At 43.8% G+C, this 285,810-nt stretch overlaps 7 protein-coding genes across 21 annotated transcripts; 5 read left to right on the top strand and 2 right to left on the bottom strand.

Moving 5' to 3' along the window:
- Positions 1-89,384: 89,384 nt before the first annotated feature.
- URB2 (URB2 ribosome biogenesis homolog) lies at positions 89,385-108,711 on the bottom strand. Of its 3 annotated transcripts, XM_075707433.1 has the most exons (10): positions 108,677-108,711; positions 108,299-108,463; positions 106,910-107,086; positions 101,801-105,179; positions 99,622-99,782; positions 98,264-98,374; positions 97,101-97,343; positions 95,958-96,048; positions 94,165-94,304; positions 89,385-90,124 (listed from the first exon to the last, which is right to left on the bottom strand). In XM_075707433.1, exons 2-10 carry the CDS (start codon positions 108,422-108,424, stop codon positions 89,927-89,929), a joined length of 4,626 nt encoding a protein of 1,541 aa, XP_075563548.1. In that variant the 5' UTR covers positions 108,425-108,463; positions 108,677-108,711; the 3' UTR covers positions 89,385-89,926. The 3 variants fall into 3 exon arrangements, with proteins under 3 accessions (XP_075563548.1, XP_075563549.1, XP_075563550.1); XM_075707434.1 differs by lacking the exons at positions 94,165-94,304; positions 108,677-108,711 and having other exon boundaries at positions 90,024-90,124; positions 108,299-108,497; XM_075707435.1 differs by lacking the exons at positions 89,385-90,124; positions 94,165-94,304; positions 95,958-96,048; positions 97,101-97,343; positions 108,677-108,711 and having other exon boundaries at positions 98,317-98,370; positions 108,299-108,497.
- A 359-nt stretch (positions 108,712-109,070) lies between these two features.
- On the top strand, positions 109,071-130,725 carry TAF5L (TATA-box binding protein associated factor 5 like). 5 transcript variants are annotated; one of them, XM_075707382.1, is made up of 5 exons: positions 109,071-109,097; positions 114,066-114,210; positions 119,117-119,221; positions 121,988-122,757; positions 128,765-130,725. In XM_075707382.1, the coding sequence occupies exons 2-5, from the start codon at positions 114,069-114,071 to the stop codon at positions 129,560-129,562; spliced, it is 1,815 nt and encodes a 604-aa protein (XP_075563497.1). In that variant the 5' UTR covers positions 109,071-109,097; positions 114,066-114,068; the 3' UTR covers positions 129,563-130,725. The 5 variants fall into 5 exon arrangements, with proteins under 5 accessions (XP_075563497.1, XP_075563498.1, XP_075563499.1 ...); XM_075707383.1 differs by lacking the exon at positions 109,071-109,097 and adding an exon at positions 109,795-111,503 and having other exon boundaries at positions 121,988-122,712; XM_075707384.1 differs by lacking the exon at positions 109,071-109,097 and adding an exon at positions 109,795-111,503 and having other exon boundaries at positions 121,988-122,712; positions 128,768-130,725.
- An 8,374-nt stretch (positions 130,726-139,099) lies between these two features.
- On the top strand, positions 139,100-165,579 carry ABCB10 (ATP binding cassette subfamily B member 10). Of its 2 annotated transcripts, none has more exons than XM_075708393.1 (13): positions 139,100-139,448; positions 149,312-149,512; positions 149,855-150,057; positions 151,731-151,865; positions 153,510-153,656; positions 154,480-154,615; positions 157,058-157,153; positions 160,423-160,632; positions 160,926-161,005; positions 162,340-162,520; positions 162,770-162,813; positions 164,297-164,331; positions 164,952-165,579. In XM_075708393.1, exons 1-13 carry the CDS (start codon positions 139,100-139,102, stop codon positions 165,241-165,243), a joined length of 2,109 nt encoding a protein of 702 aa, XP_075564508.1. In that variant the 3' UTR covers positions 165,244-165,579. The 2 variants fall into 2 exon arrangements, with proteins under 2 accessions (XP_075564508.1, XP_075564509.1); XM_075708394.1 differs by lacking the exon at positions 139,100-139,448 and adding an exon at positions 139,703-139,942.
- Positions 165,580-172,809: 7,230 nt separating this feature from the next.
- On the top strand, positions 172,810-210,309 carry NUP133 (nucleoporin 133). Of its 2 annotated transcripts, XM_075707923.1 has the most exons (26): positions 172,810-172,979; positions 174,216-174,334; positions 175,173-175,276; positions 176,346-176,453; positions 178,192-178,323; positions 180,893-181,063; positions 181,703-181,858; positions 181,951-182,021; positions 182,601-182,748; positions 183,616-183,763; positions 184,485-184,642; positions 185,545-185,636; positions 188,655-188,818; positions 190,453-190,547; positions 190,663-190,887; positions 191,829-191,951; positions 192,407-192,506; positions 193,506-193,748; positions 194,997-195,130; positions 196,764-196,922; positions 198,355-198,490; positions 201,969-202,087; positions 203,571-203,651; positions 205,667-205,731; positions 208,902-208,990; positions 210,104-210,309. In XM_075707923.1, the coding sequence occupies exons 1-26, from the start codon at positions 172,810-172,812 to the stop codon at positions 210,238-210,240; spliced, it is 3,447 nt and encodes a 1,148-aa protein (XP_075564038.1). In that variant the 3' UTR covers positions 210,241-210,309. The 2 variants fall into 2 exon arrangements, with proteins under 2 accessions (XP_075564038.1, XP_075564039.1); XM_075707924.1 differs by lacking the exons at positions 172,810-172,979; positions 205,667-205,731; positions 210,104-210,309 and having other exon boundaries at positions 174,280-174,334; positions 208,902-208,961.
- A 4,502-nt stretch (positions 210,310-214,811) lies between these two features.
- ACTA1 (actin alpha 1, skeletal muscle) lies at positions 214,812-217,016 on the top strand. Of its 5 annotated transcripts, XM_075708327.1 has the most exons (7): positions 214,812-214,940; positions 215,106-215,232; positions 215,344-215,430; positions 215,574-215,735; positions 215,957-216,148; positions 216,271-216,452; positions 216,599-217,016. In XM_075708327.1, the coding sequence occupies exons 1-7, from the start codon at positions 214,812-214,814 to the stop codon at positions 216,740-216,742; spliced, it is 1,023 nt and encodes a 340-aa protein (XP_075564442.1). In that variant the 3' UTR covers positions 216,743-217,016. The 5 variants fall into 5 exon arrangements, with proteins under 5 accessions (XP_075564442.1, XP_075564440.1, XP_075564441.1 ...); XM_075708325.1 differs by having other exon boundaries at positions 215,106-215,430; XM_075708326.1 differs by lacking the exon at positions 215,106-215,232 and having other exon boundaries at positions 215,235-215,430.
- A 24,128-nt stretch (positions 217,017-241,144) lies between these two features.
- Positions 241,145-252,958, top strand: CCSAP (centriole, cilia and spindle associated protein). Its single transcript, XM_075707362.1, has 3 exons — positions 241,145-241,436; positions 250,315-250,598; positions 252,622-252,958. Exons 1-3 carry the CDS (start codon positions 241,145-241,147, stop codon positions 252,793-252,795), a joined length of 750 nt encoding a protein of 249 aa, XP_075563477.1. The 3' UTR covers positions 252,796-252,958.
- A 4,908-nt stretch (positions 252,959-257,866) lies between these two features.
- On the bottom strand, positions 257,867-278,509 carry RAB4A (RAB4A, member RAS oncogene family). Of its 3 annotated transcripts, XM_075707363.1 has the most exons (8): positions 278,414-278,509; positions 270,070-270,150; positions 268,738-268,852; positions 267,131-267,193; positions 265,763-265,917; positions 264,777-264,872; positions 262,632-262,792; positions 257,867-261,300 (listed from the first exon to the last, which is right to left on the bottom strand). In XM_075707363.1, exons 1-7 carry the CDS (start codon positions 278,442-278,444, stop codon positions 262,677-262,679), a joined length of 657 nt encoding a protein of 218 aa, XP_075563478.1. In that variant the 5' UTR covers positions 278,445-278,509; the 3' UTR covers positions 257,867-261,300; positions 262,632-262,676. The 3 variants fall into 3 exon arrangements, with proteins under 3 accessions (XP_075563478.1, XP_075563479.1, XP_075563480.1); XM_075707364.1 differs by lacking the exon at positions 264,777-264,872; XM_075707365.1 differs by lacking the exons at positions 268,738-268,852; positions 278,414-278,509 and having other exon boundaries at positions 270,070-270,104.
- Positions 278,510-285,810: the final 7,301 nt, after the last annotated feature.

Here is a 285,810-nt window from a genome sequence, read left to right on the forward strand (position 1 = left end):
GAAGCAGGGTCCTGGTGGGGACTTGAGGCAGTAGCTGATACATGTCTGAGAGGAGTCAATGTGCTTCTGACATCCCAAGAAATGCAGAACCAAAAGGCTTGCACCCACAAACACAACAGAGGTCTGCATTTGTGATTTACCAGGTGGCATCAAGTAAAGGCAGGATGAATACCTTCTGGAAGCAAAAAGATGTATTTTGTCAATTGATTACACAGATGGGAAAACCATACAAGCAGTGGCAAGGCTGACAGCAATTTGGGAGAACTGGCAACGTCCCAAAGGCTAAGGAAAGTATCCTTTTCGTTCAATGCTTTGTGACATTTCCTCGGAGACCAAGTTCACAAATTGTGCATTTCTGAGTTCAGGCAAAGCCTCCCGGGCGGCTGTACAACTTCTATAGGTGTTGCCATTTCTTTTTCTTTTTTTTTTTTTTTTTTTTTCTGGAGATGACTCTTGTAACATCTTGACTCCTGAGCAAGATGAATTCTGTCACTGCGCCAATTCTTAACACTAGGCAATGGAGGGCAAAGATAAGGCTTCAGATGTGTCCCACTTATATGTCAAAATACTGCAACACTGACAAGTATTTTAGTGCTGTACATTCCCTGAATACTAAACTTCTTTCTGGTATTATCTTGTGCTATGCAATATGGCTCTTTTTATACTTCAGTTTACTGGTGTCCCTTTTCATTTGCAGTTAAGCTGGTAGGGGAAGAAAGCCCCTCACAAAAAATAGGATTGCATTTTTCCAATCTTTACTCAAGTATGTAGCACATGCAAACTATTCACACAAACCAGGATTAGAATTCCTAGAGCTAAGATATATTCACACCTTTTTCATCCTGAAGTGTTCTTTATCAGAACTTAACTCACTATTTATCTTTGCAAGGTTTAAAAAGAATGTTTTATTACCTAGCTCAGTATTTTCTTGCCATCCTCAGAGATGATGGAGTGGAGAGTGCACTTATAAAATTTGTGGATGACACCAAGGTGGGAGTGGATTCAAGCACTTCAGAGGATGGCATCAGAATTCAAAATTATCTCAATATGTTGGAGAAACAGTCTAAAACCAGCAAGACAGAATTTAGTAACAACACACACAAAGCATTACATGAAGAAATGAAAGATCAAATGCAGAAATACAAAATGAGGACTCATAGAAGAGGTGGAGGCACTGGAAAAAAGGATGAGCGCGCTACAGTAGGACTCAAAGCAAATATGAGCAAAGCCAGTAAATCTCCTGAAAGGCAAATCTCGTACTAAGTTGTATTATTGCAGGAGTGTCATATGCAACACAGAATTATTCAGCTCTGCAAGGCACTGGAAAGGACCCAGCTGGAGTATCGGATCTAGTTCTGGGTGGCTTTTAAAAAGAGCAACAAGAATACGAGACATTTAGAGAATGTGGCCTACCAGAAACAGATCAGATAATTAGGTTGGTCACTCTAGAAGCTCCAAAGGGAGATTTTATAATAGTTATCCAGTACATGAAAGACTATCCAAGAAAGGACAATAATCGTTTATTCCCTTTGCCCAGTTTTCAGGAAAGAGTCCACTAGATCCTGCAGAATGGCTGTTAGATATTGGACGAAAATCCAAGGCTGGCTAATAATCCTGAGGGAGACTCGGGACTCTGTGCTAGCGGAGGATTTTAGGAATAGATCTGGCAGTGCTATAGGTATATTTGATCCCACTTGGAGCACAGAAATTATCTCAGTGGTTTCATATAGCTTCTCAATATTCTCAGTCCTATTTTATCAACAGCTCCATCCCATTCCTTTTTGTTTGCAACAGTGTTGAAGCTGAGCTGCAGGTGCTTTTCAGTCGCTTCAACACTCTGGCAGTTACAAATTCAAGATCAGACAGCTTTCCTTTCTCATGCTTTTGTTGGACAAGCAGGGACCATTCTCATCATCTAACTCTGCTCCCTGCTTGCACACGTGGGTTTCCCAGCAGCGAGAGTCCTGAGGGGGTTGCATTGTCCCTTCTCTCCCAAGCACACTGCGTATGTTCCCAGCTACGGGACATGGGTACACTCAGGTGGTCACATAATCTGCCTTTCCAGCCACTCCTAGATCTTGTTCTGATAAGGGACTCTACTCTTAATATTTTCTAGGTCACCCTGAATTTTTGTCTTCACTGTGGTTGAAAGCAGAGAAGGTTTATTCAGGGTTCAGCTGTCCATGAAGACCCCTGGGCTCCAATCCCTACCACAGGATCAAACCCGCTGAAGGCAAAGCCTGAGCTGTGGGATGCTGCAGCCTCCCCAGCCTGACCCGTGGGCTGCTGTGTGAGCCCTGAACTGCTGTGAGTCCTGCATCCCTGCCTGCCAGGGCCCAGAAAATGAGGAATCCACAGCATTGTTCATTTTCCCCCCTGCATGCTGCTTCACAAGGAGTTCTGTAAAACAAAGGTTTCTGCCAGATCCTGAAAGCCCAGCACCCCTGGCAAATCCACCCTCTCTCTGTTGCAGACGTGCAACAAGTTTAGAGTCCAGGGACCTGGAGGAAAGGATCAGACTCTTTCCTCCATGCAGGTTTGTAATAGAGCACAAGGGAATGCCTGTGTGCCAAGAAAATGAAGATACCACCACCACCTCACCTGCTGTCTGTCTTAGTGGTGGGGAGTAGTATGGGCAATGCTTGTCCAGGTCTCTGCTCTGTTGTGTGCTGCAGACTGTGGTGCAGTATCAAAGTGTGTGAGATAACTTCAAATTATGAGAAACGGCTTAGCTGCAGGAGGATGGACCACCATGCAGGCTGATTTGCCCTGCTTCACAGTGGCTCTTATAAATGATTTTGTTCACAGCCTGAACCTCAGGACTGAGACTGGTGGAAGTAAACAGACTGGAGATCTCCCTTGCATCCCCCCACAGTGCTTTCATTATGGTTGGAGAATATCCTCCCCCGTCTCCAACACACAACCAAACCTGTGTGAAGAGGTAGTAAAGCAAAATGTAGAAGCTTTCATGCAAGTAATTCTTTTCTTGGAAAGTATAAAAAAAGTGCAATTGCCTGTGTTTTCAGAAGAATTTTTTTATTCAAAAAAGATTTTGTCAGAATAAAGGAAGGCTCCTGGTGGAACTCTAATTTGCTCATAACAAGCTGTTGTGCTTCTGATACACCAGCATGCACCAAGAAAAGCCACTGTATGGGTGCACTCAGGTGAGTCCTAACCACCACAGAAAATCTCAAGAAAACTTCTGAAGAGGGAGATTCACACCTGCACCCAAAACACAGGGGCTCATGTGCACACCATTCAGCCACCACCGGACCTGACCACTTCTTCTCCCACTTCTCAGCAATCACACATTGCAGAAAGTGAAAAATAAAAATTTGTTTCCACAACATTCTGGCATCAGCCTTTCCACAGTAACATTGATTTTTCTTTTTTTCTCTTGCACTTTCTCAGCTATCCAGTTGTCCATCTACCTCACCCTCCTGCCAGATTCTGATCCCTTCTCTCATGCAGACACACCCTTTGGTCTGCAGAGCATCCCCCTGGGTTCACTAGCTTACCCACACTGAACAGCAAGATGTTGTGTATAAGGACAGTAAAGTCTGGTTCTACTTGCTTTTTACTTCCATTTACAGCCTATGTTTTCCCATCCCATAACTTCAACATGTTATTTTTAATATTTTTTACATCCTTCAGCATCTTCCTTTTTCTCCTTCCTTTCACAGCTCTTAATTTTTGCTTTCTTTCTTCCCATTCCCCAATTCCCTCTCCCAACTCCCCTAAGAAAAATGAGCACCCAGGAAAATTCTCTTCTTTTCCCATCTCTTCTCCTTTCCTTCTCTTCCAGTCCTTTTCTATAATTCTATCCTTTCTTCCACTTACTTTTCTTACTACACCCAGGGATATGTTTCCTCGGCCATTTACTGATTTATTTACTTATATGTTTATTGGTTTTGGCTATTGTCCTCACAGAAGCCCTCCATTTTTCACATTTCCCATCAGCTCTCAGTTTTGTCTCTTGTCTCCTGCAGCTGGGGTAAGTTTCTGTACTCCACCCCTTCAGCTATGGGTACACTACAAGCCAGAGTACCAACTGCAGCTGATAGAACACCTAGTTTTACATTAGCTCAGTATTAAAACCAGCAGGACTATAGCTATGCAGGGTTTATTATGGACTGCAAAGTCTGTCCAGGATCTTAATAAATACATGGGGGCTTAGCTGTGGTTCCATTCTGTGCTGCGACGGCTACACGAGACCCAAGTGAGCTGTAAGCACACTCTTGCACAGTAAAGTAGCTGTTAGCGGCACATCAGGGAGCTCACAACCTCCACGATCAGAGCATGGCAGCCTTTAGCCACCTGTACGTTACCCCATCCCGTGTTGTTCCAGAATGCTCCAAGTAATGCAGAAACTCTGCTGGAGTCCAAAAGGGGATGTTCCCAGGGCTTTCTCAGGAGTAATGGTCCTGTCGAGAAATGGTCCTGTCTAGAAATGGCAGTGGAGAGAGCTGCTCTCCCTTTCCTTATGTACCCCTTCCCCACAACTCATGATACCCTAACACATCTCTGCCCAGAGTTTGCCAAATTCCCAGGAATATAGCCTTGTGGCTGCTCCCTGCAGAGGTCACAAGGAGATAATCTTCCCCAAGATGAGTGGGACCTTTTGTAGCCCCTTGGTGAGCAACATTTAGGCGTCCAAGCAGGGAAGAAGGTAATGCAGGTTAGCTTTTTGCTTGTGCAACACCTCACATCACCAAGTTCCCTGATTGTGTGCTATTCACGTCCAGGACAATTTTGCTTTTTTGTTCAGAGGAATAAGAGAAGTCCTGTGGCATTTGCTTCTGATAAGATACAGCACTTTTTCAACATGCAGGAAGGGGGATAAAAGAAATAAGAGAGAGACAATAAAAGGAAAAGTAGGCTCGTGTGATTTAGGAATGAGGTACTGGAATTCCCACTGCAGCTGATTTAAGTCCCAGTTTCTCAGCAAGGCCAGGTCCCCAGAGGTGTTTGAATGTACAGCTAGCAAACAAAACAAAGAAGAGCCTGGTACCTAATGCACCCGTGTGAAACCCTTTGATGGTAAGCCCTGGAAGATAAGGGAGTGAAAGCCAAACTCACCAGAGCCCAACACGCCAGTTTAACTTGGCTGAGAGTCAGGCTCTGCGAGCTTTTCCTACACAGTGTACAAAACTGAGCTCATTGGCAATGCTCAATAAATAAATAACAATAACAAAATTTGAAGCATAACCAAAAGGATACACAGAAATTACTTGTGTGTGCAATTCCCTTAGATATGGCACGTTGCCTTCAGCACAGGGAAATATGCTTCCATTGGAAGCTTATAGTAAAGTAACTGTTTCACCAGTTTTTTCAGGGTGATAAAAACAATAATCTGAGACTGTAGTAGGTCAAATAGTATATAAATTATCAGGCAGATTATATGGCAGGTCCATAAACCAAAAGGATGGTGTTCTGGGAATAATGACTTCAGCATTAAAGATATCCAAATTCTTCTCTAACGTACGGTCCAACCTTTGCACCTTGATGACCTGCCAGACTTGTCTACGGTGCATCACTTGTTATTTGTGAGAAACAACTAGGGGAAAATAAAAAGGCTGGATGAGTGCAGAAGGCACAAAAGTGTATGTTGATGGATAACATCTATCTCAGAAATTGTCCTTTCTTCTCACGTTGTTCAAAACTGCTGCAGTGAAACAAGGGATTTCCAGTTGCAGGATACTGACATGGTAGATTTTTCTGTGGATCTGTACTGTTCTTTTGAGAATGAATGTAAGGCACAAAAGAGTAAGCTGCAGCAACAAAGTGCTGTGCAATGGGTAATAGATAAATAATTCAGGGCTATGGACAAGCAGATGAACACCAGCTGGTTCAAGCTGGTATCAACTGCATCTCATATTGCAAATCGGTTTCTTGGATTGGAAGCTGTGTGCTGTCAATAGACATCTCAGCTATTCACATTTGGGCAAACATTTAAAAGCCACTGCCTGACCTAATGCAACCAGAAGCATTGCTGCATTGGGGCAAGTAACCGGCCATCCCTCTAGCTCGGTTTCTGGTCTCCAGCTGTGACCGGAGCAGCACAAATCACAAGACATCCCAGCAAATTCATCCAGGCGGCTGAGCTCCGCCCTGAGCTAGCAGGACCTCTAAGCCCCTTGGTGTACACCTTGAAGGGTGATACTGATGACTTGCAGTTGTAATGGACTCAAGCTTGCTCCTGCCATAGATAAGGGTGATTTCCCACAGAATTCAGTTGGGAGCAGGATAAAACCACAGGATCATATCATCCCTGCTGTGGTGATAAGAAAATATTTTGCAATTGTTATTAATACTGTAGCCAGACAAGAATCATGCTGTCATACAAGTACATGAGAAAAAAGTCTCTAAATCAAATAGATTTAAATCAGATTTAAGGCATATCGTTAAGTGCCAGAAGAAAACCCATAAAAGGAAGGAATGGAGAAATGAAGGGAAGGATTGGAAGTGATAAGACACTTGTGTTCTGCGCACAAGTAGCACAGTCTTATTCTTTAGAAGATACAATTAGGAAATACTGAACTATGTTATTAGCGTCTAATAAATATTTGCTTGGAACAGTTGACTCTGCACTTCACAAGTGAAGTGAGATCTGCAGAGGACAAAGTGGTATTTTTATGAATGAGTTAGAGAAGTTTATTCTGTGTATAGCAGAGAGCAAAAAGGAAGTGCAAAAGCCCTCTGCTGAGATGGAAAATCACTTGTTATCTGTTCTTGTCTTCCATCACTATAGAGAAGAGTGTTTACCCTCTACTGCTTACAATGCAGATCTCCTTTAGGTGATTTCTGACCTGTTCACCCTGCTTACATAAAAGCCACTGGCTGCAATATATTGATGGGTGTGGACCGAATGACCTGAATCTTAAAAAGCAAGCTTCCACATCAAGTGACAACAGCCTCTCAGCCAACATCTGGCAGAGGGAGCGAACCTGGGATCTTCTGTACGAAAACCACCAGCTCTTTCCAAAAAACCCAGGCACCAGCAGAGAGGGTGTCTTATAAAACCCAGTCCTCAGGGGTGAGTCCTTCTGCTTGTGGGGTTTTCCATGATAGGAAAGCAGGGCATACCTGACTTGTGTCATGGACACATCCTTCCAGCCCAGGAGGACTGTGTGGCAGAAACACAGAGCTGAAAGAAAGTTGGATCTAGGGCTTGTGATACTTGGAATTTCAGTGTGGTGTGCAATTTGGGATGGGGGAAAATGAAAAACAGCTCCAGGTTCAGGAAAAGTGAACCAGAACAAATTAGGGGTTTTGTGAAACAAATAAGAGCCCACCCAAAATTAATTTTCCTGAAATGTTTTATTTGAAATAAAATAGTTTGTTTCCATCTCAAATGATGTTGCCTAATAATAGTAATAACAATGATAATAATAATTCCCAGGATTTCCCCAAACAAAACATTCAACTTCAAAACCATAAACACAAAGTATTTTAAATTCTTTGATTTGACAAATTTGACTGAAATTCATGAATACGTCTGTTCTTTTCCACAATTTCCATGATTTTCTGAGTGTAAATTTACTGTTTCTCAAAGAACTGCACCTCTTCATACTTGCAACCACTCATAAGATGCCCCATGCGTCACGTAGAGGCTTGCAACACATACTTACCGGGGGCTACAGAGATGGTTGCCAAATGCTTCCCTGTTCTGTCCTGTGGTGAGCAGTTACTGACTTTTTTTTGGGGGGTGGCATTCAAAAAGTGCTCTCAAACAAACATTTAATTTAAAAGTACTTAAAATATGACACAGGTCCCCTGCTGTCATGTTCTAGGTGTACAGTTTCCAACAGCAAAACTGTCTTTTTTTTTTTTTATGACCCTTCTAACACTCTGCAGTGCTTTCTTCTGTCTGAATTGGCTGGGTTTGACCTTTATAAATAGCAGCACGGCAGTAATAAACACTGTATTCTCAGTGTCATTCTATCTCAAAAAAACAAATACAAGATTGTCAGTTTTACATTAGTATCAATATACATCTGTATTTTAGTCAAATCTGCACAGTTCTTCCAGAACTGAATTTGAGGTCTTTTTTATGTTTCCAGGTCACTATGTCTCTGCTGAGATTCACCAAAGTGCTACTTGCTGTGCTGACAGTCTGCCATGTCATAGTTGTAAAATACTCTAATCCAGAGTTTTACGTACTGTTTACAAATTGAAATCTGCAAGAAGAAGCAAAAACTGAAAACTTTCCTTGTTAAACGATATCAGATTTTGCTTAAAATTTACTGCAGCTGGAAACCATGTGGGCAGAATAATGTGGTTTTGTTCATGGTGTTGCCTTCAGCTGGAGGAACGTGCTCCTGGAGTGCGAAGTGATTGAGCTGGGCACAAGCCAGCACCAGCACCCATGGGCTTCTGGCTCTCACTCCCCTGCTGAAGCCACCAAATGCCTCTGCTGACATGGGCACAGGGGCTTTCACAGGGAAGTCTTCATGGGGGTTTCGGGAAGTAGGTTACTGCCATGCCTCATGTCTGCCTCAGGTCATCAGGTGCTCCAAATATCCTTAAACTTGGTATCTCTCCAGCTACCTTAGGCATGGAAGGTAGGTTTCATCTCAGTCACGTTCAGGGCTTGTTGATACGGGGACATTCAGGAGAATTAAATTGATTTATCTCTGGAAGTGGATTAGGTGCTGACACATAATCAGCAGCGGATTAAACACTCTCATTCAGAAATAGAGAGCCCCTAATTCAGTTTAGCTTAATTCACTCTGGAAGTGAGTTAGGGCTGTGACTGAAGTGCGGAGAAGGCAGGCTCGGGTGCAGCAGCCACCGTGCTCCCCAGCTCTCCCCCAGCCCCTTGGCAGGGGCTGCCAGCCCACGCAAAGGGTTGGAGAAGAAGGGGTAGGAGAAAGCAAGCCTCCTCTCCTTCCTCGCTGCCATAGCTCACAGCCCACATCTCAGGGCACTGGGTCCCCAGTAGGGTGGTTTGGGGTCTCAGTGGTCCCCCCACCACTGCATACCGTGCCCTGGCCTGGTTGCTGAGTCACTGAGCTATTTTTGGAAATCCTCCTTTCTCCATCCTCTTTAGATATTTCAAAAACTGAGGTTCTGGCAAGGTCAAAGAAAAGTGCAACTGCCAGATTAATCTGATGCCGAGATTGAAATACAAAGATTTGGCATAAAGGCACCAAGGCTTTTGAAAGTTCGCCAGCAAAAAACTGGTACCAAAATAGGGCAACAAACCCCGCAGCCTGTCTAGGTGCCAGCTAGCACTGCTGCACGACCCACAGTGGACTCCTTCTGCTTGCATTTAACAGTGCCTGTCTCCCAGGAATGATAAGCATTTGTTATTAAAACCCAGGATGACGTGTTTTATTTACTTCATGCTACATACAGGAAAACAAGACAAGCGTGAGGGAGTCAGCCCTCGTTGTCAGGCCCAGCTATAGCACACACATGGCTTTCTCCTGAGTGGAGGCAGCCAGGGACACAGGAGGGGAAGATCTCTCTTGGGACCTACCCTGCCAGCCATAAGAGTGTGCCTTTCAGCCTGAGGCACCTCAGCACCCTTTGCTAAAGCAGTTTCTCTTTTCCATTGGAAATCCCGTGACCTGCCATAAATAACCTCTTTAGCCCAGCCAACGAAGCGTTGTGTGGAAAGCGGCTCGCAGTCTGGCACACGCTCTCTCACAAACAGCCGTTTGCACTCATTTAAGGTCCCTGTTTGGGCCTGCCTTGCCCCAGCCAAAAAGCAGCTGCTCCGCTTTCAGATGCCGGCTCGTGCTCCCAGCACAACAGCAGCTCACCCCCCTGCCTTGCCTTTTCCAGATGCTCGCAGCAGTGCACTATGCCAAATAATAGCAACTTAAACAAAATTTGGAATCTCTTCAGACTTCAATCGACCTTAAACATAGGTTCTGTTTCTAAAATCCCTTCCTCAGCAAAAGTGGATGTCTGGGAGAATGGGTAATGGAATATAGAGGATTTCTGCCTCTTGCCATGCTTGGCAATTACCAAAAATTGTTACTGTTTGACGGCAACTTCTGTGTGATTGTACGCCCGTAGCAGTGACGGTGTTGAGCCTATTCCATGCTTTCTACTAACGTGCCATTAGTTAACTGGTAATGCTCCACACTCCTTAAAGGCAGCTCACCCAAGCAAAACAACAGTTGAGTGCAGATCCAGTTATAAGTATTTTACAGTCTGGGAACTCAGAGTTTATTACTAGGCAAGTTTTTATTTGTACAGATCCCAGCTACAGTCACACATGGAAATATCAGCTGTAACCATTCGCAGATTATTCCTGTGACATGAATGTTCGTGTTTGCCAACAGTAAAATTACTCGCAGAAAGACGGGGAATGAACAGGTGACTTGGGACCATCCGTTAGCATACAGATGCTTGGGTTGTGGCAGTCATGGTGGCAATAGGCGCTTATTTGGGGATGGCCTTACTGCTTTTATATTATGTAGCTGTCTCTCACCTAAATGAGTGCGACCTTTGTATGGTTATACTTCACCTATTATACATACATACTCACATACACTAACATACACCCCCCCCTCCCCCCCTTTTCAGTGGCTGAATTCAGGAGTCCTAATATGCAACCTATTTGTCTGATTTGGTAAATCTGAAAAGAATAAGTATATGTCTGAAGTGCAGTAAGACAAATAATCATATACCAGCCTATTCGACAATGCTATATTCTCTGTCTAAATATATATAGAACGCTTAGACAGAAAAATGTACACATATATATATGCGTAGAGACAGACAGGAAGATGTCATTTATATGTATGTGTATATATGCATATGTACATATATATAGAGAATATTTCAAAACTTAAAAGGAGATTTAGTCACACAGCTTCTTGATGCCGATACTGTATGTCTATCTGCATACACACATGTGCACACACTGCTGGTACTGTAAAAACCATCTGCGCTTGCACTGTATAGCAATTTTAGTTGCATTTCCCATGGAAATAATGATTTATGAAATCATTCTCCTTCTGCCTGCTTGCTCTCCCTGCAATCCCAAACCTTTTTAGCAGCTTCAAGTTTACCTGGAGACAGCTAATTTCTTATCGAATCAATGAAAATATGCATCCAGACAGAGGACAAAGCCTCTATTTGTATCGTGGCTGAGGTAAAGGCTATAATATGAACTTATCCTCACCTTAACCCACCCAATCTGCAAGAGACAGCAAATTTGAAAGTCTAGCAACCCTAGGAAAATTTAAATGGGAACTTTCATTCAACCACCAGACCTGAGTCGATGGGAAGGCTGGCTTCATTAATTCCAGTGCTCATGGCACTACTTTGGTTCTGTTGATCTGAAGGAGGCCTCTGTCCATTTCTAGATTGGACCTTCGGCAAATACACTCATTCTGTACAATTTTGCTTCTACCCAACATTTTCTTGTTTGTTAAGGGGCTGAATGACTCACTTCCAGAGATATGATTTCAGATTTGGGGTGAGTGACATACACTTATGTCAGAAGGAATTAGACCAGGACTTAACTGATGGGGCAAAAAGGGTCCAAGTATAATGATGATTTCTGGGTCTGGCAGCTGGAGAGGAATTAAACATTAAAAGAATTTCCAAGTCTGTTTTTCTCGTTCCAAATCCTGAACCTTATTCCCTTCCCAAAGACATAGGGCAGGGTGAAAATGATGCACACCTTAGCAAAATTTGCCCACCGCAAATGGAAAGAGAGGTTTAGAGCCCACACAAAATAGTGGGAGAGTCTCAGCTGAACTGGAGATTTATGCATCCTGGAGGTTGTTCCAGATGACGATGGGAAGAAGGTGGTTTCATGTTTCCCAGCCCTTCTCAGACTCCTGACCAAAACCCATGCCAAGCTGGGACAGCACAGTATGAATTGGCTCTTGCACAGCAGTTTCCACACCCTGTGCTCCTGGAGACATGGGGCAGGAGCCCAGGGACTCAATACAGCAAGTGGCTCTAATTGTGGACCTCTAAACTTGCTAAGAATTAGACACCTGGACCTCCTAAGACCCCTCCTGGTGAAGGAAATCATGCACTTCCACACTGCATAAACATTCCCATATTGTGGGTTTTGTGTGTGATGGCAAGATAGAGCTCATTGGGATTCAAGTCACCTCATTCCCATTAATCATGTTAATAATTGAAAACATATGTTCAGCCTGAAAGCACAGCAAGAGAGTTAGGCAACCCTACATGGAAGTGTGTTGTTACCCAATTCTAATGATACTTATTAAGGAACCCTTGCCAACCTTGCACAGAAAATCCTCCCACCAAAATCAGGTGCACTATTTGCTGTTAACTTATTCAATTCCAGCCTGACAAAACCCTTCCCCGGCCACTTGTTTCACTTCTGAAACTCCTTTTCAGTTAAGCCTGACCCTTCTCCCGCAGTGTGGACGTGGTGCTAGTGGTGAGCTCTTCTGTACTGGTTTGTAAACTGCTTGCACATAAAGCATTTGGGCAAGGTTACTGACTTTGCAGGGCTTGTTCGGCCACGCTCTGGGCCTCCCTCTCCAGCAGCTGTATCACAGGGACAGGCGCTACCCGCAGCCCTGCCACCACGCTTCAGCCTGAGGCTGGGCTGTGGCCCCCAAGGAAGACTTTCAGATTTCCAATACCAAAGTAGACCAAACAAGCTTAAATAATCACAGGCATTGATATTGCCTTCTCATTGCTCCCACTAAAGTGAAACCAGTGTTTCCATTATAAACTCCGTTTTGCCAGAGCTTGCATGATGTAATCATTAAAATGAATTCCAGGTGAAAGCCTGCAACACAAATTCTTACCGGAGCAGTGAATTTCAGACCAAACCTCACTGCGCACAGGCAGGCAATATTCTTAACTCAGCATCTCAGCCTTTTCCAGCTCCTGAAACAAAAAAGTGGGACCTTTTGCTCTGAACGATGCAAAGCTGGGCTCTTCTTGGGCCTGGACACGCTATCAAGTTACCATGGCAGCTCCAGAAACCACAATAACTCCATCGTGTGTCTGAGCCCTGAGGGAAGGATGGAGAAAAGAGAATAAGTAAGTTTGGATACAGGTGGAAGAAAGGATGGATGGTTTTTCTTTTCAGATATGCTTCTTCCCCCAGTGTGCATATAAATCACTTCTGCTACTATTAGTAACAGGAAAGAAATAAGCCTGTTTGGAAATGAGTTTTGCAAGCCTGTAACAAGAAGACAGGAGGAGGTAAAAAAAGAAAAGAAAAAAGAAAAAATCAAGCCTTTTTTAGGTATTAATAATATGGTTTACACCGACTTCGAAATCCTGACAATCTGGTTTAGATTGTATACTGTGTTCTCATCAGCCCTTCTCTCCTCCTATACCCTTTCTCCATTGATCCATAAACGCAGCAGGAGTAAATTCCTCCTACCTGGATAGCAATCCTCAGTTGCTACCTACATTTGTGCTGGTCTTTACCCCAAAGGAGCACAGCACCCCACAGGGAAGCTCTGGACAAGGAGATGGAGGGTGATGAGGGTCGTATGCATGACATACACCTAAGGCCACTGCTGCAAACAGGAGCCTGGGCTGCGGCTGACTGGTGCTGTTCATATCTAGACATGGGTCTGAGGCTCCTCTCTGGTCATGCCTGCTCTCCCTTTTCCTATCTCCCGCCAAATGGCTCCTGCCGGTAAGCACTGGCAAGGGCAACGCTCTGTTTCTGAGCTGTATAGCAGCAGGAACATGTAGAATAAGTCAAGACCCAATTGTTATTTCATCTCACTTGGGGAATGGGATTTTGCAGGCTCTAATGCACTGTCAGCTCATTTCTGCTGCTCCCAGAGCTGAATTTAGGCAAAGGGAGGAGACTCTCTCTAGGGTACTGTCTGGGGCTGAAGGAGTTAATCAGTGCCGAGACTTTTAAATCTTATGCCGGGCTAGCGGTGCCCCACAGCTGTTGAAAGTGGGAGCTGAATACATTACAGACAGTCTTCCAGAGGGGGTGAGAGCCGGCAGATAAACTCCCAGTGTCCCAATGCCTGCAGACCTCATCCTGCACCCCTCAGCATGCTGGAAGAGATTGCACCAGGGGCTTCCCTGGGGGAGGTTGTGGAGAGGGGCTTCCTGCACTCCCCAACCCACAGACCACAGTAACCTAACCCTCTGCTGATTAGACCACTCTGGTATTTTTCATTAGCAAATTTTGGAAAATCCTTTGGAAAATATAGGCCAAGGCCTTAAGCAGTGTAAAGCAGTGTAACTCCCCTGAAATGTATCACCGGGGATCTATCACATGAAGTGGTTGGGATTACTATTATATAAACAAAGTGTAAAGTCTTGGGCCAGGCCCAAGGAGCTGGAATCCCAGACAACTCCATCATCCTTTCCCCAGCATTCCTGTGTCCCAATGTGCTCAGATATTTCTCTGTGTGGTTTTCTCAAGCTGCTTGTGCTGCTCAGCTCCCACCAAAACTTTAGTGGCGTGCCGCGCACAGAGGCTTCTTTCTGCTTTGAAAGTAGAGCTGAGGTTGTGCATTGACAGTGAGTCAGAAGATATTCCAGCTGTCAAAATGAATTGAGAAACCATACACTGTGTATGTATCCACTTTATCCCCTTACTGGGATAATATTTACTTGCCAACACACCAGCAGCTACTGCTTGCAATGGGTGTCCCTCCCCACGATGCACATGCTAGCTGGATTTTAAAGACATGGGGTGGGAAGGGACCACTGAGCTGAGCCCAGGCCCTGGCATTGCAGGCAATATGGGGCGGGACGCAGGGCAGAAGGATGGTCCACCCCGCCCTACAATACTTCCCAATGTCTCATTATAAGCTCAAGTCTTGTAGTAAAAGACCGAAAGCTATTCCCACTGAAGGCCCCAGGAAGAGGGCTGGCAGACCATCCCAAGTGGTATGGGGGAGCAGACCATGCCTCTCCCTGCAGAGGAGGGTGAAACCAAGCTGGCGCAGCTGACCTGGGAGAGAAAACCCTTTGAGCCCCAAAACTGGCAACAGGTTTATCTGAGCATGTGAGCAAGGCGTACAAGCCAGGCACTTCTGTTATCAGCTTGGAGAAAAGCCACACTAATGATCTCATGCAGGGGGGTGGTATTTTGCCAGAAGAAGCAGAATTAGACCCAAATTGTTGTTTCCTCTCTGCTTTCCGAAACTTCTCTCCCTGATTAAAACCAAACTTTTATAGTATCTTTTTCTTCAAGACTCTAAACTTTTTGGCTACATGTTTTCTTTTCCATGTCTGGCAAAGGCCAGAACTGTAAGTGCCAAAATGTTGAGTGAAAGTTTGCTTTTTTCACAAGAAACTCTCTCACCACTATGGCTTATCCCAAAGCTACAAGCAGTTGAACAGAGTTACAGTTGAGAGAGTTGATGACCAAGCCAGAGACACGGATCTGGGACATTTTTCCCTCTAACCCTGGCCATGCCACAATGCTGTCCACCTCCTGAAGACTCTCCCTCATCCCTGAGCCAGCCAAGCACATGAGTTTTCTCAGGAAAGTCACAGGACTATACACGCCAAAAACAAAGCACATGTGTAATTGTGTTGCCGAGCCAGAGGCCAAAGACCCCTCTTCAGCACAATTCTTAAGTATAAATCAATGGGACCACTCACATACTTAAAATAAGGGCATGTGTTTAAACACCTTGCTGGATCAAGGACTTAACCCTTCTTTCTCTCAGCTGAGCAAGCTTTTAAAAGGCTTTGAATAGGTTTATCTTTTTTTTTTTTTTTCTGGCATTATTTGGAACATCAAGACTAACTTAAACCAGTGTATATAAAGGACAACTCTAATGTGAATGCCACAAGCCTAAGGGGATAAGTGGGATGAATGGATAATAACTGCATTTACTAACCCCATGGCTTTCTCCATTCCATTTCTCTTGTCAGGGGGACCTTAAAATCTTCTCTTTTAATCTGATTTCTCCAACATCCTTGCACAGGCATGTCAGGGAAACAAACAAGATTCAAATCACAGCGCAATCACATGTACAAGCGTTCTGTCCCTGGTTTTGATCTGCTTTTCCCAAAAGTGAGCCTGATCCTGTTTCCCCTGAAGGTCATAGTAAAAGTCCCCACTGACGTCAATGGGAGCAGGAAGACTTGTACATAATAATTCAATTATTCCACCTCTCAGGATCCTTTCTTGCCTGACTGGCTTTCTACCTGTCTCCTCTCACAACCCTGGCCAAACCGTCTGCTCCTAGTGCTGAAGCTGGTGGCACTTCACAGGGTAGGGAGGGGAGCCGATTCCAGGTGACCACTGCCACAGCTTGATGTGCTTAGAGCTGAAGACAGATTACAGGTTGCAAGCCACAAAAGTCTCTCTCTGGATTCCTTCCAATAAAGGCATTTTCAAGAAATCCCATATTAATGTGACATTCAGGTTGGTGTGTGTAGCACTGCGAGACACCCCGTGTGTTGGGGAGGCTTGATGAGTTTTGTTCTGGGTACAGGTCTCAGAGGCCTGAAGATACACCACCACCCCCACTGGATCCTACCCCACTTTGCTGTCCCACTCTCCCTGCACTTCCATGGCTGCTACGATATTTCACGCTACGATACTTCACGGTGATCAGGGCAGAGTCGTTGGGCTCAGTCAGTGCCAGCTCTTGGTGTCAGCTGGAGCAAGTCAGTCGGGTGAGAGTCTGCTATGGGATGGAGAAAGTCTTGACAGAGCCAGGCCTGGCTGCTCACTGCAGCCCAGCTTGTGAAGGTACAGGTGGTAGAGAAAGTTATTTTCTAGTGTTTTTCTCTGTCCTGGCTCCATTTTATTCCACCCAATAAGTTGCTCTACAGCACATCCTGGGACAAGACCAGTCCTGCGTTCCCCTAATACATGGTGACACACATGGCACAAGCCAGGTTTCCTACATGAGAGCTGAGGAGCCTTTTGGATTAAATTATTTCTCTTTGCAGATACCCTTGGGGTTTGCTGCTTTTCCTTTTGTTCCTTTTTCATTTGCTTGATTTCTTTTCTTTATGCTGCATCTGTGACATTTTGTTCAGGGTTGCAGTGAGTGAACAACAATTTAGGATGATGAATTATGGATTAAAAGAAAAGGCTGGGCTATTTTGGAATCACTATTCAGCGCCTTCTGTAGGGACAAAGGAATTCCAGAATGACAGTTTTTCAATTATCTGTGTTGAAGAAGAGGGAGAAAGAAGAGAAGGAAGAGAGAGCACACCAGGGAGGATGGGAAGGCAGAAGGGAAGGAAGGAAATGGAGGAATGAAAGAACAAAAGAAAGACAATTTCTTCTGTTTGGAGCACTGAGAAAGCACTCCACTGTCTGATGAGTTTTCCCTAGCAGACTTTCCAGGGCAAGTTCTGAAACCCACGTGAATTTTTAGTGGTGCTTACAAAAGTAGCCCCTTGAATCGACTGGGAGCTACTCACACGAGCACAAGCCGCCCAGCACTTGCGAGGGTTGCAGAAGGCTGTCCTCCTCTACCATGGCTGAGTTCCCTAAGCACAGGACTGTGAAATGACCCATGGGAGCTCTGCTGGAAATTTGCAGTCCTTTACTTAAAGCCACAAACAAACATTTTCTCCAGTACTCCGAGCAATATCTGCGTAAATAGTCCCTCCCTTGGCTGGAAGATTAGGGGAAAAACAATTGCAATTTTGTTAACTTAACTTCAACATTTGAAAACTATTAATAACAAGGCATGGGGGAGCTTCTGTCGTGGAATAGAAATTGCCATCTAATTCCACTGCAATCTATTGAGCTACAGGCATGTTTGAGGAATGTTGTACAGAAATGCTAACCCTTGTCCAAAATGAAAGGACATCATTGAACAGGGGGTGCTTTAAAGTAGGTGTTTTGTTGCCCTTTTGGCAAGTGAGGCAGCTTGGCCTCTGAGTTACAGCATTGAAATAGCACTCAAAAATCCTGCTGAAGTCCCAGCTTTGCTCGCATGATGTGGACACAGGCAGTGGACAATTGAACCTTGGCATCCTTGAGCTCCTGACTCCCATCTGCAAACTGAGAATGCTCAGACCAGGACATGCTTCAAGATCTTAGAGCAAAAAGCGCTTTATCGGAATATGAAGCTGGCGTTGCAATAGCTGGTTTTTGGAGGGGAATCGTACTCTCTCTGTTAGATGGCTTAATATCAATTTGTTTTTGTTTAATAAATTATCAGCAATGTACTCATTTCATGCTCCACTCCACCTGTTTCTGTGACCCTGGCAATACAAGTGTCAGGAAGACACAGTTGTGACTCTAACCAATTCCCCACTGCCTGCTCCTACAGCCTTCCTCTAATCTCAGCTGAATGGTTTTGTTACATGACATGTTAATGCACCAACAGAGCTGGAAAGGCTAGAGTGCTCCTCTAGGTGTACACAATGTAAAATCATTAGGCTGCTTAAGAAGCTTCCCAAATGCTTTCTGTCAGCAGTTAGATGGCAATTACAAAATTAACTGGAACAGACCACATCTCCCCCTTGCTGACCTGCAGCCTGCCAACGAGGGGATACCATTTCAACGGAAAAAAAGTATCACCTCTCAGAAGAACAATACGAACATGCACAGCATATGGAAGCCATTTACCGGCTACCACAGTATGCACTCACCAAGCACCCTGCAAATTTGAGTACTGCTCGGACCGGGCTGGGGTCAACAAATCTGCTGCTGATACCTGTGTTGCCCTTCGTCTGCAACCCGTGTGGGTGAATGTGAGGGGACCAAGACTCTCAGCCACTTGTGCTGATGAGGCCAGGCCATCAGTGACTGAGGCAGGTGGAGGGGGTAGGGTGGTGTGGGGCACCCTGCCTGCCTCCCCTTCCTGCTGCCTGGGGCTGTGTTTCTGGAGGCAGGAGGCGAGTATCCCTGGCCCTGGCCTGCCCCTGTGGTCCACGCAGAGCAGGGAGGTCCTCCAAAGTGCTGCTTGGCGGTCCTGAGGGAGGACCTCACTTCAGGTTACTCGTTTCAGCCACTATCCCTGCCTCTCCCTTGGTGCCTCGGCCACTGCCAGCCCACTGGCTCACCCACCCTGAAGGGGCAGCTAATGGAGCTGCTCTGGCCACAGATACATGCTAATCCTAGCCAGATGTTTCTCACAGTGATTAAAAGCCAGGGACACAGCTTGCAATTTCATACTGGGCCACACACTTGCTGGGCTATTACTGTCACCTCACCCTCATCCCCACAGAGTAACCATAATCCTTCCCTGAGCCATCACACATATAAGCCAGTATAATGGATAACCTCCTTTCCTGGCTTTTTAACCTTTCTTTGTCCTCTCCAGGCCTGGACCTTATGCACCACCTTTCTTTCTTTCCTGTATCACATCCCAAAGCTCCTTGAGGTTTTCATTGGCTCTGCCTTTCCCTGTACCTCTGCTCCATTCTTCCCCAATGCTTTCCCTTGCTGTTTTTCCAGAAGCACACTGGGATGCTGCTGCCCACTCCACCTTGGTGCCATCTGTCCAGTCTCCTCCTGCCTCTGGAGCAGCTTCCTCACTACCTACAAAAGCAAATTCTTTAGGGTAAGGGCAAGAAAACCTTAACATCCACCAGCAATCTGTCTTCCTCCAAATGTCTCACCATTGTGGGTCTTTTTCACTCCTATTATTCTGCATTGCTTTTACTTGCACTTTAGTGTGTGTCCTGGAGAGGTCCTGAGGCATTTGCATCTGGATTACCAAACTCACAGCTCATATATAGACAAAATACAGGCCACCAGGACTATTTACCTGGTCCACAGCCGGCTCCTGGTGCTTTTTCTCTTGGGAATGACCAAGGAGGAGTTCATAGAATCATAGAATCATAGAATGCTTTGGGTTGGAAGGGACCTTTAGAGGTCACCTAGCTCAACACCCCTGCAGTGAGCAGCTTTAACTAGATCAGGTTGCTCACAGCCCCATCCAACTTGACCTGGAATGTTTCTAGGGAATGGGGCCTCCACTACCTCTCTGGGCAACCTGTTCCAGTGCTTGACCACCCTCACCGTAAAAAAATTTCTTTCTTCAGTCCAGTCTAAATCTATTCTTCTTTAGTTTAAAGCCATTATTCCTTGTCCTGTCACAACAGGCCTTGCTAAAAAGATTGCCCTCATCCTTCCTATAGGCCCCCTTTAAGTACTGAAAGGCCGCAATATGGTCTCCCCACAGCCTTCTCTTCTCCAGGCTGAACAAGCCCAACTCCCTCAGCCTGTCCTTGTAGGAGAGGTGCTCCAGCCCTTGGATCATTTTTGTGGCCCTCTTCTGGACCCGCTCCAACAGGTCCATGTCCCAGCAGCTGTCAGGGCAGCTACAGCAGACAGTGCACTGTTGTCTGCCCTCTCTGAAGGCACTTCTGAGAAAGAAGGTGGTGGGGACCATGCAGCATTAATTCTCCTGGTGATGGCCACCTCCTGGGGGTTCCTCAGGAATGACCAGAAATGGATAGCACGCATGACCATACAATTGAAGGGACCCTGTGAGCCATCAAGCCCATCAAGCCTCATTATATACTAAACCTACAGCCCTCTTGACAGATGTTCACCTAATCTGCTCTTACGGACTGTTGGGGTTGGGGACTGCACACCGTCCCCAGGCAGCACGCACTGCAGATGACCTGTGCTTGTGCAATACATTGGCGAGGGGTTGGGATTTACAGCAACAGACCGTATGGTGCATGGGCAGGAGATCCGGTCAGATAGAAAAGAAATGGTTCTGGCATCCAGCCCACCCTGACACTAGAATAACAGCATGACCCACCCAGCTGGAAAGTTTGGGCTCACTGTGTTATATTTGTCTAGGCAAGAGCCTGTTAAGTGTTTTTACACTCTTTGCTTATTGTAAAGAGCCGTGTGAGTTAGGGGAATAGGTTAAAAATATTCAGCTCTGGTTTGTTCCATGAGGGAAAAATACATAATTTTACATTTTTACATCTTTTCTTTCATGGTTTTTTTTCCGCCAAAGGGGGAAAGAAAAAAAGAAAAGACTACCAGTGGAAGGGCATTCAAATAAAGCAGAATGATTTTTTAAAAATCAAAAACCAAAAATAAAAAAATAAAAAATAAAAAATAAAAAATTAAAAAATTAAAAATAAAAAATAAAAAATAAAAAATAAATCCCCTTTAGGGTTTTGTTTGCCAAAGCACACTTATTTATCTCTGTGTGACATTTGTAACAACTACAGATGCTGCTTCATGGTAGCCACAGACTCATTCATCAGCCAGATCTTCCGGGTACATGCACCAAACCTCACAAGAGGCACCTTTTCACCTGCGTAGAGAAAGGAATGACAGAACAGAGACCATGGGCTGGGGCTGGGAAGAGGGGCGGAAAGTACTCGAGGAAAGCTGTATAAGGTGCATAGCTGCCCATAGTTCTGCATCTGTCTTGTAAATATGAAACTGAATTCTTCAATACTCCAATTTTTATTCTCACATAGGGAAAAAAGTAAAGGAAAACCAATTGCCAATCCATAGAGCTGCTAAAAGGGCAGCTGTGAAGGAGGACAGGGTTTAAACAACTTGGGGCACATAAAATAATGAGCAGCTTAAGAAAATATAACCAGGAAGAACACAGACAAAACAGCTGTCCAGGCTGCAGCTGGGTCCTGTCTGAGGGAAAGCAATGGGTGTCAAGTTCACTTTTCAGCCCTCTCCATCATTGTTCCCTGTGTTAACAAAGCAGCCTAGAAGGGAAAGCAGTGCCAGAGGAAAGCCTGACCCTCTTGGCCAGCTCAGTCCCCCACTGGCTGTCCCAACCATCGCCCAGCCCAGGCACCCCGAGGCCACATGGGCAACTAAAACCTCTGTCCTCACCAGGAGCTCAGTGACACCCAGCGAGACTCTGAAAGCCTCCCGGGGAGAGGGTCCTTTCTGGTCCTGCCTGAGGTGCCCTCCGGTTCCCAAGACACGGGCTAGCTGCGGGCAGGTGGAGCACTGCCTGGGGACCCCAGGCCCCTCCGGGCCACCAGCTGCAGCCCCGGCACATTATCCAAGGACATCTCAATTGGCTCTAAACATCCACATGAGGCTTACTGGATCAAGCCCAGTGGTTTCCCAGTCCCCTTCAGCAGCACAGGCAGGTTAAGCTGAGTGCATATGTAAATTGATGCGGAGCTGGGGCTTGAGATATTTAGCTCCCACTGTGAGCTAAATTTTCTTATTTCATATGTAAAGTGCCCTACACATTTTTGCTGATACACAGACAATCATTTTAAAAGCCAATGAACCTCCTCACCCCACCTCAGGTACCACCTTCTAATCATCACACGAAATTTCATCCTCTGTATATGAAAAATGTGTGGCAACAGACTTGCCTGCCACATGCCTGCAGAGATAATTAAATGTCGATGCCAGAAAATATGAAGCTGGAGGTTGGCAAAATTTCTCTATGCCTTTCATCCCCAGCTTTTGAGTTCATGGAGAAGGAAAATGGGAGTTTGGCAATGACAAGAGATATAAGGGAGTCTGTGAGAACCATTTTTTTCTGTGAGCATAGAGGGAAGATTTCATTAATCTTTTTATCTGTCAAGGTACTGCACTAACTTATGCATGGCCACGAATTTCGCTTGGTGTGTGATATTATACTACACAACTCCCAATGTTTTTTTGTAAAATACATTTTGGCTTATTGAGTAGCTGTACCAAATCATTCACTTCTCCGTTTTCTCCCTCTTTTTTTAATAAACATCGCCTGCCATATATTATGTAAAGTTTCTCCCCATCTCACACATCACAAAGCAGTGGCGCAAATCCAAACATGAAGAAACAGAGAAAAGAAACAAAACTAGATATGAACGCCACCAGGCCTCTGTCACTAGCCATTGGTTGAAAATGTAGGATGAGGTTAAAAAAGCACAATGGCTAGGAAATGGCCTGTTTCAGGTGTGTGCTTTGGGGCAGAGGTGGGTGATTAGCAGAGGGAGATCACAGCAGAACCAAGCTTTTGGCGGGACACCAGCCCCATGGCTTCTGTCCCAAGACAACGTCTTTGCCCAGAGTCTGCTCTGCCCAGCCTCCTTGGAGAAGACAGTGAAACAATATTGTTGGACACAGCACAGGAACCTGGGGCTGCTGTTCACACAAGTGCAGGGATGTGTTGGCATGATCCTGCTCTTTATCTTTTGTTTTGCTCTTTCCTCTCCCTCCTCGTCCTGATGTTCTTGATCTCTTGGTGGATTCCAGCAGCTCCCTTGCCAACAATATTATTGGCATCTCATTTGCTTTCCTCATGTTTCTTCTTCCACGTGCTTTTGGTGACCTCAGCATCATGCCTGGACTCCCACCACTTCCTCTTTCAGTTACTGCTGCTGGTCTTGGCTTCTGGCAGAATTCCCCGTGTCTCCCTCCTTCCTGGGAATAACCTGCTTCTCATTCCTCCTTTTCCTCTTTCCTGCACAGTCACAGCTCTCAGTCAGGGATGCTGCTTTCCCTGCAGATGCCTGCATATTCTACCTGGCTGTGTATAGCCTTTTCTGCTTCACACATGGGAACTGAGGACATGGAAATTACATATTTCTGGTGTTTAGATATCACTAGGGACAGGAGTCAGCAAGGGGTTTACAGGCAAGTCCTTAATGATCTGTTCTAAATCAGACTGAAGGACTCCACCCTCCTTCTCCTCCTTTATCTTGGCCTGTCCATCACTCTCAATGCAGGCAACCCACTCTTTTTGTCTCCCTTGCATGTTTCTTTCCCATGCCTTCAACTGGGAGGTCTTCTGTGTCCTTCCTTCAGCTTTGGGGGCTTCAAGGTTCTGCCCTTGGTTCCACCCACTTTTTTTGCTGCATCATTTATTTTACAGAATATGACACAATCACCCAGCAAGAATCTTACCCTGTTCCTCATCATCTCACATCTCTGTTGGTGCAACATCCATTTCTCTGGCTTTGACTTGTCTAAAGCAATCCTGCCCTCATCCTTTCATAAGGCTACTGCTGCAGAGACCCACATCCTGAGCCCATAACCCTGAAGCTTCACTATTGCTCTGACGACTATTGTTCCTTTTTCTCATTCTGCTCTCTGGATGGCTTTTTATCTTGAAAAAGTAAAGTATTCAGTGCAAGGACTATCTTTTTGTTTTGTCCTTGCACACCACATAGCACAGTGGGGCTCCGGTCCACAGTGAGAATCTCAAAGCACTGATGCTAATCAAAGTGATAAAATGATAAATACACCAAAACCAGCGGTAGGTGTAACTAGCCTGATCTAGTTTGTCTCTCCCTGCTCTCACACAGGTGGTCAAAACTGACTGACAATGCTGTTGCCAGTGAGGAGATTTCAGATTTACAAGCCATAGTAACCAGCAGTGAGGACAGCAAGGTACTGGATACTTGTGTACCCAGCCACCAGGTCTGGTATCTCTACACTTACTTGCATAATAAATTTACACAGATTAAAAAACCCACCAGGTACCTCTCCAATAGTTATATTCAGCAGGCTGCAGGCAGCTGGGTTCATATAATCTCAAATGTCTTCCGAAGGTTGTTGTCAGTGAGAAAGCCTACCGTTACTTTGGCCATAGACTATACTTTTCCATGATAAATCTCTTCTCCCGTCAGCTCTCTTCCTGCATACTTGCTAGAAATTACAGAAAAACAGAGACATTGTTTTACAAAATAGAGCAAAGTCATGTTCATTTGACTGAGTTTGAAATGGACCTCTTCTCCTTTTTCCTCAGGTACTTAATTTCATTTTACTGGACTTTACCACACCCACTTTTCTTAACTAACCCCCTTTTCCCATTAAATTATACATTGGTAAGATTTTCATTGAGATGCCAGATGATGTAGAAATAAAAGCTGTAGCATAAACATCTTCCAGAAGCAGAAAATGTGTTGCTTGCCTTTTGCAAAGCCAAACAGCTCTGTGCCCAGTCCTCTCTCTTTTTCCTCCTGCTGTCCAGTGGCTCAAGGGGAAGGCAGCAGCCCTCCATGCTCATCCAGCCACCTTTGACACGAGTGCTGGAGGTATATTTGGTGTTAGGAGGAAGAGGGTGGCTGGAATCAGAAGTCAGTGACGCTGCCCCGTGACACAGTCCAGGGTGCAGCATGCGGTGATATATGGTAGAAAAAATGTATGGGGAAAAGGAAGGAGAAAGAAGAAAGGTGTCTTTTGATGTCAGTAAATATTTGAAGTAAATATAAGATTAATTTTGCAATCTATCCACATATGAAACTGATGCCGGATGTGGTTTGTTTGCTTTTCATCTGCCAAATCCAACAAATACTGTCAGGGTGGAATTTGGCCATACTTACAGTATTCCAGTAAAGAAACGATGGTCTAACTGCGGGTATGGAAAAAAACCCCAGTACAGCTATCTTAGGAGTTTATGGGAAGAAACATGAGTAACATTAGGACATGAAGAGCAAAAGGGGGAAAAAAGCAACCAAGAAGAAGGTGCATATTTAAAGAAAGGAAATGTCATCAATATAGTGGAGGAATGAAAACTACAGAAAAATAATAGGTCAATAAATAGAGCTCTTGGGGGAACAAGTGACAAAGGAACTAAATGTTTTCCTTGCCTCTGAATTAGTTAAGAAACTATATTAACAATAAACCTGCAGAGGACATGTGTGGGTACTAATGAGTGCAAACCAGAGATTACTAAGAATAATGAAAGAATGCAAAAGACCCTCTCATGTAGGATACAGATAAAAAATTCCAAGCAAGTATGAGTTAATCCACAGTTAATATTGGTGATTAGGGATCAAACAGTTGGACCATAAACTGTACATTCTGAGAGAATTATTTATTAATCATGAGTCAGGAGAGTTTTTTGAAAGGCAAATCATGTCAGACAGATGTGGGTTTTCTCCACAAAATTACTTGCTTTCAGAAAGATGAGGTAAAAATTGAACTGGATTCTCAATAAACTTCAAATCATGTGGATGTGACAGCCAGGGGTGACCTTGAAAAGCCTGTCCTGACAGAGACTTGGCTCTGCGAAGGTCAGAGTTCAATACTATCGGTCCTGATTTTCTCAGTGGTAATACAGAATGAAAGGGGAAGCACCAGAAGTTTATTATGGAAGAATTAAAAAATAAAAGTGTGATAGAGTTTTTGGTGGGCCACAGAATTAAATTGCAGACTAAGTTCCAGATCATTTCTAAGAAACAAAAAAAATTTGTAGGTAAGTGGATGCTGGGGTGAAATTCAATTTTCTGCAAGAATTGGTAAAGCTAAAGTCCTCTCTCTGTCTGTCAGAAAACAACTACTTTTGGAGCCACATTATTACTGATCTTGACATAAGAATAATGTGCAAAATGTATTTGGAAATGATACTAAAGCAGAGTGGTTAAGAGACATGCAATGTTGTACATCTTAATTAGTATAGTAACCTGAGCAACAGTAAAAGGCTCAGGGTTACAAATGAATAGCCATAATACCAATCTTACTTTTGCTGCCATAAATTGGAAATATTTTTAATGAAATTAAAAAAAAAAGTTGATAGAAAACATGCACGTATGTTTATATGGGGCCTGGTTTTGTATGATTATGTAATTAGAGAACATGGTATCCCCCCAAGGATACAAAAAGGAAAACTGTAACCTTAATTATGGTATTTTTTAATTCCTTTTTGCAAACTGAATAATTATCTTCTAGTAAGTTTTCTTTTAAGGGAAGGTAATGACAGGAGCTAATGAGTTGCAGACAAGCAAAAACTTACAAAATGGGGCTTGAAGAAAAGCAAGAAGGGACAAGACAAACTGCAACCCTCTCAGTGGTGTTGTACGTTTAAGCAAGAATTTCTAATTGAGGCCATTTCACTCACCAGAATTAGAACACCAGCCGAGGGGAAGGCAGAATATGTATCTAAATAATTTAAGGTGGATTATTTTACAGAGAGAGCAATCAGGAGGTGACACAGATATTCAGCAGAAATGGAGAGGTCAGACAATGCCAATGTGAGCAAAATTCTGCCATCCACGTGGAGCTTTAACTGATGCACGTTTGAGGTTAGCCAAGAACCCAGAGTACCACGGGGAGCAAAGAATTTGTCAACCATCACATTTTTCTTGCAGGCTGGCTGTGCAGGGACATTCATGTTATATTGATTTCTGGGAGTGTTTTTGCCCTTCTGTGGCACACGTTTTCCACATTTACGGGCCATAAAAACCAGATAGAGTCATAAGCTTTGTAAATGTTATTATATAAATTGTATTATTTATAAAAGAGGAAAAGAGAATTCAAATTCATATTTTTCAACCAGTTTTGTGATAAAGAAATGCCAGATCTGTCATTAAGCAAGAAGAAAACATGGTAGAAACATTTCAAATGGCAGAAAACTGTGTAATTATGGAGACTTCACCTTCCACACCTAGTCCAAGCACTCTGTCCAGAAGGGATGGCGAAGTTGTATTTCTTCTTACCTGTGTGAAGCCCCTGCTGAGCAATTATTGTAGAATCTTGTAGGGCTTAGCTGAAAAAATAAAAATCAAATCAATTTGGATTAAGTCGTCTCATGGTTGGAGAAAGAAGGTCTCGGTTCGTGATTTACAGTTGTGAAGCAATATGAGAAGCCAATATCCGTCAAAATTCAGGAAAAGGATTTATGAAATTTCATAATGAAACTTAGTAGTTGTTTGCTTTTCAGCTTTCATCTGGCGCCCTCCAGCCACCTTCAGCATGTCATATGTTATATAATCCCCATTTCACAGCGCTTAAATTTAGTCAAGGGAAGAGTTTACATGAACTGCCTGCCATCCCAGCAAGAGCTTGAAACCATGGACTAGCGTGGAGTGTCCGTCCCTTGGTTTCCCTGCTGTGGTCTCCAGACAATGCTGCCTCCTGTCAGCTCCGTACGTGCATGCACACAACATGCACAGGTGCAAACACTGAAAAGAAGGGACCCCCTCTCTCAAAGAACGGGCTATTGAGGCTGACTGACTTTGCATTTAGACTTCAGCCTTCTTGGCCTCCACCCAGTGCCTGCTTCCAAAGAGCTGGGAGCCCAAATCAATATTGTCTATAACTTCTCAGCTTGGCAAATACACACACAACAAACAAGCACTTTGTGTGCTTCTGCAGAAAGAAACAATCCTGCACCACTGAAGATCATTTCTTCTGCCTTTCATTCTTTGACTTAATTGAATCCTGGCTTTGTCCCTTATTACTGTTACAGAAATAACTGAGACAGAAGTGTTGTCTAGCAGTCCAAGAAGGAAAAGCAAACTAATTGCAAAATTGTAATCCTAATCCTAACATAACTTGCTTGGTCAAATCTTAGTCCAACCCCTATTGAAGTCAAAGAGTCTTCCTAGGTGGTCAGGAATTAGGCTGGAAAATGAAGATCTCCGCTTACTATCAGTCTGCAAGCTGGCTGCATTTAATACTTTTATCTGAAATAAATTATAAAACTCATCAATGACAACGTTTTTATCTGAGCCTAAAAATAAGGGAGTATGAAGTAGTGATGGAGACAACTCATTTATACATACCAGTCTGGGCCGTTTATAATGTAGGAGCCAGATCATGTCTGTAGGAGCAAAGACCATGGTGACCATTAAAAGCTGGACCGCAGCATGCTGAAAAGGATGGGGGAGTGATCAGCCTGGACACGCAGCTGAGCATGCCATGCAGTAGTACAGTTATGTGGGGGACACAAGGAAATATCAAGGAGGTGGAGGAATCATCTGTATAAAGCCAGTGAAACTGTCACAGTAATACTGCACCCATTTCAGAGACTTACTTGTAAATGTGTTGGTTAGGTATGCAGTAGGGATCAGTGGGCCAGTTTGGTCTCCTGAGGTGTCCATGCGCTACTTCTAGAAGGTCTGTAAAAGAGCACAAAAAGACCGGTAGGCATATGGAAATTTTTAGAACTCCATTTACTGAAAAGGGTGAAAATTGCTGTTCCTGTTTGACCTCCTGTATGAAAGACCTTTATATGGTCTCTCAAACAAAAGATTTACGGTGACAAAGAGTCTGCTAGAAGCCTTGGGAAGCAGTTAGATGGCTAGGAACTCCCAGTGTTAAAGAGTGAATCTTACCTCAAAATGGAGCTTTGTATCTTCAGCTTCAAACTGTTGGATCTTGTTAAGCCCGTAGGATGAGGAGCCCTCTAGGATGAGATTTCTCTTTTTGGTGTAGCTATGTAGGCTTCAGTCAAGTCCTTTCTGGGGTTGCTGATACCCAAGGCAGCACCCCCCTTTCTCTAAGTGCAGCCTACTCATCTTCTCCCTACAAGTATCACTTCACTTTTGGCTGCACTGAAGCACACAGTATTTGCAGGCTCCCATTTTAAGAAGGAATTCAGCTCAGTGGCATGTCTTCTTCATTATCCTCACTCCCCAGCCTTTGGCAATATTTGTAGATTTGCTTTTAGGTCTTTAATAGAACCAAGGGTTAAACAGCACAGGTCAAGAAAGCCAGCAGTTGCCTACTGAAGATGGTCCTATACCAGGTTTTGGGCCCAGTCTGCTAACATGTTTTTAATTCCATTTAATATGACATGCTATTTTGAATAATTCTCAAAAAAAAAAAATTCATTACTGTAACAAATACCTTAGAGAAATATGAATATGTTACTCCCCCCCAACACTTCTGCCACAAAACAAATACATGTGGTACCATGCTGGTATTGAACAATTTGTTTCCCTTAAACTTAAACTGATTACTGTTAAGTATAGTTCTTTTTTTTTTTTTTTTTGCCTTATTGTTAATGAAATTGCATTATTTCACTCAGGCTCACTGTCTATGTCAGGCTGAGATGCCTGTAATTACCAATATCTGTATCTTCTGTTTCTCCAGGCAAGCAAGTCTTTCTAGCGTTCCCATGATTTACCAACTTTAATAGCCCACACATCTCCTCATCCAGCTCTTTAAAGCTCTTGCTGCAGCCAGACCTACTGGTTAAAAACAGCCAGCTTATTAGCTCTTGCTTCACATATTGCCAAGTTACTGTTGGAAGGGAACAGATTTCATCTTCACCCTCAGTGAATTTTTCATGCAGGCTTCTTAAAAAAATGCTTGGAACAACAAGATATATTGAAACTATTTGCCATTTCTACATTAAAAACATGTTTTTACAGACTAGTATCATTGTTAGGATTTTTGTATTGAGAGACATACTAAAAACTTTGCTTTGCTGCCATTCGCTCTCTTGCCTTAGGTTTTCTCCTTGTGTCCTGTCACTTCACTAAGACATTTTCTGGTTTTCCACCCTTCTAATTTATATTCATTGCTATCTCTTTTTCCTCTGTGTGTGTGTGCATTTGTATTCAGCTACATTTGCCTATTTCAAGCCAGCCTGGTTCTTTTTACCAGCGCAACTTTTTTCTCTTGCTTGGGCAGCTGTGTGGCTTTGGGGCATGCAATAAGCAATTGTATAAAATTCCCAATTACACTTCCCATTTTAAAACCATGAGAACAGCTGGACGGGGTGTGATCAAAGGCCCATCCAGTGACCCTCCAGCAGTGGCCAGCTTGCCGGGAGTACAAACAACCAAGCAGCACAAACACAGCCAGCGCCTCCCCGTACCTCCCCTCCATCCCCCCAAAGCCCTTGTGTGTCCCCCAGAGTGGTCTGAGCCGGCAGCAGGGGCCTTTGCATCCCATGGGGCTTGCTGGATCTTTCTTCCCTTCCTTTGCCCGGTTGCTTTTGGAATCCATATGGACTTCTAGTAGCCACACAGCCCTCATGACAAGAAACATCCGAGTTTGATTAGAGGATGGATGAAGAAGCGTCTCTTTTTGTTCACTCTGTCTTTTCATTTGATGCCTCCTCATCATTGCACTAAGGCATTGCCATTCACCTTTTCTGCATCATTTTCAGTTGTATTCTGTTGCCTTCCTTCCTCAATCAACTCCTTTCCAAGCTGACAAAGTCTAGTCTATTTAATCACTCCTTGAATGAAATTATTTTCACCGTATCTGTGATCACTCTTCTTGTCCTGCTCTGAACATTTCTACTTCTTTAACATTTTTGAGATGCAGGGAAACAAAACTGTGCGTACTACTGTGATGTCTTGCATTTTAAATTCTTTCTCCAGGATGATTATGCTTTTAAAGGTTTTTGACTTCATGAAAATGGGTTTTTAAACTACAAAGTTCTTCTATGTTACTGACTTGGACTTCAGCTTCTTTGAATATAACAGAGACACTCCAGCCACCATCACTGCACTCCAGCAAGCAGCAAGTTTCAGCTCTGTGCCCAATGCACCCTTCTTGCTGAGTTAATGCCTAATTTGGAGCTATGCAAAGCTGGATGCAATCCCCAGGCAGGAAATTGCCAGCTATGGGTTTTGGCAATTCTAAGGAAATTTTGTGTCCGCCTCATAAAAGCAAAAACCAGAAAAGGTTCAGACAGAAGCTGCAAGAATAATCCGAGATGGGACAATGTAGCTGTATAGTAAAAGACTAACAAAGCTTAATGTTTCTAGCTTATTCAAGGAGAAGATAAAAGGTGACTTGATCCTGACTTACAAACGCCATTATGAAAGGGATTTCTGATAGCAGATGGATCTGTAATCCGGTGGTGTAAAGGTGTAATAAGATCCCATGGATGAAAGCTGAAGCAGGACAAATTCAGATTAGAAACAAGACAAAAATGTTAGCAACAGGGTAATTATCCAAACGGCTTAAAGCGATGTACTGGATTCTGTAACACATGATGTTTTCAAATCATCATTAGCTGTCTTTTAAAAAGATGTGCTGTTACCCAAGCAGAAATTATGGTTTCCATGCAGAAATAATCAGAAGAGAGTTTTTAGCCTGTATTAAGCTAGAGGTCAACCTAGATGATCTTAATTACCCCCTTGGCCTTAAGATCCATGAATCTAGAAAAGTGGGGATAATGGCACGTATTTAACTATCTTGTGTTTTGAATGAGAAAAATTGGGAGACTTGTTCAGAATGAATAATTGATTTTATACATTTAGTTCAATTTTTTGCTCATAACATATCTGGGAACAGACCACTAACTCCTCAGATCTGATTTTCAAATGTGATGGACAACTATCTTGCCCAATATTTTACTTAGAATTTGTGAGCTGTGCTGCCTAATTGGCTAGCTAATGGGTAATGTGCCAGTTCACCTCTGTGATTGATTAGCATGAAGGCAAAGCAGACAGGCATACTTAAACATTTCAAATTCAGTTTCAGCAAACATGTGTACGAACATGATTTTGAACTCCATGTTCCTTTAATCAAGCTCCACCATGTCATGGCTACCAAGGAGTAAGCAGAAAAACTGTGTAAGCGTTACTAAAGCAGATTCATTTATTTTCAATGCTAATCAAGCTGTAGTCACAACATTATTTTGCTCATCAGTCATCCAGTTCTAGGTCTAAGGATGCATTTGGTTTTGAAAATGAACAAATTCCCTAGCCATTTGCTTATACAGTAGGTAGTACAGTGAGGTCCTTCTAAGGGCTAATGTAATCAAAACAGCAAATACTCAAGATACTGGGTATTAAAAAAAAAGACTGCTTTCACTTAATGGAGGTCAATATCCATGGGAGGAAGTACGGCATACTGGGAGACAAAACAAGAGCAGGGGCAACTCGCTGGGGCTCCAGTTAAATATTACAAAAACAAGACCGGAGTATTAAGATAGAATAAACACAAAGAGGAACATCTGTTTAAAGAAAACAAATCTCTTTCAAAGCAGATCCTCTTTTGCTAATGAAGCCTATTTAAATGATGTTAGGACCATGGAAAGACATCCCTGGTGGTGATGAGACACATCAGAGAGTGATCCACTGTGGAAGGAAGAGGGCTCCTCCAGGACCACAGAGCCAGCAAGTCACACCTGTGACACTGGACCACAAAGGGAAGGCACAGAAAAAGAAAAGAAGAGCCTGTTCTTGATGAACATGTAACACAAAATGCACTTACTGAACAAGGCTTTTACTGCCAAGCTTTGGCAACCTGTGCCTGTTACCCATCTGCCTCCCCATCCAGCACGCGCAGCTGCCCGCACCTCCACCTGCAGGGCTCACCCTGCAGCTGGCACCTGCTGCACCGGCTCCCTCCTGGCCAAACTCCAAGGGCCCTGCTGGCAACCTGGACCATCACCGTGAATCAAAAAGATGGTCCCCCTCCAAGTGCTTGCTGCCTCAGCCACGTCCTTACCCCGCTGCCAGGAGGTGTGACCGTGATGCGCACAGATGCAACTGAGCTGGTCATGGTCAGTTGTGAAAGCGCAGGGAGGTACCCGGATCGCCAGCAAGCTTTGACAGCCCACAGTGGAGCCTGGGCTTCTGCAGCCCACCCTGGATTACAAGCAGTCTGGGTATTGCGACACGTACTTCAATGCTGCATTTGAGCTGCAGCATGGAGATACCCCATGTAGGAGCCGAACGCCTGCAGATGATTACAGAAGCACAACTGAGTGCGATTAACAGCCGTTTGGCCTGCAGTGAGCTTGCAAAATGAGCACGTTTTATATTACACAGAGATGTCAGGGAGCAGTGGGGAAGGCTGTGACAGGCAGAAGGGAGTAGCTGCTTGTGTCAGGGGCCACTTCATTTTTCACCTGTTAGATGGCTTTCCTATTACATATCCAGCCTGGCGTGGAAATTACGCTTGTTCTGTGCCTCCGGTTCAACGCCAAATTGGAGGAAATATATGGCTGCCCTACTTCCATGTGTCTTCTGATGGGAGATGTGAACATCAGTTACAAAACCGCTCGTTACTGCCAGCACCTGGGGGGAGCAGTACCCCCTGATGCTCAGTAAAAATGTGATGCTTTGGACCAGACTAATCTCTGCTCTGTTGGTATCAAGAGCTGTAAGAGCATCTGTGCTCCTGGAGACAGGCTTTGGTATGCAAACAAGAAATAATGCAGTAAGTTCCCTTTTCCCCACCCTTGAAAACAAACTTCTGAGTCATAAGACCTTTGACATAACTGAGAAATACATGTGGAGGGCAGTGCCCAGCTCAGCCAGTCGAGCACACCTCCTGCTGTCCTGCCTCACAGGCAGGCAGGCTGTCTTTGCTCCCCAGGGACGGTGGCACAGAGGCCACACATCTCACCTGCTTTCTGGTGTTCGGGAGGTGCAACATTCAGGTGTCTGACCCACCACTGCAGGAGCCTGTTTCCGCCCTTGCAGAAGGAGGCTGCTTTTACACCTGCAGAAAGCCACTGACACCAGCAAACTCCCTCCTGTAGTCTCCGGTAACAGCATGAGGGCAGACATGGACCCTGACGAATGGTCTGGCCATCAATCCTTCCCCAGCAAGGAGAGTACTTACTAGCACGTGTGCAACTTGTTTACAACCCATGCATGCTTGCAGCGCTGGCTAGTAAATGCCCGTGCTGTCAGGCCATACGTCACTTTATCGTGGTCTGAGCAGCCACGGTCCGTTTCCAGCCAGCAAAGCTGCTCTTCTGTTTCCTTCTGGGTTTGGTGTTTGAATTAAGTGGAAGCTGGGTTAACCTCAGCTCTGGATGCTGAGCCACTAAAAAACTGTTTCATTGCCAAGAATAACGGTCAGGGCGCTTCAAAACCTCCTGTTCTGCCTTCGCCGGTGGTGGAACAGTGCTAGATTTCTCAAAACAGGTTCAGTCCTAGTCATGACTGGGACTAACCTATATAATGAGGCCTCTAGGAGAACAGTCTCACTTTTCCCCAGATGTGAGCTAACCTCATAGAGGGCTGCAGATGTGGGGGGATTTGTGCGATGGGGAGGGAGAACTGGGTGCCTTCCTCCTAAGCACTGGGCAGGGGTGGTTATGGCAGGCAGAAATTCAGATTCATGTCTAGTCTAGGTCCATTACTGCAATTCCTACCTGTTCTCCCTTTGCATTCATGAGGTTAATGAGGGTTGTCCAATAGGCCAGAAATGGGATCCGGAAAAAAGTCGCCTCTCCCTCCCTTCCTCCTTTCCCCTGTGCTGACTCAGACCTTCAAAGCCTGAGCCTTTTCTCTGCCACAAGGCTGGGGAGAGCTGGCAGTTTGAAAACTCGTGGAACTTCATGGCTTTGTTTTAGGGATTTTGAAGGCTTGTTGCACTTCAGTGGGCTGACAGAGGTTCTCAGGTATAGCTTACTTGGGATCTGTTTACCTAAAAAAAAAATCAAGCTATTCCCACCAGCTGCTGTGTGAAGGCTGAGGAGACGGGAGATACGAATGCGAGACCCGTTCTTTGTTTAGTGTGGTTTGTACATCAAGGTTTTATTAGCTTTTACTGCCCTACTGACTGCTGCCTGCAATTGCTTCATGCTAGCCTCTTCTCTAATGGCTCCTCTGCTCTCTCTGTTTTCCTTCCCATTGCGTTTATGTGAACCTCTTTATTGTCAGCTCCAGTGAGATGATCAAACTTGGCATCTGTTGCTGGACATTTCAGGTTTATTAAATCCGTTCAAAAATCTTTAACTCTATAACGTACGCAGGGCTGGGTAATGGCAGGCAAGCAGAAGGGGTGGCCTCGGGGTCTCTGTGCATGCGCAGTTCAGTACTCAGTACTGGGGGGCAATTACCAGGGGGTGAGCAGGAGGAGGAGAAGGGAGGTGATTTACGGGCTGGCTCTACGCACACATGCATCTACCTACCTGCCCGTGTGTACTTGCCATGTCCACAGATACATGTTCCAGATATGCATGCTCACCTCAGAGATTTTCATGTCTTAATGCCCTTGCCTCCTTTTAAGTGTTATTATTCAATGTACTACTCTTATCTTAGTCATTGTCCCAAAGCCTTTGAAAGGCCAAGGTTAAGGCAAGGATTAGGTCATCTCTGTGTTTTTTATTTCTCCCTTTCTTCTAACCACAAGCGGCTCTTAGACTGCTGTTCATGAACTCTGGGGACTCCAGGAGGTTTCTTGCCTTCTCCTCTTAGTCTCACATTGAGCTTTTTTCCTTATCTGCCTCCACTTAGACTTCTGCCTTCTGCTGAGCTGTGGAGAGCTCTCAGCTCTCCTCTGCAGGGCTCTGCCTCGCTTCTCTGGATGTGCAGGACCTCACTGCCAAATTGAGTTAAATGCTTAAATAAATATCTCCAACATCTACCTGTTGCAGCTCTTGGTCCTTTTTTCCCACAGGCCCATTCAAAAAGGTGTGCGTAGAGTGGGTTTCTAATGTGGGAAATAAACTTTTTTTCCTCCTCCTTTCCCCTCCAGCAACTAAAACCTGGAAGAACTGAGACATTTCGCTCCAGCATTCCCAGAAATTCGCTACTGAGCTGAAAAGCTGCATGAAACTTTTCACACCAGGAAAATCATGTGCTCCAAAAAGTCATGAGAATGTGGAAATGAGAGGTAATCACAGAAAGTGCTTTAAATTTCACACAGAGTGGTCACTGTTGGCAATTTGCATAATAACCCTGAGAAATAAGCTATTATGCTTCATGACAGCAGCAATAATTAAATGCCAGAGATGGTCATTACAAGAGTTAACCATTGATTAATTAGTCTGTTTATATTAAAAAACAGGGTTGGCTTCACCAACTAATAAATTGCCTGTGTACAGCTGTTACCAAAAAGTTCACTTGTTAGATAATTACTTAAGTAATTTTTAAATTGTTTTAATTAAGTTTCAGTAATCGGACTTCCCCCAATTTATTTTCCCTTTTTTATGGAATGGGGAAGAAATAAACAGGCACTGTGTATGTGTAGGTGATATGAGGCAACAAAAGTATGATTGGAAATCTATAGGAAAACAAATACCCGTTGTGATCCTCTTGTCCTCCCAAAGGCTTGTAGGAATCGAAAGAAAATTAGATTTTAATTTTATTTCATTTACTTTGCCTCATGGAGACTTGGCTCCTGCCTCACTCCACTTGGTGAATTCATAATAGGGACAGAGATGCTCAAGTCGGTAAATCTTTGTGTGCTCATTCAATTTATTTTGCGTGATATTAGCCAGCCAAGTGATGTTGTGGGGGGCAGCTTAAAGATAAAGTCTCACTTACAGCTTCATAGTGCCAGGTTGTCTCTGGAAACTTGCAGTTTGCCTTTCTCTGCCTGTCCTGCAAGGAGGCCTCACCCCGCACCTGTCCCAAGCCTGGCGGGAGACAAGGACGGGGGGCAGCTGTGCCCGGGGCGAGAGGCCAAAGGGGACCAGCACCGATGGTGACAGCAACAGGGCTGCCTTCCCCAAATCAGCCTCCTGACATTGCCAATTTGTCAGATCAACCAAGCTTTAGCACAAGAGAGAGAGTAAAGTTCTTTCATTCCTGGCAATTCAATTATAGGGGGATTGCCGTAAAGGGCCTCTTTAATATGTTGCCACTCTCCACATTACCAGTCATTGCTGCATAGCCTGCTCTTAAAGAAGACTCTTGGGCATCATCGCACAGGGCCTCTGCATTGTAACCCCTATCCATAAGGTCACTTTGTTAATGACTTCATTGATCCATACCTTTGTGTGGTTCAATATGCTATTTTCTGCCACGCTATTTCAGTGGTGTGGAGCTTAGCTTTGGGACACAGTCATCCAGGCATAACAGTAAGCTTTGCTAAAATACAGTTGTTCGACAGCTTACTGGCTATGGTTCAATCTTTAACGTAGTTGCAGGCTCCAGGTCCAGAATAGCAGTAGAGTAATAAGGCCAGAAAATGAGAAAAGCAGGAATAATCACATCCTGTTATCACTTAGAGTTAACTACCTGCATCACACCTAAAATACAGACATACATATATACCTCCCTTGCCCAGTACACAAACAGAATCACCTAATCCATAAATTCACATCAAAAGTTTCCTCCCATACAGAACATTCAATTATTCAGTTTATATCTGTAATCCACCTGTGTGGCTCTGCTAATATTAGTTCTCAGAGCCATTTTTCTTTCCTCTTAAGAAAATGGGATTGCTTTTTAATTGAGAAACTGTCTCATTGGAGAATGGCAAACCTGGAGTTATATCCCCCGGAGATTTCAAAGCATGCAATACAATCACCAGCGGTGTGAGCAGTGTAAACATTGAGAAACCTCCCTGCTAATCCCTGCTTTTTTGAGCACGCTGGCATACCCACACTCGCACCTCCCAGCTGAAGCACCCTTGAGCAGGACAACTACAAATACATCAGAAAAAACACAATCTGGTTTGGAGGGGGAAAGGATGGACGCTTCAGGAGAAGAGCTGAAGGGGCACCTGTGCGTGGGGCCAGGCGCTTGCTCTCCTGCAAGGGGAAAATCCCCGCTTGCCCTCTTCAGCTGCACGTTGGAAATTACCAGTGAGCGACTCCTGCTCTTTATATTCACCCCACTGATGAGTCCTGGTCAGAAGGCCGTCATTCTGGTGATCCCATGCCTGAGAAGAAGACTTTTTTTTCTGTTGGACTCAGCCTCCTGGCTTGGGCTGCGACTGCCAGCGAGCCGGGGCGTGATTGGCTGGGGGTGAATTTGACGCAAAGTCTCATTAGTAATCTTGCCACAGTTACTTTCACCTCATGTGAGTTGAAACCTCCCTGTTTCAGGACAACCACCCCATCGGATGGCTCCTCGTGTCCAGCGCATCCTGCCCTGGCAGCAGTCTGACCGCCGAGCCGCTGAGAGTCGAAGGAAGAACGCTCACTGCTAACTTTATCCTCCTCATCCCACCAGCGGAAGAGAAAAGGTAGGGAGGGGGAGAGGTAGGCAGCACGGTGCCACTGTGATCCACGACGGGTGCCGCTGCGATCCGTGACTGCATCGATAGATCTGCGGAGGCAGCGCGGGGCCAAGGGTGCAGGCGTGGCCGGGCACTCTCGCTGCCTCGCAGGGTGCTCGGTGCCCCTGTGCAGAAAAGCCGCTGGCACGGCCGGCCAAGCCCCTCGTAGGTCACCCACACCCAGTGCCCCTGCTTACCCACAAACACTTTTGCCCACCCTCAGGCTCTTAGCTGTCCTCCTGCTTACAGGGCTGTGACTAACCTGTGTCTCGTTTCTCCTCCTTTACCGCGCTGCCTTGCAAATGCTTGCTCTTACCATTCCTGTTTCCCAGGTCTTTTTCTGACGCCCCTGCCTCCAGCAGCCCTGTAGACCTCACACAGAAGCTGCCTAGACAAATTCATGAAAACTTGGGAAGCACTTGGATGCTACCACAAGAAGTTAGGCGGAAAGTTAATCAGGAAATTGCCGTCCATTACCTCCACAGCACAGTTTGAATCACGGCTTGTAAATAAGGCATGAGACACACTCTGAATAATGAAATGATGAAAAGTATGAAATAGCTGATCATGAGATCACAATTTATTTTGGACGATGAATGTAGGAGAGGTTCCCAGGGAAAAATTAGTATGCAAGTACGTAGGTTCAAGATGAAAGATGGTATCATAATACACATGGAAATGGGAATCAAATGAATATTGCCCAGACAATCCTAAGTCTAACCACTCTTATATTCCAAGAGCTTGATTTTGCCATTTTAAAATCCTCTTATATGCAGAGGATCAAGGCCTTATTTTGTTAATCGCTTGTATAGAAATACTTCCCATGTGGAAGAGGAATTCAGTGACCAATAAAATAGCATTTCATGTTTTTGTCATTTCATTGAAGTTTGACTTGTCTGTATACTGAAGTGTGGGGTTTCAGCCATTTCTTTACTTAAGAGAAAAAGAGCTTTGCTGAGCAAGAAAGAAAAAAAAATCCCAGAAAAAAAGCTAGTCACATAAAAACTGTTCTTTACTTCTGGTATATTCAGCACTTTTCCTGAGTAAAGTTCACAGAACACTCACATGAATAAAGCATTTTTTTTTGTTTAATTGGATTGAGCCTGGAGAGAGAGGAAACCAAATAAATCTTTAAGTGGGGGCAGGGAGGAATGGGGGAAAATACTTCAAGGTAAAGTGAGAAATAAGTAACGCTCTCACAGAAATTTCCCTAGGCAGAGTATTATTTAATTCTGGGTTATTTCCTTGGACTCACAGATTTAAAGGCAGAAGGTACCTGATCTCATTCATAACACAGGTCATAGGATTTCACCCAGCTGGTCCTGCTTTAGGACCATACCTGAGTGTGGGGAGCTGATCACAGGCAACTTTGCTCCAGCTGTCCAGAGCAGTGGGATGAGGAGGATCCTGGGGCAGGCGGCAGGATTTTTGTGCCATCACACCAGCTTGGATCCATCCTACGTCACCATCAGAGGTTTCTTATTCGATTCGTTCCTCAGCAGTGAATTTAGCACAGCCCGAATCCTTTTTGGGTTTGGAGGCTCTGGGATCTGATGGAAGACTCGGAGTGCCCCATTACCGTGCTGGGAAAGACCTGATGGGTGCTGGGATGCAGCCGGACAGACTGCAATCCCTTGGTGCTTCCTCAGAGCTGGAGGCCCCATCCCAGCCAAACACAGGCTAACTACCAGTGTCTTTACATGCACTCAGGATAGCTTCAACAAAGTTGGTTCAGGTATAGATCGGGATGAAACAGCGGTGGTCCAGGCTGCAGCAAGTACTACAGTTCCAGGCACATTTTTACATGTCATCCTGGGCTCTAAGCTGCCATGACGTTATTGCTAGTGGTGTACAAATCAGGTGCATTAAGACTAGCTCCACTCTACCTGTGATGGCTGCAATCACAGTCCAGTAGCTTGAGTAGCTTTACAATGATCCCTTTTGCTCCTTTAGGTTAGCAATGAGAAGGAATAGCTACCTGCACTGAGTAGCCTTTCTCCATGCTGTCTCACAGCTTGACCTCGTTCAAGTACATTAAGGAGAGCTGGAGAATGGCAGCCCAGTGTGTAGTTTATGGGCTGGATGTTAAGCACCCCCACACTCCCATATTTCTATTTGCCAATTCATTTCAGGGCTATTGACTTCTGCAGGGATTTAACCACAGGGTCAACATAAGAGCTGGTTGAAAGAAACACTCGCATTGGTGTACTCCTTTTTAGGGCTGGGAAAGGAGACAAGACTCTTTAGCGATAGCGAGTATCGTGACAGTGTTGGCAAACCCTGTCAGTCAGCAGGCAGCTTTTGGCCCTGAACGGAGCAGGGGAGTGAGTGTGACAGCAACACTTGCTTGAGTGCTTTGCACCTTTTAGCTACTACCTGAAAACGAGCTGGTAGTTCTTGCAGACTGGTGTCCTCATTACAATGATCAGAAACTGCCAGTGTGCATGTCATGTTGGTAATCCTGGGAGAGAAATCAGAAACTCAGCTGGAATGAAAACTGCTCTCCTCCGCAAGGGTGGATCCTCCAGAGCAGGATGGAAACACACTGACGGCATGCTGTGATTTGACATGGCAAACACAACTACTGCCCAGGCTGGACATGATCTGTGGTTGAAGAGGAAGTCAGGATGTGGACTTGTTAATCCAGCAGGTCTCAAAAGCACTATAAAAATAGACCAGGAGTTAGTTTATTTACAAATGAGATGTTATTTTTAGCATAGGGGAGAAAGGAAGTGCAGAAGCTTGTGACACTGTTCTTCACACTTGTTCATTTACCGAGACTTCCCCCAGAGACACCAGCAGCCAACACGGGCTAGTAGAGAAGGTTTGCAGTAGGAGAGCCAGTTTACACAATTTGCTTACGGAAAGAAGGCCTTTTGTGGCACTCAGTGCAGCACGAAACATGTTGTTCTTCAGTATGGGGCGAGCTATCTAAGGCAAATGCTACCTATTCAACAAGGAGATGAAGAGGACCAGATGGAAAGATGAATTTCCTTTTCTAGGATCCAAGAGAGTGGGCTGATGCTGTTGCAAGTGGAGATGAAGGCTGAGTTGGAGAGTGAGGATCTGGCTGCAGATCTGAAATTTGTTGGGTGGAGGGGGAGAGAAGTGCTGGCCCAAATGTTCACAGAGAAACTGTGGGATGAAGAAAACTAAAGGTACTTTTAGTGTAGCTCTGACCTTCAGCACAGGAGCACCTGCCTTCCACCTGTGTGTTTCTTAAGTCAAGATGCTCATGCCTTAAAAAAACACAGAGGGGAACACCACACCCCACATTATGGTGAGAGGATGGTATTCATTTATTGGCCATGGCAGTCCAGCTGTCAGAACATCTCCCTGCCAGCACTCAGGCCCAGCCTCTCTGACCAGGTCTGTCCCTCAGGCAAGGACAGTCACAGCTTACAGCTACACCAGCCTTTTATTTGCCTGTGATGCCCCGTTCCCCATTGTCCCTGTCTCCTCCCATACAACAGATCTTCCAACCCTGTCTGAAATCCTTGTCCCTCTCCACCACTGACTGCTCCTTGCCTCTACACCCTCCTGACATGAGTCCATCCTCGAAATCTTTCCTCACCAGCTCCTGTGTCCCAGCGTGTCCCCACAGGATCATTCCTGTCACTTCTCTCCGGCTAAGAAGCATTTCACTCCACCCTCCCACCGACGGGTAGTGTGTCCGTGCTGCCCATCGTTCAGCACTGGCACAGGTTGGTCTGGTCCCCCTGCTTCTCCCGAGACAGCCACATTTCAGAGGCAGCTGTATGGCTTTTTATAGATGGGACTTAATGTCACTTGATGGACCACAGCACTATTTTTGTGCCAAGTTAGCACAGGCTTGTTATTCTGCGCATGTGAGTGCTTCACCCAAGACTAGTTGCTGAAATATAAATACCACTCAACCAAAGTTATTTAGAACTTCAGTCGGATCGACCTGATCTGAGCCAATTATTTTCCCTGACAGAATTAATTAGACTGCATATAAAGTGAGTGAGATGTGAAAGACAGGACTGCAGAATTACTTATTCCATTAACAGTTGGTTTGGAAAAAAAAAAATAGAGTTTCTGTCCTTGACTTGGCTTTGCCACGGCCTCGTCAAGAAGAAGGGAATCAGGGTTTTCGCATGGGAAGCTGCTCTGCTGGCAACCACAGTTCACTTGATGTTAGTTTGCATCAACAAGCTCCCTGCTCTCCTATATTCACAATGATAAGGGCTGGCTGTTTAAACGCTGCTGCAGAATCCAGACTCCCTCCCTGCTCAGAACAACTGTTGCTCAGACCTCCTCTGCGGAGCTAATTTATTGCCAAAGAGAGCGAAATGTAAATAGTTTGCAGCAGGTACACGAGCAGGCGTTTCTTCAACGAGTATTACTTGGAGAAGAGCCAGTCAGTGCCTGTACACAGAGCTGGGGAGAGCAGCTTTTCAAGCACGGGAGAAAAGTAGGACTGGCTTCAAAAACAATAATTATTTTATGGGAATAACTCCAGCAAGGTGGGGAGAGGTTGAGAAACTAATTTTTTCAAGCTCAAAACTCATGCTCAAGTTTCCTTGGGACTCCTTTCTCCTCCAGAGCACAAAAAAAAACCCAGCTCTGCAGCTCCAGTCCCATGTGAATACATGATTCTGGGGTGACATACATCCCAGTACCTTAGGACAGACAAAGCCCATTTTTCTTTTAAACACAGACCATGAGAAAAAGGTGCAGCTGAGAAATAGGGCTGGGGCCAGCTTCCCGTTCTCTGCACAGGGAGAGGAGCTCACGCCGTCCCACTGAGCCTCCCTCTGCCCATGCCACAGCTGCTCCAGTGCAGCAGCTTTCACACAAGATCAGAGGTCTGGTTGCACCTGGGTTTGTAGGGACTGGGGAATGGTCCCCAGCCCCAAGAGCTAACAGTTAACATCTCACAGCCAATAATCTCTGGCCCTCTGCATTCACCATCCTCTCTGACAAAATCCACCTGGGCTCTCCCTGCATAAAACACCATCCCTGGTGCTACAGTCGGACAGGGGGATTGTCTCTAGCAGCAGACGAGTCGCTTGTGCCCTCTTCTTTCCCAAGACCAACTTCTTTCTGATCTCAGAGCCTAGGTGTCCAGCCTTGTGGGAAGGGAGGCTGGGAAGCCAGGGAAGTCACCACCTTGTCCCTGCAAACAGCTTCATCTCTGATGCAGTTTCATCCCAGCATGATCCTTCCTCCACCGGCTCTCTGTATGTAACTCCACACGGGCAGGTTAATATGAACAAAGCAGTGACATACAGAGCATCTGATGGTTGTAAAACATATTGCACATAACCTCGCAACATGCACGCCCAGGCTGCAGGGCAGACCACAGCACAGAGCTGCCACTGCCACCTCTGCCAGGGACAGACACAGCTTGGGAGTCTCCTGTGGTGCAGCAGAAATGAAAAGTATTACTTCCAATTTTGTGGGGTTATTTTAAGCACCATCATCTTGTTTCCTGAAACACACTAATGCTTTGTAGTTAACTGTGCTTTGGGGAGGAAGAATGGACTAGACAGTCTCCCAAAATCTCGCCCCAGTCCCATAGCCTGGCTTGAGAAGGAGAACAGAGAGATCTTCTGAGGTGTTTGACTCCATCCCCTACACCCTCTCACCTGCTCTGGAAAGCTTTCAGTGAAGGCGATTCTGCACTATCCTTCCTCCCCCCACACCCAGGGCTTACAGCTGTTCTACAGGTTTTTGTTACACCTAATCTAAGGGTACGTTGCTATATATTAAGCCAGTTATTTCTCATCCTACCTGTAGGAGACGAGGAGGAAAGTAAAAAACAATTCTCTGTGTATTGAAAGGTTTGTGATTACCCTCAGTCATCTGCTTTCTAGACAAAACTAAAGTCCCACTTTTGTTGTGCCTTCTGAAACTTTTCCTTTTTTTGATGCTTTGCCCAGATTGTCTCTGACATGATATCCAAATCTGGACACATTGCACCAGGTGGGATCTCACCAGCGCTGGGTGGAGTGGCATAAGTAGCTCTCATACTGTCTGCCTGCTAACACCTCCTACCCAAAGAGCCACCTTTCTCAAAACACCAACATATTATTGACTTGCTCAGTTTGCAGTATACCAAAACCCCAGCTCCGGTTCTTCAGTACTGCTGTCTCAGCACTTACTGTGCAATCTGTTTTTATGCACTTGATTTCTATGTGTAATACTTCCAACTTGTCTCAAAATAATTCAATCTCACTGGGACCAGATCATTTCTCCAGCTCATTGAGATCACTCTTTTTCTGATTATGTCCTCCAAACTCATTATAGCTCCTTCCTAGCTTGATGTCTGCTGCACATGAAGTCTTTTCCATCATCCACCCTGATAATGAAGATAGTGAACAAAAATAGTCCCAAGGAAAAAATTCCCCTGTAGAATCCAACTGGAAATGCCTTCTCATTTTGACAAGAGACCATTGCAAAACAGTTAGTACATTTTTTCAACCACTTGAATGTGACTTCATGGTGATTTCTTTTCTAGTGAAGATTCACCCCAAAAAACATTGAATACTTCAAACACCTCTTTGTCATGCTTTATTTGTTCTCTGTGTCCATTAAGTAGTTACAACTCCCTTTGCCTTACTCCTGCTCCTCATACATTCAGAAGAACTGTTCATGTTCCCTTGTTTTTACTCTTTGCAAGACTCCTTTTTTTTGGATTTCAAGTAATGAATTACCCCGATGCAGCTATATAGGGTTTACTGTAAACTCTATTGCTTGTCTGCACTGTGACAAGCTGCTGATTTGCTTGTAATATAGCCACCAGCTCTCGGCATTTCTTCACTTAGAATTTCTTCCCAAGAGACTCTGCCTAACTGCTCCCTGAATTTGCTGAAATCTGCTTTTCTTAAAGTCCAGGTTTTCATTCTGGCACCCTTAGACCCTGAAATAGCCAGTGATTTGTTCCCCGTCCCTGGTTTCAGCAGAAGATGAAACAGACACAGGGAATGTCCAGTTCTCATTTCATAAATTGGCCCCCTCCAGGATGGAGATGGATGGGTAGGATAATCTGAAAACTGCTGCTCTCTTTTCTGTGTTTGATCTGTAGGTAAAGGACTTTGACTTTCAGAGCTGTAAATCTAGTGGCCTTTGTGAGCACAACAAAGAAAGGGGGGGAAATCCTATCAATCAAGGAGTGGGGGGAGATGGAAAGACGGAAGGTCTTAATTGACATATGAGAAAGTTATGTTTTAATTTGTTCTTTGAGAGATGGACATGATTGGCAGCAATTTGGGATTACCAGCCATCTTGGGCAGCTGCCAGAATGGACAGAACATAATTTGGTATATCCAAATCAGCTATCAAGGGACAGGAAATTGAAATTAATCTAGTGGGATCAGAAATCATCCAGAGACTTTAACATCAAATGAGAAATATTTATTCTATAACATATCTCTAAAATCAGGAGTGAAAACCCCAAAGCAAACCAGGAAATTCACTGACCAGGTCCCTTCAGCTAACTTTTCATATGAGTGCCCTGAGACAAGGAGGCACATAGCTTTTGGTGCTTGATAACATATCAGAGTCATTGAACAGTGAGAGAGGCTATTTGCTTGGGACTTCAGGGGAACAAGGGGAAAGTTGGTTTTTTCTCTTTCTTCATAAATAAGGGTGAATACTGCAAAAAGAGGTTTAGAAATATTTCAAAAACTAATTATAGCATTTTATCAACTTATAGAGGAAAAATTACTTATGTGACTTTCTCAGGAACACTGGCAATAAGCCACATCACAAAAATACTTCTTTGCACGTACATCAAGAAGAGACCAAGTACGTTTATGATACATATATTAATTCTTCCTAGATACCACAACCACTGCTCAAGTGAGGATCACAAGCCTGACTCTGAAAGCTGTTAAGTACCTACTGATAACTTCCACAAACTTCAGGAAGAAATATAGGTGGTCTCTGACTTAACTATGTCACCTGGGAATTTTGACAACCCCTTTGGCACCTGGATACTTTTATAAGCCTAGACCTCTTTTTCCCTGTCTCCAGGACCAAGCTTTGTTCAGAGGAGCATCTCAAACGTCTGACAGAGAAGGGTCATTCTACTTCAGGGAGGGTTTCAGTAAGTGGAAATGTGGTCTCCTCCAGATTTGGAAATTGCTGCTTCAGTGGTGACAGAGCAGCTTTAGCAAACCTATCAGCTGAGCTACAGAACGATTTGTCAGGGTTTTTTCCAAGCAGCTGTACTAATTTGGAGTAAGGAGTAACCTGGCTTTCTGAAGTAATTGCTTTTCTGTTCTCTCTCCCTATCTCTTTTTCAGAGGCCAGTTTGCAAGCAACTTGGCCTGTTTCTCATTTTCATGCCAAATTGCTTCTTCAGGTCCATCCCCTCCCCCAGGCTGAGAGAGGATGTTGTGGTTTAACCCGACAGGCAGCTAAACACCACACAGCCATTTGCTCACTCTTCCCCTCCTCAGTGGGATGGGGGAGAGAATTGGAAAAAAAAGTAAAGTTCATGGGTTGAGATAAAGACAGTTTAATAAGACAGAAAAGGAAGGCGGGGGGGGGGGGGGGAATATATATACAAAGCAAGTGACGCACAATGCAATTGCTCACCACCCGCTGACCGATGCCCAGACAGTTCCCGAGCAGCGATCGCTGCTCCCCGGCCAACCCCCCCCAGCTTATATACTGAGCATGACGTCATATGGTATGGAATAGCCCTTTGGTCAGTTTGCATCAACTATTCTGGCTGTGCCCCCTCCCAGTTTCTTGTGCACCTGGCAGAGCATGGGAAGCTGGAAAGTCCTTGACTAGTGTAAGCAGTACTTAGCAACAAGTAAAACATCAGTGTGTTATCAGCATTATTCTCATACTAAATCCAAAACACAGCACTATGCCTGCTACTAGGAAGAAAATTAACTCTATCCCAGCTAAAACCAGGACAGAGGAGGAGACCGTCAGGCTGATGTTTTCTGATGGCCCTACATGGTGTAGGGCTAGGCACTTATTGACTGCTTTTGAAGGAAAATAAAGGCCAGCCAGGCTGCCTTTCAACCGAAAGCCCTGCCTCAAGAGGCTGCCTGCCCAAAGAAGGGGGTAGAGCAGGACCACATTCAGCAGCAGCCTGCCGCTTCCCTTAAATCCCATGCACAGGCTTAACCAGAGCAACACCGGAGGTCAGGAGCTGTAAAAGCTCGGGCCAGCCCCAAACCACTTTGTCCGGCTGTGGTCAGGTGGCAGCAAGCTGTTCCTTCAGGCCAGCTGCTCAGGCCTGCCTGGAGACAGACAGCAAGCGGACAGGAGGACGCACTGCTCAGGGCTGGTTTGAGTGTGCCCTTGGCTCTGTTTGCAGCTGGAGCATGTTTGGTCACCAGTCCTGCTAAACGCTCGGCCACCGTTTAATTTGTAATGTAGACAAGGCCACATACACTGCGAATGCAAACCGTGAATTACAGTTTTATACTTAGATGACATTGGCAGTGGGTTAGTCTGATGGCATGGACCCACAGAAAAGATGCCATCCCTTAAGATCAGAAGTGAAGTTACAGTCATGTGTGTGCTTTCAGACTGTGGTGAGTGTGAGGTGTTTACCTCACCTTCCTTTTGCCATAGGGTGAGGGTATGAACGTGGATTATGACCATAAAGTAGCTGACAGACTTTACATTGACTCTCCAGCTTGTTCCTGGTAGGATGCTCATTTGTGCCTATCCTCTGGGTCCTTGGGTTTGGTGCTTGCTCGTCTTGCAGAGTAATTTGCATTTTGGTATGTTTCCAAGAGAGAATAATAGCATTTCACATGTGTAAATGACTACAAAGTGCACCAGGGAAGGGAGAATTAGACCCTTATCTTTTGAAAAAATATCAAAAACCTAGAGGAAACTTTGGACTCGAGCCAAAGGATATTTCCTCATTTTGAATCTAAATTGCTAAGAGAATTGTATTAAAAAACATAATTATGGAAGCAAAAAGCTTTAGCTAAGGTTCTGTTGCTAAATATTCAAAATCACCTTCTACATGAAATCTTACCCCTTCAAAAAAAAATTCTCTGAAATTAAGATAATGTATTCAGTACAGTACTCAAAAGATTTCAATTTCAATTTATTGCCAAGGTTGAGAGGTTCTGAATAGGACTCCTGGGGAAAAGGGCAACTTTACTATTAAAAAGATAGCACTTTACTGCCTGAAAGTGATTTCCAAATACTGGCTAATTCAGACACAGAATAACATAGTTGCACAGGACAGCTGTGATTCCCCATGCAATTCCCATTTCATAGTTGGGAAGCTGAGGCACATGTTGAATATTTTCCTCAGAGTAACAGTCAATGACAAAACAGGACTTGGACAGGACTCCCATATTCCAAGTATGAACATGCTATGAAGACTCCACACAGGTTATCAGAAGCTTTCCTAAATGCCTTCCTGCACAGAAGACTTCAGTAACATAAACAGATCAGCTGCCCTTTCTGTATCCCACCAATCTCCTCCATGTCATCTATTCTCCAGAATATAATGTACAAATCAGAGTTTTCGGAGATGCAGGTAAAACAAAAGCCACTCAGCCAGACCAATTCCTAGCAACATAGCACTTGCTTCTTGTAAAGGGTGGTTCTGGTCAGCATTTAAAGAGAAGCAAATTTTGCCCATCTCAGGGGACAGCAAAATTTCCTAAATCTAAGAGCAATTTCTCACCTTCCACACTCCCGTGCAGTCAGAATAATCCTAATTCTGCCTTCTGGCAGTGAAAGGGTGACTAACCATCTCAGGGGGAGGAAGAACAATTTCTTCATGACTCATATGGACCATTTGGACTCAAGTGGATTTATTTATTTTTTCACATTAAGAAAAAAAATAGTCACCCACACAAAAGCTGTAGATGCCCAAAGAATCCATTCGACTGGCTGCAGTATCCATTGCTACTCCTAGAGTTTAAGGTTGGAAGGGACTCTTCCAGCAGAACCTCCTGCCCATCATGGACTATGGATTCTGCCCAGTTCCCTTCTGCTGAGTCTGACCACATATGTCTGACAGTGTAGGCTGTGCCCATGTAAGGCTTCAGTTGACTTTTGACGTGAATGAACTATCTGGACCACTCAGATAATAGGTGAATTTCTCTCCCATTTTCTGGAGGTAAAAGGTTGGGAGAAACACTCATGGCCCAGATCAGCAGAGACTCACTAGTCTCTGAGATATAAGCCTGCTAAGAAAATTACTATAGACAAACAGGACTGGAACACATTGAATTGTGTGTCCACAGACACCATTGTTTAGTCAGATACAATCTGACTTCATGAATCACCGCCACTTGCCTTGTGCAAACAAATGGCCAAGTAGAGCTCTTGTGGAAGTGGATGCAATTCCAATGGTTTCACAGGTTGAAATCTACTAACCCCAGACTTGGATTTGACTAAGTGTATGGAACGTTGATGAGGGTCCTACAAGGCAAATGCTCAGCAGCATTAAAATGTTCTGTGGGATCTATGATGAGCACTTGATCAAAGTTGTGCATGTTTAAAAAAATCCATTGAAAGAATGTTCCTTAACAGGTAGACAGTGCATTAATGAAAGAAATTATTTTCCTCAAATTATGCCAGAGGAGAAATTAATTACTGGGAAAAATGGGGGAAGAAAAGGATCTCCACCTTCTGCAATCTCAGAGTACTGTGCTATTTTTGCATCTTGAAATCTAATTTCCATAAAACATTTCTGCAGAGTGCATATTTTCTGAACATGAATTCCTTAGCAGCCTTGCTAATATGAATGCCGTAATTCCAGAATAAAGAGACAGTGCCCTGCTCCAAAGGCCTTTGGCTGGGAAAGGCTGTATTTCAAAGGGAACCTACAGCTCATGCCATGGCATTGTAAGTAACCACTGTGCAAGTGCGAGTCAGACTGACAGAGGAAGTCAGACTGACAGAGGAAGTCAGACTGACAGAGGGAGGCCTAAACTCCCCAGAGGTAGGTGGTAGGGAGGCTGTATATTAGCACCAGTGGCATAGGCTTAGTTCATGCCCAGAATATAAATACAACTGCCATTTGATTTTAATGTCCCCAGCCGACTCACATTGATGCCAGATTCTGGTCTAACATTGTGAACAGCATTTGCTTATAGCTAGTTTCAGTCTGTGGAGTTTACAATAATAATGAGGTAACTTGCAGAGTGTTCCTAGAAGTATGTGCATGCTTTGAGCAGTGCTGCTTGAATGCTTCCTGCTTCTTCACTTCAAAATCCTTTTTATCCCATCTGCACCATTTTCCTGACCTCCTGCCACCCAGCAGATATCAGAAAAGCAGCTGCGCTTTCCCAACCAACCTCATCTTCAGAAGCACGAGTGTTTCAGATTGGCACACTGAGACAGGGTCCGCCCCAGTGAAAGGTCTGCCTGAACACACTGTGAACGCTACCCCCAGCAATGGGCTGCAGGTGAAATTCTGCCCCTGGGAAGCAAGACTCAGGCTCAGCGTCTGCTCCTGAGACCTCCACGACAGCGTCACCCGCGGCAGGAGTCCTGTGGCTGCCGCTGAGGGAGATAGCTGCCTCCCACCCCAGGGCATCTGTGGAGTGAGTCAGCTCACAGACACCCTGGCTTCACCCCAGGAGCACTGCTGCTAGATATCTGCAGTGAAGAACAAAACTCCCAGATGTTTTATGATTGCCACCTGAAAATGGAGAGAGATACATGGCAGAACTTCTAGCACTTGCTTGGGGGGGACTTGAACTCATGATCCTGTCCCACACCATCATGTGGTATGTGGTATATGATATAAGCTCGGGAAAACATCTGCTTATCGCCCCGTCATCCCTTACTGTTTAAATGCAGCACTCTTGTACCTACGTGAGGTTTGGGCCTGTCAGCATTAGCCAGTCTTCTGCCCATGGGTGGTAGCCCTTCTCCCGGCATGCACGGCAGAGGTGCCAATTTCCACAGCGGGCACATGAGGCAGCCCTCACTTATGCCCTGACCTTTGAAGAGCCATTGGGCAAAGGAGGGAGGAAGGAAAGCCCTTTCCATTGCTCCTGCAGGAGTGAGAAGAAAACAGAATTTGGTGCTTGTTCTCTGCAGTTGATATTACCCCTGGCATGAGCTCAGGGCCCTGCAGGTTGTTTCCATTCTTAGGGGAAGCTGCGGCAGTCTGCTGTGTCTTTGATGGATTCCTGTTCATTGACTAAGGCCACAGAAATGTCTGGCTTTCCTGGGCACCTTAAGACTCAAACAACAGGAGATTGTCCTCTGCCCATAGCCTTGACTGAGGAAGTCCCCCATCTCTGGCATTTCTTTCAGTGCCAGGCTCCCAGCACCTTTTCAAGCAATGCTGAAGACTTTCTCTGCTGTCTCCGCTCCCAGTTTCCATGGGCTTCCTGCTCTCCTCTCCTAGGCATGCTAACTCCCCTTGCTCATACTGTGCCCTAGGTGCGCCCTCCATTTCAGGCAATGACCACTTATTTCAGCTCCTTGACTGTGAAGAGGCCTTACCCTCTCCATAAAGCTTGTGAAAGAAACATGTTATGCTTGTCATGTCAGAAGAAAATGTAAAAATATTACATATATTGAATTAATGCCTCAGAGGCTCATTTACAGCCCTATTGTAACTGCACAGTGGTAACCTGGATGCACATAGCAGCACAACTGTTACCATGGGCTATCTTGTGCTCGGCTTTGCAAACGCAGCAGTTTGCTTGCTCTCCTTGAAGCATAAACCAACAGCCTCTGCGCGGGACAAACTCGGAGGTAGTGTGCATGGCTGTACCCAGGAGCACTGCCTCTCTTCTCCGTTGGGGCCAGGGGAAGGAAGACATGCCATAAAGGGAATTACCCACCCAGATTCATCTGGCCAGTGCGCCATGTCCTCAGAAGCAGCCTCCCACCAGGCTGTGCCAGCAATGCCCTACCTGGTTCCACATCACTCGCGTCCAGGATGAGTCACTGGGCCCTTTGCAGGCACGTTTCCACCCTGTCAGCCAGCCAGGCTCAGGCTCTCCTTAGCACAGAACATTCCTGGGTTCGTCACAACCCTCGGCATGTGACACCACTTCCTCTCCTTGGGAACAAATAACTCTGTGTGTGGGTTCAAAGTGGGACACTGGAAGGTTCTTCGGTGGCTCCACACACGGCAGGACTGAGCCCCATGGCTCTGACTTGCAAGGAGGTTGGTGCAGTGGGTTTTGCACTCAGGTGGTTGCTTCGCTCCTCTCTGGGAGGCCCCTGTCCCCACACCAGAGATATCTCAGCTGGCCCTCAGGTGGGTCCTAGACCACCACAGTCTGCACAGCAAAGCGCAGAGGAGAAACTAAATGGGTGTCAGAGTGTAAATTGAGTGGGAGCCTCCTTGGAGACGACTGTGGTGGGAGGTGGAAGAGGGAACCAGCTGTCTCGAGGACACTGTCCTCAGAGCAGGGCCAAAGTGATAGCAAGGCCCCTGTGAAACACTCACGACAACATTTCTAAAGTCTTCAAATGTTATGCTTTCACAGTTCATTTTCTTGCAAACAATCCCATTTGGAGGCATGAATTGTAAAGTGCTGGGAGAAGGTTGTTGGAAAATAGAATTTAGAATTTTGAATTTCAGTGGACTTTCAAAGCACACTTACTGTTAAAGCCGAACTCACACCTTTCCTCCACTGAAAGTTGTATTAGAATGAAATCCAGGTTTCAGACAGGCAAGTTGGAGTGAAAAAGCCCTCAAAACAGACACCCAGCCCTCAGCCTTAACACTACCCACAAAAGTACTTTTATTTTTCTTTTTCTTATTGTTTATCTCAGCTATTAACATTCTGCTGGTACCTCCATTAGCATATGAACTGGCCATGTCCCTTCTTTTAAATCTCTCTGCAGAAACAAAAGAAATACTCTTGCTCTTGGTAAATACAGCAGTGCAGGTGCTCCTTGCAGATAAGGTAAAAAACCAAGTTCAAACATTAATAACAACTTATGAAGGCCATGGCTGAATTTTTAGTAGCTGAGTACCAGAAACAAGTCCTGGGCTATGAGTACGTTTCTTATTTGTCTTTATTCGAGCACAAAAATCTGGGTTCAGCAACAGGTTAAATGGAGGGATTTCTCTATTGTAAGAAAAGACGGTACTGAGGTTATGTTTAGGTCTATTGGATGTGAGCATCTGGTTTGTTTTGTGTTACAAGATCAAACAATATCAAAGGAGATGCCCATTTTGGGGCTAGCAGCTGAATTCCAGCAACAGCAAGAGGCCACTAGAGAAACAATCTCATTTCTGAAAAGATATAAAAATGATTGCTCTGAATCGCTCGACACCTCGACCGAAGCAACGAGCTGTGGCAGGGTACAGGCACGCCGCAGCCATCAGCCAAGTCACATGCACGGACGAGTAGCACCGAAAACACCCTGCTCCTCCACTCCACCTCCTCCTACCCAGATAAGACAAACCGCATCGTCCTCAATCTCACCAGCAGCGCTTCGCCACATGCTGTGAGCACTGCTGGGGTTTATTCCCACCCTGACGGTGGGTGCGGCAAGAGGGGAAGCCAGACCCGGGGCCCTTGCAGCTGAGCTCTTCACCGGTGCAGGTCTCCACTTCCCAAATTGTTCAGCACCCAAGCACGGCAGGCCACATGCAGAGCTGGCAGCTCGCACAATCGTTTGCCCCCGGGTTGGGAAAAACTCCCAGGTTTTCAGAAACAAAGCTGTTGCGGAAACCTGGCTCTCAAACCCCACGTCCCTCTTTCCCAGGTCGGGGGGAAGGTGAGGGGCAGAGACGCTCATTGCGTGGTTTGGGTGATACAGAAGTTTTGTGTGAAGACGTCTGCTTCAAAATGTCTACCTCAGGGCAACCAGGAAAGTTGTCGCGTGAACAACTACAGCACTGGTTCCCGATATGGTCTCTAAAGGCATGTGACCGGGAATTTTTAAAACTAATTAGCTACGATTAAGTGTTTTACATTTCTGTCAGCCCTGCACGTTGAATTATAGTTTCCCAGATCTTTTATGTGTTGCAGTTGAATTTCTTTTTCAATATCAAAGACTGCATTCTTTCTCTTTGTAATGTATTTTTAAGAGTGACAAGAGATCGATAAAAACATGTAATTTAGGGATCCATAAAACCCACATGATTTAGCTTCATATACCATGCTTTAATAAAACAAGATATACCAGTCAGTCGGTTTGCACACAGGTATATACATCTATGTCTCTGGTTTAGTTTATGTTAGGCTTTGTGCTTTTAAGCTCTGACAGCTATTTAACACTTTATTAGGAAAAACAAAACATAATTAAAATATTGTAATGTGAGTCTCCTCAGTGTAAATTAAAAATAACGGCCTACCCCCATTTTTCGCATGGGAAAAGAAGAGAAGTAAGCATTAATCATTCCTCATCCCTTGCATTTTTCATGGGCATTTGTTGCAGTTAGACAAATGAGCAGCGTTTTTCTATAGACTTTCCTCTATAGACCCAGATGACTCTGACAGTCAGCAACCAGCCTCAATCATAAATAACTTTTGTTTACTTAACGTCACCCCATCTGGAAAAGGGAAAGCTGTGAAGCAGAGAGCCCCGATGCCCTCCATGGGGATCTCCTTCCCCACATAAAGGACAGAGCCACCAGCTAGACAGAGAGCTCCGAGCTGCCCAGCTGCTCGGCAGTGACTCGGTGTGAAGAATCAACCGGCCGCACGAATACGTCCCTTGATCGCAGCCACGGTCACACCAGGCCAGCAGAAGAAGCCAGGAGAAAACTTTCCTTCTGTAAAAGTGAGTGGCAAGCTGCTGAATCACTCTGGCAGGCAGGAGTCAGCATGTCTAGGAGAAGGGAAAGTCAATGTCTCCTGGAGGGAATATTAATAATAAAAACCAAAGCAAGGACATTCAGGACTCAAACGGATCTTTACATTTAGTAAAAAAAAAACATTCCAGGAGAGGCTCCATGCACAAATTAATATTTCAGGAACCGTAAAACAATATTCATTTTATATTTATGATACAACATTATTCATCCACTAGGGTTTCAAAGTATTTTACAACCATGCACTAAGAAAGCATCTCATTTGCTGTGAAATGCAGCCACCTTGTCACAGGAGCACAGCAGTTGACAGGACTGTCTAGGGCACAAGGGAAAAAATGCTGCCATCAAGGGAATTTGACAGAGCTCAGGACTGCTGCTCCTCTTTTTTAAGTCTAGGATGGGCCTATGTATTTGCAGGAGCTGGGCTTAGGGAGACAAATGGAAAAATTAAGTATAGCAACCACAGTCGAACAGAGAAGTTTTAGACAAGTCCTTGTTGAAATCTGGCTGGTCCAACATAGGTAAATAAAGATGTAATAACTTATGCAAAACAGATTTTATTGTACTTCCTCCCAGTCAGGTCGTAGCAGAAACTAGCAAGGTCTGTCAGGAGCAACTCATGTTTTGTAACCCAGGGGAAATCCACAGGAGCCGCCACCACTGCAGCAAGCGAACCATCGGGGACCCCTCTCCCTGCTGGGGCTCATCCCCTCCTCAAAAATTGGAGGCGGAGCATCCATTTCTTCTTCTCTCCATCCCTGGCAGCCTTCCCCCAGCAGAGGAAAAGGGATGCAAAGTTAACCCTTTGTTTACTGGGGACGTTCGGTATTCACCAGCCTGTATGTATATCCACCCATTCCATAGATTGAATTTATGTGAACAGTCAATTTAATCATTAACAACAAGTAATACCCCTCAGAAGAAAAAGTGCAGAATGCAACACCTCTGCCACCAAACTAAATAATCCTGTACACATAAATATTCTTGAAATATGTAATTTGTATCAGAAGCAACAGAAGCTGTGATATGGGATGTGCTTTGCTATAGTCTCATGCAGATTAAAAGACAAATAATGCACTCTCTGAGACAGACACAGCCCCAAATCCAATTTTCCTCTCAAAATAGAAGTACAATAAATAAAATAGGCAGCCAAGACTGTCTACATAACTCCAAGCAATGCCATGTGTTTTCAGTTTTTATGTGTTTAGGTATATATATGTACATACACATGTACCTACACACAAGGTTAAAAAATTAATTTATATTTACTCAGGGACAGAGTTTGCTTTTGGTCTCTCTATGAAGATTGAGTATTCCTAAAACAACCATTAGAAATCAAGAGAGAAGGGGGGGAAAAAAACCCTTCAATTTTAATTTGAAAAAGCTTCTGCTTATTGATAGGGCTTCTCTTTGCTACAAAATTTGCTAGCAAAAAGTGGAAGGAAAATGTTAGCTGCAGCTTACCTAGTGCAAATGCAAGCATAATTTGATGAAAACATGTATGTTAATGGGCATTGAGGACTGTTGATTCAGATCATGGCAAAGAACACAAAACATCCTATAGCTCTTCGAAAAAACGACAAACAACATGGAGGGTTTTTAACTGAGGTATGCAGTATTTTACACAACTCTTTCTAGCTGCATATGGTATCTCAGACAGCATGTGTAGCTTCTTGAGAAAGACCTCAGAGCCCTCTAGGACAGCAAGTCAGGTGCTAGCTGCTAGCCCATGGCTCTCTGGTCTCTCTGGGGCATGGGTAGGTGATTTATGATGACCTGGACAACAAAGATCCAGGTGAAGTCAAGGGCACGCGACCTATGTGGAAGTTTGTACAGAGTGCACCATCATCATATGCCACCTCGTTGGCAGTAATGACCTGGAAAGACGGAGAGGGACAAGTGATGGATGAACTGGCTGGCCAACTCCAGCAATACAAGGAAAATCTCTCTTCCTCCCTCATCTTGACTGTGGAGAAACTGTCCCAGAAGGTCCAGCAACTCGAAGAGGATGGGTCCTACTCCCCACCTGTACGGACCAGTATCTCAGCCATTAGGATTAAGCATTTCTCTGCTAAAGAGAGAGGATATAGAGGGTACACACCACAGGCCACCCTGTGGTTTTACCTGTGTGACCACAGAGAGGACATGAGGAAGCAGGATGGAAAATCTACCTCGACCCTAAAGGCATGGGTACGTGAGTTGCAAGGAAAAACTATCACACAAGGGGGTTCTTCCAGGAAAATTGCTGCTCCAGTTTCCAGTGGGCAGTTCCCCAGAGTAGAAGGGCTGGTCTTACTCCTGATCTTAATGAAGGCACTTCTGATTTGTATTTACAAGTGAGTAGCAAATACTATGATGAGGGCTAGAGGGTCCCTACCTCCAGCCAGGTGGAGGAAAGGGACAGCCAGGTTTACTGGACTGTGTGGGTTCGATGGCCTGGCACATCAGACCCACAGGAGTATAAGGCTGTAGTGGACACCGGTGCACAGTGTACCCTAATGCCATCAAGCTATAGAGGGGCAGAACCCATTTGTATTTCTGGAGTGACAGGAGGATCCCAACAGCTAACTGTACTGGAAGCTGAAGTGAGCCTAACTGGGAATGAGTGGCAAAAGCACCCCATTGTGACTGGCCCAGAGGCTCTGTGCAATCCTTGGCATAGACTACCTCAGGAGAGGGTATTTCAAGGACCCAAAAGGGTACCGGTGGGCTTTTGGTATAGCTGCCTTGGAGACGGAGGAAAATAAACAGCTGTCTACCTTACCTGGTCTCTCGGAGGACCCTTCTATTGTGGGGTTGCTGAGGATCAAAGAACAACAGGTGCCGATCGCTACCACAACAGTGCACCAGTGGCAATATCGCACCAACCAAGACTCCCTGATTCCCATCTGTAAGCCCATTTGTTGACTGGAGAGCCAAGGAGTGATCAGCAAGACTCGCTCACCCTTTAACAGTCCCATATGGCCAGTGCCAAAGTCTAATGGAGAGTGAAGACTAGCAGCAAACTATTGCAGCCTGAATGAAGTCACACCACCACTGAGTGCTGCCGCGCTGGACATGCTAGAACTTCAATATGAACTGGAGTCAAAGGCAGCCAAGTGGTATGCCACAATTGACATCACTAATGCGTTTTTCTCCATCCCTTTGGGAGCAGAGTGCAGGCCACAGTTTGCTTTCACTTGGAGGGACTGCCCCAGAGGTGGAAACACAGCCCCACCATTTGCCATGGACTGATCCAGACAGCACTGGAACAGGGTGAAGCTCCAGAACACCTGCAATACATTGATGACATCATTGTGTGGGGCCACACAGCAGAAGTTGTTTTTGAAAAAGGGAAGAAAATAGTCCAAATCCTTCTGTAGGCCAGTTTTGCCATAAAACAAAGTAAGGTCAAGGGACCTGCACAGAAGATCCAGTTTTTAGGAATAAAATGGCAAGATGGACATTGTCAGATCCCAATGGATGTGATCAACAAAATAACAGCCATGTCTCCACCAACTAGCAAAAAGGAAACACAAGCTTTCTTAGGTGTTTTGGGTTTCTGGAGTTCCAAACTACAGTCTGATCGTTAGCCATCTCTATTGAGTGGCCCAGAAGAAGAATGATTTCAAATGGGACCTTGAGCAATGACAAGCCTTTGAACAAGTTAAACAGGAGAGAGTTCATGCAGTAGCCCTTGGGCCAGTCCAGGCAGGACACAGTTTAAAAAACGTGCTCTACACCACAGCCATGGAGAATGGCCCTACCTGGAGCCTCTGGCAGAAAGCACCAGGGGAGACTCGAGGTCAGCCCCTAGGGTTTTGGAGTCAGAGATACAGAGGATCTGAGGCCCGCTATACTCCAACTGAGAAAGAGATATTGGCAGCATATGAAGGGATTTGAGCTGCTTTGGAAGTGGTTGGTACTGAAGCACAGCTCCTGCTGGCACCCTGACTGCCAGTGCTGGGCTGGATGTTCAAAGGGAGGGTCCCCTCTACACATGATGCAACTGATGCCACGTGGAGTAAGTGGGTTGCAGTGATCACACAACGGGCTTGAATGGGAAACCCCAGTCACCCAAGAATCTTGGAAGTGATCCTGGACTGGCCAGAAGGCAAAGATTTCAGAATATCACCAGAGGAGGAGGTGACATGCTGAAGAGCCCTGTATAATAAACTGCCAGAAAATGAAAAGCAATATACCCTGTTCACTGATGGGTCCTGTAGTATTGTAGGAAAGCATTGGAGGTGGATGGCTGCTGTATGGAGTCCTATACAAGTCACAGAAAATGCTGAAGGAGAAGGTGAATTAAGTCAGAAGGTGAATCAAGTTTGCAGAGATAAAAGCCATCCAGCTGGCTTTAGATATTGCTGAATGAGAAAAATGGCCAGTACTTTATCTCTATACTGACTCATGGATGATGGCAAATGCCCTGTGGGGATGGTTGCAGCAATGGAAGCAGAGCAACTGGCAGTGCAGAGGCAAACCCATCTGGGCTGCTGCATTGTGGCAACATATGCTGCTTGGGTAGAGAACCTGGTTGTAAAAGTACATCACATAGATGCTCACGTACACAAGAGTCAGGCTACTGAAGAATATCAAACAAACCAGCAGGTGGATCAGGTTGCTAAGATTGAAGTGGCTCAGGTGGATCTGGACTGGCAACATAAGGGTGAATTATTTATAGCTCGGTGGGCCCATGACACCTCAAGCCATCAAGGAAGAGATGCAACATATAGATGGGTTCATGACTGAGGGGTGGACTCAACCATGGACACTGTTGCACAGGATATCCATGAATGTGAAACATGTGCTGCAATCAAGCAAGCCAAGTGGTTCAAGCCTCTGTGGTATGGAGGACGATGGCTAAAATATAAATATAGGAAGGTCTGGCAGATTGATTATATCACACTCCCACAAACCCACCAAGGCAAGCGCTATGTGCTCCCCATAGTGGAAGCAACCATCAGATGGCTGGAAACATATCCTGTGCCCTGTGCCACTGCCTGGAACGCTATCCTGGGCCTTGAAAAACAAGTCCTATGGCAACATGGCACCCTAGAAAGAATCGAGTCAGACAACAGGACTCATTTCCGAAACAACCTCATAGACACCTGGGCCAAAGAGCATGGCATTGAGTGGGTATATCACATCCCCTATCATGCACCAGCCTCCAGGAAAATCAAACGATATGGTGGGCTGTTAAAGACTACATTGAGAGCAATGGGAGGTGGGATGTTCAAACACTGGGATACACATTTAGCAAAGGCCACCTGGTTAGTCAACACTAGGGGATCTGCCAATCAAGCTGGCCCTGCCCAATCAAAACTTTTACGCACTGTAGAAGAGGATAAAGTCGCTGTAGTGCACATAAAAAATATGCTGGGGAACACAGTCTGGGTTACTCCTGTCTTGGGGAAAGGCAAACCCATTTGTGTGATTGCTTTTGCTCAAGGACCTGGGCACACTTGGTGGGTAACGTGGAAGGATGGGCAAGTCCAATGTGTACCTCAACGGGGTTTGATTTTAGATGAGAATAGCCTATGATTTGAACTGTATGATGTTAATTGCTACGTAATACTGTATGTCATCTCTACTATAGTTGCTACATGCCATATCAATGGTATTAGAGTAAGAATCACCCAGATTAATGAAGAATTAACTTTGATGAAACCGAGCAAAGTGCAGTGGTGATGGAACCAGAACCGGCTTCAGCATGCAACAATCCAACACCGCACACCATCTCTCCTGCCCTGAAAGGCTGTTATGACAGATGGAGCCCAAAGTCATGGACTAAATGAACTCAGCAGATATTTTAAAGGGATGACCCATAGACTACAGGAATGATATCTGTGTGTGTATATATATCGAAAGACAGGAAAAGTGGTGGTGATTAATTGGAATGTATTGGAAAGTGTGGGACCTGGGCATGACATAGATGGTATAGAATAAGGGGTGGATACTGTCCTGGTTCTGGCTGGGATAGAGTTAATTTTCTTCCTAGTAACTGGCACAGTGCTGTGCTTTGGATTTAGCATGAGAATAATGTGATAACACACTGATGATGCATAGCCAGAGCAGCTGATCCAAACTGGCCAAAGGGATATTTCATATCATATGACATCACGCTCAGTATATAAACTGGGGGGAGTTGGCTGGGGGGCACTGCTCAGGGACTGACTAGGCAGCAGTTGGTAGGTGGTAAGCAGTTGTGTCAATTGTTTTTTCCTGGGTTTTGTTCCACTCTCTCTTTTTCATTGTTTTCCTTTTCATTACTACTACTACTATTATTATTATTATTATTATTATTATTATTATTATTATTATTATTATATTTCAATTATTAAACTGTTCGTATCTCAACCCACGAGTTTTCTTATTTTTACTCTTCCAATTCTCTACCCCGTCCCACCGGGGGGCAGGGTGAGTGAGCAGCTGTGTGGTGCTTGGTTGCTGGCTGGGGTTAAACGAGGACACACTGGTTTACAAGCCAGGGGAAGGAGGCATGGTGGAAGGACTTGCCTTGACAAAACCTCTCAGCTGGACCCTGCCAGTGCTGGGGTCAGTAACCTGCTCTCCCAAATCCCTCCTGCTCCAGTCTAAGCACTGCCATGGGCTTGCTGCCCGCCTCACGCCTGAAACTGCTTCTAATTTTATGGCACTACTTCTATCTTTAAACATGTACTCAGCACACACTTCCCGAAAATGTGTCCCCCTACACCTCTGTGTACACTGGAGTATCAATCATGCAAGTGCTGTGTAAATGCTTGCAGAGTACAGTGGAGTATTTGGTGTAAAAATATTTAAAAGTCCAAAGGTGAGTTAGAAATATATTAGATGAGCAATCCAGGGGAAGAGGCTAATTCAACAGAGCTTAGCTGGGACTGTGCAAGCAGCAGAGAGGGATTCCAGCTGTATCTGAGCTCCCGGCAAGATTATCTATTTAGTGGTATCATATTGCACTAGCAAATTTCCATTTGCCTCAAAACTTAATAATACTTCCAGCTTTCTGGGAAAATAGTAACTTTGGTGGGTGACAATTAACATGTACAGTAAAACTCGTATAGATGAGAAAAAGGATTGCAAGTGGTCTAGCCCGTATTTTAGTCCCAGTTCCAGAACCTCTGGTAAATAACAGGAACAAGCATTTTCCAGCTCAGTGCTGTGATGCTCTGTTACATGGGTGCTTGTATCTGTCATGACACACACATATCCAGGCACCTTCTGTAATGTGGGTCTTTCAATTCAAACATGAAAATCTTTTAAAAGCAACCCACTGCCACTCTATTATAATGATGTTCTCTGCTAGTGAATCTAAGCCAAGGACTCTGGGGACAATGAACACCTTAATGTTCTTGGAAAGTCATTTAACATCTGTCTCTTTCTATTTAAACCCTGCTGATCACCCCATGGACTTAATCTTCCCAGACATAAAATGAGCCAACAATATCTACTTACCTGGTTTGTGGATAGAGATGTCTGCAGTAAAGGACTTGAAGAGTGAAGTAACTAATGAAGAAGACCTGTCTGCCACAGGGTCACCATCTGTGTGTGAAGTGTGAAGATCAAGTTGAGCAGCTAAGATATCTGGTAGACTGATTTATACAGACAACTAAGTCAAGCACAGGCATAAGGCTGCTGTTGAAAGGCACTGCGGGTCAATGGGACATCCGCTGTGCTCTGTGGGACAAAAGGATGAGGTGGATGGGATGCAGTGGTGGGAACAGCCCATCTCTGTAGCACCAGCTCTCGGGTTTGGGAGAAGGCTCGATGCAGAGCAGGGCATGCAACTGGGAAGCAGACCAGATGTTTGTGTTGAAGGATGAGTCACTCCCCTATCTCAACGCTATTAAAGCTTACACTAACATGAAAAATGTCTCCAACCCAGACTCCCTGGTCAAGTTGCAACACAAGCACCATAATCCAACCACTACCTGCGGCTGCTCTCAGCTGATGCCTCTTGCAGGACAGGGACGTCTCCTGTGTCTCCCAGGGTAAGGGCAGGGAGCAGATCTGTGCTGCTCTCCTGACGATCACAGAGCAATTAAGGACTGCCTTTTAGTGCCACAACTCAGGCAAAAATCAAGAGGCGCACTTCACTCTAAGTATCTAATTGCCTTTTCCTTCCATGGTGCTTAATCATCAGTAAATACAGGAATAAAACATTAGAAAGGACACCTCTGACATATCCAAGTAGCCCCCTGCTCTGGTGTCTGGTCAGTACACCAGTCCCTTTGCCATTCCCTCTCCTTGTTCAAGCTGTCACCCCCTCTTTTAGGGCACAGAACCTTACCACCCTCATCCTCCGCTGCCTAGAGCTGCTCCTGAGCCTGGTCCACACAGCCACCGACACAGGCGACAGCCCTCATCATTGCCGGGTTTACTGAAATCTCCCCCTCAAGCCCAGGATGAGTGCAGCTCAGCTAACTCATGCCCCTGCAGAGGCACCCAGTACCATCCGCTGAGTGTTTATATACTCTTCAGAGGAGGGAGAAGGCTGTGTATGATCAGCTGGGATCACAGGTAGGTTTGGCGTGGGACTGGTCACAGGCAGGGCCAGATGGCGCTGCAGGACTCATCACAAACACAGATCCCCACAGACTTTCTGGTTATCCAACAAATAATTACCATGTCCCTTTAGGACATGTGTACCATGTGGCAGCCCAATTACAACACATGGAGCAGGAGGGGATGGTGCTGTAAAACAGCAGCCAATAATGAAAATTAGCCTGGGAGGAGGCAGGGAGGCAGAGACCTTAACTCTTCCTTTTCTTTTTTCCTCTTCCTATGTTTAGCTCCTTTCACTTTTTCTTCCTCAGCTTCTTCTGTTGTTTTTTCAATCATTGCACATTTTTTTCACAGCCAGTGTGAAACATTTTCAGTGTTTTCGGTTCTTGAGGGGTGCAGGCTTCTTCTTCTGCCAGGCAGGGACAGAAAGGCTCGAGGGCAGAAGTGCTGCCCTTTTCAAGCTGGTCACCCATGAAAACAGCTCCAGATGACCTATAAGCTCTATGAACGCAGCCCCATCTTGGTGCATAACACTCTTGTAAGGCTGCTTATGGTAATAGAAACTCAGCATTCATTATGAATAATCACAGATTTTATTTATAGTGACAAAATGAGAGGGCCTTTTATGCAATATTCACTCAGGCTACCCAGGTCAATAGCAGCCTAGTCATAGTGACTCATACTGTGGAATTAAATATTTTAAACATAGCACAGTTATAGTCTGAGCCTGGCTTGCCTTCAGTAACTACCTTCATCTCATTTTCCTCCTTTCCTCCCCAAAACAGACTAGAGAATTCAAAGTATCCTATGTGATACAGCACCTGGTTCTCCTTATCCTGTGTCAGACATGAGTCAGTGATCAAAGACACAGAAGGGGGTGCTCACACTGTCTTTTGGAAGAGTTTTGCCTAGTGATCAACAGGGGCATGTGTGTAGGATGGGGCACCCAAGAGGCTCCCAGCTCTGGTGCCAGGACACCAGCCTTGCAGGGTCAGATTGTTGCTGCTTTTACAGTAAGGTCCCTTGAGGACCCAGGTAGCTGCGTGACTCATGGAAGGTTGTTGAGAAAACCAAACAGAAGAGCTGGGGATGGAGTTTTAAAGCTCTGAGTGCAAGGCCCCACCACGAAATTGCCTGCAAGTTTCTATGGTTCAGACAACTGAAGGGAGAGTGATCCTTGCTGAAGTCTTTTGCCCTCCCTTGACATGCAATGAAGGACCTGTGCCTTTGGTCCAGGCACAGGTCCTGCTGTCCCAGCGTAGCTTCCAAGGAGATGTGCTAAAGCATCCCCCACTGGAGGTGCAAGTTGGTACAAGGGCTACCCTAAAGCGAAGGCTGGAATTAAAGCATCAGAGAAACAGCACCGGTTGGGCTGGAGGACTTTCCTCACCTGGGACTTGAGAGTTCTGCCATGAAAAGCTCAGGTCAGTCATCGGAGAGGATTTGAGCTCTGTACAGTCAAAACCCCTAAAAGCAACTGCAGTGAAATGCAGTGCACCGGCGTGTCCCCAGTCCTGGGAAGATCCACCCAGCCTTGCCCACTAGGTAGGAACAGAGAATAACCACTGCACAAATCTACCAGAAATGATGGGAAAGAAGGAATGTAATGGGGACACAATTTTTTGTGATTATAAGTTACCTTCTCTATAAGCTTTCATGCAAGGATAAACTCCCTTATTTTTTACCTTATGGGGTTAACTTTGGCTCTCACTGAATACATGGACCCAAACTACAGGCCTGAAACACCTTACAAGTCAGGGAAAATTTGGAATGACCCTGCTGGAGGCCGCAGCGCCACGACTCGCTGGAAGGCAATTCAGACTCTGGTTGCTTCACATGGCGTTGGGGTATTGATTGACCCCTGCGCTGCCAGCACACTGACCACACTCTGGCACAACAGGCACCGGGGCAGAAAGTTCAGTGGCTGCATCAGCCCCAGGAGGCAATGTGTGCTCTGCAACTGGTTTTTAAACATGCCATTCAAAAGGCTTGCTGAGACCACGCAGCATGCAAACTGCGACCATTTTTCACACAAATGTATTTTCAGGGTGTCTTTTACTTTTCCCCCCAGTAAAAATGGCCAGAAGATAAACTACACGGAGACAAGGACTAAACTGCTCTGATTCAAGTCTTTTTGGAAGGGGCATTATTGGAACAATGAATATAATGAAGTGATGCTTGTTTACATGACTTTTCCATTAGCAGAGGAGAATTTGTGGGAGGTATAAACTTTTCCAGACATTCAATTTGAGCTGTTTAATGAAACATTTTAACTAAAGCATCAGGGTATAAAAGGGTGATTTACCACAGCTTATTGCTTAGTTAGAGGAGAACATTTTAAGTAAGTGCGAGTAAGAGATTGAGCCTACAGTCTCTTTCTACACGTCGCAGTACTTAACGGCACATGCGATCTTCTCTGCGTTATTACCTAGTTACAAACCCAGACTACAGTCACTATTTCCAGGAGATCCACAACAGCCCCACTAAGTCTGCTCAGGGAAGGAAAGGCTTCCTTCACTCAGCAGTCTCTAGTTACAGGGCTGGGTCCTTCAAGGGCAGCAGTGTCTGTGTTGGAGAAGGCCTCATTGCTATGTGTCACGTAGCATCTTTGGCCTGAGCAATGGAACGTCTTTTACTAAAAAAACCCAAATGTTCAGCGAAAAACTGAGGTAATCCCTTCCCTCGCCAGCAGAGCCACTTCTCCAGCAGGGAGGTGCAAAAGGACTATCCGTTTACTCTGCAACCAAAACGTTGTTTACCTCTGAAGGACCAACAACTCTCCATGGCTGCCCTAACGTGGCCAAAGTAGTGTGAAAACAAAACTGTGGTATAAGACTTGAATGACAACCTGTCACCCACCATCCAGGGACTCACCAAAGGGATTTATTGTGCTCTCTTCTGTCCAGCCAAACGTGTTTGGCTGCTGAATGAAGACAGCTCTTTGCATTTTTGGGGTCGATGTGACAGCAGAAAACAGCTCTCTCCTACAGTGACAGAGGTCATCTTACCGGGCATGACTGCTGTCATTGTAGGGAAGGATGCATAAAGCAGGAGGAAGTTGTAGTTCACCATATCAATAAACCTGTTGACAAGCCAGCATGCTCTAGAAGAGCCCAGTGGAAATGGAAGTGGAGGTCGGAGTTGGTCAGGATGCTCCCCTAATGGTCTGAGTATCAGAAAGCACTGATACCCACCATGCTGCCATGTGGAAGCATCACTTGCTCTAAGTCAGTTATTGATCCTTCATATAGCTGCTTCTTGTGTAATTAAGTCTCTAGAGAGGATAGGAGAGAAAAATAACTTAGGAAACAAAAAGTATCAATAGCTGCAGCTGAGGTGCTGAAGGGTTTTGTGGATTCAGGATGCTGGAACAAGCACCATGAGCCTCCTTAGTAGAGAAATTAGGTTCTGACACAAAAAAACACCTGGGAGTCAGATTATGGTAACTGCCACTTCAAATGGAGTTATAAAAGGGAGGAATTTGTACCCTGGATTTTAGCCTTCAGACATATCTTTAGAAATAACAAGTTCTGCTGGGGATATACTGCATACAGCAGCCCATGGCTGGCCCTGCTCTATCCAGGAAGGATGAAGGTGCTCTGCTCTAGCACTAATACATGTTTCAGACCCTCCGAGCAAAAGTTCTGGGGTCTTTCTTTTCCCCCCCACTGTAACTCACTTTTAATAATGAACTTGCACTGCATCATTACCAGGCTGAAAAAGTGTGCATTTCTATCCTAAAAACCCCTGCTCTTCCACACCAGTAGGCCAGCAGCCCTAATAGCTGCCATTAGCTAATAGCACTTGGAGCATCTTTATGGGTCAGCTGTGAGTTTCTGTATGACATCCATACAGCACATGAGGAAAGGAGCTCCCTGTACATGAGATTTAAAAAAAAAAAATGTGAAAAAGAAAACAACACTGGAGGGAAGCCAAATATGAGAAATACAAGTGATTAGATGACACCAACATGGCTAATGCAGCTTTCACAATTTTGAAGAACCTGGTGACCCCACAGTTCTTACATTTGGCATTGCAAAACAGAGAAACTCTGCCACAGGAAAAATTCTTAAAGGCAGTAAGATGTCCTTGGAGTAAATGTATGAATAGCTTGACTTGTCCTGATGGATGGATAGGCATTGTCACAGTTCACTTCATCTGACAGGACTGACTCATACATGGTACAAATTGATTCAGGAAAGAGAAGACTGCCACGTGCTATTACTGTTACGTTTGATCGTAATAACTATGTACTATAAACAGATTTTGGTGCATGGCTGCTCCAAGGGAAAAAGTGAAGAGAAGCCCAGCATATCTGTACAAAGCAAGAATCAAAAACTCTCCTGAGCATGCTCCCCTCAATAGAAGACTTTGAAGGGTGGGAAGAATCAAGTTAAATCCTGTCTTGCTTTCCCCTTTTTGTCCTCTCCATCCACCCCCATCATCGCTGCACTTGATGCCCCTAAAGGATTCGCAAAAGGCAAGGGAAGGAAGGAACTGAATCTGTGCTGCATGTGCCTTCCTGATGTTGATCCAAACACTCTTACAGCTGTTAATGCTTCTTCTCCTGCCCTGTTTAGAGGAGAAATTCTGGTTTTGTTTATCCTGCTGTCACACAAGACAAGCAGGACTTTAGGATTCCTATGCACTCCAGCCACTTGCCACAGTTTCACTGCCTGGACATACAGAATGTCTGCATCTCTGAGGAAGGGGAATTTAAATGAGAAGAGGTATCACTGAAGAGTTAATGTAACACAGTTAACCCTTCTCTTGAACACAAAACTTAAAAAAAGAGGAAAATAGACAGTGGTAATACAGAGGCCCAGGTGACATCCTCCGTTCCCTCACCCACCGTGCAATACAACAGAGGCTGGATGAAACATTCCCAAAGTCCCGCAGCCAGCAACGCCAGCTCAGTGTTGGGAGCTTCTCCGGCCAGATCAGGAGAAGAGCCCAGCCTGGCACGCAGAGCCCTGCCCTGTGTCCGAGGAGAGACGAGTCTGACCCCAGCCCTGCCCAGCACTGGCAATGCAAGGTGATCCTGGATGCATCACTGCCCATCCCTTTGCCAGCAGTAGAGCAGCCTCCCATGAGGAATGGGGGGAAAAAAGACGTATTTGTTTACGTGTGATCCGTCACTGAATATATTTGCTTTTTTTTTTTTTTTTTTCATGAATGGCTCTCGTTTCTTCTTGGGCACTTCCTGCCAATGACAGCAGAGCAGAAGGGAAACAAGATATAATCCGGGTGTTAGCAAAAGTCACCCTTTGCAATCAGAAAAGCCCTAAACATCTTCTTTTTACTTTTTCTTCCTTTTCCTTTCTAAAGCAAACAACCAAACGCAATCCACCAGGGAGAATGATTCATCATAAAATCTCTCCATCTAATCAGCATGCCCAAGAAGATTTTTGTCTTCTTATAATTACACAGAGCACAGAAGTTTTAAGCAGCACTCCTTCCCAGCATAAATGAACCAGGCAAGAAATCCCTTGGAGTCCCACAGCCCCTTATCTGATGGGCAGCCTCATTCCCTGGTCACAAAGCAGAAGTTAAAATTGGTTTCATTACTGTCAAGGGCAACCAGTCTGATACCAGATTATCACACTTCTTCCCACCTCCTTCTCCTCTCCTCATCCTGGCACTTGTGGGCATAGGCATGTGTGCGCTCGCACACACTTAGCCCAATTTCCTTATCCATGTGGCACGTCACTGGCACATTTTGACAACTATACAGGTAAGAGGCTGTGAGCTGGGTATCTTTACTGAGAAAAATATTTAGCTGTAGCACAGCAAGCTAGAAGGCGAGGGAATTGGAAGGACATAATGAAGAGAGCGGCAGCAAATGAAAAGATGGAGTGGATAAGTAAAGAAGAGCGAGCCTTTAACAAAAATGCACAACAAATAGAGGAATGCGAAAGATTGTTTCTATGGCAATGTAAGTAAGGCTGCAAAACTGCTGTCTGCAAGCAAATGTATTTAAAATGAAACATGAGGTAACTGAGGTAACAGAGTCTGTATCACTAATGGCAAAGCAATTTAGCACTGTTGAGCCTCCAGCATCCCCCACCCCTTCACCACCAGTTGCAACACGAGAGCACTGCCCCAGATTTGGGTGTAAGGGACTTTCTGCAGGGGGGTGGTGTCCCCCCTCAGCAGCCATAGTTGGGGAGCACTGCTGGGGACGCAGGGCTGTCCCTCCCCGCCAGTGCACAGCCACCCAACACAGGAGGTCCCGGGGAGCAACACAGACAATCCTTGCCGAGAAAAGCCACCCTGCCCTGCTCCTGCTTCCCCCCAGTACCGCCCTGGAGGTCCCCACGGCCCCCAACCACGTGGTAGTACTGGGGGTGTCGACACAGCAGCTTCAGCCAGGTCTACGTCCCCTCCCTCCCCATCAACTCCATCCACCGCATGGGACGGGGCCAGCCTCTGAGCGGGACTTGGGCTCTTCTCAGAACTAACTGGTGGCCTCCAGGTCAATGCCAGGACGGAAAAGGTTTTGGCAGAAAGGTGTGAATCTGGGGTAGGGACCTGGAAAGGGGTCAGCTGGACCAAGAAGAAGGAAAGAGCGGCCGTATCCCCTTTTAGAAGGCTTTTGAAGCATAGACCTTAAGAGGAGGCAGGGGACAGGACGGGGTTTGCCTGCACTGAACAGGGGACGTCATGGGAAGGCAGTGATGCTCGTGGTGGGGTTCCTCAGGCAGACGAGGCACTGAGGCAGCTGTAGGAACAGACAGGAGCAAGGTCTGGGCTCGGCTCACTCAGGATCGCTCCGCAGCGGTCCTGCACCCGTCACGTAACAGCATCTGCTCTGTCGACGCCTTCGCTGCAGCGCTGGTCTGCAGAGGCAGGCAAGGGAAACAAGTCACCTCACACATAAACCAGGCTCACGGCTTGGTTCAGCCACACTGCCTTGAATGTTCCCTTCCTGTACAGTTTGTGGCAATCTTAAAACGTGAGCATTTTAGACACGCTGAGCTGTGTAACGGGGCTTGCTCCTCCATTTCTCCTGCTGCTCCCTGTTTCTGCCAGACTGCTGCCTGCAACCTGGCTCCGGGGCCAAGGAGCCTTTTGGAAAGGGGCGGCATGCCGGGGCAGGCAGGGACAGGCACCTTGGTGGGCACAGGCTGGCAGGCATTCAGCTAGCCCCATTACAGACACAAGCTGCCTCCCCTCTCATGACACCAGTGTTATCAGCTCACCAGCACCCTGCTGAGCCCTCCATTCAGCCTGCCTTAGATGGGTGACAAGAGCATGTTAAGATCTTGAAGCTGTGTGCATGTAATATACCATAAAGCAAAATATGTTACTTTGTATATGGTAAATTAGAATTAATTTTTAGGTCAAATAGACTGAAATAAAAGCTTAAAATAGAGGGGAAATGAACTCAAATACAGCTACCTGGCTGATGAGCCTGTTCCTAATCTGCTGCAAGGAAGGCAAGATTATTAAAAAATAAATCAGCATTTCTTCCACATGACCTTTCTTAGAGACCTTGGCTGCTCTCTCCTGGAGATGTACAAGACCTTCCTTTCCAAACCAGGACTCGAATGAGAAAGTGTCCGGCCACCTACTACCACATGGAGGCAGGTGGGCAGCTGCCAGCAGCCTCAGCTCTCCCAGCCTGGGAGACCAGCCCCTCTCGCTCACCCCCAGCAAGCCGTCTGTGTTATACCAAGGTTAGAAGCAACAGGTCAAAGATGACAGGTACACTTGTCTAAATTAAATGTTGCTGAGTGGTTCCCAAGTAAAGGGCTCACGGCAAAGCACAAGATGTGAATTCAAGTGCAAAGAGATTGCTTCAATATACAGTCTTATCAGTTTTGCTGTTAGATGCCCCTCTTTCAGCTGTGTGGCATTTCAGTTCCCTAAACTCTATTAAGCCCTATTTATTTCCATTTTCTGAACAGTAAAAGCTGTAACCTAGCACCTCAGGCACTGGGCTGAGGCTTTGGAGAGTTGGGTCTGGCTTGTCACTGCACACGCAGCCACAGCAATGCCTTTATTGAAAAACCAGGGATAATATGTCCATGCTGCAACTAAATCCAGGTTATAAGAGCCTCATACGAGGGCCCATTGAGTGCTGAGATCTTATGCTGCTACATGCACTGCCTTTGAATCAAACTCAGCTTTTTTTTTTTTTTCCCAACGTAAACCAGCTTATTTACTCTTAGTGCTCTTATTTGCGCTATGCCACCACCATTTATCAAAACGCAGCTGGTGTCAGCTATATTTCTCTGCTGTCAACTTGAGCAAAACAGCCGTGAATGAGGCCCTTTCCCTTTAATTAGCCACCTTTGTTCCCAAAAAAAGCTGTATCTGGATATGGTTTCCACTATATTAACTAAGTGGTACAGAGCCTTCCCACTGCAGCCCCTCTCTCTAAGATGTTGCATGGACACCACTTAGTTGTTTAATTCTGCTGTCTCCTTTCTGCTAGTTATGGGAGCGTGCCCATGACCAGAAATGAATTACATATGCAAGGAAGGGAAGCCATGCTGGTGCCTGAAACACTCTCAGGTCTTGATAGCTGCTTCTGTTTCTCAGTGATGCAGACTTCCCTTCACCCGTACTCTACCCTCCCACCTTAAAAGGCAAAGTTACCCTCAGCCTGCTGCTAGGATAGGCTGAAAGACACCTTTCCTGTTTACAAAAAACATGCCAAATTCTTTCTTTTCCTCTCCCCTTCAAGTTCAGAGTTCGTTTTGGTGGTTGGGGTTATTTTTTTTTTTGTAAAAATGGTCCTTGTGGAAGCAGCCTGCCTGACAGCCCTGCTGGCTAAAATCTGCTGTTTATCCACAGAGCGGGAACGGCTTGTGCCGACGAAGCTTTCTTATTCTCATCACCTACATGCCGCTAGTCTGCTTTGAAGAAGCACCTCTAGGGGTGAAAGCATACTTCTGTCTCTAAGCTAAATTCAATCCCTGATCTCTTTGCAGAGACTAACAACAAGGGAGACATTTGGCATGATTGATGGGAGCCAAATGAATAATTCATGGCAGATCATTTATTTTGATGAATTTTAGCCTCTTCTTCTGTTTGCAAATTGTCTGCAAGTAGCTTATGAACATCTCAAATGTATATGGGATTTGAAATTAACTGCTGGATACTTTCCGCAAATAACTCCTAGCCTGTAGATTGCTCATGAACCATTCAGCGGAAGCATTTGAAATTTCAAATTCTAGCCACGTCGATTAGCTTTGATTGCTCTCATAAGCCAGGAGCTCATCTACAATGCTGGTGTAAATGCAGAGGAACTCCATGGACTGTGCTGGGGCACGACTCCAGGTTGACTTTGGTGTTACCAGCCTCAGAATCTGTCCAGAAAACATTTCTGTTCTCTAAGCAGGTAGGTAACAGTTTATATCAGGCGTCCTCAGTGACCAGGAGAGAAGAAAGCAAAACAAAATAATTTTATGTTTACATTTATTTGCCATGAATCATAAAGTGTTTTGTTCCAGTAACACTTCTTGCCAGTAAACACCCATATCTTTAACATGCCTGGCTATCAGTCAGAAACCTGTCATTTCTTACCTGATGCACTTCCCATCAGTTACCATGACATTCCTGCTTCTAGAAATCCATTAAATGAGTTTGCTAAAGCAAATGCAGGACCAGACTCACCATCAGGCTGTCTCAGCTCCTCGCCAGCGTTGCTCCACTGAAGTCAATGGAGTAAAACTGGCGGGATACATCAGAGGACTGTAACGGGGAAAGTAACTTTTGTTTTAATATTTTAATGACAGTCTTGTAGTAAAGCAGACCAAGCGAGGACTTCAGTTGATGGGATGCTATTTTTGGGAACCAGAAGAAGCATGTCTCACTGAATTGGGTAAATCTGGATGCATGCCCATTTAGTGAATGCTCAAGTGATATTTGTCTGAGCCTAGTGGTCCTTGTGCTGAATTCCTGCAGGCTTTCTAGGGACCACCACATCTATTTTACACAAGGCCATAAATGGCCAAACAGCTGGTAGAGCCTGTCAGAGCCTGTCATGCTATTCATGTGGAGCACATCCGAACAAATGCCCCAGCAGTGAAAGACCAAGTCACCGGCCCCCAGACCTGCAGTTGTCAGCTAAGTGGGCAGATAAGAGTCTGTCTTAACTTAAAGCTGAAAGTCTGACTGAAAATACTCTCCGATCAGGTTCTCTAGCTTCAGCAAGACCCCAGCTACTCAGAAGTCAAGACACACCATTGCAAACATCAAGCCACAAGCCATCCAAGCTCTGACTGACAGCTGGATATTGGTTTTCTCCAGACTACTCTGGCTGCAAACAACTCGCAGCACAGTGAGAGGAATGGGGGAACTCCTCATCAATGGGAACTAGCAGCTGATGCTGCTCCTTCTTTACCTTTCCACACCTCTGCCCCTGAAACCCCCAATATCAGACCTCTGCTGCCAGCCTCCTTCCGCTTTTTGCATTCACCACGGCCGTGCTTCGCCAAGCCTGCTGCATCATACTTGTTTTCTCATTCCGGTTCTATTGCATCAGAAACCCTGGGATGGAGGAGGAGGCAGGATGACAAACTCGAGCACCCTTCGCTGCAACGCCAACAGAGGCGGAGGAAGGTGCCATGCCAGGGTGGGGGGCGGCATTTCCTTGGGGCAGAGCGTAAATTGTGTGGCAGTCCCAGCCCACCCCACATCTGTGTCAGCCTTTTGCTGAAATACTTGTAAGCCTGTCATTGCTGAAGTCTTTTCGGCAGCTGAGTCTTAAATACAGACTCTAATCACAACTGCACATGTTGTACTATCAGCCTAAAAAATTATTAACTTTATATAAGCTTGTGTTCAAGGGGCAATTCAAGATGCAGGAGCTGGTCCAGCTCAGAGTCTGAGTCTATGTCTCTTTGCCATGCATACCATAAAATCAGTGTATGGCATACTTAAAAGAGAACCAAATTAGATATAATGGGCAATTAAGAGGAAGAACCATGGAACAGCCTTCATAACTTAGGTGGACCATCAGGCTATACTACATATACATATATATATAATCCAATGGAATGAACTGCTGTGGAAATGCTTATTTTACTGAAGAGTGTTCACGTGTTTTATTATTCAGTAGTTTTATCTCATCAACAGGGGTTTTTTCATTTCATTTTGAGAAAAGTGCAGGAGGGAAAAATAAACCACTTCAGCTCATATCGTTTCTGTAGAAGGAAAGGGATGGTGTGGGAGAGGGAGGTATTTGTCATTGTATGTATCCAAATCCATCAGTGAGGTACCCTGTGAGTTCAGTTCAAACGCATTATGGTAGATGTCCGTAACACAGCTGATGTCATTCGGGACAGCAGTTATACCTCAGGACATAAGCTGATCTACAGCAAGGTCTACAGCTGAGGTCCAGCAAAAAAATTCCCCTCTGGAATTGAACTCCAGAGAAGTCTACACCCTTGCTTGAAAGATTCAGCACTCACCATGCTGGAAGGCACAGTTTGACTTGATGGCCCTTTGATCTTTCCTGGTCCTTTAATTTTGCACTGTGAGTTTCTGAGCAACTGGACATTATTTTCCATGCAATACTCCCTACAAAAATAATCCCTTTATTGGTCCGTAGTTCCCACTGGTCATATTTCATATCTCATGTCCCCAGTGTTTCTCACCGACTCCTGGTGCACCGAAAGCGAACTGTAAAGCAGCTAGTGTTTGAACAGCTGCCAGGAAGCGCTCCTACTCGCAGGGCTACTAGCTTGCTTTCCCAGGCAGTGGGTGCTTCATCTTTAAAATCAATCTGATGCATTGGCACAAGCCCAGGGAGTGTTAGTCCATCTGCTGCCTAACTCTCCCAGTTTGTTTGCAGAGGCTTGCCATCAGCTGTTCAAATCCCTCTTTTTTCCCCTCCAAGGAATTTCCGTTCTTTTTTTTTTTTCCACGAGCCTCCACCAGGATCCCAATAATCCCTGCTTTACTTTCTCTCTCTTAATCAGCCTCCAGAAAGCCATGGAAAGAAGCTTAGTAGCACACAGTGCAATTAACACTGCTTCTCATTTAGCTGGCATGACGAGCACTGTACATTGGGGTAGGTGAGGCAGCAGAAGCTCAGGTTTCTGAGACAGCGTTTGGCACGGTCAATCCCTGAGCTGAACACCATTTCTCTGTGGGGCTAGAGAATAGGATCCTACTTCCCACACTTCCCTCTCGCCTGCTGCGGTCAACAGCAGACTGCAAATCACTCCTGGTAGAAGACCCCACCAGTCACCTGCTGCCTGGTGGAGGTCTCAGGCAAACTCCCACTGCTTTGGTACTTGTACCAGAAGTACGACTGCTGCAACGAGCAGGGAGGCTGGGGACTGAGGGGAAGATAACGCTGCTGGTGGCCACAACGTGTTCTGTGGCTGCTAGCTGCCAGTCTGAGGGGACCCTGCTTTCACAGCCCAGTGAGTGCCTGGAGTCCCCTGGGGAGGGACTTTCCGAGCCTTGGCCCTCTGCAAAGGGTGTTAAGCTGAATGAGAGGTTCAGTGCTAAGCTTGCCACAACAAAGTCTGGAGGGGGATCCCAGCCACCACGTAACACCTGGCTGAACTCAGGTGTCTGCTAGAGGAACAGGGCTCTGCACCACGCTTCACACTCCATTTCCATCCCTGCCCTTCTCACCACCTTCTGAAGGCCTCATCCAGGGAGGAGATCCTGTCCCAGCCAGGTAAGACTTAGGGCTGTTCAACACCATGCATGGAGCCCCAGCTAGCTGCAGGAGCAGAATGTACCTTGTGCCTTGCTCCTGCCTGACCCTCCGCAATAGTCCTCTGGGAAGAGCTGCAGCCAGCCCCTCCTCCCCTTCTCAGTGCAGAGCAGAGGTGAACGCCAGCTCAGACAGGGCACTGACCATAATCCCACAGGAGAGCCACTTGAGGATGGCGCTGGTTTCCATTTAGGGCTTCCCAGGGTCACTGAACACCTCCCCTGGGACAGGCGGAGGGATGGGGTAGGCTTTACCAGCATCCAGTTTCTCTCTCTCCCTGCTCTCATGCTTGTGGCCACACTGTACGACACAGCGCTTCGGTCTTGGTTTGCAGTGCTCCTGCTGCTCCAGCCCTGAACAAAGACAGCCATTCAGCCCAGACTGCACAGCGGTTTAATGCTACAGATGAACATCTCCCATTGTTGCCAGCACTGCAGCCCAGAAAAATTAAATGCAAATTGTCTTTGTTCCCGAGCACAGAGCCCCATTTCTTCAGCCCCAGGAGCCTAACAAACACCCTCTGTGCTCCCCATTTGTTCTCTGCGTATCACCTGCTTGTCAGCTAATACCCGGCTAGGCTGCGGGATTTAGCCTTGGGCGCAGCCTGCTCCTGTGCAACAGCATACAGATAATCTTTTAGGGCTGTAGCTATGCATGTATCTTGTACAGTGGGATGTATTGCAAAATAAAAACATCAAAGATCAGTCAGCAGGCAACACAGCTAAAACACAGCAGGTTTGCTGCTCATAAGGGAAAGGCACCACTGCTTCGAAGCCTGGCCATCCACAACTCCTCCACAGCTGGGGCAACAGTGATACCGTGCCTCCAAACCTTGATGCAAGAAATCCTACTTCTCCTGCCATTGTCCCTTGTATCCAGGAATAAGAGGGTAAAACTGAGCCAATGAAACTCAGGCTTGAGATCAAAGAAAAAATTCCATTATGTTAATCTTTAAAGGTAGGAAATAACTTCCCAAGGATACTGAGAAAGCTCCATCGTTTGGAGTGCTTAACCCTATGACAGAAGAAAACAAACAGCATGAAAAAAACTCAACTTTTTAACAGTACAGGTGACACACCATATAATTTAATGTGCTTGGTTTGCCAAGACACTTTTAACGTTCAAGAGGCACCCATCCTGTGAGGCCCCTGAATACACAAATCCCTGGACCCCCCCAGAGCTCCACTATGATCAACTGGATTTCCTGCAAACAGTCTGAACCCCTGCCTACTGCAGCTGTCTCCTTCTTGTGGCTGGATCACAAGTACTACTGAGACAGTTCAGTCTCATGATAACAAAGATGGGCCCCTCAGCTCACCATTCAGGTACTTGATTAGTTGCTACAGCTCAAGAAGACACTGCTTATCTGCTGAGCTGCAGTGGCAGAGTGCATACACACTTAGCCTGTCACAAAAGTGAGATAAAAATGTATTTGCTTAAATCTTTTTCATTGCAGCTTACACAAATACACTTTACCTCATGTTCAGTCACAGTGCACTTGCCTGCCTGAGCCTCCAGCTCATAGCAGGTTGTGCTTTTAGATCCACAAATCTCAGGTTCAAGCCTAGATGATGATGATGCCTAAGGCCATGATGTTATATCAACACAGGACACAAGATCTGCACAGAGCTGACAGCAAGACCAAGGTTTGTATTTTATATCAGGCTTATCACCATGGTATCTGATCAGCTCTATCCACTACCAGCCATCACTTACCTCTGTAAAACAACAGCATTCAGGTCACCAGCATTGCAATTTATGAGCAACAAGGCAGACAAATCTCTGATTTAGAATAGATCAACCTCCAATTGACTGATGCATAAAATGAGAAGCTTTATTTAAAATAGCTAAATATGGGTTTTCCCCCCACATTTAGAAGCCTTCATCATCTGCACATTAGGTCACTGGCTTTCTCAAACACACACAGATATTCGCTCTCCCGACACGCTGAGGGAAAACTCCATTTCCATGAATCAGTTCCTGGTAGAGAGCACAGGGAGCTGGATACTCCTCTGCCAAGAGGAAATGATTAAAGCCACAAATCAGCCAAAACCATATGGCAACAAAATGCTGGGGTTCCCCTCCCTCCCCGTAAGGTTATTGCAAATGTTGAGAATTTTCCTTGGCCCACAAAATGTTAGCCCATTTGATCAATTCTTAGCTGTGGAAATACCCAACCCAAGACAGGAGGAGCAAAAGGATTAACACAGTGGCATGGCTTCATGCAGACGGCGTGTAAAAGAAAAGCAGTCATCAGACTGACAAGTGGAAGGGCTTATGATTTTCATGCTGATGCAGAAGACCCCTGGAAACTGTTTTCAGCAGAATCAGAGAAAGAGAAGGCATTTCAGAAGATGTGCATTGAAAGCGAGAGCTGCAAAAAGTTGAAACATTTAGAGCAGGTGAAGCTGCTAGGTAGTCTGCTATAGAGGCTGGCTTCCCCTAAAGTGATCTTAGACACCACATTCATTTCTCAGACCAGTTTAACATCTCAGAAGCCTGAGAGTTATGGACATAGTTACCACATCTGACCAGGGGAATATTTCACACCCGGTACTGAGCTGCAGCTTTGCTTTTCTTTAACAATCATAATAATAGCCTGCATTTCTGGAACCTAAGGAATGTTGTACAGAAGTCAAAAATTATTTCTGTAATCACTATGCAGAGGAAGTACATAAAGGGGTGAAATACTGCAGATGCTGAGATACAGCACTTACCAAGGAGGATAAGCCTGATAGAGATGACCCTACCCAGCACCGAGGATTAGAACCTGGGCAAGGTGAAGGCCCATGAGCCTAGTATCCACAAAAGCTGAGCACAAAGCCACCTCAACCTTTGATCAGTCAAAGAGCTGTGGAAGACATTACCTTATACAAAGGCTACAACACAAGGAGCCCTCACTTGCCACATCCCAGCTTATGCTGCCATCACTTACAGGCCACAGTTGGGTAGTTAGTGCAAAACACCATGACAGGGAAGAGTAGCACATTCTGTCGCAATCCAAGGCACGGAGAATGGAACCACCCACATGGTAACACATGCCATGCAATCTTCAAGACCTGCTTTTCAAAGCTCTAGAAATCCACCACTCCAGCTAACATCTGTCAGCTGCAAGAAATTAGTCTCATTGTGGTGTTGGTCACCTGCAGTCTTGGGCTCCAAAAGAAAAGTAAGAAGCAGCAGTGTTTTTTTGTCTTAACCTGTTCTGTTCCACACTGCTATTCTCATCCCAGCTGTCTCTTCTAATAAGAAAATAAACACATTCTTGAAGTACTATAAATAGAAACAGCAGTGCAGACCTTACTTTGAACTGAGTTGCGCTGGGGATTTCTACTTTGCTGTCTTCCTGCATGCTTTCCACTTGAACATTTCCTACTAGATTTGAAACAACGCCCTGAAACAGACTTGCATCTGAACCTGTGAATGTTTCTTTTTAAGATTGTCCCGAAAGGATGAACTCCCAACCTGTTTGGTTCCCAAACAACAGGGTGTTATCACTGCACCTTAAAGTAATGAAGCCTTAGTGGCTCATCTCATTCACTGAACCAGGTTGAAAGCTCAGCTCTGGCTACAAAGAGGAAACTGCATCACAAGCCCTGCAACCATAAACTTCATTTTGCTCCAGTGCAGTTTCACTCCCTCCTTTCTCACTCTTACTGAGCAACTCCCACACTGCTCTAAGAAAGAGATTCCATTCTTGTGCTGAAGCCCAAGGCAAGGCTTTAAAGCCAAGGCATGTCTGCTTTGCCATCAGAGGTATGACAGCCGTGCTTCTGGCTGTGCTTTGGCCAGCGTTAATCAAGGTAGTTGTGATGGCAGTACCTGTGGTGCCAGGGTAATAAGGGCTGAAGGGAAGACAGCACCCCCACGCAAGGCAATTAGCAGCCAGGATTGAAGCCTGACTTTGAGCTTTGGGGGAAACCAGCTGAGAGCTAGTCTGCCCGCTGGCGCTGCGAGTGCCTCCGTCGGCAGCACAGCCACACATACCCCTGGGCAGGGCGGGAGGTTCTGGACAGGGCTGAGCTCCAGCCTGAGCGTGCAGGACCAGCACTGCCCTGGGACTTCAGGAGCAACTCTGTCAGACTTAGCTGCATCTCTTTCAGATACTACCCCAAGTTTCACCAGCATTGTCCTGCCTGTGTGCCAAAGACCACTGCCCCACAGCAGGGGCCAGAGAGAGCAGAAGTGTGTTAGCTTCTCTGCAACTTGGCATTTTATTTTAAACCGTCGTCCCCAGTGCTTTGGGGTAATGGGTCAGGCTCGGAGCTGCAGGGTCTGAGGTGAGACCACAGCTCTGCTTCCACTGTGGAGGAAGTAACCTCTGACAGGGTGCAATGAGATCGATAAGGCCCTAACGCTGCTTCAGTGGAACCAGCCACGGCTCCTCCATCCGAGGGCTGTAAGAAGTGACTGCTAGCGGTGGTGGTGGGCACTGCTCCATCGCAGCAAATAAACTCTGGTCGCTTCCCAGTGTGCTTGTGCATCTCCCCCGCTCCCTTTGCGGCCTGCAGGCAGTCCACGGCAAACTCTACAGGGCTAAAGGTGCCAAGGGGAAGAGATGAGCTCCTCCGATGACCAGGCAGGCGGTTAAGAAGGATCCTTCCATTGCTATGACCCCGTCCTGTCACAAACACTTCTAGTTTAAGTCGAGGTTTTCTTCCCTCAAGATTTCAGACTAGGTTAGCTTTTTTTGGTAAAAGAAGATGCTGACAAATATCTTCCTGGTCTGACAGAGTTTGAGTGAAGCTGTGGGAGCATCAAATCCACATTAGCTGAAAGAATTCGTACCAAAAAAAAAAAATATTTGCTCCATTTGGCAAGCCGCTTTCCATCAAAGTGGCACAGGCAGACTGCTTGAACTTTAAATTAGGAATTAAGAGATATAAGAACAGGGCTGATTCTCCATGTTTAATAAAATCTACATTTCAGACTCATAGCATTTATCCTGTATGCCATCAGCTGTAACATTTTACTCCCTTACTGCTGTATGGAGCTCAATAACATAACTATTTGCAGCTTACTTCAAATTTGCGTTTGCTGGAGAACAGCTCCTAGCTATGTTGGGTTTTTTTGTCACAACCTTCTCCACTGCATTAAAGAGCCCTCTAATACCTGGTCTGTCGCCTTGCAGAAGTATTTGCATAATGGATTTGAAAAGCCACCTCTCAATCTCCTTTCTGAAGGCTACAGTTCATATATAGTGGCTGGCTTCAGAGTTTAAAAAAATCTTTGCAAGCTTAACCAATAAAATATTAACATATTTTATTATAATTAAACTTATCAGTATTACCCTTCTTGTTGTTGTTTCGCTTGGCATTGGTGTTGGTTTAATAACACTGCTGAGAAGCTCTACTTAAAGCATGGGTAGAACACAGCTCCTGTGCTGAAGAGCTTAATGTCAAAAATTTGGCTTTGTGGAACATATGTTGCAACTACCCACAGGTTGTTGAGCTCGCTACAGCAGTGACTATGTCAAGCTCAATGGACTGTGATGCGATACGCAAAAGGTCTGGCCAGATCATCTAGTAGTCCCTCCTGGTCTTAAGCTTGTGAATCTAAATAAACAAGACAGGAAGAAGACAGAGGTGAAATCATTTAGCAAGTGGCAGAGCACTATCTAAGATGCAAATCACTAAACTCACAGTGCAGGATCCAAACGAAGTCACCGACTCTCAGAGCTTTTTTGGGGGCATGTCCTTATTTGGTGCAAACATTTTATGTCCTTCCCCCAACATTTACTATGAGAGTAGGAGCAAAACAGCATATGTATGGTAACATCCATATACTATGTATTTGTATGTGCTTTCAGGGCACAACAGAAAATGCTTGAGGGGTAAAGATGGAGAAGGAAAGCAAGATTTCATTTGCTTTACATTAGAGTTTTCAATGCCTTAAACCCCCAACATAGTCTTTCATAATGGTCCTCCACCTCCTGGGTCCTACAACTTACCCACTGTGAAATACTCTGCTAGATTATACTGGTTCTCATAAAAACACCTAAAAGGTTGTAAGCATATGTAAAAGACAAACTTTCATATAGGCTTTTTCACCTTGCAATTGCAAGCTATTTTCATGTTCTCCTTTCCTGCAGGTCCCAGTCATCCACAACCTTCTTTTTTTGCATTTGTGTGTGCTAGCATAAATGTTGCATAGATGTGCAATTACATGTAGGTTAGGGGAGACAGAAGCAACAAAGGCTGCACAGCTGCCAGCTGGGAGTTGCAGGGGGAGGTGGAGTTAGACCTAGAATGAAAATACTCCTCTCCTTTCATAGTGCAGCTTTATTTACCTTGGCCTCTTGTTCTTCTCATCATCCCTGTTCCCTTTCATGTCTTTGCTATTAAAGTTATTAGGAAAATCATTCATTCAATTGCTTGTAGAAGCTGCCCAAAGATAAATACATTCAGCTTAATAAACCTTGTTAGCAGAAAGGAAGAGGAGAATGCCTAATTAATTTATTAATGATTATAATGCACTTTGAAGATGAAAAGTGCCATGAGCTCTAAGGGCACATTTCTGCCCTCCGAAGTAAGTCCCTAGGAATCGTGTGTAGAAGCTAATTCTAAACATTACCACTACTACAGTATGGCAGGGAAAAAGATGCACGTACCACAACTACTCAACACCCTGGATCTGCATGCAGAGGTTAACCCATCTTCCGGATACTGCCTGTGTTAAGACAACACAGCTACATATTCTTCTCCAAAAACAGGAATGGAAGAGTGCCAGGAGGAAGCATTTAATGCAGTTCATCCAGGCTCTGTGGATACGCAGCCCAGCTATAATACCATTACATTTAAATAGAAAGAACAGATTGAAACTTCAGACCTTGCAAGTTAAACACTACCATTTCTTACCACTCACACTAATGGGCCTTGCCAACTCTCAGTATGCTAAGAGCCTCCCCTCAAACAAGAGCTGCTGGGACAGTCCCCTTGCTAATAGACAGGATGCAACAGGTCTGGTGATGCTTTTCTCTGGTGATGCATTTCTCTAAAGAAATGGCAGCTTAGGGCAGACGTGCAGGCAGAAATACTGTGATAGATGCTAATCCCTAGCTATTGCAGGGAAAGGGCATATGGGTCAATGGAGATTTCCAGCTGAAGTTTCCATGGCTCAGGAACAAAAGTATTTCTCCTCCCCAGGTTTCTCCTCATCCAGATGATACAGCACAGGCTGAGATCTGAAGAACAGATTTGCCTTTTGCTGCAGTAAGAAACCGGCCTTTACAGCAAGGGAAAATAAGTTGCTTAGAAAGTCTCTTAGATGTCACTGCACAAACAAAATACGAGCTGCTAATAACGGGTTTCTTAGACACACATTTCCTTTGCATGTGGTACCAGGAGGCACATAGTCTAGGCTCTCATTATTATGGGCTTAGGTTATGAAAACTGTAATGAACATATTTTAAAATGTCAGTCTGAAGAAATCAGGTAGTAGCAGCTCACATTTGCATAGCTGTCTCCTGAAAACACTGAGCAGTCTTAACAAATCCCAGAAAAGAAAGTAAAATGTACACTAAAACAATAGCAAGTTTCACATACGTCTGGTGGGAGGACAAAAGGGGCAGAAATTATGCTGTCAGTCTACATATTGTCTGGTTATCACTTGAAATATTGTGAATAAACCCAATAATGCTGTATCACTCAGCTCTGTAGCATTAAAAAAAAATAATCTCAGTTCACCTAGGTACCCACAGACATTGTGCAAACCTCACGAGTCCCCTCCAGGGAAGACTCAAGACCGTGTCAGAGGCCGAAGAAGGTAAGGCCTCGGCAAGCAAAGCACACAGGTGACCTGCAGCAGATGCAGGAACAAAGCCACACCAAAGCTCCGAGCTTTACTCGGGTAAAGCTTTACTTCGGCTTTACCAAAGCCGCTCCCAGGTGCTCAGAATCAACTGCACCCCTGCGCCTCATGGACGGGAACAAGCAGCGGCCACTTGCGTTTGGACAGACCAGTTGTGCTCAAGTGGCAACATTTTTTGCCAGGCTAAAAGCAGCATCTGTTTGTTCTACTGTCTCTCCTCAAGTGATAAGCACGGATGGCTACTTTCCCTTCAGGGGATTACGGGCTGACAGTTACTGGCTGGATGAAGAGTAATAAATCAGCCTTCCCTCCATGAGTTAATACACTGTCCGATAAAGCTGAGGCTTTGTCTGCGCAGGCCACATAATTTACCGATGGCAGTAGTTGATCAAATTGTCTTTTATGGATTTCCCTCTTTGTGCCCCAACGTGAAAATTTGATTTTTTTGTAACATGGTCATTTATTCTTCCTTTCTTTTCCTGGGATATTAACAAAACCCCAACCCAACAATACTATTCCCCGAGGTTACTGAAGGGAACTCCCACACACTGCTCTAAAACTGGCGTGAAAAACTAAACACAAATCAATCACTTCTCCCCGGATTGTTGTTTCTTCTCCCACCCACCGTCTCTCACAGCTGGCAGTGCGTTAGGACAGCAAGCGCCCGCTTGCAGTTCACACTGCTGCACACGTGGAGGCCCGCCACCAAAAGAGGTTTCTAGGTGCTTGTAGTACATCAAATAAAGAAACGGATGTTTAAGATGCACTGAAAACGAGGAACAGCCTGGTTTTCAAAGCTGCTCTGCTTTCAGCTCCACAAGCTTCTTTCCTTCTTGTAAGCTGCTGATTCCTACCCAAAGTCAGCTCATTAACAAAGTCATCTCATCAGCAAAGAGCCCTGACAATAGTCTGACTGCATCCCAGACCTCCACTCCTGTTCCTGAGAAGCCCCAGCACAGCTCTGTGAAAGCCTGCAGAACCAATGCCTCAAGTAGAGGCTGTAGAAATAAAAGCAGGAGCTCCTGAACCTAACAGAAAACTCAGCTGCTGAATGAATTAACAGGGGACACGTCCCCAATTTCCCTCTCCTTTTATTCTTTGCTTGCTTTGAAAATCCTCTCCACCAGCTATCAGCAGAAAGACCCCTGTCCTCTCTTTATGGGGAAGAGCTGAAAAGGCATTACAACCACTTCCCTGCTAGAAAAAGAGGGCCCAGGCTCTGCAGCAGCTTCCACGAGAAGAGGTCTCACTCAGATCAGATCATTTGTGGAACTTCCCCTTTCAAGAAGCAGTTCTGAATCCCACTTCTACAAAAAGTAATCAAACCAGTGACAATTGCTTTGGGGCAGAAGTTGGTCTCCACCAATCTTAAAAGAGAAGCCCCAGAACTACGTGTCAGAATAAGGCTCTTCTGACACAAACAACACTATACCTAGAAAGGACCAAGCACCCACTGCTGGAAAGTCGTTGCAAGCCTGTACCTCTTGCCATTCTATGCTTGTATTAAAAGATGCCTAAAAAAGACAAAACAGACTTTGCCATTTTCGTTTGTTACCATCTTTAGAAACAGGTACAAAAAAATCAGTGTCCTTCTTCAGGAGGAAAGGGATGGCAATACAGCTTAGGCACTCGGTGTGGCTTTATTTATTCTTCCCAAATTCTCTTGAAGAACTGTCAAGGGGTTTGCTAGAGGGCTCTCCTACACTAAAAGCTCTGAGAAGGTCACAGGGACACACTTTCTTTCACAAATTTTCCAGACCTTAAAGTCACAAAAAACCCCCTTCCAAGAACCTTTGATACTTTAAAAAAAAGTATGTGAATACAAATCAGTGCCACTCCATAGCAAGTCAGGTTTCACTTCCACTTCCCTGTGACTTAAATCTTACAGTGTAGATACAGTAACAGAAATATCTTCCTTTTTGGAAACCTTAACCATTTGCAGAGTACTTCACTGATCATACAGCAGCAAACGTCAGCACTGCCAACAATAGTACAGTGGCACTTTTGTATGTTCCTTATTGAAAAAAATCAAGCAGTCATTTCGCTGAAAAAATAAAAAAAACCCAAAAAATCATTTTTCCATGCTTGCAAACACTGTTTAGGACACAAAAGCTGTTCTCCACCTGAATGGCTAGAATCTGTTTCAAGCAGAAAAGCAATTGTGGCACCTCAAGACAAGTGTCCTTACAAGTCTGTAACACACAAAGATTATACAGTCCCAGTATAGCTATTATCACTGTAGACATTTAATGGTTCAGTAATAATGATATGGAAATCTCTCAAAGTACTCCTTTATTATACTGTTATGTTTTAATGCATAAAAGAAGCTTTGGAAGGAGCCTTCTGTTATCCAGCAGCCCCGGACCCACATCAAGAAGTAAACAAATAGAAAGTTACTGATCCATTTCAAACTCGAAGGAAAGTATTCAGTACCTTGTCTCCTCCCAGCAGGTAAGAAAAGGATAAATAACTTCTTTCTAAACTAGCAAAATAATTTCTACCATCTTACACCGTAATCTTTTTTGGCATTTCTACCCACAATAGCAAGAGAAATCAAGCATCATGCCCCACCCCCAGATAAGTAGAAAAATCAGCCGATTTTCATAGCAGCTACACAAAAACAAGGGACAAATAAAACCAACGTGATCTTTGCTGGTCACGACTGTTCTTGCCCATCATGTCTCTTACTTTATATCCAAACTAGTTTTGGCACAGCACACTTGGGCACTGCCCAGGCATGAATAATGAACAACACCATGCCCAGAGTCGCAGGCTGAGCCCGTGGAACAGCCAGCAGGACCCCGATACCCCAGCCTGCGAGCACTGCCTACGGGAGGTATTTCTGTTAGTGCAGCAGCAGCGAGAGAAGCCCTGGGAAGAGATGCTGCGCTGCATCAACAGTTGGAAATCTGGCCAAGATTAACCCTTGCAGAAGCCTGTAAGGACCGTGCTTTTCGGTGCACTTGCATGCAGCTAACGCTCAAGTGAAACAAAGCTCACAGTCCTGTCCTTTAGCCCTGAGATGGCGCTTCTTCCAAACCCTCACCTTCCTGATGCTCAGAGCTCATCAGCGAGGAGAAAGGACTCCAAAACTGTGATTGCAGATGGTGCTTTTGTACCCTTGCGCGATGGCTCCATCGTGTGACAAAAGAGGAACACTGCACGCACATGGGAACATAATAAAACAAAGCCTGCTTTCTCAGCAGGTGGTCCTCTGCCAGTGACTTAATTTATTCTAGCTAAAAAACCCAGAGCAGTTCTTGGACAAAGACCTAGGATTAGCAAGTGAAATACAGTCTTCTTTTTAACCCCTTTGTAACTTCTACACAGAAATGCTGCTTTGTGTTTCAGAACTCCACTGCTTAGCCCGTCGAAGGAGGAGGGCTGTGGGGTAAGTGGCAATTGCACAGCATATTTGAAATAAAGGTTTAATTGTGGCAGGGTTTCAATTTTTTATTCATCCAAGCACTGTGTCCTTTTTATAGTAGGAGTTTGTTATTTCCATCACCCCTGTCCATGTGAGTCAGTTACACACTTTCATTTCCAAGCCAAGAAGATAAAATTGATAAAATTTTAGAAGTGAGTATTGGTGAAATAAAACTGATATCAAGTACTTTACCTCCTTTAAAGCAATGAGTAAGATGTTATTTATGCTGTGGTCTACACTTGGAAGCTTTTGAGCTATGTGTGTGGCTTGCAACCATATGGCTACATCAGGGGAGCCTTGACACTTACAGATGCCAGGGCCGCTACCTCACTTCCTTCCTCCAAACCTAGCTCTCCTTTTTTCACTCTGTTCTTTCCAGATCCTCTCCCAACGCTCATAACCTTCCTTCGTTTTACTAGCATATTAATGTCTTCACCCTGGAGCCCTCCTCCCTTTGGTGCCCATTTGGCTGCACCCAGCTTGTACACGTTTCCCATCTGGGACCTACCAGGCACTTCAATGTCACACAGCCTGGCGGGGGCAGCAGTAATTGCCCTTCCAAAGACTGGCCCATATCAGCTTTTTGGCTTTGAAATAATGCAGAAATGTCACACTGGTGTACAGGGTCCAGCTAGGATGGAGTTAACTTGCTTCACAGCAGCCCATATGGTGCTGTACTTTGCATTTGCGGCTAGAACAGTGTTGTTAACGTACCACTGTTGTGGCTACTTCTGAACAGCGCTTGCACAGCATTAAAGCTTTCTCTCCAAGCTTCTTGGAGCTTCTTGGAGTCATGTTCAGGACATGAGGACGACCACCTCCAGTCTAAAGATGAAGTTTAGCCAGCACAGGAGGCTCCACATTGCAAAGATGGAGGAGGTAAGCAGGCACGTGTGAGTCGCAGAGGTAGCTGCCCCATGGCCAGGCACTGTCCAGGAGCTTGCCCGTGGGCCAGGGACCTGATGCCACATCCTAGTCACGGTCCCAGTGGAGGTCTGTGACATGCCAGAAGTGCCCTGCCAGGGCCACAGTCAGCGGGGCAATGCAGGAGGAACATGAAGGCCTTTATGCCAGACAGCGGCTGCCATGCCATGCCATGCCATGCCCCTGCCCGGCCTGCCCCAAGGTCCAGCTCCACCTGCCTCGGCTCCCCCACAGCCCCCCTCACCTCTCTCGTTTGTGCCATGTGGAGTCTCCTGCCCCAGTCAAACTTCATCCTTTGAACCTTGCTATGAGGTGGATGAACCCAGTAAAAGCAGTAAGCCACATTCCAGTCTTCCTCTGTCCACCCCCTATCTATAGATTAAAGCAGATAATCATGTCAGAGGATTGAGTTCTTACTACTAACTGTGTGCACGTGTGAAGACTGTTTCACCACTTACATAAAAGTTTGGATCTTTAGTCTCTATCATTTTCAAGAAAATAAACTTCTGTAGTTTAGCTAATGAAAGGGGGCTATTTGATAAAGCTTCTTACAGGCTCAAATGTGATTAATTTACCACAGCTTATTAAATTACCATCAGCTGAGTTGCAGTAAGTCCAGGCCTTGCTCTTAACCTAGAGTGAACGCATAGCAACAAGGCTCAGCTTAGACCAAAAAGGTCTCAGATAGGTCTTCATACTTAGCATTTGTCACAAGCTAAAAATGTACACTGAGAGCGACCACAGCTCAGATGACTAAGTGTAATTGCTTAATGACAGTAAATCGACCAGAGCTCTAAGTAGTCAGTCTTTTTGATTATCATGAGATCACCGGATAATTCAGTTGGGAAGGAAATTCAATAGGTCAGACCGGATTGCCCAGGGCTGGACTCAAGAGCAAAACCAATCAAGCAAAGAGATACAAACTTTCAAATTTTTTACTGTATTTCCACAGTTTTGCACAGTAGCCCACCACACAGCTGTGTAACATTCACAAATTTCTTCAGTAACAAAATGTAAAATAACAAGGTACAAAAATAAGCACTTTAACTGCTTTAATTCTGCTTACCATGTAAGCAAGAGCAGGAGTTACAACCCTCACTGGCTTTTACACCGGACTATTGCTTCCACAGTAAAACACCATGATGTGCCAAAGCTTAACATCTGCTGCCAGACTGCAGTGAGCTCCCCAGGGTTCCCAGCAAGTTTGGGGTGGGGGGGCCAGCACAGGTGCAGCAGTTCTGCCATTTGTGGCACACAGCAGGACCAGCCCTAACAGCATATCCTCCCTCCCCGTTCCCCTTTTCCCCATTATGAAGGCTGGCTGTATAGAGACAGAGATGCAATCCATGTTTAGAGGACCCTCTTCAGATTTGATCTTACTAGTCATCCCAAACCAAACAGCTACTGAGGATTTTCTGAGCACTGCAAGATCAGTTCATAACTGATATTGTGCAGTACCAGGCAGCATCATGCAGTATACTTTTCCTCCCCCTGTTTTTTTGCTTTGTGGTAATGGTTGTAATCATTATATAGATCCTTAAAGACCTCCCTTACACCTGCTGGTAGCGAGGCATTTAAGAACTTGATGTCCCGTTCAATGCAAAGGTCAAGGATGTGATATATCCCTTCTGTGAGATGTTTCTTCACAGCTGGGTGCAGTGTCACCTACGAGAAGAACAAAGCTGCATTAAACTTGAAGACAAAAAGGCAAGAAAACATCCTTTCCATAGTCAGTATACATTAAATGCTGACAACATGTTACCCAGTGCATCAGACCATCTGGAACAGCCCATTAGGTAAAATCCAAGATTTTGACTTGCGCAATATTTTCCTGATTTTTGCAAACATGTTTTGCAGAACAACCATGCCCCTTGCAATAAAATGCACAAGAGTCCTACTATACGCATTGCTGCAGAGGCAAAGACACTGATCATCTTGGAATCATATGAAAACTCCTCAGCAGAAAAACTGTAATTAAAAAACCCTAAAATACTTGCCCTGGATTACACATTTCAGTAGATTCTGTATGTCTCATATTAGCTGTATGCTACTAAGTCTCAGTTTCAAATGAGCACTTCCTTTAGGCTACTCTATCATATACATTGGGTAGTCAATCAATTTTAACTTATCACTGAACAACTCAATATTTATCTAACAATTTGTATCTGAGGACTTCAATGTACAGCATCTAGCTCTGGAGCCCTCAGCACAGGAAAGACATGGACCTGCTGGAGTGGGTCCAGAGGAGGGCCATCAGAGGGCTGGAACACCTCTCCTGTGAAGAAAGGCTGAGAGAGTTGGGGTTATTCAGCCTGGAGAAGGCTCTGGGGAGACCTTATTGAGGCCTTTCAGTACTTAAAGGGATCTTATAAGAAAGATGGGGGCAGACTTTTTAATAGGGCCTGTTGCAATAGGACAAGGGGTAATGGTTTTAAACTAAAAGAGAGTGGATTTAGACTGGATATAAGGAAGAAATTTTTTACAGTGAGGGTGGTGAAAGACCGGAACAGGTTACCCAGAGAGGTGGTAGATGCCCCATCCCTGGAAACATTCAAGGTCAGGCTAGACGGGGCTCTGAGCAACCTGATCTAGTTGAAGATGTCCCTGCTCACTGCAGGCAGGTTGGATTAGATGACCTTTAAAGGTCCCTTCCAACCCGAAGGATTCTATGATTCTAAGATTCTGTGATGAAAGAAGCCTTCAAAAAGCTCAGGAGACATGCATTTCCTTGATCTGCTTTAACATCAGGAATCAGGTACCTTGCCTAAGTCATGCAGAAAGTTGAAAGAATACAACGAATGACTCAGGACTCCATGCCCTGCTCCTGCCATTATAACCCCTGCTCAACCCCACAACCAGCAGAACCACCACTACAACCAGGAACATCAGTGGCTAGAGTCCTCTGGTGCTCCAGGGTAACTGGAATTTGTCCTGTGCTCACAATCACTTCCTAAATACTTCACTGCCTGGGGTGGTGCTGGCCTCTGGCGTAATCACATTATTTTTGCCGCAGAACCATGTCTTATCTTTGCTGAATCCCCAGATTAGCTTTATGCCTCCAGACCTAAGCCTCCATACTCCAGGCCTAATGAAAATTACATAAAAAGCTGTCATTAAAATTCAGAGTTCTTTCTTCCTGAGGCAACTAATAAAATTTCCACTAATGAAGTGCACTCCTAATCACTGTGACGGGCTCCTGCTCTCTTTCTGCCCTAAATATAAAACGGCTAATATATTTTATTAGACCTGCTAACATAGCTGGGAAAAACATAGAGCAGGCATTAATGCACATAAACCTTCCTTTGGATCTGTGACCCTGATGAGTTTGCATGTCCAAAAGTTTGTGATTTTTCCCCTCTATGTCAGTTGATCTATTGGCTGGTTTATAAGAGATGCTGTTTCTCCTTAAACCATGCACTAAACTAACAGAACATTTGAGCATCGCAGCTCCCAGTGAATGCACTGGGCTGGCATCTCCCTTCCCATGGCAGAGAAATGACTGCAGAGAATGAGGACAGGAAAACCCACAGCTATTGGCAAGATGGACCAGATGTCCCACTTGGGATAAGCAGGTACCTCAGAGCTGCAGTTAATGGAACTGCATCCTTTACACCACAAATTAAGCTGGACCCATGCCTTATTTGGGCCATTCTAGCCTTGCAGTACAGTTTCCTATAAACACCCTCCAATAACGCTATGGGAAGCAGAACCAAAGATTTAAACAGCTGTCACTACTGGCTGGCAGTTAATTACGCTTGTGTTTTATGGTCTATATAGTTAGCACCACCAATTTGTCAAGCATTAGAGCTCTTGATGTGAGACATTAAATGTGTGAAGAGGTATTTCACTATTGCTGAATTAAGCAACAGCTCATAGACAACAAGGGAAAAACACTGTCAACAGTATTACGGAGGCTACAGATGCCACCCACCCCAGCAAGGAATCTTTCTAGATTAACACAAAATAATTCACAAGGATATTTTATTTCCTGGTATAAAGAGGAAGCACTGAGGGAACTGTTACACAACTACTTTAGGAGTAAGTGACTGTTTAGGCCAGTAGCTTTCATCAGTTTTACTTTGCAGACCCTTAAAAGGGGTTCCAGTTAAGTGTGCAGACGCCCATATAAAGACTTAAATCTACCAACATGTTTTTCTCAGTTACCTCTGACAGACCCCCAGGGTCCTCAGATCACAGGCTAAAAGCCACTGATCTGGACTCAGAAGAGATGAATGATTAAAGGAGTCTTCTCTACCTCTGCAGAGCAACATGAAAGATGTGTACTTGCCCTCTTAAGACAGGCACGCTGCGGCCTCCACTTCCTCCAATATCCATCAATTCTCACCAGTCTAATGAGCAAATAAATCATCACCTACTTGTGATCTATCTACTCTGTCAGACAGAAAACACTCCTTTGTCACAGTGCCTGGTGCCTCACTACACCGATTCCCCTTTCCACGCCCAAAGGTTCCATGCATACATTACTGATCTGTGGTTTCAGCTATCATCCATCACTTTCCATTTCCCAGTGGTAAGTATTGCACAAAACTTTCCTAGAAGTCTCATGAGACTTTGTACACTGCTAATACTGAATAAGTGTCCTTTTAACTTGGAAAGGTCATTTGATAATTCAAGTTAGGCTTTCTGAGTAAAGGCGATGAACAGATTTCAGAGTTCAGAGATAGTTAAAAAGAGCAGAAGTAGTCTTAACAGTAATTTGTCCCTAGTATTTGCTGAGCTACTATGTTTACTATGTAAACAATAATCAACTTACCAGGAGCACTAAAAAACATGGATAAAAATTGACATCCCATTGTTTTGCTCACAAACCTTGGAAAAAAGCCAGGCAATAGAGAAGGCAGCTGAGTTTAAGCTACATAACAACCTTCACGGTTACTTACATTGGTTACACCATAATCCTTCAGAAACATAGCACCAGTTAGGATGTTTTTATGGTAAGAGAGCCTAAAATCAAAGACTAAAATTCCTTTTTCTATTTCAGACCATGCCCAGGCCAGAGCCACAACACTTTGCAGGTACCTGCAACACAAGCAGCATTCAAACCTTGGTGAAATCTAAATCCATTAGGCTGAACAGAATGACAATTTGAACCTAGGTCTGGATGTGAGAATCTACTGACCTGGCTCTGGCATTCGTAATATTAGGAGTACTTGTTTTCAGCAAGGATGGGAATGATATCTTGGGTACAAAAGGAGAATTACTGAAAAGCTAACAATTCTCCAGCTTGATAACCTTTTCTCCATTCACTTACTCATTTAGACCAGATTAAAAGACATTTTCCAGGAGAATTTTTCTCCATTATTTTGCCAGACGGGGCCCTAACTGCTATCAATCCTGGACAACTGAGACTAGCTGGGAGAAGAACCTAACTACCACATGAAGAAAAAACAACACCCAACATGACAGAAAAGCAAAGCAGTTCTGTAAATAGGCACTGCATTGTTTTGCCTTAAAAAAAATGCAGCCCACACCTTTAGAAAGTTTTTGGGAGCTGGGTAAGAAAGATTCTCAGGAACTCTTGCTCAAAATAACAGTGAGTCTCGATCAAACCTGTATCCCCACGAGGCAGAGCAACTTCTATAACTTCACAGATTTTACAAAACTCAACACAGCTACCTTTGGAACAGGAACTCCAAAGCCAGCACAATACCATGGCACTTTCAAGATGGATGAGAACATGTTACCTTCTGCAATTCAGTCACATACTGAGCCACAATGAAGGCAGAAAATACAGTGAAGTCCTCCATTTCTGCAGCGATATGAGTATACATCCGTTCCACCAAGTGTGCACACTTCAGTATAACTTCAAACTCATCTGTGTTGCCTAAAACAGAACGTGAGTTGCAGTCTGGCATTTAAGGCTTAAAAACACTAGGAAAAAACAAAGAATCACCCAGTCTTCCATATGATTCTTGAACTACAGGAAGCCAACACCAGCTTGCCCATTTTATCTTCTTTTCTTATCAAGCCACAGCTGAGAGGCTCCCCACACCCCCACAACACACCATATGCATCTCTTCTAATGGTTATTTTGTAAGAGCACACTGATTCCCGCTCCACATGCACTGCAAGGCAAAAAGTATTTGTTATATATGCTGAAGTGTTAAAAGCGGCAGCTATAGTCCCTTCTGTGACTCAGTCCCAACTAGCACCGCGGAGGAGAGAACAAGGAGACTGGAAAATTATATTCTCTACCTACAGAAAATCAGAAGACATTTCTTAGAAACAGCATAATAAGAAAGCTTTCCGATGAGATTTATTACATGGAATACAGCAGCAGAAGCCACAGCACTGGAGATATTTAAAGTGAGACTGCAGAGATCACCTGAGAATTTACCCTTTCAGTAGGCAGTGAATGAAGAGAACTAACACAAACAAGGGAGAAGGGAAATCTAGAAATTACTTTCATGTTATCTATTATGAAAATAAAACAATCCTGCAAAGATAAACAGCATGTTTTTAAACTTTAGGATGCCGTGTACCCAGAAGTTTCCTGTGACCCTTGCCTTACGTAAACATATTACGCAAATTCTCAAAGTTTGGCATGGGTTTAACATACCTTTTCTTCTATCATTAAGCCTTTGTTAGTATATTCCTCCACGATGCACACATACACTTACATTTGCCCACAGTTGTGGGCAACGTATCAGCTGAGATAAATCTGAACATGGAATAAGCTGTAGAATATCACTGGAAAGCTGGGATACAAGCAGTTGCAGGCCATGAAGTCAATTTGCCTCAAAAAGTCACCACTATTAATGACAGGGTATTTGTGTCCTGACCAGCATAAAGCACAGGAGGATTACCTTAATCACTCTGAACATGTTTGACTTGGCTACTTTGACAATGCAAATGCTTTAAAAACTTCCAGTAATAAGTCTTTTTTTTTCTTCCTTTTAAGATATTTCACTACACTAATTCCAAATCCTTGACCATATAGATGTATCATGTAATCCCAACTGATGCTTCAGATATGTGTAATGTTCTGGCTTTATGCTTAGCACAGAATGGTGACAATTCAGGTCTGTAGTAAACATAGTTCCAGTCTCAAGAAGCTCCACTTAGCAGGATCTATTCGGGGCTATAACTCAGGCATATTTGCATGTATCACCAGAGTTCACAGCCACCATGCTTTGAGGCACAGAGGTTGATAGGAAGAACAGGAATTGGGCCCAGCAAGCCTTACCAGTTCCTGTCTATTTGCCAGCCAGTCAGTGAAGAATACCTTATTCACCTAAAGCAGTGATGTCTGGATGCAGCTCCACAGGAGCCCCAGTTATCTTCATAAGCCCACGATACTACAAAGCTCATCCTCAATTTTACATAAAAGACAGATAGGGTTAATGGTTTCAATGCCACAGCTAGGTTTTAAGGACTTTGCTTCTGGTGTCAGACTGCCCTTTTCTGCATCTCGTCTTCTCAAATATACAAAATTACAGTGTGTATATATAGTGCAAAAGTGGAAAAGATACAGTACCTCTGTCTCCTTTCTGACGTCCTTCATGCATGACAGAAACAACCAGACGATGGAAGCTGTTCAGAAAAGATGGTGCTGCTTTCAACAGCACCTGCAAAGACATGAAATAAAAACATCTGAGATTACATAGTAAAGGGAGTGGACAGGACAGAGGTACACCACCCCACAGTCTGAGGGAAATCAATTCCTATGAAAGAAACTATATAGCTTATACAGCTGTCAGGAGCAGAGACTATCTTTTCGCTCCACGTCCATACAGTATCTAGCACATGAGAATCCTGGAGCAGGACCACAGTCCTGGCTACATTCAAATATAAATAACAAGTAAACATCATATTAGAGGTACTCCATCTCTCCCAAGCAGCATTTGATTTAGTATCCCAATGTCTAGGGAATTTGTTCTTGCTGGTAGAGAACTTGTGCAGCCAGACAGATTCACAGAATGCAGGGTCCAGTAACACTACAGATCACTGTGTGAAAACAGCCTGGATAGGCAGCTTTCTACCACAGGGTTTTTGTAAGGACATTTTAGCAATGTGTACTGCCTTGCTTTCAGAATTTGCCATTTCCCTATCTTTAACGTTCTTCACTCTCAGTCCTAACACAAATGCATGAGGCCCCTTCCTTTTTTTCTTCCACCTCTGCCTACATATTCCATGTAGGAGTATCTCCAACCCCATGCAAGTCCTGGCACATCTTCACTTTCCCATGCCAGAAGGCTGACAAGAACACCAGGATGGTAAAATGTTTGAAGTCACCAACTTCAAACACATCTAAGCCCTATTTTCAAAGGGCTGCAGAATCTTGACCTCCAGTGAGAATGAGATGCTACAGCCTGAGCCATGAGCTTCCAGAAATCAATCATAAAAAAAGGAAAAGTTTTATTCTAATCTAGCACCAGATGTTGATAAGCAATGTGCTGCCAAAGATCAACAATGCAGGCATAAAACAAAGCAGGAGAGCAACTGAAATGATGTGATTTTGAGATTCCCAGCCTTTTAAATGACAAGTGGTACAAAGCACTTTCATACTATCAGGACAAATTATTTCAAAACCACTACTAAAAAAGAAATTTCTCATTACTGCCCTCTGTGTTGGTTCTTTCTACCTTTTTCCCCTCCTCCCACCCCCTCACAGATATACCTTTGGATGACACTGCACAACAGAGAAGAGCACTTCATGGATTCCAAGGAAGACACTGCGATAGTCTTCTGTCTTCAGATGATCCAGAGGGACTGTTAGGAGAATGCTGAATGCCAATGCCACATGGTGTGGATTCAAGAGAACCCCTTCTCCTTGCCTTAGCAGGGCTGCTACAGTCTCTAGAATAGGTACAACTATGGTGGAAATCAGTGGCTGGTCCTGACAGGCCTCTTTGGTTTGCATCTACAAGAAGACAGGAAACAGGTTAAGGAGGAGTGCACTAGCCACCTATCACTAGCATTCACACGCCAGAGAACCATAATGCTCTGACTCGAGTCACTGGAACTAGACTGGCGCAAGCTGGACTGGCAGGGAAACTCCTGCACTTTAGCCATTTTTAAGCAACTGCACCCTGGGCAAGGATGCATATGATGCATTTCAAGCAAGCACTGCTGTGGCTGTGGACTTGTAACTACTCCCTGGGCCCCTGACAATCAGCACCTCTTTGCACCTCCTCACATGAATGCACTGATGCAGTTCTCTCCTTTACAAGCATGCAGACATGCAAAAAGGGCAGAAATTGCACGCGCACGATTCCCAGGCATTGCAGAGCCAAACTCTGACAAATTCTGGTCTAGAGACACCATCATCATGAGAGAAGAAAAACCTACATCACCAGGTTAGTATGCTGTACAAATGAAGGACAGGAAACCTGGGTTTGGTTACTTTCAGTTAAGTTTCCTATTCATAATTCAGTGAATTTATATTACTATTATTTCTTTTTAATACGAGCACTTTTTTCTTTTTGTTTTGCTGCTGTTGGCTTCTGCTGCAACATGTGGCTGACAGTTACCTTTGGACAGGAAGGACAGGAGACTCAGACTCTCTTCTCTGCAGCCTAACAAGTTTCTCCCAAGCTCCCCATTACATGGTGCAGTCCCAGAAAATTACTGATAAGAAATGGATGACCTACACACTGCACTCACAGGAGATTTACTTGAGGAAGGAGGAGAGAAAAGGTCTAGACAAAAAAAGTGCAGGTGAATCTGGTATGGATTTGTCTAGTATCCACAACTTTTTTGTTCCTGTATGCCTCTGTGCATGGAACTGCTACAGACTCCAACAAAGAATAGGTAATGAAGTTGCAATAAAGAGATACTTACAGCTAAAGCTGTGATTATCTGTGGGCTGGCAAACCAGAAAGCTTTCTCTTTGTCTCCACTTAATGGGCAGCTGAGCAACAATTTGGTTAGCATAACAGCTGACAATACTTCCTGCAGAAAGCAGATTGATGATCAGTCATGGGTACAAGATGCACTGGCTCCTTTCAAGTACAGAACTCTTTCAAGGGCAGTGAGTGGCAGTTTTGAGCATTACCAGAGCCTTGACACATGAAAGTCCTCCCACCAACAGATCTCTCTGGAAATTGTGAAGTAAGCAGCAGCTCAACAAAATTCAATATGATGAGCAGCACTGGCCCAAATGTACTGCATGCTGCATTTATTTTAGAATCAACTTACTGTACAAAAAGGCTTATGTAATTTTTAAGAAAGGAAAGCCTTCTCCTTCAACTGCCACTAGATAACAGAGGGAAGCAGGGGGAATACAGGGGCACCAGTACACTATACGCCAAGAATGCTGCATTTGCCAGCATTTTTTTTTTTACTTGCTGGCTGTTGTGACAGACTGATAAAAGAAACATATTACAAGCTATACTCTGGTGGCAGGAATTACATGCACAGTACAGGAATTCCAGATATACTTTCAAAAAGTCATATCAAGAATTGATGCAGCACATCAGTGTCTATTTCTGACAAATAAAACAGAGCCAGATATACCCCCAAGTTTAATCCAAGTTTCATTCTCAAGTCACTGAGCTTTCTATGGAGGGTACAGCTGGATTTTTTGCCAAAAGTGTTCCAGATGTCACCACTGCTGTTTCAGCTGCTCTGGAGAAAGGCACAGTATTTAAAAAGCTACTGAGTTACCACTCATACACACCAATAACCACTGGTTATTATAAAGTCTTTATAGAGACAAATACCAAAAGCACAGGTACAGTTTTGTTTTTAATTAAAAATGGCAGCATTTCTAAAAGTGCCGTTAACCCTGTTAAGAAAAGCCACAGACAAACAGCAGTTAAACTCACTGACTGCTAGTATCTGTTGTGCAAGAGCTTTGATCGGCAAGTATAAAAAAAAAATCTCAGCATGGCCTGTAACATCACAGCTGTGTGATTTCTGTCGACAATACATGGAATTAAGACTGCTGAGTCTTTAAACTGGACAGAAAGTTTTTGTAGTAGGTTTCCATGATCTTTCCTCCTCTCTCAATTACATCCAGAACATATGGCAGTGCAGTCACCAAGCCCTTAACTGTGTAAATTAATTTGAACTGACCACTGAACATAAAGCAGGAACAGGAAAAAAATATTTATCAGATGTCATTCAGCCAACAAAATTTTTTGAAGATACAGAAAACTGAAGAAAGAAGTTGACAATAAATTAAGCTCATGCCTTACTTTAGCCTTCTGTTGCCAAACATTCCTCATTTCAAGTCCCTGCAGCACTAGCCTCATTATGGTATAGAACTCCTCGGCAGAGCAGTTTCCCAGCAGCTGGACAAGCACCTCTGTCAGCTCCATCTCCAGACTTTGGATCATCTGGGTTGTGACTGCAGGACCTGCATGTTCAAGAGACACAAGCATGTCTTAATCAATTCCCAAGACAGGGACTTCCACAGGTAAGAACAGGGCGAATCGAACCTTAAAACAGCTCTGTGGGTACCTTTTTAACACTCAAATGCATAGAGGGTCCTGCACTTTCCCTTTACCTCTCTCCTCATTAGTGCAATGAATGGCTGTTCTCAAGTATTTCCTACCCTAGGGTTCACAGAGCAGTCATCATACCAATAAAAAGTCTTCCGTAGTATGGAAATACTACAACAAAGTGTGTGCACAAGCCAAGGGAGCAGGCTAAACAAGCCACAGGGCTTTCCTACAAATGCTGCCCAGAGAGCTATCACAAGTCACAAAAGCATTAAGCTGACAAAGTCTAGGTCTCTGCTGATCAGTACGTCGCACTCCCCACTTATTCAGTGATTACTACGTAGACAGTCCTGGACTAGCTTATATCTTAATTGATTCTGAAGGCTTGTTTTTTAGTTCCACAAGTATCCACAGGATCTGTGGCACTGCAGAAAGTCGTCTTCAACAGGAATCCATATTTCATCTTATTGAATACTTTACTCATCATTAGAAATTCTTACAGCTTTTTACAGTGATTAATTATGTCTCCAGGCTAAAGCACTTTACCAATCTTAGACTAGTAAAGTGAGACACAGGATGAGAGAGAAAAGTCAGCAGAAAAATTACAGCAACTGACACATCCTCATGGTCACTAGTTCTAGTGTGAAATCCCTGCTCTCAGTGCCCTTACTGAACCCCACAATGCTGAAGGATCAAAATGCAGACCAGGAAAGAGACAGATTAAGCCTGTATCTATATGCAAGTTCTACCTCAAACTCAACTGCACAAATTCAAGATCAGATTTTCCATGGAGAGCTGTGCTCTGTTCTTAACTACCTAATGCCAATATAAACATTGAGATCATGACTGTAGTACACTTGAGCAGTAGCCTCCAAAGTGGGATGCACACACCCCAGGGTGTGCACAAGACAATCCATTGGGGTGTGGGAATTATATATAAAATATCTTTAATAAATACAATAAAATGTAAAAATAGTATTTATTTCATCTTTATCTCATGCTTTTTAAACTTATTTTTGTGTATGCTTTGTAATGTACATAGTATACTAGTAGAGTAGCACATGCATAAAATTTATAAATAAACATATATTGATGTTGCATGCTCAATTTTTTTTTTTTTTTTTACTGATCAGTGTGCACAATCAAAAATGTTTGGAGACCGCTGCACTAGAGCATGTTAGTAGTTAAATTTGACAAATTGTAACTGTTCAGAGAAGTCAAAGAGAACAGTTATGTCTATGCTGTGTTTAGGTTGTCTCTCTTTCTGAACGAGACAATGTAAAGGAGCCATTAGGGCACACACCTGGCAAGAGAGGCTTTTCATGTCATTTCTAGCCCTGGCTCTTTATTTGATGGGGATAAAGGGACTGATCTGCCAATCTCCCACAGACTTTATCAGAATTATGGGTGTTCAGCATCCTTAACAGTTAGGTGATTTCCATTGTTTTATAACCTTGCCTACCAGATACAAAAATAGATGAGTATTTTACTGTAAGGTCCTCTGAGATCCTCAAATAAGACACATCAGATATGACCTAGTGCACATCAGCTGCTTCAGTGATGCCTACTATACCAACTATATGAGTAGAAGGACACTGCACCTTCAGCCCTACATCCAGAAGTATTACCATGTTCCAGTTACTCATCCCTGTAGAGCATTTTGACAGTAACTGAGAACCTCAACTCTACCAAGACGTTTGCATCTTCCAGGAGAAGTTCATTACCAAATTAGACGGTGGCTGTGGTCCAGGTACCACAACATTGCCTCCTAGAAAATTTTCCTGTTATGCATTTATAAAAGGATAGCCTACTGCTTTAACACAAGTGAATAGATACAGACTTTTCAAAAAGCTGTATGTTTTGCTAAATGGCTTTTAACTCGCCTCTGCGCTGCAAAATTAGCAAAGGAAGTGGAGAAAAGGAGTTTTCATACCAGTGAGAAGCTTTTTTACAGCAAAAACAACTGTGACTGCAGTTTCTTTTCCAGGATACAGCTCTGGCTCTGAGCAGAAGACTGTTAGGAACTGCAACGCAGACTGAAGGAACTGCAGATTACCTCCTGCGCAGGGCAGCTCTCTCAGTATCTGAGAGTAAAACTTTTGGTACAGTTTAATACGGGGTTGCTCCAAAAACCCACTGGGCTCCTTCTGCCAGGCCTTCTTGACAGCATGGCTCAGATCTGCTTTGAGAAGAGTAGTGACAGATGGTATGAACGCTACAGGCAAAGGCTGGTTTTGGGTGTTACTCTGAAGACCGTGTTCAACAGTTCTGACCATCTGCAGAACTACTGGCTCCAACAGAACAGACAGTATATCTGCAGACTGCAGCTTCTTTTCTGGCAGCTGCTGAAGGTAGAGTGTGACGACATGACACAGTGTGGTGAATGCCATGAGCAGTAACTGCCCAGCTGCAGGATTCCAGTTTTTCCAGCCTTTGCTTCTGGCTGCACCAACATCTGGCTTGCAGCTCACCAGGAAAGACATGAACTTTTCCAAGTTGAGCCTCACACTTTGCCTTCTTTCAACAATCATCTGAAGAAAGTTTTCCAAAAAGGCTTGGAATTCCTCGAGATACTGTGCCCAAACAGGTACAGTCAAAACATCAGTGAAGAATTTGCTAGCTGTGAGCTGGGAGGTCATGACAGCCTCAAGAACATCGCTGGCATGAAACACCTTAAAAATAGAGTTGGCATTCCTGCCAGCTTGCAGGCACCTCAGGAGGTGGAAGCAGGTACTTAAAAACTTCAGCAATAACGGCTTGCTGCAAGAGACGCTAGCCCTGGTATTGATTAGCAGGGACAGCAGCACCAGAAAACACCGGGTACAGTCAGAGGGAAGAAGACTATCTAGCTTCAGAAGAGAAGCAATTTCTAGCAAAACCAAGCAACTTTCCAGCTGCCTTTCTTTCAGGATGACAGGGCAGCCGTTTTTTGCTAGCAATACTATACATTGGGCAACTTTCTCCAGTGTTTTCCAAGACAAGCTGAGCTCATCCTTCAGCAGTTTGTTTTCTGACGGTGCTTCCAATGGGTCAACAAGTCTGCAAGAAGCCAGGATTTCTTCGTGCCAAGGGATGTTACCCGCAGACAGCTGTTGAAGTGGCAGATCTACTGAATCCCTGGCAGCAGAGGGCAGCACCCTAGCAAACTGATGAATAAGACTGGTCAGAAGAGCACAATGCAGTACCTTCATTTCCGGTAGAAAGGAGCTATGCATCAAACCAAGAGATATCTTTCCAAGGCTGACAGAAGGTTCTGGGTCTGCGTCAGCTTCCTGAGCTTTGGCCAATAGTAACACCTGTAGAAGCACATTTGCAATGTACTCTACATCTTTCAGGGAAATATGCGGCAACAGGATAGTCAGGTTGGAGATGATGAGGTGCCAGTGGGCCGTGGGGTAGGTGAGATCACTTATCGCGCTGATATCTCCATCCCATGGTTCAGATTCTCCCCTGCTCATGCTGGATCTCCCAGACTCCAGGATGAAAGCTGCAGCGTGCTGCAAGGCCTGTAGGTCAGCTTTGGTCTGCATCAAGATCATCTTCATTTTCTGAAGTGTTAGCAGTTCTAAGCAATATTTACTAGTGGAGGCCAAGCTATTTGCAAGTTCCATGACTCTCTCCCAGCACTGCTCCTCCACACCAGGGAGGAAAGCTGAAATGCCCCTGTGCCTTGCAGCAGATGGAGTAACAGCACCAGCAATTTCAGCCGCTGGAGACACATATTTACTGCAGCTAACACCAAACAAAGTGTCTACCTCAACCCAAGTGTAAACAAGGAGGAGAGCAGAGTCACTGGCCTTTCTTAGCCAAAGGTCTGACTTCTCTTCCTCTCCTCTAGGAGCCTGCAGGAGCTCCATCAGTGGCTGAATTATTCCCTTCTGCATCTTTGCCAGAAGACTCTGAGTGCGAACGACCACAGGGGAAGGAGTGACATCGTCTAGGCTCCTCATGTTGAACAGAAAAGCATGCAGCACCGAGCTCACTGACAGCAGCTTCAAGGCCATGTCAGCTGACCCTTCAACAGCAGGAACGATAACGGTCTGGCATTTCTCCACAAAGAGACACAAAATGTCCAGAATCTGGTTGGGGGGCAGTTCAAGGAGGCACTCATAAAGCTTTACTGTCAGGCCAGCAGAGAAGACGGGCAGCCTCAGTTCATCAGCAGCTGGCCGGCAAATGACTGTCAGCACCTCCTCAAAGAGCCGTGGAAACTGTCGCAGCTTGGAATAAGTCTGAAACATGGTGTTGATTAGAGCCTCCTGGGGCTTTTTCGTACGCGGCTCAGAGACCTTGGCATCAATCCAAGCTGAGGCCACTAAGTCATCCAAGTCTGGCTCTACTATAAGGTGGTTTAATGACATCAAGAGTTTGAGACACCTGAACCAAGCAGGGATGGAAGCTTGGGAGTGACTCATCAACACCTGTGCTACCTTGCGGTAAAAACCAAACTGTATCTCCTTGTGCCGGATACGGTCACTGGCAACATTATAGATATCATTGCTAAGCACCAAGTTCAGAAGCTGTTCCAAAGCAAGCAGCTCTGTGCTCCAGTCTGCAGGAGACAGCGTATCCTCCCGCATGCCCTGCTGCAGGCCAGAGAGTCTGAGACAGCCAAAGAGCCTGCTGAGCATGTGAAAACACACAAGGTGGTTTTCTGCCTTACAGTATGAGTCCAGAAACAGCTTATACAGCAGGGACACCGAACCAGCCACAACAGCTCCATGAAGGGCAGGTTCACAAAAGTCACTGCCCAGTTTGGTCTGCACTGTGTTGACTGGTAGTAAAAGACTCTTCAAAGCTCCTTTCTTCTTCTCCTGGAGTTCCTGTTCTGGCAGCAGCTCCTCTTTGTAGGATGAGAAAAGCTCAGGCTGGAATAACCCAGCCTGCAGCAAAGTTTCTACTTGGTTTCGGATTTCCCTGCTCAGGTGGTGACGCACATGGTTGTCATCTGCTTGTGTCCAGCTCCTCACAGTCAGTAAGTGCCTCAGGAGCAGACATGGCTGGAGCAAGTGACTTGTCACTTGCCCAAACACACGATTTGGGTTGGTTTGCTGCCTCTGGATCAGGAGGTATTGAGCAAAGGTAAGTTGGAGGACGCTGAACACCTGGGAGCCCACAGTGTTGTCAGAAGCCAGCTGCTGACATGCCAGCTTGGACAGCTTGCTCAGGAGATCAACCAAGAGCTCACACTTTGCTGTGTAAATGATGGAGAGTGTAGGAGTAGAAAGAATGCCACTGGAGCAACTCAGCACTGTGCCAATGTTTTGCTGTGTTTTTTGAGAACAGGCCTCTGACAATCTTTCATTTATGACCTGAAGATTGGGGAGGGGGGAAAAAAAGAAAAAAAAACACGGTCAATTTTGCACAAAGATAAAGCTCATCATAATGAAACAACACCACCTTCTGTGAGCTCTGGCTGCAAGAAGGAAGCAACAGGGACCTGCCAACAGCTACTGCTGCACCTCTTGTGTTGTAGGTCTCAAACTAGAAGCTCCTCTGGCCAGAGCAGTGTCCCTGCATTTGTTTGCACCACAGGATGAGTGAGGAAACCCTCCTTCAGTATGTGTGCCACTGGCAACAGCGTAAGACTATCCATACTTGATCCTAACAGTTGATCCTGCAGAAAGGGAGTAGGAGTAAATTCCCTCCCTTCTTGCAAGGTCCCCAAAATTATGTTGCAAACAAACAACAAAAAAACACACACAACACACTTCCTACCTTTGATCCAGGAAGTTTATTTAGTAAGAATGTCCATGACTAAATATCATCTTCGTATTTTGAAAAGAGCGTTTCCTGGGCTGATATCTAGAATGTGAAGGACTGTTCTCTGTCCTCTTTGCAGGATACACAGTTCTAAAGAATTAACGTTTACTTGAACTTGCATTTCCCTTTCTTTTCTCAAACTTTATGCTGATTTCCCTATGGTTTTCTCCTTTGATCCCCTTTTTATTTGCTCCCTTTACTCACCTCCAGATAATCTTGTCAGCAAACAAATTCAGTAACAATTTACAAATCTGCCTCTGTTCCAGAGCTAAATATCTCACCTGTCTCCTTACACCTTGTAGTGGACTGTTCATCTCCTCAGCTCAAGCCCCACCGGACTAAAACAGATCCTGAAATTCTTTGCACTGGACCCTCTACCACCTCTGTCCTTGGGCTTTAGGGTACTCTGGCCTGTACCTCTCATCTAATCTTCAGCCAGAGGTTTTCACACCCAGACAACGTTTAAATTTGGCACAATTTCTGCGTAATGTCTCTGAAGCACAGATTTCATCCAACCAATTCTCCGTACTTCACAAATCAATTTCTGTGGGTAAAGACAGTTTTCTCCTGCTTCCTTCCAAGCGGATCACAACTCAAATGGTCATTTTTCCAGCCTTTTTGACTGCCTTTGCAGCCATCCACTAATTCTGCTATTTCTGTAAATAGAAAGCTGAATAAGAAGTTACACTTTCTAGTTCAGGTCTAAACTGTAACTGAAGTCTCCCCCACTCACTTTCAGCTGAGGCTAAAACAATAATATGATTAAGATCAATAATGATTTGGTACCATCACAATTCAGAGTCATCATGGGAAGCTACAAGGTCTGCTAAACAGCACATCACACTGCCCAAGTACTCAAGCCAAACACACTGATGAGCCCACAATGAGGGAAAATCTCTCTCTCCCTGACTCCCAGGAAAAATGGCAACATAAGCAGTAAATAATATGGAATAGCAACATATGGAACTGAGCCTTCACTCACCTATTGAAATACTTAAACCAGTTCACTCTCTAATAGTCTGAAGAAGTTAAAGACAGAGAGGAAAATTAACTTTGAGGTTATTATTAGAAAGCTGTGCCATTTTCAGCCTTAGTGCTGCACAAATACAAATTGGATCTCGGAACAGAAATAGAGAAATTTTAATTAGAGGTCCTAAAAGCCACCGGATGAATTATTATATATTTCACATAACACCCTACACTGTGAGGAAGAGTCAGGTACTGTAGAAGATACACACTGCTATCCAGCATGTTACAAAATATCCACAATTTTAGTTACCTGTGCAATCGAAAAACTGAGACCGATTGTCTTCCCACTCTTTAAGAGATTCTGTAGTCTTCTACTATGGATAACATTGTCTAGATACGCCCAGAGTTTCTCAACAACTTCATTCTCCAGTTCAGGTTTCTTATTGTAGTATGAAACCAATGCATGGCTTACCCAATCGAGTAATACCTGTTGACAAAAGGGAAAAGAAGTAATCTTTAATAACTCCCATGCAAGAACAAGACAAAAATAGTACCTCTTCACTCCTTACAGCACTCGTGCCTTGAGAACTGCTCTACATCCAAGCAGAACCGGTGCTGAATGAGCAGACAAGTCCACCCTTAAAGGTTTTAGCCAAGAACTAAATAACTAAGAGTTTTCATTCTAAATGCAATGTTGGCCCTCTTCTCCCCTGTACCCTCCCAAGACAGCTTTCAGGAGTCAGCATCCTAAGGCCTTTTCATCAGGGTATAATTCTGACAGTCGATACTGGCTACCAAACGTAGTCTTTTAAATCAAAACTCAAAGAATCAGATGGTTTTCACTTTCTGACAATCAGTATTCCCTTCACATCCTCCTCTTGGTAGGTTTAAATTTACTACCTAGAAATTCAGGCCTAGGAATTTAGACGTGTGCAAATTGGAAAAGGTTGAAACCTATTAATTTAATTATTGATTTCAAAATAAAACGACTGTGTATGGCTAGGTTTAATATTCTAAGTAACTGAAATAACAGGAACTCAAACCACCGATCTCAGATGGTGAAACCACTAGACTCCACAAGACTGCTAGGTCGGAGGAGCAGCACAAGATACCCCTCACCGGGGAAACACTAAACGGACCTTCAGGAAACAGGGTCAAAACAAGAGTCTTGAGGGGAGAGGGTGGGTTCCAAGCATCTTCCAAGGAGATGCCCATGAATCCAGAGCGCACTCTTTCCATGCGCACAAGTTTAGAGCACCGGGAAACACGTGCGTAGCTTCAGTCAGTTCTCCCACCCTGAAGTTCTTGTTCTTAACTATGACCAGAAGCATCAGACTTTAGAGCATCGTGCATAGGACATAATAAACAATGCTAATGACAGCTCTGAAGACAATGGTTTCTCATCTATCTGGGACACAGAACACACACGCTACCCTCTCTTTGAGAAAGACTCTTTCTTCCTGCCCTAACGCAGATCTTTCTGCTGAAGCTAGTTCAAAGACGAAGTTACGAAAACATTTCATGCACACAGAAATCGAGAGCCACCCGCAATTCACTGTCAGAGCTACATCTGCACTACTACCTAGGCTCAAAAGCTGAAGCAACTCGATCCGGATTTTATGAATCAATTCATCCTCAGCAGCAATTAATTATTGGGAATGTTTTTTTCTTTCACTGTTTGCCATCAAAAAGTACTTACTTGCTCTTTATTAGGAAGAACGCACTGGTGAGAAACCCACGCAAAATGTGCTAGCTTGAGCTTGTCTTCCCAGGAAGTCTTGGAGCTTTTCAACTTCAGGTAAATCCCAGAGTAGATCGCTGCCATGGGGACAGCACATGGGCCTCCAAAGGCGAAGAGAGGCGACTGAAAGAAGCGCCCAAGAGACGGCAGTAGGACGGGAAGGCGGCCACGCACCCACCGCTCAGGGCCCGACCGCCCTCGCCTCAGCGGGGCACACCGGGCCCCACACGGCCCCACTCCTCCCCAGAGCCCACCCGTCCCCCACCGGGCCCCCGACCCAGGCTCCCTCGCAGGGATCTCACCCCCCTCCCGGCCCCGGTACCGCCCGGCCCTCACCGTCCCGCCGGGCCCACGCCGCACGCTCCACCCGCCCTCCCCGCCGACCTCTGTCCCCGCCAGGCAGCGCCAGCCGAGCGCCGAGCGCGGGTGGGCGGTGCGGGGGGAACTCGCGCCCATTGGCGGCCGGAGGGCGCCTGCGCGCCGGGGCGGCCCCAGCCCCGCTCCCCCTCCGCCCCGGCCGCCCGCCCGCCCGCCCGCCCGCCGCGGCGTGTGTCAGCCAGCCATGGAGCGGCCGCCGCCGGCCGCCGCCGGGCCCCGGGCAGCACCGGCCGCGCCAGCGCCACCACCACCGGCACCCAGGGGAGGCGGCAGCGGCGGCGCGCCCGCCGGCAGCGCCTGGCGCCGCTGGGCGCAGTGACAGCGCCCCCCCCGGCTCCGCCGGCCGCCGCTCTGCCGCCGCCGCCGCCTGCGATGCTCAGTGAGTGGCGGGGAGCGGGGGCCGCCGCGGGGCTACGGCCGAGGCCCGCACGGGGCCGGGGCGGGGGAGAGCGGGGGGGCGGCGCCGGCCGGCGGCGGGAGCGGGCCCCGGGCGTCCCGCCGGGCCGCCTCGTGGCGGAGGCCCGCAGGCCCGGCCCGGCCCGGCAGGCGGCTCCCGGGCGGCCGGCGGGCCCCGGGGGGGCCTCGGGCACGGGTGCGGCCCTCGGGGGCGGCCCCGGGGGCGGGCAGGGCCGGGCGCTTTCCCTGCGCCCAGAGGTCGCGGGGTGGGCTTCTCTCTTTTTTTTTTTTTTTTTTTTTTTCCTCCGCCTTGCAAAGTGTGTGGGTTTAATTAGCTGATTCTTATCGCACCTTTTCTCTTCCCTTTTTTCCTTTTTTTTTTTTTTTTTTTCTTTCCTGCTAGGGGAAGACTTTCGCTTTCGCGTCCCTTCAGCGAGCGCCCTTCGGTTTCCCCGCCGTGAGCGCTGCCCGGGCGGCAGCAGCCCGGGACGCCTTTGGGGCGGGCGGGGGGCTCGGCCGGGGGCCCGGCGGCGGCCCCGGTGCCCGCTGGCGGGGCCTGGAGGCGAGCGGCGGAGGGAGGGTCGGGGGGGCTGGCGGCGGGAGGCGGCGTGTGGCGGGCAGGGGCAAAGCCCGTCCTGCCCGGGGAGCGCAGAGGGGATGCAACGGGTCAAGCGCCCTGTTTGGCTCTGTGTTTGTGAGGGCTGTGTGGGAAAAAAAACCAAACCCCCAAAAAAACCCCCGTTGTGGAATTGGCAAAGCTCAACCCGTGGACGGTGAGCTGAATCGAGGTGCAATGCAAATGGATGCAGGCTCTTCTAAAATCACAGCTGTTTCCTCTCTGCCTCTTGGCGTGAACGCCGCTGCTCGGGCAAAAGCCCTCTCCGTAGTTCCTGCGATCTGCGGCACTTTGCCTATTTTGCACCACCGCCGCGCCGAGTCTCCGCGTCAACTTGTCGCGTGTACTTTTTCTGAACTGCGGCCACTGCATGTGTGAAGTCCCTCGACTCTAGGTCCTGATCTTCCTACCAGTTTATCCTTACCTTGCTTATTCTGAAATTCTGTAAGTCTTAGGTCACCATAATGGCGCAAAATTAAAAAATTAGCTGACTTAGTATTGTTTGTAGATTGCAGATTTCACCTGTTGTGGTAAGAGGTAAAAGATGGTACTTCTTTGTGTACAACTGAGGCCCGAGTCATAGTTCTCAGCAGAGAATATTCAAAACGTGTTTTTTGTGGGTGGTTTTATTGTTTTTTGTTTTTTCTAAGGTTGCTTATCCTTGGTTCTTCTCTGATGCTCACAGGTCTTTCCTCAGTCTGTTGGAAGGAAGAGACTGCTGTCCCAGCATCAGGACAAGAATGCAGAGTATTTAAAAGCAGTGTTTCCAACACTAGTCAAGTTGTTTTTCGTATGTCTGTACTGGTAATATTTCAAGGCAGTGGAATCTGCCTAAACCTGTACCCGAGAAGTAGAATAGGCAGGAGAATAATTTCCTTGGCCCAATGCTTAGTACACTGCTAATTTCCAGCTTTTCTAGGAAAGAGGAACATGTGATGTGTTTTGTATGATCGGCCTCTCCTCTGGGTTTCTTCAGTGGTTTTGGTTCCTCAAAAAAAAATTAACCTAATAACCTTTTTCTTTTTGTGTGTGTGCTCCAATTTGTGACACTGCAGAAGATGCTGCATGGTAGCTGTGCAGTCTCCCGATGTGATTGTTCTTCTCTTTTTCTATATGTATTTTGCTTATCAGTAAAAATAGTTAATGGTATTAGTATTTCTTGTTCTCTCTGGCTGTTTGAGAAGAACGAGGCAGCTGGGACTTCTGAACAGTTGTTTCAAGCTTTCTGCAGGCATGGACAGGGAACACTATATGCGTTCAGTTTGTTTTGTATTTTGGAGATTATTTTCAGTGATGAAAGCTAGAGTCTTAAAATTGATTGGAGGTTAAAATGGCAGGCTTGTCCTTTTTTTGCCTTTAAATTTTGCATCATTGACCTGTTGTGAACTGGCTCAGCTTGAACCCAGTTAAAGGCATTTTGGCAGGCTGTCCTTATGTTTATTTTATTATATACTCTAGTTTTGAGGGCTTGATAAAGAATATTTGTAGGAATGTTGGGTTTGCTCTTCTTGCACTTTTCATGAACGCTTTCCCTGCTCCTGTGACATTGCTGTTTGTAATGTTGAGGGTTAAGCATAAAGGCAAAGTGAACGAAGAAACGAAGACCTGAAATGAAAGTAGGGGTGATAGTGTTTCTGCCCACGGGTGTTTCTTGGTGAAGATGCATTTCCCCTAAGGTAGTTCCTGTTCTGTCACCTGGGAGTAGGGAAAGAGATGAACTTGAAATACTGCTCGTAACCCCAACTACTGTGACTGCTAGGAGGAGTATACAAGGTATGTGAAGGGAGCAAGAAACTGTACAGATTGCATAAAGCAGCTGCAAATGCCGCGTAGCTAATCTTGGCTGAAGAAACTGGGGCTTCCCTGTTATCCCCAAAGCTCTGAAAAAGCTCGGATTTGAATCAGCTGCTGGCGACTGCTCTGTTCCCAGGCCTTTCTCTCTTGCTGCTAAAATGCCTGATTCTGATGTTAGAATTCGAGACTACTGGGTAACCTGCTGCTTTTTTTGCCTATAATTTAAAATTTACCATTTTCTCTGTTGGTCATCTGCTTGTTCAGCAGCTTGAAAAGGCTGATCTCGGTGCTCCTCTTGTTTTTAACTGTCACTTCAAAGGATCCTCTGGCGTTCTGCATCTTTCACACACGAGTTTTCGGTTTCTCCTATCCATTATGAGTTTATGAGGAATTATCTGTACATGCATGCTGTGCCATAATGACTAAGGATTTTCTCACAGAATCTAACCAAGCACAAATTGATCCTGTAACTGAAGCAGAAAAGTATGGGCAAGGATATTTCTAGATGCTTTCTCTTTGCAATTGAACCACAGACCTGAGGCCAATTTGCACAGTTTTGACTGGCTAAACCACTTCAGAAACGTTTAGTTGAATCAGTTCTGTGCCATTTTGGGAGTGAGTTTCTTTTGGATTATAAGCCAAATACAACAGTCTGTAACTCTCCAAAATGGTTTCTAGACCTGAAGTAAGCATCTATAAGAGCATCTCAAATATAATGAAGGTGCTACCCAAATCTAAGCTGTATGGCAGACCACATGCAGAGGCGTTAGTGTGGACTTGGGCACGTCACTTGTATGTGAGTCCATACTGCTAGCTGAAGTGCAGAATGGTAACGTAATACATTGCGAAACTTGGTTAAGGGTATTTTTTAGGAGGATGCTAACATGCTGGTCCATCCCTGTGTCCACCCTTCTTCATGGTCTTTGTTAGAATTCTGTCTTTCCTATGGGTTTGTGCAGCAGAAAAAGCGTTACATTTCAGACAGTGTAAGTCTCGGGTATAATTTCTTTAATTGCAAGAAAGATGAAAAGGCAGTTTGCTTTTGGAGTGGAAGAAGTTGTGGTTGAAAGTCATGATTTTAATGGGCATATCTGGAAATGCTTTGAAAACTCCATGCCTGTTGATGCCCCTTCCCCATCCTCAAAGGTTATTTCACCTGTGAGAACAAATGGAAATCTCCTTAAGGTTTTCACCAAAGCTATGCTTTCGGTTTGCAATTCCACATATCTATTTAAAGTAACTTTTGCTGAAACATTGCATCCCCATCCGCTTGGAACTTCACAGGCTGTTCATTTTTCTAAAAACTGGGATAAGCACTAAAGTGTGCATTGGTATTAGAACAGGCTCATTTATGATCATCTTTTTAAAGCTGTCATTTTGTTAAACTGTGGTTCTTGGGGCGGGGGGAAAGGGCATCCTCTGTCTCTCTGAGAAGTTGTGTTTCATCAGATTTAGCTACTCAAACCAGAAAGTGTGTGCACTTGTAAAATGTATGCAGGTCACTGGTAGCGGGGCTGTAAGGTGTAGAACTATGTTGAGGCAGGCTTTAGCTATTATTTTGGTAGCATAAAACTGTTGCTTAGTTCTGCTTTATTTAAAGCCTCTTAGGTTATCTAAACTGTGTAAAATCGATGGCTATTGCAAAGGATTGGTGGCAATCAGGGACTACTCTAATAGCAAGGGAGCTATTGCATTCGTCTTACTGAGGTTCTTTTATTACAAGCCAGAGGCTAAAAGCTAGCATCGGGCTCCTTTTGTTTTTGAGATACTACCAAGTGGTGTTTGTGAGGATGGCTTTCAAAATTTATATAAAGGAAACTTCAAAGGATTTTTTTTTTTTTAAACTTTTGTAGGAGGGAAGTCAGGATAGATGGGGGCAGGTGAAAAAGGCAGAAGACTGGTTTTATTTGAGTTTCTGTTGAATTTTTGTTTTTTTCTGGGAACTTATCTGACTGAAGTGCCAGAAGTCTGGCTCTAACCTTTAAGTTCTGGCGATAAGCTATTGCTTCTTGAACTCCCCAAATAGTTGTGCTATTTAAAGCGTTATGATTCTGAAATTTCCTTCTCTGTATATTAATTTCTCATTCCCTTGACTCTTCTGGAATTGTTTTGTTGGTTGGTCAAGCAGAGGACTCAGAAAATGACTGAAGAATACCCAAACTGCTACTGTAAAAAAGCAAGGAAGAGAAACGTTCCCTTTTTATGAGTTACTTTTAACAAAAACAAATGCTTCAGCTCACCACTGCAGTTTTAGTCCAAATCCTCAAAAGTATTTTTGATTCCTTGGTGAAGTTAGTAGAATTCAGCAGCAAAATATCTTCAGGGGTCTGATTCAAAGTGTCTAGTTAACGCCTTACTTAGTACTGAGAGGCAAATGCCTAAAGGTTTTGTTTCATGCTTCATTAATGAAGTTGTTTGACTTCAGCAATGAAAATACTGAGCCGTTTGTTGTCTCTCAGTTTTAATACATCTATGGTGTATGTTGATCTTAGCATATACCTACACAGTGAGAGCCTCATCATCTCTTTCTTTTCTTTTGAGGTCATGAAACGCGTACGCGCAGAACAGATTCAGATGGCAGTGTCCTGCTACCTCAAGCGCCGTCAGTATGTGGACTCGGAAGGTCCCCTAAAACAAGGGCTGAGGCTGTGTCAGACTGCTGAAGAGATGGCAGCTAATCTCACAGGTAATCCTGTCCTGTTTTCCATGCATGCTTCTTGCCAGAGTTGTGACAAGTGTGAGTATGTATATTGGTAACTCTGTGACTTTGTCTGCACATGTGGACAGCTGTCCTTTTGAAATAAAGAAATTTCCCAGTGTGAAGTTGTTGTGAGTTATGAACTTTTGAAGAATGAAATTGTGGATGAAAGTGTAACAAAGTGAGATTCATGGTCAGTGAAACAGCAGGCTGAAATACCAGGTCAGGGTAGTGGAAAATGCGTATGTTGTATACTGAAGAACATGAAGTCTGGTGAGTAGTGGTGCTTTGGGACGGAGGTGAGAAGAACCTACATGAGGAATTAAATAGAAGCAGGAAAATCTGTTGTACCTTTGTACTCCAGGAGAGCTGTATCAGGTGAAATGGAAGCGATACAGGCTGTTTCTGGCCTAGTCAGCTTTCTAGTTGTGAAAGCTCCACTCTGTCACTTGGGAAAAAAGAAAAAAAAACCTTCAGTGGCTAAGACAGTTAATTTCCCTGTATTTCCCTTTCACCTCTTTCTTAAAGACTTCTGAATCCTGTTACACTGCCTGTTTTTCAAATCCTGTCTGTGACACTCTTCATTGTAATTATTATTTTTGTTATAACAAACTGCACTATGGCTTGAGCACATACAAATATTGAAAGGATGCAAGCAATGTGGAAATTACAAAGTTTAAATTTACTTGTAAAAGTAATACAAAATACTGGGCTGACCTTTGGGTGAAAATGCAAGGAGGAAATGTTTTCTGTTAATGAAACTGCTTAGATTGTGACAGTATCCCAGGCTAAGGGTGGTGGAGACCTTAGTTACTTGTGATACAACTTGGTTTGACAAAACGTTAGTTGCTGTTTAACTTTGCTTGTAGCTAGATAAGATTGGATGCCAAAATAGCTCTTTCCACCTCTAGAATGTTTTGCCATAATTACAATCCAAAGACAAGTGACTTGTGGGTAAATGTCCAGGCTGACTCTCTCAGGGGCCTGAAGGAAATTGGGTAACATTTCGGTATTAGAAGTAACTTACATCTTCTTAGTACTTTTCATTTCCTTGCTGTTTTCAGAGTAACTATGAGAAGTTTGTTGCAACTCCCTGAAATAATACTGGGGAAGGAATGAAACCAAAGTTAAATGCTGAATTGTTTTTGATGGGAGATTTTACAGGAGAGGTGGGTAGAAAGGTCAGTGTTGAAATGGGATTAGAACTTGGGACCATACCAGGAGGACACAAGAGTGTCTGAAGTAGGAGAGAGGAATTGGATTGCAAGCTTGCAATTGCCTGTGGCATCATGCAGGAAAAAAAAAATGTTTCAGTAAAGAGTGTGAATGAGTGTGTGATTGGGTTTTGTCTTTTTACTAATCTTCCACCAAATGTTATTACTAAATTTCTTCTTATTAGTCTGTATCCTGTTGCCAGTGTAAGGGTTTTGTGGCTGGTGATTCAGAACTTAGTCATCAGTTTTCATTAGAACTGAAAATGGTCTACACTCATGTATTCAGCTGCTTACGACTTCTTCTTGTCAAACTTCTTGTAGTAAGCTGTCAGTGAGTATGCTGCAGTTCTGTGAATGACTATCGAAAAAGAAACGAAGCTTGTACTTATTCTGACACCAGAGGCTGAAAATACTTTCTGCTGCAGTCATCTTAGTTTGGCAAACGGAATAAAAACTGACCAGATTCTAAAGCCTGCATTGCTTTTTGGGGAAAGTGATAAAATATTTTTGTCTGAAGATGTCTTTGCTTGTTCCTTAAGAAAACTCACCCCACTCTTTTCTTTTGATTGAATTTTAAATTAACCAGCCTGTATAAATGGGAGAGTTGCTTACTTCTGTCTTCAATTCTGTGACTCCTCGTTTCACAGTGAAGTGTCCTCTGGTTTTGGTTTTAAACAGTTTTGTTCCTCGCTTTTACCTCGGCATTTCTTTTTGTCTTCTTCCAGAGTCTCTTCAGTTCAGCCCTTCTCCATTGCTTTATGTACTTCCTGTATCTGTACAGCTCTGTTTTCACAGAATCATAAAACAGCCCAAGTTGGAAGGGACCTCAAAAGATCATCTGGTACAACGTTTTGTGGGAAAGGGAGCCCAGATGAGGTTATCTAGCATGCTGTCTGGTTGCATCTGCAGTAAAACACAGCACAGAGCTTCCTCATGACTATCCTGTATTCCTCTAGAAAACTAGAAGAATATTTGAGGACAGAATGAGTGACTTAAAGAACAGGTTCCTGTCATATTGCCCATCGTATACTATTGGCACGTAGGACTGTCTGAAATAAGGTAAAATTATACATCATCAGACTCACATAAAAGAGGAATTGGTTGCTGTGAAACAGCGTTTACAGCAGCCCCACATTTGTTAGCTGGAAGCAATGGTGCTCATAGCCAACACACAAGACCAGGAGGCTACTGGCCATATCCCTGAGTTAGGAGTGAGTTCCTTTGAATTTGCTATCAGGTCGCATAGCTGGCTGCAATGACTGGAAGTGAAGTCAAGGAGCAGATGTTTCCAATAGATGTTCTTATGACCACTGGGGAAGGTGGAAAATAAACTATGGTAGATTTATTAATGTATTAGAAGGATCTGGCCACTGTTTTATTTCCACCAGGAGAAAAATATGCCTGAAAAATTACTGTATTGTTTTGGAATCAGTTGAGCTCTTGATCCCTTTTGCAGTTCTAGTTGGTGTAGTTTTGGGAAGGAAAAGAATTAGAATTTGAACTTATTTCAGCTGTCTGGTATGTAGGGTTCATTTACCATTTGTTTGATGGGAATGAGCTCTAGCATCATTACTGAAACAGCAGGGCATAATGATTGCCCAGTCAGACTGCTCCAGGATACGTAGCCAAAGATGATGTTCCTCTTTCTGAAGCATGAAGTATATCTTAATTTTGGAATTAAGTTGCTTATACAGAGAAACTTAAAATAGGTGGCAGGGAGGGAGCACTTCATAAAGCCAAGGACAGTAAGTTGTGCTTGCATGGGACGAGCAAGGTGGCAAGTTATTCCTGTTCCTGCTGAAATGAGGCCACCAGAACTCTGAAGAGTTGACCGTTGTATGTAACCCTGTGACACAGCATAAAAGACAGGCCCTCATATTTCTGTTTTTCTTTGCTTTTACAATAAGTAGTATGTGTGACATTGAAAACTGTCACTAACCATTTTGGAGTTACATGTGCGTGCATGCAGTTTACTTTCTTATGCTAAATATTGATTATATTAAATTTTAAGTCCAAATAGCAGAGTTTTTTACTTTAGCCATTAAGTAATACCAGTATGTGAGCCTGGAGTTCTTACCAGCTTTGGGTTTCTGAAGCAGGCAGGCTGTAGAAAGCATGGTGTATCTGTACCTTTCAACAGGTCAGATTTATTTCAAAACTGATTTGAGTGAAGATAGGGCATTGGTGCTGGGATCTGTATTTGGCTTTTTCCCCATGAAGGGATGATAAGCGCAGCCCAGCTCTCTTGGTTTCCGAAGCGGAATTCAGCTTGTCCTGGAGAGTTGGTAAACATACCTCCTGAATTTCCATAAGGTCCAGGAAGATAGACCTGTGTCTTACCGGGGGCGGGGGGGCGGAAGAATAGTGACAGGCGGCCTGTACGCCATGTGCTGATCTCTTTCTAATTAGAAGCATTGAGATGAGCTGGAGGCTGGCCTGTCTCTCTTGAGCATGTGAAAATTTGATGATGTTGTTTATAGACTTCCAGGGCTGTCAAGAGTTGTGCCTCTGTGCCTGAGCCAAATGCTGGAACAAAAAGCGATCAATCAGGACTAGGAAGGCAAAGAGAGAGGATGGAAAGTGGTGGGGGGCAGGGGAGACTGAAAGAAGTTGAAGGAGTTGGTAGTGAGAGTAATAAAAACAGGTTTTGTGGAGGGCAAAAATGAAATAGTTATGAACTGAAAAAAAGATTCGGAAAGGAAAACAGAGTGAAACTCCTTGCCCTGTTGTGCTTTTCTTAGAAGAGCAGATGAATCAACATATTAGTTAAAATTTAGAAACATAAATTTTGTAAGTTGTGTTTGTAACCACTGGTATCGGTGTATACTTCGGATATGTTGGTGGATGTCTGTACTTGCATAAAGTCCCCTGTCAAATTTTGAGGGGTTAGCAGAAGAGCAAAGGTTTGGTGCCAGAGAAAGAAAAGCCTGTTCCTTTTCTAAATAGTTCAGAACCACTTTTACCAGAGTTGATACTGGTTCTGAAAATCAGTTTTAACACCATCTCAGGAGACTATAACATCTGGGTTTGTGGTCAGATACCAGCTGCCCTTTAACCTAAAATCCTCAGCAAGCAGGACACATTTTGATTAAAAACTAGTGTTTGCTTAGAGATTTACTATATTTTCAGCACCACCTCAGGGAGACTAGTAAATGATAATGATTATAATTTGTAGTAAATGATAATGACTGGGGCAAGGAATTTAAGGTAGTGTCGCTGCAGACCTTCTGTCCACGATGGGTGGTGGGTCCCACTGAAAAAGAAACTTTTGTTTTGGAGAAAGTTGTAGATTCATTTCCTCATCTTTTCTGAGTGCAAAGTAGTAAAACTGCTGAGTATCATGTAAAACTGTGAAGGGATCGATGACGGTCTTACTCTGAGTTTCTTGGGAACTTAAGGTTGTATTTGAAAACTTAAAAATGTGTTCTGGGGAGAGCAGGTGAGTTGCTGACCTTTCTAGGGTTTTTTTTAAGCTTTCAGTATACTTTCTTATTCATGATCTGTCTAGGTGGTTAATGCCATGTTTAGATGCTTTGGACTACGTCATCCCTGGATGGTTTGAAAGATGAAATGTCACCTTGGTGGCTGCATTACCTTGGATTTTATGAGAAGCTTTATTTCCAGACATACATGCAAAACTCCTTAAATCTTTACTTATTTTTACTTACTTTATTTCACAGTCCAATCTGAGTCTGGTTGTGCCAACGTTGTGTCTGCAGCTCCCTGCCTGGCAGAGCCACAGCAATATGAAGTACAATTTGGACGATTACGCAATTTTCTCACAGGTAAATATCAGGAAGCAAGGAAGAGGAAAGCATCTGTGTGGTTTTTTTTTTTTTTGTAATTTCAGTTAGTAAAGGACAGTATAATAAAATGAAAAATCATGTCTCTAACACTCTTTTGATTTCTAGTTTTGAGATTTCAGTTACTACAATTAGAAATATTTGATTTTTTATTTGTTTTTTGTTGCCTGACTACTGAGTACTTTTGACTTTTGTAGGTAGCTGTCTGTTTGCCCTTTCTTGTTTAAGCATTTGGCCTTTGTATATGTTTAGATCTTCTAGACAACATCATACATATACAGGACAAGAAGAAAGATTAGAGTCTTATGTGAAAGGCAGGTAACTTAGAAATGAATGTAGTTCTTTGCTGTCTCCTAGGTTAGGGGTTTTAATTTTATTCATAATTGGCTTCTTTATGATGGTCTAGATTTTTAAGGGAGAATTTGTTCCCTTAAATTTACCTGTATTGGCTTTGAGACTGGAGGTATATGACAGAAAGAAAAAAAATTCTTGTTTTGTAGTGTGATGCAGAAGACAATCATGATTTTATTTTTTTTTTTTTTTTTTTTTAAAAAAAGGGACTCCTGGGAATGCCCTTATTTCTTCTATGGGTCCCAAATGTGGGAAGAAGAAAGCAGACAGGATTTTTAGATATTAGTACCAGGGAAAGTGAGGTTGCCACTCCTCCTGCCTTTGGGCACATCTACATTTGCCCAATGTAGGGATTTGATCCCAGTGTGTGTAACATTAGGATTAATACTCCTGATAGTTGTTGAAGGAAAAGGGAGGGAGGGAGGCAGGAAGGCAGAGGCTGAAAATAATGCCTTAATCTTAAGTCTTGCCACGTAGAGCAGTTCAACACCATTGCACTTCAGTATTGAGGGTAAATTCTAATGGTTTTACAGATTTTTGAGAAGTATGACTGCTCTGTTCAGTGGCTTAAATATCGCTTGGGCAAGTGCTAGGCATGGGTTTGGTGTTCATGTCGATTGTTTGCATCTTTTTTGTCCCTCTACCTCAATTTTAATTTCTTACTCCCTTGCAGAAACAGAAGCAGTTCATGTGTATAACTTGCCAGCCAGCCACAAGGCACAGCAGGACACTTCCCATTTCTGTGATGCCTGCCTCCAGGGGCACTGAGGAGTGGGCAGGGGACTAGGACCACTGAACAATTTAGAAATTACTCTCAAGATCTCTAGTACAACCTGCCGCTCAAAGCAGGGCAAGGTCAGAGTTTGATCAGGTTGCTCAGGTCCTTGTCCAGCCAGTTTTTGAAAATGAAAAAGCGTGGAGAATGCATTACCTACACCTCTGGGTCCCAGTTGCAGGGCTGAGCAATTTGGTGAGAATTTCCCTTGCAGCAGCTTACATGTTGTCTTTTCACTGAGCACCTCTGAGAGGAGGCTGGTTTCTTTTCCTCCATAATGTCTAACTGGGTATTGAAGGCAGCAGTTAAATACCCGCTTAATCTTCTCCAGGCTAGACAGACCCAGCTCCCCTAACCTCTCTTTGTATGTTCATGGGGAACATTTTCTTCATTCCTGTCTCTGCCAACTTCCCATCTCTTCCCTTTTTCCCCCACTGCAGTGTGAGGTCCTTCCCCTTGTTGCATTTCTGGACTAGAGCACTTGCAGAGAAAAGAGCAGCTGCTAGCTGCTTAGTGCTTTTTACTACATACAGACCACTGGTTTCACTGGCTTGGGCCCAGTTTCAGTGGGACAGAAAGGAGAATGATGCCTAAGTATGCAAATATGTATGCATATGCTGCACACCACACACACTCTGTAGTTACTCATATAGAAATGGGAGAGGGGCACAGTCTGGACAGGTGCTCAACAGCACAGGAAAAATAACCTAATGGAAAGGGGAAAAAGAGCATGCATTGATGAGTAGCATGAGGGAAGAACAAACTGAAAAGAAGCAATGCTGTTTGAAGACCAGCAGTGCTGTTTGCGGATCAGCAATGCCTATTTTGTTCCAGTAATTTGGACCATTTGGACCTCCAGTAACTCATTGTTGTGGACCTGTATACTGCATGGTGTTCTGCGGCAGGGCTTCACTCCTTACGGCTCCCTGCAGCCGGCTGAAGGTGGGAGGGAAACAGCCCCAAGAAGCTGGTGAAGGAGGGGTGGAGCTGTTGCACAGATTAGTCTCTGCAAGGTACAGCACAGCCTAATCGGGAGTTTGTTACACTGTGTACTAGGAATTACTGCTGGGATTTGCCTTGGCAGAGAGGGCGGGGGGGGGGGGGAAGCGAGCGTGCACATGAGCAGGCACAGAAATAAAACAAGCACAGCATATTGCAGTACATTTTGGAAACTGTAGCTTCCTTTTCCGTGGAGACAAATCAGTTCCATCCAAAGCACCACATGCAAGTTTTATTGAAGCTGAGAGGAAAAAAGTCCATTTATTGCAATAAACAGAGGGCATAGTTTTTAAATACATAGGGGAAAAATTCAGCTGTCATGTAGTTTGAGGAGGTATTTTAATAGCTGGCTCACACCTAAAAAAGGGTTTGAAATCTCTGCATTTTGTTCTGACAACATGTTTCACTGACTTGAAAATCTCTCTTCAGATCTGTAATAGGTACTGTGTATCCCCTTTAGGTGACAGAAGAGGTTCACTTAGATGCACCAACAAAAGTCTCCTCTTGCTTGCTCTCTGGTGCCATTGTCAAGGCTTTTTGCAGTCATTGTCCTTGCGCTGTTTTACTCCCAGCAGAAAGTAGATTGAGAAATCATTCAAAGTTTTTTGCTCTTTTTTATGTAGATTCAGATTCTCAGCACAGCCATGAAGTGATGCCTCTTCTGTATCCCCTCTTTGTCTACCTCCATCTGAACATGGTCCAGAATGGCCTAAAAAGCACAGTGGACAGTTTTTACAGCCGCTTCCATGGCATGTTCTTGCAGAATGCCAGCCAGAAGGATATCATTGAGCAGTTGCAGACTACCATGACTATTCAAGATATCCTGTCCAACTTGAAGCTCCGGGCTTTTCTGGACAACAAGTACGTCATCCGCCTTCAAGAGGACAGCTACAACTACCTTCTTCGCTACCTCCAAAGTGACAACAACAACGCCCTGTGCAAAGTCCTGACCTTGCACATTCACCTGGATGTGCAGCCCGCCAAGAGGACTGACTACCAGCTCTACGCCGGTGGGAGCTCCTCGCGCAATGAGAGCAACGGCCTGGAACCCAGCGACGTGCCGGCTTCCATTCTGCAGAACGAGGCGGCGCTGGATTTACTGCAGGACAGCATTAAACGTGTCAAGGATGGGCCCCCTTCCTTAACGACCATCTGTTTCTATGCCTTCTATAACACAGAGCAGTTGCTGAACACTGCAGAGATATCACCAAATAGCAAGCTGCTCGCTGCGGGGTTCGATAATTCATGTGTGAAGCTGTGGAGCCTGCGTTCCAGGAAGTTAAAATCTGAGCCCCACCTCGTTGATGTGTCCCGCATCCGCCTGGCTTGTGACATCCTGGATGAGGAGGTCTGGATACCCTTTTTTTTTTCCTCCCCTACTCTTTCTGCTGAGGTATTTTGGGCATGCATTATGGAGTATCTGGTAACGTCTTGGGGGACTTTGAGGCTGTTCCACAACCTGTCTGCCTTGACGCACAAATTTTATAGCCTACTCTCATCCTTGTTCTTTTCCTGCAGTGGTTGTAAATGCTGCACTGAGGTGCAGTGGATTTGTGCTCAGGTCATAGTTTCTTAGTCCCAGGTGCTGATCTCCCTCCTCCAGCTGTCCTTGAACAGAAGACAGTACACAGGCAGCCCAGTAAGGACAGGTGACTAGAGGAGGCCTCCTTCCCTGAGAGCATGGAGCCTTCTTATGGATGGGAAGAGGGAACAAGGAGATGCGGGCAGTAAAAACACACTGTGCTGAATGAAAACGAGAAGGAAAGTGGCTCAGAATGACCAGTCAGAAGGGTAGAGAGAAGGGGTGGGATGCAGGAAGAGGAAAATAAAGTAAGGAAAGAGCCAAAGGAGCCTGATCTGAGGCCTCAGGAAAAAGTAGGGATGCCTAAGTGCAAAACTGTATTTGAGGAATCGCCTTAACCAGAGGTGAAGAGTTAGGATGGAAAAATTATGCAAAATGTCTCTGTTAAGAAATGTGCAGTGTAGAAACTTCAGAGGCTTCCCACTCTGGAGTGCTGGAGACAAGGACAGGGATGTGTGTGCCTTCACGTGCCCAGCTAGATAGCATCTCCTAGCTTATTCTTGGTTTTGCCTTCTAGTCACACCCTTCCTTCCCCTCTCGCCACAGCTGCCCACATAGCATCTTATATCTGGTTGGAGATCAGAATTTGTGCCCACGTAGCATCTTCTATCTGGTTAGAGATCAGAATTTGTGACTCTTCCTTTGTTTAACCACTACCCTCTTGAAGGGGGAACAAAAAAAAGCGAGCCTCATTCATTCATCTGTTGAGCGTTTAGCAGAAGAAACATCCTTTTTTCCACTGTTTTTTCTTCCTCGCGTAAAAAATACCTAGTGGCAGGGTTCTATTTATTTTGGAAGAGTGCAGAGAGCTTGCTGTACACAGGGATCTATGGTTAGGGATTGCTTTGTTAGTCAGCTTGAGAACCAGAGGCAGGCATCCAGGTGAGATAGCACAGCAGCATGCTCACCGCTTCCCAGGTTAACCCTTTCTGCAGAGTGAGCAGGTGGATGGGTCAGACTAGCCCAAGATCAAGCTATGGACTTGTTTTCATTATAAGCTTGCAAGAGTTCATAGGACACATGACTCTGTGTATTGTCTGTCATGGAAACCAAATGTCAATAACATGTGACAGAGGAGAATTTCTCTGCTAAATCAGCAAGTCACCTCCTTTGGCTCCAGACTATAGAAAAGTGAGATATTGCAAGGTTATCAGGAGTGTGTATTGGCTTTTTTTGGCACGTAGGTGCATACTTGCATATCGTACGTGTATTATGAAACTGTTTCGGAAGCTTCAGTACAAATGGTTCTCCTTGGCTATTTAATATTTTGTGCATCCTGCAGTGTTTATGCACAGACCTAAAACCAAAAAGTGGTCAAAGACCAGTACAGATCAAAGTCATCATTGTGCTGAATAACTTCACCACTGACAAAACAAACAGTGACCTGACCAGGAGTTCAGAGTTAAAGGGGGAATACCAGCCTGAATGCACTGCTGGTTACGTGTCCCAAATGTAAATGAAAGCCTATTGACTAGAAAGGAAATAACTTCCAGTATCTGGGAGCCCTAGGTGAAAATACACAGCCACCCACGGGGTCACGGGTGGGAACAGAGCAGCACCCGCTTGGGTGCCATGGGAGTAGAAGCCAGAGATACTGACAGACCAAACAAGACCACCCTGACCGGGCTGCAGTCATCAGTAATGCAGCTCAGTGTGAACAGGGGCTGTGTTTGACTGTCACTGCAGTATGATCAGCGGCAGTTCACAGCGATGAGTCTGATGAAAACTTTGACAAAGAAGAAAAATTCTGAATGTGCTTTGACATACTTCACTGAGTTCTGTAGAATAACTTGTGAGGATGTTAAACTTGGCTGGGTTTTGTAAAGTTGCTATATTTTGTTTGTTTTGGTTGATTTCTGTATTGTGTAATTAGCTTTGGAAACTGTATTTAAATAGTAGTCCCTGAAATAATTAATCTTCAGCTTGGTTTCTGATTTGCTACAAGCAAATAGGTCCTTCTCTTTATGAAGATACAGAAGTCTAAAACTGCACTAGTTCCAGTGGATGTTGTTCAGGGTGGCACTAAAGCTACACTGTTGGGTTTATTAACTCTTTTTGCATGTATATATATAAAAAAAATGAGGTTGAGACTTGGCAAAAGTGTTAGAGAATGACATTTTTTCCTAGTCCATGTAAAGCCTTTGTGTCAGGTCAAAGTCATGTACTAGGTGTAGTTCTAGTGAATTTTGCTCAGTGTGATGCACCGGTGCACTTCACCAGTGTTGCCTTGCCTCTTGGAAATGGGAGAGGCTTACTATCTTGGGATAAAGCAATTCCATTTTCTTTATAGTAGCATCTCACAAATGCAACTTCATAGTCTCTGTTACTTAAGGTCCAGTGTAAAAATGCAGTTTTGCAGTTGTGCAAATGGGCGTATTGTTTGTTTCTTTGCAATTCTGCCATGCTCATTGCCGGTACGACATAAATCAACAACAGAAAATAATACTCTCTGTTCCAAGCTGCAAGAGTGGCAGCCTTTAAATTCTGTGAAGACTAAGACTTGACCCCATTCAGCTCTGCTTCTAAGGTTCTGCTTTTAAGTGGCACCGGTCCTTCAAGTGGTAGTGAGTGGGGATGATGCTGACACCTTGGTGGATGGCAGATGGGAGGGAATTCTGGAAGGAGCAGTAAGAAATGTCCTGCAAAGAGAGCCATGGTATCTGGCTCCCTCATCTTTCCCTGCTAGGAGATCACTACTGTAGGCAGGTAAGAGGTCTTCCCTTTTGACGTCTTAAGAGCCCTGCAGGGTGAGAGAGATGACAACACCCAGCGAAACCTGTTACTAGTTAGGAAAAAAAAAAAAGGGAGGGGGGTGAGATGTAGTTTTTTGATGTTATCTTGGTGTTATCATTGTTGCTTTTTGAGGCTCACTCATTCCCTTGAGGCTTATGCTGGGTGGAAGATCAAGTCTGATTTTTGTCAGCTAGATAATATTTGTTCTCACACAGTTAAATGCATCAGCGGTAAATTTTTCTGGGTCCAGATGACTGTCATGCAAAATCCATTACTGACTTAAGTAATAGCTGAGGAGTTGGGCAGTCTGTCCATAGGTGTATCATTTGGAAGGTGTCCTGTGTAACAAAACATGCCAATATTTTTGTTCTTTTCAGTTTCTTCATAATATAATTTTTGGGAGTCTTGTACTTGCTCAGGAAGATTTCCTGTTCACTGTTGAGTTACTTTTTTTTTTAGCTCATTTTAGTAGTGTTGGTAGGTTTTCCAGTTCTATCCTATTACTTAAAATCTGTTTTTATAGTTCTTCTTTTCAAAATGGATAGTACAAATAATAAAAGGTAGCTTTTAGTGTGTGTCTGTAGGTTATTGATTAAAATAGGCTTATACAACTTAATTTCTTGTCCAGTCCAAGGAAATACAAATCGTTCATGCTAACCTGCAGCAGCAACCACTTCAGAAGCTAAGGGATATCTGGGTAGTGCCCAGGGGTATGTTATATCCAGGACACATACTCAGTGTGTGAAATTGGAATCCTGAAAAAATACCATGAAGAGGGATTCCCTGCCTCCCTGCTGATTTATAACACGGGTTGCAACCTTTCTACAGCTGCTGTAAATGCTCACCTACATGGTAGTAGCTGTGGGATGCAAGGAAGAGTGTGCTTGATCTGACAAAGAAATGGTGCTTGGTTCTGCAAGGCAGTAATTTAGTGGCTGTACTTCCAGCTGCTTTGTTAATCTGGTCAGCAGACTGACTTGGATAGGGAGGAAACAGAAAATTTAGTGACTTGGAAGCATTATAGGTATACCGTTTTCAGTGAGCTATAACAGCAGTGTGCAGTTGTTACGCTAAGTGGGTGTCAAACAGAAGTCAAAGATAAGGTTTGCTACCTGTGACTGTATAGGAGTGTGGTTTTGAATGCTGCAGAAGGTGTTGTCAAATAAGCTGCTACTGTAATACAAGAAGAGTAGGTGCTTATGAGTATGTGCTTGCAGACAGCCCAAGTAGCCCTGTATGAATTTGAAGCCCTAAAATTATGTTACCTGGACTTGCAGAATTTATAGAAACTATAGTACAATATAGGTAACTTGAATGGGCTTCCACTGGTAACTTGTCAGGAATCTTATGGTCATAATTAAATACTATAAAATGCTGCAGGTATCGGCCTCTCTTCTTTAATGTGGTAACATAGCCTAGAGATGCTGTGGATTCCAGCAAGCAATGCTCTATCTGAGGTAGAAAAAGCAATTTGAATAAGAATGGGGCTTTGCATGCTAGAGCCTGCAATTTCTCTCTGCCTCACCTCCACAGCAGAGATGAAGTTGGCTCCCAGCCCCATCATAAAAATCCCATGGGCACTGACTACTCTGAAGAGAATTAGCATTGCTAAACACGGCTTGCTGCCTACCGCTAAAAACACGCAGCTGAGATGGAGAAGGGCAGTGAGCTAGCTAAGTCCGAGTTTGCTCATCTCCAACGTGAGATTTGAAAGCACCACAGGAGAAGGGCTTTTGGGACTATTGCTAAGTCTGAAGCAAAACTGTCTGTGGGTCCTGAGGTCAGAGGGATGGGATATGTCACGTCAGCCTAGAGAGCTGCTCACGACACACTGACTTCTGCTGGTCATCAGCAGTCCAGCAGCCCTGGGGAACTGGGTTTCCGCTCGGGGCAGGAAGCGTTCCTTCAGCAGGAAACAAGCTAGTTTGTGATGATAAAAGTTAAAGGGGCTGCTCACAAACAAAAGGGCGTTGTGTTGAATTTGATGTGCAGAGATTGTCCATGGATGAGTTACTGATTCGGTACTGAGGAAATGTGTCTGCTGGACAGCCCTGAGGAAGGGTGGTCTTAAGCTGCTACACGGGTGCACCCCAAGCCATGGTTATCTCACACTCTGTCAGTGAGACCCCAGCTTGTTGGGCAAGGACACACTCTTGAGTTGAGATTTGTTGAAATTTGTGCAGTCTGTAGCCTTTGAGTGTCGAGAGGTGCTACTTGAGTAGACTTTCAGAGAGTCTTACCCTCCATTGGGAGATTCCTTTAGCACAGCTCACTGAACAGTCTTTAAACATGAAAGCTTCTGCTTGTTGACTATCTGCCCTGGTACTTGAATAGAATTACAGGATAAAAAGTTTTCCAGTGCCATCCTTTTTGTGAGTATTCATCTTCTCCTACCCCAAAATAGATCCTTTGACCTAAATAAACTGCATACATTTTGCTGTTCTTGAAGGCTGTTCTTGAAGGGTGAGGATGTGAAACCATCCTGATAGAGCTTGCATGGGGAAATAGATATTACAGCCTCACTGGGTTTCTGTTCATGTGTGGGGCTAAGAAGGAATGTCCAGCAGACAGCTTGTCAAATATGCTTTGCCTTTCCATCTCCTGCCTTTTGTTTAAGACATCTGTGTTTCTTTTTCTCTACTGTCACTTCCAAAAATGACCACACCAAAAGAGCAGATGCCAAGTTCTGTTTCAACATCTTAGCCAAAAGTTTAGTAGAGAACGGATAGGGAATAAGCATATGTTTTTAGCAAGAGGAAAAATGTCATAAAATACTTCTTCTTTTTTTTTTTTCCCTATTTGCATACAGTCCCAGGTTAAGATGCCCTCTGGAGTGAGCATGAGGCTACCCAAAATGAAGATAAAACCTTTATATAAAGTCTTATCTCACCATCTCTTTCAGCATTAACTTAGACATAGCAAATGCACTAGCAGTGCTGGTGTCCGAGTTGCACAAAATGTGCCACATATAAAATAACTCTTCTGTATTCACACCCGCCTGTTTTCGTCATGGTGGTTCCTGTGTTTGTTGAACAGATAAACATGCTTTCCTTTCTTGTTTTTTTTTTTTCTCCTCCCTGACCAGGAGGAAGAGGATGACAGCGCAGGCACAGAAATGAAGATCCTGAGAGGACACTGCGGACCTGTGTATAGCACAAGGTTCCTTTCAGACAGTTCAGGACTCTTATCTTGTTCTGAGGACATGTCCATCAGATACTGGGACCTCGGAAGTTTTACAAACACTGTGTTGTACCAAGGACATGCCTATCCTGTCTGGGATTTGGATATTAGCCCCTGCAGCCTGTACTTTGCCAGTGGTTCCCACGATCGCACTGCAAGGCTCTGGTCATTTGATCGGACGTACCCGCTGCGAATATACGCAGGCCATTTGGCAGACGTAGACTGTGTCAAGTTCCACCCTAATTCCAACTACTTGGCGACAGGCTCCACGGACAAAACTGTGCGCTTGTGGAGCACTCAGCAAGGCAACTCAGTGCGTCTTTTCACCGGGCACCGTGGCCCCGTGCTAGCGCTTGCGTTTTCTCCCAATGGTAAGTACCTGGCATCAGCAGGTGAAGACCAGCGGCTAAAGCTGTGGGACTTGGCATCAGGAACTCTTTACAAAGAACTGAGGGGGCACACGGACAACATAACCAGCCTTACTTTTAGCCCCGATAGTAGTTTAATTGCTTCAGCGTCGATGGACAATTCAGTCCGGGTCTGGGACATTCGGAACACTTACTGCAACGCCCCTGCAGATGGGTCTTCCAGTGAACTGGTTGGTGTATATACCGGACAAATGAATAATGTACTGAGCGTACAGTTTATGGCCTGTAATCTTCTTCTAGTGACTGGAATTGCACAAGAAAATCAGGAACATTAATTTTTTTTTTTTCTTAGGGAAGTGGGTGGGTGTATTGAATGCCAGAGTCCATTGCAAGCTGAGATTACTGACTGTGAAACACTTTTCTTCCTCTGTCCCCTTGAAAGGCATGTTCAGAGTGATGCAAATGCTTTAAAATGTCTTGCCCACAAAAAGGCCTGTGCTGTTGAACAGAATAAGGAAAAAAGGAGTGATGAAAATATGTATACATTCTAATCTTGTACTTCTAGGGATGGGGAAAAGGGGAGGAAATCCAGTAGCTTGGGGAAACCAAAAGCCTGGTCCAGACAAGTGAAACTGCCAACCAGATAAGCTGCTGACCTGCACTTAAATATCCTGCATTGATTGATGGGCACATCTTACCTACTGTTAACTGAGGCTTGAGTGTGTGGAGAACTACTGGCCCAGTGGTTTTTGTTTTGTTTTGCTTTTGTTTTCCTGGTATTGCAGAGGGCCAGCATTTTAAGACCCTTCTATTAAAAGAACATTATGTATTTTCTACAGTGATAGTGGTCCTAAATATTACAGCTCCCTATAGCACTTCTGGAATATTTTGGACTAGCGAAGTAGAAAATACCATCTTTCTTTTTAGTAAGGGGATGGAAATCTGACCTCAGTTGGGGCCCATCTCTGCATTGTCGTTTGGGTTTGGTTCCTGGTACTAGCTGTGATATTTGTATTTATGTTCCATTAATTAGGAATCTTTCTGAATCTGATTGCACTGTGTTTTGAGGATGGGAGGACAGTGGGGGTAGAGCGGTGGCTTTAAGGGTAATAAACGACTTGCCTTGTCTGGAGGGAGGGCACAATAGAACTGAAGCAGCTAAGTTTGGACTCCTAATGGAAGCAGGGCATGTCAATCCACCACTGCACCTCACAGAAATATTTCCGTAAATGGAAGTTGGCAGTCTAGGGAGAGGGGGACGGGGAGAGAGACACACACAAAGTGACATGGGAAAAAATAGTATTACTAAATTATTGTGCGTACACAGAGGCAGCTCTGCCAGTATTGGATTTTTCTCAAAATGTTGCAATATCAGTTTCATGAACACTTTGTGAGATAAATCATCAGCATTTACAAAAAGGATCTGCGGAAAAAGCACGTTCTAGTTTGTCATTTGGAGAGATTAAATATTTCTGCTTTCTGGAAAGAGTTATTTTGTATTTTGTTTTCTATTAAAAGCATTTAGTTTAAAAAAAAATAAATAAATAAAAATGGTTTGGTCCCTTTCTGGGAAATGCTCTGACTTGCACGGGAAGGAGAGGGCAGGAGCATGCTTCTCCTACACTGCTTGAGCCAGAGCCTGCTTGGCACTTGGAGGCTGAATCTGGTGGTCTCGCTCACTTGTTTCACACTGTTTTGATATCTCCCTACTTGCTTTCCACAGAGCTGACTTGGCAGGTCATGGAGTAGGGTATTGATACAGCTTTGTAGGTCAGCTGAAATGCATGTGGAGGATCTAGGTACCCCCTGAGGTTGACAGTGTGCACCAGAAGGCCTCATTCTGTAGCACTGCATGACCTTTACTTTGTGGTTTAGTGTTCTAAAATGCCTCTTTGGAGCAAAGGCACAATCCTAATGTCTTCTAGACAGGCTGTTGGTATTAAATGATAATTCCCTTCAGCTTCCCTCAGTTGTTCTGGACTTTCATGAGAGAATTCTCTTGAGAATATCCAAACGATCTAAGAATATAGATGACAGCTCACAATTGCCCCCCCCCCCCTTTTTTTTTTGTCTACTTAGGTTGGTAAATGACCAAAAACATTTTATCAGAAAAGTGTTTGACCTTTCTGAGATCAGTAACAGTGTGCACTGTTGCTCAGCTCCATGGGTACCAGAAGCCCTTCTGTACACTTGGAGTTGAATGGCACTGCTAATCTTCTGACAACTGGATATCAAAAGTGTGAAGCAGCTCAATGATCCCAGACCAGGATCAGGCATTTTGAAAAAAAAACAGTATGGGAGATGGTTGTATTGCTGATACTTTGTGCTATGCATGTCTCTAGAGAGACCTCTCCTTCAAATCTATTGAGCTGATACTGCTCACCAGACTAAATGCATTGTATTCTTCAGCCTGCAGTAATCTCGATGGTTGTTTTAAATGTTTTTATTCTGTAGATTCTAGCCCAAAGATTTCATTGTGAAATGACTGTTCTTGTATCATAGCAAAGTATTGAAGTGCTTGGCTGAATGCCTCTGTTAATACCTAGGAAGGATATGGCTCACCAGTGTTCACTGGAACTCATTTTGCTGTTTGTTGCCATATGTCCTGAGAAGTGTTTAGATTTAGAGCAGCTGGACTTTTGGTCCTGAATTGGAGCAAACAGCAACCAAAAGCGGGGGGCAGGGTATAAAGGTGAGATGGGCAGAGAACAAGGTTTCCCTTTAACACATTACTTCTACAGTGGAATTGGGCTTTTTATGAGTTGGGTTATTCTGAAGTATTTTGCATGCAAAAGTGACAAGTAAGAGTAAAGAGACATAGGAAGCAAATCCTATTTGCGTACATATGGTAAAAGATGTAAAAGTGATTTCTGAGGTGTTGGAGAAACAGTATCACTAATGATGCACTTCAGACCTATAAACTTTTATGTACCTTGTGAACAGTTTTTGGTGCTCATGGACTGTAAATGTTTGAAGGCAGGAAGTCAGGAAATAATCTAGACTATAAGAAATGTCAGCAATTGATTGACAATCTGAATTTTAAGGCAGAAATGGGAGGAAAGTATGAGTGGGAGGAAGGAACACCATTAAGTCTAGCAAAATTTGGACTGTAATCTCTATTAACTGTGTAGTTCAGAAATAAGTCTGCATTTGCACAGACCCCTTCTGTATTCTATTTTAAATATGTATCATAAGAAACACAAAAGCATTTAAGTTGACATAGTTAAGCACTCAAATATTAATAAGCGTCCTAGCAGGGACTACTGCTGCTTGTGAGTCTGTGTGTAATGCAGTTCTCAGTCACGTAACTGGGTGCTCCTTCCCCTGCAAAGCTCTGCTCACTTCATGTGCCTCCTGGACGATGCACAGTGCACCGGGCACTGCGTGGCACCAGCCAGTGGCTAACAGGAGATGCTTGGAGAAAGAGGGCAGTTAAGACAGCCATCCTTCTAGGGTTTATACACTCCTATCTTCTTACAGTTACTATTTGTTGTTTTGGGGTTTGGGGTTTTGGGTTGTTTTTTTTTTTTGTAAACCTCCAGAGCTGCAGGCTATGTATCTGGAATAGCTGCTGATGGATCTAGTTTCCATTAATTTTGTCTCATCCCTTTTATTAATCACCTATATACTTGTAGCTTCCACAGTTTGCTGCAGCAAGAAGTTCTATACCTTGATTTTATCAGGGGGAAAAGTATTTCCTTGATTTTGACGTTCATTATCTGATAATTTCATTCTGTTCCCTAGCCTCTTGAATTGATAAAGGCAATGAACAGCGAAACACCCTTTCAAAAGGTGTCAGGTAGTCCAGGCCACAGTAAATACAGACAAAGCTGAGGTACAAGGCCATGCTTAGTCACTGAGTATTGATGAAAAGTATTGATGAAAGGAAAGGGTATTTGCTCTAATAAACAAACTGCTATGCCCATTCACAGGTCTATGTTAAAGTTGCCCTTCCTACTTTAACACTGGCATCTCCTGAGCGGTGTGCTGCCACGCTGTTCGGTGTAAACGTCTTAACTTCCCTAAGAGTGAAGTTCATCCTATTCCTCCCCATTCTGGTTCCTTTGTGAAAAAGTTGTCTCTTACAAGTGTCTTTTAAGTCTAAACACATTTTACAGAAATGATATTTCCATTAACAGATCCTTCGGGTTCGCCAAGAAAAATAAGAAGGCGTTCAGGCCATTTTGCTAACCTTGTTTCAACTGTTGCTGACTTTGTTAGTCCTCCAGGCTCAGTGGGTTCTTCAACGAAGTCCTGAAATGGCCTTCCTTGTGAGTGGTGTCTAGTTGCTCGTGGTGAGCCAGGCTCTAAAACTGTACCATTACAAGACACCGATGTGACAGTTAAATTAACTGCCTGGATGTCCCTTGCCAAAGACTATCCCGTCATGCTGCACGTTAGCTATGGGGTTTTTTTAAAAGTACTGGATAGGAGCCCAAACTGACTGAAATAACTCAACAGTGCTCACCACACTCAATGTATTTCAAGTACAAAATACTGGTAAAATTTGTCTCCGGACTGGTAATCTTTTTTTAACAATTTTAAACATGCATCTGGCTTTCTGTTTCCTGGACACTGCTATGGAACAGCACTGAGCAGCAGTTGTACAGAGAAGGTGGTATATTCTAAGTGCCCAGTTTAAGACAAGGCATTATTTGCTGTGTCTGTCATCCTGCAGAAGTATTCTCTCTGGACGGTGAAATTCTTGAACAAGGCAGCTGTGGAAGCTATTTCTATAACTTGATATCACAGGTGTTACTCTGTAACTGAAACATGCATCCTGTTTTCGAACAGGAGAAGGGATCAGCTGCATTAAGCTGAGGGTTTGACAAGGAAGACGACTTCTTCAGAAGACTGCTTTATTGGTAGCCCTGCTTTCCTACCTGTCCAGATCTTTACAGTTCCATTTAAGATCAAATTGTCTTCTCTTTGCATGGGTTTGTCATCTTCAGTGAAGTTGTGATCCTCTGTTTACCACAAGCCTGGTAACAGGACTTGATGGTATTTGGTGCTGTACAAGCATATCAGCACATGGGCAGTGCACCTCTGACGCTTTGCTTGAAAACTGGAGGAAGAAACTCTGTCCGAATCCCTCTACCCTGCTGTGAAAGGGAGGAAGTGTACCGGTATCGCTACCCCAGCTCTGGAGAATGGGGTGGGAGGCAGCGCAGAAGCTGTGAGTGCCAGGGCATGAGACTAGGATCACGATGGTGTCCATTTCTGTTTCTTTGCTATCACTTCTTCCTCCCCACCCAGTAGGGACACTTCTGTTCACACTGTTACACATCATGCAACACCACCAACTCCAGCAGCTTTGGTAGGGTAGCAGGGCTGGTCAGGCAGCTTGTTGAAATAATCAGGCTGCCTTCCTTGCTTGTAAATTGCCTGTAAATATTTCCTTAATCAAGCCTGGGGTTTGTTTTGGGTTGGTTCCTCCCCCCCCCCCCCCCCACCGTGGCTTAAAATTGTTTAACTGAGGTAGGCTGTAGCATACTGAACTACCTGTTTCCATCTGAGAGAGGCCTTTGATCTTGTGATATTCTTTGGGATATCCTGAACCCCCACACACCCCTAATTTGGAAGGTGTCAGATCACACTCTACTTTCTCTTTTACACTTAGGCAAGCAGGCTACCTAGACAGCAGTGAGTGCTGTAGCTCTATTCGGTAGCACACCAACACTCCCATGAAGCATCCAAAGGCTGGGTTGCACATGAGTCTCAGGAAGTTCCTAAAAGCAATGGATAGAGGAGAGGTAGGTGGACACTAAGGGGAACAAGGCTGCTAGATAACAAACCGCTCTTGCCAGAAGGAGTTTCTTGGTCTCTGGACAGTATGATAGTACCCATCCACTCTGACATCTGCCTTAGGCCAGCCCTGGAGCTGACTTTGCGATAGCTAGTGATGCTTCATAGTTCATGGAGAGGGAAAGGACAGTGCAAATAAGGGCAGAAACTGCTGTGTGCTTGCTGCTGTGATAGACCGGGGTCACGCTGTAAGACAACCGCAGACAAACTAGTGCCAACCGCATCTGGAGGATGGCCATTTCTCTGGCATCCAGAAAAGCACAGCAAAACTCGTGTAATGACAACTTGCCCTTTAGAACTAGCACAAATCCTTCCAGAGCTGCACGTAGTTCAACACCAGAAAGCAGCCAAGCCCAAAGCGTTAGATCAGGCATCCCGAGGTCTGGAGTCATGAGCACACATGCGACTTTGTAGTATTTTAGGTTAACACATCACAACTTCTTGCTGGAGTTGAAACGAGGCATGTTTGCACAGCTTTTGCTCATTTTTTTGTATTGGTGAGCAGCTTAACTGGAGACTTATGTGCTGGACTGCTGTTGCTTTTGCCATTTTTGCTTAAGGCAATAGCAGAGCAATCTGCATGTGGTAAACAAACTGGAAAAGAACAGCCAGAATTTTAGGCACTCTCTTCCCTCCTGGCAGCTCCACTCCTCTAGTGCAAATATTTCATGACCACTTAGGATGACTGCATAACCATCTGTGAGTTTGGGGGTGGTTGTGTTTTTTACACTATTTATTTCCCCAGAAGCAAAGCCTAAAACAAACTGGAACATAAAGCGCTGCTGCATCTAAACTTCCCGTCACCTTTGCCAGTCAGATCTCCTTGTCCTGGAGGAGATAGTGGGTGCTTGGGTTTCTCTTTTTTTTTTTTATTACTTATCCATAATTCTTTATTACTTCTCCAAAGTCTCTCAAGAGAAAACATCCTGTGTTCTCTAACAGCCCTCATCTGCAGCCAGCACAGGAAACACACAACTGCAGAGAACCTGCCTTCCTGAAGCGCTGTTTGTGTCTGTATGGATTATTTTCTTGTGAGCATGTGTTGCTTCTTACCTACAACATTTTATTGAGAGATCAGCTCATGCATCTCGGTGACATCTACACGCAGGGATGCCAGAGGCCCACTCTGCACGCCTCGCTGCTCGAGCTGCATTCGCTCCTCCAGCTCGGGTGCGCTGTGCCCCTGGCAGTGGAACTGCATGCTTCAATCATGTTTAATTTCACGATGGAGATGTTTCATTTGCCTTCCAATGGCACTGCAAAAGAACGTGTATTGTGGGATTTCAACGCTCTGTGTTGCTTTTGTACTGCTTGCTTCACTTGATGCAAAGGCCTTTGTCCTGCAGCGCCTGGTTGTTTCTCCTTGCAGATGCAGAGCAGGCTACAAAACTATTTCAGTATCATGCGATAACTAAATATCAATTTAGCATTTACAATTTAATCTACAACATGTAACCCCATTGGCTTTCATAGACCCAATCGGATAACCTGGGGACAGCACAGGCTGGGCAGGACAGCCCGCAGCACCTGAAGCTTTTCTGGAAGACATCAACTCCCATCTCCGCAAAATTCCCCGAGCGTGCCCTCCTCGTGGTGCTGGCACCTGCCTCCCTTTCACCTGTATCCTCCCCTGCATCCACTGGGTTTCCCCCCTGCACCTTCCAGCGCCCCGCAGGGGACAGGGGCCCGGGCTGTGGCAGGTTTGGCAAGAGCCCAGGCCCTCGGTATTGCACCCAGGCCGGGGTTTCGCTCTCTGTTCTGCGTCCCAGACCACAATGAATCCCCAAGCCCCCGGAGACGTGGGGCAGCCAGCCCGGGGCTGGTGTGGGGGACGCAGGGTGCCCCTATGGCCACAGGGAACAGCGCTGGCCCCCGGCACCATCGTGGCACGCAACCCGCAATGGCGTGCGGCTCCTCACAGGCCGCAACACGCTCAACCAACCATCCCTCCTATTAAAAAAAATCTTATTTTATTGGGTCTTTCTGCCTTTTACAGACTATCTCACATAGTTTTGCTCCAAAAAGCCCCTTTGTTGAGGAAACGCGGGTTTGCTCGGGCCGAGGCCGCCTAAGGGCGCTGACCGGGCCCTCCCCTCGCCCGCGGGAGGCGGCAACGCGCTGCGCTGCCTGCTCAAACGGCGAGCGAACGAAGCAGAAACACTCAAACCGCCCTAAAACTGGGGACGGGGGGCGGTTCTGGTCGAGATTCCCCTCCCCCGCCCCCTCACGGGGCGTAGGGCGAGGCCGAGGTCTTTTCCCCTAAGGCCGCGCCGGGCCGGCACAGGGCGGGCAGCCCGCCCGCCTCGGCCCGGCCCAGCCCGGAGCAGCTCCGCCCCGTCCCGCCGGTCTCTCCTCGCTCGAGGGATCGATTGGTTGCGCCTCTCTTTCGAGGGCGGCTCGGGGAAGTGGCGAGCGCCAGAAACGTCCCCCAGGCGTTCTGCGCGGGGAAGCGGCGTGAAAAAGCGCCTCACGCTCCGCCCGGCGCGGCTGGCGGGCGGCGTCCTGCCCCCTGGCGGGGCGCTGAGGGGGAGGCGCAGCGGCCCGTCCCTGACGGAAACGTTGGGCCACGCGTTAATTAACAGCGAGGCGTTAATTAAAAGCCTCGCCCCTGCCGCCCGTGGGGCGGGTAGGGGTGAGTCTCCACACGGGTACCGCTCGCAGAGGCCTCGTGTGAAGCGGGGTCAGCGGGGCGGCCTAAACACCAGCTGTAAAGGGCAGGGGGCCGGCTACGAGAAAGGGGGAAACCCAAACATCTCCGGTGAGGCTGCTGCGCCGCTGCTCTCGCAGCATGGCTCTCAAAACGCTTCAGCTGTCACCTGAGGAAGGGTTATGCTAATTTACTCAAATATCAAGGGAAACGGCTCTGGCAAGGCGGTGGTTTTCCCAGGATGAGGCTCCATCCCCCAGCACGCTCGCTGGGCGAGCTAACCCCTCAATTTCCCTAAGCGCTGGGCATCTGGCTATGTCATTTGTGGTAGCAAAAGACGGTATTCACGTTTTCTCCTGATTTTTTTTAATACAATGTTTAGTCATTTGCAGACTTCAAAGCGTGATCGTTCAAACAGTGCTCTTGCAAACTAAATCTCACGAGCTGATGTTAACTAATTCACAAAGAAGCTTGACTCAGAATTGTACAAGTAAAGCATAGGTATCCCTATACCGGGCTCCTCAGCAGGGAAAACAGGACAGCGGGGTCAGTTCCCTGCTCTGGCTTCCAGTACTGCGCAGCCCCAGGAAAGCTGCATCCCTGCTGACCCGGCTTCCTTTCCTGAAATCAGGGTTAGGGGCAGCAGATTCTTCGGAAAAGGGCTTGTACCCTCAGCAGTAATACGTGAAGAAAACAGTAACAACGAAGGGCTGTTGACATGGATCCTGCAGCCCCTAGTCCGAGCGTGGGCACGGAAGGCCTGTTGTTCATGTGGATCCCGTAGCTGCCCGCCTGAGGACAGGCCCGGGCAGGCGGTGTCTCTGCAAGGCCGGAGCTCTCCCCAGGCGGGAGGTTTTCTCTTGTCCAGACCAAGCCCAAACCCGCAGGCAGGGGCAGGACGCACCATGCACGGAGGCCACCGAGGCCTGATGGCCGGTCTGAGATGGCCTCCCCTGCCACGACCCAGGCAGGGCTGGGAGGGAGGAAGAGGGGAAAGGGCCAAGCTCCCTGCCGAGGTAGGGTCCGGGCGAGCGGGGCACAGCCCCCCCCTTCTCCCGGCGTCGGGCGCCTCAGCCCCCGGCCCCGTCCCGGGTGGGACCGTGCCGTCAGCGGGCAAGGCAGACTCGGGCGCCATTTCGGCGGGCCCGGGCCCCCCCATCCCCTCCCCGGGGCGGGCGGCGGCAGAGGGCGCTGGCTGGGTGCCGAGGCGCGGCCCGGTGACCGGGAGGAGGCCGACGACCGCAGCCTTATCAGCGGGCCGCAGGCCGGCGCGGGCCCGGGCGCCGCGGCTCCCCGGCTGCCGGCCCATGGGCGGCGGCGGCGGCTCGGAGGCGCCTCCTCCTGCCGCAGACCCGCGCGGCGGGGACCGGCTGCAGCAGCGCCGTCGCCGCCGCCGCCTCGGCTCCGCCGCGCCGGCCGCATGGCGGGCTACGCGGCGCGCCTGCCCTGGCTGCTGCCGCTGCTGCGGCGGGCAGCGCCGCCGCCCCCCTGGGCTCGGGCCGCCGGCCTCCGCGCCCCGCCGCGCCCGGCCAGCAGGTGCGGGACGCCCCCCCCCGCACCACCGCCGCTGCTGCCGCCGGGCGCGCCGGGCCGCCGCCGCCTCCTCCTCCTCCCGCCGCCCGCGGCGGCAGGCTGCGCCCCGCGCTCCCTGAGCGCCGCCGCGGGCGCGGAGCCGCCGGCGCCGCCGCCCGGGGCTGCCGGTGCCCCGCCGCGCTTCGAGCCTCGGAGGCTGCTGGCCCTGGCGCGCCCCGAGCGCTGGAGACTGACAGGTACCGGCCGCGGCCCGGGGCTGCCCCGCCGCCGCCGCGCCGGGGGCCGCCCCGGGGCTTTGTCCGGGCGGGGAGGGGGCGGCGGGGCGGCGCGGGGCTCCCCCGGGGCCGAGGTGCGGAGCCGGGGAGGGGGCCCGGCCCCGCCGCCTGCCCACGGCGCGGGGGGCGCTGCCCGGGGGCCCAGCCCGAGCGGCCGGCGGGAAGGAGGGGGTCGTCTTTCCCTCCCAGCCGGCGAATCTGGTAGCATCGGAGCACGACGTGAAACCTTCCAGCGAGCGTGCGATACGTGCAAAAAAGCGAAAAACGTGAATTCTTCCCGCCCCCCCCCCCCCGCCATCTCTCGATTTGTTGTTGTTTGGAAGGGAAGGCAAAAGTTTTGGAAGTTGGAGAGCTCTGCTTTGCTAGCAGCGTTGGTTAATGCCCCTCTGCATGGTCAATGCTGGCTTCGCAAGCAGCCTGGCAATAAACTTGGGCCTGAGACTGTATGGAATGAGGTAAAAAGGGGAATCCTGAGCTTTTTTAAAAAAATGTGTTAGATTGGAGTTCTGTCTCCCAAGAATTTCTTGCCTAGAACTCTTGTAAGTTGTTTTGAAAACAATTTATTTTTAGTGTCTATATGGTGAAGTCAAACATTTTCCCCTTAACAGAGTGATATTATCTACAAAGAGTAGAAACAAACTTTTCTTGACATTGCTTCTTGTGCGGATAATAGGATAATAGTTGTTAGTAGGAAAACTATCAAATTATTATGTGGTTTGTTTTTTTTAAGGCTACCTTTATTGGTGGAGAGCATGCGTGCTATCATGGCAGTGTGAGGCCTGTAGGCCTTTGCAAAAAGTTGGGTGGTTCCCATGGAATGGGTAAATGGTGGTGGAGAGAAAAGAGGCAAGGTAGTGAGACTTTATGCATCAAGAGGTGGTTTTGAGAAATACAAAATACTTTGTACGAGATTTTATTCACAGTGGATAGTTATAGAGCTTCATTACATGTTGGCATTACATAACCAAAATAATTTGGATCCAAATGAGTTCTTACGAGAAGTATTTCTATGCTGTGAACACCTGCTTTATGCACTTAATGCTGCTGTCTTGGTTGTGCAGAATGAATGCGGGGGAAATTGATGGGACAGGGCTGGATGGAGAGGGGAAAAGGTATAATGTTCACTAAGGTTTCAGTCTTGCTCGGGATTATTTTTCTTCATTGGCTTATGGACTAAAAAGTAGAAAACCTGTTGCCAGTAACTAATGTTCAGTCTATTCAGATTTTGGTGAAGAAGTGAGTATCTGATCAGAGAGATTACCTGATTTTACAAGAAAGTTCTTTGTTTTTCCCATTGAAATTGAAACAAATAAATGAATCGGTTATTTTAAGGATGGCTTTTAGGAGCCAAAGTCTCCTAACTTACTGAGAACTCTAATTTAGTTGCCTTTACTGCGCACTTGCTGTTGTCTTGTTTATCACAGGCAGGTACTGTGTACTTGTTTGTAATTGTGTTTTAAAATAGGGCTAGGTGTCCTTAATCTGTGCAGTCTGCTGATGGTTTTATCTAAGTAAATCGACTATCATAGTTACTAAAAATCAGCTACATGCAGTTTTATCTTTTGAGATAACAAAATGGCCTGAATTAAAGTTAAAAAATCCCACAACAACTTGATAATACCAAATCACGAGGATGGAAAAATTACGCAAATGTAATAACTGCTTTTCAACATTCTGTTGGTCTTGGTTCTGGGAGAGGAGTAAATTTATGTAAAATTTTTCTTCTTTATTGACACCCTACTTAGAGGAAAATTTTTGTTGTTAAGCTGTAATTAAGTGGGAGGGTGGAAAAGCTAGCAAGGAAAAATACTTTGGATTATTACAGAGTGCAGGAATAACAAATGTGGGTAAAATGCCTTGTAGGTGGTTGTAGGGAAATCACATCTGCCCATTGTACATAACATGTTAAAATATGTTGCATTTTGTTCCTGTTGCATCTTTGTACTGAGAAACCAGTCCTTAAAAACTCAGTATCTCTGTTTTTCCTGCATTCGAAGAAAGAGGAAGGTTAATGGGTTCACTGTATGAAACAATGAACCTAGGGTAAAACATTTAATTTCCTCTTCAAGTCCATATTAAATGGTAAGCAAATGCTGTGGGATCTTTTTAGAGGCTTTACAGGTGCAGTTTTGTTTTGCAAGGAAGTTGAGCTCTTCCAGATCTTTTGCATTTTATATAACCGGTATTGGGTAACAGAGGTGTATGGCATTACCACTGTGAAGTGATATATACCTTTTCTGTGATTCCATGTGGCACGGGTCATGATATTCTGCTTGTTGCAGTTGTGCATTGAAATTCACAGTCACAGCAGATGAAGTAGATGCAATGATGACAGTGGAGGCCTGGGGAACAGAGGATGATGATTTGTGAGGAAGTTGAGCAAGACTGGGCTCGCCCATCTTGGGGCGGTGGGGAAATGGTGTCAGCTGAGGAGGTGCAGGTACAGAGGTGAGGGTGACATGGTCCAGTGGTGACTGGCACCAAAAGAGAAGGTCACAGCTTGTTTTATGCAGGGCCTCTTCACCATCTGCTGGCTCAGGAAGAAGCGGTGTGCTCTGGCCGGGAGTTCCAGTGTGCTGGCACAGAACACCTCTTGCCATGTTCTCCTTGCAGAAGGAGGTTCTGACTTTCCAGAGGCTCTTAGGAATGAAAATAAATATACCCAGTATCATACTGTACCAAAAAAAAAAGGGGAAAAAAAAAAAAAAGGAATCAGTGTAATATGTTCCATGTTTCATCTTCAGTTAATTCTGGAGTTGGGTAGAGCTGTGAATATATTTTAAATAGGACATGTGTGTTCAATTTTGTTGATCTTATTAGAAGTGATAAAAAGATGGCTAAATATCATGATGGGAATTCACTCTGTTAGTAGCCACAGTTTTGTGTAGTGAAATTAGGAGTTTGTAAATTCTGTAATACCTTCCAGGTATAACAAAGGAGGGAAGTAATTTCAGGAATTTTTTGGCTCATCCTGTGCAGTCAGGTCAGGTAAACCTGTGTCTTCAGTTAAATTGAATTCCCAGGGAAGAGGACAGGGCCATTGTTGAAATTATTAAATCCTGCTGTGTGTGCGAGGCCACAAAAATGCCTTTTCAAAATGATCCCTTTTATTTCCTCCTGCCTCCTTGTTTCTCCCTGTGAGAAACTGTCTGTTGCACTTTATCCAAACCACACTCAAAGGAAACAATAGTTCTATTGAATTGTAAAGTAAGCACAAGGAACTCTGAAATTTTTAATCCAGTTGCAAAGTGTGCCCTTTCCCTGTATAACATTTACTGTGCACTGAGTCAAAGTAAGAAGGTTTGTTTTGTACGCAGGTCTTCTGTAGAGATGTGCAAGGAATGTTATTTCATAAGTCTTATTTTAGAATTTTAGGCATGATTTGTAATAGCTGTTTTTCTGTAAGTTAGAATTTGCCATGAAATCAGAAGAGCACTGCATTATTCATGATCTGATTTTTATGTACTTCAAAGTTACACCGGGTGATGGACTTTCTTGTTCTTGAATGAGCAATACTGGATTTATTATAGATTTATCATTTGTAGTTTCTAATAAGGAATAAAAAAATTATACCTAAGACTACCTGAATTTTTTGGGTATATTCTTTGTAATGTAGTTCAGAAACTATTTTAGTAATTCCTTTGATTGGGGATGATTGAGGTAATGAGCAACTTGATTCTTTTTTTTTTTTTTTTTGGTACAAGATAGAAATGTAGAACACATCAGCTGTGAGTATTGCTACTAGAAAGTCATGCTTTTGGTTATTTATGCTTGTACAAGCTGACATTTCTTAAGTACTTGAGTAGGAGTATCTTTGAAAACTTCAGTTATTTTAGGAAATTAAATCGGACAGATAATATATGTTTAGTTTGTAGTAATAATTTCAATGGTTTGATTTTGAAACTTGTGCTCTTCCAAGCTTTGTGGCATGAGTTTGAACATCAGCAGGCAATCCATGCGCTGTTAAGGATATGCTTTTCCTGCCTCCATTTAAAAATTAATTAAAAGTCAGGCAAGTGGCATCTCTCTGAAAAATGAGTTTTCATACACCCATTCAAACCTTGACAGTGAGTCAAATTAATTCTGTAGTGTGCATAATGGGAAGGAAGCTAGTGGGAGCAGAGGGGCTTACAAGCACTAGAATACCCTTCTCTTTGGAACATGGTTTGAACCCCAGTGTTGTAAATCTTGCTGTTTCTTTACTGTCACCCTGTAGCTGGGACATTCCTGGCCAAAATTTGGGTTCACCTCTGAAGTCCACATATGTGGCCACTGGTTTTTGTTACTATATTTAGTTACTGTAAAGTGGTTCTGCCCATCTAAAGGCAACTCAACAACACCACTTAACTTGAATTTTCTGAAGGCAATTCTTGTGGTTTTAAATCGTAATTCCTGGTATATACAGAGGTAACTTACTGATTGTTTCCTCCTGTTCAGTGCGCCTTTTGTAGAAGTCAGATAGGCTACATGGGGTTTTTTGTTGTTTCCCCCCTATAGTTTTTCTTCTGATTTTGTCAGTATCAGTATGAAGCTTACAAAAGGTCCAAGCAGCCTTGTAGCTTTATCACAGTGCTCTTCTGTGGCTAGCTGGTGACAGTTCCTTATTTCAAATTATTGGTGAACTGTTAATGAAGCTATTTAGGTAAGACATTGCAGAAACGGTAGCTGCTGACCACCGTGATCAGTTAGGTGCTTACAACTTAATTTCTCTGGGGAATGTTTTTGCTGCACTATTTGTGTAAATTTTGAAGATAGATGGAAGAGTAGCTAGATTGGTCTGACATAAAGACTGTCTTCTGCACAAGATAAATATGAATAAGTTAAATGCTTTAATTTTAAATGCATGGTAAAAGAAAGAAGTTGTACTCTCTCTTGGTTTTGGGTGTCTTAAAAAGACTAGCTTGTGCTACTGTTTGTACTGATAATACCAAATTGTAAAAGAGAGATACCGTCTTTCTTAAGAGAAAGTGAAGATACTTGCCTACTTTCGAGCGGAGATTTTGCACAGCTCTGCATAGACCTTCTGTCAGGCTGTAGGCCTTGCTACCTCTTCCTCATTCTCTCTTGTGCTAATTGGCAGTCTTACTTGCTCTTCCCTTTCTTGGGCTTCCTCAAATCACTGTGTTCTGCTCTGCCTAGAAGGACGCTTCTCCCATTAAATACCTTGTCTGAAAGCTCTTCTGACAAACCCTCTATAGCCTACTCTGTGAAAGCTCCTTGATGTTTTGTTTGCTCCATAGCAAAGGACTCCTGGCAGGTCTGTCCTATTTGATCATAGGAGCCTCACTGAGGAGTTACTGAGGGTGGTTTCTGTCAGTCCTGAACAAAGAGCAGGCTTTCTTCAAGGTCATAGATGACTTCTCTAAGTTGCATCCTGTGAGTGTTCTGAGCATGAGGGATGCCACCAGCTGATACTCTGGGGCTTGCCCCTGTGCTGGTATCTCGCTGTGCCCTCCAAACCCCGGACACCCATCCTGTTCATGAGATACCATCTCAAAGGTATTGCCTGTCTCTCTTGTTTAATTCTGTCCCACAGCAATTTTCTGCACTGTTAATTTCTCCAAACTGTTGTATGATCTTGGTCAGTCAGACGCATGGTATGCCAGCCTTTTCATGAGCTGTCTTGAAGATATTTTGAGTAAGCTGTGCAACGGTGTTGTTGTACCAAAGAAAACAGTCTTTGCCATTTGGAAACCTGAACTGCTCTTTCGTGCTTAAAAAAATAACAAAAGAAAAGAAAACCACCACAGATTCCATAGACAGTTTGATGTGGTTATTGAATACTCCTATAAACATTTTCTAAAAACAGTGATTGTCACTGGAAGTAGTAACTTGCAAGATTCAGTATATTGACAATACCTGCAAATTAACACAACCCCACTCAAAAATTAGCAGCTTTCCAGAATGCACCAGGAATGAAGTATACAATGGTGCTGTCAGACACACACTGTATTTTTTTTCCTGAGCACAGTATTACAGTTGTTCTTAGTCATGTAAGGAGGATGATTCTAAAAGGTTCTTCTTGTATAATAATAGGTGCAGTCCAGATATCATGTATGAGTTTTAACACAGAAGGAAAACCACACCGGTCATACCTAACCTACCTAAGTGCTTACAGTATACTCTGGAAGAAGATTCTATCTTGAAATAAGTGTTTGCAGAACTGACTCTTTGCAGGGTTGATACCAGTCCTTCAACCAGTCCAAAACAAATTCCTTGTGGGCCAGGATTCACCAAATGGAAGTGGACTTTACCTGACCAACAAATATAAAATTTATCAGTGCATCTTTCTACCATAAAAGAACAACTGAAGAGCCTGATCCTCGTGCATGCACATCATAGAATACAGCAGACTTTATTCGTCACTCGAAATGCCCTTATGGAAACTCGGGTGTTAAGCTAAACACCTCCTTGTGTATTAGAATAAAACTGCACAGATAACTGGTAAAGGACAGACATTCTCACTTTAGTGGTAGAAGGGTACTTCTCACAAATCCAAAGCTTGCTTTCTGACCTGCCAGCCCTGGTCTTCAAATGAAACCAGTAAAATACTTAAAAGATTCTGGGAGGTAACGTTCATAACCTTAATAGTAAAAATTAGGTACTGCGTCCTGTTGCTGTGTTAACATGCACTGCCAATCATCATCATTACTGCATTTTTCTGTCCTTCATCCCTGATTGGCTTGAATGATCTTAATTCATCTGAGGCCAAACCTTTATATATGTGTGTTTAAAATAGCCCTTTTCCCAACAGGGTTGCAAGCAATTTTTTGGCTTTGCACATACTGTACTGGGCGAGAAGGATGCTCTGGTAAAGACCAGCAAAATCAGAAACTTTCGCTCTCTCGGTGGTGTTCTTGCATATAAGAAATTGGTTTATGACTCTTTGGAGTCACTTAGTTCTTGTTCTGAAGAGAGGTTTCTGATAGCTCTGCCTAGTTATTGCTTGTAAATGCCCTGGTTTATCAGTCGGTGACCAAGTCCTTGCCGCTGAATACATCTACTATGAAGTGAAGTTGCAGATCTGCTGTCAAGAAGCAAGCCACATTAGCCTTAACAGAGAGCATATTGATCTCAATAGTGATAAAGGCATCACTTTGTGCAGCAATCTGGATTTCTGTCTGTGCAGAGATCTGGATTTCTGCACAAGTAAACAAGCAAAATGTTTGCCTAACATTTCCAAGAGGACTGCTCAGCTGCTGCTGGAGCCAGCTTGCCTTGTCTTTGCTTCCGTTGCCACTTTGCTGTAGCCCTGGTTTTATAACAGTTCCATTGATGTGCCTCACATTTTCTTTATTTTCATCTCATAGCCTACAAAACAGATTTATTCTAAAAAATAAAGCTTCCAAGATACACTCTTTTGTTTGACATAATTTTCTGGGTAACAGAGTAAGCTATGTGAAACTAAAATGATAAAGTTTACTCTGACCTTTTTTCTGTCAGTAACAACCTTCAGCGTCACTAAAGTGTCTTCGTATCTGGTTGCTAAACACCTCGTACTCCTCCCTTTAACCAGTTATCAGAACAACAGCTGTTCTTTGAATAGGGAGATGGAATGAGTGCTTGCTGATTCCTATTTCTTCTATTAGTCAACAGTTACAAAAAAAAAAAAAAAAAGCAACAGCCTGGCATCTGTGCTATTTTCTAGTTGTTCAGCTGGTATAATCAAAGTGAGAGTTTCAATTAGGGAACCTTATTTTGCATGTGATTTGAGATTAAATTGATATAAACAGGTATATTGCTTAAGGGGAAAATTAAAAGTGACATCTGAATTATCTAAGTGTTCATCTTCAGGACTGCATTGTTCCAATATATTATTGAAACTTTGTCTAATGTGTAAGTATTTTAGTAGTCTTCAGTTTGCTTTATATACTAGTATTTGCTTTTAGTTCAGTTAAGGCTGCTGGAAGTAATTGCAGTGAAACCTTATGATAGTTTGAATGAAGAAGAGCCGAAGGTGACCAAGCCAGGAAGGCTGTACCGCTAGACAGACACATATGGGATTTTTAGCCATACAGTCCTCTTCCTTCAGTGAATATTTATATATGCAGTTGTCTAGTGCCATCCATAACTGAGAAATTGTCTGGACTAGTGAAGATGGAGCTGCCGTACAGTACTGTGCTTATAAGCAATGCTTTTGACCACCTCCAGCTGCCTTATAGACCAGCTTTTCCTGACAGGAGATGACCTGGCTTTTGTTGGATTTTCCCGCTGCTTCACAGCTTGAATACACCAATGCAGCCAGCTTGTTAATAAGCTGTTAATAAGCTTAGGAAGTTTTAGCTAGTAAATAATATGCTTATGAGATATGTCTGTGGCATGGATCATGTAAGTTTGCAGCAGGAAGTCTTTCCCTTTCTACTCTGGCTTATAGCTTCAAGTTAAGGATCTGAGTCCTTTAACATGCTTGCTGGCCTGAGTGTAACGAAACAGAAGGATCGCAAACAAATTTTGAATAAGAACCGCAGGCAGCAGGTTGGACACAATGGCAAGGATAAAGCTTGTTTGGGCAGTGTGTGGAGCTCTCCCAGGACTGCTCTGGGGCACTGCATTGAAGGCGCAGAGAAGTGTTTGCTTCAGGTGGTGGCAGGTATGCCTTTTTTGTACCTTGAATTCTTCATCATAAATGCACAGCTGTATTTACACTTCAAGTACAAACTGAAACAAAGCTTTCCACGTGTGTGTGGAGGTGGTAAGAGGCATCAAACTATCTGTGACAGATGTCAGAAATACTGCTTACAGCATTGCGCTGCTGCGAGGCTCTCCGCTGTCTTCATTATAGAAGCGATACAAGAAGCTGAGTAGAATGGAACTAAAACTCAGGCAACTTCGGGATTTTCAGTGCAATGTCTTTTTGCCTTTAAAGGCATTATCTGCTAGTAGTTTTGTAGCAATCCTATGAATGGTTGCTTTAAGTGTGGGGTTGGCTGTTGGAAAATTATGCTATATAAATGGTATTGTTTGTTGTGGTTCAGTGGTTTTCATATCAAGTTTGTTCAGTTTTCAATTATGAGGGTTTTTTTTCTAGTTCTCGGCCTTTCAAGCTTGGCTTGCCTTTTCCAAATCAAGCTGTGTTCTTGGCTCAAGAAATTTCTTTGCAGATTAAAGTTCAAAAGGCCAAGTCTTGGCCCAGTGTGATTTTTCATACTCTGCTATACAGCTTCAGACAGTTACACAGGTTGTTCCATGGGTGATCTTGCAACTGGAATTCAAGAGCTCTGCTCGTCAGCAAACATACTTCTATTCAAACTTATGCTATTTTTCTTTTAGACCAGCAATAGTAAAGAGTAAACCAAAACAAATGTATATAAATTTTGCCAGTCAAGAGTAAATCAAATGGGTTTGTTTGGGTTTTTTCCAAATAAAATTGCATGTTTTAGTTCTCAGATCAGATCTTTACTTCAGTTCATTGCTCACAGAAATATTTGGAAGCTTCATTATGGTAGCAAGCATGAATAATAAAAACCAAACAGGAGTGAAGGATTGTGAGAGAGAGATGGAAGACTTGCTGTGAATGCTCTTTAAGGATGACATCTGTGAAGAGTTAACTTCATCGGGTGGTGGTGGGGAAGGTTAGACAAGAGAAGCAATTCCAGGACTGTGATTGTATGCAGAGGCTTTCAGGATCTTGAAATGTGTCTTGCCTGAGTTAATTTATACAGTGACTTAAAATGTCCCATTCAGAACTGGACCTAGAAGAATGCTTATTATTTAATGCTGGCACTTGCAAGCTTAATAGAAATTTCAAGTGAAAAATTATTTCATATGTACTATTAATCATCTTGCAAATTCAGAATAATTTTCTTTTTCTTGTTGATTTGCAGCTGCTGTTGGCTTTCTGACAGTTTCCAGTGTCATTACTATGTCAGCCCCTTTCTTTCTGGGTAAAGTTATCGATGTTATTTATACAAATCCCAGTGAAGATCTCACTGACAGCCTGACCAGCCTGTGTGCCTTGCTGAGCGGAATCTTCTTATGTGGTGCTGCTGCTAATGCTACTCGTGTCTACCTCATGCAGACTGCAGGTAAAAACAGAAGCAAAAAGTGCTACTGAGAGTCATCTCTTTTCACAGAGTCAGGATATCTAATGATCTGAAATAAATTCTTGGCACTGGCTGAGAGATCCTCTTGCAATCAGTAGCTTTTTTTTACCAGATCAAAAGTAAACTAACAGTGCAAAGATAAGTATGCTGGAATAATTGTTCATTTTTATTTACTGTTACGTGACATCTTAAAGCTCACTATCTTCCGGTATACTAAAACTCTGTAATGTGACTTGTTCAGTGCTGCGTAATCCTGTGATTTTTGTATTGTCGGTGTCTGTGTAGTCTTGTGTGCCATGCTTGACTGACTTCTGTTTCTGACAGGACAAAGAATTGTGAAACGTTTGAGAACAACCATGTTCTCCTCTATTCTGAAGCAAGAAACCGCTTTCTTTGACAAGACCAGAACAGGAGAGCTGATAAACCGCTTATCTTCAGATACAGCCCTCTTGGGCCGTTCAGTGACTGAAAACCTTTCAGATGGGCTCAGGGCAGGAGCGCAGGCATCTGTGGGGGTTGGAATGATGGTACGGTGGTCTCTTCCCTGCTTGCCACTTCCTGTAGTTTCAAGTTTGTTTCAGTCTGTTAGGTAATGTGTGAATGTGGTTCGGTCCAGAAAGTGTTGCGTGTTCTTGGATACAAGTGTATTTTGCTGGTTATCCATGTACTGCATCACAGTGGATGATGTGCCTGTAGCCACTTGATGTTTACTCAAAAGCCAAAATATGGAGGATGCGGGTTTGAAATGAACTGCTGTTGCTGCCCAAATTTATCAAGCGAAGTATAATAGGCAAATAGTTTAACTCTATTCTTACTGAAGATGTTAAAATCAGTGAAAACGTTCCCATGGTTGTAGGTAAAATAGGGTGTGAAGGGCCTGATGTAAAAGTCATTGAAGTTGGTTGATTCTGGTTAAGGCCTAGGTGAGCAAAGGCAGCACCGAGTATCAAATTACTGCTGAGGATTTTTACAACAAGTGTTAGTTTTTCTGCTTTAGTCTGTCAGTAAAGAATATACTTAGGTAGGAAGTGTGTTAATGAAGGCCTCAGTGCAGTGCATCAGTTAATATTCCTTGGTGGTGAGTTGGTTTATATAAAAATCTGAATTCCCTTGATGTTTTTTGTGGCATTTTTTTTTTATGCTTGTCTGAGAAAAGATACGTTGGTGGCAATAATCTTAAATGTAAGTGTGGTAATTTCTGCTGTCTACCTTCAGTTAAAAACAGATAGCAAAAAGTCTCCTCATAAAAATAAGCTTCCAAGATAGATGTTACTAGAAACTGTTAAGAGTTTCCACTATGAAGCTTTAAACTTTTATACTTTGTTACTGATAAGAATTATGGCTTTCTGTATTTATCTGAGCAAATAGAGTCTAAGGTTTTATCTTACCATAGATTAACTGGAATAACTTTATATAAGGCATTCTGCTCAAAAATGCTGCCATGGTGCAGTGTTAAAAGGTAGACTATAAAAGCTTGCCCAGAAAGAAGAGATTATTATGAGTTAATTATAAAGCCTGTCAATTAAGTCAATTTTGAATTTTTCTGGAGATTTTTCTGTTTTCAATACAGAAAACAAGATGAAATGAAGACACGTTAGATTTAATTTCAATAAATCTTATGAAAAGAACCTATTTAGGAGCTTTGATGATGATTGTTATGAGTTATAAGGTTTTGCAACAGTAAATTAAGTCCATTATTCCAGGTGATGAGCATTGTGGGTGCTAGGGAGCACCAGTGATTCCATCTGTTCCTCGGTTACCCAGAAGCAGTGTACGATATTTCTCTACTCAAACTTTCTGTATTACACCATCTATTTAAAAGTTGTGAAAGTGCTTTAGAATTTATATAATAGCTTATGTCTTTCAGCATCCCCAAGAGATTTCCTGGTAGGCCTGTATACTGGCAGGTTAAGATACTTGGCTAAGACCACACAGCGAACCAGTGAGAAAGCTGGAAATGAAATCCAGACCCCTTTGCTTATAATCCTTTGTTCTAACCGTGGGATACATTCCCCAGATGCTGTGGAGGAATGGATATTTTGCCTGGAAGAAATAAAACATGATAAATGAAAGCATGGCAGCACTAAATTACAGTCCAATTAGTTTTAGAAAACTCTAGCGAGGGAAGTTGCACTTCAGTACTCCAGTGGGTTATTTTTAATCTGAATGCTAACCCCTGACACATACCTTTTTCTTCTAGTTTTTTATGTCACCTAGCCTTGCTGCGTTTGTTCTGAGTGTTGTGCCACCCTTGGCTGTCCTGGCTGTGATTTATGGAAGATACTTGCGAAAACTTACTAAAATGACCCAAGATTCTCTTGCAGAAGCAACACAGGTAATCTTTCAACAGCTGCTTTCTATTTAACTTCAAAGTTACTCTAGTGTATTTAGGTTAATATCTCTGAAGTACAGATCTTCTGAAGATAATTGTACTGTTTATTGCCCTAAGCCATGCTGAGCCTGTAGTTTTGCACCTGAACAGTATGAAAGGTAAACTTCAGTAACACTTACCTATAGATCTCAAAAACAACCATGCTTTGTAAAGAGCAGTCCATAACAGTATAATGTGGAGGTACCAGGCCTTAAGAAGTTGCAAATGTAGGAAAGGATAAGGAAGGTAGGCTTTAGCTGTGTGAGAGCATAAAAAAAATCAGCCTATGAACTCCTGTGTAATTTGGTACGTAGGTTTGAAAAACACTTTTCTTGGAGTATGGTTATGAGACTGAAGCCATGAGAAACATCCTAGATGGATCCGTCTTTTAAGAAAACTTTGCTAGCAAGTCCTCCTCTGGAATGAATCCTTGACATTTGACCTTACTGTCAGCTCCTTAATGTTTATGAGGCTTGACTTTTTTTTTTAAACTTTTCTGGGCATCTCGGCACATACCCAGACATATTGGGAGGAAAGTAGAGGAAGCTGTTGTTTCTGAAGAGGCTGTTGTAGAGGGGCCTTCATTGAGTTTGCTGACTGCACTGAAATATTGCAAAGCACTATCAGAGAAATAGTAGTGATAGTGATGTTTTTCTCACAGGCTGAGGGTGGGGACATAGCATTAAAATGCATAGAAATACAATTAGGAAAGACCTAGTTAAAATAGCCACAGTTGTCAGCTGTTTTGTACTTGGATGTCCTATGTAAGACTTCTGCACATTGACTGTGCAGAAGGAAGATTAGCCCTCTTCTGTTTATCTTCCTCACACTGTGTTGAAGGAAAGCTCATGCCTTTGTCAACCAGGTGTGGGACTTCACATTAACAAGCAATTTTAGTATTCCATTCAAATTTTCGTATTGAATGGGGGATGGAAGAAGGAGAATTACATTTTTAGATCATATTTTTACTCACAGAAGGGGGCTGCCTGTTTTGTAAGACTATCACAGTGTCTATTAACAACTTGGTCTAATTGTTTACAATTGAGGTAATTTTAAAATTAATACTTTGCTGTTTAGAAGTTAAAATAAAATACTGAGTTGGAATGGGACATTAGTAGTTGAGCTAAATTAATTCCCAGTGTTGCTTTGGTCAAATGAGTGGAATTGTTTCAGGAAATAACTGAGGGCTTTCTTGCATGATTTAGTGTAGAATAGAATATTCTTTATTTTTCCCCTTCCCACGTTGTTATTGCAAGTTATTGTGAATAGTAATTTTCTGATGTGTGTTGTTCAGATCAAATTAAATTTGTGGATTTTGTTTTTTTTAACCCTACTTTTATATTTTTCTGTGTCTGCTAACACTTAAGGCAATCTTGAAGTTCTTTTTAAACTGCCTGGGCATGCAGTTTACTTTTAGCTTCATAGAATTAAGAAAAAAAAAGGCGGGGGGGGGGGGGGTGTGTGTGTGAGAAATTTTCCAGTGGTATGCAAAGGAATGTATTTGGAGATTAGTGTAGTGATATTGGTTTAACTTCCAAACGTTCTGTAATATGAACATTCCAAACTGTGTGTCTGTGTGTATTTATTCTGTTCTTTGCTTTAATGTAGTTAGCTGAAGAGCGTATTGGAAACATAAGAACAGTTCGAGCTTTCGGGCAAGAAGTGGCTGAGATGGCGAAGTATACAAATAAAGCTGACTATGTGCTACAGCTGGCTAAAAAAGAGGCACTAGCTCGGGCAGCCTTCTTTGGAGCAGTAAGTGTATTTTGATGAAAGTAAACCAACCATGTTATGCTAAGTGTCAATTATTTTAAAATTCATGAGGATACTTGTAAATATTCACATAAATTATTTGAATGTAAATTGAACATACATGAAACTGTGGGAAGACTGGACTTAAATCAGTCTAAATTGCTGTGAAACTGCACTTCAAGGTACAGTGGTATGATAAAGCCATTTTAAGTCTCTATTTCTGCCCCACACCCCATAGCTGGGTACTATTTATCTGAGCCCACACCTCCTATTCAGGGAACTAAACCAGTGGAAACCTTCTCCCACCCTAGCGTTCTACAGGTTTGGCTTCCTGATGAGATGAGCATCAATGCAAAGGAAGCTGGGGAGTGTGCAGGTGGGGGAGGGAGAGTGGGATTGCATTTTTCCATAACAGCTTGGAGTGAGTTTGCTTAATAGTATTCTAAAACTGCAATGTAACTGCAGACTATCAACACTTCTCCTTTAATGATGGCTGAGAATAATGTTTGGTGTTCTTTTCCAGGAGATTTAAAAAAAAAAAAAAAACCCCAAAAAAAGTTGCTTGCTTTTTGAACACTTGTTGGATATCGCAGTGCAGTGCCACTGGATGTCTGGCTGGCTGTTGGCTTGGTTTGCTTCAGAATTGGTTTTGTTCAAATTTAACTCAGTCCTCTAAAAATCTAGATACCCATAGTATGGGAATTCTTTTATTAGAAGGAAAATTCTGAAAAAACACTTAAGAGGACGAAGTTTAAGATGTATGTGACAAAATCTGCCTTTACTTTTTTTTTTTTTTTTTTTTTTCTTCTTCTTTCCCCTCCCTTAGACTGGCCTTTCTGGAAACTTAATTGTCCTCTCAGTCTTATACAAAGGAGGATTACTAATGGGCAGTGCCTCCATGACAGTTGGTGAACTCTCATCTTTCCTGATGTATGCCTTCTGGGTTGGCGTAAGCATTGGAGGTATGGTATGAGAAATTAGATTTTCTTCACTTCAAAGCATTATAGTCAGTATGGGGGCAGGAGGGAAGAAGCTCTTAAAAGATCTGGCTTTCTTAAAAAGTCTCTTCCAAATGATCTTCCCAAGTAATCATACATAATTTTTTTTTTCCTGAAGACTTAATGAAAATAAGAATTTGTAACTTAATATAAGACTTCCATTATCCTAAAGGAATACAGAGGTTATTTTTCAATGTGTGTATATGACAGATACATATTACTTTAATTTTCTTTGGGTCTAAATTAAGATACTTGGTATATTGTGTAAAGAAATAATACTGGCATAATTTTTACAAAATATGTGGGTCTGTGTTAAACACACTATATTTAGAAAGGCATGTAGAATTTAGCTGTAATTCAGTATAGAGTGTCTTGAACTGGAAGAGCAAGCAAAGTGCCAGCAGAACACTACACTGGTGCTAACCTTTTGGTTTTCCTTACTGACTGACTCCTCCTTGAAGCTCAGGCTCTGTAATCTACTGGCCCAGAAACAAACTGTTCATCTTTTTGACAGAGCAGTCTTCACTACCACATACTTGCAAAAATGAAGATAAGGTACTTTGAAGTTTGACGACTGATTGGAAGAGTTCTTCTTTAAAATGAGTCTGTTACTTCTGATAGACCGGCAGGGCAACGCAGCTCATCTCTACTCTTCTTTTCTAAGACTAAGCCTGATATCGTAGGAAGCACAAAGATGTGCCTGAGGGCAAAATTCACAAAGCCTGGTTCCTTGGATATCAAAATTCCAGTGGCACCCATTCCAACTACCAAAACCCTTTCTTCTATGCTTAAATCATTCACGTTTGGTCAACAGACAGACACCTGGCACTTTGAAAACACAGGACAAATTGATGTGAAATAAATGAAAAATAAGGTTAGAAACACTGATAAAATGTAATTGAATTAACTTTTATTTGTGATAAAAACATCTTTTTAAATTCTACTTAAGATTTTTGAAGAATATAGTTCTGCACAGAGTCTTACGGGGACTCTGAAGTAAAGGTGTCTTGCTACAAGAGGCCTGCCTTCCTTGACAGCTACAAAGCGTATAAATCTTCGAAGTGCTAAGTTTGCTCAGTATATGCCATCAGCAATACATATAGGAATTCATGCCATCAACTGTGAAGTTCACTGCATAATTTGGGACTTTGCCTCTTTTTGTTGTAACAGTTCGCTGTGTGTTTTCTGCCAAACACTGAAGACAGGTTATGAAAATTAAAAACATTTTCTAATTAGTATTTGCTGTCCATATTATATAATGGTTTTTTATGAGTGGTTGTGAATTTGCAAACCTCAGTGTCTCAGTTTCAGGGTGCTCTGTGAGGCTCATGCCTTCTCCCCTGTGCCCTGCCCTAGGATGTAGATGCTTTGGGTCTTTTTTCCAAACAGACAGCTTCTCACCATGGCTACTGCCTTGTGTTGCAAGCTTTCAGCAGCATGATGAAATGCCCTGTCTACTCTTACAGACTCATGACCTTGTGCTGGGCTTGTTGCTCTGCAAGAATAAACCAGTATTTTAATATACCTTGGGTTTTCTGCCCTCCTGAAATCACTCTTAACACTATGCATTTTAAGGTGGAAGTGGTTTATTCTGTATGTTTGTTCTGTTGGAATTCAGAGATTTTGAAATTGGTTACTCTGTTTTGAAAGACACACAAAAAATGAAGAAATAAGACATTTTATATTTATGTCTTACTCCCTTTTTGGTTCTAGGTTGGTTTCTGTATTTATTTCAGCTGGAAAGCCCTTCAGCCACATCGGCTCCGACATGATTCACACAGCTGCTAAGAGCTGGGACCCAGTACTATATGCAAGCCTTGTCCTTAGCTTTTGCTTTCTCCAGTAATGTTTGAAGCACGCTGTCTTGGGAGACATTTCTTTACATTGTCCATTCTCCACATAGCTTCTCAAGTGTCAGTTCAGCCTTAGGTTTTGTGCCCTCCCTCCCCTGTGGCTGACTCAGCCAAGCTCTCCTATAGTAGTATAACCCTATCTGACAAAGAAAGGCTTTCAGAGTGCTCCGTTCTACTGAATGATTTTGAAAATACAGCTAGTTGCATGCAAGGCTGTTTTTCTGAAGTTGGATGCTGTTCTTCCTGACAGATGAATGAAAAAGAGTTGCTTTGCTTTTGAGTATATGCAAGCTTATGTATATTAACTTCTGGTTTTTTTCTTCAGAACCATTTGTTTTATAGATATAAATAAGAATGGTCAATAGGGTTATTGGTAGCTCTGGAGTGAGACTAGATAGCATTTAAATCAACATGTCTGATAGTGTGTTAGAGTAAATGATCCCCTATACATCTGATGCTTCAGTGCTGGTGATGAAAAGTATGATGCAAATTTAATGTCTTCTATGTCTTCTATTCCATATAGATGCATAATACTGGTCTGCTTTTTGTTCAGGTTTGAGTTCCTTTTACTCCGAACTAATGAAAGGACTAGGTGCTGGTGGACGTCTATGGGAGCTTATTGAAAGGAAGCCCCAACTTCCATTTAATGGTGGGTCCTTGGTTTGTTATTGTTCACAGGTTGATTTTTCTCTTATTGGTCACCAGTACTTCAGAAAGAGGTATATAATACTTAAAGGTAGTACCAAGTTATGTTCTTTTGGGGGAAAAAAAAAAAAAACAAACCTAGATACAGTGGTAATTCTTCTGACTTTTCCTGACTGTGAAACAGATGATGAAGATTTCCTTTGATCAGAAGTTTTAGAAGCTGAAAATCTGGTGGTGCTTTTTCTCCTTTAATTAATTCAGAATATTTAATGATATTTAAATACAGTAAATAAAAATATATTGCCAGCAACACCTTATTTACAGCTTTATTGTTCGGAAGCTAGACAACGCCCTCCGGTGTTGAGTATATTTTGTATAAACAGCATTTGCCTGTCTCCATCAAAGTAGTTCAATGAGCTGCTTGTAGAAGGTATTTTCTGTGTGAATTGCTGTTTTATTTAACCAGCTGCATCTCACTGAGCAAAAGTCATTCATGAATTTTCACCATCTCTTTATGTTCTTAAGAAATGCAATATAGCAGAGTCCAGGTGAGCTGTCAACTCTGTAGTTTCCCCTCTAAGTTTTGTATGGTCCTCTAATTTAGAAACTTTTTAAGTGCTGCTGTAAGAGGAAGAGTCAGAAAAGAACATCCAACAGACGTAACAGATTTTTTTGAGTGAGCTCTGGCTTTAGGGAATAGAATTTTATCTTTTTAGTTGGTTGATACAGAGGGGCTCTTTTGAAATGTTGTGCTTCAAACTTCTGTTCTGCTTTTGCCTCCCTGTGCTGGAATTCATTGAGTTCTTAATCTGATGGACACCAAGTCGCAGTCTGGCCTCTGTCTCATTTCTCTTCACAGCTGCAAGCCTGTCTGTAGGATGCTTTTCAGTGTGCATAGAATTTACATAGCCAGTGAAAAGTAACAATATTGTCTCCAAGGAGGCAGACTTAGAATTGCAGCCATTTGTCCCAAAGGTAACCACCAACTGGCTAATGAAGGAATAGCCACACTCTTGTCTTGAGCAGTGAAGCTGGCTTAAACTTCCTGCCATGACTGACTATCCAGTGCCACGCTGCAGTTTGCTGTGCCCTTCGTAGACCTAGTGCAGCTGTTGATTTCATCATCATTTGGATGTGATTTTTTTTTTTTTTTTTTTTAATCTGGATTATTTCAGTGGTCTTCATCTTTACAGTGGCCCCAGTGCAGAGTAAGCAGTAGTATTGGGGCAGAAGTTGTCTTTGCCACTGAAGGTATTGAATTGTTCAATTACAGCAATAGTGATATTCAGAAAACAATCTTTATTTTATAGACCGAACATAAATTGGACAAAGTTTCAGACATCCATGTAGCATAGGCTTACAGAAAGCTTAAGTTTCCTTTCAGTATAAACTAAATACATAGGAAAGGACATAAACTTTTGTCTCAAAAAACAATTATAGTTGATTTCTGGCTCAGCAGACAATAAAACCAAGAGACTATTTCTCTACTGTCCAAACACACCTGAAACATCTAATTTCTTGGCTACTTAGGTTTTATTTTCATGGAACTCCAGCTGCTGTTGGTGACAACAGATACATCAGGAACAAACTATATCTCTTTTTCCCTGTATCTAGAATCCAAACAAGAAACAAGCACAATTCTCTATATAGCTTTTAGATATTTTTACAGTAACATACAGAGGAAGGACTTGTGGTACCAGACTTCCGGTATTGCAGTAGATTTCAGTGTTTCAGGACATGGAATAGACTGTGCAATAACTGGAACTGAGAATAAAGATAAGCTATTACTTGTTACTTTGGTAATAGTAAGGATTATGCTGCCAGCACAGGATTTAGCAAATACATTTCTTTACCCAAAGGGAGGTTTACGGACCATTGTGCTTTTACCTAACAAACGAGTTACAACGTGTATGTCCATGGATGAAAGTCAAGGAAGGAATCTGAATTTGTATACTCTTGCCTTTGCCATTTCTATGCTACTACCATTAAACTGAAAGACTGAGAAGAGGAGGGAATCTGGGAAAAAGAAAAACAAAGTAGATTATTTGCTCTAGGAACAGCAGGACTGGTGAAATCTTGATTGCTACTGATGGGTGTCTGTGTTTCCTATCCACAGTTCCCTGTTTAACCAAGCATGGGCATGTGCTACCATGTGCTGTGGCTGGTTGGGGGTTACTTGTGTGCTGCATCTGAAAAGAATTAAGGGGTTTCAATTGTATGTCTCTTTAGTGTGAACAAACACTTCTTGGGTGTTGCTCTGGTGCTGCTAGTTTTCATAAAACTGGTAGAAACTTTGTCAGTGAGACTGTCCTTTGGGAATGCAGCACCACCGTCCACTTAGTTTGCTTTGTATGGACATGTTTAGCTGGGATTTAACAGGGCTTGAAGAAATTGTGTTTCTTTGTTTTACCTATTTATAAGCTTTTTCTAGTACTGATAGTCTTTTAAGATAATTGTTTAAATCAAATGCTGCGCTCCAGAAAGAAGCTGGTTTTATTTAACTTTGGCAATCATTCATTTATGATGGTTTGTTACAGTATTTCACAAACTGAGATTTTAGTTTCAGTGAACTGTTGCCTGAGAGTTATGCCTCTGATTGGTCTTTGAATACACTGTTGTCCTGAATTTATTAAATATACTTCCCATTTAACAAAAAAAAAAATCTAAAAATGGCCATTAATGCAACAAACTTAGCAGCAGCTTTATTCCAGTGACAGCCTTTGCTTAAAAGCTACCCAGTTAACAGGTAGTGGAGAGGGAACTGCTCTTGTTGAAAGAGGAGGGTGTTTCAGGTGAGTTTTGTGGCTCGGTGAAAGGGCAGTAAGTGATTTGCAATGTTTATCTTTCTGCATCTGTTCTATGGCAATGGGACTTTGGCCTTTAACAATGTCATTTTATTTCATTCCTCCTAATTGACAAAACTTAAATTGTTTATAATAAGTTTAAAAATTCAGATAATTCTACTAGAAGTGAACATTGTCAGTTGTTAGGTATTAGGAAGATGCAAATTCTCCCTCTTGCTGTAGGTAGCCTACGGGTTCACTGCTGGTGAGCAGCCTGAAATTGCATTCAGGAACGAGTGGTGTACCACACTGATTCAGTCATGGCTGAAATAAATACAACTTCTGTGGTCCTGACTTGTGGCTTGCAGTTATCCCTAGATTTAAGACAGAGATAGCTATTTCTTTTGGGTGTCTGTAAAGCAAGTTCTAGGAGGGCTGAGCTGATTTTTGTTTCTGTTCACGTTTCTGTATTCTACTCTTTGTCACACAGAGGGAATCACATTAGGCAAAGACACATTCAGAGGTGCTTTGGAATTCAAGGATGTTGAGTTTGCATATCCAACACGTCCAGAAACATCCATTTTCAAAGATTTTAGCCTTTCCATTCCAGCTGGCTCTGTTATGGCTCTGGTTGGCCCAAGTGGTACAGGGAAGTCGACTATTGTATCCCTTCTGCTGAGGCTGTATGATCCTATCTCAGGTATGTTTTGTGTGTTGCTCTCATGTGTGGCAACTGATGCTTGTTGATCTATATCTCAGATACACCTTATGAATAGTTAGGGTTCCTGTGCTTGAGGTCCTGATGTGACTATTCCGCTGATGCATCGTGCTTCCCTCTGGGGTGTATGGTTACCTTGTGGTGGTGCCTGCGTAGCTTTGCGTTTCTGATCCACCAGGATGTGATTCCCCAGGGGTTGTTGCTCTCAGCTGTTCTTTCTGGCTCTTTTCAGTACTTGTCAGTGCACACTTGACTTTACTGTTTCTTAATTTAAGGTACTATCACTGTTGATGGTTTTGATATCCGTCAGTTAAATCCACTGTGGTTCAGGACAAAGATTGGAACAGTGAGTCAGGTAAGGAAGAAAAAAAATTTCTACGTGAATGAAATAATTTGGTGTGATCAACTAGCTGTGCCTCATTTTTCCTAAAATTGTATAATCTTGCTTCTCGGTGAAATCCCTCCATCTCACCATAACTGCTGTTGTGCATGCTTTGTTCTAAAAATAAGTATTAAGAACTAGTCCCATTATTCTGTAGTCTGTTTTTACATAATCATAGATATTCAAAGTGTTAGCTTGGAAGAAAAGTGTGCATGTGGAGACTGGAAAGTATGTTGTGGCAAATTGCATAGGTATGACCATCTTGATGTTTGCTATGATTTGGTGAAGAAAGTAACACAAAGATTAACATTTAATCGCATTTTGTATTAATGGAAGTTAGACAATTGTATTTTACACAACCATTTGAAAACTGACCTTCTGTGTTCTGTTGTTTCCAGGCAGACACAATTCCATTAGGAAAGCATGAAAATACAGTATTGTTGGCACTTACTGTTGTAGTGCCCCTCCCTAGCAACCCCCAGACTCTGGAAATACAGAGAGATGTTCAATGGTCTCTTAAAAATAAGCTATTTGACCAATTAAAATATGTATGTTCCTTCCCTCGTCTCCCAGATGCTTCACAGTGCAGTTAAGTGTTAGGTTGATGTTCTGGTTAAAAGCATAAGGATAACTGGGTATATGCTGCATTTCAAAACATCTACTTTATGTAATAATGCCACCAAAAGCTTTTGTGCAAAGATGATTTTCCTGGGGGCATGTTAGCATTTTTTCTTTTTGAATATATGTATTACACTTGAGTTACCAGTAGGAGTTTCAGACTGGTATTATACTATAGCAGATCTCCATTTTATAAACAGAGCAGACTTACCTTGTTTCAGACATTTTCCCATTTTACATCACTTGTCCTATCTGCCAGTCCTCTTCCCTGTTTTAAGCTTTAATATAAATGAAATGCACAAAATGCCATGAAATCTGTGTAGATATTAAAAGAAGAATCATCATTGTTGCAAATGATGGTATGTAGTAAAGTACAAAGGGACGTTTTCTGATGTTTGGATGAATAGCTCTTTCTGAACTCGTCCTCAAATAATAGGAATGGAGGGTTATGTCATGTTTTGTCAGTTAAAAAAGCAACTTAATTTTTAATTGGTTTTCACTGCCCATTTTGATGTTTGGAGAGGGTTTTTTATTTGTTTTTAATTCTATTAGCTTACACATTCTTTTGTGTGGATATAATAGAAATTAATGCTGGTTCTTGTAAGTGGGGTTTATGTTGTTTGAGATATAGACAATGCATGCATGTAATTACAGATCTACCATATTAGTTATGTTTTTTAATTTGTCAGGAACCAATTCTGTTCTCCTGTTCTATTGCTGAAAATATTGCCTATGGTGCAGAGGATCCTTCTACTGTGACTGCAGAGGAGATTCAGAAAGTTGCTGAAATAGCTAATGCTGCTAGTTTTATCAGAGATTTTCCAAAAGGGTTTGACACTGTAGTTGGAGAAAAAGGCATTTTGCTTTCAGGTACACTTTTATATTGCTTATTTTAAAAATCTTGATGCTGTAGAGCAATGTAAAAATTCTGTTATTTTTTGTTACCAGTTTTTCCTCCAAGTCATAGCCTGCCATTAGTATTAAAAAAAATCCCTCCTTCATCTCCATTCCCCCCTGCACCAAAAAGTAAATGTGCCTAATTCTGCTCAGCCCAGGCATTCAGTTAAAATTACTTCACATCTGTTTTCCTATTTCAATTTACTGAGCTTTTTCCCCCAGGTGGACAGAAGCAACGAATTGCAATTGCTCGAGCTCTACTCAAGGTAAGCCAGCACCCAAACAGCTATTTAACTACTTTGTGGAGGAGGTCTTTCAATGGGAGAGGTGGAAAAATATTTTTGAAAAGAAAATTCTATCTCTTATGTTAATGAGGAAGTTTGAAAGGGCTGAGTGGTTTAACTAAAGACAATGTACTTATGTAAGTGCTTCTTCATATCTTTCAGTCACATTTTTCAATAGTTCTTGCCAAGACTGATGGTAAATGATTGTATAATGGCTCACTTTCATAAGACCAGGTCAAGGGTGAAGGAAGACTAAGACTTTAAGAATGTGGTGCTAGTAAACTCATATGTGACACTTCTGTCTCTGTGTTCAGATCTCTTTATTCATGGGTTCATTTTTCTGGGTTGCAGCTTACTAGCATTATAAATGCCCTGTCTTGGCTTTGAGGGGAGCTGGTCTGGATTTGGGACAAGATACTATTTCAGGCACAATGTTGTGTCATTTTTTTTTTGTTTGTTTTTTTTTCAAGTGTTGGCATCGGTGTAGCTTTTGGGCAGGCTCTGTGCTGCACAAATTTGAGGAGGCTTCTGAGGATCGGAAGGACAAGGAGTTTGGTTCAGGGACAGCCATGGGGCCTTGCAGGGAGTGAGTTTGGGGCTGATGCTCAGCTGGAAGTTTTGAGCCTTGCTGAAGCCACATGGGTCTCTATAGCATCCTAGCATGCCCAGTTCTGCTAGATTTTTCATTATACCGGTTCTCTTTTACCACGGATACTGAAAAGCTGATTGCATTTCATGTCATCTACAGTTCATGGAAGTAGAGACTTTATTTGGGGGGAAAAGAAAAAAGCTGTAAAAAGTAAATGAGTAGTTGATATATATGTGGCTTTGGGGGTGCAGTGGAATCCCTTCTCTTCCAGATAAAGTCTAAAGCTTTTACTGTCAACTTAATCAAGGAAGTTTAGGTTTTGTACTGTAATTCAGAAGAGGCTTCTTAGGGATTTGAGTGCTGCCTTTTTTTTTTTTTTTTTTTTTTTTTGGAACAGTTCTTAAATACTATGTATTTCATCTGTGGGTGAAATTCTGCTTCTTGGTAGGTTTTTTTTATTTTTCGTTAGTAGACAGTTACATATAGCAGACTGACTGCAAGCGGAGGGTAGCTCAGCCTCTGTGGAAGATCGACGTAAGAGCAGTAAATAAGAAATTGAACTTTTGACCACAGTGCTGCCAAGTATGCATTTTTTAATCATCTCCCACCTTTAGTTTGTATCTTTCAAATAGTGATCTGGTAATAGTGTTCTTTTACTTTAGTTTGCAAAATTTGGAGATGGAAGAGTGTTGTTTCAGTTTTGTCTTCTTAGCATTTAGACTTTTTAAAAGTAATGCTTTGAATGACACTCGGTTCTTTTGATGAAATAAGTACACTTACTTGGAGTTTTAATCTGTATGAATCCTGTTCTCTATTGATACAAATATTCAGACCTTGTCTAATTGTTATTATAACCAATTTTACTTTCTTCTTCAGAATCCTAAAATTCTTCTGTTAGATGAAGCAACAAGGTAAGAAAGAAAATTAATAGAAACTTAGAAATTACCTGTCTGTAAAACTCAGATATGTGAGGTGTTCTCTCTTGCTTCCTAATTTCTCTGCATGCCCTTGCACAAATTATCTAGCCCCTTATTTTTCTCTACCCACAAAAAGAATATGCTTTCTAAAAATGTGTGAATTGGTTAGGAGACCTGTGATAAAAGCTGTTTATGCAAAGTGGAAAGGATAGCTGGTACAGTGTGTTGTAATTTTTCATGGAGTTAAATTTGTAGTATGTAACTTGATTTTGAAACATCTCCTTAAAGCTTTTTTGTATCTTTAGTTTAAATGAAGATCTTAGTGTTAAACAGAGATGATTATACTGCAGTGTAACTTAATTTTTTTCACCAAATTAATTTAGTGTTATTTGTCCATGCATATTTTTGCATATGAGAATATGTAATGCCTATAACTTGAATGTGTCCACTAAGCATATTCACAAAACTTTCCTGAAGTTCCATTGGTTCATCTTCACCAACAATAGCAAGGGTTTGCAGTTTTAGCAAAGTAAGCCTAATGCATGCAAAACTAACCTGTCTTAAAATAACAAATACCCTCCTCTCTCCCCTTCCTGCTTCCCATTTCCTACTAGTGCTTTGGATGCGGAAAATGAATATCTAGTGCAAGAAGCTCTGGACCGGCTGATGGAAGGGAGGACAGTCCTAATTATTGCTCATCGTCTGTCTACTATTCAGAATGCTGATTTTGTTGCAGTCCTTGGCCAGGGTAAAATTCTTGAGTGTGGAAAACATGAGGAACTACTTGCAAATCCAAATGGACTTTTCAGGAAACTAATGCAGAAACAAGCTTTTATTCAGAATAGTGACACTTTTGCATTAGATTTACAACCCAGAGAAAAGGATGTATTAAAAGAAAATGTGTGAGAGAATAGATGAATAATGGAAGCTTACAAACTACAAAGAATATAACTTATGTTTCAGTTATATAAAGTAAATGTTATATTTTTCCAAAATGTACAAAACATTCTTTTGAAATTTAAATGTGTTTAAACTTTTTATTGAAAGCTTTTTAATAATTATTGCAACTTTTTAAAATGTCTATCATATTGAGATAATTTCAGTGTATAGATTTTTCTGCTTTGTGTTATGTTGAGACCATTTAGAATCTTGTTTGCTGTAATGCACTGTATGATGATGTGCTGAATTCTGAAGTAAGTTCAGTATTTTAAGGGTAATTAAATGACAATCTTATCATTTTCATATCATTGTCTCTTCCCTTTTCAAGGAAATTTTGCTTCCTGTGCTTGTCACTAGGCTTAAAATGCTGGAATGCAAAAATGCGTGACACTAAAGTACTCTGAAAGTTCTGTCTGACTTCCACTGCACTGTCCTTTCAGTTACCATTTGTTCTGAAATGTGAAAGTTGGTTATGATCACCATCTGCAGTTACTGTACAGAATTACATATGAGAACACATTTTAGAGAGTATGGAAGCGTGAGTTGGAGGAAAGTTCTTCAAACAAACAAACAAAAACCCAACAGAAAAAGCAACCAAAAAAATCTAACTGACTTTACATAACTACAAAGGCAGTGTGTTAGTATATTAGTATATTAAGTCAGCATAGGAAAATCTAAAATTTGCATGCATTTTCTTTCCTTTATTTTCCCAGTTCTTTAGTTTCACTTCCCTTCTAAGATGATGTCCAAAAGAACACGCTCTTATATATGTAAGTTTTGGTCCTTTTTTTAAGGCATAGCTAAGGATTTTTTTTTTTATTGTTACTTAAAATTTCATTCATAGAAATCCCAGGTTTTGCCTAACTACCTTGTTAGGGACAACTAGTAAACTATCTTCTCAAGGACAACTAGTAAAATAATAGCACTACATTAATTTGAATAACTGCAGGAGGGTACATTTGGCAGTAAAGAGTAGTCTTCATGTTTTTAATTTAAGGATCTCTTCCAAGAGAATCTCTCTAGACTTTCTGAAGATGCAAAACCCCACAAGATAATTTTAAAAAGCTAGAAACTTTCCAGGTTGCATTAAAAAAAGGAGAGCCAAGGAGAATCTCCATCCTTTGCTGGATGTGGGGGGGAACATTGTCACTAAGGATGAGGAAAAGGCTGAGGTACTTAACGCCTTCATTGTCTCTGTCTTTAATAGCCAGAACGGTTATTCCCTGGGTACTCAGCCCCTTGAGCTGGAAGACAGGGACAGGGAGCAGAATGGAGTCCTCATAATCCAGGAGGAAGCAGTTAATGACCTGCTACACCACCTGGACACTTACAAGCCTATGGGGCCAGATGGGATCCACCCGAGAGTATTGAGGGAGCCGGCAGAGGAGCTTTCCAAGCCACCCTCCATCATCTATCAGCAGTCCTGGTTAACAGGGGAGGTCCCAGACAACTGGAGGCTTGCCGATGTGACGCCCATCTACAAGAAGGGCCGGAAGGAGGACCCGGGGAACTACAGGCCTGTCAGCCTGACCTTGGTGCCGGGGAAGATTATGGAGCAGTTGATATGGAGTGACCTCAACAGGCAAGTGCAGATCAACCTGGGGATCAGGCCCAGCCAGCATGGGTTCACGAAAGGCAGGTCCTGCTTGACCAACCTGATCTCCTTCTATGACCTGGTGACCCGCCTGGTGGATGAAGGAAAGGCTGTGGATGTCATCTAGCTGGACTTCAGCAAAGCCTTTGACACCGTTTCCCACAGCATTCTCCTAAGGAAGCTGGCAGCTCATGGCTTGGACAGGCGTACTCTTCGCTGGGTAAAAAACTGGCTGGGTAGCCGAGCCCAGAGAATTGTGCTGAACGGAGTTAAATCCAGTTGCTGACTGGTCACAAGCGGTGTTCCCCGGGGCTCTGTTTTGAGGCCAATCTTGTTTAACATCTTTATCAACAATCTGGGTGAGGGGATTGAGTGCGCCCTCAGTAAGTTTGCAGATGACACCAAACTGGTTGAGAGTGTCGATCTGCTGGAGGGTAGAAAGGCTCTACAGAGGGACCTGGACAGGCTGGATCCATGGGCTGAGGCCAAATGTATGAGGTTCAACAAGACCAAGTGCCGGGTCCTGCACTTGGGTCACAAAAACCCCAGGCAATGCTACAGGCTTGGGGAAGAGTGGCTGGAAAGCTGCCTGGCCGAAAAGGACCTGGGGGTGTTGGTAGACAGCCGGTTGAACATGAGCCAGCAGTGTGCCCAGGTGGCCAAGAAGGCCAACAGCATCCTGGCTTGTATCAGGAATAGTGTGGCCAGCAGGAGCAGGGAGGTGATTGTCCCCCTGTACTCGGCGCTGGTGAGGCCGCACCTTGAATACTGTGTCCAGTTTTGGGTCCCTCAATACAAGAAAGACATTGAGGTGCTGGAGCATGTTCAGAGAAGGGCAACACAGCTGGTGAAGGGTCTGGAGCACAGGTCTTATGAGGAGTGGCTGAGGGAACTGGGATTGTTTAGCCTAGAGAAGAGGAAGCTGAGGGGAGACCTTATTGCTCTCTACAACTACCTGAAAGGAGGTTGTAGTGAGGTGGGTGTTGGTCTCTTCTCCCAAGTAACAAGCAATAGGATGAGAGGAAATGGCCTTAAGCTGTGTCAGGGGAGGTTTAGATTGGATATTAGGAAACATTTCTTCATGGAAAGAGTGGTCAAGCATTGGAACAGGCTGCCCGGAGAGGTGGTGGAGTCACCATCCCTCGAGGTGTTCAAAAAACTTGTAGACATGGCGCTTTGGGACATGGTTTAGTGGGCATGGTGGTGTTGGGTTGATGGTTGGACTGATGATCTTGGAGATCCTTTTCAACCTTAATGATTCCAAGTTTTTACTTTCCTTAAAAAATAATCCATCCACCAAGCCAGGAAACATGAAATTGCTACTCTACCCTTAATTGTTTTAGTGGTGGACTTGGTAGTGTAGGTTAATGGTTGGACTGGATGATCTTAAAGGTCTTTTCCAACCTAAATGATTCTATGATTCTATAAAACTCATCTATGCTAGGAAAACTTTTTGCTGGAAAACGTTATTGGCAATAGGTGAGATACCTAGTGCTCGGCAAGCTTAGAATGTTTATCTAATGTGCCATTAATGGCGCTTTGTGGAACGCAGTGAAAACGCTAAAGAGATCCCTGTGCTAAGGAATGAAAAAATTACATCCAGGTGTAATTTTATCTTCTGATACAGTTTTACTAGAAGCAGATATTGTATTAAAATTATGACAGACATACCACTGACCCACCGTTTCATTTCAGTCTTGACTACCAATTATTCTCTTTGTAATGTATTTTGAGGGGCTTGAACTTTAATCTTTACTCATATAATCTGTCCTTATGTGAGATGCAACGAGCCCCTTTATTCATGTGTATACACAGGTTACAGGAATTACGTGCAGCCGAAACAAATGTTTTCTGTCTTTTGTTCATTAGTTGTTCTGGCAGGTGTTGCAGTCTACAGAAAAGTGTGAAAAGCTATAGAAAAGCTCTAGTCCACAGAAAGGTAAATGTCTGCCATAACAGGTGCTCTGGATAACAGACTTTGTTCAGGTTAGAACTACTCAAAATACTCCTTGGAACAAACCACAGACCTCAACAAGGTGAGAAAACAAACTTTTTTAGTAATCTGCAAGTAGAAAGCTTTACTAGACAGCTTCAGATCTGTGGTTTACACACCCACAATGTATGTGATGTGTGCATATGGCATGCTGTACACTTCCAGCACAGTGCTAGTCCACACTGGTTGTGGTTGTATTTTGAACTGTAGGAGCCCTAGTAGCTTAATGAGGAAAAAGGTGTGAGAAAAAGTATTGCATTCTTCTTGTTAGAAGAGTTGAAGACCTTCCTGTCTGAGGTGGAAACTGTTGGTGTGTATCTAACAATCCGTCTTTTGCTAAGGAGTTACTTCATGCCAATGCCTTGTGTAGAATCACAGAATCATAGAATGCTTTGGGTTGGAAGGGACCTTGAGAGATCATCGAGCCCAACCCCCCTGCAGTAAGCAGGGATTGAACCTGTGAACTTGGTGTAGCGTGGTCCATGGGGCAAAAAGGGGCCATGCAACGTAGGAAAGACTTAATGTGAGAGCATCTGACTGTGCATCAGAAAGAAGTATAAACCAAACTTTCATACACTCACTGACTGTATTTTCCATCATTGCCTCCTTCAGGTTTTAGTAATACTGTATATCTGCTATTTGTTTTGTTTAAGCTACTGTTAATAGGAAGAGGTTCAGTTCCATGAGGGATGGTATTAACAGCTCAAAACACAGCTGTGCTACTCCTAGTGTATTCCAAAGGCCAAAAGGTACTCAGAAATGCTTTTGATCGCAGCTAAGTGCAATTTTAGTCAAATTAAGCTTACCTAACGTTTCCTGAAGGAAAGGCCAGACCTTATTCAGAATTGGTAGAGGTTTCAAAGTGTCCTTGTATACAGCCCTGGTGCAGCGCACTATATAAGACCATCTCTCTTTTAAGCCGCACACACTAGTGTTCAACTTTGGCTTAAACACAGCTTCTCTGTGTGGAAAAGTAGTGAAGATGATTTTCCAGACATTCAAAAATAAATCTAATTAATTTTACATGCACACATGTATATCAAATATGCAATATAAACATTTTTCAGTTTCTATCACTAGTTGCCATATTTTAGTTGATACCTATGGGCATAATTTTGAAGTCTTTAATTAATACTGCCTTTTCCTCAGAGGCCAGAACTATTTCCTTCCTTAACTTCTGCTACCCAGTCATGACTTTTGGGGCTTAAATACTGTATCTAATTGCTTTCAAAAATACCTTGCTAAATTGAGTGTATTAGTTAGGGTTGAGTATTTGGAGAAAGGTCAGCTCTCAATGTATGCTTAATCCCTTTACTGTGTTCCTAATTAGTTTTTTGATTCTCAACAGCATGAATGTTTTCCTGAGAGAAATAAGACACTGAAAATGAAGTGTCTTGAGTAACTTTATTACTTAAACTACTTTATTAAACTATTTATTTTAATGCTTAAATAGAGTACTGATCACAACATCACTGCAGTGAATGATTGGCATCTCTGAAAGAGCTAAAGTTCTTTCAACTCGGCTTTCAAGTAGTTAATGCAACTTTTTGCTTTAATCTTCTGATACAGAGAGCCTCTTTTCTGTCAATACTTTAATCTTTGAAAATGGAGTGGATTCCAGTTAGGGGAGTGACAGAAGAGAATATCCTGCCTTTGTGATCTCTGCCAATTCTGTCTTCACATTTCCACTGTGCAACATTTTAGCTGTCTTGAATGGGGAGAATTGTTTCCAGTTGCTTAAGGGGTCTTAAGTCATGATGCAATGATCCAATAGATTAATACCCTGACCGATTAGGGAACTCTGTATTCTGATGAGCAAGACATTACATTTCTTATCTTATGAAGAAGAAAACAGTACCGATCTTTTATACACATCTGTGTTTAAACATCTGCGTAGTCCCATAAGGCATATTCAGTTAATGAATTAGGGAGAATTTTGTTTGCTCTGCAGATGATGGAGTTTGCTGCTGTCTTTTTAAACTAATTTTCTTTCTAAATAGGTAGGCAGCTATTTGTGGCTAGTCTACCCAAGCAGTGTTTTCTACCCTGTTTTTCAATCCATTGATGAATAAATAAAAAACAGAAGTAAAAAGATGATCAATCCCATATATTCTGAAGTTGTGGCTCTAATATAAGTCTACTATTTCCGTTCTCTTTGTTCAAGTCTCCACTAGGTCAGTATCATCAAAATTGCCTTCTGGCCATTCACCTCTTCATGTGAATAACAAATATCCCACAAGCCCCAGTTCAAGAACTGGTTAAGTCTCTTAACTGGTATCAGCACAAACTATGTGTCGAAAATGAGATTTAAAGGTTGAGTTGTATTCTCCTGATGGGGCTCTTAACACAGGGCTGGGCCAGCTAAAGGAAGCGGAGTAACTCCCAGAGGCAGTGTGGCAAAGTGTATACAGGAGTCAATCAGCAAAACCCGACTGCTCACACTGCATCATCTCAAATATTTTAGAAACGAGATGTGAAGGGGAGCTTTCAGTTTTTAAAATAATTTGAGTGTCACCATTCATGGATGTTGGGAAATGTGGATGGCAGCTTGAATTTTACTCAGTTTTTCCCCATCTGCTTGTCTGTGAGTGCATTTTCTGGTTTGGTTGGTTTGTTTTTCTTGATGAAACAACAGTAGCGTGATGACTGAGCATCGCTGCATGGAGTATAACAGAGAAGGCTATAGAGAAGGATACTACATTAATGTAACAGTATGGTGAAGCTCCACTAAATGTTCCCATTTTGCTTCCTGAAATCAAAGCAGACGGAGTGAAGTTAAAATGCAAAGCGCTGAAACGGACAGGTGCCTCATGCTCCAGTACTGCCAGATGAAGCATCTCAAGTTTCTCTCCTCTGCATTTCAGGTTCATATTGGACCACAATCCACACAGAAAGCTTAACAACCATAACTTTTTAATCAAAGAACATATTGTTGGAAAATGATGGGAAATTTCTGAATATTGTTTTTGGTTAGTTTTATCTGAACTCATTAGCTTCATTGATAACATACATACAACTCAACTTCTTCCCCAAGCAGATGGTACATACATAACTTCTGAAAGCTTTTTCATACAAATGAATGGAGCCAGGTGTTTTCTTTCAATGAGAAAATTTAGTTCCCCTTTAAGACTAAAATTTCGTTCTATACCGTTGAATGCATGTAGCGCATGACTTATTTACCATAGATGTGAAACACACCAAGGTTTGCACAGAATATGTTTTCTTCGTGGGATTTTTAACTAGAAATTTGGGGACAAACACAGATTACAGCACAGGCTATTTTAAAGATCAGGTAACTCTGTTAGTGGAAAACACGTCCCTCCCAAAGTGCCAAACAGCAGTTTGCAGTGGCCTTTCCACAGCAGTTGAGTGTATCCAGCCACCTCTCTCTGCTCGAGTTGGTTAGCGCCAGAACTGCATTAATTCGGTGAAACACGGTGCCCGCATCCAGCCTTGTGATTCCCTCTGGGAGCATCCCGAAGGACCGAGCGTTTCTGGCCGCCGTCAGGAAGATCTGAGCGAGGGGAATCTGTGCTTTTGTGAGACCGCCCGACCCCGCTAGCCGCCGAAGCTGCCGAGTGAGGCAAGCGGCCGCTCCGGCTCCTGTGCTGGGGAGAAGGGCACGGCACGACAGCCGTCCCCCCAAGGTCAGGCCGTGCCCGGGGGCCTGCAGCGGCCTCGCTCTGCTCTCCCAAAAAGCCTCCTCTGAGGGCGGCGGGAGCACTGGTGCGGATACGGTGGAAATCGGGCGCTTCGGCGCCAGCGCGTTCCCGCTCCGATGCGTTTGGGCGGGCCTGGGCAGGGCGAGGCGGGCGGCGCGGGGTCTCCACCGCTGCCCGGCAGGGGCTGCGCCGCTCTCCGCTCTTCCCGCCCCGAGTGACGCAATCAACCGGCGCCCGGCGGGAGGCCAGGCGCGGCGCCGCTGCCCGCTGCCCGCTCCCCAGCCATGTTCCCTTCGCCTCCCGCCTCCCCGCGGACCGCCGGCGGGTCGGCCCGCAGGAACCTCGGCAGCGCCGCTCCCAGCCCTCTCTCCCGGCCGGGCAGCAGGAAGAACCTGGCCGTCGTGGCGGCAGCCGGCTCCCCGGTGCTGTGGAGGAGCGGCTCCCTCTCCGCCCGGTGAGTCCCGGCCGGGCCCCAGGCGGGGGCGAGGGGTTGCGAGCCGCCTTTTCCCGCCGGGCCGGCACCTCAGCCCCGCCCCTCCCCTGTTACAGTTGAACGGTTTTAAGGATCTTTAAAAGTGGTATTGTACATTAAAGCTATAAATATACAATACCACGTGTTCAGTGTTGTAAGTAGCTCTTAGCGTTTGAAGTCGGGGGTTCCTCACATGTATCCCCGGTACAGGAAAAATATGAAAGAATAAGAATCTCTCTGTTTAAAAAGAAGATAAAATAGTCAAAGTTTAGGAATTTCCCGTGCCCCCCCCCCCCCCAGCTTCCCCTCTTCTCCCTTCCATATGAATCAAAACTGAGATTTGACATGAGCCCCAGATCAATTTCAGGGGTTCAGAATCTCTTTTTCTCAGGAGCAGCTGTTTGTTTTTGAGGAAAACAAGATTGCCCATTTTCAGGTTTGGGGAACTTTTACTTCAGGCCTGTTTAATACAGTGGTTTTTCCAAACCAGGTGTCAGGCTTGTCTTCTAGCTGTGTTGCCGTCATCTTTTGGCATTTCACACTGGGGAGGTCTGTGACATCCTTTTACTTGTGAGGAGAAATAAAAAAAGGGCAATATTTTCTCAAAGCGATTTACCCACTTAATCATGTTCAAAAGACAAAACAGGCCTATGCTGTTCCAGAGAGAGAAGGTGAGGGAAGACGCAAAACGGCTAATTTTATAAATTACATTGTGAAACAAATAATGACTGAAACGGGTAAGAACCACAGCCTCCACAGTAGAGGAGGCATGGGCAGTAGAAGTGCTGGCTGATCGACGCTGCCACAGGTGTTCGAAGTGTTGCGTAGGGTGTACTGCCCAGCAGTGTTAGAACTGGGGATGGAAATAGGCCCTGCAGTCAGGGAATAACTTCTGTTGAGCTTCCCCAGCCTGGCGTGGTGGATAGCTTTATTCTATAGATAACCAGAATGTAGAGAAGTTGAACAGTAATTCTGCTGCTGGGGGAGGAATGCATATTCAGAATCAGTTCTTCAAAAAATCGAGGAATTTAATGACAGCCAACGACTTGTAAGGAGGCCGCCAAACTACTGCTTTAGATGGTGCTCGCAGAGGGAGCATGTTTATTTTACATATACCCATTTCATCACATCTGTTTCTAAAAAGATACTAATGAAGTAGATGTTGAAGCGGATGAAGAAACAATAAAAAACTAACTATAATTTCTTGTTTTGTTTAAGAGCAACTCCTACCAGAGTTGTCCAGCATCCCTCAGCAAGTGAGACTATTAACTATGGCGTTAAGGCTTTTGGATCCTCTCTGCCTGTTAAGGTTATGGAAGCCCTGAAGAAGGCTGATGGTAAGAAGTGATTTTATCTTTATTTTCTTTATGAAAATTGACAGGTGAGAGAAGTGTTAAGGTGGTGTTGATGCCGTTTAAATGCTGACTTTACAGTGGAAAATGAAATGTTTGTGCCTTGGTTTTAATCCAACTTGGTTAACTATGTAACTATAATTGTAATAGCTCCCACATGGGTATGGATGCATGTAAATATCCTTCAGGTGCTGTCTTAACCAATATATCGTAAAATCCAAGGTTATAAAGAAAGCCAATAGTATTTTTTTAGTAACTTGTGGTTACTGGCTCTTTCTCCCCTTTTTCACTTGTTTTGATTCTGTTGTGTCCTAGAGTGGATGCTCTAATTTTTTTAAAATTTATTTTTAATCCACGTGTGTTATCAGTTCTAAAAGCTCCAGTGATACAAACTTTTCCCTGAGTTCAAGATATTGGTCCCCTAACCATTTTTTTCCCTGTGGATAAGTGTGGGGTTTTTTGGTTTTGGTTTGTTTTTTTTTTTTAATAGTAGATATAAGAGGAACAAAAAATGCATATCTTAAAAATAATCTTAAAAATTGCTGAACAATTTACAAAGCTATTATAATCTGCTGTAAATTGGTGGAAATAGTTTCTAGGATTGTCTTGCTTTTCACTCTCAAAAGTTGAGCGTTTGTCAAATAGATTTTTAAACTGTATGTAGTAATTTGGTATCTTAATCAAATACATGGAAATTCTAACGTGGAATTTACAAGAAAATATATTTGTTATTTTGATATGAGGATGAAAGTTTATTTGTCTTAAGGTTACTCTGCAGTGTTTTAAAAATCTGAATGCTTTAAAAAAATTGATTTTTATGTAGCTGATGACCAGCTGAGCGTTCAAGTGGATGAAAGTGGATGGGCCTGGCTAGTCCATAGAGAGAGGCTGATTATTTGGAAGATTGGTCAGTCACCAGTAGCTAAGGTAACTGAAGGATCAAGATGGAGAAGCTTCTATATTTTATGCTAGTTGAACAAGTTATTCACTTGTGGTTTTTTAAAGCAAGAGTTTCTTTATAAATTGGAGTTTGTCTGGTTTCCCCCAAAAGCAGCAGGGTTGGTATGAAGTCATACTCACAACAGTAACTGACACTCAAGCTTTTGAGGGAGCTTAACATTTTTATATTCCTCTCTTCATTTTCAGTTGTCACCTTAATACTAAGGTTAATTCTTTGCATTTTAGTAGGTGTGTCTCTTATGTTAGATAGTCTTGATAAAGCTTACATTTTAATAGTTAAAAACTAGTTGATACGTTACAGATTGGTTTAGGTTATTCTGGGACTGATTTTCAACTTGTCAGAAAAATAAGTTACTTTCAGCTGTGATAAACGTATGTTTCATCTAGGTTTCTTATGTCAAGAGGGTTTTTTCCCCTCTGGGCTGTCCTTCTTTCAGCATTATTTCAGTGAATAGCAAATATGTTCAGAGGAAACCTGTAGTTACAAAATCAGTATCTTTCAATTAGTGCAACATATGTTAATTATACAGATTCTGCACTTACAGTGGAGTGTCAGGTATGCATATGCATTCTGGTACTTGTAGAGATTTTTCAAGGGATTAAAATTTTTCTGGTGGTTTAACTTTTGGGGGGGAGGGGGAGGAGTGTTTCCCCTCTCCAGTCTGTAAGTACTTAGTGAGCTTTCTCAAGCACTTGTAGTTTAATTTTTGTTTTGCTGCCTTGTTAGCATATTGTATTAAGGGTCAAATAATTGCACCTCTGAAAGAAATAATTCAGTATTGTAGTGTTGTGAGAAACACTCAGAAATAACTAAAAGAAAACCAGTGATGTTTGAAAATGTACAAGTAGGTGTGTTTTAGCTGGTTGTGACAACCTTGCTGAAAATGTCTTGTGACATTCTTTTGGTTCCCTTACTTAGTGTCTGGGCTAGTTGAAAATTAATTTTTAGCAGGGTCAAAAAGTCTAAAGATTTTGTGGCAGAGGAGTAGGTTCTTCCAGTCTCATATTTATTATGGCATCTCTTTCTTTCTTACAGTTATCTCTGTGCAAGGAACTGCAGCTGCCACCCAGTGACTTCGAGTGGAGTTCTAGTTTAGCAGCTATATCTTGTGTCAGTTCCTCAGGTGAAGCGCCTTCTCTGCAGGTGATCAAGTTTTCAATTTTAGTGTTTAAAAATACTTTTACAATAACTTTAAATATACCCTATTTTATCAAATACTCATTTGAAACCTGCATTTGGTGTTGTACTATCTATTCAAAAGGTCAGGGTTGATAGTTTGCAATAACTATGTTTGAAATAAACAGAATTCTGCTAGTATTTTCAAATTACATCATTTAGTGTTATATGATCAGATTAAATAATAGTTTTTTCTAAGGATTACTTGGTGTGCTTTCATAACAAACAAAAATACAGTAAACTAAGAAGTATTGTGTTAACAAACACCAGGGCAATCAAATACTCGGTCTAAGCAAGTGCAATTTAAATGCATGCTGGCTGAAAAAGTTGTTCAGCAGTGGTTCAGTTCTGAGTACACAGGGATGAAGAGCAAACACCAGCACCCTCCCTTGGCTGGTCTTTATAAGGAAGCTGGCACTGACAGGACAGATGATTTGTCTTGACTGATTACTTTCCGAAGTGCCTTTTCGTAACATACTGTGCTAGAGGGTGAGGTTTGAAGATCAGTTAAGTTTTCTGAAAGTAAGTTAATGTGTCTGTTACTATCATTCATGAAGAAAAGCAGCTCTCATTTTCAGCTTGGGTGTAATTTTCACTTCATATATGTGGTGCTCTAATACAACTGGATAAGCAGTTGTCTTTGGTAGGAAGCAGCAGCACAGAATAATGTAATAGGATCTTTTCCTTTGACTTGTTATTGTGTTACACTTCCAGATGATGAAAAGCAATCTTAGTATTTTGTGATAGCTCATAAAACTCTAAATGCTCTATGACTTACTCGTACCCAAAGAAGTTAAAGAGGAAGTAATAAACCTAAACAAAGATTTTTTTTTTTATTATTATTATTTCATCTTTCTTCAGCTTGTGCACTGTGCATGGATACTGTGATTTTATAGAGTGAAGTGGAAATATTAGTGGTAGAAAATATTTCACTAAAATGAAAAATATTAAATAATGGGCAGGAATCCCAAAGGACAATGTGTTCTTTGGTATTTTTTTAATTGTTATGATGTTCATTAACCAACTGCTCTCCTTTGTGTCTAGCCTAAAATCAGTTAGAAAACTCCAAGGAGCTGCATAACAGTTCTTCTATTGTTCTGTGATTTTTTTTCAACAACCAGTAGATTAGATACAATGCTTTCTGTTTAAATCTCTACTTGAACACAGTCTCTTGCTTCATGCTTTGAATTTGGTATCCTGAGTGATTTCCTGCGTCAGAAGCCCTAATGTAGGCACACTGTGGGCTTATGTCTTTATAAAGAGAAGAGCCACTGTGTGATTTGATATTTCTCTTAATGACACTAGAGCAGTTTCTTTGTTAAATTGTAGTCTGCATTTTAAGTCTTCCATAGTAGTTTGTAACTCTTGGCATCTGAAATTCTTCACAGGCTCTTTTCTGTCTTGTAACTGTTAAGTTTTGTTTGCATTTCAATAGCAGACCCTGAGTTATCAGGAACAAGAACCAGTAGAAAATGTTATTGTTGGCAAAATAAGCGAGTATAACATTCCCTGCACATATTAAGTTATGCTACAGAATCATTTTGCAATTCAGTTCTAGGCTTGTCAGTGTGCATCCACATGTATTTACTACTTTTTTGTGTGTTTGTTCACCCACAATCTTGATACGTAAAATAACGTTTTAGTTAGAGCTGCGGTCTGATTATTACTGTCTTGCATGTTCTGTTAATTTTCTTCTCATTTCAAGTCTCTGGCAATAATGGTTGCTACCCGCAAAGGTTCTGTGCGCTACTGGCCCAATCTTGCGCGTGAAGGTTCCTATACGGAGACTTTTACAGACTTTGGAGGCTCTCTGTGCAGTTTCCTAACAGCAGTAAAGGTACAGTACACTATGATTTAGATTAAAATACTGCTTTAATTCCTAATTTAAAAATTAAACAGCATGCTCCACATTATCAGTCCTAAATCTCCAATAAATGTTGCAAAGCAAACTATCAGACATTCTGAGGAGTAATTTCAGAGATTGTTGATGAGTGTGATGATCTTAAGTGGCAGAGATGACTGGTAGTCATAAATAATAAATAAGTCATAAATAAGTCGGGGAAGCATGCAGGATTCAACCACGAGATTAGTAGGAGTGATTTGGTACCTCAGCTTTTGAGGAGTGTCAGTATTACTACTGTGATTACTTCCAGAGGTAGAAACCCTGCTATCACAAAACCAGAGAACTACATCTGAATCCGCAGACCACACACTCAGTGTCTTGTGGTATAGCTCACTAGTGACTAAATTTGAGAGATTTCTCTATGAAAGTAATAAACAAGTATATTACGAATTGTTCTCAGAAATTCTGTTTTCTGCTGTTGATGTGCCTAAATGGGGAAAACTCTCAAAATGGAATGTATCCAAAAAGTCAATGTGTATTACAATACGTGTTACCTTCAAACCTAGTTATTATCAATTAAATTACATTTTATCTCATGACCTTTTCAACATCTACTGTTCATATTCTGTATTATAAATACTATTTTAGGGCATCAGCATGTCATAAGCATTTGTAAGCCTAATCAGAAGACAGTGATCTTAATGACAAATTTCTTAAGAGTTTCAAGATATTAAGAAACACTAATATGTATCTACCCTATTAGAGTTGAATTGTGCCCAAGTTTCAGATATCAAGGTGAGGAAAGCAAGTTCTTATCACACCTGTAGTTGAAACGTTGACATCACTGTGAATTCAGAGCTAGAGGAACATTTTTTTTTTTCCAGAGCAGAACCCTTTTATTAATCAGTGTTATAAAGCTGCATTATTACGTATATGACAACTGTACTTAATTAGTCATGCTGTCGCTGGGCAGATTTAACCTTTAGCAAAATTTTTATATAGTATGATAAAAATTGTGCTGGTTTGGGGTTTTTTTTTTAATTTTTTTTTTTTTTAATTTTGTTCTGTGAACATTTCCTGTACAGGTAAACAGTTCATTCATTCATCAACCTCCAGGCCCTCAGCATTCATTTTTTTGAAAATCATTGTACATTTAAAAGGCTTTGTTCATTCCCTGTAACATACAAACTTTGATCAGTTTTGAATTGAAGGCACCTTTTTTTAATGCCTTGGTGGTAGGGGGCATGTCTATGTTAGAAAGTAGTGAAAGGCAATAGTTGAGAATCTATAAAGTGAAAAGGTTAGTACTGAGGTAATACCACTATCTACACTGGTCATTTGTGGGGAGGGAGGTTGTTATTTTAAACTAGTTCCAGCATAGCTGTATGAAATCAATAATCTGTTAGTGGTCAGAGCCCATCTTTCAGTTTAGTTTCGTTCAAAGGATGTACAGCTGGTACACTTGGACTGCTCTGTGCTGTGATGTGATCCAGCAGGTTGTATGTGGGGACTCACAGAAGGTCGCTTCAGAAACAGACTCTTGATACTAATTAAAGTGCTCATGTAGATGCACCCATTAGGCCAGGCAAGAGATGCACTAACAGAAGTCTCTGCCTCCTAAATGAGGTATATAAGCACCTACAATGGAGTGCATAATTTTGCGTAACGCACAAGACTTCACATTTTCTTAGTGCAAAGGTAACACTATTTTTCATCATTAGGATTACATGAGATTTTAGTTCAGTTGTTAAACTGAAATGGAGTTTCATGGATAAAAATGTCGTGGAATGATAAGACAATGAGTCTCTGCCAGTGCTAAGTACCAGTCAGATGTTTGACTTAGTGCTAGTGTTTATAATTTCCTCAAAACAAACAAACAAACAAGTCAAAACCACCACCAACAACAAAAAAAACCCCAAAACCCAACAGAAAACAACTGCTTTCTTTGTATCTACATAATGTTTTCTTTCCTGGTCTGGTACAAGCATTGTGATAACTTTTCTCAGTTACATGTTCACTAATACGCTGTTCGTTTTTCAATTACCTACCCCAGTCTTTTTTAACATAACCAGATGGAAGATTTGTTATGCAGTTCATTTGGATTAGTGTCCTGTAGGATAGGGTGCTATTTAAAAAAAGGTTACAGCGTGTTCAGTAACACTTCAAGTTTTAACTGCACACATGGAAGTTGAATGTAGTTTAATTCATAATTCAGCATATGAATGTTACAGGTAGTAGTGCCTGTAGAGATTGATTAAATATATTTCTTTTCATATTTTTAAAAAATATTGTTTAAAATAAAAGAAAGTATACTGTGAGCTGTATGCTGCACTGATCCAAGCATAGAGAATAATGTGGAAAAATTGTTTAAACAGTCTTTTTATGTGATAAATGCTTTTTTTAATTTTCTTTGTTAGCTCTCAAGTACTATGCATGCCTTGTGTCTTGTTCCTGTTTAGTGTTTACCCTTATGAGCTGACATAAAGAATTTTATCTGACAATAGAATTGTTTCAGGAATGTGATTTTTATTTTTTTAATGCAATTGCTTTTTCTTTTTATTAGGGAGGAAGCTTTATTTTATCATCTTCCAGAGGCCAGCTAGTTCGATTGATACCAGATAGTTCTGGCAAGATTCATCAGCATGCCCTGCCACAGGGTCAGGGCATGTTTTCTGGAATTGGTAGAAAGGTTTCGTCTCTTCTGGGTATATTGTCTCCTGGACACGATGCTATGGTAAGCTTGAAAAACATTCATATAGTAATCTGCTTTAATTTCTCTCTGCAATTTCTAGCCTCAGAGTTTAAGAAAGAAAAGACTGTGTGAGGATGTATGATGACCAAAAAAAGAGACGAAACTCGACTCATTTATGTTATTTATATTTCTCTGAAATTCGAAAGAAAGACAGAGGCCAAATAAATCTGTATGCTTTGTAAAGGAGAATGCTGACTTGCTTTTTAGATCTGAATAAAAAGAGACTTTAAAGTAGTAATAATTCCTGGAGAATATGCAGTGATTCAAAGTCTTGCTTCTTTCTAGGAATAGTCTCATTACTACTTGAAGAAACTAACAGTAATCTGTAGTTGTACTTTCTGTGATTTAGCGTTGCCAAGGGTTGGTGATTGGGTTGAGCTTTGTCAGTGAGTTCTACAGAAGTTGGAAGAAAGTATGAGAAACGTACTTACTATAGATGTTCTTATATCTATAAAATAAGACTTCTCTTGGAAATTATCGCACTACTCTCATCTTGTAATGTGACTTGTGTAGGTTGCCCAAGGAAGTGATTTTTTGGGGGACCAAGAGTGGTGTAAATTGTTGTATCCAAATATTAGGGCTATGCTCTAACCTTTTTAGCTTTTTCTTCTTTAAATGCAGATTTCTAGTGTTCTTTGGGATGAAGAGAGATCAAGCTTTTATATGCTAACAAGTTCAAATCTCAACAAATGGGAGATTGATGATTCATCAGAACGTTATATTCTCAGCTGGGATATCAACAGGATCCTGAAAGAACATATTACAGATGCAATTTGGGTAAGAGCCAGCTCACCTGGAAAGGGTTTGTGTGTTTGTTTAATTACTAGCCTATTTATATATAGTTATAAGTCAGATGTATTCTTTTTTAGGGTTCTGAAAGTAACTATGAAGATATTAAAGGAGGAGTAAATATACAATACATGGATTTACAACATAATCGGTAAGGAAGTACACTTGCATCTGGTAAGACTTAAATTAATGAGATAAATGTGTTCTGTTTTCTTGCAAAAACTTTATGTAAGTAATTGCAATTTAATTTTACTTGAGTGCCACTGTTGATAAAATAAGCACGTCATATTGGATAACTACATTACCCTAGACTTCATGCTATCATTATCTCTTCAGCATTACAAATTCATTACCTAAGAATAATTCTTTTCACTATTTTTAGTGTCAGGTTTGGGTATTTCATCAGGTTTTGTCTTGATATTACAAAAGCAGCAAGTAAGCAATTGTAACTTGTTCCAGCAAATGCAGACAATTCGGTATCTCTTGTATTTAATTTAATTACATAAAATCACAGCTGCCTTGTTTCAGTTTTGTACTACAATCTGAATACTGATAATAAAACACCTTGAAAGAACAAATAGTATAGTCTTTCCTTTTTAAAAAAAATACAATACTGGAAAATATTTATTTGTGATTGTACTTAAATACCTGTTTTTGTGAGTGGTAGAGTTTGAGCAAGTAAAATACATAATAATCACCTCTCAGCGGTGTAATATCTGTTGTTGAATAGTGATGGACTGGTGATACTTGCTGCAGCATGGCATCCTGGAGATCATCCATGTCTTGTCTATTACACTCTGGTAACAGTAGAAGATAAAGGCTACCAGATGTCTGATGACGTGTTTGTGGAGGTCACACAGTATACTCCATCTTTTCAGGTATGCAAATGAAGGCTCTGAAGTTTGAGTTAAGAAAGCAAAGTGTTTCAGAATATTCCTGTACATAAATCAGCTGTCAGATTTTTGTCTAATGGAAAATCAAGTTCTCTGTCTTAAAGTTGTTCTTGGAAATACGTATTGGTAGTATTCTGAGGAAAATATGTACTAGCATCTTTTAATGTTCGATAGTAACTATGTAAAGTTTATGCTCTACATTTTAAAGTATAAGATACTCAAAAATAGAAGTCTAAACATCTGATTATTACTGATGTATTTTAATTTTTGCCCTGTCTGTGAAAGTTTCTACAGAGGAATTTTATGGTATACTTATGCAATCCATTTAGAACAGATCTCACTCTGTTCAGAGACTCTGTTAGCAGGACAAGGAATTAAGAGACCTGTGTTTTGGTCCTTGCTAGACAGCTGGCTTACTGGGAGGGGAGGACACATTGGTTGTCCTTAGTGTACCTTGTTTGTGCTATCTCTTCTGGAAGCATAAACTTGGGCATTAACTTTCTTTGGTAAACTTCTTCCCCCTCTCCTCCCTGCCTGTAATGGTGTCTTAAAATTGAATCTTAAGATGGAAGGAGAGTGTGAAAATGGTAGAATAATTTATCTGCTTACTTATGTCTCCATGTGAAATTAATGAGAATTTAATACATATGGAAGAAAAAAAACCCAGGATCTTAAGTTTTAGGGCAAATTAAAAGTGGTTTTGATTTGGTTTTTTAGGTTATAAGTTATATCTGTATCTTCTTGTTAAAAAATAAAACAAATTCAGGCAACTCAGATGAGCCTTTAAAATGTTAGACGTTTGTTTAAGGTTTTAATTATATATGTGATATTGTTGATATGTAATGCTTTCAGTCAGAAGAGGACGTGTTGTGCTGTCTGGTAGTCCCAGATTACTTTAGCCATGCTGCTTACCTCTATAAGGAAGATAAAGTGTTTGCTTGTTCCACTGGAACTGGAAGAATTTCTTTACCGCAGGAGCAAATAGTATTTGGCATACAAGGTAACAAGCAGGGGGAAAAAAAAAAATCACATTTCATTGATATTCTCTAAGTAAGTGTTTTTTACAGTATTTAGATTTCTCAGAGAGCAGAATCATATTTACACTTCTTTTTCTCTTTATTAAATCTTTCAAGTTGGGAGTTTCTCATGAATGTATGGAGAAAGAGCTGATGCTCCAGTATTGTTATTGCTTACTGTACAGTGTTTTAGATGAAAATGAAGTAAATCCCCACTCTTGGTATATGAAAGGGTGGGGGTTTTGTTTGTGGGGGTTTTTTGTCTTTTTTTTTTTTTTTTTTCTCCTTCCAACATTCACTGTGGAATTTTTTTTTTTTCATTGAAGTTAACTTTGTGTCAATGCTCAGCCTAAAATTTGTACTAGGTGTCTGTGTCAGGTGTCTCTAAGTATGTTGTCCTTCACCTTCAGAGGTGTTTTCAAGTAGGACATGCACATTGGTCCTTATGTAGAATTTGAACCACCTGAATCTTGATTATTTTTTCTCTTTTTTTCCCCCTCCTTTTTTTTTTTTTTTAAACTTGCAGTATCTGGAAATCTGCATCTTGAGTAGCAAATAGTATCCACAATTTCTGTAAGTCAGGTGCAGTTGTCAATTACTGTTGGTTCATGACAAATTTTAATAATTGTCTATGAAACCATTACATTTGGTTCTTAAAGTGGCTTTTATGTGCTTTTTTTCCTTCTTCCCTCCCCCCCATCTTAGGAGATAGCATTTTAGGAGCAGGTTCCTGTACTAGCCTCCCCATCTTCTTTACCAAAAAAAGTGGACTTATCACCATCTTGTCCAGGGAAAATGTTTCTGTGCTTCCTGAAGACCTTGAAGACTCCCTGTCCTCTTCTGTTGCTGAACCAAGAAGTGAGGTAATGGATGTTTGTTTGGATGTCACTAGGCCTGATAAAACACTACTGCAGAGACTCAGACTTTGTTCTCATGTTTTGATCAGGATGGCTTCTTCAGTCTTTTGTGTCTGTTCCATTGTGTGTATAAGAGACACTTTTTCTTACCACACTGTGAAAAGCTTCAAGGCTAAGCTAAGAAGGGCTATATGGTGGCTGAATATTGTTTCTGCTCTGTTTATATTTTTTTTTAATACAGTCTTATAAAAATATGTTAAAGTATTTCTATTAATATTTCGTGCAGTGTATATTTACTAAGCTCTTATTTACATCAAACATGTTTTGCTTAAAATGTATATGCCCTGGAGTGGGAGGGAAGAATAGAAAAGTTGTTACAATATAAATTAGAGAACATTTCTATGGGGTAATAATGAGTTTCAATCCTTATTCCAATTAAATTACCTTTTAAATCATTATTGTTAACTAGTATTTTAGTGGAAGACCTTTGTGATGATTGCTCCAATGGAACTATATTTTTCTTTCTAAACTAATCTCTAACTAGATTTGTCTTCACTTACATTGTTTTTGTGGGTGATAGTACTCACGAATAACTTCTAAACTCTGTCAAAAATGTTGGGTTTAAATGTTAAAATATTTAAAATTACCAAAAAACGTTTGGTGAAATAAGTTGGCATAAGTTCCTTTGCAGTTTGTTTGAATTTTATTAAAATGCTTGAGGTCAAACCACTGTGTGAGTTTCATTGTAATGTATCTTATGGGTTTATGTTTGGCTTAATAAACACAGCTGCTTCCAGGTAGCATTTTTATTTTAAAACTATGTTGTTGCTACTTAGAAAAACTGTTTTAATTTCATAATGGATATTGATATTTGTCTTTCAGCTGAAGTTTTTACTTTGCATTTTCAGAGTCCTGCGTTTGATGCAACCAGTAGGCTAGAAGTTACAGTTCCAGAAGATAAGACTAAATTACTGAAAGCTGCTTTTCTGCAGTACTGCAGGTAGAAATTGCACTTGATTTTTGTGGCTTTGTTTGCTGCTGTTGAAGGCACTCTGATATTTGAGTAAGAGATTGTCTTGGTGCTCCTGTGCTGTTTTAATTAAGGCTATTTTAATGACACATGCATATCTTTATTAGGAGAGTGTTAGATACATCTTGAGCTAGTGAAGAAGCGATATGTGCTAGAAAGGAGCGGACTTCTATACTCTCAATGATTTTTAGCTTATTCTGCATAAATTCTGTGATGTTGCATTACTGCCAGTGAAACAACTTTAAACTTTGTTATTTTGATTTCTTTATTCTTTTAGTAAGTGGTGTTTTGTTGTTGAAAAACATTCTTTCCTTTTCTTCCTCATTTTTATTTGCATAGCTGTTTTCAGTAATACTTTTTAATGTGTTTAATTGCTATTTATGTGGCCATGAAGAATAACTAGCATGGCAGATTCTGGGGCAAGATGGTATTTTTTTTTAGATTGACTGATATGGGGGGGAGTGGGAGTGGAAGGAAATACACTGTTCATCAAACTGTGCTGACTAAAGCAACGTGACTGTTGGGAGGCACGCAATGCCTCTGAAAGGTTTGATGTTGAGATGAGTGATGTAAACAAAGGAGGAGGAGGAGAGGTAAGAAGATAAACAGAGATGTAGACTTAGATTAATTATATTTAGAGGGGATTGTTTTCGATACATATTTATTTAAAAAAAAAAACCAACCCACAAACCCCCTTAGGACTACTCTCCTTAAAGAATCTTAAAACTTGGAAAAGAACAGATTTAAGGTAACAGGAAGTAGGAGTGCTTTTGACATAGAGCTGCGTGTGAGGTAGAAGATTATGAAGGGGATTAGGCACATGTAATAAAGGATATCAAGACAAGATCTGTAAACATGCACAGAATTTAGAAAGAAAATCTACATGTATTCACAAGTGGACATGTAATAAACAGAACAGCTGCTGAAGATGGCTGTAGTCCTGAGGTGACTGGAGTAGCTAAGGTCTGAGAGCACAGATAACAAATAGGAAAATTTAGAAGTTGGTATCACTGAGGATGTGAACAAGGGGGTTGGAAACAGGGTCAGAAGAAAGTAGGAGATAGTAAGGAAAACAGTGTGAAACAGTATGTAAGTTTAATGTTATTTTGATTAAAATTTGGGTTATATTTATGAAACAAGAAGCTGCTAATAATTTGATGTGTATAGGTTTGATTCAGAATTTTTCCAGAAAAATGGTATGGTAAAATGAATGGAGAAACCTTCCACAGAACAGATGTAGCAATGGCCTGTCCACGTGGCCAAGCGGTTGATGCAGAGCAAATAATGGAAGGTTGTTTAATAATAATTCCAGTTTTTAGAAGTACAGTTTAACCAATATTGCTCTTTAATTGCTTCTGATATTCTTTCCACTGCTGACAAATTCAGTGCCTTTTCTGACAGTTTTCTGACAAATTCATGCATTTTCTGGCAGCCCAACTGAGGATGGAACATCAAGGAAATAATATAACTCTCTAGGTTTTTTTCACTGTGCTTGACATGTGCATCAAATTGGTGGTCATGTGGAAAAAAGTGAGGCTGTATTTTGAGAGCAGGCTTGCATTCTTGAATTTGCCGTATACCTCTTCAGGTAGCTCATTGAACCTCTTCGTCATTTCTCTGAGACAACATTGCACTTCACTGCCACCTCTTGTCCCACTGTTCAGGCTGAATAAAGACAGCTCTTTCACATACTCTTGTGTCAGTGTATGGCTTAAAACCATACATGTTGTATGAGGACAGTTGCATATAACTAATATGCAGTGACAAGGGGTGTCCCTCAGGGGTCGGTATTGGGACTGGTGTTGTTTAACATCTTTGTCAGCAACATGGACAGTAGGATTGAGTGCACCCTCATCAAGTTTGCCAATACCACCAAGCTGTGTGGTGCAGTCAACACGCTGGAGGGAAGGGATGCTATCCAGAGGGACCTTGACAGGCTTGAGAGGTGGGCCTATGCGAAATTCATGAAGTTCAACAAGGCCAACTGCAAGGTCCTGCACAAATACAGGCTGGGCAGAGAATGGATTGAGAGCAGCCCTAAGGAGAAGGACTCGGGGGTATTGGTTGAGGAGAAGCTCAACATGACCTGGCAGTGTGCGCTTTGCAGCGCAGAAAGCCAACTGTATTCTGGGCCACATCAAAAGAAGCGTGACCAGCAGGTCAAGGGAGGTGATTCTCCCCCTCTACTCTGCTCTGGTGAGACCCTACCTGGAGTAATGCGTTCAGCTCTGGGGCCCCCAATGTAAGAAGGACATGGACCTGTTGGAGGGCCACAAATATGATCAGAGGCCAGGAGCACCTCTCCTATGAAGACAGACAGAGAGAGTTGGGGTTGTTCAGCCTGGAGAAGAGAAGGGAGGTCTCCAGGGAGACCTTCCAGTGCCTAAAGGTGGCCTACAAGAAAGCTGGAGAGGGACTTTTTACAAGGGCATGTAGTGACAGGACAAGGGGTAGTGGCTTTAAACTGGAAGAAGGTAGATTTTGGTTAGATATAAGGAAGAAATTCTTCTCTCTGATGGTGGTGAGGCACTGGAAAAAGCTGCCCAGAGAAGTTGTGGATGCCCCATCCCTGGAAGTGTTCAAGGCCAGGTTGGATGGGCTTTGAGCAACCTGGTCTGGTGGAAAGTGTCCCTGCCCATGGCAGGGGGGTTGAAACTAGATGATCTTTAAGGTCCCTTCCAACCCAAACGATTCTATGATTCTGTGATAATAGGGGTAATAAAATAAAAAGTGACTTGAAACACTTCCTGGCTTGTGCTTTTTTGTTTTATAGATTGTGCAGCCTACTTGCTTTAAAAAAAATGGAATACCTTTTATCCATAGAATCAGAATACCTTTTATCCATAATTAGTTTAAAGATAGCCCAAATAATGCTTGATGTTTGTTTACAAAAACCATATCAGAAAATTCTACTAATTGAGTGGTTGTTGTTCCTATAATACTATCTATTGTTTTTCTTTCACATACTTTGTATTTCTCTTATTTCAGGAAAGATATAGTCAATGCACAAAGCATGGTAGTTGAGCTCTTTCCAAGTAACGCAGATCTGCATTCTGATGCTGAACTGGATAAGGCAGTGACTCAGATCAGTGTGGACTTAATGGATGATTACCCTGCCTCTGATCCAAGATGGGCTGAATCTATACCTGAAGGTAAATATAATGGTGTGGTGGTTTTTTGTTGGGGTTTTTGGTGTTGGTTGTTGGTTTTTGGCTTGGGGTTTTTTTTTGGTGAAAAACTGTCTATAGTACTCTAGATAAAATTATAATTAAAGCTTTGTAAAAAAGGCGTAGGTGTACCTTCCCTTCTTCCGTCACTAGACGTATTTCCAGAAAGGCTTAAAGATGCATGCTATGAGACTGTCAGATAAACTTGCAGTCATCTGTGGTTCTTGACTTCATATAGTAAGCACAAACTGTAAAGACGACATTTCTGAGAAGGATACTTTATGCAAGGAACAGGTGGTGTCACTTTTGTGTTTCCATGATTCCTTGGATAGATCTAAATTCTTTTCCACAAATAGATGTGTTGAGAGAAAGAGTTTATTTTGTTCATGCTTAGCCCTCTGTCAGCATGGCTGCACCGCTTCTGGTAGGCTTGGATCCTGGGTAGAGTGAGCCCGTATCCCTCTGGGGCATTGGTATTTATGTCTGCCTAAAAGAGGACTAGAGAAATTTATTTTGGAGTATTTGTTGTACGTAAAGGATTAAAGTAGACACGTTTTCAGCAAGAAACTTCTTTGTTCGTGCTTCCCTGTCTCTTATGAACAGTGTTAATTTGAAACTGTCCCCAGGACCTCTAGGCAGCAGTTGCCAATTACTGAGCAGAGACTTAGTTTGAAAGTTCATGTAGTAAATAGTTACAGATGGATGATGCTTCCTGCTGTTGTTTGTGTGTGGCAGCCAGTTAGAAATTGTCAGGCATCAGATCCTCAGTATTTTCTGAATCAACTTTATTTTTAATTCAGCGGCTTATCTGCATTTATTCCTGGCTAAAGCAAGAAGTGAGAATTGATAACTTCTTGGACATCGTCCTGCTGATTTTGCTCATAGTGATACTTCTTCTGAGTTTTTGTATCTTGGTAGTTTTTTGGCTTAAAACACACTTAGAATATAGAAAAATTCTGAAATAGGAAAATAACTTGGGCACTGGAGAACTCTGCTGAGGTGAGATACTTGTGAGGATCCTAATGAGGAAGCTTCCATCATCCTTACTGACTCCTTTGAAGGACCTGATTGTCTGGACAGAAATGTTAGCTGGCTTTTCAGATGAAAGCTCATTTGAGGAAGAAGAAAAGTAGAGCAGTGCTGCACAGCCACTTAATGCTGTGCGGTGGAATTGTGCAGGCAACACAGAGTCAATTAGGTCTGAACGCCTGTTAACACTTTATTTTGTAGTAGCTGTGGTCTAGGGCATAATAAATTTAGCAATAGCTAGTCCACAATGAAGTCAACAACTTGAATCTGAATCTTACTAAAACTTGAGTAAGCTGGTGAGCTGCTATTTTAGCAGCATAATGAATGGAGTGCTTCATAATAGTTGTATGGATCTAAAGATATTTGATTTCTTCTAAAGGCTTTCCTTCAGCTGTGATAGAGTTCAAAAAACACATTAAAAATACCATGGTAAGCAATATATAAATGTGTGTGCTTATGTTTAAAAAAGTACCAGTGCGGTAACACTATAGAAATTTGTAGAAATATGTTTACTTCGGAGGCAAAAAAAATAGTTATCAAAGAAATTAAGGTATCAAGTGTTCTGACCTAAGATTTTTTTCTCTTTTTAGAAGCAGCTGGTTTCAGCAACACATCTCTCATTCTTCTTCATCAGCTAGAGGATAAGACAAAAGCACATTCCTTCTTCATTGAGTTTCTTCATCAGGTAAAATTCTACTGTTCTTTTGGTATCAGCACACACAGTAGAGTATTATTTTTGTCTTAAAGCAATTCTTCTAGATCACTGCTTTAAGTCTATTTGGTGTTTTTTTTAATAAAAGGTTGGTGTATTTGAACGTCTGGGCAGTTTTCCAGTACGAAGGATGCCGATGGCAACTCGCTTGTTGCTCTGTGAGCACGCAGAGAAACTAGCAGCAGCTATTGCTCTCAAGAATCACCACTCCAGGCTGCCTGATCTAGTGAATGCTGCTATACTGATCGCATTAAACAAAAGGGAGTGTGACATTCCAGCAAGTCTTACCCCTGCAGATGTGTTCTTTCGAGAGGTAAGAAACCTGTTATTTCTGAATCGCATGTAGTAAAAGTTGAAATGCTTTAATGTATACTTTGAAACTTTTCCCTTTAAAAATCAATTCAACTTTACACAATTTCCCTTTAAGTAGGGATGGTGTGGTAGTATTTTCCTCACTTCAGTGTACATACTTTTTTATGTCTGCAGCTGAAACACAAATTCTGACAAATTTCATGTAGCAGAAGTAAAGTTGTTATGATTTCCAAATAACCTACATGGACGAGCAATGAAAAAGACAAGTGAAATTCTCTGGCACATCAGAAAATGTATGCTAAATTATCATTTTTAAGGGGTGAACTGAAGAGTATGGAGCCTTCCAGATAGGAGAACTGCTTTGGTGAGCTGTCCTGGATGGAATTGTATCGATTCAGTCTTTCATAATTTTTTGTCCTCTCTAACATTAGTGAATCTAAGCTAGTTCTCAGTTTATGCCGCATTCCAGTCAAGTGCCCAGCTTTTATTTCTTTCTTCCTTCTGGAGAAGAACTATACACAAAACATTTATTCTTAGGAAGTTTTTTTTCATGTAGAGGACAGTAGTTGCTAGTGGAGAAAAATAAATGTAAAAGAAAACAGAAATAATAGTCTGCTGTTTTAAAGGAGGTATGTTCCGGTATACTTTATCAAACAAAGGTTCCACTGCCAAATGTTTCAGAAGAATGTGGAGGAATATGCTTAGTGAAAGTTTATGGAGTTGCCTTCAGAAAGAGGAATTTTTGTATTCCAAGCATTGTACAAAATATAAGCTGGTGGTTTCATTATCCATTTGAGTACTTGATACCTCTTAATATTTATGGCTATTGATGTGGTTTCTACTAATACTTATTTTTCTATACAACTCATAACTTGGCTTTCATGTGTCAGCTGGTAATGGGATATGTTTGTGCTCAGTGCAATTTTTCTTTATGTCTTTAAGGTGTCCCAGATAGATTCCATCTTTGAATGCTTACTAGAAGAAGAGGAGCAAACCCTGAAAGATATGCCTATTGAATCAATTGAGTGGGCCCAGATAGTTGTCAATGTGAACAACATCATTAAGGTATAGAACTGCATTAACTAAAATGTTTGTGGGAGGGCAAGGTAAATATTGAAGAGCACTCAACAAGTTGACTGCAGTACCTCTGAGTTACTGATATAAGAACAAAAGTGAGTGCACTTTTCACATGTCCAAATATATTAGGAAGGAAAAGATGGCCTCATGCAGAATTGGGGACATTCCTTTTCCTCCTGAGCCACTGCTAAAGAGAATTTGAGAGGTTGCAGCATTGTTGGAAGCTGTGAAAGCATGAGTACATAGCAAAGGGTGAAGAGCTTATGCATGAGCACTGAGGTTTCTTGCTCAGTCAGTATATGCTCTTCTGTACAACTGAGAATGTGGTGTAGAAAGAAGGGAGATATTAAAAGAATATTTCAGAATTATAAAAGACAATATCTTCTACGGTCTGTGTGTATGCAGGTAGACTTTAAAGTACTTATGTCCTTGCCTTTAAATAGGACATGTTACAAGCTGCCTGTCAGTATCGTCAATCTAGAGCCTCTTTATATAAAACAGGAGAGCTTCCAGAAAGAGAACCCGAATATATTCCATGGACAGGTGAGAAATTATTATTACTAGTTTATTAATTATCTATCCTAAACAAAAATACTTTTAATGACTTTCAGAACACAAGAATTTAAATCTGAATGTTAAACTTACTGTTAAAAGCTGCTACAAGGTTGTCAGTAAAAATTGGAGAAGCTAAAGGTTTCATTTTGTGAATTAAATGGAATGAATCAATGAACACTTATTTTGTCCAGTATTGATGATAATTCTTTAAAACTTGCATTGCAAGTTTGACTACAAAAACAGTTTGGGAGACAAAGCTGCGCTTTTTTTTTTTTTTTTTTTTTTTTTTTTTTAATTTTAGTATGCACTGGTTCTGATTGGCAGACCTGTGGGATACATAATGTTAAAATGAATCATAAAATGTCATTACAACTGTTTTAAAAGGAGTGATGGTTCTTCACATCCTGAAGTGTTTTGTTTTGATGGTTTAATAACATGAAAAACTATCAAAACAAATATTTGCGGAAGCAAGCACTTTCCAGTTGGTGCTTAAGCTTCCCTGTGGCCTCTACATATAAAACACACTTGTTTGGTGCTCCCAAGACAAAAAACTTTAGAAAAGCAGGACCCATTCAAGCTATTTTGGTGTGTTATGTCTTGATGACTACATCCAAGCGTTTAAATCAGTTTAATAGAAGTTGCCTTTTCCTTGTGTGCTTTCTCTACTTTGCTTACCGATTGTGCAAGTAATTCTTCTGAAAAATAGCTGGTATTGATAGTTAACAGTGTAGATCTCTGTAGTTCAGGGGGTGGTGTTGTTTTGTTCTTTTTTGTTTACTACGTTTTGGGCAAATTATGTAAAGGTAGATGGGAGTATGTGTTTGTTTTGTTTTTATAGTATTGCTTTGATTTTTAAAATTAATGCTTATTAGCTTTTTTCTTTCTGTTTTTTTTAATTATACGTAGTAATGTTTTTGTTATACTTCAGCACAGATTCCTGTGGTGATAGGATTATTGTTTTAATGTTCACTGTGTGGTTTTCCCAAGCATCTAGTGGCCTTCGTACAGCAATAATACGTCAGCATGGAATCATTCTGAAGATAGTGTATCCCCAGGCAGATAGTAACCTCCGTAGCATTGTGGCTGAACAGTTGGTGGCACTACTGGACTGTTTTCTGGATGGTTATGTTTCTCAGCTGAAATCTGTGGACCGCCCTGCTGATCAAGAGAGATACAGCAATGTGGAAATGGAATATGTGCAGAAAAGATCACTACTCTTGTCTCCTCTCCGTAAGTAGTCTGTTTTCCTTAATGCAAGGATTAAATGTTCCATTTGATGAGGAAATGATGCAAATCTGATGGACTAAATGGCATCTGTGTATGAATTCTATTTGTTCTGCATGTTTGCCTTCAGAGTATAAATGACTGGTTTTATGGTTTAATGATATATTTACAAAATAACAACAGATTACAGAATTGCATCCAAGACTGCACCCATGCCCATACCTCTAACAAGATACGCTGCTGCTTTAATTTTTTTCTTTTGCTAACTTGTTATATTTTTCTTGTGGGAATTTCTCTTGTGCCAGCTGACTGAAAATAGCCTATAAAGGGATTTTTAAATGTTCATGTTATTGCTAGTTGGCATAAATTTATATGTCTGAAAGTTTGTTTAGTATTTATCAAGAAAAAGTTACTTTTTGAATCTTGATTATTTAATAATCAAAGCTGCTGTTTAACATGTCAGATGTGGTCAAGTCTTTAATGAGTAATTGAAAGCAAAGACCCCTTGTTAAGTGGAAATAACTCAGAGCAAACACATTTTAGTAAGCTTTTAAGGTTTAATTTTTTTAGATTAAAAATGAACACTATAAATAGAAAAGTCTAATAATCACTGCCTTCTAACATTCTTAAACCTTAAGAAAAGTCTCTTAAACTATCATTGTCAGTTTTACTGACATTCATGGGCTCTCTTAGTTTGTAAATATATTTAATATCATTATGTTCAATCTAAAGTTAATATTTCCTTACAAACAAAATTCCGTGCTCTTACATATTTGATTGAACCAAAATGAAACATTTTAAATAACATATTTTGAATACAATTCTTATAATCTTTACTTGTTCTGTTTGTTGTCAAAAGCCTTTGCCTGCAGCCTTGCCACTTTGTATAATGAAGTGGATATTAATACAGATATTAAGTCATGGGTTGATTTCCACACCCTACCCCACCCCCCAAAAACACAAATAGCAGATGCTGCTAATTTTCAGAGAAAATAGGATGTGTACTGGCAATTTAGTATTCTAAACTTCTCTTCTTCCCTTTTATATTGGGGGACAGAGGTGGTGGGTACATGAGCTTGCATGTGCACGGGGTATGGATGCAGTAAGGTGAATGTTTCTTTGGGAATGTGAAAGTATCGCTGTGATGTAAACACTTGAAATTTGTTTTCATTTTTCTGGTCTCTTGCTCTCAGTCATCCAACAGCCAAAGATGAGCTTGTTTGATATAACTTCTTTTTCTTCTTGGTTGCTTAGTTTCCCTGGGACAGTATCAGATGGCAGCTGCTTTAGCAGAGAAGTATTGTGACTTTGATATTCTGGTGCAAATGTGTGAGCAGACAGACAACCAGGCCAGATTACAACGTTACATGAATCAGTTTGCAGATCAGGTAACTGTTTTTTCTAATTCCTTTAGATAGCGTTTTATAATACGTTTGCACCTGAAATGTTGCAAAAGTCACGATTTTTGCGGGGTGGGGTGTCTGTTTCTTTAAATGCATGTGTATTTACATATACATACAGGGGTAATGTGGAAAACTGGAGTCGAGATCCACTGTGCAGAACTCAATGGCATATTTTACCCTAAGACTCCAAAGCAAGTCAGCAGAAATACAGGTGCTAGCTGTATGGGCAGTGGCTTTTCCTGGGCCCTTTTTTGTGCCTCAAACACATTGTCTCACTCTTAACATCTTTTGGCATTTTGTGACTTGTTCACTGAGGTGCTGTAGTCAGTGTACTGTTGTTTTATTAAACTAATATAATATAAATTCAAGGATAATTTCCAAAAGAGAAGATGAGATTCTTAAATGTATAAATAGAAAAGTAGTTAAGAAGAGTAGGAAGATAGGGATGTTGCTGTGGTCTTTTTTATTGTCCTGCCAGGTACTTCTTGGACAACTTTTCAAAGTCTGTCAAAATCTGGTGTAAAAACCTCTAAGTGTGCTGAAAAATTGGAAGGCCTAAGGAAAAGGCAATAGAGACTACTTGAAGTGAGGGGGACTGGGACAAAAGTTTCCTAATTTGAGAGCTGGTGAGATCAATTTGTTTAGCTTTCCACAACAACTATGGAAAGAGAAATCCTGCAGTCTACAGGTTTCCTAATGAAGAGAGTACAGAAAGATTGTTTAATAAGAACCAGCAAAAGTATTAGTAACAGACAGAAATTATAGTAAACATTTTTAATAGTGAGGGTTAAATACTCACGCATACTGCCAAAGAAGGGGATAAAGTCTCTATTTGTTCTCTTCAGATGCACCTTTTTTTTTTAAAAAAAAAAGTAACACTTTCTGAAAAGAAATTACTTTAGCAAATGTAGATCTGAATAGATCAAGTCTAATGGGTAGAATATCAGACTGGTGGCCTCTTCAAACTTTATTTTTTAAATTGTTAATGCAATTAAAATTTAGCATTATTCTGTAATTACTCTGAAAAGACTAAGTTAAATCTCAAATATAAACCCTGATTAGTTATGTCGCATTGAAGTTTCTGAGGATAAAATAGGTGGCTTTTTTAAAAAAGACATTCTTTTTTAACAATGACTGAGAGAAGTAAAGTTGTAGGTTCAGCTGGAGATAGGAGGGAATGTTTCAAAAACAGTGACAGCAGAAGCAAACTTATATGAAAGGAAGTAGTAAGCACAGAGTTCGGTGGGGGGGGAGGAACAGGTCAAAAAAAAAAAAAAAGCTTAGAATTGTGGGTGATGTGGTACCTGTTTCCATTCCTGTGGGTTAACAGGAAGAATTTACACTTGGCATTTCCTTCACTTCCATTGAAGGATGAACCCTGCTGTGTGTATCAGTATCTTTTGCACTGCAGCTGATGAATTCTTTAAACACTATTTCTGTAAGAACTCTTTAAGTTTTTTCATCAACAGTATGTTACTTTTTTGTGTGTGTGTCTTGTTTTAAGCAGGTTCTTACCATGTTCTTACCAATTGTATTTTATGGAACTTTTTGCCTTAGAAGAAAAACAAGATATTTACATGTAACTTTTAAAATCTACTCATATTCCTGTTATCTTCAGAACTTTTCAGATTTCCTGTTTCGCTGGTATTTAGAAAAAGGAAAGCGCGGGAAGCTGTTATCTCAGCCTATTGCTCAGCATGGACAGCTGGCCAGTTTCTTGCAAGCTCATGAGCATCTGAGCTGGTTACATGAAATCAATAGTCAGGATTTGCAAAAGGTAGGATTTCTTAACACAACCAAACTGAAGTATTGTATCTTCAATGAGTCAAGTACATATTCAAGTAGGGAAATTATCTAACTCTTCATCATCAAAAGAAGACAGCTTATCTAGGTGACTTAAGGGAGAGATGACATGGATTATTAATGGAGTACCAAAAGCCTCCTTCCAGGCACTGTCTGGTATATCATATAAGCCACTGCACCATGTAATGGAAATTAGGGCTGCTTTTCATCTCTTGTTGGTGACTAATATTTTGTATCAAGGAAGTTTTATATGGCTACATGATCACTGCTTCGGTGGAATTGGGAGTTTACAGGGAATATTAATAGCATTATCAGATTATCCAGCAAGGGAAAAACTGAAATTTATATTTCAAAACTAACTATTTAAAGCAAAGGAATTTGGAGGTATCACAAAAGTAAAAAAAGGTATTGATTACTTTAATCACTTATATTCATAGTATAAAAGTGTTTTGTTTTGTTTTTTTTAATGGCCAATGTGCTTGTGGATAGGTTGATGTGATGTTGTTTTTAAACTCGATTCTTTGTTGCCTTGTATTATTCTTTCCCTACTTCCTGTTGGTCAGTCTTCGCTTCCTTCTGCTAGACTTATGAACGTATTTCATTTTAGCAAGTAAACTAATTCTAAAGAAAAATGGCTTCTTTCAATCCATGTGCACATTTATTAAGCACACAGAGCATGAAAATGTTTATCCTACTGCAAATTATAGGTTGATAATACTTTACGCCCCTTAAAAAAACCCACACAAAAACCAAAACCAAACAAAAAAAAAAAAACCCAGCCAACAACAACAAAAAAACCCCACCTGCAAGTCTTGTAATATTGCATGTGTGTCAACTGAGGTTTTGTCTTTTATAGCAAAGCACTGTGAAGAAGGGATAAAGATTCTGAAGTACACAAGTAATTCAGTCTAGATAGTTTATTTCTGAGTAGGTGCTCAGAAATTTTCTGTTCCTCTGTCTGACAAAAAATTCTTGCCTAAATGTTTGGTTACTGCAGCAGTTATATGTATAATTCTGTTTTTCAAATTCCTGATTTAACAAGTAAATCAATCTGTATGCGGAGTTGTCCTGTCAAAGCATATTTGCTTGGCTTTTCTGGTGAAGCCTTGAATAAGATCCCAGAGGTATAATACATAAAATTGCAATTTATTCTTTGATTGTAAGATAGTTTTTCTTCATTAGTAATGAAAATGTTTTTTGGATATAATTGGAGTAGACATCTATATCTCTTCCTCAGGAGTGTAATGCAGAGTTTTAATGTGCAAGTCGTACGACTTTTAAAAATAAGGGTTATAGTATTACAAACAATAAATAGCTGTGAGGCTGCGGTTCAAATTAAATCCTGATCTGTTCACCTTCTGATGTTAAATACTAAAACTGATGTCTAACATCTTTATTAATTTCAGGCTCACAGAACATTGCAGACTTTAGCAAATATGGAGACCCGATATTTTGCAAAGAAGAAAACACTTCTTGGCTTGAGCAAATTAGCTGCACTGGCATCTGACTTCTCAGAAGATATCCTGCAAGAGAAAATAGAAGGTAAGAAATAAAAATAGAGCAAAGCAAAGAATAGACTAATGAAGCTATTGAATTAGAATCATGTTAATTCTGCAGCTAGTTAATTTATGAGGCTGAGGGCTCTAACTTAATGTGGTAAGGATAAGCGGGCTGATGATTTTGCTCATTGCAGGAAGAATAGGGAAGACAGCATAAGGCAGTAACCTTAGTATTCGCCTTCACCTGTGAGTTAGGACTGAGTAAGGGAAACTTGTACCTTTTCACTTCTTTTAATAACACACAAAATACTGGCATAAATAACAAGCTGCACAGTCTTTTTGAGAAGTCATTAGACAGTTCATAGAGTCGTTTAGGTTGGAAGAGACCTTTAAGATCATCCAGTCCAACCATTAGCCTAACACTACCAAGTCTGGCACTAAACCAGTTAAGGGCAGAGTAATAATTAATTTCATGTTTCCTGGCTTGGTGGATGGATTATTTTTTTATGAAAGTAAAACTAGGAATCATTAAGGTTGGAAAGGATCTCTAAGATCATCAGTCCAACCATCAACCCAACACCACCATGCCCACTAAACCATGTCCCAAAGCGCCATGTCTACAAGTTTTTTGAACACCTCGAGGGATGGTGACTCCACCACCTCTCTGGGCAGCCTGTTCCAATGCTTGACCACTCTTTCCATGAAGAAATGTTTCCTAATATCCAATCTAAACCTCCCCTGACACAGCTTGAGCCCATTTCCTCTCATCCTATTGCTAACTACTTGGGAGAAGAGACCAACACCCACCTCACTACAACCTCCTTTCAGGTAGTTGTAGAGAGTGATAAGGTCTCCCCTCAGCCTCCTCTTCTCTAGGCTAAACAATCCCAGTTCCCTCAGCCACTCCTCATAAGACCTGTGCTCCAGACCCTTCACCAGCTGTGTTGCCCTTCTCTGAACATGCTCCAGCACCTCAATGTCTTTCTTGTATTGAGGGACCCAAAACTGGACACAGTATTCAAGGTGCGGCCTCACCAGCGCCGAGTACAGGGGGACAATCACCTCCCTGCTCCTGCTGGCCACACTATTCCTGATACAAGCCAGGATGCTGTTGGCCTTCTTGGCCACCTGGGCACACTGCTGGCTCATGTTCAGCTGGCTGTCAGCCAGCACCCCCAGGTCCTTTTCCACCAGGCAGCTTTCCAGCCACTCTTCCCCAAGCCTGTAGCATTGCCTGGGGTTTTTGTGACCCAAGTGCAGGACCCGGCACTTGGTCTTGTTGAACCTCATACATTTGGCCTCAGCCCATGGATCCAGCCTGTCCAGGTCCCTCTGCAGGGTGGTCCTACCCTCAAGCAGATCGACACTCTCAACCAGTTTGGTGTCATCTGCAAACTTACTGAGGGCGCACTCAATCCCCTCACCCAGATTGCTGATAAAGATGTTAAACAAGATTGGCCTCAAAACAGAGCCCTGGGGAACACCGCTTGTGACCAGTCAGCAACTGGATTTAACTCCGTTCAGCACAACTCTCTGGGCTCGGCTACCCAGCCAGTTTTTTACCCAGCAAAGAGTACGCCTGTCCAAGCCATGAGCCCCCAGCTTCCTTAGGAGAATGCTGTGGGAAACAGTGTCAAAGGCTTTGCTGAAGTCCAGCTAGATGACATCCACAGCCTTTCCTTCATCCACCAGGCGGGTCACCAGGTCATAGAAGGAGATCAGGTTGGTCAAGCAGGACCTGCCTTTTGTGAACCCATGCTGGCTGGGCCTGATCGCCGGGTTGATCTGCACTTGCCTGTTGAGGTCACTCCGTATCAACTGCTCCATAATCTTTCCCAGCACCAAGGTCGGGCTGACAGGCCTGTAGTTCCCCGGGTCCTCCTTCCGGCCCTTCTTGTAGATGGGCATCACATTGGCAAGCCTCCAGTTGTCTGGGACCTCCCCTGTTAACCAGGACTGCTGATAGATGACAGAGGGTGGCTTGGCGAGTTCCTCTGCCAGCTCCCTCAGTACTCTGTACTTCAGAAATTCAGTTCTGAAGTAGATGAAGCTGCATTTTATATTTCAGATGCAAGGTAAAAATGATTTAATTTCTTAAAGCCTGTTTATTGAATGGCTTTCAATTTTGAATTCTTCTCAAGTCCTGAGACTCGGGCTGTACAAGGAAATTCTGTAACTAGGTCGTATTGCAATAATGTACCTGCAAATATATACATTGGTGATTGAGATGTGCTTTCTCAGCATCTTGCTCTCTCTGTATCTAGAAGGGTTGCACTGACAGTGTTTCATTATGCTCTAGCTGAAAGGATGTTAATGGGAAAAGTAGGAATACCTATTCTGCTTCATTACCAAATGCAACAGTTCCACTGCTCTGCCATTCCTATCACTTTGGAAAATACCATTTTCCTGATACAGCAACGTGTGCTGCACAAACAGTGAGTTTGTGAAAAAGCAATTCTACACTAATAGTTAAGCTAATGCTGGCCACCAGGGGAAAGCTTTGAAATATTACTCAAGGTTACTACTCAAACTTTCTTCTACATATTTATCTATGTATGTTTTGTAAAATTCTTAAAAGAAATCCTGCTGAAAAAGGGTGGGGATAATTATGATAACTAAGTAGGCGTCACAAATTATTTTTAGCTTGTAATAATAATAATATATTGTCTGTGCTTTAAACTATAAAGCATTGCATGAAATCTTGAAGTTGAAACTTGTTTTTCTCACCGCTGTGAGAAAAACCTATGCTAATGTGAAGAATCTCATCTTTTGGAAGACTGTAGAAAAATGAGGAAACCAAAGCTTTATTTCAGTAGAGAAATGGACTCTCAGAACTTGGTCTGGACTTTATTCTGCTACACGTTTCTGTATGATGCATGACATGGCTTTTAAAACTTATGCTCTTTATGTATCAGTTTTCTGTTGATAAAGAATAATTATTTCTGCTGCATTCTGCTTATCCATTTAAACAGATAAAATGCTCCTTTCTACCATGCAATGGAACTTGAGAGGCGGGGGGAGGGGAGCAGCAGGGTTCACATACTGGGGTTGAAATTATTCCATTTGATTGTTTCTGCCTAAGTAGTTTATAACCCTGAAGCAGATTATACTGGAAAATAAAACAATCAAAAATGGAATAATTTATGAGATGGAGCAGGTGCATGGCACAAGTCTTCAATGAAAAGGTAGCTCCTAAAAATTGCAACCAACTTACTTTCCTGCATAGTGTGACAACTTCCCTCCAATCCTATGAATTCATTTTGTGGTTCTGAGAAAAAAGTGTTACCAGTCTTTTTTACACTGGAAGCCTCAGTGGAAAGTAAGAAATAGTTCACCAGGGTGACAATGCTGAAGTGGAAGTATTTCTGTGCTTCATGAACATTGATAAGTGTCCATAACAACTTCATAACAAACATTTGTAAACCTGAATCATATTGTGTCTTGACAGTTATTACTGTTCCATAGAATTTATTATTACATTTTAATAACATGAAACCTTCATTTCCTTAAATGACTACAAGAAATATCAGAACAGGAACGCTTTCTGTTACATCAGGAGACACTTCCTGAACAATTACTGGCAGAGAAACAGTTGAACCTCAATGATATGCCAGTGTTGTCTGCGTCTCAGCTCATTGATGTAAGTTTCTCATGTTTTCTTCATTACACAGGTAAAGTTCCAATATGTTTTCTGCCTCTGTGCGATAAAATAAGTGAGATCACAGCTGTCTTTATCCCTTACATGACTTGCTAAGCACCTAAAGATCTGATACATGAATTTGTTTATCTTTGCTTAGTTTCTACCAGTGCAAAAATTCAGAATGCTGTTTCTAGTTCAAATTTCTTCTAGTTGAACGTGTGCTCTAGAGTGCTGCTAGGAAAAAAGGCAAATCAAATCAGTGCCAGAAGTTGATTTACTGGTCTAAGCCAGTTTTTGGATATGAGACCATTTCTACCTTCTGTTACATTCTCAGTAGGGCAGAACTTGGAGTGCAGAAGGAACAAAGAATTCCACCTTAGTGCAGAAAGAAAGGGCTAGAAGCAGGAAGAGGTTTTTGGTCACCTGGTGCAAAGAGGCACCCAAAGTCTGTCTTTTTTTTTTTTTTCTCCTTCTTTTTCAAAAACAAACCAAAAACCCAACCCATACTGAAACAAAAACATGAACTGCTCCACTACTGGGATCATTAATAGCACTGATTCCCTTTCCACACCCCTTTCTGGTGGTAGCCAGCAACTAGTAGCCTTACTGTTTCTGCCTTGTTGGCAACGTATTTTTACCATCCAGTGATGCACACAAAAAATACTCAATGAGCAACAGCAATATATTGTAAAACAAGCCGGGTCCTGTCTAGGTGTCAATTTTGCAACTCCTTACTTTTCCTGTAATCCTGTGGAAAATCAAAAGCTGATAGTGTGCTTGTTTACATTCTCCTCATTTTCTTAGAACAGTGCTAATAGCAGATTCTGAAGTCATTACCTGTATCTTTAAGTGAGACTATCTGTGAAATTAGGGGAGACTAGGAAGTGTCACTCATGACTTGGCAAGCGCTGGCACCATGACAATTTTCCTTCTGAGTATTTCTTTGTCGTCAAACCCATGTTCATGCTTGCTACTTGCAAGAATGAAACTTAAAAAGTGTAAATAAAAAGAGCATTAATGTTAATTTTCCTTTAAAGTACTAATTTAGAAATTGGGCGGGGGGAGAATATTCATAGCAAACTTGTCTGTTTTTATAAGGTGAAAGGCAGTACGTGTGCTTAAGTACTGCTTTGAGCTTAATTACCAAAATAATTCTGAGAGCTTATTTGTGGAGCTAAGCTCTGGCTACAATAGTCCAGGAATGTTACAGCCTTAAATGGCATTTAAATTTGAAACCTAGCAGCCTTGTATTCAATATCATTTGTCCACAGACCATTGTCATGTAGGTGGAATGCTGCTCTAAAACCTGAAGTATATTCCTTACTATAAAAATACTTGCAGTTGAATCAAGACATATTTTCATGAGAAGGTCATGTAAGTGGAAAATACATGGTGGTCTTCCCACAATTGACTTGTCCATGATATCTGTTACATTAGTTTGTGGGCTAAAAATAATTCTCTACGTTAATCTCTCATATCCTAGATGTACATATGTGATGAGAACAGAAGGGCCAACGAGTATGACTTCAAGAAAGCACTTGATCTACTGGAATACGTTGATGAGGTAGGAAAAGTTTTTTGAAGGATTTCTAATCCAGAGACTTTTTAAAAATTTATTATTATTTAAGCTAGGACGGTGCATCTGTAGCTAGTTAACACATAAGCTTAGTGTATGGTAATTAAAAATAAACCCTGATGTGTTTTTTCAGTTTGCTTTTAAGTCACTGGAGACTTAATGCCAAATGTGGTTTAGATCATTTAAGAAAAATGACACTCCTCATCTTCACTTCCCATTTATAGTCTTTTTTAGAGCCTTGCTTCCCTACAGGCTTTCTCCAAACACGATGAAGATTGTCTGTTTTCAGTAGTTTAGTTCTTGCGTCTTCCCTATTGGCAGTTTCTCTGATTGTCGTGAAATAATGTGGGATAGTCGCCAGCTTTTTAACATGTAAATAGCGTTAAACCACAGATTTGCTATCTGCTTTCTCACTGTATCTCATTGTATGATCTAATGTCTTGTCAGGAGTAATTTTCCACTAAGCATGAATAGATCAACTTCTGAGGAGCATCAAACCTGAATTAACAACAGTCTTTGCTAAAAAGCTAAAGTTGTGTTATTTCAGCAAAAGAATTCCTTACTAATTGAAAATGAGAGCTCTTTTCTGATAATCCCGATTCCTGCTAGTCTGGGTAGGGGTCCAAGTTAAAATCCTCTCTGTACTAGTGCTTTGTAAACACCATTGTGCCATTTTGTTGGCCTTCAATACTTTGGTTTGACAATTATAAATGTCTTTAATTAAATTGTTTTTAAAATTTAAATTTATTTTAAATTGTTTTTAATTGCATTTATTTTATCAAATTTTCTTTTGAATAACATTTCTTTACTGTTATTAACTGGGAGGGGGGGTTGCTTTTTGTATGAATATGTTTACTTGTCCTGCGTTTAGTACTATATTGTATTTTGTGTACTGAGGAAAGAGCATTACTTCTTAGAGTAGCATGTTACTCTTGAGTTGGTTTTCTTTAGTTTAAAATGAAAAGGCAATGCGCTTTTTTTTTCCTAACATCCCCCTTCATTTTTACGACATAAATAGTCCAAATAATTTTGCAGTAAAATAAACTTGAGTAAACTCATTTGGTTCTTTCTCTTACATTAGTTTTCCTTTTAAATTTTGTCAAGACAATTCATGAACACCGAGACAGCTATATTGTCTTTTTAACATCTAAATAAAATAAATGTCACTCTGAAAACATGAAATTCAAAATTATTTTTTGCTCAGATATTTGAGTCTCTAACAACTTGAGTAGATCTATTCAGCACAAATTAGAGACAGTGGTTTAGACTAGAGTCTAAAAACTAGCTGTTCCTTAGTTTTCCCTGCTTTTCTCTTGCAAAAGCATAGCATAAAGTCAAGACCCATCCTCTTGCTCCCAGGGTTCTAAATTGAAGAGTTCATGGTTTCTCTTATCTCTCATGAGGGGAATTTAAAGTAGATGTGATGTTTCATGACATTGAGGGGTGGAAAAAAATATATGGTCTTTTTTCTGATGTTGTATTTTAAAAGGTGCTCTGATGTCAATTACCTCAAAAGTTTCTGTGCAATGAAGGGACTGCCTTTTCCAGGACAAATGTGTCTCTGAAGACATCTACTAATATGTTCATAAAACATACATCCTAATGTGGACACTACTGCATGCTAGTTGACTTGGCCATGCTCAAAAAAAGAGCCCTGACTTCAGACACCATTCAGCACATTTTAAAATAAAACTTGCCTAAAATACACTGGTTTACAAATTGGTATTTGTTCGTGTGCATTAAAGTAGGCCCTTTTTCAAATTGAGGTAGTCTTCAGCAGTTGTGTGGTGATGTAGAAAGCCTGAGCCATGTTTTCAAAAGGAAATGAACAATCTTTGGTGTTTCAACAGTCTGATCAGGTCATCTGTTAAAATAGCACGTGTTTAAAAACAATGTTCAGTAATTGAAGAATCTCATTCATTGGTATAATCTGTGTGACAGTGATTATGAGTTTAAAAAAATAATTTTAACTTACCTGTCTTTTCTCTGTATATAAATTGAAGGATGAGGGAGTGGATGTAAACAATCTTAAACGTAAAATTCTCTGTCAAGCTCTCCGAAGAGATAGGTAAGTCCACTATGAATATAAATTACTGGGAGTATTTTTGACACAGCTTTTCCAGAATTACATATTAGTACTATTCTCTAGCTCACTGAAAAGATTGAATTTCATAGTATAAGGTTAATAAGGTATAAGGTATCTGATCTGAATGGGTCTTTTTATTTGTAAAGTGAAACCCCAGCAAAAAAATATCTGTAGTACTTTGTTTGCTGAGCTCACTGGCCACCTACAGTGTATTCTCAGCACCTGAGACAGAAGTGTACCCATGCAGCTTTCATTCTTGAACCCTTTGCTAGGGTAAAAGAAATGACCGATGCTGAAACTTTTGGTTTTTCCTTTGAAGCATCTCAAATAGAAGGTTTTTAAGAGCAACATGTGCAGAGTTCACTCCTGCAAACTTTTATTTCACTTATTTTTGGCCGTTGAACCACATCAACAAGTTCATGACCTTTTTGAGTTAAAGCTGCATTCTTGACTGTAAGAGGTCAAAGCCTTAAATACTGCTTAAAAGAGCCACTCTTATGGGCGTTCAACACCAAATACAGGCTGAATCCAGTTGGTCATAAGAATCTTCTTATCAAGCAGTGCTACTGTTTTCTCCCAGGTTAAAGAACTCAAATGGCATTTCCTCCCTTTCCTCTATGATTTTCAGAAGTTATGCACCTTTTCTAGCTCCCATCCATGCCCCAAGAGGACCTAAGGCACTGTGCCATTTGTGATTAAAATGGCAATAAGCAGCATTTGGATTCATACTTATGCATAGGATAGATTCCAAAGGACAGTGGTCTGTAGAAAATAAATTCCTAGTTGCATGACTAAGTTATTGTCACATATGACACAAGTAATATGCAGAAACAGGTTCACACTATTCCAAGTGTTTTCTTTCCTTCCTATTAGTTTGAAGACAGAAGAATCCAGAACTCCTACATGGCACCAAACCAATTATTGGACTGGTCTACCCTGGGCTGAGAACAGAGTTTTGGACATAATATTTGAACCATTCAAATCATGTATAATGCTGTCGTGGTTTAGCCCCAGCCAGCAACTCAGCACCACGCAGCCGCTCGCTCACTCCCCCTACCCTGATGGGATGGGGGAGAGAGTCGGAGGAGTAAGAGTGAGAAACACTCCTGGGTTGAGATAAGAACAGTTTAATAATTGAAATAAAGTAAAATAATAATAATAACAATATAATAATAATATACAAAGCAAGTGATGCACAATGCAATTGCTCACCACCCGACGACCGATACCCAGACAGTTCCCGAGCAGCGATCGCTCCTCCCCAGCCAACCCCCCCCAGTTTATATACTGAGCATGATGTCATATGGTATGGAATAGCCCTTTGGTCAGTTTGGATCAACTATTCTGGCTGTGCCCCCTCCCAGTTTCTTGTGTACCTGGCAGAGCATGGGAAGCTGAAAAGTCCTTGACCAGCATAAGCAGTACTTAGCAACAACTAAAAACATCAGTGTGTTATCAACATTCTTCTCCTACTAAATCCAAACACAGCACTGTGCCTGCTACTAGGAAGAAAATTAACTCTATCCCAGCCGAAACCAGGACAAATGCTGACAAGATTTGCCCATTCCGCGAGCTAACCAGATGCAATTTGATATCACTTTGTACTGAACAGTATTTAGAAAACTTGATGTCCCAGTTGAGTTTCCAGTGCAGCACAGCTCACAAAGGCTTACGAAAAGGTTGACCGCTGTTTCAAAAGAGGTAGTGTTAACTTTCATCTGTGTGCAAAAGTAAGAGTTTTGACATGTTACAGTACCTACTTGTAAGGATGGCACCTGTTTTCTAGCTTAACAGCTACAAATTAGATTGGATATTAGGAAAAATTTCTTCACGGAAAGGGTAGTCAAGCATTGGAGCAGGCTGCCCAGAGAGGTGGTGGAGTCACCATCCCTGGAAACGTTCAAAAAACGGGTAGACGTGGCACTCTGGGACATGGTTTAGTGTAGTCCACCCTTAATTGGTTTAGTGTGGACTTGGTAATGTTAGGTTAATGGTTGGACTGGATGATCTTAAAGGTCTTTTCCAACCTAAACGACTCTATGATTCTATGAAATGGGAATGGAGACCCTTGCTGAGCATGCTTCTGATGTTCTGGTAGGGTCCTCATTATCCTCCTCTGTGCCTAAGAGTGATTTGTTTCCTCAAATCCCCCTTCCCCTTCCCTCCTTCCTTCCCTCACATTCTTCCCAGTAGAATTAAAGATGAAATCCTAGACGTTTGGGAGTTTAAGTGCCATCCAGGGTAAAACCATGGTTTCAGTGAAGTACAGAAGATTTGTCAGTAATAGCTTCTGGGACCCAGGTCCAGATCTGTTGCAAGCATGTCCCATTGGCCCAAGGAGGTTCATGTTGGTTTAGGGGAGCGATATGAGAACTGGTTTTCTCTGGCAGTTTAACATACAGAACAGGAGATTTTAACAACTGAAAATTTAGAACCACAGCAAAATAAGTTAGGTTGGTGTTGTCTTAAAACTGCTACACATAAAGCTCTGCAAAGATGAAAAATTGTCATTTAATAATCAATAATATTTCTCTTAGAAAAATATGTTTGGGATTTTCTTATCACGGATGAGACTTGCATTCATGAGTCTTCACCTTCACATTTAAATCACAAATGAGACAAACTGTATTTGTTTTGTGTCCATGTGTGCTGTTACAGGGCTGCAACTTAGATTTTACAATTTTTTCCCTCCTCCTTCCTTTTCTTGGTGTTTGCTTCCTGCCCTGCAATATGTTAGCAAACTGCTGCTTTATTCTACGAAAAAAATAAATCTATACTTGCATCATCTCAATCGTAAAACATAATTACCGAGAATAGGTAATTCTTATCTTGATGGATATCTTTGATTTTATCAAAGAAATAGTGTTTTCTTTTACAGTTCAGAAGATGGGAAGCATTTCTATTGTCCTCCTAACTAGACTACATTATAGTAGTGCAATTTTATTGCAGTTTTACTCTTGGAATAAAGAATAATTAACAAATGATAGAAAAAACCTCTTGCTTTGAGCTATAGCCAAGCACATAACACTTATATGTGAACATGTATTAATCACCTTTGATAATTCATTAAATTTCCTGCATATTTTTTCTTGTTAGTTTACATTTGATTTCATCTGTGCAATTCTTTCCACAAATTATTCTTTGACTTGCAGATGGTACAGTTCAGATGGTAAAGATGATCCAATTGAAGTATCTAAAGATAGTATCTTTGTGAAAATATTACAGAAACTGTTGAAAGAAGGTAAAGTGTACTTAAATATAATTGAACTTCTTGAAATCGTTTAGTTGTTTCAAAAGCTGCTTAAGATGAACTCTAATATGTAAGAAGTAGTGTTAATGAATTATCACGGTAATAAAAACTTCCATATGCATTCCACTAGATAATTACAATCATTTGGAGCTAATTCTATCTCTGTAAAATGTTGAGGGGTTAAGAGATGAGCAGATTTCTTGGTTATAATCTTAGTACCCTTGAATTATTTGCTCAGTGGGGCAGCCATCAGAATTTTAGCAGTTTCTTACTGTACAGTAAAGTCTGTCTTCTGGAGTTAAATATGTACCTTCTGTAATATAGGGGATTAATAACTATTTGTCTGTCACTCAGAAGAGCTTAATTTATTTTAGCTTAAATGGGTTTTTGTTTTTGTTTTCCCTCTAAAAGAAAAAAAAAAAATAACACCCCCCCCGCCCCCCCAGTTAAAGCTGACCATGGGAAGTTGTGGCCATGGATATTACAGCTGGGAGGGGAAGGGAGAGGAGGGGAACAATTCAGAGTCAAAGTCTGTTTTAAATACTACTGCATATGAACTTTTTCCAGAAGAGAGAAGGCTCCATGTCAAAACCACAAAAATTAAGTTCTTCAGAGTAGTTCTAGTGTTGTGTGTTTAATCCTGTCAATTTCTTTCCTTTTGTAAGATTCTCACACCCCAGACTGAACTGTTGCAACTGATGATACAAGTGTTTACTATATGACTGATCTTTCTTTTTTTTTTTTTTTTTTTTTTTTTTTTTTTTTTTTTTTTTTTTTATTTTTTATATTTTGGTTAAGTGTTATGTAAAGACTTGGATTTTAGGTTTAAGGATTTTAGGTTTAATCATAAATTCATTGAGAAGCTCTGTTTAGGTAGGAAATGTCTTTTTTTTTTTTTTTTTTTCCCCCTCTCTTTTTAAACCTCAGTTTTGCAGGCTACTTAAGCTTTATTGTATTTCTTCACATATATAATAAAGTTAGATCTTCTCATTCCAAAAGAGTGATTTAACTCTGAGGTAGGCACAGGTGTTTACTTAAAAATCATCTTAACTGCTAATGCAAAGTACTTTTATCAGTGCTGTAATAAAAGGTTTTGTGTTGTAGGAGTTCAGTTAAGGGAATATTTACCGGAGCTGAAGGACTTGCTGCAAGCGGACGAACTCGGCACCTTGAAATACAGTGCTTACTTCACATTTGTGTTAAAGGCAAACTACGAATTCTACGTTCAGGGACAAGGATGATTCTCACTTTTTTTTTTTTGGTGGCATTTTCTCTAAAGAACTGTTAAATTCATGTATACTATTTTTACGTTCTGTTCTTTTTTTGCTAAAATGTTGTAATAAAATCTATATGAGTAATATACTTGGTCTTAAATTTATAGACGTTGGCACTTCAGTCAGGGGAGGCAGAGAGATCTGTTTTCAGGCAAGAGACAAATAAAGTTTTCGTTTTCTGTGCCTGTTTCGTTTTACATCTTCATTGGTATGAGTCCTGCCCGAGACTCAAAGATACACAGACACACAGGATGAAATGTGGGACCCGCTGCAGAAGGCGGAAACTTTTGCTCTCACTTCACTGGGGCTGTGATTTCAGTTCAGAGAACATACTGAAAACACTAATGCTGGGTGACTGTGTAGCATTTGTAGAAACAAATGATTATTCTCTAAGATCACTCTCTGTACAATGCTTTTTGCTGTACAAATTAGATAATTTCAATTTTACATTAAAGATTACTGGCACGAAAAGGATAACTGGCTTGTCACTGGTCACTCAGCTTGTCCGTGACAGAAAGGAGTAAAGCACAGTTCTCATTCATAGTCCTCTGGTCCAGTAAATATACCATTCTTTCAGTTTATATCTATCTGCAAGATTAAACTTCTTCAAAACATTGTATCTATTTAATTTTCATTTAAGTTATATCCAGATTTCTAGAATACATGTAAAAGAGATTAACAGCTCACCATGCAGTCATTCACAGCAACTGCTTGTACCTAGGCTCAGAAGAAACCTAGAAAGCAGTTACGGAAGTGTGGGAGTCCAGCACGATCTTCCTTACTCGGCAACTTGTTCTCTACTGGTTGATGCTACTAATTTTCCTTCTTGTCTTTTTTTTTTACCCCACTGCCCCAATTAGTTATCTCTGACATGGGAATAATAATAAAAAAAAAATCCGTTTAACTTTTCAATTCTAATTATTCTGATAGGCAGCAGATTTTAATCTTTAAATAAAAGTTACTTTAATCTGACATGCTGTACCTTTCTTTTGCAAGTAGCTCAACAGCCAGAGAGTGAATGCAGAGCAACTTGCATGCCCTTATGTTTTACTTGTTTGGCTCGGTGCCTGCTGCAACAACTTGATCCAACAGCTGAGAAGGTCATAAGTTAAATTGGCTGAAGAGAATCCAGTTTCTAGTTTTAAAAGCACAGCTCCCCTTCCATGGCTCCCCCTCCTCCCTGTACTAATACAGTAAGCTGGGCTGAGAGGCTGAACATGTTTGGAAGAATAGATTTATCTAGAGAGGTTCTAACTAATATGGGAAAGAAATGCACTAGCAGTCATCTTCTAAGATTGTTCTGAGAAGCGAACTTTGCTCTTCTGCAGCCTTGTGTGGCTGTGAGAAAGGAGTGCGGGTCTAACTCCCACCTGTGGCTTCAAAGGAGTGGGTCATTTACAGCTTTAGAAGAATCCCACTTGCTTGCTTAAATGTCACTTTAAAGTTGGTTTTACATTATTGATAAACTTGTTGGGAGGAAGGGAATAATCTAACAAATGATTGCCACCCCCTGCCGAAATACGTTCTACCTGAACTTTTACTAGACACTTTAAATTTTGCTTGAAGAGGGATCTCTTTAATTGACCGTCCGCAGTAAAACGCTTTGGGGATATCTCATCCCTTCCTAGACTGCCGACCGCCTGTAGTCTGTCAGGAGTGGCAGGGTAAGCTCCAGAAAGCTTGCTCCAGAGGCAGGCGTTTCTGTTCATCCTTAGCTATCCATCTGTTTCCAAGTGCCTGGCTTCTCTGCTGGGATGGGTTTATCCTGGTTGGTGTAAAAGCATTCTCTGGGTTCTCGGGGAAACAATCAGCCGTGTAGGCTTCGCAACTAATGTTTTATTCTGCTGCTGGGCTGGGAGGCATTTGGCATTTGTACAATGGCTTTCCATCTGACTATTGCCAAAACAGAAGGCTACAGGCAATGAGTTTACTTAAATAAAACCTCATTAAAATAACTTCCATGTCTAAACTGAAGTTTAATGTTCTGGTAGTAGGAACGTTGAGCTGGTTCACTATTCTGTTGGGAAGCTTGCAGAGGCTGGGATTTGGGGCTATTCCTCCTCTCCCTCCTCTGCTTCATTATGTAATAAGCTGTTCTGGTGCAGAACTCCTGTCTCAGATTACCGTACAGGGAGGATGCCTTCATTTACCACCGCATTATCGAAGGTCATGCCAGAGCTCTAGGTTGTTTCTAAGTGTAACAAAAACAAATAAACTTGGGACAAAAAGATTTGGGTTATGGTTAAAATGGCTTAAGGAGTATGGATAGCTCCTTTTGAATAAGGAAGCATACATTGTTTCTTAAGTAGTTGTTTTCTCAGTAATGGAAAATACAAATGGTACAGGATGCCCACACTTCTATCCTCTGTTGTCACCAGAGTAGCCAGAAAGCTTATTGGTTGTCATTTGTAATCAATTTCAGAAGTGATGTGTTGTGGATAGCAATCTTCTTTCTGCCCGGCTCTGTTTGGGAAACTAACTTCAAATGTTTTCTGACTCGGGACCAAAACCAAATTTGTTTCAGGAGTCCAGCTAAATATCAGATCTAAGTGCGGAAAATTATTTTTTATGCAGAACTGTAAGAATTTAACATTGCCATTGGGCATTTTGCTGTAAACTAGACTGGGATAGAGAGAAAACTAAAGGAAACAGAAGGGATAGAGTGAGTTTACGCTTGTGTCAAGTTTCATTGAAGGATTAAGAATGTTTATCTTCCAGTGACGTGAGGCTTTCTGTTACTTGCTTTCTGATTCAACACAACTGACCATATTTTGGAATCCACGACAGAGCGTTACAGTTCTGTAAATAGATTTGATGGCTGCGATGCCTTTAAGTGCTTTCAGGCTTCCGATTTTTGTACTGCCAGTTGTCGATGACAGAACTGAAGAATAATATGAGAAGCTGATGAACAGTATGAGAGAATAGCGTGGTTTATCCCCTTTAATGTATCCTTTAATACAATAACTGGACAGGAAATTAAAATCTATAGCAGAATGAAATAGGGAGCAGCCAGAGGTAAAGAGGAACGCTGCCAAACTGGAGGGTGCAGAAATTAAATAGAGGAGAAGAAAAGTTGCCTGCGTCTCTGTTGGCCCTTCTGCTCTGCCTTGCAGTGGAGGAAATCAGCTGCAGAAATGCCTTCAGTTGCAGGAGACTCCTCACAGCACAAGCGCTTCTGGCTTACTATTTCTTCTTCCTTCTCTCCTGACTCCCCAGATTTTACAAGGATTCACCCTTGGCCAGTTGTGCTTTCAGAGAAGGTTGATTTGCATCAACTCATTGGCAGGGCTGCAAATCTGCTTGCGTTACTGCCTCTTCTTTCCATTGGTAACTGTAATTTCTATATAAAATCTTCCAAGTGTCCTACATGGAATCTCTGCTTAAATATCCATAGCTGAAGGAGATGAACTGTTCCTCTTCATGTGCACGGTACCTTCAGAGCTCATCAGAGATGACTTGCCTGTGACGCTGCACTCCTTTTGGACAGGGTGAGACGCAGCGATAGCTGGAGGATGCCGGGTTGCCTGGCCGAGCTCAGCGGCCAGCAATGGGTGCTCGGTAATGGCACCAGCATTCACGCTACGTCAGGCTTCTGGGACCAGGCGGCCACCGGGATTAATGCTTCACCGGGTTTCTCTTCAGGCGTTCGTCTGACAGGTGTTACTCCCTGCATTTATTTTCCATTTTTAAATGACAGCAAAGAAAAAATGCACAGCTTAACTCGGCGTGTAAAGCAGCGGCTTTTTACGCGGGCCGTCGCCACGTACGATGGCATTACGTGCAAACCACAGCTCCACCTGGCCCCTTCGCCTTCTCTCAGGGCTCCCCTTCTCCCCCCTGGCGCTCACCTGTGCCTGCAGGCAGGAGCCGCGGGGGCCCCCTTTCCCTTCGCAGCCCCCAACTCCGGGGCTGCGGCAAGTGGCGGCCGGGCAGCCGAAGGCCCCTTGCCTCCCCCGGCCCACCGAGCCCCCGGCAGGGCCGCGGCCCGCCCCGCCCTCACGCCCCGGCGGGCCCGGGCCCGCTCCGGCCGCCCCCCGCGGAAAGGCCCAGGCCCGGGGCCGGACCCGCGCCCGGCGGGGCCGCCGCGACGGCCCCCACCTGCTTTGCCCTTAACGGGCCCGGCGGTGCCGGGGGATTATTTCGGCCCCGGCCGCGGGTGGTGGGGGGGGGTCCCGGCAGACGCTCCTTATACGGCCGGGCCCGGCTCACCTGGGCCGCGGCCAGGAGCGCCTTCTTTGGGCAGCGCCGGGCCGGGGCCGCGCCGGGCCCGACGCCCAAATATGGCGACGGCCGGGGCCGCATTCCTGGGGGCCGGCCGCCGCCGCCGCCCGCCGCGATAAAAGGCTCGGCGGCCGGCGGCGGCCCACGAGCTACCCGGCGAGGAGCGGGAGGCCTCTCTGCCAGCGGCCCGACGCGCACAGCCCGCAGCCAGCCCAGGTAAGCCCCGGCCCCGCCGCCTCCCGCCGCCGCCTCCCCGCGGCAGCCGGCCGGCCGTGGGGCTCAGCCCGCGCCCCTGTGCCCCGCAGACCGCCGACGCCATGTGCGACGAGGACGAGACCACCGCGCTCGTGTGCGACAATGGCTCCGGCCTGGTGAAGGCCGGCTTCGCCGGGGATGATGCCCCCAGGGCCGTGTTCCCCTCCATCGTGGGCCGCCCCCGCCACCAGGTACGGCGCCGACCCCCCCCCGCCACCAGCCCTGCCGCAGCCATGGCTGCGGGTCCCTGCCGCCCCCCAGCCCTCTGCGTGGAGGGGGGACGCCTGGCCCGCTGGGGAGCCCCGCGCTGCCGCCCGTGGAGAGGTTGCTGAGCCCCCCGCTTCCCTCCCCTGCAGGGCGTCATGGTGGGTATGGGTCAGAAAGACTCCTACGTAGGAGATGAAGCCCAGAGCAAGAGAGGTATCCTGACCCTGAAGTACCCTATTGAACACGGCATCATCACAAACTGGGACGACATGGAGAAGATCTGGCACCACACCTTCTACAATGAGCTGCGTGTGGCCCCTGAGGAGCACCCCACCCTGCTCACTGAGGCCCCCCTTAACCCCAAAGCCAACCGTGAAAAGATGACCCAAATCATGTTTGAGACCTTCAATGTCCCTGCCATGTACGTGGCCATCCAGGCTGTGCTGTCCCTGTATGCCTCTGGCCGTACCACTGGTGAGTGCAAGGGTCCTGCTGGCCCCTCTTCCCCAAGCGACGATGCCCAGGACGGGTCCTCTACAGCTGACAAGTGCTCCGCACCCCAGGGCAGGGCCATTTGTGGGCTGCATCTCAGGTGGCTGCTTTTTTTTTTTCCCCAGGTATCGTGCTGGACTCCGGTGATGGTGTGACACACAATGTCCCCATCTATGAAGGGTACGCCCTGCCCCATGCCATCATGCGCTTGGATCTGGCCGGCCGGGACCTCACTGACTACCTGATGAAGATCCTGACTGAGCGTGGCTATTCCTTCGTCACCACAGGTAAGCACTATTCCCTCCTTCAAAATGTCCCCCCTCACTTCCAACCCTGGCACCTCCAGGGATGCCCCAGCCTCTCGCCCCCTTGCAAGGCCCGTGAGCGCTCCCTGTTGGGAGTTTGCGTGTGGTTGGGGGTCTGGAGTCCCAGCAGACCCACGGAGGAGATGCAAGCGTTCCCCCGTTCCTCCTTTGCGACCACTGACGCCTTTGCTCCCCCCTCACAGCTGAACGTGAGATCGTCCGTGACATCAAGGAGAAGCTGTGCTATGTGGCGCTGGACTTTGAGAATGAGATGGCCACCGCTGCCTCTTCCTCCTCCCTTGAAAAGAGCTATGAGCTGCCTGACGGGCAGGTCATCACCATCGGCAATGAACGTTTCCGCTGCCCAGAAACCCTCTTCCAGCCTTCCTTCATTGGTGTGTGTGCCCCCTTCCCTCTCTCCTCCCCCACCGGCTCTCCCCTCTCTTCTGAGTCCTCCCATAGAGCTCTCGCTTTGCACTTAGCTGGTGCCTGCTTTTCTCCCCTCCCCTGCCCCCAGGTATGGAGTCTGCAGGGATCCATGAGACCACCTACAACAGCATCATGAAGTGTGACATTGACATCAGGAAGGACCTGTACGCCAACAACGTCATGTCTGGGGGTACCACCATGTACCCAGGTATTGCTGACCGCATGCAAAAGGAGATCACAGCCCTGGCCCCCAGCACAATGAAGATCAAGGTAAGGCTGGAGCATGAAGGACCCAGGCACAGCAGTAGCCTTCTCTTGCCCTACCACAAACAGCGTGCGGGGCTGTGCCCACCCCAGTGCCTGCCACCCGCAGCGGTTGCTGGTTTACTGATCTTGGCTTTCTTGGCTTTTTCTAGATCATTGCCCCACCTGAGCGCAAGTACTCTGTCTGGATCGGTGGCTCTATCCTGGCCTCCCTGTCCACCTTCCAGCAGATGTGGATCACAAAGCAGGAATACGATGAAGCTGGCCCATCCATTGTCCACCGTAAATGCTTCTAAACCTGTTTACGTGATCACTTTGCCAACCACGTTCAGGATGACAACCTTCTAGGTTGCAGGCTGCTGAGGACCTGCAACAGCCATGTAACTTTCTATTTTGTAACAATTTCTGGTTACTGTTGCTGCAAAGCTCCACGTGACACAGTGTATGTAAAGTGTACATAAATTAATTTATTTTACCTCCTTTTGTTTGTTTTTAAAACCAATGCCCTGTGGAAGGAAACAAAAAACTTCAAGAAGCATTAAATCATCAGTCATTCTGTCACGCCCCTAATGCGGTTGTTTCTGTTGTCATTCGCTTGGGTTCTTCCATCATTTGCTGACCTAGTGCGTCGCCAACACGGAGGGCAGCGGGTGGTGGGGCTGGAGCTCCCCAGAGGGGAGGAGGACCGGGGAGGGGGCAGGACCCCAGCCTGAGGAGCCAGCCCTGCCTGGCTTGCGTGGGTTGCAGAGAGCTCAGCGGTGCCCAGAGCAGCCCGGGGGTGGCTGTGTGTTGCATCCTGCCCCTGCAAGGTGGGTGCTTGCCGCTCTGCAACGTGCTCCTCTTAGGCACAGGCGGGGAAAGGGTTACCTTCAGGTAACCCTTGCCTTGGCTTGCAAAGGATTTTATTTGGCTCAGCCTGCCAAAAAAGTAGCCCTGGCATGCTCATGCAGCTCCAAGGCGTGATGGATGGAGGCAAGGCTGGAGCTGAGGGCAGGTGGTGGGTGCAGGTTAAATAAAGAGCTTTCCACTCCGCTTATGGGAAGCCTGCCTGCCACCACGCTGTCCCTGGGAGGCCAAGGGCAGCCCGGGCCACTTCCTCACCCTGCCTGACACCCTTGCCCTTGCCTGTGGTCACACATGAGGGGCTGCCTGCAAAGGGCCCACCCCCTTCCCTGCCCTCCCAGACCAGCCCCTCCTGGGCCCAGTCCTTCAGGCAGGGACTCCCCTGGGAGCCTGAAGGAAAACCCCAGGGGCTTCCCCCGCCGCAGGTGTTTGCCTGCCCTTTTTGCTTCTGAGGGGGCAGAGCAGCGTGCCGGGGAGGGGGGAGCTGCCCCTGCCTGTCTCACTTCTCTCTTACTGGGGTGGGGGGCTCTGGGGTCCCCCTTTGCTTCCACTATCTACTCCCTTGGGGAGCCACCCTGAAGCCCTGCCAGGCTTGGCACAGCTCCCTGGGTCAGGGCACGTGTGCAGGAGCAGGCAGCCTTTGGAGGAGGGCTCCTCCTGGAGCACAGGGCTCTGGCAGGAAAGCAGTGCTTGAGTTTTGGGGTGTCTCTTTGCTGTGGGAGACAAGAGTGCTGGGAAAAAAAGATGATTTTTCAGCTAAGCTTCCAGCCCAGGAAGGTTTTTTGCTCTGCTGCAACTATGTTAAGGGTGCACTTGTTTTGCATTTTGGCTGGTTTTACCTGCATTAAAAGTGAGACCCGCATGTGAGTACACTTTTTTGTAGCCCTATCCCAAAGGAAAAGCCTGCAGGAGGAGCTGGCCTGATCCTTCCCTGGTATCTGGGGGCAGGGAGGCCCCTGGGCAGCCCTGGGAGCTCCTGAGCCGAGATCCCTCTCTGAGTGACTGGGGTTGGACTGGAAAGCAGGAACACAGTTGCATCTTCAAAACCAAACACGAGTGTTTACTTGCAGTGTGTGCAAGTTGTTGCATAGTGGCACATATTTCATCTGACAGCTCTGCGTTGGGAATTGGGGAGATGCTTAACTAATGTTAAGTACTCAGTACTTGACCCCTGATCTCAGCTTCAATTGTGGCTTAAGTGGTGTTACCAGATGGATTTTTAGGAACCTGCTTCTGCTGTTTCATTAAAAGGCTGTTTTAGAAGCGCAGATAAAAGTTAAGTTAGAAAAGCAGCCCCATGGATTCGACAGCACTTGCTGTGGGGTACCAGCACAGACTCAGCTTTTCCACCTGCCTGATTAAAGTTAAGGTCCTAAACACACAATAGAAGGGGCTGATTTTTTGGGGGCGGTGATGCTGAGCCAGCCACCCTCCCTCCAGCCTGATCAAAATCAGTGGGAAGAGGGGATGTTTACTCCTTCTGAATGAAGACCTAGGTTTTGCAGTGCCAAACCTGAGTTTAGGATGGCTTGTGTGAGTGCAGCCGTGGGCAGAGAGCAACCCTGCGGCAGCCAGGGCATTGCATGGGCACTGCCTTACGTGGGGAGGCTGATGCTGCCACCGACATCCCGTTGTCTGCTCTCCTGTCTCGTGCTAACCCACCACATCAGGTATTCTCAATAGTCTTAGTGCCAGTTTCATCCTGTTGAAGTTAAGTGCCAAAAAGTACATTTTTACAGCTGAAAAAAATGGCTGGTTTGCTGTTTTGGTTGCTCAATCAATGAACTGAGACGCAAGGAATTTTTAAGCCTACCAAACCAAACCTGTTCCAGTTTTAATTTCAAACGAAAACACATTCTTTAATCTGAAACCAGCCTTTTATTTGGGCTTGGGATTTTCAGCAATTGAAGACACAGATTGTGTGGAAACAGGTGAGTTGAATTTTCACATGGTTTATAAGCCCTGGTGTTGGGAAGGTGTTTGGGGAAATTTCTTTTGCACACAGCAGTCTGGGTTTGGCCTTTGTTGTGCGTTTCTCGAGAATTTAATTATTCTCCCTGTGCCTGTAACAGTGCTGTAGGAGGCAGGTGAAGGATCACCAGGACCAGCATCCTCTGTTTTGAGAGAGGCATAAGAATAAATGTGACCGCGGAGGAGTAAAAGGGAATAGAAGGAAGGATGCAGGACACCGACGTGCCGTGGTAGGGAGGGTAATGGCAGAATGGCCACGTTGCCTGCGCCAACAGCATCCTCTGGGGCTGTAGCTCCCTGCTTGCTCCGCAGCCGGCTGCATCTGGGGCTGGACCAGCGCACCATAACCCTCCGTAGCTTGGCTCCGCAGCTGCACCCAGTGGGCAATGCAAGAAGCTGCCCTGGATGCAAATATCACCAAGAGATGGAAAAGCTGGAGAAAGAAAGAATCCTTAAGGGGACAAAATCTATGTGGGGCTGTTTAAATGAGCTCAGGAGGCACAGTCATGACTGGGCTTTGACGTAAGCTTCCCCAGGGTCTGCAGATGTATGGGCCGAGAGCAGAATTATTTAAGAAGCTAAGTAACAGGGAAAACCTGGGTTCTGAGGGACGGGCTCAAGGGAACCTCTGAGCAGAAGAACAAAGGGAATCCTGGAGAAGATGAGGGCACTGAAAGTGCTTCCAAATTTCATTTTGACAGAGATTTTGCTAATGTGATAATCTGCACTGCACAGAGGGCAGAACGTGGCCAAGGATGGGCCACCTCCCACAAAATGTCACTGGTCTGTCCCCTTTTTGGGAAAAGGAACTGGCACCCCGACATGCTTCTCCCCTGGGGCTCCAAAACTGCAGAAACAAAAAGCACTTTGACCTGCAGTGTTTATTGGGTTTGGCTTTGCTGAGAGGACCTGAACACCCTCTCAGCACCAACACCAGCGCAGCTCCACTGTGTACTCAGTTGACTGTGAATCTCCTGTGGGCATTTGGCCAGTAATATTTATTCAATGAGATTTAGTAAAAGGACAAAATAGAAGCCACTTGAAAATTACCATTTTTTTTCACAGGAAAATCCTAAGCAACAAACTGTGGCATTCTTTATTTTTGAAAGTGAAGCATTAAACCGAAGACCTTCAAAGCCAGTTGTTCAAAACTTCAAAAGTTTTTATTTTATAAGAAAATTTTTTGCTGTTTCTATTTCATTAATCCACACAAAAATTTAATCAAATGGAACATTACTTGTTAGGGTTGCTTTCTCTCTCTCTCTTTTTTCCTTTCTTTCTTTCTGAGCTGAATGGGCATTTTTCTTTAAAAAAGAATTAGAAGAGCTATTCAGATGTATAGATTTCCATGGTGCATCTCCTGGAGCTGGAAGAAGGAGCACACGAGGGTGACTGTAACCTGTTGATCAACTGACGGATAATTACCAGCAGCGCTGTTGTGGAGGGCTCCCACGTGGGATGGATGCCAGTCAGGGTGGGCAGCCTTAGCGACAGGGCCATTCGGAGCATCCCCCGCCCTCACGCTCTTTCCTGGGAACTGCTGGCAGCTTTGGAGATCCTCTTCAGTCCCTCAGGGGCAGAACAGGCTTTGAGGGGACCAAAAGGATCTGGCTTGAAACCTGGGGAATTAGTTGTAATTGCAGCTGGCAAAGGCTCTGTTTCTTATTTGTTCAGGACCTGAAAAATAAAGCAGCTTCTGATTGCTATGCAGCAGGGAAAGCCAGGAGTATTGCTGGCTCCCAGTGGGGATGTGCACTGTGTGTGATGGGGATGAGCAGATGATGGAGAAAACTTTTATTGTCCAGGGGGTCTCCTTCTTCCCCCCCCCACCCAGGGCATCCCGTCAACCTTGAAACTGCACTGCCCAGTGCAGAACTGGGGCCAGCAGCGCGCAAACCTCCAGCACTGTGGCGACCCTGGGCAGCTCATCCTTTTGCGCCTGCAGGGACCACAGCCAAACCCCGTCTTGTCTCAGCTGCTCAAGGCCGTGCTCTGAAACTGAAGCGTGCGGCTCGGAGGCAGCTCTGGCTGCGGTTGTTCAGGGAGTGCCGCAGGCAGCCCGGGAATGAGCCTGTCCGTAACCCCACCTCGGGGAGCTGCGTATATATAGATCCCTGGAAGCAGCTTTCTTCCTTGGCACATCCCTCCCACCCGTAATACCCTCCAAACATGTTCTCCCTGCCCCCCTGCGCCCTCGCTGCTCAGCTTCCAGCAGCTTCTCTCCCTTCCAGGGAAAGCAAGGCTTTAAGGCTGAGAAATATCACTGCTGGAGGGAAAAGGGGGAGGATCGCCTTGTAAAAGGGCTCTCACACATGCTCAGAGATGAGCAGCATAAAGAGAATGGCAACAGGCATCAGTGCCTGACCCCGGCTCACAGTGGCACATTTATTTCATTGCAACGCAGCTGGGCTCTTGCATGAGGACCTGAGTTGTATTTGCAAAGGAGATCATGCCTTGTAGCTCTTCTGGTTAGGTTGCCCTCCTTCACCAAAGCAGGACACTCTGAGAAGGGGTTCAGGTGCACGAGTGTAGGGGGACCTCTGTGTGGCTGCAGCTCTGCCTTTTTCCCAGGGGAAGAGCTGCGCTGGTGCCTGCTGCATGCAGGCAGGGACAGAGGTGCTCCCACAGGCAGCACTGGGGTGGTGACAGGAGATAGCGACCCTTATCTCACACTACTGGTCCCTCAGACACAGACACCACCTAATCTGTTTGAGTACAAAATAAAATGAGTTTACATTGCCATTAACAGCGGCCGGTGCTGAGCTTAGGTTGCTGGTGTCGCATTGGCTAGGACAGCGCTGGGAAGGGGACACCCAGAGAGCAGAGGAAGGGCTGGTCGTCAGCGTGATGCAAGACCCACAGCACTGCCAGCCATGCTGGGGGAGCAGACGATGACAGGGTAGTCCTACCCTTCCCAAACCTCCCTGTGGCTGCAGGGAGATGGCTGTCTGCAGCGGGAGGGATGGGGGGGCCATGCAAGCGGGAGGAGGTCTGAAGCAGGTCAACCCAAAAGAAGCCAACAAGGTCTCCCAGGGCAACTGTATCTGCTTCTGTAAGAGTTTTTAATTCCCTTTAGCAACCATAATCACAAAGAACGGTTAAAATAACAGGGGCATGAGGATCTAAACTGGTTTGAGTCTGCCAGTGATGAACAATGCTGTCACTGGGCTATCCGCCTGTGGAGTACAGCCAAAGGGTGCAGCGGGGAGCTCTGCGTGCTCTGCATGGTGTCCCATACTGAAAATGAAGTGTGGTCCAGGTGCTGAGGCTGTCCACTTTCTTGCCACGAGTTATTCAGAGTGGTTGTGTAGGGATTGAGGCACTTTTCAAAGGCTGTAAGAGCAGGGTATTTCCTCCATAAGGATTTTTTGTCCTGGAAACCCCTACCCCCCAAAAAACCCAACAGAGAGCTACCAGAACCCTCTCACCCCAACCATTTTGAAGTAGAGATGGTGTTATTCCTACCTAATCCCAGCAGCACTATGCCATGTTTCTGTGACTGCAGAAACTGAGCAGTTTACCTTGAGAGGTTGGTTTTCTTTCCCTTTTTTCCCTTCTTGTCCCAAGCTCATCATGGTTTTCCTCTGTGACCATGAGCAAGTCAACACTCATGGCTCCGTTTGTTGCCAGCAAAGTGGCTTTTCTGCTTTCCATCTCAAAGAAGATAATGAGGAACAGCTAATGTTCATGAAGGGTTTTGAGATGTTGTCATAGAAGGTGTTTGGGGAATGTGAAATACTTGCAATCCTAAATTTAGCTCTGAAAGTCATGCAGCCCAGTTTCCTGGCACAAATACCAGAGAAAGTCTTGAAATCTGAACGTTTTCCAAGTGCAGCCACAAGCTGGAGGCTGCAGTAGCTGCCGGCAGTGTCGGGCATCTCCTGCTGTGCCTCTGGAGAGTTCGTCGCCTTGCTGAGAGCCCAGGCCGCCCTCTTCCTCCCGAGCTGTTCACAGCAGCAACCCAAAATGCCAGCAGTTTCTGTCCTTGCTCTAGGTGCAATGCATCCGTACTTGGCCCGCAAGGGCCCTGTGGGACGAGGTTATTTTTCAAACTTAATAAAAGTGGCAAATGTAGGAGTATTCCAGTACACAATCCAGTCAGCTCAGGGAGAATATGAGAAATGTCTCTTGGGATAAATGTTTTAGGAAAAACATGGCAATTGATTTTAGACCTACTACTCTGAGATTTACTCCCTCTTTCCTTTATTTTTGTTAGCACCCTGAAGCCAGCCCACCCTGGCCGAGACTGCACAGTCGAGGGTTATGATCCCCCCATGTGAGGAGTTAAATGCCAGACAGGTTGATAAAGAAGATTGATCTGCTCAGACAGCAAAATATGGCATTAAGTGGAACTTGGTGCTAAAATCCAAAGTTCAAGTTAAAAAGGTTGTCATTTAATCCTTGAGGGGCTTAACCTCTGCTGACACCTTGCTTTTTTTTTCTTAGTGCCTACTGCACATGTTCCTGTGTGGAGAAGCAACTTGACATAACTTCTGTCACATCTTGACCAGGATCCAGAAACCAGATGGTAGCTCTGCCCAAACTGGAGGTGCTTGGTTTCTTCATCATCTGTAGCTTCCCCAGGCAAAGGCTGAAGCAGGACTGTGGGCAGCCCAGGGAGCACACCTGCTGAACGTGCATCATTGTTTAAAAATAAAAAGGGGAGAGCAAAGAATAACATGGAAAATATTGCAAGGTCAGCAGGCGGCGTGAGGAGGGCTCATGCCTGGGCAGAGGGGTCTTGGCAAGGACAGAACAAACATTGGGAGTTGTAGACACAGAGGCCACGAAAGGAGAAGGCGTCTGGGATGAGCTGCAGCACAGAAATGATGGAGAAGGCTCCCAGGGGTCCTGTATTAACGTTGCAGTCGGTATTAATTTTTACTATTTGTGCCTATTTCAGCATTGCAGCAAAGTTTCAGCGTACTTATCCAGTCTCAGATACCCTCTGCTGGGTTAGACAAATCCTCAATTTAACGATTTGCAAACATGCTGGAATTGATTCATACAAGTAATCCTCACTGAAGCTGCTGAGAGGATGACAGATTTGGTTAATGTTTAAGTGCTTGCATGATGAGGTCTCAGATTAAGAAACAAAGCCATAGCAATAAAAGCAATCACATGAGGAAGCAGAAGGGAGGAAGAGGGAATAATTAATTTTATTGCTGTAAGTCCAGAACCTGGCACGGCTTGAGACCATGAAATGATCAGCTGGAAGAAAAAGATTAAAAAAATATTCTTTTCCTGAAGTGTCTAGGATCTATGCATTTAATCTATTGCATGTTCTGTAGAGTTTTTATTGATGATTTCATAATTCGCATCTATTTTGCTCCATTTTATCAGGAAGAATCAGTCTGAATTAAGGACTGGTTGAGCAAATGAGGTCATAGAAGAAAATTGAAAAGCAGTAAGACCCAAGTCTGAACCACAGGTATTCTGTAAGAGTAGTAGCTTTGACAAATAAGATACATGGGTGGAAAATAAAGCATTTAGGAGAAAATGTTTTATGACATAACCATCGTCCCATCGGCTTTGCGCTGGGAAAGAGCGCTGAGTTGCAGAGCTGGCAGCGAGGGCAGGCTCAAGCTCCGAGGAGGTGTTTTCCTTCCAACCCTGGTTTATCTCTGACCAGCAAGACAGTAAGTGGCTTCTGAGTAGTTTTGGAGAAATGACCATAAATATACTGACCATGTATGGAAACAGTGGTTTTATATGGTAAGTGTAACTGTGACCAGGGTTTGGTATTGCTAAATGAATATTTAAAGCAAATGTCTGATAAGTTCTTCACTGGCAGTTTGACTTGTGAGTCACGTTGCACAGTCCCCAACCATGCCCCTCTCTATTTATAAATTCATGCCTTGCTATATCTGACTTGCTAAATAAGCCTTCCAAATTGCGGAAGGGATTCTGGTGGCGTATTATGGGACGCAGGGAATAATTTAGAAGAGTAAGGGAAGTTAGAAAGGGCATGGCAAATCTCCACATGCCCGATGCCTTCTGAAGAGCAGAGCTCATGTGCCACTTCGCTTTTTCGTCATGAAAAAGTCTGGGAGGCACGGGCCGGTGACTTTAGTCTGCCGGGTGCGAGGTGGGGAAAGAAGAGCAGAGCGAGGGTTCACCTGGGCCGAGCTCCTGGCTGTGTTTTAGGGTGTGCGGGGGACCGGGGCAAGGTTATCCCAGGAAAGCACGCCCACAAACCCAACTGCAGCCAAGGCGGCGATTCGCTCCCCATGCACAGTGCCTGGAGGGAGGGTGTGGAGCTGCTGGAGGCTCATGCCCACCCCTGCTAGTGGAAAGGAGCAGAGTCTCAGTGGGGGTCCCTGCCAGCATCTGCCCAGGGCCCTGCTGCACACAGGTGCTGTTTCTGGGTCGCTGCCTGCCGGCTGGCTGCCAGCTGTGGGGTGCCTCGGTGCTGACAGGGCTTAGACAGGCAGGACGGTGAGCCGACGCGTCTCTAAGAGCTGCGCCCTCCCCCCCAGGGCTCCAGCTGGGGAAAAGAGCGTGTTACCAAATGCCAGGCTGCAGAAGCCCCCCCGGACACTGTGTCAGTGTAAACTGCCAGCACAGGGTCTCTGGCACCGTCCGTGTTGCTCCCTGCAACAGGGAGGAAAAGGCTCCCTGCGCCCTACCTGCCGCTGCCTTCCGCAGGGCAGAGACAGGCCCTCCGTCCCCAACAAGGACCCAGCCAGACCCCTCATGTGCAGCTCCTGGGTTGTGCAGGGAGTCCCGTTTAGTGTTTTCGTCAAATGTTCAAATCAGTGGCTTGTGCAGAGTGGTGCACACCTCCCCATCAAGCAGGCGGAGGGCAGGGGTGATGAGGCGAGGGTGCATGAGGTGCGCAGTGGAAATTGTACTGGGGAGCACAGCAGTGGTGCTGCTAAATGCAGAAGGAAGAGTCCTGACCTGTTGTGCCTGTCTCCTCTCCACAGGCAAAGGGAAAAGAGGGACAAAGACAGGCAAAATGTTTTTAAAGGGCAGTTTGGATGAATGCATGATCATCTTTTTCCTCGTCAGACATTTTTCCATGGTGATCGTCTGCAAATGCACTGGGCAAACGAGAGATCAGGGCTGAATTTGGGATACACACAAGTCCTCATCTTTGGGGCCACCTTGGGGCCTGAGGGCCATGTCTGCCTTTGCAGAAGGAAGGGTGATGCAGTCAGTGTGCTTGGTAACATACACGGACATACACAAAGTTGCCTACACATAAATCAGTATTTAGACTCCACGGGACAGGCAAAGCCTCTGGAATGACTGTACAAAAAAACAGGTGATCAAAAGTCCTCTTCAGGAAACCCGTTCACATGAGGTCTTTCTATTTCATTCTCTGGTGATGTTGAAGTAGCCAGGCATGGTGCCCCTCTGCCTCAGCTGACCGTGGAGCCCTGTGTTGGCACAGCTGCCATATCTTGGGAAATGAAATTGCTCATTGTTTGCTATATTCAGTGAAGGCTCTTTCTACTTGTAGCCTTGGCCTAATTTGTCCCCCAGATGTCCAGGGAGAATCTCAGGTTTGTGTGGCCTTGGTCCTCTCCATGGAGACATTTGACAGGGGAGGGATGGAGGGTGATTTCTGCAGGAGACCTACTTCTCTGTCTTCCTTGGAGCCTGAGGAGGTAGCTGTAAGATTATCGATGTAGGCAAGTCCAGCATGTCTGTAATCTTCCTTGGAAAGCAGATCGGTGGGGTTGCAGAATTGCTTGTTTCTGAGACTTTAGTGACTGAAGGTACTGGGTTTATTCCTGCTTGCCTCCTTCTGCGTGCCTCCTGGATCTAACCACTTTCTGGTGGACATTGTTTGACTCTGAAGGACTTCACAAGAAGGCAATTTCTTTCCTGTCCAGCTTAGCAAGGCCGGGCTGCCATAGCATTCACTCAGCTTTGCTGAGCACCTTCCTCCGCAGAGGTCTCAGGGCAGGCAGTCTGAGCACCACGGGGACAGCATAAGGAAGCAATCACATACTGCTGTCCCACAGACAACGGTACAACTACAAGTGAATTAGTGCTTCACAGCCAGAGGAAGACGCTGCTCTGCCCTTGCACAGGTAGGGGAGCAGGGGCGTGGGGAGGGCAGGGATGCCCGCCCTGCTGTGGGAGTGCCAGGAGCACAACCCAGAGTCCCAAACTCCCAGTCTCCTCTCTCAGGAGTAAAGCCACCCGCTGCTAGCAAAACGCACAGCTCAAGTTTGCTCATGGATAATGCTTGCGTTTCCTCTCAGCGAGCATGTAGCTGGTACCAAGCTTCTCCAGCGAGCTCAGCTCAGCGCAGCTTTTTTAGTTCTGTATCCCCTGAATTTCCTTGTGTTGTCCACCACCCCGGATCCAGAGCGAGTGGTGGGTGCAGTGGGCGTCATTTCTTTCTTGCCCACTCGCGGTGGCTGGCAAGTGTTGGTGCTGGGGCAGGAGCCGGCAGGCTGCGGAGCCAGGTCCTCCACTGCTCCAGAACCAGGCCCATGCAGCACCCTTGGCCCCCTCAGAGGGGAAACCAGCATGTAATTCTCCATCTGCAGCCCACCCGACACTTAGAGTGGTGTTTCTGGACACCGACGGTTTGTTTTGCATGGGATGACAGGGACAATGGGGGTCCAGCTGCCTCCCCCACCCCGGTGCTGCCGTGGGCTCCAGGCACCATGGTGGGTCATGCAGGGAGAGGTCTGGTTCACGGGCAGCTCAGGCTGGATTCACACCAGCAAGCTGGGGAGATGAAAGTCAGCCTAACACCACTCTCCAGAGCCAACAGGTTCCCCGTGCCGAGTAGATAATTCATTATAAACAATATACACAGATGTCAGCACTCTCTAGGGGAGCCACTCACAAGTGGCGCACAGGGTTTTTTTCAAGGGCATCCATTTGTCAAAACCATTCTAAAGATAATTTCTGGTGCCTTGGGGGGATGCAGTGTTTCAAGCTGGGGCTTTTCCTGCTGGGCACAGGTTGCACTTGCTCCCCTTCCCCCAGGAACAGAAATCCAGGCGCCAAGCCGTGACGGCAGATTTGAGGTATCTTTTCCGTAAGGATGCCGCAGGGTCTGTAGCTGCCATTGGAGAGCGGCTGGCCTTTTTGGTGACTGTCCTTGTGGGGAGGCTGCTTTGTTGGAGTATTTTAGGATGGAGAGCACCAGAGGGGACAAACAGGTGTCTGGAGACAAATGTATTAAAATTTTAATCCAGAGAGACCTGGGGAAATGGCTGTAGTGTTTGTTTTTCTGTATGTTAAATTGGTACTGTGTTTTGCCGAACAGCTAGGCTTTCTCCAAGGAAGCAATGAGGAAGCCCTTAAGACAGGATGGGAAATCTTCCACAAAATGCTAGATGGCGTGAAGGGCTGTAGACAACCCCCCTGCCCGAGGTAGGCCGGCGGTTTAATTACAGAACTGGAGGAGGCCCGGGTTGGCGGGCGCATGTTACTTGCTGCCCGTGCAGGAGGGGCAGTGGAGTGCCGGGCAATGCCAGACCGCAGGCCAGGATGGCAGGCATCCAGCCCCGCTGGCTTCGCAGCGGTGCTAACAGATGGGCTGAGCCTCCGTGGCAGCACCGTCCTGCCGCCGGCGGCTACCGTGGGTTGCCAGCATGCGTCTCACCCTCCCCAGGGTGCCTCAGACTTACACGGATGTTTCCCAGTCCGATAGCCAAACAGCTGATTGTGCGCCTCTCGCTAGCTGCGGAGACCTGCACGCATGGGGTTTGCACATCTGCAGACTCCAAAGGGTTAAAAATAGATCCCACCCCGCCGATGGCACATTTTATGTCCATTTAAAGGTGTGCCATGCTTTTCATGTGAGACCAGAGAAAATGCCTTCACGGTGGTGACATTTTGTTCAAGGCCGCCTTTTTTTTTTTTTTTTTTTTTTTTTTTGAACTGTGGCTGCCTGGGCTAGCTCCCCTTTGAAGTGCTATTTCAGCGGGGCTGCATTCGCCCCCAACTGCCTTGTTCTAAATGAGGAACTGCAGCGTGTTTTCCAGCACGTTTGTGGTGCTCTCCGCTACGGCGGCAGTGGCGGCTGCCCCAACACAGAGTCAGCAGCTAATGAGTTCATATTCCTGAGCAAGGCAGGGACTCGCTCTCTAAACTGAGTAAAATGCTTTTCTTAATTTTTCTTTCTGTTTTTATTTTGATGCCCCGCTGCAGGGAAGACTTGTTAGAAGAGCGCCATCCTTTCGGCCATTTGTTCGTGTTGGCCGTGTGGGGTGGTGGTGCTATTTTTGGGGTGGAGATCCCAGCAGGTACCCGGCACACGCGTTCCTCCAAGCATCCACCATGTGCGCGCCCTAGGAACCAGCTGGGGCTGGGTGCGGGTGCACCAGTCACCCCAGCTCACGCGTGACCCACCCCTGGCCCAGCACCCTCCCCGGCCCCATCGGGGCTGCCGGGGTCGGCTCCCTGGGTGCTGCCGCCTCCCCGCTGCCGGTAAGGGAAGGGAGAAATGATGCGCACGGCAGCCCCGGTGTGGGCAGGGTCCAGCCCCAGCCGGTGCTGTGGGGTAGGGGGCTTCCCACACACGGCTCCCGGGGCCAAGGACACTGCTTAGGATGTGGATGGGATGAGGCGATCGGTGTAGCACACGAACGGGCGCTTGGGCAGATTTAGAAGCAGCAAAACCAAAGCAGAGCTGCTGTGGGTCCTGCCATGGAGGGGAGCAATGAGGTGGGGGATGGCATGGTGGCACTGGTATGCACCCTTCGAGGCATGTGCTGCCGCTGCGGTGGCCAGGACCGGGGAGCGGGGAGCAAGGCAGGGCGTACCTGGCAGGGCGGTGCCAGCTGGTTTCCCCCGCAGAGCAATGCTAACAGGAGCCACGTGCTGCTTGAAAAGGGCCTTTCTCAGCTGGCACCTACCAGGTCACACACAGCCCAGGCCACCGCCTCGCGCCATGAAACCCAAGAAAGCCTGGATAATCTCCAAAGGGCAGGCGAAATTCCCATATCAAGCAAGCCTCACTCTAGCTCTGCTAAAGCCCAGGGAGGTTTGCCTTCGTGGGAGGACCTGGGTGCTTTTATAAGGGGCTCCATTCCTCCCCTGGGAGCCCCCAGCCAGTCAGCGTAGCTGAGACCATATTAGAGCTGTCGTTCCCCAAGTCCGGACTTGCACAACCCCATCGCATTCCCCATAGGAAGGCTGCCTACGAGGTTCCCTGCTGCCCTGACTTAAAGAGGCGGCGAAGGCAGCAGCTCCGGGGTGAGCGGCAGGGAGGATGAAGCCCAACTGCTCATCCTCCAAGCCAGCGCCCTTCCCAAACGGGTGGAAGTGAGGACAAGCCAAGGTGCCAGTGGGGAGGGAAGGGGGAGCCGTCAGCCTGCTGCCAGTCAATAGACTTGCCAGTCAATAGCTTGTGGTTCCCAAGCCTGGCTTTGCCTTCCCAGCAGTCATTTCCTGGTTTCTTTCTGCTGCCCCTGTGCAATTTTGGAAGCAATTTAGAAGCTCAGCAGCTGAGCCTTGCTCCTGCTTCATACGAAGGGAGCTGAGCCTTCAATGTGAGTGGCTTTATTTGGGACTGAACCTTGGCAGGGCACAGCAGTGCCCCGTCAAGAGGCTGGGACCCCTGTGTGCCAGGTACTGCTGAGGGCAGGGAGACACCACCTTGGGGAGCTCCCCACATAGCCTTCCTCCTGCCCCCTGCCCCATCACAGCATCCTCCTCCATCCCTCATCCTCAGCTGGAGCTGGCAGGTCCTTCGGGGCTGCTTCTCCAGACGGGCTGGGGAAGAGCTTTTAATACACAGGCTTTTCTGAACTGGTGCTGGAGGTGCTTTGGAAAAACAGGTAGATGGCTGTGGCCCTCTTCAATGGACAATCTCAAAGCACACAGTCATGCCACTGAGGTTTGTAAATGGAGTTTATGCTGGGATGAGGTTTATTCTGTGTTGAAGACCTACCATTTCCAGGGGGAGGAACAACGAGATTAGGTTACACAGATTTCACAAACTGACAGTGAAATCAGCAAAGAGTCAACACTGAGTTGCCACTGATTTCTGGTGTTTAAAATCAGATTCAGGAATATGCACTTGAGCTGGGCTTGTTCCTTAGCCTTCTCAGTGCAAATTCTGTGAAGTTTTTCCAAGCATTAAATAATTTTCCACAATGCATTTATTGTTACCCATCAGTTTATTGCTTGGGAAACTGAGTCCCATTGCTGAGCAGGCTGATTTAGGACCAACATCCGGCCCCATGACAGGCAGGTCCCAGGTTTGCATGTGGGGAATAGTGAAGTATGTGGGTTCCTATGCTGGAAAAAACAGCCTGAAGCTAGAGGAACAGCTTCTGTCCCCATCACCTAGAGGTGACGCTAGCCCAGCCGTGACGGTCTGAAGCACTGGTCTTGCAGAGCTGATCAGAGAGGTGGTGGAGTCACCATCCCTGGAAGTGTTCAAAAAATGGGTAGACGTTGCACTTTGGGACATGGTTTAGTGGACATGGTGGTGTTGTGTTCATGGTTGGACTGATGATCTTACAGGTCCTTTCCAACCTTAATGATTCTATTCTAGTTTTACTTTCATTAAAAAATAATCCATCCACCAAGCCAGGAAACATGAAATTACTACTCTAGCCTTAATTGGTTTAGTGGTGGACTTGGTAGTGTTAGGTTAATGGTTGGACTGGATGATCTTAAAGGTCTTTTCCAACCTAAACAATTCTATGACTCTATGATTTCAGCAGCATTCCCTTACTGCTGTGAGATGGGGAGCAGGTTACAGCACAGGTGCCTCTGTTTCTCCCCCAGAATTTGTGTTCTCCCAGTGACAGACTGGCTCTCAGAGGTGGCCAGTCAGTGCCAGAGATTTGTAATCCCTTGCTTGTGTCAAATGCCGCACCAGCCTCTCAGGTGTTGTGCTGTGGTCCAGGGGTGGGAGGAGGAAAACGTGCCTGGAATTGAAAAACGAACACAAACAGGAATGACAGTAAAAGTAATCCTGACCAGTGGCCGGATTGCTGTCCCAGAGGTCCAGAGGGATGGGAGTACGAGCAGGGAACAGCTTTGTGTAGCATTATGAGCTTGAGATAAGGTTGGAGGAAAGTGTGGGGGCTCAGATACTTCTCTACCACCTGCCTCTCCCTGAATGGGTGCACACAGCTGCCTCCTGCCTTGGCTGATGGAGGTGGCATCCTGTAGCTGTTACTGAGACCACGAACTTGATGGTGTCTTGCACGTTGCAAGTGAATATGTTGGGCTCTGCCACTTGGAGCATGATCCAGTTCTGCCTTGATGATTTTTTGTGGAAGTGAGATCCCTCCACATGGAGAACTGCCTCGATCCCTGCTTATCCTTTCTTTCAGGGGAACTTCAGAAATAACAAGTTATTTCTGATAGACATTCAGAACCCAGACATTCGCAGGCTGGGTTTATTTGTTTTGAACTATCCCCTTTAAGCATGGAGAAGGAGAGGTGGCTGCAGGTTCCCACAGCATTTCACCTCCCATCCTCTCTCCAGCTTCTTTCCTAGTTCCCGGTGGAGATATGGCCAGGCTGACAGTGTGGAGCAGAGCTGGTGAGGGGGGAGGAAAAAAGCAAAACAGGGAGTGAGGGAAGGCAGAGGGGACCAAGGCAGGGGACATGTATGTGGAAATTGCCTTCCAGTGCTCCTCCTGCCTCCTCATCATGGCTAGAGCACCTGTCCCTACAGCATGATCCAAAACATTGAACCAAATCTGCCCTTTCTCGTGAGGGAAGCCTGGGAGCTGGGCACAGAGCTGTGGCCAGTCCCTTCCCTGCAGGAGTAAATCAGCACGTCCCCACCAATGCTGGGGAGCTCCTCCTGCTTGCTCCTGCGCTGCACCTCGGAGGGAGAGAGATGCAGGAACAAGCTAGAAGGGCGCAGAGGCACGAGAAAGCCCAGAAATGGTTTTCTGGAGCAGGATTAGACCCAGGAAATCCACAAGAGGTGATAGCTCCTGAGTCTGCCTGCAATAGTCCAGCTGTGAAGAAACACGTTTTGCTCTGTCAGAAAGAAAGGCAAGTGGGCAGCCTGCACAGACAAGGTGGACGCAAGCAAATCTTATAGACTTCATGGGGGAACAAGGGACAAGGGTTAATTTGCTGGAGGGGGAGAGGCTGGCTGTCAGGAGGGGGGAAGGCAATGTATGTGGAGGGTGCATTCACAAAGCCACCGAGCTGTGCTGGGAAAAGTGGCCCCAAGCCATTAGAAGAGCCCCAGGCTGGAGATGGCAAGCGAATACATGTGGATTTTCAGGGAGTAGCTGAATGTGGAGTTACACCCCACTCACTGGCCACTTGGGAAGAAGGGATGTGGTGGGGCAGTGCGGGGTGAGCGTGCAGCCACCTCCACCCGCGCCCACTCGACGCTGCTTCTACCGAGCTGTGGCCACCTCCAGGGAAACCCACATCCATCATGGAAAACAAACACACAGGTGTGTAGCCGAGAGCGGGGTCCCCTGTGCTGCCCATGGGGACCTGCACAGCTGGAAGCTGGTTCCTTGCCTCGGCCTCGGGAGCAGCCAGGCAGTGACCCAGGCTTGCCGGCCAGCCTGCTGGTCACTGGGGCTGTCAAGCAGGAGATAAAAAGGGAGCAAAGAAGGAATCTCTCCTGATTCTCCTGCCTCTCCCTTGGCTGGCATGTAAGCTTGGATTTTTCTCAGACTGAGTAGGCAGCCTGCAAATGTGTTGCTGGAGGAAGCACCTTGACAAGTACCCCATTACTGCTGGCCCCAAGATCTGTTCCCTTGCTGGGATCCCCTTGACCTGTCAGCAGTGGTGTGCAGCCTTGCAACCCGAAGGAGTAGGAGCCAGGAAGAAAAGAAAGGGGGGAAAAATAAGACTGATACCAGTAAGGACCTTGTTCTTTGTCCATGGTAACAGTTTTTAAGCTGGGAGCTGAGCTGCGTTCACATCACGTGGTGAAGAGCCAGCCTTGCTGTGTGCCCAGTCCAGGGCTTGCTGCTGCAGCAGCCAGAGGACGCTGGGCAGTGGGAGATGTCTCTCCCTGCTCCTGGGCACACATCCCTAGCACACAGCCCAAGGAGCTACATCTCTTGGAAAGGTGGATGCAAAGCATGGACCATCAATGAGGCTTGGAGGAGCTGCTGAGGTTGCTGTAACCTTTGCTACTGTGGGTGCTTGGAGGCACAGCCACTCAGAGCTGTAACGGTAAAAAGCTTCAAGTTGCTCCAAGAAAAATGTGAGATTTGCACAAGTAAGAGGATTTGTACTCAGAGCTGCTGGGAGGGGGGTTGCAGGGCTTCCCTGGTGGGTTGAAGTCCATCCTGGCCATGACCAAATTTCCCAGAGCTCTGGATAACAGGATCAGGCAGTTCTGGTGAACTTTTGCAGCCAAGCGCACTACAGCTGGCTAACCTGCCCCGCAGAGCCTTTGAACCGGCTCTTCTGATCCTCCTCTCATGACAGTGTTACCCTGTGGGCAGCTGGCGCAGACCTAAAAGGGATAATAGCCCATGAAACTAAAGACCCCGCATCTGTGGGATTAACCAGGCTTCTATTAACAGCGCGATGGCTTGTTTTGTGAGGTGACTGGGACAGCTACCGCTAGTATTTGGCAGAGCTTCACTGATGTAGGTGAAGGCAGAGTTTCACAGGTCTAGGAAGCCTGTGTTTTTTCCCTGCCTGGCAAAATATTCTTGCTGGCTTGGATTTTATGCTGTTAAATACTTTTAAAATATGCTTCTCTATGAGAAACAGCTTATTTCTTTTCCCTGTCTCCTCTCTCCCCCGGACTTTACCCAAGCGATAGCTCAGCAGCCCAGTTTCAGATCATGACAACTCCTGTTTCGGCTGGAAGCCAGTCTGCCAATCTGAAAGCTGTGTTGACATGTAATTTTCCACTCCTACTACATAGAAACTGCTGTCCTCCCTTATTGCCTGGAGCCACAGAGAGGTGCAATGGCAAAAGACTGCAAGTCAAAACCGTGTGTGAACTACCCCATGCAATTACCCTGTGTCTGTCTTTGCACTCTGCAAAATAACATGCATGATTATTTTTTGTTTCCTGCTACTTTTTGCATAAAAATCAAGTTATCTCTCTGCTGTTGACTTTGCTGTGGTTATTTCAGACAGAAATAACACTGTTTCCCAGGCCAGGCTGCTCTCCTCCCTAGAGTGAAGCTGTGGTGCTCCCACTCGAATGGACGTAGCGGAGGAAATTGGGACTTCTGGGGTTTGGCTTTGATCAGTCATCTGCCATTGATCTGTTTTGAAACTCTTGACTTACCTGGCCACCTGGTCTGCTACCTGTAGGAGAGCAATAATAAGGATTAAGAGACGTAACTAAGATGCTCAGGGGAAAACTGCTTGTTGTGGTTTAACCCCAGCCAGCAACTAAGCACCACGCAGCCGCTCGCTCACTCCCCCTGCCCCGGTGGGATGGGGGAGAGAATCGGAGGAGTAAGAGTGAGAAACACTCCTGGGTTGAGATAAGAACAGTTTAATACTTGAAATAAAATAGTAGTAGTAATAATAACAATATAAAAATAATAGTAATAATAATACATGAAGCAAGTGATGCACAATGCAATTGCTCACCACCTGTTGACTGATGCCCAGCCAGTTCCCGAGCAGCAATCGCTGCTCCCCGGCCAACCCCCCCAGTTTATATACTGAGCATGATGTCATATGGTATGGAATAGCCCTTTGGTCAGTTTGGATCAACTATTCTGGCTGTGCCCCCTCCCAGTTTCTTGTGTACCTGGCAGAGCATGGGAAGCTGAAAAGTCCTTGACTAGCATAAGCAGTACTTAGCAATAACTAAAGTGTGTTATCAAAATTATTCTTATACTAAATCTAAAACACAGCACTATGGCAGCTACTAGGAAGAAAATTCACTCTATCCCAGCTGAAACCAGGACATGCTTTAAAAGGAAAAAACATGTTTAGAATTTCAAATGGTGTCTTTATTTCATTTTTTAACGAAGGAAAAAAACCAGCAAAATATGCAAGGGAGGAAATTCTAGTGTTAGTATCAGCATCATAAATATTGTAGTTCCTCATTCAGGAATCATTTAATAACTGGCTACTCACAGCCCATGGAAGTCTCTGCCATGAGGTATTGAAGCCAAAACTCATTAGGATTAAAAAAATAATGATGTTTATACAGCTACGCTTGAGAACATCCAGAGCTGCTCTGTCGAGGATGGGGAATGATTCTTGTCTGGCACATACGGAGCCATTTGGCTCTAGCTGGAGGGGTGAGGGAGGAGTTGTCCTTCACCCAGGACAGTCTCAGCATCCTCCCACGGAGCTGCCAAATGTGCTCTGGAGCCGGTTTGGGACAGTGGCTGGCCTGGAGGGACACTGGGCCCTGTTGCCTGGCGGTTCTGGCACTGTAAGCCTGAAGATTGCTTGTGGCAGGCTGCAGGGAATGTGCCCGACAGCCACCGCTGCTGCTTGCATCAGCCTGAGCTAATGTGTGATTTTCAACACCAGTGTTGCTGAGTGTCTCTGCATGCTTCTGTTACAGGTCTCTTTATACAAATGGTCCCCAGTTATTTTCCAAGCCTCGCTGCTGCCAATCCGCCCGGCACTGCGGGATGTGTGCGCAAACCATCGGGTGGGAGGGATGCGCTGAGAAGGAGAAACGGGAGTGGGAGTGTGAAGGTGCAGCTTACCTTGTGGCACACGGGCGGCTGGGCACTCGTTCTCATGCCAGCTTGGGACAGAGGCCCTAAACCCAGTATGGTACAACGGAGAGGATGGGTGGGGGCAGCTACTACCAATACTATGTTATTCACAAAGTGCTGGCACCTTGCAGGCTGATAGGAAGAGTAGATGCCTGCTCTGAAGAGTGAGGAGTTTAGGGAAAAAAATGCAGAAAACGGGAAGTGACAGACTGCATGCCAGGATCTGGTGTTTGTGGTTCTGGCATTTCATGTGTGATGGCTGAGACATGGATTAATGACTGGGTGGCAGGTTTATAGGCACCCCAGGAGAAGTTTGGCCCTGCAAAAGGTGAACTCTTTCTATCAGGAAGGGAAGCCATCAGAGAGTATCCACGTTCCTCTGATATAGCTGTGTCTTCCTAAGCTGGGGACAGAAGTCCTTTGGGAAGGAAAAGCCATAAATAATTGTTGCTCTAAAATGATACCTGGGAATGACAGCAGCCTTTTCATAACCACAACTGCCAAGCTAATGCTTTGCAGGTTGGCTCCAAATGAGATATTGTACAAAATAACGTTTTCTAGATGGAAAGAAAATGCTGCAAACCCCAGACCTTGCCCATTGATATAAATCCACTAATGTCATCTGCTCGTGTAAGACTGAACAGAATATCAAAGTATGAAACCAGAGTCCTGATTAACTGGGGAGTAATCTGCTCTCGTGTCTCGCCAGCACTGCTATGGCAGCGGTCTCTAGTGACATCTTCAGTTACAGGTATTTTCATACCAATTGCCCCGTTATTCTCCAAGAAACGCCCTCCGTCACAGCAGGTGGTGCCGAGGGCATGGCTGGAGCGCAGTGGGACCGCAGAGGTACCGCTAAGGGCAGCGGGAGAAGGCAGCGGGGACGACCCAGCTGCCACCGGAGCCCTCAGTGGGGATAATGAATGAGTGAGGCAGCTCCCAAATGTAATCCGTGGGATAGCACTGGGAGGGGGAAAACTGCTGCATCTGCCTGGTTTTCTTCTAGTGAAGCACGTAGGCAAGGGGACAGGGCACCATGCTCGGCGCAGCACGGCGAGAAGTGCTCTCAGAAGTTTCCTCACTCATTTTGGAAGCTGTCGTGTTGTGTTGTGTGATGGCTGGCATGTCAGGGGTGCCATTTTTGTGCCTGTCTTCCCGGTAGGTATGCTGCCCAGGCTCCGCTCCCTTCTAGCTCCGTTGCTGCCGACCCCTGAGAGCAGCCAGCAGAGCTGAAGGGAGCTGGAGAAGCTCTAACTGGGTTTAAAATGGAGCTTAATGGGTTTACGAACGCAGCTGTACAACATGCCTGCCCGCGGCACCAGGCCCTGGACTCCAGCGCAGCTGGCCTCTCCTGATTGCATCTTCCTGACTCGCAGGGGGGGACCCTGAATTTCCCCAATATCCTGCCGTCACGGGGCTGTTGCCATAACTGCAAGGGCTGGGGGGGGGCTGTGAGGACTGGAGGCAAATGCCCCCATGCTTCTGCGAAGGTCAGGCAACATCCGTGCCCCCCTCCCTCACCCCAGGGCACCACCGGCTTGCAAAGCCTCAACCGGTCCATGTAAAAACTATTCTACTCGGTCTGAGCGTCGATTGAACTTGCACCGGTTTGATACAAAAATTCGCAGATACTATTCGTCAAAGTCCGAACCTCTCTGTAAGAGGAAACGGAGTCTTCAGAAAGTTCCCGAAATAAAACTCAATAGCAACAAAGTTACTATTAAGCAGGCATTCTTTATTGCAGCACTGGGGATCATTCCACCATGAGTGCTCCAACGATTTGGCAAACTTTCAGAGATTTTATACTATCAAGTTATACATATTCATAGGATTCCTAAGAATTCATATACATAAACATGAGATCATTATCATATGCAAATGTCCAACCCACATGCATAATTGCCCTCTTTGGTGGTTTTTGGGGGTCCTCTGGTGGTCTCCAATAGTCTTCTTCACTTGTCTGCTAGTTGAACTTTTGGGCTTCCTTTGTCCATTTATGGCCATTTAATTAGCTCATCAATCTTTTTGGCCTTGGAATGCCATGAAACCGGTTTCTTGAGTTATCTTGGCATGGAGGCGTTATCAGCGTTTTACACTGGAAGCCTAACAAGCTTACTCAGGGTCTGTTTTCAGTCACGCAAGACAAGGAGTCACTTTCTTTGAAATATACGTCCTTGAGGTAACTAAAACTGTCAGAGGTTATCCCATTCAGGTTTGGTTGTATCGGCTGTATCAGGGATTGCATCAATGTGATGCACGGGCAGCGGTGCTGCGCGAGAGCCACCCTCCCCTCACATTAAAGCCACCAGCGCTTTTGTTACGCTGGAGTCTGGGCCAGTGTTTTCCGTCCCGGGTATCCCTGTCGGCTTGTATTTTGTCATTTGTGCCAGCTAGAGGAGGCACAGGGCAAGGCAAGGAAAAACCAGTGTTTGCCGCCTTATCAAAAAAAAAAAACCCAAAACCCCCAATAAACCCAAAGTAGTTTCCCACAACAGTTTCTGCAAATCCGTCAGTGCCCCCGTGTGTTGGAGCGGCGGCTGGCGAGGCGGCTGAAAGGCGCGTGCCGCGGGGGGGGAGCGGGTTTGCAGCTGCCCAAAATGGGGCGCGTGCAACCCGTTGGCCGGGGGGCTGGGGGTGGCCGGGGGGGGGGTGGTGCTGTCTCCTCTCAGAGGGGCGTCGTGAAATTGGGGCGACGTGGTGGCGATGGCACCGCAGCCCCCCTCCCCAGGGCGGTCATCGCCCGCAGGGGCAGGATTCGGGGGCGATGCCGTAAATACGGGGCGTGAGGGAGAGAAGGAAACATCCAGAAATCGCTCGGGGGCCGAGGGGCGCAGCCGTTCGGCGGCAAATGAGCGCAAAATGGAGCGAGGGCCTTGCAGGGACGGGCAGCCAGCGACGGCCGCTGCCCGCGGCCTTGCGCCACCAAGGAACTGCGGTTGCAGACGCGCGGGTTCCGGCGCGCTGCCGCTTTAAACGCGCGCGGGCAGCGGCCGTGCCGTGCCAGGCCGCCTCCGCAGCGCGGCGGGACAGCGCCCCCTGGCCGGGGCCGGGGCCGGGGAGCCCGCGCGAGCCCGCGCCTGCCAGGCCCGGAGCCGCGGGGCGGGCGCTGCTGAAGGGCGCCGCTGGTTCGGGGCCGCCCTCGGCCCCCCGGCCCGGTCGGGGCTGGCCCTGGGGCGGGGGCTGCTCCCGAAATGCGGGAGGGGGTTTGGCGGTGCTGCAGTGCTTGGGGCTTAGAGTCTACCTTTTCTTTTCTTTTATTTATTTTACATTTTATTATTTTATTTAAAGTTTTACTTTATTTCAAATTTTATTTTAAAGTTTTATTTTATTTTAATTTTATCTTAAATTTTATTTTAATTTTAGTTTAAATTTTTATTTTATTTTTATTTAATTTTACATTTTATTTTATTATTTTATTTTTATTTTATTATTTTATTTTTATTTATTTTTTATTTGATTGTATTTTATTTTATTTTAATTTTATTTTATTTTTATTTTATTTTATTTTATTTTATTTTACTTTATTTTAATCTACTTTTATTTTATTTTAATTTAACTTTATTTTATTTTATTTTATTTTTATTTTGTTTTACCTTATTTCACTTTATTTTATTTTATTTTATTTTAACTTTATTTTATTATTTTACTTTATTTTATTTTTATTTTTATTTTATTTTAATTTTATTTTTATTTTATTTTATTTTATTTTATTTTATTTTTTATTTTATTTTACTTTACTTTACTTTACTTTACTTTAATTTAATTTAATTTAATTTAATTTTATTCTGTTTTCATTTCATTTCATGTCATGTCATCCGTTAGCCCAGTTGGTTAGAACACGGTGCTAGTAACGCCAAGGTCACAGGTTCGATCCCTGCTCACTGCAGGGGGGTTGGGCTCGATGATCTCTCAAGGTCCCTTCCAACCCAAAGCATTCTATGATTCTATGATTGTCACGTCACTCTCCCACCCCCCCGCCAGGCGGCGCTGTGGCCGCTCGGGGCGGTGGAGCCCCCTCGCGCCGCCCCCTCCCCCCCCCCCCGCGGCATCCCCGCGTGACGGGCCCGCGCGCGGCGTGACGCCCTCAAGGCGGCGGCGGTTGGGGAGGGGGCGGTGGCGGCGGCGGCGGCGTCGCGCCGCGATTGGCGCGGGGCGGGCGGGGGCGGGGCCGGGCGCCGCTGTTTGGATTTAAACGTTGCAGCGGGAGGGGGCGGGCTCGGCCGGCGGCGGATCCCGGCGGCGGGTCGCGGCGGCGGAGCCGGCTCGGGCCCCCGGTCACCGGCGGCGGATCCAGGCCCCGCTATGGTGGTGCCGGCGCGGCGCGTGAAGACGGAGTACATGAAGCGCTTCAAGGAGCCCAAGTGGGAGTCGTGCGGCGCCTGCTACCTGGAGCTGCTGCGCTACCGCCTCAGCCGCCGCCTCCTGGAGCAGGCGCACCGGCCCTGGCTGTGGGACGGCTGGGAGCAGGACAGCGGCGGCGGCGGCGGCAGCACGGCCGGCTCACCCTCGCCGCCGGGCGCCGGCAGCCCCGCGGCCGCGCAGGAGGAGGAGGAGGAGGCGGCAGCGCCGAGCGAGGCGGGACGGGCGAGCCCCGGTACGGAGTGGCGGCGGTGGGGGGGGATATCTACGGTGAGCTCGGGGGCTCGGGCCTGAGGTCCGAGCCCCGGCTTCCTCCCGGCGGGGCCGTGCTGCCCGCCGTCGGAGGCCAGGCGGGCCCTGCCCCCTCCTTTGCGGGGGGCGTCAAAGATGGCTCCGTGGCCCCGGGCGGGTGTGGGCTGCCGCTCTCAGTGCTCCGGCGGCACCCGGACCCTGCGGCGTGACCGTGCGGGGGGCGCCCGGGCACCCCCTTGCTCGGTTACCCGCCCTCGGGGCGGGGGCGCCTGCAGGGGCCCGGGCCGGCCGTGCCCGATGGTGCGGCAGGGCCAGCGCTGAGCGGGGCGGGCGTCGGGCTTCGTGTGGGGCTGAGGGAGAGGTGTGCGGGGCTTCCCGCCCGGTACCCCCAAAACGAGGTGTGTGGGGACAACCAGGCCAGCCCGGGCTCGGGGGCGGAACCTCTCATAGCTGGGGGGGCCCCCCGTGACTTTCGGGGGTGCTCGCCCTTCCTGGCCGGTGGCAACGAGGGGCCACGAACGCGGCCCTGGCTAGGCCAGCGGAGAAGCCGCAGCTGCGGCGTCGGGGGCGTCTCTGAGGAGCCGGGTGCGGGTAACCCCCGTCCTGAGTCACGGCCGCTGACGCGAGCCGTTGCCATGGGAGCGGAGCATCGCTGCCGTTACATAAGCAGGTTCCCCGGCAGGAGCCGCGGGAAGCGGGGCCGCGCGCCGCCGACCGCCCCGCATCCGCACGCGAAGCCTGGCTGGGCTGCGGGCCTGGCTTTGAACGCTGCCCGAGGCTTTTGGGCTTGGGGTTGGAGCTGAGCTGAGCGCAGGCCACGCCGTGGGCTTGAGCAGGTGCGGAGCTAATAGCGTTTTGCTCTCTTCTGGTGCGTCTTGCCTTGATGTCTTGAGAATTAACTATGCAGAGCTGGGTAGACAGGTAACAAGACTGTCCGGCTTCCCAAGTTGGTATTTTTTTATCCCATAGGATATGGGATAAGTCCCTTACCTACAATGAAAGAAAACTTTATCTGGTAGCCAATGACTGGTGTTTTGCCATGTATTTTGAATCGGCTGTGTATCTGTTGCACAGTCGCAGCGAAAATCCTTGAGAATTGTTCAGTTAGGCCTCCTGCTGCCTGGGGGTTGTTCTGGGATTAGATGTGCTTGTTTGGAGTGGGGAGGCTGATTAATCTGTTTCAATGTCCCTTGGGGCCTGAGCTTACCCAAATGATCTGTATTCTGATATTCAAGGCTGAACTGCATTCATTGTTCTTAAGAATGCCATGTTTTACAAAAGCTTTAGCTATGCTGTCATCTGTTCAAGAGGCCTGGTGTTTCAGAGTATGCTAGTGATGTGGGGTTTTGCAGTGAGCTGTAGTCCTCCTGGCTGGGCGGGCCTGTGGTACCCAGCCCCCCCGTATGGGGGTGCACACAGCTGCTGGCTGCCAGGGTAAGGCACTCCACCTCCCCAAAGCTGTGCAGTGATGGAAGCACCCTCGTTAACCAGTATGTAACAAAGTAGTGGTGGGTCTCATCTTGCTTTCCTCAAGCAGGCCATGAGGAAGTTAGACTGGGGAGTTTGTGTGGAAGAAGTAGTAGTATCTTGGTGAGAAGAAGCACTAAGGAATTGCAGAAGAGGAGGGAATGGTTGCATAGGAAAAGGCAATGCGTTCTTGATGGACTGTCTAAAGGCTTGGCTTCTAGTGAGAAGAGGGTTGAAGCTGCACTCAGGACTTGGCACCTCCACCCTTTCTGATGCAGTCTGAACATGTGCCAGTCTTGGGCAGCTGTGGTAGGGACCAGAATTTCATTTTTTTGCTCATTGAGCCAGTGGGGTGAAGCAGGTAGCCTGCCACTTTCTAGGTGGGACTGGCAGTTGCCAAGATGAGAAGCTGCTGGCCAGGGCACTCTGCTCAGGCCTGCTCCCTGCTGCTATCCCTGACTCCTCTCCAGGAGAGATCCAGCTGGAGTTCCTTGGTAGCCTGATTCTGGTAGGGTCAGTTTTGGCAGTGAATAAAAGCTCAATAGCTGTGGATGTGCTGCTTGTGCACACATCCACAGGCACTTTCTGTGGTCAGTGATGGCACGTGTGACTATCCAGTGCATGCATAGTTGTGTTCTCACTTACTGTATCCCAGTGGCAAGGGACTGTGGTGCGAGAGTGGCCTGTCAGTCTACGGGGGTTTGGGCAATTGTACCTCTATAGCTGATGCAATTTTGTCATGGCTGCTGTAAGGGAATTCCTAATGTTCTATTAGGTCCTTGCTATTCTACACTTACAGTGGGAGAAGAATCTCTACCTAATGTGCATTTCTTTGCCAAGTGGCTTAGGAGAAATACTTTTCTGAGTTCTGCCAGTATTTAAGAGCTTTGCAAGTCCTTAGCAAAAGGACTGAAAACAACTCTGTTTAGGCAGCAGGATTAAATGGAAATTTATTGTATGTTAGTGTGTACACTAATATGTAAGCAAGCAACTCATTTGGTATTGGACAAATACAAGGATGTATTTCTTCTGCTTAGCAGCTGGCTAATTAAAACAGGTAGAGGAGACAAGAAAGAAACTACCACTCTGTGAATATTCCATTATTCAACTGCTTTTTTTTCTGGAAGAACTTAATTACACTGAAGTGCTGTGGGGGCAGCTGAGTGTGCTCATGTTAATGACATCTTTTGTCTTCTGAATCCAACATCCACCCACATGCTGCAGCATCCTGGTTGTTACCTGGCTACTGCTGCTTCCCTGTGTTCTGTGGGGAACCTGATTTCTGGCTCAGTGGTATTGACAGTGCTTGTGGCCAAGCGTGCTTGGCCAGTGCTAGCATTGCCTGGTGTCTGAGGTAAAGCCAATTCATAATGGTGTTTGTGGCCACTGTTGCTTCTTTCCCTCACTAAGATGAGCTTGTGTGCATTTGTAAAGCAGTTTGTAAATGCTTCTAGTGTGGCTAGAGAGAGCTGATGTATGCAGCTTGACTTAAGGTTTAGTGGTGTGTGGTCTAAAGTACTACCAACGTGAGCACCTGAGATGCGTGTAGGACAAATTGCATGTAGGACATTGCATGTAGGACAAATGTGTTTTGTCACTATCATGCTTAAGCTATAGCTGAGTGATAATAAGGTGTGCTTGGTGGCAACTTTCAGTTAATTTCTTCTGGGCCTTCACTTGCAGTAACTGTTTGTGGGACTGTTCTGTAGAATGTGCCCAGGCACAGATGTGCTTTAAACATAATCCAGCAAAATCTTGACCTAAATCAACTGGTCTAGCTGACACATCCTCAAAGCTGTCAACAGAACCCAGTGAGCTGGTAAGTGAAAGACAGGAGCTCTTGGCAGCAGCACTGCTGTCAGACCTGTTGCTTGTGAAATGATACTGCTGCACACACATGCAAGATGAAGGCGTCTTTCAATCCTTATTGCCATTTCGCCCTCAGTGTTTTTGTGCAGAGGTCTTAAATGACAGCAGTGATGAGATGGTATCAAAGCAGTTGCCACACAGTAGCTGGAAAGTGACTGATCTGGATTAGTGCAAGTTGGTAGAAGATCCAATTTCAAACTTGTTCCCTGATCTTGTCTGCCATGATGTTGCAGGTGTATTTGCTGGCCCAAGAACATGGGAAGGAGTAGCTTGTAGTGGGGGAAGAGGCAACGGTGTCAGTTTAGGGGGTTTATAGGGGTATATATTTTTAGGGGTATATATTTGGACTGGATGATCTTAAAGGTCTCTTCCAACCTAAACGATTCTATAGTACTTTGATTAAAAGTTTCTCTGATTTTTTTGTTGTTGTTGTTGGAAACAAGCTTCACTATCAAGCCAAGTCAGTCATTGCTTTCTGAACTCTGCTGAGGATGAAGCCTGTGTGAATCTTACTCTGAACTGCTGTGTTGCTGGTAGCTCCAGCACTGCCTCATACAAGATCTGTCTTGAAGCAATGATGTTGCAGCTGTAGTAACTACTTTCTACCCAGCTGTAGTCAGTTGATACCCACAACTGAGTATATGCCCCCTTCAAGAGGCCTTGGACCTGCCCTGTTTGGAGAGGTGTTCGTACTAAAACAGGAAACTGAGTGCTGCCCATGGCAGTTTACACACAGTGCTTCTCCTGAACCTGAGGTAGTGCGCTGTAAGGAGCAAACATATCCATATAGAGATAATACTGTAGAGCCCCTAGGACCTGTGGGCCTAATCGGAAGGTTGTTGATACTTCTAGTAAGTCAGCAGAGCCGTTGAAGTGGGATTGTGGTCTGCCCTGTAGAGCATGCAGCACGGTGTGAGGGAGAGAAGCTCCACTTGAGGTTTTCCCACTTGAGCCCTGGAGGGGAGCCGTTATGCAAGCTGGGCAATGCAGCAGGGTTAAGTGACCTCTTCTGGGCAGGGGCTTTCAACAGCCATATTGGGTGGGCCTGGCAGCCTTGTTCTGCCTGCTAAGCACTTAATCCCCTCCTGTCCAGTGTGCTCTGCTTAGCATCCATGATGCAATTTTAGATGTTCCTAAGCTTTTTCCCCTCTCCTGTTTAATCCCTGTAATGCTGCAGCCAGTCAGTTTGGTTTCCTGCATCTGCTGGAGCTGGCATACTGCAAGGGAAGGAGATGGGTATGTGCTGCTGATGGTTGGGCTCCCTGAGCAGCTGGGTCTCCCTCCCTGCTATCAACTGCTGCTTTTCTACCTTCCTGTGAAAAGGGGTGCCTAAGAAAATGGCTTGGATATAAACTAAGTTTTAAATACAAGGCTTAAATAACTGTTAAGGTTATCTGCCTTGTGCCTTCACCAACTGAGTTCTGCATAAATGCACTATAGGAGTGAATTCACTGAAATACCTGCTCTAATAGCAGGTGCTCATAAGGTGCTACAGTATGCTCCAGCATACCGCATTTACTGTAAGACTGTGTGCAGGACTCTGTGTGCCATTTACACATATGCTTTTATTGCTATTTTGGGACAAGCTGGCTCAATCATTTCTGCACCAGCTGGAACTATATGCTTGTGAGCAGCATCCCCAGGCATGGCTGTTGCCTTGAAGTAGTATCTTAAAGCTAGAGTATCCATGCAATTGCAGAGTCTCTACTTTCCTGTATTTTTAAGTCTCTAAATGCCACCTCTGCTGCTCATCGACTCCGTGTTGCTCCATTCTCCTTTGTAGAGAAGGAAGATGCCATTTTTGCTTGAACAGGGGGTGGAACAGCTTCCCTGAATATAAAAGCACTCCTGTTTCAGAACTGACAGCTGTATGTCCCTCATCGGTGTGTTATTTTCTCAAAACAGTGCTTCCTTCTGATAATGGCCTCTCTGATGCAGAAGGGGATCAAGCCAGTCCTTTCTTAGGAGCAGACTGTGTAGAGAGATGCATGGATAATATTTTGCAAGGGGGATAGCTCTGTGCTGCCTGTTGCTGCTGTGATGACTGAGCTGCCTTGTTAGAGGTGAAGCTGTGGGTCCCAGAGCCCAGGACACTATGCAAAGCAGGTCTTTGACCATATTGAGGTTGCTGCTGCTTGCTTTTTATCCAGTCTTGTCTATAATGACTGAAACTTTGGGCACCCAGGGTTTAGGTATGTGAAATTTGTCTGGCCTTTTTTCTTCTCACTGTTTGCTCCTTTGGCCTCTGTTGCTCCTTGACTACTCCTCTTGGTGGTTTTGTGGGGACACTCACTGAATTCTTAACAAATGCAGCTCCAAATACTTTAACACTGCTGGCTACTCTTAACCAAACACTCAGCTGTACTGCAGTATCACCTGTAGCTGAATGCTGTACCTGCACAGCTTGGAAGGCATGTGTGTATAGGCTAGCCTGAACGGGGCCCAGCACCAGGGCTTGTGTGCTGGTTGGCAGCAAGTAGAAAATGTGCTGGCAAGACTTAACAGCTAGCAAGAGAGAGCATGAGGCTTGCCTTATGGCAATGCTGGGGCATGTGGCAAGTATTCATGTCTTTACCCTACAGGTGTGAAGTGAGTGTGAGAGTAAATGGATGCTTAACTGGATGCTTAACCAGTGTGCCAGGCTGGCAACTTCCATTTCATCAGAGCTGGATGGATGCAGAAATGAAATTAAAGCAGTGTAAGGTTGGGCATGTACTTGCTTGAGTAGCTAAATCATAGCAGTTAGCAAGAACGTTATTGTGTCACAGGATTGGCAAGCCCTTCTGCTTTTAATGAGGACACTTAGGTAAAATTTGTTCTAGTTGTTTGTGGTCAATCTGTAAGCAAGGCTTAAACTAAATGAACTCCTCCTACACCAGTGTATACTGGTGGTTGCTGAAAGCACTGAGACTTGGAACAGAGGTAGTTTGTAGCTGGTCGCTACCACAATCAAAAGTAGATGGTGTGGCAGAAAACTTGCAAGTTTGGCATGTTTGTCAGCCAAGTTTGAATGTACCACTGTGTGTGTCTACCAGAAGGCAGCATCTAATGCTCAAAGGTAGACACTTGAAGAGAATCACTTATTAGTGGACTGCTGTGCTGTTAATAAAAGGCTTTAGTTACCTTTTATAAGGTATAGTTGGCCTGTCAGAGACTTCAGACCACAATGTCTGCTTGTGCTGACAATGGGTCATGCTCAGTGTCTAGCATACACCTCCAACTTGTCCAGACTACTGTTAAAGATTTGCTGGATGAAGAACTAAAACAGGGTTCTGTGTATTTACTTTTTTCCAAAGTCATATTTCACTAACATACTGTAAGCAGTACATTTGATTAGAATCATAGAATCATAGGACCATAGAATCATTTAGGTTGGAAAAGACCTTTAAGATCGTCAAATCCAACCATTAACCTAGCACTGCCAAGTCCACTGCTAAACTGTGTCCCTAAGCACATCTACATGTCTCTTAAATACCTCCAGGGATGGGGACTCCACCACCTCTCTGGGCAGCCTGTTCCAATGCTTGACTACCCTTTCCATGAAGAAATTCTACCTGATATCCAATCTAAACCTCCCCTGGCACAACTTGAGCCCATTTCCTCTTGTCCCTTGTTACCTGGGAGAAGAGACTGCCACCCACCTTGCTACAATCTCCTTTCAGGTAGTTGTAGAGAGCGATAAGGTCTCCCCTCAGCCTCCTTTTCTCCAGGCTAAACAATCCCAGTTCCCTCAGCCGCTCCTCATAAAGCCTGTGCTCCAGACTCTTCACCAGCTTTGTTGCCCTTATCTGAACACACTCCAGCACCTCCATGTCCTTCTTGTAGCAAGGGGCCCAAAACTGAACACAGTATTCAAGGCATGGCCTCACCAGTGCTGAGTACAGGGTCATGATCACTTCTGTAGTCCTGATGGCCACACTGTTTCTGATACAAGCCAGGACGCTATTGGCTACCTGGGCACACTGCTGGCTCATTCAGCTGTCTGTTGACCAACACCCCCAGGTCCTTTTTGGCCAGGCAGCTTTCCAGCCACTCTTCCCCAAGCCTGTAGTGTTGCATGGGGTTGTTGTGACCCAAGTGCAGGACCCGGCACTTGGCCTTGTTGAACCTCATACAATTGGCCTCAGCCCATGGATCCAGCCTGCCCTGCCAGATCCCTCTGCAGGGCCAGCCCACCCTTGAGCAGATTGACACTCCTGCCCAACTTGGTATTGTCTGCAAACCTGCTGAGGGTGCACTTGATCCCCTCATCTAGATCATTGATAAAGGTATTAGATTAGTATTAACAGAATAGTTCAAGACTCCTGTGACCAGTTTGTAACACCTTACAGATCTCGAAGGTGGGAAAAAGCTTTGGCCTTTCTTTTCCAGTCAGTAATTGTTATCCATGTGCATTCACTTGACTATATTTAAGGATGTTATAAAAGACTTGTTCAAAACAACTTCTAACCTTATTGTAAGGCTTACTTACAGCCTTTCTTACTTTCTTACCAGCCTTTCTATTAGATTTATGAAGTATTGCAGTGCTATACCAGATACTGGCTTCCTTCACCTTAAGTCTAAGATGCAAACTTTGTATACAAGTAGTAGTATGCAGGAAATGTCAAGAACTGATAGCTGTGAGGCACCACAAACAAAGGACAACTAGTTCCTCCATAGCTCTATAATGCAAGAAAATTGGATCTTATACAACAGTTCTTTCCCTGTGTTTTTATTATTTAATGTCTTATATAATGCTGATTCAGCCTTCAGTGTCGGTCTACACCTGCAAATAATGATACGGACTTTAAATTTTCTCTCAGAAACCCTACTCTACGTACCCAGTGCCTGGAGGACAAATGCTGGACCCTTCCTATGGAAGGTTGAAAAAGCATGTGTGGGGGAAAGGAGCCTCGGAGAGTATTGCCTGTAGAGTGTGGTCCTTTAAATGTAAAACACACTTCACAGAACAGATAGCAAGGGCGATGTCTATCACTTTGTAAGGCCTTGCTTCATACTCCCCTCTCCTCCATAAACAGAAAACTGTAATCAAGATGTATGCATAATCAGGGAGCTTGAAAATTAATCACACTTCTCTTGTCAGTGGAAGCTTATAATGTGGGGGATTTAATATTGCACATAATCTTATCAGACTTCATCTCTTGACTGGCTGGCAGCATCTACGTGTATTCAGCAGTCCATCTGTTTACTGTCTGAAAGATGGAAGGATGACATAGTGAAGACAGAAGATCACTGGAAACAGTCTTTAAAATACTGCCTGGAGCTATTGGTTATCTGCAGCCTCACTAGTGAAAGGCATGTTTAAGTATGTGAAAGCTGATGTACAGAAATATTGGAAATATTGTAGTCACTAAAGAAAGAATGAAGGCATTTAAGCAAGGTATACATCTGTTGCTAAGGAAGTAATGACTTCTTCCATTTCTTAAAACAAAAATCACAGCTTTGACGCATTGAGAGGCTGTGCAAATCAGTCATTAATATGTTGTCTTTGGGAGCTTAGAGCATAACTTTCTTTTTTTCTTTAGAGAAAGAAAGAGAAGATCAAGAAAAGCAGCAGAGGGAAGAGCAAGAAAAAACTGTAGAACACACTTCTGTAAAGGAAGTAGACAAAACCAGCCGTACAGGACGACGTCCGAGTCGAAGTGCCTTGTCCAGTCGTAACGATCGAAGATCAGCGAAAAGTCCTCAAAAGACAGATGCACCAAAGGAGAATAAACATCCATTTGCTCTGTATGGGTGGGGAGAAAGACAGACAGATACTGGAAGCCAGAAAACTCACAATGTCTGTGCTTCTGCTTCAGCGAACGAAGTAAGTAAAAGCTTCTGTATCATTAAAGGGTACTGACTACTTAGTGCCTGGATAAGATGTGTGTCTAGTATCTAGGTAAAACTTCTCAGGGATGCCTTTATTTGAGTGCATGGAGATTCTAGCAATAAATTCTTTAAAAAAAAAAAAATTCTAGCAATAAACCTGAAGAGGTTTGATATTTCAAAATGAAATAGCTCCTAAGTGTTAATTGGTTTTGAAGCTTCTTGTGTTTGATTACTACTTGCAAATTCTGATTAAAACTTGGCTATCCTGTTTCTGGCTGTTACAGTGCTATCAGCAAAACTGGCTGTTTTAAATGCATTTCTGCATTCTGAACTTCATGAAAGCAAGAGAAAAGCAGCAGGCAGTTAGCACCAGGCATCCCACAGCAGGCAGGTATATAAACACTGGGGTAGCGCTTGTCCTGTGAAAAGAGTAGAGAGTCATGATCACTTCTGTAGTCCTGATGGCCACACTGTTTCTGATACAAGCCAGGATGCTATTGGCTACCTGGGCACACTGCTGGCTCATTCAGCTGTCTGTTGACCAACACCCCCAGGTCCTTTTCCACCAGGCATCTTTTCCTGGGGCCCTCCTAGGAATCTGAGCCTCACTGAGAAGGTACAAGTGCTTTGCTGCTAAAATGTCTGTCTAGTAGCTCGTTTCAGTGGGTTGCCAGCAGGGAACTTTTTGCTGACAGCAGAATGGTCTGTTGGATGGCTGATGGATTGCAGGGTTGGTGTAAATATTAGTAAAATAGCACAAATAGAATTCTGGTGCTGTCCATGAATTTTGTGATAGTGGGATCTGTTTCCTGGCTCAGCAAGAAATGCTAAGGTTGGAGTGTTACAACAGATCCATTTATTTTCTGTCTCTCCTAGGCTGGTGAGACATAACCATTAATGTATCCCTGCTAGTGTCTTGTCTTTCTCTTACTACTAATGTAGAGTCTGAAATCTATGACCCAAGATACCTGAGGATTAAGGTGGGTGATGTTCTTGATGTATAAGATAGAGCTGACTTCTGGTGGGCCATTTTGGAAGGGGTTTTGAAGCATCGTCTTTTCCTTCTTGGATAGCTCAACCCTTTGAGGGAAATGAGGAATTTGGGCCTTGCAGCTCTTGAAAGAAGCTGCCCTTCCTGATAATGGATACTGTTACTGGATTGATTGATAAGTTTGGTCAGTGGTGGAAATAGTTGACTGGTGCTTTATGTTGAAGCCTAATAGAGGTTGATGCCTGACTTGAGCAGAGATATACTTTCTAAGACTTTTAACATTTCTTATGCTAAAAACAGTTACAGAACCCCTAAGATCAGGTCTTGAGTTTGGAGTGAATGAGCAGGATGCTTCTGAAACACTTCCAGTTATGTAGTGCTTTGTCACTACAGGATGTTTCTTTAAGTGGGAACTGACTATTTACTGTCTGGCAAGGTCACTTTTCTTGGATGTTTGAAAGGTGTTAAAAGGGTTTTAAATCTGGAGATAGAAGTAAGCAAACATAGAAGCTGGCTCTTAAGATTAAATTTGTGGAAAATGTTAATTATATTAATATAAAATAATATAATATAAAAAAGTATGTAGGTGCACCTGCAGCATGTTCTCAAAATTAAGTTCTTCAGTATCTTGTAAGGAGTCTCTAGGGACTTGTCTTACTACTGTGGCTTAGGTTTTAAGGGATGCTTGGGCATACTGAGGGATGTTTAAGAATTTAAAATGTAGAAATAGGAGAATTGAAGTTTTTACAATATGTCAGAGTAAGATTGAGAAACACTCAAGATTTTGGGGATCTTTTAATAGTGTGAAGCAGGAAAGATAATGCAGTATAGAATTTGAGGCATTTTTTAACAAGGTTTCTGTGCTTTTCTTCTGTTGGTAGTACAAACTAAAGAAGGAAAAATAATCTTGCTAGCAAAACCTGTTTCTTTGGGATGCGTATTAGGACAAATACAAAGTGATCTTCAGCTTTCTTAGGGGGGGTTCCTAGGCTGTTTTCCTGCTGTAATACTAACTCTGGTCTTTTAGATTCACGAATCTGCTCTACGAGCAAAAAACAGGAGGCAAGTGGAGAAAAGGAAGCTTTCTCAGAGGCGCGTGCGATCAGCAGAGGCAGAAAAAGCTTGGCGAATAAAGCCCTCCCCACCAGATAACCCTTGGATGACAGAGTATATGAGATGCTACTCAGCAAGAGCTCGGTGAATTTGGATTCCCTTAGGCATCTTCAAAAGAAGTTACGCATATCAGGACACTGGTGCAAGGAACCAAACTACTTATGCAAGGTTTTTATAGGGAGTTTCCAGCTGTTAAAATATTTGTTACAATATTTTTATCTTGGCTACCTACCTCACAGTGGGGTGTATTGTTGGAGCCATAACATTTGAAGAGGCTTTTAAATACAGCTACCCAAACTTTTAAACAATTCCCCTTTTGGGAATCTTTCTAATGCTTCAGTTGACTTGTTTAGGGGGCGGGAGGGGGGAACCTTAGCATACAGGGAGTCAAAGCAAATGCTTTTTTGGTCTTGGTTACAAATAAACTCTTGTCCCTTATTTTAAAAGCCCAAGTCATGGGAAGGTGTGTTGGGGAAAGACTTTAAAGGTGTGATGGAGGTGCCTTTGCATTTATAAGTACTATTTAATACTTCTACCAAAATATGTATATTAAGACAGGCAACAGGAAAGCCAGTGGATCTGGTAAACAGCACTAATAAATGTAGATGCTTTACATAGGCAAATACCAAGTATTGTCTGTATATAGAAACTTCCAAAAAACCTTGTTTGATTAGCAAATCTGCTGATGCTAACTTTTATTGCTGTTTTTAAGGTCATTAGAATAAACTACTAATTTTCAGGGCAAGAAACAGCTACAGGATTGTTTTGCTGTGTTGCTGTGCCTGTTGTACCAAATAACTGATGTAGACAATCATCCGATAGCTGCTGCTCATAAGCAGTTGCTTGTTCTACCAGTATCAAGTTGTGCCACCATATTAAGCTTGTGGTCACACTTACTCTGTGCTTAATCGTGTAAATGCCAGTATATTGAAGGAGAGGGCTGGCTCCTGTCTAGCCAAGTCTACTTTTCATGCTTAAGAATATCTGTTATGCTCAGTGGGGGTCAGAGTGCAATATGCATTCTGTTTGGTGGTATTGTACAAGTATACTGTTAAAGGTTTTAAACTTGAAAATCATGTTGATAAAACTTGCAGATGAAGTCCTGAGAAGCTTTCTGCCTCTCAAAACTGGTGCAGAACTCCTCACTGGGGGTGGCGATGGCTAGGGGATGAAGGAGAGGTAACCTTTAGTAAACAAGAATATATAGTGGAGTTTCGTAATCTCTTTGTAGGTCCTACTTTTATGCAGTAAGACAGTTGCTTTGTTTTGTGAGATCCTCAGTGTAGGGTTTTTCTTCCCCTCCAAGCTGCTGTAAATTATTTTTTTCAGTTTGATAACTAAGCTTTAGGCAGATTATTGCTGTAGTTGTGAGCTTCAAAGTTTTGTTCAGATGTGTTGTGTGTTAGTTACATATGTTGGTTATCTCAGTTTAACTGTTTTGAAGCATGTGTTTTACAGACTGGACACCTTCTCACAGGAAGAACACTTGCACTTCTGCAGCAGAAACGTGCACTAGTCTTAGCTTCATTCCACAATCTCAGTGAGTAAGCAGGACTCCAGAATTACTACTGCAACACAGGGTTACATGCTTAGTGAAAAGTTCAATTGTGTTACTGGAAGAAAGTAATTGTGCAAAGGGACCAAGCTCTGCTGCCTTCTAGTGTTAATTACATTACATCAGTAAAGGTTTCATTACTCTCAATTTTAATCTTACTAAGATGGTCTAGAATCCATGAAATTATAATCTGATTTTTACCTGCCTTTTAAGCATAAAGCTATAAAAATACAGACAACTCTTGTTCAGGCTACCTGCTAGAGAGAGATCTTGCAGCTTTTAAATCTGGGAATGCGAAGTATGATTTAAGTATGTTTTAAACAAGCAAAATTGCTGTATTCCAACTTCTAAGTAAACCACAGGCCAGAACTTCCTAGAACTTTAGAACAGTGCCCAAAACTGAGGCAAACTATTCCAGAGGATGCCTTTATTCCATATGAGATTCTTTTAATTTCCTTTTTTATGCTGTTTTCCTCTTTAAATAGCTACTGTAAATATGCTTAAGTTGCTTCTGTTGCTGTTTCAATTCAGAAATCCACCCTAGCTTTGAACAACAGTATCAAAGCACTAACTCGGTAGTGCTTAACAGCCTTATTCAATATAAACTCTGCCTGTTCCTGTTGCACACAGGCTCTGTGGGCTTTATATGACTACAGTAGATGGACTGAGCCCTCGGTGCATTTTGTTGCATTAGTTTCCTTGACTGTCTAGGGCAGGACTCATTTTGCCATGCTTTTGAAGACAGCTTCTTCCAGTTCTCTCTTCCCACTGAGAATGGAGGAGCCAAGATGACTATGTGCCTGCCCTCAGTACCCATTTTTGGGTAAGATGGATCTCCCATTAGATGTTGGTCTTTCCAATAATTATAGGAGGCTTAAATGTCTTCTGCCTTGGATACTGGGTACCAAGCTTAAAACATCTCAAACAGGCTTGGCTTGTTCAGGTCTTCAACAGAGCATGAGAATCTTCAACAGCATCAAGGCTGCTGTGTACTGAGGAAATGATCTAGTTCTTATCCTTGTCTGGTCAAGAGCTGTTCCCCACCACAACAATTTGCTAGAAGACAGTAGTGACACTAATTGGGTTGTGTGAGTCACTGTCATGCTTTTTCAAATGGTCTGTAGCTAAAAATCCTGGGTGCTATGTTGGTATTATCTTGGTTTAAGTAATATAATGCCTGAAGTGAGGGGTAAGTTATTCTGCAAATCAGGTAGCCTTCCTGCACTTGGGCATGATTTTGACTAAAAAAAGGCTAGTAAGTTTGCTTAGACTATATGAAATAGTATAGTTCTGATCACTGCAAGCTGTATATGCAAAATATTTGGCATGTGCCAGGCTAAGTCTGGAAAACCATTATTTTAGTGTTTTGATGTTAACGAATGAAAAGCCAGTTGACTTGGAAAGCAGAACTTCTCAAGTGTAAAAGCTTTAACTATATTCTGTAGATTCTTACAGGAGGTGGCTGTTTTGCATCAAATTGGACTCAAAAATGGAAAAACCTAGTGAACGTCACCCTGTCAATTAAGGAAGTTCTAAACTTTGTCTTGCATGGACACTTGAATTCAGTCAAGTGATGAACACTTCTCATTCCTGTTTTAGAAGTAAAACTTTGTAAGAACACAGTAAATACTCAGTTGTCCAAAGTCTTCATTAACATAACTGTTTATTACTCTCTGTTTCTGGAAGTACTTAGCTAAGTGAAACAAGACTCTTACAATGTGTAATGCTGCAATTTAACTAGTGTTGTGAAGACTAGTGTTTACAATGTAAAATGTTACAATGAAAACTGCATAAGAATGTCCCTGTAAAATACAGTAGCATGCCTGTTCAGTCACTGCTGTCACATCTTTGCAACTATGAATTACAGACTTCTTCACTGGAAGCTAAGATAGTCAGGGTGATAGCTAAGCTTAGAGCCAAACTTAACAAAACTGAGGGACAGACCTGAATTTTTGGTAAGAATTTTATCCAGGTAGCAAATACATATTTTAATCAAATTTTTAACATGTAGGGAAGTATATCTGTTCTCATTTTGGTTTTTTTAATGGTATAATGCAGTGCCACTGAACTATAAAGGCCTCTGACTTTTTTTTAACTGTGATAGGGACCAAAAGCTAGCAATCTGAGGGCCTTACGTGTGGTAACCTGGATGTTCCAGTTTATTTTCCAGCTCAGTTAGCACTCAGCAGCAAAGCCATATATGGAGCCTGACTCAACACCTTGACAGTAGCCCCTATAAAATTAGGGGTACAATTGAATGGGAAGCTGCCTCAGCTATTGTTAGCACTGAATTCACTTTAAAAACTATAGGGAAATACCATCTAAGCTTGAAGCAATATGTGTTTTTTAAAGTTTTTAAACAGTATTTGTTGTTAATGCTTCTGTATTGTCTATATTTAATAGTGTAGTGTCAACTTGTATATGGGAATAAAATGAGTGACACAAAGTGCCTTGACTGCTTGTACTGTGTTTTTTGGGGTCTCAGGTTTTCCATTACAGGGTGCTTTAGTCTCTGCACGCAAACTGTGGCTTCTGCTTGTCCCATATAGTCTCTTCTGGAAAGTGACAGGTTTCTGTAATGACTGGTGTTGGGTAATGGGATAGATTACAGTTACAAGTCCAGCTGAGAGCTGAGCTTGTTCCCTATGTTCCTCCTGTTACCCTTTCCCCATCTGACTGGCTTTTTCTACCACTAACAAAGGAAAAATAGAGCCTAAAACATATAGCTATTATCTGAAGTACTATGCATACTGAAGCCTTAGGGAATCTTAATGTAGAACTTTGGAAAAAGAAGGTAACATGGGGAAAAAAAACAGGAAGCTGTATCACTAAGAACAAATACACTCTTGCAAATAGGAAAAGTTATGCTATTCAAGGATAGCTCTACTGAAGTTCTGTATGCTGCTGGCTCTACAGTAAATGAAGGAAACAAAGCTGCCTGGTATTTTTACTCTCTGTGGATTTACAGTGTTTCATTCTTTCAGCATCTAGAATATAATGCAAATGAGTGATTTTTAATAGCATTCTTTTTTTTGAGGACTTACAGAAGCTGTGTACTTTTGAGCCATAAGGTACCTAATTGAATACAATGAATGGACAAGAGATGGGTCAACTGTGAATTGCCTCTAATATAGTCTGGAGAAGTTGTAAGTACAAATACATTCTGTATTCTCCCCTTGCTTTAGCTTTTTAAAGTGTTACCTTCTGAAGCCACATTCTCTGAGAGATCTAGACCTATCCATCTCAGAGATGCAAGGAAAGCATGTGCACCTTTGCAGCTGTAACCTCTCACGGGCACACAGAAGGGAAGTGATGTATTGTCCCTCTCTAACAGGGGGTGGTGGCAGCAGCAGGGTTGGGGCCCTCCCACACCACGGGTAAAGCTGCTACTACCAGGGAGTGCACTGAGGGCCCTGCCCTGCTCCTGGGGTATACACTGAAGCACTCCAGCTCCTGCTGCTGCTTTCCTAGCCACATACTGACTATGCAATGAGTTTAGCACAGTGTTTTTTCAAGACCATCTAAGGTTTGTCAGGTTACAGGCTTCACTTAGCAGGCAAAACTTGTATAAATAAACAGAATGTGCTGTAAGACACCTAGAAGATCAAGAAAGATTCTTTATTTGGTGCTAGATACAAGCATTAAATGAAAGTGTAGTCCAACAGACTCATTAAAAGGCAAGACATTGGCTTTAATAAGACATTTAATTCTTTTAAAGGTCTGAACAGCTAAAGTTCCACATCCAATAAATCCTAGGATATAGGTACCCAGTATTATTTCATCTTGCTTTGGTAAAGTAAGAATTTTACACTAAAACCATAGATAATTTAACCTATTTATCACTTACTGTTTAGGTGAGCTAAGTTTGGTTTGCTGAGTGAACTATAATGCTAAAGCTTAAGCTCTACCCTAGGGCTGTTACTGGGCATGATGTTTATTTTCAGAAATAAAAAAAACCTCAGAGGAGAAATAGTAAACAATATAGCTTGCACTGGTGAGAGCTATTGCTTCCAACAGTATTTCCTTCAGGAGTTGCCATTTTAGAAAGTTTCCTTTTAAAATGTCAGCGAGATGCAGCATAAAAGGTTGCAATACTACAAAACATGCACATTAACCTGGTTAATGTGTACACATTAAAAAAATATGGTAAAAATGTCAAAACTCATTATAATGACCCCATTCTTTCCTTCCAGGTAGGAAGGGGACAGCTTAAGACAGTTGGTTACAGAAAGAATAAAACTGTATTTACTGCTTCTTAACCACAGACACTTGACCAAAATGATCCTAAGATCTGAGTATACAAAAGAGGCCAGTCTTGTATGTAAAGGGAAAAGGACAGGAAGAAGTGTAAGAAAATCCCTGCCAAACCCCTAAAATCTCTATTTAAAAGCAACAGAATTGGTAACAGTCCCCTGCTCCTTTCAACTGCTACTATAATAATGGAAAGTAGTTTTGATCAACAGCCAAGGCCACTTCAAACATTGTAACAGTGATAGGAGAGAGACCTTTAGCTTTACTTGTGCTATGTCCCAGCTGATAAAAAAGTGCTCACCTTTCACTTTTGTCAGTGTACCAAGAAACCTGACTAGACTGTGGTAAGAGGGGGGGAACAGACTCTCCAAAAATCTTATCTTTTCCCAGCATTCCAGAACTGGTTTGGGGTTTTGGAACCAACACCCTCCCCAACTCTGGCAGAAACACAATGCATCTCAGTTAATAATATGCCATTTGGACTGGTAGAGGAGACAACCACATCCAACATCTACCTCCCAGGCCTTGCTTTTGGTAATTACTTCCAGTTCTGAGCAGTGGAAGCCAAAATAAATTGAGTGAGGATTAGGACAGGCAAGTTTCTTTGGAGTTCTTTGATGTTCTGGTAAATGCACAGTTAGGCTGTTTCAAAAATACTTTATACTCTTACCAGGAAGAGAACACTCTTCGGGAATAATCATTATCAGTTATGTAACAAATCCAATCCTAAATATAACAAGATACATAGGGGAGAGAGAGAACAGGACAGTCTTTGGACCCAACAGCCTCTTTAAACCTAGGCTTTTCAAGTACAAAGCAAACTTAATTCCTTTTAATTCAGAGATGACCAAAGGTGTATAATTTTCAGATAAGCATCCATTTGAACCAAAATGTCAGGAGGAAGGGAATAGTTTTACAGACAATTCCAATTCCATGAAAGATGGTATACCTCTGTGTAGCATTCTTGCTTTGCTCTTGTGCTTTAACTGCCCTCTAAATTACAGCACCAGTTCAGTTTTCTGGGTTAGTTTTTAAACATGCATTTAACAAGTGACTCTGAAATAGAAAACATTCATACCTAGAAAATAATAAAGCATGTATGACCTTGGAATTTTGATACTGGGTTCTGATCAAATTCATTATTTTGTGTTAATTTGCACTTCCAAGGAGACATCCCATTTCTAGTTATCTAAGTAACTAAGTAAAAAAAGTCACCTAGTGATTTCCATCAGTGCAAGTGAAATTGCCCCCCTCAACTGGTTGAATTCAGCTACCTCCAGAAACACTAGCTCAGTTCTGCAGCTCCTTATCTGGCAAAACAAAAGCCACAGGTCTCTTACCTGATCAGCTGTCATGGCACTGTAAAAGTGATATGCAATACTGGTGGTTCAGTCCTCCCTCCTGGGCCCTCTGCAAGTCTCTTCCTCTTCTGTTTCCAGTTGAGGAATGAGGACAGGATTCCTAATCTCTTGCCCCATGCCTCTTCCCCACAATAAAAAGAGGGCAGGAAAGAAAGTCCAAATTGCATGTTTTAACATTGGGGGTGGGGGAGAAATCAGTACCAAGGCTGAAATTCCCCTTGATGAGTTTCACGGGAAGAAAGAACTACACTAAGTAGCACACTTGGTTTTTCCCTTCCATCACACAGGTCTCCTGGGGGCAATGTGGACAGCATTGCATACAGTGCATTCACATGAAGTTCAAAGGTAGAGCTCCAGCAAGACAGACTGTAAGTTCACAATTTTAAAGCCTAATCTTAAAATTCAGGTTCTTAATTGTACTTTACGAATGTTTAAGAAAAATAAATTAGTATTTTAAATTTCATACATTCAGGATACTTTAGAAGAACCCATTTGGGTTCACTTTGTACTTCACCAGGTATGCTTTAACAGATCATATTTCCACAGCTGATTGCTGTTTGTGATAAGAGGTTAGGAGAACTCCTACTGTGATAATTCTCTGTAAGCACATGCCCCTGCTCTAAAATTACAACACACAGAGAAGATGCACAGTTCTGTTCACACATACATTCCACCTTCATGATCCCAGTGCTGTACAAAACATCAGGACCAAGCAAAAAATCCAAGTCAGTCAACAGCCATTTGAGAGACTTAAAAGTATTTTTTCTAAACTTTTGAAGTTTGATAAAAGAGCTTCAGAAGTTATTTAAGAATAGGATATGCGAATGTCAGTAAAAATTACTTTTCCAACTTGACACACTAGCAAATAAGTATGAGTCCTAACCATATGTTGAGAATCAGTCATGTCAACAGCTTGTTAGCATGTGGCAAACTAAGTAGGGAAAAAATAAAACAACAACCCCTCACTGACAGTGCCAGTGGTTTTATAATTCAGGTCATAAATAAACTATTGTGCAACAAACAAACATGACAGAGCCTACCTCAGTTAAATTTGTTTATATGATAAAAAAATAAAATATTAAACTGCTGTAGTGCAACATTCTATCAGCATACGTAAGTATACCATGCTTTGTAAATTTACTGTTACATTATTTACAGTATATAGCAATGCTTTAAACTAGAGGTGGAAGAACAAAAATAGGTAATGGAAAATGTTTACATACAGGTATGAGTCTTAATCTCGTCCACCGAATTATCAAGTTTGCTTTGCAGACTTCTGTGTCACATGAACATTCCTGCCCCACACCACTCGGTACACCTTTCTGTCAGCAGTGGTCTGCTCTGTTTGTAGATACTGGAAAGATGTTTTTAAAAACTGCATAGCCTTCAAGCTTTTCTGTTTTTTCAAACACCATTGCAAGGACAGCTGTAAAATACACAAGAATTCCATCAATTATCTCCATCTGATGAATCTGAAAAGTCAGCTCCTGAAATAAGGTCAGTAACTATTCACTCCTGTAGAGCTGTACTGAAGCTGGACTAAATTAATGCCCTTTTCCAGCAGCCTCTTAGTTGAAGGATGGTATTTTATAGGAGGAAAATAAGGGAGAAAAGCAGTTCAAGGATTCCTATTCATTATTTAAAATTCTGAGCTCTAATTGTGAGTTAAGCTCCCTCAATATAGAACAAAATATGAGAATGTAGAATTACATGCTGCCTTACTTAACGTTCTGTAAAGCTTCTGGTGGTGTGCCCTGCTCAAACTGATGAAAAATGCCTGCAGTACTTGTTTAATTTGATATTGCTGTCCTTGTATTAGAGAAGTAAGGATTAATGATATCAGAATAATTAACTACACAGCAATTCCTTAATTACCCTCACTGAGTGAGGGAGAAAGGACTGGCATAACAGATGCTTACATACTGCAAGGAGTTAAGTAAAATCCATGCATGGATATTGAGAGGTGTCTTAAGGACAACTGTTTATAAGAAAGACTAACCACCAAGCTGTTCTTCAGAATGTTATGTGACTTTTAGGTCTCTTCCCCTACTACTGCTAAAGGGAAAAATCTGTTCCTCACTTCCTCTGAAGAATATCTTTGGAAGACTTTTAGAAGACTGCATACCCGTTCCATAGGCTGCAACAGCCCTAGAAGAGCTACTTTAGATGACAAGGCTGCTTAAGCAGCAAATACTACTGTTCTTTTGTTGACATTTCTGCTCATAGCAGACAGGAATCAGAACAACTGTGGCTGGTTTTAGGTGGGGAAAAAAAAAGTTTGAAATCCAGTATTATCTTTAATTTTCAAGTCTCAGTCTTTAAATCTCGTATTTTCAGAAAAGACTATATAATAGCTTTGGCCAAGATACTGCACCATACATTTTGTGAATTCTCATTTCTAGTAATATTTGTCCACAATACAACAGAAGTGATTCACGTTCTCTACAGTGCATTAGGTAACTATTAGGGCAATAATGCATTTCAGGAATACAGAATTTTTCAATGCTTTCCACAGCATTACTCAGAGTAAGCAAAGATCTATAAATACTTCAGTAAGAGCACTAGTCTTGCTTTAGCAGGCAGATGGTAGAAGAAAAATCAAAGTATAAAAAAAAAAAAAAATCCATTCTACTGTGCATTATTTCACTGTATTCTATGTTACTTTACAGGCTAACTGTGAAAAAGCCAAGCACTTGATACAGCACATTTATGAAATACGGTAATTTACCCAACACCCTGAAATTTTTGTAACCTTACCTTCTGTATCTAAAGTGAGTATTTAGGATTTTGTGTTTTGTTTCTTTAACACCCACATTCTTGAGCACTTTGTGCTTGTGCTCTGCGTGGTGATCTCAGCTGTCTCAAGGCAGCATCTCCATACTGAATACCTGAGCCCATTCTTTCTGGATCCAGTTCTCCTGATGAGAAACCAAATGATCATAAGAAGACGGATCACTTGCAAATAATACCTTCCAATTTAACTGACAACATTAGATAAAAATGCATAATGATACACTACTCTAGTTATGGAGAGATCTATTGCAATTCTGCTTACTTTTAGGCAATTCCAAACCTGTATCATTTTCTCCTATAATTTCAGCCATGTGCCCTTAATCACAATGACAAAGCAGTTTGTCTCTGAGATACAAGAAATGTATTTGCACTAACTACTTCTAACAAAGGAAACGTCCAAAATGTTTTCTGCGAACACTGTTAAAAACACCCGCTTTCAGAGACTAATATGCAAAGAAAGAAGTACTGTAAATACCAAGCCAAACAAAGATGGATCAATCTGACATCAGGATTCCATAAAGCACTGCCCCCAGAGGAAATGATCTCAACCGTCCCTACTTCTGGTATCCATTTCTGCCTACTCTATACCCTGTGCCTTCAGAAACGTTCTTATGGCTGTATGGTGGACTAGCCAAGACTAGAAACATTTGGGTGGGTTGTTTTTTTTGTTGGTTGGGGATTTTTTTGTTTTTTTTTTTTTAAATCCTTCTGAATAATTCAGATTGCTTATTCAGGTCCATTGCACACATGTGAGCCCTCTGTAAGTTAGCAGATGACAGTATGTTGAGGGGACCACTTGATAGCTCAAGGATAGGGCTGCCATTTACAAAAGACCTTGGCTGAGCTAGAGGAACAGGCCAGCAGGAACCTCATGAAATTCAGCAACCACACATGTAGAGCTCTGCACCTGTGATGGAATGAGCCCAAGCACTGGTACAGGCTGGCAATTGGTTAGCACTGGGACACATTACCCAGACAGGCTGTGGAATCTCCCTTCCTGGAGCATCTCAAAATGTGCCTCAACAAGCCCCAGGCAACTTGCTCTCACTTTGAACCTGAACGTGCTTTAAAGAGGAGGCTGGACTAGAGACATCCATAGCGTCTTTCCAGTCTCAATGTTTTCCATGATTCAATGCATGTGCACTGGCACAAAGAAAACAGGAGCAGCTCACAGAAAACAGGACTGACTTCTGTTGTGGTAATGCCTCTTTAAATCAGTCATGGAACTACAGTATCATGAGAAGCTAGCTACACTTTGCTTTTTGGTTTGGTTTGGTTTTGTTTGTTTGTTTAAAATGAAAGTGGCTGTTTGGCATTGATTTGATGCAGTAATCAGGAAATTCCTGTGAAAATACCATATTCTTTTAATCTAAAATTTTGTGTTTGGCATTCAAAACGTGTAATTAGAGTCTGAGACAGACTTTTCAATATGGCCAATATTTAAAACTTTGAAGATATCAAACAACTAGAAGATAAGAGAGGAAAACTGGAATGCAAATGAGCTGTAATGACACCTAACACTTAGGAGCCTGTCTCTGATAGAAACCTGCCCACTTGCACCGAGAAGCTTCTGGTATATTTCTAGATCTGCAAAAAGTAAAAATGGTTTCAACCGTGAGGCAGGAAGGTCACTTCAGAGAAACACAGTTGCTAGGAAACATCCCTAAAATTGTCAGTATTATTGTTCAAATTCTCTTGACTGTATTTCCTGCTACATGTGAGAAGCAGAATTAAAAGTTATGTCTACCCCGATACTAGGTTTTTATTCTGCATTGCTAAAACTGTCTAATGTCAGGCTTGATGTTTGTAGGGACATAGCAACCCACAGAATGCACAGCCTACACACAGAGCTGACTGTTAAGGTAAACACTGTATAAAAACATCCATAAGTCACACCACCCCCCCTTTAGATATACAGATCTGACTTAGACATCCATTCCTATTAAAACATATGGGAAGCAGCTATAAACCAAATGAGTTATTTTACCACAACAAAATTTTCGTTCTTTGGGTTAATTCTATTAGAGAACTTTGAATGGTGATATTTCAACATGTATTTTTAGTTTTCAGGAAAAAAAAAAAATTAAAAGAATATAAATCTCAATTTACCCGATTCAATTTTATTGAGTATTTTTCTTGCACACTGTACAAAGGCCTCTTCAACATTTTCCCCCGTTAGTGCACTTGTCTCCAAGAACATCAGCTCTGCATTTGACACCAGAAAAACAATCTCAAAGCAAGTCTGGAATAGCTGATATAGTAATTCAAAGCATGAAAGCTAGGAACAGTAAAAATTTTCTTAAGGAGAACTACTGTCAAAGAGTATGGTCCAGAAAAATTAGCTTTTGATGGCAAAACCACAAAAAAACTTCTTCTGAAACTTACACATTAACCCTAGAAAGTTGGAATCCAAAGATAATCACCTGGGCTGTGCAGGAAACCAAAAGAACTTCATAGTTTCCCATGAATAGAAAGTTATATGCAAAAGGACAGCCAGCAGCCACAGTTGGTAGAAAAAACTATAATTGGTTTATAAAAGCAAAAGCAGATTTTACTGGTGGCAGGACTGCAGCACAGAAGCTGAGACTGAGACTGGCTTTGGCTGCCACAGAAATGTGTCCTCAGACTGGAAATTCTGAATACTGCAGACGAGGTAATAGTCCTGTGGATCCATGCAATACACTGAACACGGTTTCCCATGAGTAAAACTCATTGCTTCCAGCTGCAGCATACCCCATCCAACCTTGTCTATAACCTACAGAATCTATAATATGCTGAAAACCAGGAAATTGTGCTCTTTATTTCCTCCTCAGCCCTTTGGAGGCAAGGCAATACCTGAAGTTGTATTACATTCTCTAGAGAATATATCTCCACATAGAAGGTATTAAGTAGCAGCTGCAACTGGAAGAATCACTGGTAATGAGACCTAAACAGCACATGCAGGCATGTGTCTGTCATGTACTGACAGAACTCTCTTTTCTGTAGATATCTGACAAGGTACAGTGGGCAAAATACTCCCTAACTGCACAAAAAAAAGGAAAAAAAAAAAGTATTAAGCATCTTTGAATACTCCATGAAGATTCTGTACTACTTACCATTTTCTTGCGCAAAGCGGGATGCTTCTAAAAAAGTAACTTCACGATCTGCATCAAGATCCTTTTTGTTTCCACACAGTATTATCACAATATTTTGACTTGCTAACATTCTTGCATCCGTCAACCAATTAGTAAGCGCATTGTAGGTTTCCCGGCTATGTACAAAATGACATCCTTTATTAGAACACACTCATTTCTAGTGAACAGATCACTGAACTAAAACTCAGAAGGCAAATCTGTACTTGTGGCAAACAACAACTTGCTGCTAGTCAGGCAAGTCACCTACACATCTCAATATGCCAGCTATGAACTGGAAAGAGTATTCCTTCATGAAACTATTTAAAAGCTTGAAGTTTTTAAAAAGCAAAATTAAATAATCCACAACATATAAATAAATATACACAATTATAAAATACCCTTTTAATGTGAAAAGCTAGAAATTTAAGCATTGCTCTAGTTTCAGCCTTTTGTGCATGAAATTTTGGGGCAACAGAATGAGTTACTGTTTAACATGGAATTCAACTGATACTTAAGCTTCAGGTGGGATTGTAAGAATTTACTACACTTGTGGAGAATTGCGTGCCTGAACTTTCACATTTGTGTCAAGACTAATAATGTTGCAGGCAGTTACCATACACACACCATTAGTCATTGTAGCTGTGGTCGGAGATAAAGCCTGCAAGTAGTAAGACTGACAAATGAGTCCAACTGACCTTAAGCACAGAACACAGATTTCAAAGACTGCTCAGAGGAGAACAGTCCACTCACAGGACAAAAAGCAACAGATCCAGCGAATCATCATTAGCCAATATGAAACTGGCAAGTATCAGTTGATGGTGGCCAGGAAAAAACGTGGAAATGTGTAATGGTAATTTTATTGGCTGCCTATAATATTAAAATATGGAAAGATGCAGAGATTAATTGAATTTTGGGCTACAGTTATGGAATGTGTAGGTAGAGCTAGCTTCTCCAGAGGATGACCTGTTACACCAGCATACTAATAAGCAGTTTCCACAAATAGGGGTGTACCACCTTGGTTAAAAGTGGCTGAAGTCTGCTCTTCGTTTCTGTTGCAAGGCTTCCTGAGCCAGTGGTTGCATACAGTCCACCATGATTAGAACAGCTACCGGTGGGCCCATTCCTATGTATTTGTCTAATCCCTTGAAACTGTTTATATTTATGACATTCACAATATCTCACGTAAGCAAGTTCCAAAACCTAAATACACACTAAAACAGAAATACTTTTTATATTTATTTTCTTTTCTCCCTGCCCATTCTCCGTTAGAGTATTAGGTACTTCAGGGGTAATCATTATGCATTAATTGTATCTGGCAGTCTATAAGCAAAGAGTTGCTAGCTTTCTTACCTGGTTATATCATAGACAAGCAAAGCACCTGCAGCTCCTCTATAGTAACTCCTTGTTACAGACCTGAAACAGAATTACAGATGCACATTTCTGTAATATCTCCATTGTTTCAAATCTGGGTTAGTATAATGCAATCTATATTATGAAACAGAATTCTCATTTACATATTTAAAATAAAATGTGTTTTTTAGACAACATTATCAGCTGTGCAGCAGCAGACTATTTACAACGAGACTTCTGATGAAGCACTTTCACTAAATATAGCTGTACAGGAATTCTCAAAGTCCATTATGACCTGCGTGCTGCTGAAGCTACACATATCATCATACTACATGGCCTGATACAGAACTGGGAGCCAGTAGTGGTACCTGTGGCATGAAAACACATAATTAACTTCTGTTTGAACTCGCAGCAGTGAGGAGAGAATAAGCAAAGTAGCTGTAACTGAACAATTTAAGACTCCTTAAGTTGAAGAGAAGGAGGAAAGGAAATCAAAGCAAAGCATCCTTCAAAAGGTAGAGGAAGAAGAAAAAAACCTACTAAGTACACAGAGGTGTGATAAGCCTTAAAAAGAAAAGAATTGAACAGATTTTAAAAAGCAACAGGAAAAAAAGGACCTGCAAGTCTGAACACTTTGAACTTGGAAGAGCAGAATTTGCACAAGCCTCTGAAAGTACAGAGCCTCCAAGCTCCTCAGAATCCCAGGATATCTGGCCAACACACTGAAGAGGTCTCATTAATGGAGACTACACAGCACTGCCCAGCCTTACCTAGTCACCGATGTATCCAAAGAACTTGTCTAATAGAGGATGTTTACCTGAATTGCTGCCCATTACTCAGACTTCTACCACCATACTTGCCTTTGTTGACCACTGCCCCCTCCCCCAACCAAAGAAACCTCTCACACACACACCACCCCCCAAAAAAATAAAAAAACTGATGTCCTATTTGATGGTGAATGTACTCAGGAATACATTAGATTGTTACTGAGCTTGATCTATGCCTCAGGTGTGTCACAGTTAAAATACAGCATTAACAGTACATTGGTGATTCTAAGCTGTCAAATACATTGCTTTTTCTTTAAGAAACTTAAGAGATCTCAGTCTTTCTAGAAGTGTTTTTAGCCAAGTGAATTTGGAAACTGATTTTTTTCCCCTCTAATAAAATAATAGTATACTTTGAAATTGTTCTCATGCAGATTTTGAACAGCTTACAACTTCCTGGCATTTACTTATTCCAACCAGTAGAAGGTCTTCTAAACGCAGAGTTAAGCACACACAGTTACTTAAAAATCTGTTCTGAGCTTGGCTGGTGAACAAACTTTTAGCCACGTATTCTACTCACATACCTTAACCATCACAGAAAATACCCAAGGAAAGAAAGGGCAGAACCTTAGATCCTGCAAGGCAGCATTGCCTTACTGAAATCAATGGATCTGTGTTGCTATGTCCAAGTTGGAAGATCTGGCCTAGTTAGTAATACGACAGAAGACAAACAATTCCACTGACCAAGAAACTATGCCTACTTATAAGCAGGGATAAATAATACCCAACACCCATAGCAACAATTTAATAACAAACACTTAACAAAATGATTGAAAAGGGTACCTGAATCTCTCTTGTCCTGCTGTATCCCATATCTGCAATTTTACATATTTACCACCAACATTTATGATCTTTGAACCAAATTCCACTCCTATAGTATGATTCGAGTCATCTTTGACTACAAAGAAGAAATAAAACCAGACTTATTTGGAGTATATTCAGAGTGAATAATTAGTTTTTACAAAATCCAATTTAGGTATAATCAAAGCTCCTCAGCGTTCAGATTACAAACTATTTCCTGAACCATCAAATTCAGTGCCACTCGTAAGTCTACTGCCACCATGCAGAAATAAACATTCTTACAATTTTTGAACAGCTTATTCAATTCAGAATTACTACAAGAAAGGCCTGCCCCTTAATCAAGTAATTCCCAGTTCACGTTAATAAATGGCAAGATAACTTTTGAATACGTTTTTTCCCCAACTGTGTTTTCTAATACTTTGATGCAATTTAAAATTAAAATTCATGGAAAAGCAGAACACAAAAAGACACAGTCCTGCCCACGAATAAGCAAGATCTACTTCTTTAAAGTACGAAGTTAAGACTCTTGCTCTATGTACACTGTTGATACCACAGATTCTCAGCAACATACAACTGCCCATACCAAGGTCACGGTTCAAGTTCAATCATAGAATCATGCCATGTTCCTTAGTGATTACACATTGTTATTATCCTAGAGCTATTCCTCTAGCGATAAGGGGAATTACCACTCAGTTGAGAAAGGTAACAGTCACCTTAGATTTACAAAGGTTTCTAAATGCACATTATTTTTGTTTAATCATGATGCTAAAGGCACTACCCAACAGGAAATTTTCTTCCTACCATCTACTAATCTCTAAATAACATTTACAATGGAGTCTCTACCAGTATTTATCACAGAACACAGAGTGTCTATTTATTTAGAAAGAGACTAGATTTGAGAGATTTGAGTTCTGTCCAACAGGCTGTCTAAATCTGCTCATGCAAACCAAGGTTTCTTTCATCTGCTCAGTATTTTTTCTAGAAGATCCAGGTCTCTACTATATGGCTAGGGAAGCTCATAGCCGCAAGATATAATTCTCACAAAAAATAAGTCTGTATTTTTATCAACACCCTGTTATATTTATCCGAGAGTAATAGAGAATATTGCTCAATATCAGGCTTTTGATTAGAGGCAAACAGTGAGCAATAACTGCATGGTTCTGAATATAATTCTCAGTCAAAATCCTCATGTATACAGATAAGAGAATTATGGGAACTTCCATACAAAGAATGGTATGTCCTAATCATGTAGGCAGAGCCTTCATCTGTGGTACAAAGCAATGGAGAACTCTTACTGTGCTCACATATACTTACATTTCTTTTCAATAAATTGGTGTAGTAAACAGGATTTTCCAGTTCCAGCATTTCCTATGACCAAGAACTTAAACAGGAAATCTGAAAATTGAAAGAAAAAAAAAATGTTAAATTTCAGTATGTACTCACATTTTTGTCACAAGACCAAGTACACAAGCCAGCTATTTTCTAGTAGCTGATATTTCAAAGGGAAGGGAATATATGACAAAATTAGCAAAATAACAACAAATCGGAAGAATAACCCAGTGTATTCAATAGTGATGTTACAAAGTGAGAGCTAAGAATGCTATTTGTTTATGGAGAATGACAAGAAGAGATGGAAATGGCTGAATATTAATTCAGTTAAAATAGGCTAAGTTACAGCTATATGGTTGGCTTGTATTCCAGCAACGTGTTTTAAGGATATTTAAGCTATTACCTATAGTCAGTACAAACACCCTATATAATGATCTCGTTTCTTAAAATCTATGTTTTTGTACTTTTTAATTGTTTTTCTTATTTTATTCACATTAATTTGAACTTCTCTACATTAACTGCTTAATACTCATACTTCATTTTAATACTTGTAAAGCTGGAACAACTACAATGTTTTTCTCCAGAACTTACAAGCAAGAAGTAATTTTCATTCTGGGATGCCTACTTTCATATTTCTTCCACATGGTAAATTAAGATACAAGTACTTCTGGCACTTTACCTATTTATGAGCCATTTACATCAGTGTTCATTAGTAATACTTGTATTCAAGATTTATGGTCCATTTGTTTTGTTTTAACAGTTACATATAATGCTTTAGTACTACCTCCCCAGATCTGCTTTCAGTTTGGCTGAAGACTGAAGAAAGTTTCCTTGCCTTACCACTCTCAAACATATCCACTGATAAACCGTGATTAGAAAGTTTACCATTGCTTCCCCTAATAAACAGCCATCAAAGCAACCTTTCCAGTTCGTGCAAGATTCAGTATTTATTTTTCTACCAGCAGCAGCTTTTTTTACAGTCATCTTTACAACTTTATTGCATAGTTTCTCTTATAAACCTAACAGGTCTCCAGAAGACATCAGGCAAGCATGCAATGAAAAGGATTAAGTTTGCAATATCAACAAAAATTAAAACTTAACATTAATTTAATTAACAGTGTTCAGAGCTGTCAAATGGGTTACACAGATAGTGGCCCAGGGGATGGCAGAAAAAAAAAAAAAAATTATAGACTATGCTAAGCAAGTCAAAGCACCGATACATTCTCTATCAGAGCCTCGCCCGAGTCTTTAGTTTTACAAATTGAATTTAACATGCTTACACATGTACATGCTCATTCAGGAATTGTTATTTGTTATGATACATCACAAACACCCCCTAGCAGTGGCAAAAGCAACAAGCAAGTTTCTCATATGGTAAGAAAATTCCCAGTGTTGAAAAGTCAATAGCAAAACAGAGGACTATGAATCCTGGGAATGTCCACCACCCTTTGCCTTCACCTGTCTTCCAAATTTTATTAATATTTAAAATGAGGCACTGTTTTACTAAGGATTTTTGCTTTTTTTACATTTTACTTTTGCATGATTTTTCTTGTTTCAAATGTTGTAACAGGCTTGGTATTGATTCTGTATTCTACCCTTCTCAGAAAGAGATTGCTGTTTCTTGCTCACAAATATGACCATTTACACGCTCAAGACATTCTGTTCCAAACTCCTCTCATTCTTCACGCCCCCACCCAGCTGCTCATGCTTTCTGGATGAAAAAAATAGTTACAGAAAGGATTTTGCTTCAGGCTGTGAAAATTTTGTGCGTTATCTCCTGTAAAGCAGGGCCCTTCATGTCATCTCAACTGCAAAACATGCTGAAGCTGAGAATGCTTCATTCTATCAAATCTTCACTGTTTGTATGAAAAGTAGATATCATACATAGCCCCAAAGTATTAGGTTAAGAAAAAATTCATTTCTAAAAGCAAGCCAAGTTTCTCTTTTTATGGTCCAAATATCACTAGTTAGCTGCCTTGTGTACCTTCTTGTATATTTAAACTACTGTGGGTGTGTGTAATCTCACTGGTTTTACAACTTTCAGAGAGTTCCTCAAAATACGAGATGTTCTGAGACATAGTCACAACTAAAATAATCTGTTTCTGGTCTCTGCAGTTTTTCCAAAAATAAATCTGAAATCCATAAAACTGGTTCTCCTCTGTATTTGGTGAATGCTGTTTGTCAGATTTTCTTCTTAAAAATAACTACAAAATTCAAGTCTGTCTTCCTTTCTTCCATGTCATATTATTGACAGTAGTGTAACAGCTAGTGTCGTACTAAACCAGGAAAAGAATAAACCCAAATCTCTATTCCTAAACTAATTTGCTCTGTTATGGTGTAAGTACTGGTTGTTAAAATATGGTTCATGAAGCTGTACTTGTGCAACCCACAAAACCATGCTGAACAGCAAATTTAACACGCTGCTCCGTTCTGCGCAGACAGGCTGTAGGCCAGTGAGAAACAGAACCAGCAGTGTCGCTGCCAGGGACTGATCTGGAATAGCTTCAGAAGAGCAGTGCATTTTTCCTGAGGTGTTTTAAGTTGAGGTGCTTTATATTTTGCTCTGAAAGCAAGACTGATATTTGGGGATTTTATATTCATGGCTTGAAGTTGATAACATATCCTAGCAGCACTTTATAACAGACTCCCAATTCCTAGCAGGATTCTATTGCGGCAGACAATTTTAAAGGGGAATCTTTTTTACAAATAAATCGCTTAGATGCCGATTCAATACCCGCTTACTTAGTAGACAAAAAATGTATTTCCCCTCTGGCAAAATAGCAAACAGGCTTTCTAAGGTGAAACTTGAAACTGCTGTTACAATTCACTTGTTTACAGTATGAAAGTAAGAGAAATGTGTTTTATTCTATCACAGAATGGAAATAACAAAATCTTGTAATAAAAAAACAAAACCCTTCCACGCCAAAGGCAGCAGCAATGTCTCCAAACACATGTAGACTTGTAAATGACACTTTGAAGTTACATTCACAAATGTAACTGTGCTTTTAACAGTTTAAACTCCAATTTTATGTAAATTGTTCAAAATAGCAAAAGGCTTTTAGATTTATGTTAACAGTTTATCCACAAGCACCAGATAACACGTTTCAGGAAATATGGAATACTTTGCACATTTAATCAACTGCAAGGAAGGACAAGAAAAGGGATTTGCCAATACAAAAAGTCAAAGATCCATATGTAACAAGTTTTTAAGTTCATGGCCTAGCATATTAATGAGTAAGGTAATACCAGGTAAGAGCAGGGAGAACATTTTTCATTTTGTTATTCTGGAACTTCTTTCTTATAATGTCATTCTGTATGATAATGGGAACCACAACAATTACATTTTTAGAACTTTTTTTAATTGCTTAATTTAGGACATGAAATATCTTCTCTTTAAACTGTACAGACACATCTAAAAATTTAGCACAGTTCAGAAACACAGAAACTGAATGAGACTGGACAGATAGTTTCTTTCAGCCTAACTGTAACATTACTGCGTACTCACACTTGGGAAAAACTTTTATATATTCATTCCTTGCAATTTCGCCAAATGCAACTCATATGCTAGTGTTTGCACTACTGCTTAATTGCTCTAGTTTTTCTTTTTGGTGTCCTCTTCCCAGAGGAGTTAGGTCACTTAATTTCATAGCCTTTTTTTTTTTTTTTGGGCAGTTGACAAAGTAGCTCTGAGCTCCAACATTCCAGTTAGCTGCCAAGGCTGCTAGGGTGACAACCCTAGAGAAGTTTTTCTTTTGAATTCTGTTGTTCCTCCTTCATGGAAAAGCTGAAAAGCAACATCATTCAGATGTTACAAATGCTTGCTACCATGCTGGCTACTGAAAAGGACTAGAAAAGCTAAAGTACTGTGCCTGTAAATAAGATCATCATTATACAGAAAGGATTTAGGAAGAAAACCGAACTCTGTGCCAAAAGGAAATAGGGTTACAAGACATGCACCAGAGAAAGCATAAAGAGATGAAAGATAGCATGGCACGGCTGTTTAAGGAAATAAGGCAATATAAAGAATCGGCTTACTCCTGTCTGTGAGCTACATGCACCACCTGATCCCAAACTGGGTAGGGGGTACAGGGAACAAAACTTTTTTTCTACCATAGGTGAAAAGGAGTGAAACTGTGGCTCCACCCCAAAAATGCACCAGCAGCCAAACTGCATGTTGGGGGGCGGGGGAAAGGAAGGGAGGGGGAGTGAGGAGAAAGAAGGGAGACAATTGTGGGCTTTGACTCAAGTACCAGCAAAACCAGATGGCTGATGTGGAAACCACACCCAGACATCCAACCTCCTCCTTTAACTGAAGTTTACTCCAGCAGAAGGAATAATTGAACAGCTTCTGAGCTACTGCAGCTTAGTCTTTAAAATGTAATGAGAATTAAATTGTTTCTTATATGCTTTCCAATATAGAAGGGGAAAAAAAAACCCACTAAATTACATCCTCAATCTCAGTTTGGCCTTCTTCCAACTCCTTGATAAAAAGTAGAACTTATATTCACTAATGCTGACCCTTTGGAAACTCTCTCATTCGTGCCACAAAAAAGTCCCTTCTAGTAGTTAGATGTCTTCTGTTTTGCAGCAGTCTGCATAAGGAAAGAGTGCTCTGAAGCATTCCTACTGGCATGTGCTGCCTCTAAATGAGAAAAAAAGAGGAGCTATTCTCTCTGCTTAGTCCTTTCTCTAGCAATAAGAGTCAAAAAGATAAACAGAACAGATAAACCTGGCTCTATTCCAATCTGCATAATGGATGCTTCAAAGAGGGAAGATCTGCTTCCTTACAAGCAAAAGAGCTATTCCCACTAAGCAATAAAACCAGATTTGAAATAAACTGAAGGTCAGGGTGATAAATGCAGAGACCATTAGATAAGGGAGGGTGCGGGCATGGGATGGGGAGAAAAGAATGAATTAAATTGTCCAGACCAAAAAGGAATATTTTTAAATGGACAAAAAGACTATACATTCCATGACAACGACAGAGATTGATAAACTCCTGCGACCAGACTGGCAGTAGCAGATACTGGTGGAGAAAACACAGGGAAGCAGGGACTGGAATCTTACATGTCACATTTACTCAAAGGTAGTACAACCTTTCTCCTACCCTTCTATCATTTAACATTGAAAGGTTGCTTTGCATTTACCTACTACAAGGGTAAGCGATTTTTAAGTCAGCCTGTATTTACCATAACACCAAACCATGTACATTTTGCACTGGGAAGCAGGAGAAAGCATGCAGGTGTTGTTACATGGCAACTATCTACAGAGAGGCCATTGCATCTCAGAAAATTTGAGTTAAAATAATTTTCCTATGAATAACAGATTTGTTTCCAATGTTACAAGATAAACTTTTTAAAGAATGACCCTCCTCTCCCACAAGCAGCAGTAAAATGTTCTTTCTAAACTTAGTCTCCAAATTTATGGAGTTTTCTTCTATTCATGATTGTTTTGGCACTTTGTAAGGGAAATAAATTTATCACGTAGGAAAGGGATAAACAGATCAGAAAGCTAAGAACAGAAGTTATACAACTGATGAAAGAGATCTACAGGAGAGAAAATATGTATTGCAAATGAAGAATTTAGCACCAAGCCTATGAGAGGCTACAGACCTTAGTTTGAAAAGAGCTAAGAGGTAAGAATCACAGCAAGGGATGGTAAGTCTGGGTGAAAGGAAAAGGTTCAAAGCAGACAGAATTTGAGACAGAGGAAAGAACTCGGGGAAGAAGAAAACCAGGAAGAGACATATAAATTAACTGAGGTGGATAATGAAGTATGATAGGCAGAAAGGCTCTTTATTTCTCACAGACTGAGAAAAATATTGAAAAAAATACCCCCCCCCCCCTTTCAAAGGGAAGAGAAGTTGAAACCTCACAGCAAAATTCAAGTCATATAGAAGTCAAACAGCAAAATGACATTTTTTTAAAAAACACAAACAAAAAACCCCAACCACTTTCCTGAGCCTATCTGTATGGGATGAAAAGCTTGAGGTTACGTAATTAGAATGGGTCATAATCCAGGTGAGAAGAAGAAAAATCCAATTCATGAACAAGCATCTACAAGGGCAGTAACTACAGGGGTTCCAGCACTGAGGCAATACAGTGACCACTGATCTCAGTCACCAGGGAGAACCTGCCCTAATACTTCTGTTATCCTTGATGGTGACTGTAACAGCTGGTCAGAAAGAAACCACTCTCTGTTAGGACAGTGAGCACATTAAATCCCAGAGAGTTCATCCAGCACAGAAGATCCATGATTTTATCACATCATACTGTTTACTTTGAACTGTCAATCGGGCTGCTACATATGTGGACAGGACACTGCAAAATTAGACACTGGTTACTGTTATGGTCAGAGATGGTATAGCCACTGTTAAATTTTATGTTATAACTTAGTTTTTATTCTTCTATCTACTCTAAACCTTGACACTCTCAAGTATTCTAGCTCAGATTTTTTGTAGCTTGTGTATGAACAGAACAAACATTGAAGCTCAAAAGAGATATATACTAAACAAGAATTAAACAAATAAAAGGAACAGACCACAACAACTACAAACCTTCAGTTTTAAGGGCTCCTTTTCCAGGACGTGAAAACAATCAGAAAGTATCAACAGCTACAGTGGGCCTACAAATGCTATTTCGCACCACTGGAACAATACACAAAACATTGAAATTTGCTTGTTTAAGATACAATCACCTATTTAGATTGCTTACTATTACAGCACCAAAAGAGGAGCGCTGCTGAAATTCTCTATGTCATCTCTGGTTGTCTACCTACTTACTTGCTTAGAGACCACCAATCCCACTGTAAGCACAGCCAAAGTGTTCCTGATCTTGATCACAAGAGTTCAGAGCATGAAGAATTAGTTCAAACTCACACCTAAACCAACAGAGTGCACCTCTCTGGTTTCTACATATAAGCTTTACATGTTTCAAGAAAGCATGGAAAAAATAAGCAGGGTCTTGATATCCTAATGTTTGCACTTTAAGGGCTGCCCCACACTCTTGCCTCACTTTGTCCCTTAGTTCTGTGCATTTGCTGTACACTGAAGCACTGACCACTGGGATAAAACATCTTAAGCACTGATGACCAGGGTATTGAAATTAAACTGACTTACACAGCAGAAACAATCCGGTAAGTTAGCCTACTAGTAAGAACTCCTGATGGCTATCACAGCAGACTTGTTGTGTCCAATTTTGCTGTAATTATCCAAACTATTCCTTATTTTCAAAACTCTGTTCTAAAAGTAAGAGGATTGAAGTCCAGCTCTGAAGTCTGAACGGCTACTGAAGATAAGATGTTGTAACAGACAAAGCCAGAAAATGACAAGTGAAAGGGTTTTATCACAGTATTCAGTTCTGACCTCAACCTATCATATGGACTTTGAAATGTTTACATGTATGACAGCATTTTTATACTGCAAAATATTACAGGAAGGGGAGAAAGAGCAAACTGGTTCAAGCAAACAGAATTGTTCCAAGCAAAGTTACAAAGAAGAGAAATTAACACAATTCAGTCACTTCCCATCTCCTCCACCTAGCCAGCCACACTTAGCTTTTCGACTCCTCACTTCTCTTTGATGCGTCCCTGTAAGGCACTGACACACCCTGCCAGTGCCAGCACTCCGACTTACTCCTTCGGATGTTTTTCTACTAGTAGTAGCTAGACATCCATGACAACACAGGGACGCATGAACATATTCACTCATCTTTTTCCTTCACTCACTCTCACAATCGGCTCTTTTTGATGTGTGCACATCTCAGAAACAGGACCGAAATCCTAACCTGACCCGCAGAAGAACACCATTTCCAACTGAAGAATTGCGGTCATGCAGCTTCTCCCAGGGGACATGCACTGCAACTTTCCTTCTGAATTCACTTAACCATAACAAGCAGTGTCTAAGTTCCCTCGCCTAGATTTCACTCACATTTCGAGTCAGCACCTCCACGCCATGAAAGGTAACTGCGAACGCTCACTACCGTGCCAGCCCGGGCAACAACGGGAGGGGTAGGGCGGTGCAGCGCACACAGCTCACAGGAACAGGCAAAAAAAGACAAGCACGCCAAAAGGGGCAGAGGAACCCGCCTGAGCCCAGAGAGCCGCCGCAGCCTGCAACTTCGCGGCTCACGCCACACCGGCTCAGCCCCGGCTCCGCCGCCTCCTCGCCTTCCTCAGCAGCGGCCGTCAGCCCGCTCCTCAGGAGGTGCCCGCCGGGGCCCAGGCTCGCTCCCCGTGAGGGGGAGGAGGAAGAGGAGAGTCCTCCCACCCTATCCCACCCTACCCCACCCCACCCCACCCCGCCCCGCCCCGCCCCGCCCCCGGCTCCTACCGTAGGTCTCTGACATGGCAGTCTGCGACATTTCGGGAGCGGCGAGCCCCCCCCCCGCCTCTCCTCCCCTGCCCGGGGACGGTGCTGACGGGCGGAGGGAAGCGGACGAGCCGCCGTCACCGCCGCCCCGGCCCGACCCGCCCCGCCCCGCCTCGACCCCGACAGCAACGGCCACAGCTGCGCACGCGCACCCAGGCCGCCTCGCCCTCCGGCGGCGGCGGCGGCCGGGGTGCACGCGAGCCCCGCCTCCCCGCGCAGGCGCGGCGGGCTCGCGGCCGGCGGCCCCGCCTCCCCCGGTGGCCGCCGCCAGGAACAGGGCGCGCGTGCGGGGCGGCGGGGCCGTTGCGGGCGCCAGTGCGGGCCCTGCGTGACAGCCCGCGGCGGGAAGGGCGGAAGGGCGGCGGCAAGGGCAGGCCAGGCCGCCCGCCCGCCCGCGGGAGGAGCAGCCCCTCAGCGCCGGCGCGGCGTAACTGCCTCCGGTCTGAGCCGCCTGCGGCTGGCGTGGCTGCTGGTGGGCGCGCAAACGTTTTTTCCCTGGTGCAGAACCTCCCTGTGACAGTTCCTCCTGAAAGCTCTGTCCCGCTGTAGTGCTAAAATAACTGCCTCAGGTTCCTTGAAATTCCCCGCCCCCCCCCAGTTGCCAGCATTTCAGCCCAAGGCTGAGCCTTCTGCTGCAAATCTTTTTGAGGGACATGGTGTATATATAAGCTAACAGGTATTTGGGTGTTTTTTGCGGAGCTCCTGGCTTCACCATTGCTTTTCTTACTTCCAAGATAAACCCCAAGGAAAGTCAGATTGTTAAATAAACTCCCTGACTGCAATAGCACTTGATTTATATTATTCTTTCTTTGATGTCTTACTAACTCCCCTGTGATCCCGGTTAGTCTGGCAGCATGGGGCACTACAACTCCACCGCAGCGGCCTGTCCATCTTTGCCCTCCCCAGACCATACTTCTTGTGTGTCCTCCACGTTGGTCTTCCTGCCAGTCCTTTTGAAAATTCCTCTTCTGTTATTTCTGGCTTTCTAATCTTGTCGCTCACAAGTTCCCATTCTTTCCATCTCCCAAGCTGTAGGAAAAACTGCCTCTGCCTGTCCCAGCTGCTTCCTTATGCAGTCTGCTGCTGGTCAAAGGTCAGTTTTTAAGTTCGTATCTCTAATCAGTGAAACAATACACGTTGAGCCGGCAGCAAGAATCCCTCAGAGAATCTGCTGACTATTCTTGATGTTGTGGGTACATAGAGACTTGCTACAGTTTTCAAAGAACCAACTACTTCATGAGTTCATACTATTAACAGTAATTAGGGGTTATATACGCAGGTTCCCAAAGTTATCGTAGTCCTGATGCACAGAGGATATTGAGGTCTAAAAATGTCACATGTGAGCATTTCTCTGGGGTATCTGCTCTCCAGAACACTGGAGGAAGCTGAGGGGTCTTCACGTGAGCGGCATGGATCCCAGTACGTCACAGACCAGAGCTTTGTGGCTGAAAGCTGTCCTCTCAAATGGTATGTTTTGATGGTAAGGTTGGGCCTTAAGAAGTTTTGGTCACCAAATGCCTGATAGACGTTGGTTATTTTTGCTCAAAAAAGAAAAAAAAAAACCAAAACCCACCCCAACCAAAAACTGTTAACAGAAAAATCTCCCAAGATTGGTTAACACAGAAGTAGACAGATTTTCCTAGATTGCTAAAAATATGTCACGTTATATCAATAACAGAACATGGAGATTTAGACATCTTGCACTGTATAAACAGTACTTTAAGAGACAAATTAGTCTTTTCAGATCTTGTTTTTATTATGTGCATCTTGCAAGATGACCTTGCCTGTGTGGAGGTTATATTTGATAAACATGTCGTTGTGCTAATGCCACACTCCTCTGCCTCCAACCACTCTCAATTAGTTTACATGCACATGCCAATAAAATATATTACAACTGCAAAAGCTATTAGTAATACTGAAGAGGAGGATGGAGGTTGGAAGAAAGGTAAAGCAAAGGCAGGAGAACATGAGTGATTAATACGATTGGGTGTTTCAGTATTTCTGCTTTATAGAGGAAATTAGAACAAAGGGTAAAATTCAGAAATAATAAAGATAGCACTAGGTTAGAAAGTATATAGCTGATACCTCAGTGATTTCAGAATATAGGGTATTAAGATCATTCTTTCTGAGTAATCAAAAAATAAATAGCTAGAGCTGACCTCATCTGGGTCTGTCTTGAGTATGAGAGTGAAGATGACCAAAAGCCAAATGTTTAATTCATGTTATGATTTATGTTTTCTGTTGTTTACACTTGCTAGAAACTTCTGGGTCGTGTAAAAACAGATATATTGTGTCAAATGGTATCTGCAGATCAGGCATTTAAATACTATCATTTGTTCCCCACATTATTTTCACCATAATTATTGTGCCTATAATTGGTTGTGGTTGTGAACTTGCTTCCCAGAAGGTCATGTTGAGGTTTCTCTAAAAATGCTAATCTAATTTTTTACTAGTTTTCATAATATTAGTGTCTGACACCTTGGGAATGGAAGAGGACCCACAAGATCTCCTCAGAGCCAGACTCAGGATGGGGTATTCCGTGAAAGCTTTCTTCCAAAATAAAATAACCTAACTTCTAGGGTTTTGCAGATTTGGACACGGCTTTTAATGACCTAGCATTGCAAGTGGCCAGATCCTTCTGTTTTCCTTTGCCGTATTGTAGGGAAACAAAGTTCAGTCTGGGTCTGAAGTTGGGCCGTGTTTTGGATCCACCTTCACTGTGGGCTGAGGGCTTCTGGCTGGGGCTGCTGGAGCTAAAGGTGGGATGGGCTGTTACTTGAGGGAGTGATAGGGCATGTCTTGCTTTGGTCTGAAGGTGGCACCACAAGGCCATATGAGAAAGGCACTACAGTAGCCTGCTGCTGCATGTGTATTTTCTCTATTAGTTATGGCTGCGTGGCATGCAGTCCAGTCTGTGAGTTTGCGGTAAAGTGGGGAATAATGTCTTTTGCCACACTTTCCTGTTTCTGGTGTGCTGAATATGGAAAACAACCCAGTGTGTGTGGAAGCTGCAGGCTTCGGCTGGTATTGAAGCAGCAATGAATTTCGCTCCAACAACCCAAATGAAATATGAAGATAGGTGATTGATGCTCTGAGAAACCTCTGAGATTTCTGTGACCTCCTTGTACTCAGCGTCACTGGCCCAGTGACTTGATCTGAAAACAACTGACATCATCTGAACACTGTCATCTTCAGCTTCCCTCAAGCTGCCCTCAGGCTATGAACATGGTTGTCAGTTAATGTAATTGCAGTTATGCATGGACATTTATGGGTTGGATACTTCTAAAATCGTGGGCTCATCCCTCAGCTGTTAGCCCAGAGTGACAGTAGCTGGTGAAGAAGGTGACTGCAAATGTACATTGGTGCTGTAATTGAACTCCTTTATCTTGCCCCATGGTGAACTTTTCCAAGAATAAATATGAAGCCCACAAGCTACACTCCTGTACTGGCAGCCGGTGATGGCCCGAGTCCAGCACGCTGTATGATAGCTATCTGCTTTTTTCTTCTATCCTGCTCTCTTCACCAGTAGTAGGGAGAAGGCAGCCACACTGTGCAACCTGGTATTTGTGAAGAATCACCAGAAGCTGGGATACGCTCATTTTAGGATAGCTTTATGCTATAATGCAGAAGAACAAATTTGCCCTGATGTGGGAATGAGTACCATCTCTTTTTGTCTTGCAGAACCCTATATAATATTTTTAGGTGTTTTGTCCAGGGAAACATATTAATGCATTCTTACTAGCATAAAGGTATTTAGAAGCCCTATATTTAAAAAAGAAATGCACAAAATAGGAAAAAAAAATTTTTAAAGGAAATCAGACTATAGGCCATAGCTTTCAAAAACAGTTGGTGATTTAATTTTGCAAGACTCATGTAAATACAGAGTAAAGGGGCCTAAGTACTTATTTCAGCATGTCAAAAGAGACACACAAAAATGAAAACAACAGAAATTTGGGTCATGTTATAAAAGTACATTACTCATTGACAGAGTCTAGAGCACAGGTTTGTGTGACACTCACCTGTGTATATGAAGTTAGCCTCATGGTGTCACTGATTAACTGCTCTGTGGGTGAAATACAGTGCTAATGGGATGTAATTGGCTGCATTTGTTCACTTTTAACAATAGGGAATGGCTGAGGGGTTTGATATTTTTAATACCACATACTTGAACTAGAAGATTCATTAGTAGATTACTCAGTGACCACTCAAGGCCACGCTAGTGTTCCCCCTTTCAAGCTCAAAGCGGTTCTTCCTGCTCAGAAGTCACATATAATGAAAAGGTTGCTCATTTGGGTCCTGTTTCTCAAGTGAATATCCTTGAAGTTGCAATATAGCAGTTTTGATTCAATTCTGCAGCTTCAGTTGCTTTGAATGCAGCACCGGGAAGCAATCAAGGCTGGCTTTGGACACGGGTGTTAACCTGCATGGTTCAGCTGGATGGCTCAGCAAGTAGTGCCTCTGTCTGGGTCAGTGTGTGAGCTGCATGCTCAAGGAGGAATTTGTCTCGCCTGTCCCATGTTACAGATAACAGCCTGTGCCTTGCTGTGGAGGTAGCTGCAAGTAGCAGTGCAGCTGGACCCTGGCCGATGGAAGTACTGCCATGCCTCTTGTTGAGGTGTAGCGTGAACACACGCTGGTCATCTGGGAACCGTCTGTATCGGCGCAGAATGAGAGGCACCTCCGGAGAGGGCTTCAGCCCAGGGATCATCGTCCGTCTGAGGACAGAATGGATCACCTTCTCTCCATTGGCTCTGTTAGAGAGAGAGCCCAATGTAGACTTCGAAAAAATAACTTTTAGATACCTAAAATTAGAAACTGTCAAGCCCCACCCCAGGGGGTCTGGCTACATCTTCCTTTTCTCCAGGCCTTGCTTGCGCAGATGGAGCAGGGGCAGGAATGAGGCACCGGGCTGGTGGGGAAAAACGCTGAATCCCCTGGGCCTGTGCCCTTCGGCAGTCCCCTGCCATCCTGCCTCCCCAGTGCCCCGTTGCTGCCAGCGTGCTCACAGCAGGCTCTGCCTGCAGCTGCTTTTGGAAGCAGCCAGGAGGTGCGTGCAGTCAGCTGATGGTATATTATTTTGCAGCTTCTAGGCCTGCTACTGGCAGTTCATCATGCCATTGGAATTATAATGGACAACCTTTTGTTCAGGTTTGGTGATTCAAGCCAAATTTTAATATGCTTATCTTCCTCTCTGAGCTGTTACATACTTTTAAACATGCAGTCTGTAGTGACATCCTTGCCTCTGAAAGCTGCTTTCATTAAATAATCTAACCAGACTGTGAAGCTCCTGGAATACGTTTGTTTTATTGCATGCAGAGATGCGATGAGAGGGAGACCTGGTGGGACACGTGCTGGCAGTGCTAAGCTGTGCTCAGCAGAGAGAGCTCCCTGACCGGCCAAAGAGTCCTCTGGTCATGAGGTGCTGCGGTTTTCAGCCACAGCAGTGTTAACATGAGCTGCAACTGCATTTAATGCTTTCCCGACATTGCTGTCCCTCCTGAGTGTGGTGATACTATGCCAAATAAGAGGTCAGAGAGGGGCACATTGCATGCCTGTCATGGCTTTACGGGAGAGCTCAGCAGCTGGAAGAGGCCTGGGAGAAGGCAGCCATGCGTGAGGGGATGTCTCTAGGGCTAAAATCTTGATGTGGCTTTGCCTAAGCCTGGAGGTGTGACCTGTGCCGAGATGGTTTAAGAAGACCAGTCTGCAGTGTATTAAGCCTTTCACTGCTAAATATGTGCTAAATTTCTCTGAAGCCATGGAATATTTCTGTCTTGTAAGCTGCAAGATTAGAATTTTTCAACTTGCTATCATACACTCATGAAGCATTCCACAAAAGAAAATCTTTTAGTAACTGACCACCTATTAAGGGATCAGACTTTGGATTTTTTTTTTTTTAACGCACATAAAATTCAGAACATCTGAGGTCTAAAGTCGCCTTTTATGCACAATATTTTTGGTATAAAAGACGAAGAATTCACCTTGCAGTTTGCTGGGACAGAGGTGACTGAGCTGCCCCATGTGGATGAGGTGCGTGAGCTCCCTTGTGCTACAAGGAGGAACGCTAGACATGTTCTAGAATGCCTGAAGGAAGAATTTGTGCCTAAATATAACAATAACCGTGTAGCAAATGAACCTCAGTTCCCAAAATGCAATTCTGTCTCTGGCTGTGCAGATCGTTTTTCATGGCTGTGTTTCTGCCTGGTTCACCTTCACTTGGAGATAATCTTGTAGCTAGTTTTGCCTTGTAGCTGTTCTTTTCCATAGTATTTTTTGGAAAAGAAAAAGCTTGAAAATACTCGTGGTCTATGAAGAAGCTTCCTTCCTTTCTTCCTTTTTTTTAAATTGCGTCGTCAAACTGACATGTTGATTGAAATGAATAGGCATGGATTTCCATCCAGCATAGGGTGCTAGTGACTAAATATTGATATTGATGGCTTATATGAAATGTGTTTGATGATCTTATCTAGTTTCCTAGCTGTTGCTGTCACACAAAACCCACACAGATCTGTTATCACCAGTTCGAGGAGAGGTTGAAGACAAATGAGGAAGATAGGTTTTTCAGCAGATGTTACAGAATTTTTAAGTCTGTCAAAGACTTGACCCTCACTCTTTCTTTTTCAAAGCCAGCTGAATGTTTTTGTTCCTTTTAGTCTTTCAGGCATCATTGTACATACAGCAATGCCTACAACTGGGTAGGCATTCCAACTCTTCACAGTGCCTCTTGCTGCCTGTTACAACTGCCCCAGAAGGACAAATTCCCTTTCTCAGCTGTGAGGGCAGGTACACTCGGCAGCACCTCCTTCTGGTTAAAAGCATGTGTTTAAGCCCATTTCTCACATATTAAGGTCCCTTTGGACAACTCTGGCACTGTAACTGTCCCTGAAGCAGGTACCCAGAGTGCAGAATTCAGCTCGTAGCTTTTCTGCAGCTGCATACTGCCACGGGCACAGAAATTCAGAACAGATGCTCATTAAGGCCTCCCAAAACAGGTACCCTGCCTGGATCTGCTTGGATGCTTGCACGTGTGCCCATCTGTCAGGATGGCACTGGGCCCAGGCTGGTCGGGTCCTCATTGTAGGTGCTGGTGCCGTGCCAGGCACGGTGTTTGGTACCTGACCTCCATAACCTGGCAAGTGACCTCCTAACGGCATGGTGGCCTCCTTGGACAGCTAGCACATATGCATCCAAACAATGTTTTTTCAGTCTTGACCACACTTGTTGACATCCACTTCAGCAGAGGAGGAACGAGGGTTCAGGGGCCGCTTGCCAGATACACGGGTTGTCTTGCAGCAGGCAGCTTGGAAGCTCTCATACCGCTTCTCCTTTTAAGGGACAGGGAGCGTATGCCAGCAAAG

The sequence above is a fragment of the Pelecanus crispus genome, chromosome 3 (assembly GCF_030463565.1).
Source record: "Pelecanus crispus isolate bPelCri1 chromosome 3, bPelCri1.pri, whole genome shotgun sequence".
NCBI classification, from domain to species: domain Eukaryota; kingdom Metazoa; phylum Chordata; class Aves; order Pelecaniformes; family Pelecanidae; genus Pelecanus; species Pelecanus crispus.

What these genes read in the sequence shown, in the direction of transcription:
- URB2 (XM_075707433.1), bottom strand. Translation starts at nt 108,424, where the DNA reads ATGGCAGCGATCTACTCTGGGATTTACCTGAAGTTGAAAAGCTCCAAG. An exon ending in TTGTGCAGTGTCATCCAAAG is followed by an intron (nt 96,049 to 97,100) that starts GTATATCTGTGA and finishes ATGTCTTTGCAG; the next exon opens with GTGCTGTTGAAAGCAGCACC. An exon ending in ACGTCAGAAAGGAGACAGAG is followed by an intron (nt 94,305 to 95,957) that starts GTACTGTATCTT and finishes GTTCTGTTTTAG; the next exon opens with GCAACACAGATGAGTTTGAA.
- TAF5L (XM_075707382.1), top strand. Translation starts at nt 114,069, where the DNA reads ATGAAACGCGTACGCGCAGAACAGATTCAGATGGCAGTGTCCTGCTAC. An exon ending in GATGGCAGCTAATCTCACAG is followed by an intron (nt 114,211 to 119,116) that starts GTAATCCTGTCC and finishes TTTATTTCACAG; the next exon opens with TCCAATCTGAGTCTGGTTGT. An exon ending in ATTACGCAATTTTCTCACAG is followed by an intron (nt 119,222 to 121,987) that starts GTAAATATCAGG and finishes TTTTTTATGTAG; the next exon opens with ATTCAGATTCTCAGCACAGC.
- ABCB10 (XM_075708393.1), top strand. Translation starts at nt 139,100, where the DNA reads ATGGCGGGCTACGCGGCGCGCCTGCCCTGGCTGCTGCCGCTGCTGCGG. An exon ending in CTCTTGCAGAAGCAACACAG is followed by an intron (nt 151,866 to 153,509) that starts GTAATCTTTCAA and finishes GCTTTAATGTAG; the next exon opens with TTAGCTGAAGAGCGTATTGG. An exon ending in GCCCCAACTTCCATTTAATG is followed by an intron (nt 157,154 to 160,422) that starts GTGGGTCCTTGG and finishes TTTGTCACACAG; the next exon opens with AGGGAATCACATTAGGCAAA.
- NUP133 (XM_075707923.1), top strand. Translation starts at nt 172,810, where the DNA reads ATGTTCCCTTCGCCTCCCGCCTCCCCGCGGACCGCCGGCGGGTCGGCC. An exon ending in GGCTGAATCTATACCTGAAG is followed by an intron (nt 188,819 to 190,452) that starts GTAAATATAATG and finishes TTCTCTTTTTAG; the next exon opens with AAGCAGCTGGTTTCAGCAAC. An exon ending in TACTGGAATACGTTGATGAG is followed by an intron (nt 203,652 to 205,666) that starts GTAGGAAAAGTT and finishes TATAAATTGAAG; the next exon opens with GATGAGGGAGTGGATGTAAA.
- ACTA1 (XM_075708325.1), top strand. Translation starts at nt 214,812, where the DNA reads ATGTGCGACGAGGACGAGACCACCGCGCTCGTGTGCGACAATGGCTCC. An exon ending in CTATTCCTTCGTCACCACAG is followed by an intron (nt 215,736 to 215,956) that starts GTAAGCACTATT and finishes CCCCCCTCACAG; the next exon opens with CTGAACGTGAGATCGTCCGT. An exon ending in CCAGCACAATGAAGATCAAG is followed by an intron (nt 216,453 to 216,598) that starts GTAAGGCTGGAG and finishes GGCTTTTTCTAG; the next exon opens with ATCATTGCCCCACCTGAGCG.
- CCSAP (XM_075707362.1), top strand. Translation starts at nt 241,145, where the DNA reads ATGGTGGTGCCGGCGCGGCGCGTGAAGACGGAGTACATGAAGCGCTTC. An exon ending in GGCGGGACGGGCGAGCCCCG is followed by an intron (nt 241,437 to 250,314) that starts GTACGGAGTGGC and finishes TTTTTTCTTTAG; the next exon opens with AGAAAGAAAGAGAAGATCAA. An exon ending in CTTCTGCTTCAGCGAACGAA is followed by an intron (nt 250,599 to 252,621) that starts GTAAGTAAAAGC and finishes CTGGTCTTTTAG; the next exon opens with ATTCACGAATCTGCTCTACG.
- RAB4A (XM_075707363.1), bottom strand. Translation starts at nt 278,444, where the DNA reads ATGTCGCAGACTGCCATGTCAGAGACCTACG. An exon ending in CCAATTTATTGAAAAGAAAT is followed by an intron (nt 268,853 to 270,069) that starts GTAAGTATATGT and finishes TCTTCTTTGTAG; the next exon opens with TCAAAGATGACTCGAATCAT. An exon ending in CCGCTTTGCGCAAGAAAATG is followed by an intron (nt 264,873 to 265,762) that starts GTAAGTAGTACA and finishes TGTCAAATGCAG; the next exon opens with AGCTGATGTTCTTGGAGACA.